We start from the raw sequence: 288,358 nt of genomic DNA on the forward strand, positions 1-288,358 counted from the left end.
TGGATTTTCAAAATGAGAGACTTCAGAATACATGTCGTCTAGAGCAGCTTCCACATTTTTTCATTATCAGAGGTTTATTTTCATCATATCAGAAATGCATGTGATTAAATCACTGTTCATCAGATTTCTATTACGTTTGTTTGTAAAGAACCACAAATTTCATGCTTGAAATAATACAAATACATTATCTAATAGTGTTTTAGGTCATAAATTCAACAGGCATCTCAGTGAGCTAAAATCAGGGCGTCAAGAGGATGGCATTTTTTGAGTCACTAAGGGAGCATCCACTTTGCTACCTTTCCAGCTCCTCGATCCACATGATGAGTGAGCACCACCCACCTCCATGGATATGCTCCCTGCCATCAAGTTGACTCTGACTCAGGACAGAGCTGACCTGCTCCTGGGGGCTCCAACCCATGATCCTCACCACGGGTGGTTCACAACTGCTGATCTTGAAGTTAGCGGTGCAGCATGTACATGGAGGTACATATACTCCCTTACCAAGCCAGTAGTGGGACATCTCTGATCCAGCTTCGATCACTGCATCTCCTTCTTCGACTTTCTGCTTCCACCACCCTCTTCCACTTCTAAAGATTCTTATGGTTACACTGATCTCATCTAGGAAATCCAGAGTAATTGACCTATTTTAAAGTCAGTTTATGAGCAATCTTGATTCCATTTGGAACCATAATCACATTGCTATGTAATAAAATATATTCACAAGTTTCAGGTTATTAGACTGTCGGTGTTTTTGAAAGGCCATTATTGTACCTAGTACACACTGCAACCCTAATCCTACACAGAAGTTGGAAGTTCTAAAGGAAGATGGTGGTTGATTCCAAACATCATCTGGTTTCTAATTGTAATCTTCACCAATTTAAACCACCACGATTTTATTTCTTTACTTCACTTTTTTCCTTTTTTTCTTTCTTCTCTCCCTCCCTCCCTCTTTTCTTACTTCCCTCTCTTTCTACTATATTAACAAGATAAAACTAAAGAATCCCCTTGTGGGGCTCCAACAAAGCTCACAGAGATGTTGCATCTTACCCTTTCCTACGGTCAACAAGAAGCGGAGGTCTTTACACATCAAGTAAGCGCAGTCTCGCCAGTTCAGTTTGGTTGCTTTGTATCTTAAGATGGTGCAGAACCTAACTAAAGCCTTGATTTGAGTTCTGATTGCCATTTTCTCAGTGAATTATTGGGGAGTGCCAAATATGGGGGTCAGTTAATTTGGGGGACACCTTCAATGAGAAGGAATTACACAAGAGCAAAAACAGTAGACGCAAATTTACCAAAAATCATAAAGATGGCATTGCCAAGAGTTGGTGTTTGCTTGACAATATCAAATAATAACAGAAAAAATGAATTTGGTAATTTATTGTGGAAGTGAAAGGGGGACTTTAAGTTCAGTAGTGAGGGCATGAGCAAATAAAATAATCTTAAACCACACAGCATTCTGCTTTTGACATAAATGTCCAAGTGAGAGTTTTAAAAATCACTGCACTTTATTATCAAAATAATGTGACCGTTTTTGTCTCGCTGGTAGTATAGCGGGTAATTGCCCAAGTGCTACCTGGAAAGTCAGTGGTTCAAAGTCCACCTGCCACTCTGGAGAAGAAAGGTGAAGCAGTTGGCTTCAGTAACGATTGCAGGCTTCCAAGCCCTAGGAGACAGCTGTGCTCTTTCCAATAAGGTTTGCTATGAATTTGAATTGACTTGGCATTGGGTTAGTTCTTAAACTCTGTAGTTTCTGTGTTCTGGAATTCTTAAGACCCAGTCTTCCTGAAGAATCAACTGGATAATTTAACATGCAGACATGTGTTTCCAGTTAGTTTGATTTATTCTGGAAGGTGCATGCAAGAGAACTGAAGGAGGAAATAAAGCTGACAACTTTGAAAAGTTGAAGTCATTCTTTAACTACAAGGTATTACTTCTTTCATCAACTTCTTCCTAATGATATCATCAGAATAGATTTTCAGTGGTGTTACATAGTGGTCTTTGTAATATTTTCTGCACTTTCTAGTATCTATCTAACCTTGGGTGGTGCGATTTGTTGATGCACTCTGAGATTCTGGTCTGTTCCGTGGCTCCTCAAAAGAAAGGCCGGAGGATGTAGTTCTGTAAAACACGGGCATGGTAGCCCCATGCAGCACAGTGCTAAACTGACACACATGGGTCAGAACCGAGTCGACAATTATCTGATAGTAGGCGCCCACAAATTTATCTTTTTATAATATTACTACCGAGCACCGGGCCATCCCCACTGATGGTGTCTCAATCATGTCTAGTCCCCAAACTCTAGCACAGGTACATTTTTAGAATGACACCTGGGATCCTTTTCTTTTAGAGTTTTGTGTTTCAGGTTCAGTGACAAAATACAGGAGATTAGAACTCAGACATTTCCATCATTCTTTCTTTCTGTTCTTGGTTCTACCATGCTGTCTCTAACTCCAATCCTATCCACTTCAAACCCCAGATAAGCACTGCAATTTTGGTAGGACAGAAATCACTAGTTTGAAATGTTACATTTTCATAGTTTGATGCCGTACACAATAAGTAGAGTTTTAAATGAAAATTGATTGATCTGGTAAAATGTTCATATTCTGCCCTCTATTTTCACAGTTCTGGGTCCAAAATCATTATAATAAAGTTTCTGCCTGAGCATTCATCAAAACTATAAAGGAAGTGTTGCCATTCATGGACGTATTAGTGCCACAGGGCCCAATGCTGCTTGCAAAGACTATTTTCTTCTACAGAGACGTTTTACAGTCGGGCAATCATCTTGTTAAACATTTCCTATAAAACTTTAAAAATCATTACCTGGGAGTCTATCACTGTGGCACTAATCACACCTCTACAATTAAGCTTATTGCAACCCTTTCACTGTAATCTTTTTTCTTTAATCAAGGGTTTATTATTGGACTGTTAATGTGAAAGTTGAAATAAAAAATCCCTTCACCTAAACGAATTCTTAAAGTAGCAGTTATAGAAAATCCTGAGAATTTCTGATCTTTTTCTGTGAGACGCATGTTAGGATGTGGGTTTAGTTTTCTAGTTTTTTTCCCCCTTCCTCTTTATTTATTTTTTCCTCCATAGAAAATAAGGGAGAGTGGCCTTTTGCCTTATGCCTATGGGGTTCCCCTTTATCGGCTATATATGGGTTTTCCTTGGAAGGAACACACATCACCCTCATTTTAAATGGACGGAGCAAACACATGTGGCCGAGGGATGGTTTCTGTCTTTTCTGTACCACTGAAGAGACGGACTGTGTGGACTCCTGTGAGGACAGAGTCAGAAGTAGTTTCATCTTACCAATGAACCAACCAGCTTTTATGTCTCCCAAGAGTCTCAGTAATGGAGGAGTTTTAAGTCAAGGAGAACATGGATCTTACTAACAAATTAGTCAAATTCTGATGGCAAAATATACTAATTTGTTAGAGTTTTTAAAGTGAATTCACAGACATGATTGTATTTGCTCCTCACAGGTATTCAAAAATAGTTAGCATCCTCCCAACCCTCCTATTCACCCTCTCCACAAGCACCATCAATCTAAGTCTTCTCTCACGTGGTCAATGACTTTCCAGTTATCAGCCCACCAGCTCTGCCCTTCGCCCATCAATTTCCTCTGGCACAAGTGGAGAACTCTGTTTTCAGATGGTTATGTTAAACTTCCAGCTAGGCTCTGTAATGACTACACGTAGTTTTGTCTTTTCAGTTGCAAGCAATATTGTGGGATACAGAAAGATTTCTCCCGAGTTGTCTCCCCCAAATATATGCCAAACCCAAGACGCTGCTTGCTGCATGTGGTAAATACACGCTCGGAGGTCCATAGAAGTAGACCAGAGGTTATTCTCCTTAAGGGTATCAGCCATCTAAAGAAACCAGACCATCTAGTCTGACTCACTCTAAGTAGGATCCACTCCCCTCTGATATTGTTCCCTTGAGGGAGAGCCCGAAGGCAAGGTCAGGACCACTCAAGGATGACTAAGGTTAGGCCACTATATTGAGTCCAGGGTCCACCCTTTTTGCCACATATGTTCCCCTATTGCCTCCTTTTACTATTGCGTGTACACCCCCGAGGTCGCTCCCCTCTTATTGCTTGTATAGCCCATATTACAATCGCTTCCTATGACGTAGGTCATTGTCTGTAATCAGAGGGCTTGTATGCCCCCAAAGATATATAAGCTTTGGCGAGACATAAAACCGCATGCTCTCTGTCCTGCCCGCTGGTCTCCCACCTCCATGTGTATCACCAAGAGGAGCTGACGTGAGCATGCTACCATGAAATGCATCTGATTTCTCTATTTTACTCTCTCCTTCCCAGCTCTCCCACTTCTCTATGAATTTACTATAATCTTTATATATCTTACCCGTATGATTGCACCTACCAAACTTGTGATTAGTTGTGGGGGGCTGATTACCCCCCACAATATCCTTCACATGACTGGTAGGCATTCTGCATCTCTCTAGTCCTTTCAATGGAGCCCCAAGGTGATGGAAAAGGAAAACACATCCCGTTACTAATAGATTAGAAGAGTTAGTCTGTCCAGAGGCTCCTGGGAAGAATTGCCTGTTGATTTACTTCCCAAAAAATCAGTCATTGAAACACATGGGACCACAATCCTACTCTGAAACAGGGTGTTCCCAGGAGATACAGGTGGTGGGACTGCAATGGATTATCCCCCATCTGCTGCCCCTCCCGAGCCTGCCCTATTTCTCCTTTACCATTTCCTCCATAGACACGCACATCACCATTCTTTCTTGCATTCTCACCTGGAGAGGGTGGAGAGGGGCATCTGACACATATTTGGCCAATGGCGTGTCTTCATACTTTGCTGAAGCATCTTTTGCGGAGGTTCTCTGTTTTTCATGTGGAGCGGATGATACGTTACTACTGATGCCACATGACTCACTTCTTCATGCCTGTGGTACGGATGTAGTGTCTGGAGTTCCGGCAGTCATTTCAAGCCTATGAGATGGGGGGCGGAGGGCAGCAGACGACAGTTTAGTAAACTAACAGAGGAGGCAGGAAAGGCACTATAATCTGGGCCTTTAAGTGGGTAAATTTGTACACTTGTAGCTGAACCAACACCAACAATTTTCTCTAAATTTTTTTTAGAAAAAGTATATTCGTGTGTGTGTGTGTGTGTGTGTGTGTGTGTGTGTGTGTGTAGACCATGGTAGAATCTTCTATGATTTAGAATCAAAAGCATTCCTAATTGAACTGCGTGGTTTCTACTACCTGCCATAATTCTCCCACCTTCCAGCTGTCATGGCCTGCTCTAAGTCCCTAAAATGTTTCTCCTGCCTCATTGATTTCATTCTCACAGTGCACTAACCCTGCACCCCACAGTCAGACAACTCACCTGGGTGACGCCTACTCCATCTTCATATCTCAGCTGCCATTGGGCTTTCTCTAAAGGGTTTTCCCAAATTCCCAGTCTAGGCTTCCTCAGCTTAGTATCACATCCTTGTCCCCACAATGTCGCACACTCACTATGCCAGGGCTCGAGAAGTTTGCCATTATCTTTGAGTTTTATTTGTTCATGAACATTTGGAGATCCCTCACATATTTATTCTCATAAGTGTTTTTTTTCAAATGGTCAAGTCCAAAAGAGCATCAAACGCCGTCGAGTGGGAATTGTGTTGGTCACTACTGGCCATTTTGCTATGAAAAAAGTACATGCCACTGGACAAGCCTTCAGTTACTTCAAGGAAGGAAAGATGGAGGAAGATGGGAAAAGAGTAAGGGAAAGGAGTAAAATTAGAAGGGAGGGAGGCAGGGAGGAAGAGAGACAGACACTAAATTTTTTAATAAGAAAATTTGTTCGGTGCTGTCGGCCCTCCATACAACAGAATGAAGCACTGTGCCATCCTCCCAGTTGCGCTGTGACGGTCAGTCCACTGTTGCAGCCACGGTAGGAAACGTAGACTTAAAGAAATTGAACAGTTTAATGCCACATGATTAATTCGTTTTCCAGTAGAAATTATTCATGGATAGATTTCTCAGTAAAACAGAATTTTCTTGTTAAAAGTCTATTTTTTACAACTATAGAGCAATGAAGGAAACATTAAGTAAGAAAGCTAAGTGAAATAAATGAGTTTTAATCTCAGTTCACAAAACAAAGTTTGAACAAAGCTTCTGCTATACTCACCAGGAAAAATTGCTAAAAATGAGCTAACACTTAATTTGTGCCTCCAGGTTCTTATAAACCTTGTTAATTTTTCCTTGTTCTTTTAAAAAGTTTCTTCTGTGATCGATGCTGAGCTTTGGGCAGAGTCAGGGTTGGACTCCCCAAAGCACGCAGTTCCCCACCCAGGCCCTGGCAACACAGGAAGGAGTAAGTTATTTTCACAGGAAAACAAAAATCCAACATTTAACTTGACCAACAAAACTCGCCTCACAGAGATGTGAGTCAAAAGGAAGTTCTGTTTGAACAAATTGAAGTGGGAGTGGGGGCTCATTGAAAAGGTTGCTTTGAAGGCTCGAAAGCCCCACATGAAGGTGAACGAGGACTCTGCTTTGACTGCCGCACGTGCAGACAGACAAGGTGGTTGTTGTCTGTCGGTTTCATGGGACTCCAAGCCTGGGGACTCTGTACAGCAGAGTGAAACACTGCCATTCCGCACCATCCTCCCAATTGTCATGTAACTTTGTTGAACAACTTCGCTAATCTAGCTTGTTGAAGGCCTTCCCTCCCCCCCCCCCCCCCCCCCCGCTACTGGGCTTTATACCATTTTCTAGGGGCAGGTGTCTCCTGATATACAAATCTCACCACCCTACCTGCTAAGGAGCATTCTGACGATACTTCGTCCCCCAACAGATTCTGTTTGTTCTGCTAGCAGTCCCTGGCACTGCCAATATGCTTTGTCACTACCAAAAGTCAAGTGCAGCAGTTCCTCTATGGGTTTTCTTATCCATTATCTAGCTTTTACAGGCATATGAAAATTGTTATGATTTGGTTGCCCCTTAGTGTTCAAACTGACTGACATCTTTGCTATTCAAGACTTTAAAGAGGTCTTTTGTGGCAGATTTGCCAAATGCAATACTTCTTTTGGTTTTTTCTCAACTGATGCGTCTGTGAGTAGATTGTAGTTGATTCTAGATCCAAGTAAAATGCAATCCTGCCAACGTCAAACTTTTCTCTCTTTACCATAATGGTGTCTTTTAGGTCAGCAGTGAGGATTTATGTTTTTCTTCATTCTGAGTTGTGATCTATATGAAAGGCTTAGTCTTGCATCTTCATCAGGAAGTGCTTGACGTCCTCTTAGCTTTCAGAGAGGAAGATATTTTCATGTGCATCTTTCCTGTTGCTTGGGAACCTTCTTCCATCCTGATGCTACCTTATTCATATATCCCAGTCCCTTGGATTATTCACTCAGCATACAGATTGAATACATATGATAAAAGGCTATAGCCCTGGTACAAACTTTTCCTGATTTTCATCCACATAGTATCCCCATGTTCTGTTTGGACAACTGTTTTTGTTCTGTGCACAGGTTCCACGTGAGCACAATGAAATGTTCTGAAGTATCCATTCTTCACAATGTTGCTCATTGTTTATGATACAGAAACACATAGTATATAACACAGGGTTATGCTTTTGAAACTGTATATGAATATATCATAGTGCAGATAGGGTTAAGGGAAAAGGTTTTCCTAATTATTTTGTTTTTATTTTACTTCATTTAATTTTTGTTAAACAAAGGCGAATTTGTGTAGTTTGCTACATATTAGTGCTTGGCTGTCAATATAGTATTAGCAAAGAATCAAGAATGGGAAGAAGAAAATTGAAGTGTGGGCACTTGGTTTCATAGCTTAGAAAGGGATGATGCTCACCAGATATACATGAACGGCTGTAGGAGACCCTGAAACTTTTTACGTTATATAACAAATGCTTTGTGTATGAGTATTTCTCAGGGTTGAAAGTTCAATTTAAATTAAATTTTCATTAGGATTATGGTTCTAATATATGTTAAAATCCACTGAATCAGGTTATGAAATATAATGGTGGCATTATAAAAAGTTAGTCTCTTAAAAGGTAAATATGTTGATATGCACATACTATGTTTTAGAGGTATGCACTTGTACTTGAGGTAAATCCATGACAAGATTAGTTTTGATTTATGTACTTTCTAAAAAACATTTAATGAATTAATTAGTTTGTTAACCTATCTATCTGCCATGTGATCATAGCATTTTCTATATTGGAGGCATGTGCTGAAGCTAAACTTATTAACTACATTATCTCATCTAATTATTCGAGCAAATCTATGCAGCTGCTGGTTTTGTCCCTCTTTTCCAGACAAGGACGCTTGATATCCAAACCCTTTTAATAAGATGTTTCGTGTCAAAGCTCAGCGCTGAATGAGGGTGGATAAAAAACTTTAGAAAGTATTTTAGCCTCTTTTCTTCCAAATAAAAGACTTACATTATAAGGAAAAAAATGATGAATTTATAATAATGTGCGACACTGGACAAAGAGACAGTAAATAATAAAAAATATCATGCATTTAGGTATTTAACAAGGATTCATTGGCATTCTTTCTGGACTGTGACCATTATTTAAGAGCGAAGTAGACAAAGGGAAGACTTTCATCAGTGGGAGTCACAAGAGCAAGGCTAGGGGACAATGTGTGTTGTGGAGAGTGAAGACGCTGCTTACCTGGGAATGGAATCTTACTGGGGAACGAGGGCAGTCGGGGTGAAGGAAGAAGCTTGGGTGTAGATTATGATGGTTTTGTGTGCTGACCTCAAATGTTTGCCCTTTCCCCTGCAGATAATTAGAACAACGTGAAGCGTGTTTTGAGCTGGGAGCTGACAGCATACAAACTGTGTGTGCTGTATGGACTGGGGGTAGGAGTGAGCAGAGAAATGTGGTCCAGCCAGTAAAACGAGACTCTCATGAGCAAAGGCGACATGGCTAAAGGTGGAAATGTCAAGAAGGGAAGGATTAGAAAACAGCATTCCCGTAATGGATACTATCCCGTAGGGCTTTGCCCCATTAAACCAAGCCACTCTCATAAAAAAGGCCACCGAGGCAGCCTCGTGTTGATGAGCTCGCTTTTTTTTTAATTGATCACAATCTCCGAAAATCATATATATATATTTTTAGCCAGTCCCTGCAGCCCTTTTATTTCTCCTTACACAACAGTGTTGCTGGGACCTACAGCTCGCATATGACAGTAGAAAACCAAAATTTGTTGTGTCATCTTAAGAGTTGAGAATGCATACCCAAAAAAACTTACGTAAATTGAAGGGGTGAGTAAATTTACAGGTTTAAATGCAAATCGCCTTCCAACTCAAGCCAAGCAACAGCCACGGGGCAAACATCAACTAGAAAAAGGACACTTGGTCCCAAGGCTCAGATTCTTCTGCCCAGCAGGCAGCACACAAAGCAAGGACTGGCTCGCTTTTTCAGGATGCCTGCTTCTCTCCACTCTCTTTCTGTTTGCAACATCGTTTCTCTCTTTTAAATGGAATCATCGAATTCATTTTGTACTTTTGTACCTGGTTAAAAAAAGAGCATGGATGGAATGCAGAGATGAGGGTCGTAAATGAGAAAGAAAAGGCTGCTACCCTAATGGTGCTTCCATTCTATTCTTTACCAACAGACATGGCCAAACCAATAACACACAAGAAAAGCCTCCGGACGTTAAAGAAAGACTACATGGTAGAGAGTGGGGGGGTGGGGGGGGCGTGGCAAGTAAGATGGCATGCTAGAGTGACCCTTCGGAGGAAGTGACATTTCAATGGTGATTTGAAACAGAGACTAATGCTAAATACTGGGAAGAAAATTCCAGGTGTATATCACAGCTGATGCAAAGGTCCGAAGATTCACAAAGGGCTAGAAGAACTTGAATTGGAACAGTTGGTCGGGTGGGGTGGGGGGGGTGGGGGGTGGTGGCATGAGCACAGCAAGATTGGTGATTGGTAGGAGATAGGTTGGTAGAAGCCAAGTAAGGTTTAATTGTGTAAGTGTTAGTGTTACTCTATTTGGGAAAGCAAACAATTGGAACATTTTCAAACAGTACCATATTCATTTCTATTTTTCACTAATTTTCATTGTTCAAAGATCATGCTGCCTATTCTTTTGAGAACAGGTTGTTGGGAGACGAGGAGATGCAGGTAGACTGGAAAAGAGTCTAATGCGGTGCTACAGACAAGAGAATACTGAGATATTGGTGATACTAATACTCTTACACCTCAAAAGAATCCAACTCACTGCCATTGAGTCAATGCTGACTCATAGTGACCATCACCACCCACCACCTAGCACCGCTGCCCCATGGGTTTCTGAGACTGTAACTATTTATGGGAGTAGAAAGCCCAATATTTCTTTCAGAGCTGCTGATGGTTTAGAACTGCCGACCATATGGACCCCAGCCCAAAGTGTAACCACTTCTCCACCAGGATTCCAGTTCTAGTGAGTAGTACTGGGAGAGGAGTTGGGCTTTGGAGGCCGAGTTGCCAGTATTCATTGATGTATATTGGATGCAAATAAGGGGGGAAAGAATCCAGAAACATTCCTATATGTTTTGACTTAAGCATGAGTCATGGATCTAGAAGATGGAAAATATGCTCAGCACTAGAAGAAGATTAAGGATTCCTTTCTGTTTCTTAGATGTTAGCCCGACTTGTTCCTACTTACTTACCAGTGTCAGTTGCCACTGAGTTGATTCCAGCTCATCGTAGTCCGTAGGGCTTGGTGGGCAGGTTTCTTGGAAGTAATTGTACGTCACAGGCCCCAAGAGTGAACTTAAACCTCTGAGCCTCTGAGTAGCAGCCAATTTGCATGTTGTTGTTTTTAGGCACCATCGAATTGACCCAACTCATAGTGACCCTAGGCACTACAGAATAAAGCACTGCATGGACCTGCACCCTCCTCACAATTGTGTTTCTGTGCCTGAGTCCACTGATGGAACCACCGTGTCCATTCATCTCATTCAGGGGCTTCTTTTTTTTCCCGCCAGTCTCCAAGGACTGCTCCCTCCTGGCAACATGTCCAACATAGGCAAGATGAAGTATTGACACCTTTCCTTCTAAGGCGCATGCTGACCGTGCCTCTTCCAAGAGACATATCGGTTTGTCCTTTAACAGTCCAGGGTTCAATCTTCTTCTCAACTCAAATGCATCTCTTCTTTGACGGCCATCCTTATTTGATGTCCAACTTTCACATGCATATGATGCAATAGAGAACACCATGGCTTGGGTCAGGAACTCCTTGATCCTCAAAGTAACATCCTGGCTCTTCAGTACTCTCAAGAGGTCTCGTGCAGCAGATTTACTCAACACAATACATCTTTTGTTCTCCTGAATGCTGTTTCTATGACCGTTGATTGTGGATCCAAGAAACACAGAAACCCTGGACAAGTTCAACGTGTTTTTCCATTCATCATCAAGTGGGTCCAGTTGTGAGGTTTTGGGTCTTCCTTACATGGAGCTGTGATCCACACTGAAGGCTGCCGTCCTTGAGCTTCATCAGCAAGTGCGTCAATTGCTCCTCACTTTCAGCAGGTAACATTGTGCCATCTGCATATTGCATGCTTCTAATAAGTCTTCTTCTGATCCTGACGCCATGTTTTTCAAACAATCCAGCTTGTCTGATGATCTGCTCAGCATACAGACTGAACAAGCATGGTGAAAGTATATGGGCCTAACCTGTGCACACCTTAGCTGATTGAAGACCACGGAGCATCCCCTTGTTCTGTTGCCATAACTTCCTCTTGAACCATGTACCAGTTCCAAATGAGCACAATCAAGGGTTCTGGAATTATCATTCTTCTCAAGGCTATCCACAGTTGATTATAGTCCACACAGTTGAATGTCCTTGCCCAGTCAAGGAACCACAAGTAAACATATTTCTAGCATTCTCACTTTTGAGCCAAGATTCATCGGACATCAACAGTGGTAATCCTTGCTCCACATCCTCTTCTGAATCCAGCCTGAATTCCTAGAAGTTCCCTGTCAATGTGCTTCTGCAACCCTTGTTGGATGTTCTTAGGCAAACATTTTATTTGATTGTATGATATAAATGACATTGTTCTATAGTTGGAGCACTTGGGGTTCGGGGTAGCTGGCTTTGGAATGGGCATTTATATAGATCTCTCCAGGAAGTTGGCCAAGTAGCTGTCTTCCAAGTTTCTTGGCATAGGCGAATGAGTGCTTCAGCACTTCTTCAGCTTTCTCAAACAAACCTCCACTTGTCCATCAGTTAGTCCTCCCATGGTGGCGTGTGTGGTGCTGTGGTGCTGGAAGCTATGTCACTGGTATTTCACATGCCAGCAGGGGCACCCACAGTGAACCGATTTCAGCAACACTTCTAAATTAGGAATAAAACAACAAAGAAGCAGCTAATTTGCCTTGAGGTTTGATGACTTGGTAACATTTTCACCTTGGCTTATTCGCCCAATTTCCTATATTCCTTGTATAGGAATCTTGGGAAAGCTTGAGTGGGAGGTATGGCCCTCCTTTGATAGATGACATGAGGTGTCTGGAGGACTAATGGAGGAAGGTATTATGGCTGCTTGAGTTTTTTAAGAGAAAGTTTAAGTTTTAAGTTGAGCCTTAAACAATAAAGTTGCAATGCACAAAAACTTACAAATCAAAAAAAGTAGCCAGTTTTTACCCCCCCCCCCCACCTAAAAAATTGTGTTTGGATTTGGCACCTTGTTTAATAACATTCTTATGGTAGTGCCCTGCTTGAGTTGGAGACACGTCAGTGTGGGGGGGTGGGATGGGATGGGGGCCTGTCTTTTCTTCTTGGCTTTACAGATAAACGTGTACAGAGGAAGTCTGGCTGATGGTAACTGATCAAAAAAAAAACCCACATGGAAATCACACTTTGAAAAATAGGTACCTTTCATAAGTTCATCTGTGCCGGTTCAACTTAATTCAACAGTATCACTTGATGTCAGCCTTCATAGATCAATCAGAACCTTGATTTATAAAAGGGTTCTCTGGAAGACTTTAGTTGGGAGCAATTCAGTGGTAAACCCAATATGAAAGCCAGTGTTACTGTGGCTCAGGTGGAGCTCACCTATGACATGAAACACAGTGTAACTCTAGAGCGTGGCATTGGCATTGCCTTCTGGGGCATTTTGAACAAATACTCCCTGCTTTGTCCAGGGACACAGAGGAAGTGTAAGTTTTCTCATTGCTGGACAGTCGTTGGTCTTCAGAAAAAGAATATTGAAAATGAGAATCCAGATTTTCATTTAGAAATTCTCTTCTTTATCTTTATCCAAAGATCAAGGAGCATAGAAAACATGCTTTATACTCTTTGGCATCTGCTTTGAGAAGTGCACATGCCTTCTCTAAATATATGGCCAAAATGGTTCATTGAGCGTTATGAAAAGAAAGTTTAGTCTCATTCCTTAAATGGACTTTTTAACCTGACGTTACTAAATGAGGGACGAACGCATAGGGATTAGGGTGTGTGTTGTGATGGAGATCCTGACACACCTGGTTATTTTCAGTGTTTTTCTCACAGGAGGGAGAGACTGCTGTCCTGGGAAATCCAGGGAAAACAATAGAGTGTCACAGCCTTCGAAAGGAACTTTTCCCTTTCTTTTGTACATATACATATTTTATAATTCTGTGTGTCATATGTGTGTTTCTGTTGAAAGAAATAAGAAATCTGATGGCAAGGTCAGATTCTGAATATCAAGAAAAATCATTCGAGAGGCAATAAATACCTAGAATTTGTGACCTCCTTCATTAGTTTCTTGACCAGGAATCTAGAATATTTAGTGGGTCTTGACCCTGTCCTCTTTTTCTTTTTTTCTCTTACAGGGCATCATTTGATAACTCTGATTCAGAAGGCTGCTCATTTCATGGTGAGATGCCTGTGAATCCGCAGTGGGGTTTGTGCGGAGGCCGTGAGCCACACATCCATCAGGCCCTGGTCGGACCGTGCACAGGTCGATGGTTTATAGACTGTGAGCTCGCATTGCTGGTTTAGATTTGAGGAGTTACTCTGCAAGAACAAGGCAGGTTCTATTTTTTGACATTTCAGCAATGAGACCACTTGTACATTATGACCTGATTTGATTTACTGTAAGAAAATAAGAGTGTTGTAATTTGTAAAAGACATTTATTACACGAGTCCAAAATTTGAAGGGGGGGGGGATGCTTAGCGTCTCTGTCCATCCCCATCTGGTTTTATTTTAATCTCACTCCAGTCACATATGAAATTGTGCTTAGCTGTCTTCATTTTCTTAGTCAATCTTGATTAATGGCCTTCAAAGTAAAAATAATTGGCCTGCATCGGGGTTGTTTTATAACTCTTGTTCGCAAAGAATGCGAAAGGCTGGAAAATGAGCCTAAGCAGAAGGAATGCATTACGCCCGCCTTTGAGAAAGCGCAGTCCCTCATTTGCGTTTCTCTGTGTATTTTTCTAGCAAGCGCCTCCTGGACCGTCCGTGATATTGCAGATACGTGGTGCCACAAGCTCACATCTACTTCTTCAACCTGGCCATGTCAGCTCGACATCTCCAAGCAGCCACCCTTGCGAAGGCAGAACTCACCCAGGCCTTCCCCACACGCCTGGGAATGTCAGAAGTAAATTATCAAGAAAGCCCAGGCTATGAAGTCCAGAAGTTTAAGAAAAGTCGGGGAGGGGAGGGACAGGCGGCAGATGGTCTCTGAAGTTTAAATGGTTTGTTTATAAAAGGCTTCTCCAGTATTTGTATTTCCCCCCTTTCCTTTGAAAGCGTGTCCCACTTTATAGGGTTGAGGGGAAACACAGGCGCCTGGACCATGGTGGGTTTTGAATTGAGATCTGCTTCCTGTCCAGGTCTCCATTTCTGGGAGAGCAAGCACATCAATGCAGGAGGGTCGGGAACAGATCTGAGTTACAAAGAGAGAGAGAGAGAGAGAGAGGGGAACAAAAAGAAAATCCTCTCAGAAAATCATTTCTTTCTAGCATGGAGATTTTATAAATGGATATATGGTCTCTCTCACAAAGCTAGTTATTTGTTCTGACTTCCATAATTAACATCAAGAATGTTCAGTTTTTTGACAATCCTAATAAGAAGTTAGATACCCAGCAATTTTTCAGGCATTTCTGTTGTTCTGATGTTTGATGTTTTAAAAGACTGTAGCATTCTCCCTAGGATTTTCTAGTCAGTAAAGGGAAGGAACTTCCAGGGCTGTTCTATTCTGTCCTACAGGGCCGCTAAGAGGCAGCTGGCACTGAGTTTGCTTTGCTTTTGGAGACGTAAAAAGATGCACACTGACCTGCACAGCCACCTGCATACTGATGACCTCACAACAGCAGCGACAACAGCCAATACCAGGAGGCTATGGTCTTCTCTTGTCAGTGCAATTGGTGGCTTGCTGCATCCAGGAGGTATGCTAAAAGGTGGAAATGGGAAGGTATCTCATGTGGTTAACAAATAATTTTGACAGATTAGGGTCTTGGTTGAATCCTATTCCAAAAGGTTTTATAAAACTGGAAGTCCCCCTCCCCCCCCCCTTTTTTTGACAGCTGGGTTCTTCTGGTGCCATAGCTGTGGTCTCAAGTAGAAATTGGTTTGAAAATGCTCACCCAACTTTCTTTTTTAAAATCATTTTATTAGGGGCTGATACAACATACATACAACAATTGTGTAAAGCACATTTGTACATTCATTGCCCTCATCATTCACAAAACATTAGCTCTCCACTTAAGCCCCTAGTATCAGGTCCTCATTTTTTCCCCTCGCTCCCCTCTTCCCCTTCCCTCATGAACCCTTCCCGTGATAATTTATAAATTATTATTTTGCCATATCTTGCCCTGTCCGACGTCTCCCTTCATCCACTTTTCTGTTGTCCATTCCCCAGGGAGGAGGTCACATGTAGATCCTTGTAATCAGTTCCCCCTTTCCAACCTACCCTCCCAGTATCGCCACTCACACCACTGGTCCTGAAGGGATCATCCACCCTGGATTTCCTGTGTTTCTAGTTCCTATCTGTACCAGTATACATCCTCTGGTCTAGCAAGACTTGCAAGGGAGGATTCGGATCATGATAGTGCAGGAGGGGGGGGGGGGCATTTAGGAACTAGAGGCAAGTTGTATTTTTCATCATTGCTACATCGCACCCTGAGTGGCTCCTCCCCTCCCCAAGACTCCTCTGCAAGGGGATGTCCAGAAGCCTACAAATGGGCTTTGTGTCTCCACTATGCATTCCCCCACCCCCATTCATTATGATAAGATTTTTTGTTCTGATGATGCCTGATACCTGATTCCTTTGACACCTGGTGATCACACAGGCTGGTGTGCTTCTTCCATGTGGGCTTTGTTGCTTCTGAGCTAGATGGCTGCTTATTTACCTTCAAGCCTTTAAGACCCCAGACACTATCTCTTTTGATAGCCGGACACCATCAACTTTCTTCGTCACACTTGCTTATGCGCCCATTTGTCTTCAGCGATTGTATCAGGGAGGTAAGCACACAATGATATGATTTTTTGTTCTTTGATGTCTGATAACTGATCCTTTCTGCACCTCATGATCACACAGGCTGGTGTGCTTCTTCCATGTGGGCTTTGTTGCTTCTGAGCTAGATGGCCACTTGTTTATCTTCAAGCTTCTAAGACCCTAGATGCTATATCTTTTGATAGCTGGGCATCATCAGCTTTCTTCACCACATTTGCTTATTCACCCACTTTGTGTTCAATGGTTGTGTCGGGAAGGTGAGCATCATAGAATGCCACTTTCATAGAAGAAAGTATTCTTGCATTGAAGGAGTACTTGAGTGGACGCCCAATGTCCTTCTGCTACCTTAATACTAAACCTATAAATATATGCACATAGATCTATTTCCAACTGTCTCTAATCTCCTCACCTTTGCCTTTCTTCCAACCAGGCTTTCGAGAACTCTCAACTTACTCCTATTTCTCAGTCCTTGGTGATGCACTGGACTGCTTGCTGCCAGGTCAGTCGTTTGAAACCACCAACCCACTGCAAAGGAGAGAGACTAGGTTTCCTCACAATCCTGTGGGGACAGTTCTACCTTGTCCTAAAGGATGGCTGTGTGTCAGAACCTACTTGATGTCAGTGAGTTTGACTTGGTAGGCTTATTTATTTCCCTTAGCGTTCTCCATTTCAGCATATCCTTTTCTTTGTCTCTTGAGCCTTCTTGTCCTCTCAGTGCTTCTCCCTTGTCCCCAGACACCACTGACAGCTCAAGAGATGTGATGGGATGTGTAGAAATAATCTTGTGGTCTAATTATGAGTTCCCTTTTCCAGTAGCTCATAGGGTTATTTGAATATGAGGCACAATGGTGTCATCACAGGTAACTTTCTAGAATAACACACACATACGCACACACCCACACATACACACAGCTTTCTGTCATATCAGAATGCTATATAATTGCAACCATTTTAACTTATTTAGGACTGTCCAATAGTAATTGTTAATATTTATTGAATGCTATCTGAGGGTACACAGTGAGTAGGAATCCACTGGATGACACCGATTAAAACAAAACCAAACAAAACTTAACTAAGCACGTTAATTAGTTCAACATTTAGTTCATGTTAAACTAATGATAAATACGCCACTCCTCACTTATTGACTATCTTATTGTTACCAGATCACTTGGTTTATAACAGTAGCAGAACATGTCACTAGATAATTTTGCACATTAAGGAAGGAAAACTGGCAGTACTAGATGGCACAGTGAGAGGCAGGAGGAAAGCTGGTCTCGTGGTAAGGTTATGTGTGAACTTGGCTGGGCCATGAGTCTCAGTAGTTTTGTACTTAGGTAATATTGTAACTTTGCAACTCTGCAAAGATGTTATTCAGTAGCTATGTAATCATGTTGGCGGCCTCTATTTTTGCATAATGCCAATTTTGACCCAAAGACCTGGTCCTTGTAAACTGACCATATGGGTAAGTGAGGAGTGAGTACATTTGAATATATGATCGCTTGTAAGCCTCCTACCGTATCTAAGACATGCATATGTTTACCCTTCTTTTAAAGGTGAACAGACTTTGCCTTGAGAAGAAGAAAATTATGTAGGCAAGGCAATATATGAGAGAAATCCAAAATTTTTTAGTCCAGCACATTTTTTATACATATCACAGGGTTTCTCATTCTTGGAGCATGGTCTTTGAAGCTAGATAATCCCTTGCTGCTGTGGGGCTGTTCTGTGCACAGTAGGGTGTTTAACAGCATCCCTTGGCCTAGGTATTAGTACCAATTTTCCATCCCTGTGTTATGTCAACCCAAAATTTCTCAAAATATTGGCAAAAATGGGAGGAAAAACTGTCCACAGCCGAGAGACCTATATTTCCCTGTACAGTTTCTTGTGGGACATGCCCTGCAATGGCTTATGTAATGAGATGGCTGTAGGTGAGACTCACTAAGAAGGCTTCCACACGAACATAATCTTAGTCATGGTCACTTCCAAGAAATGGGAAAGAGGCAGCAAAAACTGTGAAGGAACCTGTGGAAAAGGAAAATGATGCGAATTATTAGCCTTCCCCACCTTCCCGAAGGGGTTACCAGAAGCTGAATAGGAACCAGTGGTAGAAATACCTTCACCAAACACTCAAGGACAGTGGTTCTCAACCTTCCTAAGGCTGCGACCCTTTCATGCAGCTCCCCAGGATGTGGGGACCCCCAACCATAGCATTATTGTCATTGCTACCTCATCACTGTCATTTTGCCACTGTTATGAATCATATTGTAAATATCTGATATGCAGGATGTATTTTCTTTGTTACAAATTCAACATAATTAAAGCATAGTGATTAATCACAAAACAATATGTAATTATATAATGTGAAATATTTATTTCTAAGGACAAATAAGTGAAATTTTGTCTGGAAGCATGGTGTAGCATGGGTAAAAGTCTTCACGTCGGGCACTCGTATGTGGGCGTATCTGGATGTGGGCGGACCCACCTGGGGATGGATAGAGGAATGGTGTCTTGGTTCCTAAGGCCATCAGAAATAAGTGTTTTCTGATGTTCTTAGGCAACCCCTGTGAGAGAGTCATTCTACCCTCAAAGGGGTCATGACCCACAGGGTGAGAACCGCTGCTCAAGGATGTATGTCCATTGGAGGGCATATCCCCCAACGAAGAGGTGATACACTTGGCATTCAAGGCTGAGTCTCTGACTGGGTCCCCCAATAGCACATGCATAGTCATGCCATGGCTTCCCCCAAGCCCTCACTTTTCTCCTGGCTTAAAATGCTAAGCCTCTTCTCCAGAATACCACCAGAACTATAAATGTCAGATGCTAAGCTACGTTTATGCCAACGTCTTAAACCAACTCTCAGGGGATCCTCACCTCCTAATAATAAGTCCTCTATCCCTCTGTTTATATTTTCCTCAAGACAAATAGGGGCCCTTGTCTCAGTTTGCTACACTCTGACCTGAAACCCTAATGAACTCATGTCTAACTTACAGCACATCTTCTTTCTAACAATACCACAAGTATAAGGGTGTGTGGGTGTGAAAAATTCATGGAAAAATTCTAGTCTCTTCTAATTTCAGTTTTTCCACAAACTTTTTGAAGCTCCTCTTTTGTTATAACTCTTTATACCCATTGTCATAGGGTATGCAAGCTAATATTGGGCCACTAGTCTGATCTGGAAATGCCTCTGGCCCCGCCTTTATGGTTAGGAGTTTCCCACATTAAGGCAGGTCTCAGCTGTGAGCAGAAGGATGACTGGAAATGAGCCTGATTGAACAGCAGTGAATGGTTTTAGGGGCAGAGAACCAGCACCAAGAAGGGGAGAAAAGAGTGGGTCTCTCCCAGGAGATTTTAAATGAAACACCGTCTAGCAAACTGCTGCTGTTTGTGCAACATCTACCCACCATACTGTCATTTCTCTTTAGCTGCGGTGGGGGAGGGGGTCCCATCAGAATGTTAAATGCATGAGCTAAATATTCAAAATTCTCAAAGTCATCAGATTGGTATCTCCAGACTCAGTGATATAATAAGCCTCAATATTAAAATTGGGTAATATAGTTAGAAATGAAAAATCAAAGTTGTAACCACAGGGAATCCAGAACAGATAATCCCCCCAGGACCAATAATGAGAGTAGAGATACTAGGAGGGGAAGGGGGAGGTGGGGGAGAAAAAGGAAACCGATCAGTATGATCTACATATCCCCCCCTCCCTGGGAGATGGACAACAGAAAAGTGGGTGATGGGAGACATTGGACAGTGTAGACATGAAAGCATAATAATAATTTATAAATTATCAAGGGTTTATGAGGGATGGTGGGTGGGGAAGGGAGGGGGAAAATGAGGAGCTGATACCAAGGGCTCAAGTAGAAAGCAAATGTTTTGAGAATGATGGTGGCAACAAATGTACAAATGTGCTTGACAACGGATGGATGGATGGATGGATGGATGGATGGATTATGAAAGAGTTGTATGAGCTCCCAATAAAGTGATTTAAAAAGAAATGAAAAGGTTTTGCACAGAAGAAGTACTTAGTAAAAGATGAGGTGAACAAATGAAAGGCATGGCCCAATTTATTTATTCTGAAACTTTGCAAATCAGATTCTAAGGCTAATGGATTTTAAACTCGGGGAAATCGAATCTTCAAGCTGTCTGGGCTCTTATCAGTTTAACTAAATGCCAAAGAGCGTACGCCTTTTGGAGATTCCTAAAAACTTTGGCAGCTTTATTTAAACAACCAAATGAGAAGAGAATACATTTTATAATTTTCTCATATTTTATAGCTAACAACGTACTTACTCCATGAAAGGAAGAAAAGGAAATGTGGAAGGAAAGGGAAAGCATCACCTGCACTTTACTCTAGGTCCCCATGAGTGAATGAATGGCTACTACGCCCCCTCGTTCAGACAGCCACAGAGGGTGAGGACAGCTTCTCAGGCCCCAAATCTGTACTTCTGTGGAAATTTGCTGGTTTTTCAGAGGTCCAAGTAAACGAAATACCAAGCCATGGTATTTTCAACTGCCTCATTTGGATGTGAAAGTTAAAACATGAAATAGGGAAGACCAAAGAAACACCGATCCATTTGACCCGTGGTGCTGGTGAAGAATATTCGAAGTGTCGTGGACTGCCAAAAGAACAAACAAATCTGTCTTGGAAGACGGACACTGAGAATAGACAATTCCTTTAAAGGCAAGGAGGGCGAGACTCTGTTTTACATATTTTGGACACGTCATCAGGAAAGACCAGTGGCCACCACACTTGTTAAGTGAAGGGCAGTGGAAAAGAGGAAGGCCCTTAAGGAGCTGGACAATCACGGGCTCAGGCACAGGGACAATTGTGACAATGGTTCAGGACCAGCAGTGTCTCAATCAGTTGTACATGACGTCACGAGGAGTTGGAACCGACTTGACAGCACCTAACAACAACAACAAGAAGTAAACCAGATCGTGCATTACCAGTACCGTTTGGTGCAGAGTTGATTCCATCTCCTGAGCACATCGCCTCTCCACGGGTTACCAATGGTTCATCTCCAGGGAGCTGAGCTCCAGCCAGATACCTCTGAGGAGACTCAATTCTCCCACCTCTTGGTTGACAGCAGCGTGTTCTGACCACCCAGTGGGCCTCCTCTTCCTCAGGTTCAGTCCCTCTGGGCTCCCTTCCATTCCTTAGGAAGAAAGCGGAGATGATCTTTGCATACAATATATGGCTAGATGCTCTTTACAGCATAAACATTTGCAACTCACCAAGGAGAATGTGAGATCCATCTTTGCATGCTTATCAGCACCACAAAACCGTTACCGATTACTGCCTGTCTCAGGATTACAGTTCTCTGGTGTTTACGCATAAGCAAAGATTGATGCAAACATTGTAACATTTTCAAACAGACTGTGACATGAGTTGTTCCTAGTTCATGTAAGGTTCAGATACGCAGAGTTATTTTCTGCTAGTCCTAGATCATTCATGGCATCAAGTTGAAAATGTGTCATCCTAGCCTATAATGTTGTCAATATAAAATGTCATAAAGTGGTATTCGATTTGAGCGGTGAGACGGATATTAAACTCAAAGGCTTCTGGGCACCGCTGTGGTGAAATGGCACAATGCAAAGCCACATTAGCCTGTATGTCTGGTGGCCTTAGCATTGTGCACCAGATGCATAGGCAGTAAACATTTTGTTATATACAGTCTACTAATTCTCCTTAATCCAAAATGTTCACACAGCCCCAGTGGTGTAATATGCATTATGACTTAAATTGGATAATATATTTAGAAAGGAGAAAAGGCTTTACAAAGAACAGCATCATCGAAGTATAATGATAACATGCCTATTTACATAATGATAATGCACATATTTACTGCCAAGCATGTTTATTTTGCATTAGAGTTTGTAGTTGGGCACAGGGAATTAAAGAATCACAAAGGGGAGTTTTTGCCCCCCTATTCTCCATTACTGTAGCAGGGTGTTTATTGGCAGTGAAGAAAGAAATGGAAACCCCATATTTTAACTCTTGAGAAAACCAAACAATGCTAGTTGTTAAGGTCAGGCTGTGGGTTCTCATAGGCATGCGCCCAGCTTCTATCCTCCCCCTCCCCCCTTTTTTTCTTTCTAATTCCGTGACACAGTGCCACGGCAAATGAGTAAAAAACCTTCATGGATTTTTAATAGCAATTATCAAAAATTAAACACATTGAAATATCTCTATAGGTGTATACATCCTTAACAAACACATGTTTAAGGCAAGTCACGGTTGGAATCATTGACTCCAAGATGTGCAAATTTGCATTTTTCCCCCTTCCTGCATCTCACACTAGCAATTTTATTTATATGTCTAAGAAAGCCTGAAACCTTGCACTAGGAGCAGGGAAGGAAAAAAAAAGAAGGAAGATGTGAGGTTGTGACGTGTCATATGTTTTGTGAACTTTTCATAATGGAGAAGAGTCTCCGAAGAGCGCTTTTCCTCACTCCTAACAAAGGCATGTCCCGGTTTATTAAAAAATCATACACAACAACATTGCTTGCCAGGTTTTATAGTCCTAATGAAAAGTTGGTCCCGAGTACAAAAATTATTTGGAAAAATGCCTGCAATTTCCCTGTCGCAGATGTTTCAACAGAAGGTGCTTGTATGCCATTCGCTAATGCGGTGCCATACGGGACTCAGTGTGACCACTGCCACATAACCAGTAAGTAACGCGCGCAGCGCGCACTGGGCTGCGCCAAGTTTGCCGTCTGCTGTGTGGGGCTCGCATCCCATGGATTGAGATGTACCTTGATGAAACTGCATTGTCATGGAATGATAATATTTGTGGATCACCATGCACAGGAAACATCCTATCCAGGATGGGGGAGGTCTTCCTTGGCCCTGCCTTTGGTTAGAGTGGATGTGACTATCACTGTTCGTAGCCCTCCCTGCCCCACCTCCTGGATCAACTGACAGGAGTACCTCCGGGGAGAGAAAATGACTTTTTCTCAAAAGAACTTTAGTATCGGTTAACATCATGGAAAGGCCATGTGGAGAAGTTGTCTCGTGTGTATATGGAATGCAAATATTCAGACTGCCTCCATTTCTTGTCTGCTTTAAAATCTGCCCGAGGGAAGTGACTCAGCGCTCACACTTTCCAAACAAGAACCGGCTCCTTCTTGCCAGTGCTGATGAAAATAAAAGACTATCTAGCTTCTACTCACCTACACTGCCTTTTTCCAGCGAACGAAGAAGATTCTTGCTGGATGAGATTATTTCAAACAGCATTGTGATCTGTCTGGAAGAACAGATTTGCAGCTGTCTAACACATATTGCACACTCCAATTTGGCAACTGCATCATGAAAATAATGTGCTTAATGGATGCTGGTGTACCTCCGGGCGGGGACAGAGGAGAGCTATGTACTGTGGTGGCTTCACAGAGTTCATGGAAACATTCTATTCTCCTGTCATGTCTTGTTTCCATGAACTCTTTGAAGACCCTCCCCTCCCACCCCCACCCCCATGTCCATATGTTGGCCCTCATGGTCATCAGCAGGCTACGAAGGAATGAGCCATATAGTGTATTTTAAAATAGTTCTTAATCTCCTTAGTTGAATATAATGAACTGAAACACGCTGCATTTGAAAAACCGCGTTTGGCACTCAGTTGTTTCGAGATCCTGGGACACCTCAGAAACAAGAACGTGGCCAGGGCTGCATTCAATGTTTGGGGAATTCTGTGCATCGGCTTTTCTGTTTTTCAAAACAATAAGTAATGTATTTGGGAATGCTACTTTGGGGGTGGGTAACAATTGTTTTCTCTAAATATTTCCTTTTCTCTTTCATAAGAGAAAGAAGATACAATGCAAATACTTCATCTCAACAAATTTATTATATGTCTAAAGGACTTTTTTGATAGTAAGCAATGCTATGAAATTTGTCTTGCTGTCTTGTTGTTAACAAGGACTTTGGTGTCAATATTAGGGAAAAAATGGGGAGATGCTTGTGTCACTCTCTTTAAATATAATAAAGTGGCAATCATTGTTAGTGATTATAATTATCATTTTCTAGGTACATTCATGTTCACTAAAGACTTTAATCTATATCATGCAGTTCACTATTCACATTAGCCCCTAACATAAATGCCCCCATTTATAAAGACGCTTGCCAGAATCATACACCAACTAAATCACATACCACCTAATTCATAGTGTCTTCAAGTCTGGATTTGGGATTTACATTATGATTTCTTTTCACTGGATTAAATAATCCTTAAATACAATGAACTCGTATTTAAACCAAGAATTAAATTACTACCAATGTGTAGCACATGAAAAGCTGTTAGCCCCAAACCATGAATTTCTATAGTTCCATCTTCTTTTGAAACCACAGGGAATACTTGTCTAAGCTTCTATTTATGAAACAGCAATATGATATTTATAAGCTTGTGAAGGATCTATCAAGAGGCACACTATTCTTCCAAAGTATGTCACCTTTGTAAGTACATGTATTTGGATGCTTTAATATTTATATCTGGTACTTTGAGAGGCAGTAATAAATGTAGCCTACAAATCTTTCTTTCACTTTGTGGAAGATGCCTACAGCCAAGAATAGTTTGAGCTCCATTTGGTTGAGCAAGAAATAAAAGTAAAACGAGCTAAGACATTAATTTGTAGCGACAAAATTCTGTCTTAGTACAGGCTCATGTCATCTGTTTGTCTTTTGAAAGGTAAGGAAAAAATAGTTTTAATCTCATGTATTTACTTTCGTTGGACAAGTTCCCATCCTCTTTAAGACACTTTGAAAATTCAAGTACTGACATATTTCTGTAGTATAATAAAGAAAAGAGCTAAATTTCTCTTTGTGTGATCTTCTTGGAATTAGAAAGGCTAGGTAACTAGGCCCTCATAAGGTGCACCTGACACAAGCCATGGTATGCATGTGAAAGGTGGCCAGTGAACAAGGAAGTCAAGCAGTTAATCTGACATGCTACTGGTGAAGAATTTTAGATTTCCCTAGGCTCCCAGGATAACAACTATATGTCATTAAAGACCAACAGCCAAAATGCCCTTTATAAGCAGGGAGGATAAGACTTTGTCTCCTGCACTTTGGACATGTTATCTGGACGTCCTTGGTAAAGGACATCATACTTATCAGAGAGTCATTGAAAAGGAGGAAGGCACTTCAGGAGCTAGATTGATGCCCTGGCAACAAGAACTCAAACATAGCAAGGATTGTGGGAATGGTGCAGGGCCAGGCATAGTTTCATTTCGTTGTACTTATGGTCCCTAAAAATCAGAACTGACCGGATGGTACCCAACAACCCCAGCAATGCCCTCCAAAGACATGCCTCTGTTATCATAGTTCTGGTTGAGACCACTGGTTAATAGCAACACATGGTACACCTTACCAGGACCAACTTGGGACTCTTCTCAACACTGCAGCACATCACAGAGAGGAATGGGGACATTTCACTGCTGGCCTGTGTAACCAAATGATAGAAATGCTAGGAGGCCGTTAGATTCCATTCCAGACACTGATCAAGTTAAATTTTCCCCTCCATTCAGAATGACATATTCTTTCCAGCAATGCTGCTGATCATTGATATTATTTTAATGGATATTTACTAATCTGCAAAATTCGCCCCACTCTCTGTTGGTTTTCTTTTCCTTCAGGTAGATTAGTATAGAATAAAAGCTGCTCCCTTGGAAGAAGCCTGAAGCATTCTCAGCCTGTCCAGATGCTACTGGCTAACGCAATAATACTAAACACTCTAAAGTAATTCCACACAGTGTGGCCCATTGCTAAGCCCCTACGTGAGAGCTGCTCGCAGCGATGTCCTTGATGGATGAGCACTGTTTAATGTTTTTCTGTCTACATGGATTTCTTTGATAGTTTAACCTTTTAATGTAGATACGTTTTGTTTTCTCTTTCTTTGCTCTTCTTTCCCTACCTTCTCCTCCTTTCTTTCTCGTTCTCCATCAGGTATCACAGTCTCTGTGGATTCCATCTGGGCTGTTGAACACAGAAGGTTTGGCTTGTTTAATCAAATTCAAAATATTATCCAGCCCCTGAAACAATTGTTCAGCTACATTATTGTTGTGTGCCACTGTGTAGATTTTTGACTCATAGCAATCTCAATGTGACAGAGTAGTTCTGTCCCATGTGATTTTCTAAGCTATACTATATATAGCTAAAGAGACCAACAGCTCTACCTTGGAAGAAATATTACTGGAAATCCTCGGAGACTTTGTCTCACACACTTTGGGCAAGTTAGCAGGTGTGACCAGTCCCCAAAGAAGGTCCTTATGTTTGATAAAGTAGAGGAGCAGTGGAAAACACGGCAGTCCCACGAGGAGATGGAGTGGCACAATGGTTGCAAGAATGGGCTCAAAGATGGCAGCCAGTGTGAGGGCAGTCCTGGGCCAGGAAATGTTTTATTCTGTTGTAAATGGGGTCACTGTGAGTCATACAGATTCTATGGCACGTAATAAAACATTAATATTCACAAAAGCAGATCCTCAGGTCTTACTCTTGAGTCTCTGGGCAGGTTCTAAATGTCCATCTCTCTCTCATTTTTAAAAATCATTTTACTGGGGGTTCGTATAACTCTTATCACAATCCATCCATCCATTGTGGCAAGCACATTTGTACATATGTTGCCATCATCATTCTCAAAACATTTGCTTTCTACTTGAGCCCTTAATAACAGCTCCTCATTTTCTCCCTCCTTCCCCACTCCCCTCTCCCTCATGGACGCTTGATAATTTATAAATTATTATTATTTTGTCATATCTTATACTGTTCGACATCTCCCAAATGCCCATCTCTTGGACAGCTGAACACTTATCCAGGGCTCCTTTCAGCTAACAGAATCCTCCCAGTCGTGGTCTCCTCATTTTGAAACTGCGATTTAAAGGTATGACCTTCGTAATAACTTGTGAGGGGTCATTAGAAAGGAGAAATAAGCTTGAGAAGGACCTCAAATTGTTTGTCATAAATTGGAATTGAAAATGGTTGGCAGGGTCCTGGACCAGAGAACACGCTCTGCTATCCTGAGAGACGATGAGCTGGCTAGCAGTGTGCACTCCCCGGGATTTCTCTTAGTTCTTCATTTTAGCACATCTCCTTCTCCTGATCCAGAATGCCTGGGTCTTCAACACTCATTTCATTATTCAAATATGGAGGCACAGAGAAAGAAGCAAGTTCCTTCATGGTATCAATCAACAGGAAGGGCCCGCGTCTCCATTGCTATTAATAAGGTATTCTGAACTGAACTATATCTGCTGCTGTGATCATATATTGATAACTATAAAATCTTCATCGGATTAAAATTTAGGATTGGAAATGCCCCTACACTGGTCTTTTTATACTTATTTTACATTTGATTTCAAGAACTCTGTTTCTTTGTTTCCTTCACACTCTTGGTAAGTACATTTACTGTAAAACAGCTCATTAGAATTACCACATGTGATGTTTGCAGACATTATTTTTAGCAAGGATGGCTTAGTTCATTAACCCTTTGATTTTGATCACATCAGCAATAAGAGGGACTAGTTACATAAATGTTAATGAATGCACACTCATGGAGGAGAACTAGGGAATTGATACAATGGCACTTTGAAATAAGAATTAGCTTTCATTTTTCCTGCTGAATGCAAGATACGTTCATTTTGAGTGGCCACAGAAAGGATGAAAGGTTAGCCCTTTCCATTTCCTTCACACAGTAAATGGCGAATTATCTATTTAAGGGCTCGCAGGCATTTTCTCTGGACTGTAATGGTGAAGGGTATCAGCTTTGTAGTCAGGCAAACTTTAAGTAAAATCTCTCTCTCTCTCTGCTATTTGACAACGTAGACTATTAAAACTCTATGTTCCTCTGATTCCTCATCTATAGAGCAATATGATATTTCTCTCACATAGGCATTATATTATTAGGTCAAGGTAAAATGTGGTTGAGCTTAGCATTGCTTCTGCCATACTGTTAAGAGCACAAGACCAGTTATCCTAGATTATTGCTTGGTTGTCGTTACCGTGGACTTGAGTCTAACTCATGCTGAGTGGAGGAGCAGCAGAGCAAAATATTCTCTGGTCCTGTGTCCTCCCCAGTCTCCACTGCAGCTATTGTGTTACTTCATCTCACAGAAGGTACCCCAGGGTCTCATTGGCTCTCTCTGTCACCCACCAAACATAATGTCCTCCTCTATAAACTAGTACTTATGATGCTTTGTCCAAAGGCAGCACTTTGGACAATGGTCTGATACAATCGCTTATTCACTTTACAGTCTTCTATACTCTTCTACTTACTTTGCTGTTGGACTTCAACTCATAACAAACCCACATACAACCGAGTCAAACACTGCCTGTGCCTGCATCATCCTCACAAATGCTGCTGTGGTTGAGCCCATTTTTCTACAACCACTGTGTCTATGCATCACATCAAAGGTCTTGGGGGAGCCACTGAGTCTGTTTCAACTGTTAGCGATGGTCTAGGACAGAGTAGAACTGTTCTATAGTATTTTGCATGGAGCAACTGATGGATTTGTCCCACCAACCTTGCAATTAGCCATAGCGTACACAATGATCCCTCGTTATTAAATAGCTATTTTCAAAAGTGTCTAACCACAAGACAGGCAGTTCAAACTCACCAGCCACTTCTAGGGAGAAAGATGAGGCTTCTACTCCCATAAAGATCGACAGCCTTGGAAACCCAAATGACTGAATGGCAGTGAGTTTGGTTTTTCAAATGTGCTGTACTGGCTACGGGACTCCTTCAGGTTGTTCCCAGAATCACCTGTGGGAAATCGGACACCCAGTTTATTACTTTGATGATTACTTAAGCATTATCCAGAGCTCTATAGTGTTCAGGCATTTATCTAAACTCTAACTGTCCTCACCTTTAGTAAAGTAGCCTGCATTGCATGTTACTCCCTCGTACTCATTAAAACTTTTATGATTTGCCTCAGATCTTCCATTCCCAAGAATGGCTCATTTTTTCTTCTAACAGGTGGCCAGTTACAAATGCTGCTTTAGCCAAATCAAACATTAGATGGTTGTTTTTTTTTGGAAAACAATGTGAAAGCCCAGAACCATAACTGCCTGCCGGGTACCATGGCACAGTAAAAATAACATAATTTTGCTCTTGCCTTGTTAAAGCACTTTGGATCAGAATTCACCAGCCAGTCTTGGTGCTAGCAAAGTATGTGTCAGCAATAAACGCTTACCAATGCCAATTATTGTGAAGTGAAGTTAGAAACGGAATACCAAGGGACTTTTCTAATTGGCTATTAATGAAGTCATAATGAGCACCGCTCTCATATGTTAGACACATGAATATGACCTTTTTTCTCTTTATTTCTTTGGCCTACACATTTTCCATTACCTCTGAGTGACAAAACCCTTCCCTCGTTCACAGCTTTTCCTGGGGTTCCATAACCTTTTCTAAAGTCAAGTTCACCCTTTGTTTCATCCGTAAAACTCTGAAACAAGGAGGTACCATACATACATCTGTATAAGCTGAGTTTTTCAGCGCTTTTTTGTTGTTGTTTTCTTTTTATTAACATGCACAGTACCATATATTGTGAATTCCCTGTGTATTGGACAGGGTTCTTTAGAAAGACAAACCAGATTGCAAGTAATTATATATAAATATATTTATAAAGATAGATATATAATTCAAGAAATAAACCGTTAAATAATATACAGATAGATAATACAATAAATTAACAGTTAAATTATAAAGCAGTGAGACTCTAGCGGTCCTTCAAGTTTTGAGAGCTGCCAGGTGCCAGTCCCCTTCTGTAGAGAGAGCTGGGCTATATATACCCAGGCAGCAAACAGCAAGGCGGGTCCCCAATTGTCATCAACTGTCAGTCCCCAGCTCCAGAGATGAACATTCCATTCGTGTGGGCTCAAAGGGACCTCAACTTACAGCGACACAGTCCACAGGCTAGGCATCCCACAGGTAGCGTTCCCCTTTAAACTGAGGCACAGAACAAGCAAGATGAGGCTCACCGAGCCATTTATCCCTCTGCCCTTCAGTTAATCCTACTTGTGTTTATCAGCCAGGCTGGCACAATAAACTATAGCACCCTGTAACCAACGAACTGTAATAAAAAGTGCTTGTTTTTATTTTTGCCAAATTCTTCCATGGCTGCATGTGATGACCAAGTAGTTTTCTTTTTTTTAAATCATTTTATTGGGAGCTCATAGAACTCTTGTCATAATCCATACATCCATCCATTGTGTCAAGCGCATTTGTACATTTATTTCCATCATCATTCACAAAACATTTTCTTTCTACTTGAGCCCTTGGTATCAGCTCCTCATTTTTCACCTCCTCCCTGGGCCCCCGTCCCTCATGAACCCTTGATGATTTATAAATTATTATTGTTTTGTCATGTCTTGCACTGTCTGATGTCTCCCTTCACCCACTTTTTTTTTGTCCATCCTCCAGGGAGGGGGTTCTATGTAGATCCTTGTAATAGGTTCTCCCTTTCTACCCCACCATCCCTCCACCATCCTGGTATTGCCACACTCACGACTGGTCATTAAGAGCTCATCTGTCCTGCATTCTCTATGTTTCCAGTTCCTACCTATACCAGTGTACATCTTCTGGTCTAGCCGGATTTGTAAGGTAGAATGAGGTTCATGATAGTGGGGAGGAGGAAGCATTAAAGAACTAGAGGAAAGTTGTATGTTTCATCATTGCTACACTGCACCCTGACTGGCTCATCTCCTTCCTGTGGCCATTCCATAAGGGGATGTCCAGTTATGGGCTTTGGGTCTCCACTCTGTTCACACTGCTATGATTTTTTGTTGTTTGATGCCCGATACCTGATCCCATCCGCACCTCATGATCCCCGGCGCTGGTGTGCTTCTTCCATCTGGGTGTTGTTGCCTCTCAGCTAGATGGCCGCTTATTTATCTTCAAGCCTTTAAGACTCCAAAATGCTATATCTTCTGATAGCCTGACACCATCAACTTTCTTCACCATATTTGTTTATGCACCCACTTTGTCTTTAGCGATTGTGCAGGGAAGGTGAGCATCATGGAATGCCAGTTTAATAGAACCAAGTGTTCATGCATTGAGGGAGTATTGAGTGGAGGCCCAATGTCCATCTGCTACCTTAATACTAAACCTATAAATATATGCACATAGAGTTATTTCCCCATCATCATAAATAAATATACTGACATGTACATGCCTGTATTTAGACCTCTTTAAATGCCCTTTACTTACTAGTTCTTTCATCTATTTCCTTTTAATTTCCACTTGTCCCAGTATTATGCTTAGCCTTCATTGGAGTTTCAGTAATTCCTCTCTGTTACATTGCTCTTGATCAAGCCCTACCAGGCCTCTTACATCCCCTACCCTTAGTCTTTTGCCTTGGTGTGGTGGGGTCAGATCAGGTGCAATTCTCACACTGTGTCTTCAGTGTTGTCCCCCGTAGGGATATGGGTCAGTGAGGAATGTCGTGTCTCCTAGTGGGGCTGGCCATATGGTCCTCTCTGTTCATTGGCTTCTGTGAGCAGAGATATAGTCCTCAGGTTTGGTGGACAAGGATGTGCTCTACTCTCTCTTCCTCACCCTTCATTTTCTCCCGTGTGCTATGATCAGATATGTCCCTCTCCCTCAGCTGTAGCTTCAGTGCTGTCCTCTGAAATAAATTCTTCTGGGGATAGGGGCAAATGTCCACATAGTTCAGATTGGGGCCGGCCCCTCTGATTTCTCTACTGGTTCCCTGCTTCATTCCAGTATGTTGCATTCACGTCTTGTAGCACCAGGTTGAAGTCTGGGCCCTCTTTCCCTGTGGAGATATAAACAATACTCGCCCCTTGGATAGGTTAGTTCCCTGTTCACCTGCTACCAATGTCTTTTTTTTCTCCCTCCCCCCTTCCTTTTTAGTTGGCTACCATATGTATCCCTTGATTTGGTCTGGTCCCTGTCATATTACCTGGACCTCACCCCAGAAATACAGTAAGGTTGTCCCGGTGCCCCTTTTGCATTTTTATGCTTACCTCAGTGGACTCATGTTGTACTTGTCCTTTTGTGTTTGTCCTACTTCGCTTAGCATACTTTCCTCCAGTTCTTCCCACATGGCGATGTGCTTCATGCATTCATCGCTGCTTTTTAGGGATGCATAATACTCCATTGTATGTGTGTACCACAGTTTTTTGATCCATTTGTCTGTTGATGGAAATTTGGGTTGTTTCTAACTCCTTGTAATTTTGAACTGTTCAGCACATTTTTAATGCAGTTTTTGTGGTAAAATTAGGTGCCTCGGCCGATATTCAGGTCGGCTTATATTGGAGCAAATACAGTAACTAATGCTTGCTTTATGTAGCTAAGTAATTTTGCAGAACAAATAGAAAGTCATTTAAAACATAAATGGAATTTGGACTATAGGTTGTTCAGGTGTATAAAAGTGCAATATGAAAATGAGTACCTTCAAAATATGAGCAGCATTATGGTTCAATATAAGGACTTTGGAGGCTAGAAGACTTGACGACACTATTCTTTCTCACATCATCATATACAGGATATTCCATTAAAAATGAATTTCAGATACATACAAATACATACAAATCATGTTTAGCGCAAATATGTCCTAAATGAGAAATACTAATGTTTTAGAAAATATTTATATATCTAATATTAAAACTTAGTTGGACATCCTGTATTTTCATTTGTTCAATTTGGCAACTGCACTCTGAGTTTTAGTTTATTTTCATTTGCAAAATGTTAATACTTCCGTATCTACCTTACTAGGTTGTTAAGATGCTCAAATGGGCCACATATCACAAGCTTTAGACATGTCACAACTCTTTTTGACTTAGGCCTATTTAATGACACACCTATGCCCTTATCTTTCACCAATAAAAGAAAAAGAAAGACAAGAGGTGATGAAGAGAAACACAGAGGGAGAAATTAGAGGCAGAGAGAGTCAGGGCAGTAGAGCTAGAGCGAGATGAATGGTAAGACATTGAGCCCTCTCCCAGCTCAGGAGTCAGAAGGCTCTGTACCTGCTCCACTGCTGTCTCCCGGCAGCAACTTCTCAGACTGTGAGAACTAGATGGGGAAGGAGTGGGATTTGAGTGTTTAAAGATACCGATTTTTTCATGCAACATGGTCTTTAAACGCAAGCCACCTGCTTTGTCTGGAGCTCAACCAAAGGAACACTGATCTGTTCCAACAGCAGAATGAAAAACATGTCTTTGAATTTGTTGAGAAATGGTGTGTTGATATCCAATGTGAGGCTGCCCAAAGGATGTTCAAGGGTAATTTTAACTGGGTACCATTTCCATTATATGTATTGGTTTGAGTCCATTCTCTATGCAAGATATGATTCCTCAGAATTCATGTGCAAAGGAGATCCTACACTAAAGAACTTAGTCAGTTTCAGAAACCATCATTTGTATCTTTTTCTTCTGCTTCCTTGTGCTTTCATTGTCCTCATCCTACCCGTTGACCTGAGCCTGTTCAATGAGGAGGATATGATTTGAAGATGCAAGTCGATGAAAAGATAACGACAGTCTGGCTACTACAGGACTCATATCTTAGAAGAATAAAAAAATAACAAATGCACGAGGCACAGCATCTTAGAGGAAAAGCTTAAAAACACCGAGGCAGCTCATTATAGATAAATACTATCTATAATTAATATAGGACAATACCTCTTCATAATTATATGATGGGATATGAGGACTTGTCCAAGTATAGAGAAAAAAAGGTAAATCTCAGAAACCACTTCTTGGAATTTCTGCCTACTATATTATCAAGCAATGCTCCATGGGATGTAGTAGAATTTGAAGTGGCTTAGTCTTTTAAAAACTGATGTCATTAAACATTTAAAAATATGCTATAGGGAATTATCCTGTACTGGCAAGGGAAAAAACATGAATAAATCTGAATGACGATGTTTTATCAATTTGTTCCCATGAACATTAACTAGCTATCTCCTAGTATATTTGTATATCTTCTAGGGTTTTCATGAGCACCTACTGAAAAAATAAGCAATCCTGTCATGCTCATACTGGCTTGTTTTTCACCTAGATTTTATGTTATTGTACTCAATATGTTACTTATCAGTGTTACCTAGCAATTTCATGAGTCAGATTTGCAGGGAAAAAATATTGTATACAGTACTAGATGGCAACAGATAATCCTATTACTTATGGCTTTGAAATAAAATATCGGTTGCTGTGTGAGTAAAGACGTCCTCTCCTCATATTACCCCTTTAGCCAGGTGGTTTCTGGCCAATTCAAGAGGTGGGCTTTTCAATAAAGGCGGCAGCAAATGCTGTGTCCTGCCCGCTCCCCACGCTCCCTTGGCACTCTGAGGAGATTCGTTTTGCTTGCGACGGTAGTATTGTATTACGATTGATATAAACTAGTCGTGATAATCTTGCTTTCCCCACTTCCAGGAATTCCTCACACCTAGCAAGTGCCATTTGGCGCAGCTCTGAGGAAAAAGGCCTCCGCAGAACAAGACCAGTCCCTGGAGCAGGCAGCGTGGTTGGCCGAGGAGCAGGCAGGGAAAAAGGAAGACCGTTGGCAAGGTGGGTGGCCACGGCGGCTGCATCAGTGAGCTCAACCATTAAGAACAACTTGAGGACGGCGCTGGGCTGGGGAGCAGGGTGCGGCCCTGCTGGACAGAGGGTCAGGATTTGCCTTAACGGACAAGAACGGGAGCCTTGTCGGGGCTGTCAAAACGGGGCGGGAATGGAGTTGTCTGAGCTCTGATTTCACCAGGGGAGAGAGAAGAAGCCCCATGAGCCTCAGCTCAAGGGGCGGGAGGTGAAGGTCAGCCATGCCTCCATTGTCCAGCCTTTTGGCCAATTCTGACACCACCTCTGTCTGCCTCCCGTGCCACCCGACGTCTCGATCGGGTTCGATAGTTCGTTGCCACAGCCACATATAACTCATAGAAAAGATGAACAGTCATGGAGTTGATTAAGGTATTAACAGGCTCCAAGATCAGGATTAAAAAAATGCTCAGGACACATTTCTTCACTTAGGGTAGCCTCCTTCCCGCTGTGCCCAGAGGCAGGTCCTTGGTCACTCTTGATCCTGAGATCACATTGTTCCTGCTGGTTTGGACCATTGTCACAAGGCTCTTTAATTCTGCCAATAAGTGCTCAAAGGCACCCTAATCCCCCAGTCAACCTCCTGAAGAGGGGCACTTGGCTTTCTTACTCTGCAGGTGGAGATGCCCACTGCCCTGAGTTCCGCTCTTGCTCTTGCTTCCCCTGCTGCCACCATTTTCCTGCCACTCCTTCTCATTATTTCTTGACACAGGTCGGCCTTCAGTGTGAGGATCTCAGGCCCAAAGATCATGCTCCGTTTCTTCTAATGAGGTCTTCCTTTCTGCTTCCAATATACCTCATTTTAAGCCCAGTAAGACCGAAAAACTAACGGAGTTCCACATTTGTAGCCCATATATCTTATTTGCATGGTCTTGCCCCCACAGGGGAGTCATGCATCTTAGGTGCATTATAGCAAGTTGTACAATCCTCTGGGTGGTCCATAAGCATCCCACATTTGTATACTATCCCTCAGTCATCTGGCAGAGTCACAAAGAGTATATAGCTGGAAGGGCCATAGGAAGCGCTCCACTCATTGCGTCAGTGCCGAGGGAAGTTGACGTTACCTGATAAAAGGGCATATGCTTGTCTGAGGTCAGCTCCTCTCTTGTTCCTTCCTAACGTGAGATTCAACATGACAAATGCTGTGACCTTGGCCATTTCACGAGCCTAAGAGAAAGGACAAGAAGACCATAGACATGGCAGAGCCTTCGTGACCGGGTTCTTAGACAACTCGCAATGCTACTTACCTCCAGATTCTCTTCTGAGAGGAAAACAGGGTTCTGCTTACTTGAGCTGAGTTTTTCTTCTGTTTCTCTACAGCCAAACAGCCCTGATTGGAAAGGGGGGAAATAAAAGCACTTGCTTCCACAATATTTCTTTGAGTGCTATAATGTAGGAATTGTGTTTCAGGCAGTGCCAGCAGGATGGTAAGAAGCAAAGGAAGGTTAGCTGTTGTTTTTATTAGGATGTTGCTTTCACAATGCATTAAGAACACGTAAGATGCATATTGATTACAGTGATGTGGCTGTATGTTCCTGGACTGCAGAGTCCATCTACCAGCATCTTCAGCCGAGTCAGGAGCCCTGGCAGGGCAATGGTTAATCACTCAGTTACTGTCTAGAAGATGGGTGACTCAAACCCACCCAGTGGCTCCCCAGAAGCAAGACTGGGTGATCTGCACTTATAAATATTACAGCTGAGAAATCCCTCTGAGCAGTTCTCCCATGTCACCTGGGTCCCTACACGTCACAACCTGACTGGGTGTCACCTACCAACACCCAAAACCCCACCTACCTACAACATTCCATCCCCAGTCCTATGGAGTAGTATTTTCCATGTTTTTGTAATGGGAGGAACTGAGCCCCTGAAAGAATAAATCCTCGGGGTCTCATAGCCTAGCCAGGATTTGATACAGATAATACAGCCCCAGGAGCTAAGTGGCCTTAATTTATCTGTTTAAATTTATATCCTTTAATCTACAGGCCACATCCATGATTATAAAAGGAACACACTGAGAATTCTTGCACAGATGATCCCTGATGTACACTAGGGATTTCAGTGAGGTTTCCTAAGAAGAAGGTATGAGATAGAAGGAGGCATCACATGGTAGAGGTTGAATGTCATAATCATGGCAGGAAAATTATTCAAGGCAGAAAAAAATGCAGGTTATAAGAGTAGGCAGCTGGCGAAAGACAAACAAACTTAAAGGGCAGTAAGTAAACTGGATGTACCGAATTCTGCCAGGTGAGAAAGCCTAGCTTGATTTGCCATGATCCTGTTTGGTCCTGAGTTGGGGAAGTGAGCTACTGGGCAAGATAAGGATGAAGAGAACATGGCCTCCTGCTAGTTACTCTGGAAGAACTGTGGGGCAGAGGGTCCGGTGAGGGCAGTCGGATGAAGTGTTAAAGGGGAGGTGGAGATGCAGGATCTAAAAGGCCCCTCCACTTGTCCCTGCTCTTCAGTAGGGGCCATAGCTAGTTGAAATTGCTGAGAGTTCTGCTCTGTCAGGCACTTGGAAAGCAGGCCTGGTGCCTAGGTCAAGACTGCACAAACAAATTTCTCAAACAATCCAAGGAGAAGATTCAAGAGAACATAACATTTCCCCGGTAGAAACAGAGTGGGAAAGAAAAGGAGAACTGGTTCCAGGTCTAACTACAAAATGTGGACAGAGAATGGACTCAGAGATGGAAGGAGCGAGCAATCATAAAGGTAGGATCCTAGACAGTCCACGCAAGTCTTATCTACATGACGTAAATAACAAGATATAACCAGATCTTGTTCTGATGTTCAAACCCAGCCATCGCTCTGCAGTTGAAAAGAGGCCTAGTTATCTCTCCCTACAAAGACTCCAACCCAGGAGTACTTGCCCTATAGAATTACTCCTAGTTGAAGTGTATTTATAAATAGCAACCTAGTTTGAAAATAGTAATTTTGTTTGTTAAATAATAAAACACTCCTTTTCTCTCCTTCTCTATAAAGACATAGACACGTACAAAACAATATTTTTGCTAAAGGTATTGTCCCCTACATGTTCCTTAGGAAATAAATACTTCCTAGAGTTGTAGCGGACTCTCAGGAACAGGGAACCAAAAAAGATTTCAAAGGACCATTTGGTCCAGCTCCTTGCCAGTAAGGGCATTTCCTAAATCATCCAAAAACGAAAATTGTCAATTCTATTTTTAAAGTATCTCCACAGATGGCAATTCCATAAGCTTCCCTGCTAATTTGTTCCAGTGTTTAAGCAGCCTGACACCCAAAGTCCTTCTCTACATCGTACTCAAGGTTCACTCGTTATAACTTAGTATCTATTTCCTCTTTTGAGGTGTGGACATAGAAAACAATCTAGTAACTCAGAAAAAAAACCCCAATTATACATCATCAATAGCTTAGCTGCCAAAGTGAAGCATTGTATGTTTTAATCTGTTGTCAATAGTAGGCAATGTAGTGGCAGTGAGAAATGAGACCATTTATGCCTGCATCTACTTCTGGTAGATGCTAATTGGAGGACTAAACAAGTGTCATGTTGCTCTGAGCAGGGAGGAAGTGCGCAAAAAACCTCTTCAAGGTTACTTAACCAGAGGTTTGCCTCAGAAAAAGACCCCATCTGATTATGTGAATATGTCTTTTCCAGGAACTCTTATAGCTATTATATGTGCAATAAAATACAAAATGTTCAAAAGCACTTAGGTTGTTTATGGATAATTTGAACATTATTTTTCCATTACTCTCCTTCCTATATAATGTCATTGAACAAATTGCTTATTCTTCATGCCAGAAATCTACAGAAGAGCCACTTTAAATTTTCTCAAATGACCCCTTAGGCTTAGCAAGAAAATAAATCTACTGAAATAGCTGAAAAAAGAGCAACAAGGTGAAAAAAAATTAGTTTTAATTTTATTTTTAACATTGGTTTTGAATAAAAGCCTTCATGTGGGCCCAATGCCATGCCGTGCTTCATTAATAATAGTGATATGGCTAACAAAAGAAGAAACATCCTCATTAAAAATGTAGAGGCAATTAAGTTATAAAACAGAGTTCTAAAAGCCTCCCCCTGTCCTCCTCTTGGGCCAATAATAACCTTCGTCAATGTACTGGAAGTTGCACCTTCCTCAGCCCCCTGGGCTCACAGGTGTCAGAGGTGAGATAGTCACATCAGAGATAAGGGATTCTTGGGTCAAAGAAGAAGCCGCATAAACATTTCCCCTGAATGCAAATAAACAAAGAGAATATATACAAGAAAGCAAAATATCAGTTTAACTATACCTAGAGATTAGCACTCAATGTTTTTAAAAGAGTGATGAAGATCAGTGCTTCAAAGGATACTGAAGACTATTACTAAGTTTTAACAAAATTTAAAAACCGATTACCATATATTTGTTAAACACCCCATCCTTTCAATTTCATGATAGAGGAAGGTGCTATTCTCTTTCGCTCCCTCACAGCCTCACCTCCAGGGAGCCTGCTCTTTCATTGCCTGGAATTTCCCTCCCACTCTCATTTTTTCCTTCAGCTGCCTGACACTCCACATCACCCCCGATGACCTCTCCTCAGAAGCTGCCTCCTTGACCTTCATCACAGAATGCGGTGCTCCATTCTCCATTCCCCAGTGCTTTCCTTCCCTTACCCGCCTGACATGAATTACATTAGAGTTTACCAGGCCCCACCCCTTGCCCATCCCTCCTACCAAATGTTAAAAGGGCAAGAAGGACCTTTCATCTTATTCAAGTGGCTATCACATTGTTTTGATTAAAATACATTAAGCAGGTGAGCTCAAATAAACGAGCCGATGCCCGCTAATGTCCTCCTTGCTACTCTGCTGGTAGGCAAAAACTTTCTTTCTCTCTCAACCCTCCAATGAGATCAGCATGGCTTCATGTATTTAGTGATACTTCACATTTCTGCTGTTGGTATTAATCACAGTTATCAAATCATGATCAAAACTCTCCCCTACTCAAGATCCCATGAGGAATCCAGAGCCTATTTTAGGTCTTTCAAAGAGCGGGTATTTAGTGCAAAGATTGTATGCCACAGATTCGGAAAAATCTAAGAAGTTAGCTACATGGAGATAGCCTGAGGTGGGATGGGGTGGGGTGGGGGTGGGGTGGGGAGGAGGAGGTGATGGTACTCGAAGAGAGAAGAAAGGTGTGCCTGGGATATCAAGGGCTGGAGGCCAGGTGAAAGACAAAGAAACAAAGAAAGAGGATGAAGCAGAGGCTCTCTCTTCTTTTGGCCCACCATCATTTGCCAGTGTTCACTCTCAGGAGAGACCATCAAAAAACCTTTTGATAAGGAAATCTAGAAAATGCAAGATGCAGGGTTGATTCCCTGATACCCGTCTCAACCACGGAGGAGCCAGTGAGGGGTGTGTATGGTAGGAGGAGTCAGCAAAGGGCATGGGGAAGTAGATTTGAGAACAAATAGTTCAATGATGGGCACATCCTACTGAACTGTAAGCGAGGTGAGGGCTACAACTACATCCATCTGACTCACTGCATTGTCCCCAGCACTTGACAAACCCTCTGTAAAGTATACTAGGCAAGTAACAAAGAGTCATTGAATCAATTTTAGCTGAATGGCCCATCTATTTGTCATTTTCTGTTATTAATATATTGCAGCTACCACGCTCATCTGTCACGTTGTCATACTGTGGTGGATTGTATTTTGCTGTGAAGCTGGAAGTTATGCTTCTAGTATTTCAAATCTCAGCAGAATTATCCATGGTGGACAGGTTTCAGTGGAACCTTCAGATGAAAGACCTAGTTACCTACTTTCAAAAGTTAGCTAATACACGACATCAGATTATTGTCCAGCGAAATGGCGGAAGGCACTCAAAGTGTGCAGTGGCTGCAACAGTGGGCTGGACACTCTTAAGAACCCTGACTATGGCACAGGAGTCGGATATTTGGTCCGGCTCAGTATAGGGTCACCCTGAGTAGAAGCTGACTCGGTGATCAATAACAATCACAATATCCTGCACATCTGAAAACTCCTACCAAAATTTCAAGCTCAAGAAGCAGAGATTTTAGTTCTAGCACTTAAAATATGCCTGGCCAGTAGTTAGCACCTTCTACACATGTATTCAACCAAAGGGTACAACGTTCTGGATAGAGGAAATGCTCACTTAATCCCCTGCTTCTTCAGGAGGATGTGATGAGTCAGGCCACTGATTAGGTGCCCCTTAAGCTTGTAGGAAGAAGGAGAACCTATCACCATCTATGAAGTTCAAAGAGACCTCCACCTGTGCCACACTCTTGCCAAATCCAGATCTCAGCCAGCTGTCCAACAAAACCAATGCAGGGATGAACCCCAAAGCCTCACACAGCCTTGTGCCAAACTTGTGTAAGGGTTGAGAGACATGGTTGTAGCTCCCACATGAAAACAAACGTATCTGGAGAGTGAGTTTACAGTTTGAGAGGTCAAGATCCATCCTAATAACAGAAACTTGAGACTCCCAGCAGTCATGAGGCATCATAAGGAAGGCTCGTCAGATGGATGATCCTGCCATTGAAAAATAAATAAACATACAGGGTGGGCATATGCCATGTAACAGAGAAAGACTGGCTTTCTGTTTAAACCTGGAGCAATACATATGAGAAGTTTTGCACAGTTCTTGGGGGAAGAAAATTGTTCTGGGCAGATGGTAAACCTATAAAGGTGCTTGTAGCCTGGAGTCATCGATGAAGGACTCGGAGGGCAAACGATTGCCTCCTTAACCGAGAAGGCTAAGAAAAGAGATCGCGATCTTACCCCTGTGGGAAATGTGAAAAAGAGTGCGACCAGGAGACCAAACTCAACCTGGTGCTGTCAAGGTCATTGAGACTCAGGGAGACCCCATGTATTACAGGGTAGAAGGGTTATGTGAAGTTTCCTTGGCCTCACTCTTACAGAGAGCAGACCTTTCTTCCACAGTGCTTTTGGGTGGGTTCCAGCAACACTTAGATTAATAGTTGTGCCACAAAAGGACACCCCTATTCAACTCTGGACCTCGGTTTTCTCATCTGAGGAATGGGGATGGTAATTCTACGGACCTCATGGAGTGTTATGAGGATTCCAGGAGAGAATCCCTACAAGAAGCTTAGCACCCTGTCTGCATATCATAGGAAGCATGGAGGTGGGGTGGAGGGCGCGGTGCGCCATTTGTTGAAAGTGCTATCATGACCACCACTGAGGTGTCCAGGAAGACCAAGGAACAGACCAGGAAGGTGTTAGGTTGGTTGTCAGAATGTCCCCAAGTCCAGTGTTGCCTAAAAGATTTACTTATAAGAGTGTGGGAAGTGTCCTTGTAAGTTGGGGTCATTCCAATGTATTTTGACCTGCAGGCAAGAAGGCAGACCAATTCTCCCCACCTCAATCACCACTCCCCACAAATGACCTCTCAACTTTTCCCTCAGTCTTTACTTCCATAAAACATGTAAGTTCCCTTCTTGGCAGTTCATAGAAAAAAAAGTGCTATTCCCAACCTTTCAAGGCAGCTCTGAATGGAAAACGCTCTGGGTTCTTAAAGACTTACCACCCGGCCTTGTGACCACGAGCAAGATTATTCTCTCCAAGCAGCTCTTTTTCACATGTGATAAGCTTGGCAAGCTGCCCTGGTGAGCGTCAAGCCCTGAATGTTTTTGTTTTTGCCCTGGTGGTCCTGAGAAGTTACTGGAATGCTTCTGGGGATCTGCTTTGTATCAACTGTGGGCCGATCATGACATTGAGAAGAAGCAGGTAGAGACAGAGCGAGGGTCTCTGGACTGTATCACATTTAATTCTGATAGCAGACTCCCTGTCTGCCCTGGCTGCCTCAAAGCTTCCTTCAGTCTTTCTTTGGCTCCTTTACTTTGCGTTTTTCAATATTACAAGGCAATCTTTTGTGCGTGGGTTTTTGCCCTTTGGCTCCCCAGAGAGGCTTGTCAAAACTCCTTATCTGTTGATGAATGAAAGGCATTTCTTCTGTCCCTGCAGGACCTCCGGATGGCCCTCCTGGCTAGCGGGAGTAGGTCTCTGAGCTAGGGGAGCACCAAGAGACAATCCCACTGAACACATCAGAATTACTGTCTTGCCAGGGAGTGCTATCAGCAACATAGGCCTCCAGGCAGAGAAATGGCAGAAGAGAAGAGGTGAATGGAAGTCAAGTCCTCTTGCATTGATTTACTCTGGTGGGGAGACACTGAGAAACATACTGTACCCGTTAGCTGTTGTCTTTGACCTTTGCGGCTATGATTCAATCATTGCTTTTCATTATTTAAAAACATGTTAAGGAGGTTGAGCATATTTTAGAGCTGAAGGAGACTCGGCTCTGCTTTTAAAAAAATCCTTTTGACTATTTAAACAAATTTATTCTCTTCGTTATCTCCAACCTGTTACATATGTCAGCAGCGTTTCTGATGCCCTGTTAGATTGTACGTGACACAGTGGTCTGCATGGAGTGAAGACTCATTTATATATGCCAAACCCCAACCCACGGCCATCGAGTCCACTTCAACTCATGTTGTTTGTGTTGATAGGGGCCCTGGAGTCAGTTCTGACTCAAAGCAATCCTATGGACAGAACAAAGCATGCCTGGTCCTGCACCATCCTCATCCCTGTCCCTATGCTTGTATCCATTGTTGCAACCACTGTGTCCTTCCATCTCTTTGAAGGCATTCCTCTTTTTCGCTGCCCCCTCTACTTTACCAAGCAGGGATTGGTCCCTCATGACAATTTATTCAAAGCACATAAAAGGAGGTCTCACCATCCTTGCCCCTAAGTAGATCTTTGGCCATCCTTCATCCAAGGCAGATGAGTGTGTCCTTTGTGCAGTACATTGTGCTTCCAATGTTCTTTTCCAGCCCCACCGGACTCAATAGTCTTCTCTAGCACCAGAATTCAAACCCATAGGTTCTGCTTCAACGCATTGTGACCTTGCTATGGCAGAGTAGGGTTTCCAAGGCTGTACGACTTTATGGGAGCAGAACGTCTCATCTTTCTCCTGCAGAGCAACTGGTGAATTCAAATTCCTGTTCATTCTGTTGCCAGCCCAATAAAAATCCCACAACACCAATAGAATTCATTCCATTTATCTGTAGGGAAAGGAGTAATCAAGAAAGTAATGAATGGGTCGTCCTTTGGGGAAGCATTCGTGTATATAGCACCACTGTTCATGTATACCGCAAAGAGTACTTGGTTTTCAAAACATAAAAAAGAAAGAAGGCTATTGCAATTCATAAATGAAGGAAAGATGGGGGAGGGGAGAGAGGTGTAGGGGCAGGAGCGGGTGATCACAGGGTGATGGTGCTCACAGTGAATGTGCTGAGATGTTCATTATGTCTGATACACTCAAGATTAACTTGCTAAATAAATGCAATTGTGTGTGTGTGCGCACGCACGCGCGCTCGCAGAGTTGATCCGCGATGATTGATAGTGAGAGTCTGCCTCGGAGAAGAACAGTCCCCTCACAGTTTTCTTGGATCTTTATGGGTGCAGGTTGCCAAGGTTTTCTTCTCTGGAGTCGTTGTGAAGGCTTAACCTCTGGGCCTGTGCTAACCTCTAGGTTCGCAGTGGAACACTTAGCCAGCTCTGCCACCCGAGCGCTCTGTGTGTAGAATCAACCGAAGTCAGATGAACTCCAATTCTGCTTCACAGTGAACCCGTAGGACAGAAGAGAACTGCTGCTGCGGGTTTCCAAGGCTGTCAACCTGTCTGGGAGCAGATCGCCTCATCTTCCTCTGGAGGAGCGCCTGGTGGGTGCCAATGCGTGGCCGTGGTCATAAATCTTTAGGAAAGTAGGCTGCCGGCTCTTTCAGCTACCAGCAGAGCTCTTGGCACTCCCCACCACAGCTCTTAGTATAACGGCTGTTGCGGATGAAGGAATAAAGAGAATCAGGTTTAAAGCCAGGGCACCTTGCTTTAAATGCCAGCCTTGCTTCTTGCTCTGTGTGACCATTTTCAAGTCATTTTCAGTCTGGACTTCCATGTCCTCCTCATCAGCAAAAGAGATATAGAAATCGCATTTATCTTACCAAGGTCCACACACCACTGCCAAAGCTTCCATTCCAACACGTAGGAAACCTACACAGGCTTTTCTAGTTGTGCATTGTTAAGGGAGCAGAGAGACTCCTCTTTCTCTCAGCCCATTGGTGGGTTTGAACCACCAACCTTGGGGGTAGCGGTCTACCTGTTGCCTCACAGAACCACTGGGGAATCCTTTCCTCGCATGTAGAGAGGAGATATCAATTTACCATTTTTAGAAAGACTTTCAAAATACAGGAAATGTGTCTGTCCATGATAAAATTAAAATGAAGACAATAACATCTTGTCACATAAATATTTATAGTGAAACACACATTGAAGTGAAGTTTGTAAGGGCCTAAAGAGGAAGGAAAGTGAGACCCACTTCACAAAGGTAATAATAGTTAAACTGTAATTTAGTCGAAATGGGGGCTATTTCCAAGTTAATAAGGTACAGAAACCATTCAGATAGAGGTAATTCCTTAAACAATATCATAGGGATATAATAATATTAAATGGCTTAAGAAATCAAAGAAGGTGATCTATACAAACGATGCAATAAATGCTTCTGAGAAATGAGAGTTATCTGTGGACAAAAATAAAACTAAAACACTATCTCATGCCACACACTCAAAAATAAAATTCCAAATAGAGCGAAAAAAACATGAAAATGTTTAGAAGGAAACATAAATTTCATATTAATTACTTTGAGATAGGGTAAAAAATACAAAACCCACTACATATATGAGTATACTCTAACCTAAGCCAATGTTCAATTAAAAAAAAATTAAGTCTACTAGCTGAGTGTTTTGTTAAAGCAGATAAGAAAACAGATCCAGAATCCATAAATAGAATGCAATCCTGATCCAAAGCCTAATTTCAGTTTTTTAAAGAAAATGGAGCAGCTATGTGATTGAATCATTGAATTGTATGATCTATGAATTATATTCCAATAAAACTATTGAAAATATAAATGAAAAAACTAATTACTAATTTCATATGGAGAGGCAAGAGACCCGGGAAAAGCTAAAAGCTCTAACGAACACGGTAGGATGTCTCCCACGACCCAGCTCCAAACCTAGTACGGAACCTGATACTGGCACAATGATGGGTACATAAACCAATGGGATAGAATAGAAAATACAGAAGTGTATTCATCTACCTACAGGTAACTGATTTTTAACAAAGGATCAAGCAACATAACATGGTGAACAGCCAGTCTCTTCAAGAAATGGTGCTAGCAAATTTGGATCTCTGTCAGCAGGGGAATGAAACAGGATCCATATCCCTCACTCCATGTACCAAGACGAACTCAAGATGGATCAAAGATCTAAATGTAAACCACAGAGCTATAAAAATAATCTGTGAATAAATAGGAACAAATTTAATGGCCCTAATGCAAGACGTATGCTTACTATCAAACATAGTAAAGGAAGCACACAAAATAGAAGACAAAATAGGTGACTGGGACCTACTAGAAATAAGCCACGTGTATCAAAAGACATCATCAAATGAGTGAAAAAGAGAAACATCTTTACCAACTACACAATAGAAAGGACCTAATCACTAAAATCTATAGAACACTGCGATATTTCAATAATAATAAGAGAAAATAACCCAATCCAAAAGTGCACAAAAGATACAAATAGGCAGTTCATTAAAAGAGACATTCGAATGAGAAACAGACACATAAAACAAAGCTTGTGATCATTAGCCATACAGGAGATGCAAAGGGTGCCCAGTTATCAGAAAGAATAGTGTCTGGGGTATTAAAGGCTTATCTGAAAGAAGTGATACCATCTCAGTGTGGTGCCAGCTAAGCCCACCTGAAAGGGGCACAACTGTCAGTGTGATTCAAGGATTTTAAATGGAAAAATCCAAGATCAGAAGTGGGAATCATATTACAGCTTACATTTTGAACACCAGGTTTCAAGAAGACTAAGGACAAGAGTGAAAGCTCCAAATCCATTTGCAGAGTCCCTACAGGTATGAAACCTCTGTGGGACTCCTCGGCCATTGAACAGGACAGAGGACCGTCTTTATCACAGAGCATGAATCGGAACGTGGATGACTGCAAATACAGATTGGTTTATAGTCAACATCTCACCATTTGTTTCCCCTTTGACCTATTTTTAAATTGCCCCAATTTTTATTGATTTCTACTTTCTTGTGTTTAATTTTATTGTTGTTGTTTCTCTTTTTCTTCTTTTTGTATAATTTTCTTTACATGAAATCCAGAATTGGTAAACCTATAGAGACAACACCTAGATCAAGGATCTGTTGACATATGACAAGGGAGGTTGCCGGGCAGGAGATGCTAATAACAATGGACATAGAGAGAGAGGGAGAAAGAGAGAGAGAGAGAGAGAGAGAGAGAGAGAGAGAGAGAGAGAGAGAGAGAGAGAGAGAGAGAGAGAGAGAGGAAGGGGAGGGAAGGAGAAAGAGAGGGAGAGAGAGAAGAGAAGAGAGGAGAGAAAGAAGAGAGAAGAGAGAGAGGAGAGAGAGAGAGAGAGAGAAACTGGATGCTGTCTCGCCAAGGCTCAAGGACAAAACTCCATGCAACTTCTTTTTGTTTCTGTGAATGGAGCTGGGCATGAAAGGACAGCAATGTGAGGATGCACATGAGGTTAAAAAAAAAAAATGAGGGAGGTGTTATCAGCCATCTAAACAGATGAGTTTGAAACATGTTTCCAAGGGTGGAATTGCAGATTTAACAAATGTATTAAGTGTAATAGAGAGTGCTTTGAAGGCGATCGGGTTTTTTTAAAATTAAATACATAGCTTTGAAAAAATTCCAGGTTTTTTGGGGGGGGAGAGGGAGGTACCCCCTTTTTTTTAGGTTCCAGAAAATAAGATCTGGACATCTCTGTGCAGAGTTGAGGGTGATCATTCAGCTATAGTGGCTGTATTCTACGCGTGATCATGCTGAGAGAGAATTTCATGTTCTTACTCTGTTTTCATGTTCTCTCACTTCCACATATTTCCATTGGTCAAGACCATCATACAGTTCACACAATTTCCAGAGGAGGAGGAATACATTCCACTTCTTGATGAGAATTACAAGGGTCTGGATGAGTACGTGAATTATTACTCTGGACATTTTTGGAAAATTATGTGCCCCAAGTAGTGTTATGAATGACAAGTAACACGGACTATAATATCTACATGCTTGTGCTAAAATCCTGGATTAACTATTGGATAGAAGTGTTTGTATGCTCTTAAGAAAAATCAACCATTCCAATCAAGTTGTTTTCATCTGTAAAATGGGAATGGTAATAGTGTATTCCCAAAATACAATTGTAGGTATGAAAAGGGATAGCCTACATAGAATGCTCATTTCTGGCAAGACATCAATAAACGCTTCAAGGCACTTAAATTTTGGCATCATTCAATTACTCTGAAACCCAATAAATATATCTGTAAAATAGTTTATAAGAGTAGTTAATTGGCAGGGTGGTTGTGAGAATTAAATAGTTTAAGTAGTAATCAACTAACAACTAATAAAAATATCTACTTACGATTATATGCATAATTAGACATATATAGCTGCATTAATTCTTTATAATAATTAAATAGGATGAACAATTTTAATCTTTTTTAAGAAAGCAACATCACCTTACAGAAAAATGATATTAAAGCCTAGAAATTATATGTGTGCAACTATTAAGAACATTTAAAATTATTTGATAATTTTTAGCTTTTAATTAAGTTTTTCAAATATGTACCACGCAAACACACAAATTTCAGCCCAAATAGTAAACATGTACATTGATGTCTTACAAACAAAAGACACTGGAGTCTTCTGGGGATGGTTTCAAAAGCAAAAATGATGCAGAGATGAACCCACAGAGAAAAGAGGAAAATAGAAATTGGGAAGCTTTGCTGATTCCTAATCTAAACCAAGCTGGAAGGGACTCAGTCATATCTATCTACACTCACTGAGCCTAGCCAAGACTGCTTGGAGAAATGCCTTCATTATATTCTGATCAGAATGGCACTGTTTAGAAACAGATTCCAAAGGAAGTCATTTTTGCTCTTCAGGAAGCTCTCCTAGCATAGCTATGTGTGATGTGTGCAGGCAATGAATTCAAAGAGATGCTGTTTTTAAATTTCTTTATTAGGGTCTTGCCCTACTACAGCATGATGTTCCGTTTCAGAATAAGACTGCATGTAACGGATGAGAGCCCGAATTAGCAGATATCCTCAAACGCATGATCATCGAAGACATCCCAGGATCAGGACACTATGATGTCACTGATGTGTCCACTTCCAATGAGGACCACCTTTAATGATGGGTGACCAAAATAGGTACATGAGACCTGGGACTTAGAAGACTCCTGTAGTTGGGGTACCATTTTCTGTGACCACTGTCTTGGAATTCTGAATCATTTTATCTTCAAATTTGAGTTTTGAAAATAAGTCAGATCCATTTTAGAGCATGAACTTAGTGCATTCACTAATTGTACCATCATCTTCCATCTCTTTACCTCAACTACACCAGTTCGTAGCATCCTACTTTCTACCATTCAGTGCCTTGTGCCTCACTCAATGCTCTCTGCCATCCTCTCTCTGGGCCAGAGGCTGGTTCACTTCACTACGGAGAAATCCATATTTACTGTCACCACTTTCTACAAGGGACTAGGTATGGGCATAGAATAGGTTAAAGTTGTGCAAGTCAGAACTCCACTATGCCGCAGGGCTTGATGTAAGGCAGGTATAGCTACCCAGGTTGTCAGCATCACAGACAACATCTTTGATTGGTGCCTGGTTGGAAGTGAACCTCTTACCTACTTGGCATCATTGGCCACCTGGAAACTCCTCCTAAATCAACTCCTTTATTCCACTTCAATTAGCTATTATTTAATAGTAAGCAACCTAAGTTGTCCATCTAAAATATCTCTGCTCTTAGCATTCAAATTATTTTCTTTATCATCATTAAAACTAATATGGATGCAAGGCCATAATTTCCCCCTTGACTATTTCTTTTTACTGATTAATAGTTCCTATATAACTACTCCCCTAAACAGTTACAGTCTTGGGAACACATTGGGGGTCTCTACGGGTCAGCATTGACAGCTGTGAGTTCTCTTTAATAGATAACCTAAAAACTTGGTAGTTTGAAAATAACTATCACTTATGATCAATGCTGTGTGTGTGGCTCTGCTTGTCAACCAGAAAATGAACTTGAACATAGTCCTCTCATAGCAAAGGTAGATGTGTGAGGAAAGTGAAGCAGGTAAGGCTTCCCAAGGAATAGGACTGGACATTGTGACAGTTCTTTTGATCAAAATAAGTCACATGTATAGATGCAAAATTAAGGATAAGTCAAGGAATTAGTCTTCTTAAAGGACAAAATTATAATAGCACATGGCAAAGTCTGTGTATATAAGCAGTAAAGAAATGCAATTATTAATGCATAAAATATAATAACATAACCCTACACTCAGATCCAATTTTCTACTCCTTTCTCTTTGCACACTTGAGTTCAAGGTTCAGGCCAATGAAACTACCATTTGAGGGTCTTTGGATTTGTGGTCCCTTCTGCTAAATCTTTCCTCAAATTATCACATGGCTCTTTTTAATTTATTCATATCTCAGCTAAACTATCACCTTTGCAAAAGCTTCCAGGACTCAGAATGAGCAACCTATGCCCCACAATACAATTCTTGCCAATTGCCTATTTTTCTTAAATACGATTTTCGTTGGAACCTAACCATGGTCATTCAAGTACATATTGCCTGAGGAAACAGAGTGGTTTGTCAAACGCTATCTGTGATTGTGAGTACTCTGTGTCAGCGTGATTCGCAGTGGTTTGGCCCACATTATGTAATCATCCTCGATTTTGTGAGCTGATGCAAACAACCAATCATTTGGAAGAGATGTGGTCCGTTTTCACTATATATGGATTTTCTGGAAAAGTTATCTCTAGATCTGATTTCTGGATCCTGGATCCATCTCACCATTCCCTTACTTCTAGTTCTTGGAATCTGAGCCAGCAGCCTGCAGCCTAAACTGCAGATTTTGTTTAGTGGCCCCTGCAAGCACATGAATCAGAAGAAGCCTCCAGGCAATTGTCTGACCCAGGGTCTTGCCAGACTGTGTGATTGCATGAGTCATTTCCTTGAAATTTATATATTCACTTCAGTGGTTTTGTTTCTCTAGAGAACTTAGTCTCACACTGCTTGTCCACTCTGGAAAAAGGTTGCTTACATTTATTCTGTCTCATTATTCTGATTTTCTTTATCTTGAAGCTACATTGTACTTTCTTGTGTATTTATGAGCATGTCTATTAGAATATAACCTTCCACAGAGAATGGCATTGTCATATTTGCTGCCACATCACTCATTCTAGAACTATGTCAGATACTGAGGATTACAATCCTTTAAGCCTTTGTCTAAAACATCATCTACTCGTTGTGACCTCTTCTGACAACCCTGTCACACCCTCTTTTTCTTCTCTGTCCCTCTGAAATATTCACTTGGTATACTGCTTGGCTTATAGGAAGTCCTCAATGCATATGTTTGAATCAATAATAAAATGAAGACAACATTTTAGTAACCCAGTTGTAATTTTTATATGTTTACAGAATAAAATTAATGCTATGAGGTGCCATCATTATTCAGTGATTGGTGGTTCTTGGGAAAAATCTCTAAATGCGAATCAAGTATCCTCGCACTATCATATAATGAGGTTCTTTGTTGTGGCACAGGTGAGCCAAACAGCACAAGGACCAGCCATGGCAAGGGTGTTATGCCCTTTTCTTAAGACGTGCTGTCCATCAGCACCAAGGGCAAAGATAAAACAGGAGCAAACACCCCGTTTGCAATCCCTTGATTTCAGTATCCTGGCTGGCTGGCTCTCTGCAATATGTATAGTGCAACGAAGCAGGAGAAACATGTTCTTCTCGATTCCAAGTAAAATAAAAAAGGAAATTCTAACCTAATTTCAGCTTGGACGCAGAATTTCAGCTGCAAGGAGAATAATCATACATTGGGAGAGGGTGCAGCCATTTGCTCTCCTCAACAGGCTGCTGAATGGATCACGGGTGTAGCCTTTCTGTCACTTTGGTTTTTTCATCACTCAGTCTACAAGTGAGCCACTTCCCCTGAGGAATGAAGGCGATCAGGGCTCTCCAGAGAAACATGTGTGTGTGTGTGTGTGTGTGTGTGTGTGTTGGCATGTGTGTGAATATACATGATATGTGTACATCGAGAGATACATATAAACATACATATTTTATATATCTTAGATATGTGTACATATAGAAACATATAAATATTGAACATACTATAGTGTTTACTATATGATGTGTGTGTATATAGTGTACATATATATTTACCTTTTGGCTAGTAGCCCCAATTTAGAAATTGGTGTTACCCAGCAAAAATTCATCCTAATATACCTGAGAAAAGAAGGCTGGCAATTTACTCCTGAAAGATCTCATCCTTGAAAGCTCTATGAAGTGAATTTCTACTCTGTATATATGGGATCATACTATGAATCAGAATTAACTCAATGAAAATGAATAACATATATATTATTCATATATTTTTCTATACTCTATATAACACTTATACTACATTTATATTAGTAGTAGTAGTATGTGTGTATGCATATAGAGTGAGAGCAAGAGAGAAATTTTAAGAGATTACATCCTGAGATTATAGGGCCAAATCTAAAATTCATAGGCCAGGCAATAAAAATGGAAACTGGCTGTTTTGGCTCTCAACCCCCTAGGCTAGAAGGTGGGCTGGGAAATCCAGCAGAATGTCCATGACAGAGTCTTGAGGTAGGACACGTTCTCCTCTCAGGAATCTCAGATTTCCCTCGGAAGACCTTCCACTCATTTCGAGGGGCCCACCCATGATTCAGGGTGATCATTCACACCGCTGGCGAAAGTCCATCACATTTTCCAAATACCTTCACCGCACCGTCTAGGGCACTGTCCCCGAGTCAAAATTGTCCGGTGGTGCAGTCGGGTAAGTGCTGACCTGCTAACTGTAATGTTAGCAGTCTAACTCCGCCAGGGGCTCTGCTGGAGAAGAAGGAGGCTATCTGTCGTAGCTTTGGAGAGCCCATGAAGAGTCCCTAGGAGTCCGGGTCAAGGCAATGGCAGGGGGTTGACTTGGCAAAGGGTAACCCAGTCAAGGTGACACATGCAAAGACTTCTGCTAAGTGCCATTCAATAAGGAAGCCGCTACCTTCAGAGTACGTCAGTTTGCACAATACCCAGCTCCGTCTCCTGGTGTTGAGCAAAGGGTTGGCTTATAATCCTTCATAGCGGCTTCAGCAGGAATGCTTACTTCCCAGCGGCAAGACAGCTTCCTGCCATAGTGGCTACCTGTGGAGTCTGCCTATTTCCTCAAAGCAAGAGGAAATAGTATATAAAACCTGAGGCACACAATGCTTGCGTACATAGGCACAGAACGGGGAACTTGTTGAAGGTTGTTTTATCCTTAAGTGCTGTAAAAGCTTGTTAGCACCTGACATATACTCTGGCCCTTGGCACTCCCAGACACATCAAGCCAACGTCCAACTCTGGGCACCTGCTCCTCTGGGCCTCGGGGTTTTCTCCTGCTGTTGGAGTCCGCAGGGTGCCTGGACAGACCGGAAGTGCAGAAGGATGAACAGTTCCCAAGAGCCACACTTAACCAATGACTGAAAAGAGTTGGCGCATACATACCCCAGCTCCTTTGCCCCCTCAGTAGGTTAACATAGCCTTGTGTCTTTCATATGGGCTCCCAGCAGATTCCCAGTGAGGTATGGAAACAGTCACCTGTCATGGTGACTAGTCTGACAGTGTGGCATTTGTTGATGGTCTTCATCTCCCTATCCTATTTGCTCCATACCCTTCTCACACTGATGTTTTCACTCACCTTCCAAGTCAACGGTTTGCACTCAAATGATTGTGGCAGGGTCTGCTTTAGGGGAGTTGCAAACTATGAAGAGTGCCTACCTAATTCATACATATATCTCATTCCCTGAAAAATGTAGCCATAGTACCTCGGTAAGCTATTATTTTTAAAAGAACACATATTATCTCTAGTGACTTCAACAATGAAAACAGAGGAGCTAGTGAGTTAATTAAGGAGTCCGTCCTGGCAAGTAGTTGGTGATGCTTTGGGCTGCTAACTACAAAGTCAGTGAACCTACCTCAGTGGGAGAAAGATGAGGCTATCTCCTAGCAGAAAGATCTGCAGCCTTGAACACCCTAAGGAGCAATTCTCTTCATTCCCATAGTCTCCATAGGTCATGATTGACTTCATGGCAGTTGTTTTGGGGGCCTGAGTTGATCGCAACTCATAGTGACCCTGTGCATGGCGGTTTAGTTCCCTCCTCCATAGGGTTTCAGTGGCTGATTGTTTAGCAGCTGATTGCCAGGCCTTTCTTTTGAGGCACCTCTGGGTGGACTCAATCCTTCAACCTTTTCCTTATCCACTGGACCTCCCAGGGATACTGCTCATTCCATAGTCTGGCTTACATTTGCACAAGGAGCTTGTTTTCCACTCAGATATTGGAGAAAACATGGTCGCCTTCAAAAGTTAAATTCTCTTCTTTAAGAGTAGCTTGAACCCCTTGAGAACATTTGGAGCTAACCTTCTTACCAAACATTTGCCTTCTTGATGGTGCCCAGACATCCGACTGCAACCTGAAAAAACTTACAAAACGCCCAAAGGCACGTTAGGCTTCAGATTTTTTAACAGCACAGCCCAAGCCTCTCCTTTTACAAAAGAAAACAAGTACAAGGTGTGTGAAAGGACTTATTTAAAGTCGCATTGTGAATTGTTTCCACAGATGAAACTACAAATTAAATCCAGATGCAACTTAAGAATTATTATCTGATGCCCAGTCAAGCGCTCTTCGTTCATCTTCTCTTCTAGATTCTCCTGAGTGTACCTGTCTTGACCACTTTTGTGTGTGTGTGTGTGTGTGTGTGTGTGTGTGTGTGTGTGGTTTGTGATGATCTGGGAGAAGGAAATGTGTCTTTATTTGGGGGCTCCTATTCCCCCCTTTACAAACAGGGGACTGGCTCCTTAGCAAGAAAAGTCACCCTTATTTGATGTCTAAGTTTATCTGAATACCCAGGGTTTTCCCATTCAAGGAAAAGGCTCTGTCCCTACTTTCTCTTTCTGCCTATTTTTGCAGCACCCAGCTGTGGGAGCAGCCATCCTCCCATTGTAGCAGAACTAATGACTTGTCTCCTGGGACTTGTCAGAGTCGCGTTCATGTCACCTTAGATAATAGCATATGGCTGGTGTGCTGGGATATTTTAGTTGTAGCCCTGTAGCAGGTACAGTTTATAGACTTCACCTGAGACGGTCCTGTCTACCTGACCCATGGGCTTTGCCCCCATGGCAGCTCCAGCTGGTAACAGGGGGCACATCCTTTCCTGCAACCAGGAAGCTGCTACTGCAGTTGCTACTGCTACTGTGCCCTCCTATTATAACCTGGCACGTTACCTGATCTTCTTGCAGGGGCCAGGAAGGCTTCGTGAAGCAAGGCTCATGCATACCTCCCTTGTCAGGAACTTCAGGAAGCTTCCGCACTCAGATGCAACCCAACTGAGCTCAGAAGCTTCGGGTTTTCAAAGGGCTGGCTAACACAATCTAAAGTGTCATTATCATAGAGTCTGCATTTGCGTCATGCTTTGGTTTACAATGCTTTGAACAATACTGGCATTGGACAATAGTTGCTGTCCAGTTGTCTCACACGCACGGTGAGACCCAGGCCTGCGCCAGCTTCATAGCATGGGTACTTGGCAGCACATTGCCGCAGTCATGATGTCGGTCCATTTCAAAAACAGTTTCCTTCCATGTTTTTTTGCTGTGTTCTTTACCAAACATGATGTCTTCCTCTGATAATTAGTCTTTGCAGATGATGTATCTAAAGTAAGCAAGGTGTAAGAAGATTCCAAGAAGACTCTGTGGAACCTTCTGGCTGTCCTTCCTCCAAGACAAGTCTGTTGGTTCTTCTAGAAGCCCTTAACATCAACAGTTTGCTCATTTTCTAGGTTGGGCATCAAAGTTGAGAAAGCTGGCTGACTTCTTTCGAATTATTTATTGGACCAGCAGTAGGTTTGAAAAGACAAAAGCAAGGCTCTTAATTTCATTTATCCCTTGAATCCTTTTTGCTATCTTGTCCCTGTTTTTATCCACTCCTCTCCCCCCCACCGCCCCCCACTTCACTTTTTTGCCAACGTAACTGTAGGGTGAAGAATAATAGTTACTTTCCTCCTTAAGAACCATTCCTCCAGGACAGGGATGCTACAAAGAAAGATCCCCCAGGCTCCTCAGTGTCTCCTGCATTCTGTGGGCCAAATGGCTACAGTTGGAAAAAAGATTTTAATTAGTGAAATTTAAATATGGATTTTCTTTGAATAGCACTCCCGCTTTCATATGTTACAGCATCCCGATCGATGGCACACCAAAGCAAGAGGTTTCTCTTATTGCTATATATTTTTATTTCCCTCCAAATATCAATGCCACATCAACTGTTAATCTGAAAAACCTCATTTAATGTCAGCTTGCTCACAGTTATGAAAATGCAGGTAATGTATTCCTGTTACTAATTGTATTTGAGAAAGTGTTATTAATTTCATATATCAAGTTCGTAGTGGCCATCTGTTCCCTCCGAACTGCTGCGTCTCCCTCCATCTGCCCTGTTTTTCTTCTGCTAATCGGGTGGCAAGGGCTCAGATGATCGGGAAGTTTCTCTCTGACTTTTGATTTGTCACTCATCGTCAAGCCAGCTGTGCATTTCTAACAGACTCCGCCGACGGGTGGGGGTGAATTTAAATCTGTCTGGTTTTCTGGGGTTTTTGTGTTTTGTTTTTTTTTTTAATAAAACTTTTTTGTCAAAAAAATGTTTAAAGGAAGCCAGATTGTATTTTCTACACTGTAAAATGTGCTTTGCTGCCGCTAATTTGGCTGCATCTGCACCCTCATGAATATAGATGAAGGTACACGGCCAGGATATTATTAGGGGCGGCAGCGAGCAGGGAAGAATTTTAAATGCGGCAAGATACCAGAGTTTAGATTTCTGAGAACATTAGGACAAACTAATGTGAAACTGCTGACATTTGCTAGCTTTAAGTTCAAGTTGAGTTTCTGAATCTTAACCACAAAGATTCTTCCTTGAATAGTTTTGCATGTGTGTGGTTCAAGGCGAAGAGGGTAGGAAAGGAAACCTCGGAGAAAATATGCTTCGGGATCAAATTTCTTCACCTTGTCTCCCATCCATCACTGGACGGCAAGCTCCTGTGTGTTACTCTCTCCCAGTGGGGTAGGCTGTCCGAGCATTAGTTAACATTATGACTTTCCAAGTAACTTGAACTTGGTGTGGGAGAAGTTCTTACGGCTAGAGATTTGGGGGCATGAAGATGAACATAGGCTACCGATTCATTGTGGTTTGAGATGTGTGTGCTTTATTGCTAATAGCAAGTTACAATTAGTAAATATTTATGAAAATATCATTCACTATTTCTGGTAAGCATTTCCCCAAAAGTCTACTAAAGAACTGCAGTATATAGATACTGATGTTTGAGCAAGTGTTACATTGCCTTTAACATGATTCAATAGAATAACATGGGGGGGAAATCCCTATTCAAAAGACATGTATCAAGAGTACACCTTCGGAAACAGAGAGGAAATCCAAATAATGGGTCACTATCTGTCTTACACAGTTTATAATTGGTTAAATACATGATAAGAAACCATAACGCACTGTCATCCAGTCAAGGCTGGCCCATAGCGCCCCCTTTTGGTTTCCAAGACTGTAACCATTTACGGGAATAGAAAGCCCAGTGAGTGTTTCACTCCAGGGAGCGACTGGTGGGTAGGAACCACTGACAGTGTGGCTCACAGTCCAACACAAAACTACCACACCACCAGGGCTGCTACAGGGTAAGATGCTCTACAGCAATTTCAGCAGTCACTATTAGGAAGCAATGAAGCCACAATGCTAGGTAAAAACACACAAAAGACTTTCTGAAAATGAACATTTTAAATTGCATTAGCTCTAACACGAAGTAAGTTTCTGTAATACCCCTAAATAGTTCATATTTTTTACATTAAAAACTGGAATTTTTCTAAAATTTTCCCCTCCTCATACTACCACTTACACCTTAAAGAGGATTATAGTCCTGCTTTAAAAAGTTCAAAATGAAAAAAAAAAAAAGGTCAAAATGGTTAAACCAAACCAACCAACAAACCAAAAACTCCTGGGAATTTCCACAACAATTTTGTCTGTCTTAAAGCTGGCAACATAATCCAGAAGCTCTATGCCATAATACCATAAAGCAATTTGAGAAATAAAAACTAGAAACTTGAGTCTTTTTTTTAAATTTCCAAATATCAGCTCAACATAATAACACAAGAATTCAGCCATTAGGGTTTTTAAGTTGTTAGAATCAGTCTACTCTCTTTAAAATATATTGTCATAAGAATGTAATAATTATCCAACTGTAATGTCATTTAGAATACCATAATAAAGGACAAAGGAAATATTGTATATACATAATTTCCAGAAACAAGGAGAAACTAATATTTCACATGACCATAACTCCTTTAACCAGTAGTTCTCAACCTTCCTCATGCTGTGGCCCTTTAATACAGTTCCTCATGTTGTGACCCCCCAACCCTAAAATTATTTTTGTTGCTTCTTCATCACTGTCATTTTGCTACTGTGAAAGGATCGTTCAACCCCTGCAAGGAGTCGCGACCCACAGGTTGAGAACTGCAACCTCTAACCATCTTTGCTGGGGAAACCATTTTCCTCTTTTTGAACCCCCCCCCCAATAGGGAATTCCCTGTTTATATAGCAATGTTAAAACATTGGACTAAAACCACATGTTGCTACATACTGACAGGGTTTCAGCAGATAGCTGTGGTCCTTCAACAGTACAGAATGCATGTACTTGAAGACTAACCTCGAGACCGACAGTTTGAACACACCTTGTGAAGTTATGGGATGCAGGCCGGAAGGCCGGAGATTCCAGACAAGGACATCTTAGGCAACAGGGTCTACTCTCCTGGAATCGCTGTGAGTTGAAATAAACTACAACGTCCCTCTTCTGTTTTGCCATTATCTTCTGATCGACTTGTTGAAACCTCTAGAGAGAGGTGTGACTTGTGTTTACTTAGAAATTTGGGATGCCGACATCTATTCTCCAAGAGGTTGTTGGAGGTTTCCAGATGAGTCTAGATCTTTAAAAATTACCAAAGAAAAGACACTATAATCTTACTTCATTTCTCCACAACACCCCTTGTGCAGCTCTGTCTCTGCGTACTCACTGCAGGATACCCTCGGATCCTAAAATCGTCTCTTCTCTGGGTGTACATGTGTCTTAAGTCGCTGAGATTCCTTTTGATTGGTGGCCCTGTGGATTCAACTTTAGGCTTCCAACTGAAAGGCTGGTGGCTGAAACGCAAATGCCACAAGGAAGAAGGGGCTGTTTTTTCACATGACAATGCAATCTCAGAAACCCTGTATAGGGTTGCTATAAGTGAGAAACATTTTGCTTGGTTTTATTGAAATCAAAGGGTCTCTTGTGGCACAATGGGCTAAGTGGATTCTTAACTAAAAGACCAGTGGTGTCCAATCATCAGGCAGTCTCTGGTCCAGTCTGTACAGCCTCCCAAGCCCTATGGAGCACGATTCTACACTGTGAGTTATGAGTTGGAATAGGGTGCTTGGCATGTGTTTAAGTGGTTTTTTTTTTTTAATCAGGACTCTATAGATTTCTAAAAAGCTATTTTTTTTCCTGTTCTTTGAACTGCCCTAAAAGTTGCCTTTTCTGTACAACTTTCTGGAGAGAGATGAGGCTTTATATTGCAATAAAGAGATAGCTTTGGAAGCCTGCAGGGAAACTTCACTCTGTCGTCCAGTATCACTAGGGGTCAACATTGACTCGATGGCAGTGAGTTTGGTTTTCATACAACCTTGGTCATCAAAGCTCAATCTGGGGAGCAGCCACATCCGTGTCGCTGAGAGTGCTCCTTAGTTAAGACTCGGGCACCTCTGGATCAGAAACTTTGAATGAGATCTCCGTGTGAGTCAGATGTACATCACAGTCTGAGAAGCAGCGCTACACACCACACACATGTTTTTTGTTTGTTTTATTGCCCTGCCAATTTTCAGGGTGATGTCCTACAAGTTAACGCTATACTTGTGCACCAAATGGGACCCTCTAGGGCAGCGGTTCTCAACCTGTGGGTCACGACAAGGGTCACCTGATACATAACAGTATTAAAATTAAAGTTATGAAGCAGCAACGGAAATAATTTCAGAGTGGGGGTCACCACAACATGAGGAACTCTATTAAGGGTCGCGGCATGAGGAAGATTGAGAACCACTGCTCTAGAGCATCCCTTTTCTCATTTTGAGAACAGTATCCCTGCTTTTGTAAGTCCAGTGTTAGCACGTACGTGGGTAGGCCAACGGGAGCCTGAACCCCAGAGGCTGGGCCGGTGAGTAGTACTGGGACACCGTTGATTCTTTCCCCATCAACCACGTTCACTTATCCCAAGACCTTGGCTGTCTCTAATGACTTTACTAGAATATAAATTAACAACATGGAGGGGAAGACCAGACCCATTAAAGCCAGAGGTCTGTTTCCTTTCCCTGGGTAGATAATGAAGTAGATTCACTTTTCCCATGACACTGGGCTGCCTGATATTTTGCTGTGTTACATGACGTACTTCAGCAGGCCTAATACATCCCAGCTGGTCTTAACAGCAGGAAAATATGTGCGTGCGTGCGTGTGTGCATGTGTGTGTGTGTGTGTGTGTGTGTGTGTGTAGGCAGGGAGAGATACCATAGTTAGGAAGTTAGGCGTGCACTGGCAGAGGCGACTTTGTTGTGTCTGATTAGAGTAGGGGCTGGTGTGTGTCGGGGGGTAGGAGTGACTGAGAAAGGGGGAAATGAGGAAATCCCAGGAGTTCTGGAAACTTCAGATTTTCCAAGCTGTCATTTACCTTTGCAAAATTGTGGTTGGTGAGTGTTTACAGGCTGTGGATCTGTAAACAGCACATGTGCAAACCGTTAGCTATTGTGTTGAAAATGACAGTATGGCCAATAATTTCAATTTCGGTGTTTAAGCGTGAACCAGATGACGCTTGTTTTATGTAAAACTGGGCATGTATCACGGAAGGTGGGAACTTGCACCTCACACACAATCCTATATTGTGTAGGACGCCATAGACTGTGTGCTCTCAGGATTTTAAAGTGACTGCCTACCGCCTAAAGGTGGCCCGTCGCAAGATAATAATCCACATCTTGCTTGAGGGCAGAGCTGAAGCCATTACTTTAACAGCACACTAATGGGATTGGTGTAGAGGTGTTAGTTCTGGTCAATATTCCTTAAGGATTAGGTTGTTTTCTAAGCTGATAAGAATAAGAAGGGGCAGAGAATCAACATAAAAGATTTGCTCACTGAAATTTTAACTTGTTCAAAAGGAGAAAGAGAGGGAAGGAAATATTAGCTGGATGAAGTCATTTCTAACTTAAAATTGTTTTAAGACCTTTCATTACAAAGCAAACAGTTCTGGTTTTACAACGCTGGATGGAAACCAGTTTCTTGTTCCTTGTTTATACTCAATAATGAGAATAATGCGTGCTAATATTTGCCCTGACTTACTCTAGACAGGACTCATAGTGGAAATGATTCCATGACAAGGGGCTTGGTTTTGTTTATCCTGGACAGTGAGCCCTGGTGATGCGCTAGTTAAGCACCTGGGTGTTCACCGGAAGGTCAGAGTCCACCAGCTGTTCCATGCACCTGTTCCAGGTGACAGTCTGCCTCCCTGCAGCAATGTGCAATGCGGTGGGGCAGGTGAATGCTAGTCTGTGGTGTCACTCTACGGGAGAATCTCATCCACAGCAAAGGCTTTGGTTTTGATCTCCTGGACTCATGTTCTAGAGAGGGTGTGTTTAAGATAGTGGCTCTACAGCAATACTTAATTTTTGATAAGTTTTGGGCTAGACTGTCCTCCTTTAATATTGGATGCCTGTCCTCCTGGTTGCTCTCAATTATGTTTGTCTGATGATTCTCTGCAGAGAATTGGCCCCTGGCTCTGAAATGACGCCCACAGGCAAAGTGCAGTGAAATGTTGGTCTGCAAACGGGAGACTTGGGTAGCTGGGAGAAAGGCATGTGTGGGTGAAGCTGGCCCCGGGATTTGATAAAGGTCACACAAATCTCTGGTTCTACTTAGAGAGATGTTTCCCTAATCTTCAGGGCTCCAAAACCTAAACTCTTAGATAATTGTTTATACTGGGCAGGTTTCCCAAGCATTTAGCTTTTGGGATTCCAATTCCATCCCTCTCAGAGGAGGCGAACGTTGGCTGCCTCATAAGAGCTCTGCCTCCCAAAGTTGTCATCCAAAATACCAATACTGCTTGATTTGCTTAATATTAGTATCCACGCTCAAGTCATATCATCCTAGATGCGCTTTATACAATTGATGTATGTATATGTATGGATTGTGATAAGAGTTGTATGAGCCTCTAATAAAATGTTTTTTAAAAAAAAGAAAGAAAAAGCCCTTCCTTGTTAGGTTAAGAAACAAAACCAAGAAATGCTGGAAGATTGGGTTTCCCCGAGGCTGGGTTCAGACAGTTTCTTCTTTGTGTTTGACGGCTCTTCTTTTGTACGAGCTGATCAGCAGCCTGTATTTGGAAGCCTGTGGGGAAAGGGATTAAGTTCTCCTCAGCTGGCTGTCCGAGGGTGTGGCTCTTTAACATTTTGGCTAACAGATGGTGACAAACCAACAGGTGCACCCAGATCACTGCACCAAGCTTTTTACATCTGCTGGGCGCACAAATAGCTTGCTTGCTGCAGCTTCCCCCACACCAGCTGGGGCCTTGGCTGCTACCAAGCATAGCCAAGACAAGGTGCAGAGAGACAGGGCCAGTGACCTTCAACTCTTCACCTGCTGATAGGATGTGCTTTAAAGGATAAGCAGGGCCAGAATGCTTTGATCTGGATATTGCACCATGAAAAGAGAAACAAAGGGAGGAGACCCTGTGGGGAGGTGAAGAAGCGGCAGGCAGTCTGGCTCACAAAATAATGCTTTTCAGGATGTGACAGCGTCCCTTACCAGGGCCAGAGTTCTCGCGTTTAGCTGGGACGTTGGCCTGCATTTACTGCCACACATGGACATGGTGGTTGGATGGACTCAAACAACAGAGAGAATCACTGAGAGGATTCCCTGTGGAGCAAGCATAGCTAACCCTTGGTGCTCACGCGCTGTGTACTGCATTCTGCCTGCACTAGCTCACTGCGCCTCACGCAAGCGGTCTCCAGGGCATGCGGGCACAGTTACTGCTTCCATTTTACGGAGCAGAGACGAAGGCAAAGGGAAGCTAAGTAACTTAGAACTAGCAACGCTAGCGCTCCTTGATTCAGCAGTATTTAAGCCACACACAGGCCCGTGAGCAAACTCCCCAAACCAAGTTGGCCTCACTCCAGACCACCTGCACTGAAAACTGTCTATACTGCCAAGTCAACAGTCAAGCAACTGCTGGCTTAGTGCTTAAGCGCTAGGCTGCCGACCAAAATGTCATCAGGCTGAACCTGCCAGCTGCTCTGCGGAAGAAAGGTGTGGCCTTCTGCTCTGTCGGGATTGGCAGCCTTGGAAATCCTGCAGGACATTTGTAATCATAGAGCAGCAAGGAGTCCGAATCAACTTCAAGACAGTAAGTTTGGGTTATTTGATAGTTCACTCATTGCCAGCAAGTAGATTGTGACTCATTGTGACCCTAGAGAATAGAATGTCCCATGTTTGTGTCAGAGACTATAACTCTTCATGTGAGTAGAAAGCCTTCTCCTTCTCTCTTGGAGCACCTAGAGGCTTTGAACTGCTGACCTTGTGGTTATCAGCCCAATTTGTAATCACTACACCACCAGGGCCCTGCTTGGTATGGTGATGGGGGTGAAAAATGTACTAGGGGGTCAACGAAGTTGCAACTTCACAATAGAAGTCTTTTTTGAGATGATTATTTTATTGCTGTTTAGTTTCTTTTTCTTTTTGATTTATCAAGTCCTTATGTCAGATGAACAAAGACTGGACCCCCTGGTGTTTACTTAAGTCTGGATCCTTCAACTTCTGTAAAGTCTAGAATTTTGAGATTTGAGACTGCTTTCCCACACCCTTATTTTCACAGATGAGGACAGAGACACACTGGCCTATCCCCTGAGGACATGCAGTTTTCAGTAGCAGACAGGGGTGGGCTTCTGATGTCCCGTGCGCCTACACTAGCCGACTTGGGTTTTCACTTCCATGCATTTCATGCTCATTTCTTTAAAATCTTTGGGAAATCAGTCGACCAATCTACAGCGAATGGTCTGTCACCTCTAGACTCAGCATGATGAAGATTTGACCGTGTCTGTGAGTGAGGAGGGAGCACAGTAGGGCCATGTTTCATCATGAATTATGTAATGAAACACAAGGGAAGCCGGTGGTTTATTTTAAAAGAACAAGTGAATTTTGGGACACTATCTTCCAGGTGTGGCTTCACAAAGCTTTCCAGTTCTCTCTTGGACAGTTGGTAGGTGGCCAAGGCAAAGGTTAGAGAAAAAAAAAACAAAAGAACATTATTCTTAATCGTCATCCTCAACTATGTTCACGGAAGAATGCTCTCGTGGTTTTTGATACATTGGTTTCTACCATTTTATTACCAGTACCAGTTATCTTCGAATCTATTTAGTCCATTCTAACGCATGCGTTAGATACCCCACGAATATCAGACTGGGACTGTAGTTCCAAGGATTTTCCCTGGATGAAGTGTTGGAAGTAAATCATCAGCACCGAGAAGCCTCTCTGTAGACTTGAACCTCTAACCTTTTGATTAGTAGTCAAGTACACCCCACAGGGACTATGGTGCTCAATAGATTTCAGTGAAATTTTCAGACTAAGATCAGGAAGAAAGGCCTGCAGTTCTATTTCCAAAAATTAGCCAGAGAATACGGTTAGGGATCATAACAAAAGATTGTCCGACATGGAGTTAATAGGTAGATCTTTCAACTCTAGGCCTTTCATTCCTATCGGGTTTTCTGTAGTTGCCCTCATTACAAGTTTTTTCAAGTTTAAATCAAATGAAGACCCACTGTTCAGAAATTACCAAAAATGTAGCTGTTCAGACTCAAGAAATTGATTCTGGGAAAATTGCAGATTTTCAATGTAAGAAACTGTTTCTTACTACATACTCTTGCTTTCCTTTTATTTATTTATTTATTAATCATTTTATTGGGGGTTCTTACAACTCTTGTTACAATCCATACGTCAATTGTATCAGACATATTCATACATAAATTCCATAATTCTTTCCTAGACATTTACTTTCCACTGAGCCCTTGGGATCAGCTCCTCTTTTTTTCCCCCCACCCTCCTCCTTCATTGCCCCTTGATAGATTGTAGAATGTTAATTGTTTTCCAATCTCACACTGACCACTGTCTCTCTTTCCCTCTGGTTTCTGTTATTCTTCCCCCTGGATGGGGTTGTGTGGTTATGTGCCATTCATTGCGATCCATGCCCCCCTCCCTCCCCATCTCTCCCCCACCTTTCCCCCTACCCTTTTGGTATCTCTATTCCCATTCCTGTTCCTGGGTTCCATGTCTTGTGAGTTTTATCTCTTGCCGATACTTATGTGCATGCTCCCTTCTAGTCTAGATTGGGGATCTTAATGGAGGGGTGAGGAGGCCTCCAGGGATCAGAGGTGCATTGCGTGACCCATTAGTGCTCTAATGCACCCTGATGGACTCATCCCCTTCCTACTACCCCTCTGTGGAGGTATGCTCCATTGTCCATAGATGGGCTTTGGGCCTCCGTTCCCACTCCTCCTCCATTCTCACCAGTGCATTTTGTTTGTTTGTTTACTGTTTGTTGTGAATCTTCTGATGCCCATTGCCCAGTCTCGATGACACCTCACGAGTGCACCGGCTGGTGTGCTTCTTCCATGTGGGCTTGCAGCTTCACTGTTGGATGGCCGCTTGTTTAATTTCAAGCCTTTAAGACCCCAGTCACTATATCTTTTAATAGCCGGGCACCGTCCTCTTTCTTCACCACATCTGCTTATGCACACATTTTTGTCTTCAGCGATCGTGTAGGGGGGCAAGGGTGTGCATCAAGGAATGCCAATTTGGATTAAGGAGTTTCTAATTATTTATAAGATGAATTGGATAGAGGCTGATGGAAGTTAGTTTGAACTTCACACAGTATGTCTTTTTATTTCCTTTACCATAGTCCAGATACGAATAAACTCACACTTGTGGTTTCGTTACACTCGGACCCACTTAGCAGTGCTGCAGGAAAGGCCTGATTTGCTTCTCTGCAAATGACAGCCAAGAACACCCTACGGAGCCATATTCGGCTCTATCTGTAGCGGGATTTTTATGAGTTAGAATTGGCCCCACATGGTGTTTCTGGTTGTGGGGGCTGCTTTTATTGTTGTTATTGTTTTTGTCTGAATGATGCTAACAGTGAGGAATCCCAGGAGAGCCTAAATGCATATACCTTATCCCTGGCCTCCAGGGAACTTGGATATCTAAGGTAACACACACCTTCCCTACAGAGCTTTATCCTGCCTCTGCGCTTCAAATCAGGTGCCTGATGTGGGCTCTTGCTCTTTGGCTGCTGTCCTCACAGCTTTCTGGCTTTTCCAAGTGCAGTGGAACGGAAAACTCAGTTACTCTTGACTCAAACTAAACAGTTATCTATCAAACTGTGAGCCCCTCTCTGCTCTGTGGGCATATTTAAAATTAGGAAGAGCACAGCAGCCACTTGTCTTAGTGAACAGAGCCCCTTGCCTTGGGCCACACAAGAGCAGCCAGGCACCGTGCCAGCTCTGACATAGCTGGAGGGTTCCAGGGCATAGACTGCAGGAGCCTCGATGTGAGTGTTAGATGGATCTTTGAGCATCACACATCTGCATAAACGGCAAAAAGGTCTCCAGAACGGCATTAACCCCACAGCTCAGATTAACTGAGAATGCTTTTTGATCTTCACAGTCATAACCTGCTCCTCAGGTGAACACTGAGCACCAAATGCCAGTACACTGTGAGAACAGGTGTACCAACCTCTTTCTGGGACTTGCGGGGGGAAGCAATGAGCTAAGGATTGACGTTCGCAGATAATCAAGCTCCTAAACCAGGGTGCTTAGGCGCGTGGAGCTTGAAAATGTCCTCGTTGGCATGCTGCCTACAATAGAATGTCACATATTAGCTTTGTAGAGTGTTTCATGGAACATAGCTTTGCAAAATGTTCCAGGCAGAAGTTGCATGTCATATCCCATAGAACACACAGATATATATATATAAGGTTGCTCTAGTTTATTTGACTGAACAGACCTTTCTAGCCAATTGTATTTGGTGTTGTTTTTACAAAGCTATAGAAAGCACACCATTTACCGTTTCCACATTTCTCACAGGTACAATTCAGGGAGACCACTAACATCAGGCTGCTGCCACCAACACACACTCAGTGCTGCCTAACAAACATCTCCTTTCCCCGCCCACCCACACCAGGCAACCATGATGAAACTCCGATCTCTGTGCATTTTTGAAAATACTTTTGATCGTTTTCCTAAGTAGTTTGTGGTTAGACACACAATGGCAAACATTGACTAGAAGACAACTCAAAAATGGCTAGCGTCTTTGTGAAAGTTCTTCTGAACAGAGTTCGATTCCTCTCAGGGGGCAGTCAAGTTTTGGTGTTCTTCCTTCCCATTCTGCTATCCTCCACGTGTTGTTCTCCTTATTTACTTACACCAATTTATTCTCCTTCTTCTTAAGTATTTACTAATAGATTACCACTGCTAGTGGAAGAGACTTCTACTGAATAATTGAATTTGTAGTCCTGAACCTTAATAGAAAGGCATCAAAGAAGAGAAAGACCCTTGAGCAGATGGATTGACAAAGAGGCAGCAGCCATAACCTGAGACAGAGCCTTAATTTTGAGGATGGCACAAGGCTGGGCAGTGTCTCATTCTGCTGTACACAGGGCCACCATGCGGAAGGACCAACTTGACAGCATCTAACAAGAGCAACCTTAATGTGAGTAGCTCTGGTGAGACAGTGGTTACACACTGGTCTGCTGTCCACAAAGTCAGTGGTTTGAACCCACCGACATTCCGCAGGAGAAAATTGTGAAGATCTGCAATTTTCAAGATGTCAGCCTCCGAACCCAATGGGGGACGTTCCGGTCTGGGTGATGGGTCTGTGGGCGGTTGAATCGACTGTCTTAACCTTAAGATGACGGCAGTCCTGGGTTAGTGGTAGAATCCTTGTGTCCAGTGACGTAGCATGGGTTGGAGTCCCAGTCTATGCACCTCCATCACAGGCACCTGGCATTTGGTAGGGAAAGTTTGCGTGCTGCTTTGATGCTGAATATGTTTCAGTTGAGCTTCCAGACTAAGATGGAATGTAAAGGCTTAAACATTTACTTCTGAAAACGAATCCATGAACACCCTATGGAGGACCGGTTCAATCCCAGTCAGCCCAGCGACATTCAGTAGCACTACGTGGGTATAGAAAGCAGGAAATTAAAGAGTGCTTTTGGTTGAGAAAGCATAAATGAACTCAACGTTGTATTAGTACTGCTACACTCTAAGTGAGCATGAGAGACCACAGAGGAGAAGGAGCTGACCTAATAGGAAACCTCCCTGCTCAAGCCCCTTTGACTGGTCTCTGGCACCCCAGAGATTTGGTTCCATGTGGTCACCTGGAAAGGTCAGCTTCACAGGCTTGGGACAAGAGCATTCCCATAATATCTTTCTTTAAAAGGACTCTAGGCTTTGTCTAATGTTCTACTCTTGCCCTCTTTAATTATTGATACATTTTTAATAAGGGCTTCTAACTTTCTATTTTGCACAACATCTTGTCAATTGAATGTTATTGACAACAACAGAAGCCCCAAATCCATTTTCAGAGTCCCCACTCAGAAGCTTTCTACTCCTGTAAAGAGTTGTAGGCTTAGAAACCCACCGAGGCATCAACGGCGTGGAAGTGATTTCTGAATTCCCTCAGACCATAGTGCAGGGACTGAAATCAGACAGTGAGCAGTGTGAAGTTGAGTTTGGTACATGTCATTAGGTTAGGATGTAGTGCCTTGTTATTCAATATCCCTTTTGACCCATTGTCAAGGTTTTTCTCCCCTGATTTTAATATGTTCTGTTTTATTTTCAGTTGAGGTAGTTTTCTGTTTTGTTTCATTTTTTGGTTATTGTTGGTGTTTGTTTGTTCCCTGTTTCTGTTTTGTGTTAGTTTCTGTGTAAGAAACCCCGGATAGGTAGATCGATAGAGAGAGTAGCTGGATTAATCATTATTTAGTGGTTTGGCATGGAAGGTGGCGAGAAATAGGGAGCAAACAACGAGTATGAGAAGAACATGTTCTGAAATTGTTTGTAGTGATGATTGTACAATTCTTTTTAATTTATGACTGAAAATTAAATTATATGAAAAATGGGGAGGAGATCCTGAAAATTACATCGCTGGTCCCACCTACCCGAGCAAAGTGAGCAGTTTTCAGAATAGCTACTCTCTGGGTCTACCCTGTCATACTGCTGACCATTATTACTCCACTTATCAGCCTAGATAGCTTTCTGTAGTACAATCTGAAGCTACTTGGTGCTGTCATTGTACAAGGGAGAGAAAAACATATTGTTATTAAATTGTAAACACCGATATTAAACAAAATATCAAAATGTGTAGCGATTGTTTGTCAATAGAGACTCCAACTAGGTTGTGTTAGTCTGGGTACATTAGAGAAACAAATCAACAGAAACTCATATGTATAAGAGAAAGTTTTATATAAAGGCTAAGTGCACATCAAGAAAAAAATCCCAATCCAGTGCTGCCCAAGCCCACAAGTCCAACATTAACCCATATGTCCGACACCAATCCACAAGCCCTCCTCCATCTCACAAAACACACGCAATGACACCAACTGCAGGAGAAAAGCTGAGTCAGTGAATGTGTAAGTATCTCAGCCCTGTCAGGGGTCTCCACACGGCTGCTCCAGCATCCATGGCTGCATCAGGGTAGGTCCATGCGGCTTCTCCTCAAAGATATCTTGCAGGAAGTCAGCCTTGCCAGCTGAAGCATGGAACTGGCTAAGGCAGCTGAAACTTCGTCCGACCATCACAAAGCAAGAGACCCAACAACTAGAAAGGTGAGGTTCACCGAGCCATTTATCTCTCCGTCCTTCAATTAACCCCACATATGTTTATCGGCTGGGTTGACACAATAAATTTAGCTATCTCATAGGTCTTTACACTTCTAAAGATGGTCTTTGCATCTCTCTAGCCCTTCCTAATGAATTCAGCACTCTTTAATTGATATCATGTAAAAGCAGCAGTTTTAGAGTCCTCAAATGATCCGACTGTGTTCCTTTTAGGAGTTCTTTGAATTTGGAGAACAGAAAGTTTGCTGAAGGGGCAAAATCAGGATAGTAGGTTGGATAGGGTGAGATTTTCTAAGAAATTCTCCTAGGATAACCCTTGCTACCCTTGAAGAATGAACAAGTGAATGCACTGTTGTGACAGAAAAACACAACTTGCCATAATTTTCCTCTCCCCACCCCCCACAATGCAGTGTTCCATTTGCTTAAAATGTCTTCATAATAAACTCCTATGCTCATTCTGTGTTCCTCAAGAAAGCTATCAAGACAACCTCTCTGGAATTCCCAAAATAGTCTCCATAGCCCTCTGAGCCGACCTCTTTGCCTTCAATTCATCTTAGAGATCTCCCCAGCCTTCCTTAAAATGCTTCATCCATCTCAAAGCTGTTGTTTTTGTGGGATAGCATCCCCTAATTTTTTTTGCAAAGCTTCAATGATTTGAGAAGATGTTAATTTGAATTTTGTTAAAAGTCACCCCTGACCTCAAAATCATTTTTCCATAGCACAAAATACATTCCCTTTTTAAAGGGCACTGTAATGAAACTAAGAAAGTGTGTTACTGTGAGAACTTGTCTACAGTTGTGCTTGCTTGTGGAAACATTTGCAAACACATTTTATTTGGAATAAACCCAAGTATGCATAAAGTAGAATCCTGGTAGCAATAAATTTTGACTTACCATACATATGACTGAAGATCTGTAGTTTCAAGTCAGAGATAAGTCTTTTCACACCTTCCCTTGTACACTGACTAACGTTTGCACCTGAGCTTCCATTCCTGCACCACTGTGTGCAGCTGTGCACCTGGCTCTCGCACAGGCATCTGTAAATGGTGCCACAGGAGGTTAGTGATATTTCTGTGCACTATTCGATTTGTCAGGGTCTGCCAACAGAATGAATGACTCTGCATTGTAGAAAGTATAGCTAGAATGCTTCTTAGGATTAAGTATATACAAAACTTTCTTTCCCTTCTTTTGGATGTGTGATTAGGAATAACCAATTATTGGAGATAGACATTGTCTTTAGAAAAGTAGGAGGTGCACACACACACACATACATGTGGAAAGGGGAGCCGTAATGAGATGAATTGGCCCAGTGGCTGCAACAATTGGCTCAACTATAGCAACAATCGTGAGGATGGTACAGAAACAGGCAACTTTTTGTTCGGTTATACATAAGGTCAACTCCAGTTGGTTCATTGGCCCTTTAACAACCATAGGGATTCTGTAACAAATTGCCATAAACAGGCATTTATTCTCTCACCATCCAAAATCAAGATATTGGCAGGCTTCTTCCTTCTGAGGACTCTTGAGGAAGATTCCACAGTATCTGTCTCCCCTACCTTTGTGTAACTGCAGGCCTTCCTTGGCCTTCCTTGATTTGTAGACACCAAACACCAAGCAGTCGATCTATTGTCATATCACCTTCCTTCTCATTTGTCGGTCTCAAATCTTAAGATGAATCTCACATTGGATTTAAGGTTCACTCTACATCAGATGAGCTCATCTTAATACCACGAACTTATTTGTCTCTATAATTACTTAAAGGAAATTAACCCATTATTCAGAGGTGATAAGGGTTAGGTCATTGAGACATCATTTGGAGACACCATTGAACTCACTGTAATATCCATGTGGCTTTCTATGTTCATGTCCCCTCCTTGAGCCTCACTTTCTACTATCTTTAGCCTGGTCATTAAAGTACCAATTGTAGAGGTGCTAGGAAAATTAGAGTACTTTAAGGAGAATGCACAATACCTAGCTCATAAAACAAATCAAACCTACTACCATTGAATTTTAGTAGTGACCCGCATAGGACAAATCATAGTCACCCCCAAAGGGCAGGGTCAACCTGCTCCATAAACTTTCCCAGGCTGCTTCTCAAACTTTTCTGCTGAGCGGGTTCCAATCGCCCACCTCTCCCTTGGCATTGGAGCCATCAGCTAATGACTGTGCCGTCAGGTCTCCTTTAGTCTCATAGAGGAAAGAATAAGCAAACACTACATCTAGCATGAATAGCTCACACCTGACATCAGGATCATTCGGGGTTGTTTTTTTCTCTACCCCCACCCCTTTGTTCCCCTCATAGCATCTCCTGCTCAGAACCTCATTTTGTTGCTGTTCTACTTTCTGGATTCCTTCAGCTCTCTGGCAATGACCTAAGCGTTTTAGCTCTTCTCGTGCAAAGGGATGGAGTGTTGTAGAACACTGTGGGGCACTTTGTCTCCAGGGAGGAGAGAAGAATTTAAAATTGAGAATTGCTTCAAAAAGCACACCTCCGGTACCATCAAAGTCACTCTCGGTGGTCATTTCCTATGTGTTAATTGTACATATCTTTCCTGACTGGCCTTTCTTTAAAAAAATAATTTTATTGAGGGCTCTTACAATGCTTATTACAATCCATACATTAATTGTATCAGGCATATTTGTAGATATGTTGCTATCATTTTTTTCTCGACAGTTACTTTCTGTTGCGCACTTGGTATTTCCCCCCCCCCCACACACACACCACCATTGTAATCCCTTGACAGATTATAAATTATTATTTCCATGTCTCATACCGATCACTGTCTCCCTTCCCCCATGGTTTCTGTTGTTCTTCCCCTGGAGGGGGTGTGTGGCTGTGTGTTGATCATTATGATAGGTTCCCCCTTTCTCTCCCATGCCCCTCCCTACCCTTCTGGTATCTCTCTTCCCATTCCTGCTCCTGGGTGCACAGCCCTGACTGGCCTTTCCACAGCATTCAGGAGGCTAAGAGTGAGCTACGGAGGAGGATTTTAATAATACTCAGATACTTATTGAGCCTCTTCTATGTGCCTGTTGTACAAAGACACAGTATTTTGTAGAGAAAGAAAATAACCAGACTGAAATCTATTGGTTTCAACTTTACAAATTTATTCCAGCTTAAGCAACAAAGAGTGCTTTGTGGGACAATGCCATCGGAATGCCCTTTAGAAGCAAGGGCAGCAAGACTTTGTCTCATGTAATTTGGACAAATCATCAGGAAGGACAAGCTTCTGGTTGTGAAAGTTAGGTTTTGTGTTCAAACCTTGCCTGGGCCACGATTCTCAGTCATTTGGAAATAAGATCTGACAGTGATATCCCGTGATGCGAGCTAACATAGTGTGATTACCTCCATAATGGGGTCTGCTGTTTGGAGCCAATCAATTTAAAAGATGGGGAGGAAGTCAACATTCTTAATCAGATCACAGCTCTGATGCCATCAATTGAAAGGCCATTTCGTCAGGGATATACAAATCCCTCTCTAAATATACATATCCCTGCTTCACTGGTGTTCCTTCTCTAGAGACCCCAGCCTGAGATATTTAAGCTGCATACCATACTTTGTAGAGATCCATGATAGATAATATGGGTCATGATGAAAACGAGGAAAATCTTCAGTGAGATGGACAGACACAATGGCTGCAACCATGAACTCAAACGAGCACGGTGGTGAGGAGGTTGAAGGATGGGTCAGCGTTCCATTGCATGGTACGCAGAATCACTCTGCACTGGAGCCAACTCATGAGCACCTAATAAAACAACATTACCTAATCTAACTGGGATATGTATGAAGACAAGGTGAACCTCAACATTAAAAGATTCGCGACTCAGGATTACTGTAAAGAGTCTGAGTTCTGCATTTTATCTGCTTAATTTTCCATGCTTTCGCTTCATGCTAAGGCTACTTTGCCTCTTGATGATGAGAAAATGGCTACAGCAGTTCCTGGCTTTATTCTTGCGATTTATATTATCAAAAAGATGGAGAAAGCATGCGAGTGAGTCTCTGAAAAGAATAAGAAACCACATTGACTGTCTCCTTATTTCCAGTCAACTGTAATTGTATTCTATGCTCTTCCCCAAGCCTCACCCATTCGCCAAACAATTTGCATGTAGGATGTGACTTTGGCCTTAGTTACCCAAGCCGGTCCAGTATGACAAGTGAAGGACAGCCTCTGTGGAGCTGATGGTGCAAGGCAGGACCATGGAACACTTATGGGGCATATTTTGTTTCTGAAGATAAAGTAAGCATATTCCACGATATCATATTGATTCTAACTGAGTGACCTTATGGCACAGAGTAGAATTGCTCTCTAATATTTCTGACTCTGTAAACCTTCACAGAAACAAATTGCAGCATCTTTTCTCCTAGAGTCACCTACGGATCTTAACGACCAACCTTGTAGCTAGTGGTGCAACCCTGAACATAATGCCCCACTGGAGGTCTTAAAGGCAGCATAATGGAATGTCCAGGCTACTCTGTCGAGTCCATGGATTTAACCTAATGGACTTTGGCCTAAGGGAGAAAATATGAGAGATTGAAGGAATTAGCAATGTTTACATGGAGATTATTATAAAAGTAGACTTTGTATGAATTCTTAGCTGAAAATGGAATAAAGAAATAACATGACAGAATGAGAGTGGTGATGAAATCGTAGTTTTGATTTGAGAATCTCAGCGAGGTCAAAGAAATTCGAGAGCCTTGCACATGGAGTTCATCTAAGTGGTAGTTAGTTGCAGTTTCAGCAATGGTATAGTTGGCTATGATGAATGGGTGAAGTCGCCACACTGGGGTGCATTTAAAGGTTCCTGGAGGTGGTGAAGCACTGTTTGAGCAACTTTATTGGGAATCTTTGTAGTGCAGAGTGACAAGGAGATAAGTGGATAGAACAACTGTCTGCATTGAAATACCACAAGCTGAAGTGGCCTCCTCTCATCTCTGCTCCCAGTGATGCCGTGGGCAGAAGGCGAAAACTTTACGGTTTCTATTTATGTCTGCTTCCTAGGGCTGTACCCAACAAGAGCAGGTGGCCTTGCTGGCATGAGTGCATTCCAAATATGTCCAGTTGGACCATAGCATAACTTAGATTATTAGTTTATGATGTTTAAGAGCTCCAGAATATAGTTTTCCCCCAAGCCCCCACCCTTACATGCTGATGGTTGATGGATCACTGATTAGAGATTAAATATAAAGAGGTAAAATGATTGACAACTCATGAATACCAGGGATTGTTGGAAGCACTGAAACCTCCTCAGTGAAGCCTGTATAGTTTATTTCTGGTAGGAAAAAGAGGGGGAGGGGGGTAGAAGGAAGGAGATGAGAGAGACAGAGAAAGAGACAGAGGAGGAGGGAGAAAATGAAGACAACATTTCCATCTGGGGTTTGTGCTTTGCCGAGTGCCGACTCATTTTGATAGATTATTAGAAAACTCATATTTGCTCATAAATGTGAAAAAATAGCAAATGTAAAATTTGCAAATTTATTCCTAAATGTAGTTAAATTCATAAATATTTAGACATTTTCTGTAAAGCTTCTAATTTATAACCTTTACATGAATCTATAATTTGGTATAAAAGCTTCTAAATGCAGTAGTAATGTCACAAATGTCTATAAATATTCACATCTCATTTACAAATGTTCTACAAACCATGAGATGAAGAAATTGTGAATGCAAGCCACCTTTCAGGTGGATTTCTGCATAGGTGGTTAGGACAATGAACAGAGGCACTTTCTAGAGATAATTTGAGACTATGACTTGAGTAATCTAAAAATTCTTCTGTGCCTAATTATAAAAACTGGCAGCTAGAAGTCAGAAAAACAGAATTGATCCTATGTGCCCACTTCCATCAAGTCCATTCTGACTCAGAATGGTACAAAAGGATGGAGAAGACCTCCCTGGGTGCTTTCCAAGGCTGGAACCGTGATTGCGGAAGTAGAGGAGCAGAGCTTCCTCTCGCGGAGCTTCCGGCGGATTCCGAACGCCGCCATTGCACTTAGCAGTCACGCACTTTCACCACTGAGCCACTAGGTGTTGTAGAGAAAACACCAAAGTTAAAAATAAAGCTATGACAAGAGCTAAAATAAGATTCACAAAGGCACCAAATACTATTAGATAAGAGGGTGAATCTTTGTACCAATCCTTCTCAGAGTGTTCTTCATCTGTAGAATAGTAACAATAAATCTAATATATCCTTTATGACGTAGTTTAAATGGCCAAGAGCCCGAGTTTTACAAATGGTTTGTGTTAAGCTACCGCATAACTCAGTTGGTAAGTATCTACTCAATGTTACCAAATAAGGGTGGTCTGACTTCCAAAACACGGTGTTTGTCAAATGCCTTTCAATTGGTGAAAAGTCCTATTGATCCAATTTGAACAGAACACTGCCTGGTCCTGTACCCACCCTCACAGTCATCCCCATGTCTGAGCCCATTGATGCAGCCAGGTGTCAGTCCATCTCCTTGAATATTCCTTAGACTGTCAAAAGAATGATCCAAACATGATCATTTCAAATCAATGCGTTTGAATTGTGCTGAAGGCAAAGGAAATGGAAAGCACCATGGAAAGCCAAGAGGACAAATAAATCTGTCTTGGAAGACGTATGGTCAGAGTCCTCCTTAGAAGCAAGCATGGTGAGACTTCATCTCACATACATTGGACATGTTAGCAATAGAGACCAATCATGCTTGGTAATGTAGAGGGTCCCTCAACAACATGGTTGACACAGCGGTTGCAAAAACGCGTTCAAGAACAGTAACAATTGTGAGGCTGGCACATTGGTCATTTCATTGGTCATGGGGTTGCTATGGGTCACAACCAATTTGACGGCCCCTAACCACGGCGCCACCATGGACTATGTAGTAGTTTTCACCAACACCAAATTGCAATTAGTGTGTTCTGTTAGGTATGCCTTTTCTCACTTTGTATGCGTACATCAGCTTTCACATGCATGGCGTGGGTCAGGCACATCTCAGTCTTCAAAGCAGCACCTTTCCTTTTCAACATTTTCAGAAGATCTTTTACAGCAGGTTTTGCCAATGCAATACCTTTGCTTTCATCACTGCTGCTTCCATGGACATTGAATTTGGATCCAGGTCAGATGAAATCTTTGACAGAGTAATTTTTATCCTTCCATTTATCGTCTGCTGCTTCTTGGCCCAGTTGTGACAATTTTTGTTTCTTCTGTGGTGAGGTATAATTCATGCTGAAGATTGTAGTCTTTAATCTTTAGCATTAAGTTCTTCACGCCCTCTTCCCTTTCAATAAGCAAGGTTGTGTCAACTGCATATTGCACGTCATTAATGAGTCTTCTTCCAAATTCAATACTGTATTCTTCTTCACACGTCCTCAGTGTCTCAAATTATTTACTTCTCCAAAGAACACACAGGTTGCCTAGGTCTGGTGATACACTCTGGATTTACATCTTTCTTGGTTTGAAAGCACACAATGTCCCCTTGCCCTGTTTGTGTGACAGCCTCTTGGTCTGTGCACTGCTTTCACAGCAGTACGATGAATTGTTCTGGAATTCCCTTTCGTCAAAGTGATCCATACAGTCAAGTGCCTTGCAAAATCATAAAACACAGGTAAACATATATCTAATACTCTCTACTTTCCACCAAGATGTATCTGACATCAGAAATGATATCCCTCATGCCAGATCTTCTTCTGAATGTGGCTTAAATACCTAGCAGTTCCCTGTCAACATGATGCTACAACCATTTTAAAATTATCTTCAGCAGAATTTCACTTGAATCTGATATTAGTGATAATGTTCAATAATCTCCACATTATTTTTGGATCGCCGTTCTTTGGAATGGTCACAAATATGGATCTCTTCCGGTTGATTGTGAACATCTCGAGTATTGCATTCATTTTAATTGGTATTCCTTAAATTCCTGGAGCCTTGAGGTTTTGTTTGTTGTTGGTTTTTTCCCATCGCTCTTGGGTTCCAACTGCCAGCCTTTAGAATACCAGGTAGGCACAGGTATACCTGCCCTGAGTTCTCAGAGTCTCAGGAGATCCGATTCTCCCCTCTGATTCCATGAATAGCACATACCCTCGTCGTGCATAGGAGTCCCAGGAGCACAGAGGATGAAAATTGGGACTGCTAATCAGAAGGACAGCACTCCTAACCATCAGCTGTCCCATGGGAGGAAGATCAGGCTGACCGCTTCCACAGAAAATTATAGTCTCAGAGACCCCCAGGAACTATTCAACTCTGTCTTGCAATCAACTCAATGGCAGTGGATTTTTATGGTGGTTTATATATTTTTTCTAATCACATTTTATTCAAACTTTCAGAAGGCTATTTTACAGCCAAATACATAAAATTTTAGGAAATAACTGTTAGCCAAATTCACAGACATTGTTGTTGCGTGTTGTTACATCAACTCCAGCTCATAGTGACCCTATCGGACTTCCCCATAAGGCTTCCGGGCCCATAATTTCTACGGGAGCAGATTGCCAGGTCTTTTCCTTGCAAAGCCACTGGTGGGTTTAAACAACCAACCTTTTGTTTAGCACCTGACTGCTAACTCATTGTGCCCCCATGACTCCTGCAGGGAAGTCCCTCTACTTGACATTGCTCTTCTATCCATAGTCTTTGTCACTTCCACCAAATGCCTGGGGGGGAGGGGGAGCAGGCAAATAAGGATATAGAAGTCTTTAAGGAATGGACTTCTCAGTTTCCCCATTCCTCTGTGTATTCAGTGGGCCATCGCACAAACAAGAAGACAGAGAGACCCACTACCAGCCGCCAGCAGAGTGCATCTGAAATCCCTGCGTGAAGCAGAAGCATCAGAGGTACCAGGCATCACAGCACCAGGAGCAAGAAACGGATCAGTGGAATTCCTGGCCCACATCAAGAGTCCATCTGAACAGCTTCGAGCAGAGGGTCTGGCTTGCATGGTAGGTACCCTCTGGACATTTATCGGTGCTAAAGGAGCTTTGCAAAACTTACTTGAGCAGGGCAAAGGCTAAGGCGCTATACAAGGCTGGGAGGCTGAGGTGCCTCTGGCATGGCTGAGGACAGGCACTGTGGAAACAAGACCTGTGTCCAATGTTCTGTAATGATTTGCTGTGACCAGTTAGCATTCCTAACAAACCCAGATAATCATGAGTATTGTCTGTAAATTCTGCGTGGCCATTGCGCTAATTATTGAACTCAGCAGAAAAATAATCTGCCATGGCAGAAGGGCTGATGTCATAATAGGGGGGAGAAAGATGAGAGGGTAGAGGCATATCTGACCTCTGGGTCATAAGCACAACTCTTGGACCAAGGTGGAGCTGGACTGTACCTCCCCAAGAGAAGAAAGAGGAGGCAGTGGTTGCCCCCACATCATTTTCTTGCTTCGTTACATTCACCTCTTAAATATTTCCTCTCCACCTTTAGCTGGTCTTGGAAACTAAAGTACTGACTTGGAAGTGAAGAGGAAGGCCTGCAGTGGGATGTCTTGTCACCATGGCTGCCACAATGGGCTCGGGCAGAGGAACGCTCGTAAGGAGAGTGCAGGACCAGGCAGGGTTTCAGTGCGCTGTGCACAGATTGCTATGGGCGGTAGTCTACTCCATGGCACCTAGCGACAGCCTTTAGCTTTCCACACGGATCTATAATTTTCAATCAATCTCTGTAAATGCCTCTGCCCTTTTAATCATGTTCATTGTCCTCTTCTGAATTGTCTATGCTGTTCATTTTGTTTTTGTTACAGGTTTGTTTTTTTAAGATATGGGGATCAGAGTGCCTGCGATCTTGATTTTGTGCAAAAATAGATTCTTTACGGGTTAGTGCAGAGCACGTGTTAGATTTAATTTGTATTTTAATTCACACACTTTGCATATCATGTACTTTTGAGAGTAATTTTGACTGTTGTTATTATGGAAGTTACTTGCCGAAAATCCCCCCAAGGTTTACCTGTTGACTGTTACACCCAAATGATCTTCCCTCTTCTAAATGAACCTATTCTTTCTAATATGTGCGCTGTTCATTACCATCAAGTTGATTCCAGTCCTGCCAACCCCACCTGTGTCGAGCAGAACTGCTCCTACACTTTTCCAAGCTGGCGACTTTCGGGAGAAGAGGCCAAGTCTGGGTTCTGAGACGCATCTGGGTGGGCAACAACCACCGACCTATGGGCTTGTCTTTGGGCGCTTAACGTGCCCTCCAGGGATCCATTATATCGAAGATACTCTCCTTTCTGTCTTTGTTAGTATAAATGTATCCCTTTCTTAGTGTTCTCACTATTTGCTTCTAAAGATGGGGTTGAGCTTGGTGTCCAATCACAGGTAGTGGGCAGGCATTGTCTACAACATGCACAGAACCCGGAGCCGCTGCCTGGCCCATGAAACGTCCTGAACAAACATTCGTTGACATGAGTTTTGATTGCTATGATTAATATAGCTTAGTGGACATTTCACAGCCTTTAATAAAATCAGTGTCTGAATTTAGTAGGTAGGCCTTCACTTGAACGATGGAGCCTGAAAAAATGGCAAGATTTTGATACGTGAAGTGTCAGAATATAAGAATAATAAGGAAACTATAACAGATACGGATTTGGCCAAAGAGTAATATACAGTAAGCAAAACAAGGAATTGGATATCACCAAACCCAAAGAAGTAAGTAATTCCAGGAGTAGGAATATGGAAGGCACTGGTTGAAGACCAATCAAGACGCCTGCATGGACGATCCAACGCTGGCTTCATCGTCAGGTTTCCAGTTTCCTCCATAATGTAAAAATCGTCCTTTAGTTGTGGTGTAGTCTTTCTTGGAATCCTTATTTTAATTCTGGAGCATTTATATTCCAGGAGTAACAGCAAATCTGCTGATTACTTAAGAAAGCAGGGTGGGAAAAAACATTTGCAATTACAGTCGAAATTAAAGTTATTTTCTAATCTTCTCATCTTTTTTAAGGAATGAGGAATTTTAAATATGGTCAACGTAGCACATTTTAAGTGTCAAACTTTCTGAAATTGTCTATGCCAATTGAATAATAAACTTCTGGGGGTTGGGGTGGGGTGGGGAGGGGGACAAAAGCAATCTGAACATTCTACAGACTTTTCATCATCTGACCTGTTTAATATAAGTTGAAAAATGCCTCTTGTGTAAGTACCATTGCACAATGCTGTATGCTGAGCTATTAAGATATATTTAGTAATTCCATTAGAACTGCACCACCGAGCAGGGCAGAGCATATGGAAAGAAGTTGGTGAAAAACTGATTAAACATTTATATCAAGTACATTTTGATTTAACTCACATAAATAATTCATTTTTATGTTTTCTTTCTTTCAAAATAAACCTTTTTGACACCTGCTGTGCTAAAAATAATGCTAACATGGCTGTAATAAAGAAAGTCTTGAAGCTCGCAGCAATGACATCATCTGGTACCCATGCTGATACTAAATTATAAGCACATAAGTGTAGCAAAGTAGTACTTGGCATTATTTATTATTTATTTAGTGCCTCAAAAATATGCCATGCTTAGTGGCAAGCAAAGCACCTGATTGGATTGGATTATAGAGCTTTTTTCAAGGAAAGCTAAAAGTGAAAGGATGCACAAAGACATGCTAGAAGGCTTGAACGAAATAAGTATATTAGATTCACCCCTATGCCTTGGGTTGGGAAGTAAGCTGAAGGCGAGGAGTGAAAAACTCACAGCAGAGATCGGAGATCTGTGAGGGTCCCTTCGAGAAGGGGGAAGACAGGTAACGGCAACAAGCGAGTTGTGACGGATGAAACAGCATTACAGCATCACTGTGCGGAGGTGATTCTCTAAGAAGGAGGCCAACACCACAGGAAGAACAAGGGATGGTTGGGAACGATCCACAGATGTGGCGCACGATAAACAATTCGTTTCTCTTTATCCTCTTTCAACCTGATGAACTCTAGAAGAGTCTCGTGGTGGTGCTACTCTATCCTAAAATCCTGACATCTCTCAAAAAGAATGAAATCCCGAAGGCTGTGGCCCATAGACTTTCTCCAAGCCTGGAACTCACATTCGGGATCAATTTCAGTCAGGTGTTAGGCATCTAAAATGAGTAATAACAACAGGGAAGCATGTGCTCCTCCATAGAATCAACTCCATGAGGCCCAAAGGGCCACACTTACCCCACAGACAAGCCTCAGAAGGCAGAAGGGTTAGAGAAGAAATGGCAGCAGGGCAGGAAGGAGGGGTTAAAAGTACTGATTCATTGGTCAGATGACAACCAGTGTCTTGAAACAAAATGCGTATGAATTGTCAAAGGGAAAACTAATAAATCTGTCAACTCTCAACCAAGCTATAGCAATAACAATGAAAATACCTATCTAACCTTCCACTCTTCTTTTTAGTACAAAAGCCTAATGCGCCAACCATTGTAGGCGACAGGATGGTAGCTAGTGTCACCAATCTCAAGTGTGGTAGCAGTTCTTCACTCTACATTTATTTTTATTTATGGAAATGCTCTTCTTTTTCCACCTAGGACATGTATTTTTTTAAATACTGGCAAGGATATGAACTTAGGTAAGAGTTCACTGCAATGGCATTGCCGAGTCAATCATGGTGACCCTACAGAACCAAGTAGAATGACCCTGGTGATATTTTTGAGATGGTAACTAGCCATGTCTTTGTCCCACAGAAATTTTTGGAATGGAAATTGCTAAATAAATAAGACTGACATGATATGAGACCCCCACAAAGGAGGAACTGGTTAGGCAGAATCATAAAAATTCTTGAAAATCCAACATGAACAGTTATCTGGTTCAGACTGAGTTTACCAAAGGATAAAAACTTAAGGTGGATGCAAAGAGGCAGTCTTCTTTTGTGTGTGCCTCATCATGGGCTAAAATCATAGAGACTGTGGCAAGTGGTGGTCTGGAATATTCCCCTTAAGCCACCCTCAGCATGAATGCCAACAAGGCATAACTGATTCTAGTGTTGCTAATTGGTGAAATACTGTTAAAGAAAACTTATCTATTCTTGGGGAAAACACATCAAAGACTACAATTGATCTTGGAAAAGAATATCTCCCATTTGGCACTTGCAAACTCAGAGCGCATCTGCTTAACCAAATATTTGTATGAGCTAATTTTGTTGTGAGCTGATTCACTTAGAGAATGATTAGCCCTCATAATGAACTCTTTTAAATTTTCAAAATGAAATTCTGCATGCGCATTAGAGCATCTATTAGAAAGGGGTACTGGCACACATTTCTGTGGCCTGTCCACTTCTTAGCTGATAATTTATGCATTATATGAATTTCTGCAAACCATACAATACTCTCAGGTTAGTTTCCTGTAGGTTGTGTGCACTATATGAGTTCATATATATGTGTACATGATTTACATTTGCATCATCAAACTGTCATCGAGTTGATTATGACACAGAGAAAACCATAGGACAAAATAGAACTGACCTGTTGTGCTTCTGAGGCTGCAAACCTTTATGGGAGCAGAAAGCCTCATCTTTCACCAGTGGAGTGATTGGTGGGTTTGAACTACTGACCGTGTGGATAGCAGGTCAATGCAGAACCCCCAATGTCACCAACATTTCTCTATTCACACTTCATAGAATAAGGTATGTGGATTCAGCTGGAAAGGAGACTGTCTAGATTTAGGGCCAGGGAAGCACTGCAGATATTTTTCTCTTTACACCTGGAAGAGCACTAATGTAGGACCGCTTCTTGGAGAAAGTGTGAGAATATCACATTTTAAGAAGCGCTGAAGTCTCTCTGAATGCTAAAATGTACATTTCTCTGTAAATTTTCATTTTTAAAATAATTTCTATGTTTACAAAATGAAGGCACTTTCATTCATTAAAACATTTATAGTAATTAAACATTTACATCAATAAAAGCATTTCATTAATTGGAAACTTGCAAACAACAGAAGAAGGGAATGAACCACAGTCCCATCTCTCAGGGAAGAGGGCTGGTCATATTTTGCTATGCGTTTAAAGATGGAATTTCCCCCGGTGACTTGGGAACCGTCTATTTGGTTTTTTAAAACCATGAGAGTTAATGTTCTCCCTCAGCAGTGGTTTGTGAACGGTCTCCTCTTGGAACATTAGGTGTAGGAGATATTGTGCAGTTGGAAACATTTTAACCAGAATAGTAGAAATGCTGTATTGTTTCTATATGAGGGTTACACATACGATGCTAGAAAATATTTCCTCATTCATAGTTTTCATGCCTTTCATAATTCCCATCGTTTAATAAATTATCTATTTTTAAAATTGTATTTGTCCTAGGTTTTTCACTAGGATAGGTAGAATAAAAACTTGGAAACCATATTATTTATAAATATTACGGAAATAAGTACATTGCAATGGGATTTCTTGGGCAGAGTATAAATATTCTCAAATGAACTTAACTCAGAATTAAAACACCAGCATTTATTTATCTGTTTGTATTCTTCTCTCAGCAGAGTATGTCTTCATTGTAAGCTTATCTTCATAGTTTCACTTTTAATTCTTTTAGCTACATTTAAAATAAGAAACTTTCTATTTATCTTAAATGTTCAAATGTGAAAGAAGCACGTGCAGTTAAAGTCTTTAAAGGGGGCCGGCGCTGTTCATTAATTAATATTAGCACTTGAATCTGACCTGGAGAGCAATGTTGCAATGACAGAGAACTACCCTTTCCTAATTAGTATTTCCACCCCATTGTAGATGGCAGTGTATTTAACTAACACATCCTTATTCTGGATTATAAAGTAAAAGTTCAGGGTGGCATTTTGATGTATATACCAAATATAAAAACAAAGTATTCTGCATCAGCCATCATTAAGTTAGTAGCATTTATATACTGTCCACCGATCTGTGTTTAAGCGAATGGGTGTTTATGTCAGGGAATCCTTCTGTCTTCATCATGGCCAGAACTAATCACCCCTCTACAATGAACATTTCTCTCTTGCCGATAGCGCCAGTATAATATTGTTTTTTGTTTGTTGACATTTTGTTTTTCAGTAGAGTTTTTGTGTACATGTCTCATCTCTTCTTAACAGAAATTATGTAATTTATCAATGAATTTACCCCAGTGAGTAGCAAACATTTATTTACATAAAATAAACTTACTTATTCAATTAACACTTACTGAGAATATGCTATACACCAGAATTATGATGGCCATATGATGGTCATAGAACATATGACAGCTGTAGTGACTGGCACCATAGGGTTTCCCTGCTGTGGAGTAGACAAATATTAACTAACTGCATAAACAGTTACAGCATTTCAACTGACCAAAGGGTCACAAGGTGTTGGATGCGGGGAGAGCATGGAAGGCCTCGGGAGGCATGCCTATGGCAGTGGCGATTGTGGACCTCCGTAGCTGGAGGGCGGGAAGAATGTATGTGTCATTTGTAACTGAATTAAAATGCCTGTCATAATGTTGGAGCAAGGTAAGTAAGTAATCAGTTACAGGACTATGTCTCTCATATGAACAGGAAAATTAATATCTCCATTGGAACCAGACTTAGAAATGAAGAGTCAATGAAGTCACCTGATAGTTTCTTCACAAGTAGCAGTCAATCAGTATATAGATTGTTGTTAACTGTGCTTTTATGTATCATATATACACATATTTTTCTTCAGAGCTCTGCTCAAAGGAGCATGACTCTATGTCTGCAGGAATAAGAACTCATTCTCAAAGGTTTTGCCTCGATTCAGACATCTCACTGAATTCTAATCTGCATTCTCCAGAGAAAAGAATGGTGGCCAATGGAAAGTCCTTATTTCAGTGAGGGTCCAAAAGTCTCATCTGCACCTTTGAGAGAAGAGAGAACTCAAACATCCCCAGAGTTGCACTTGGACTTTAGTAGCCTCAGAAAGAGATCAAACTCTACACCGTGTGAGGATGGGCTTGTGTCTTCTTGACTCCTTCCCGCTCATCGATGCAATGACTACCATGAACTGGAAAGTTCATTTGCAGCAGCTCTTCCCTACATGCTCTGACCTTGCTTTTAAATATCTCATCACTACCCTCTGCTGTGTGCTTATAAAGCATACGCTGAATTTAACTGATGGGAGGAAATGGTGATTTATAATATCATAATTCTGATATATGAGTCAAATTATTATTTTTGAGGCAAATTATTGCTTTTTTATCATTTATTTGGGGGCTCTTACAGCTCTTATCACAATCCATTCATCCATCCATTGTGTTGAGCACAGTTGTACATATGATGCCATCATCATTTTCAAAATATTTTCTTTCTACTTGAACCCTTGGGAGAGTGTAACTTTAAAAAAAATCATTTTATTAGGGGCTCATACAACTCCTATCACAATCCATACATACATCGATTGTGTAAAGCACATTTGTACATTTGTTGCCCTCATCATTCTCAAAACATTTGCTCTCGGATCTACATGTGATCTCTTCCCTGGGGGACATACAACAGAAAAATGGGGGAAGGGAGACGTGGGACAGAGCAATATATGACAAAATAATAATTTATAAATTATCAAGGGTTCCTGAGCAAGGGGGCAGTGGGGAGAGAGGGGAAAAAAAGAGGCAAATTATTTTGTTCCCTGGTTTTGTGCCTTATTTTTATGCTATCACTAGACATTCTTAGTATCAAACTTAGTAAAACATATTTTTATTAAAATGTACCTTTGCCCTCAGTCCTTCTGCATGTTTATTTTATTGCCTTATCTGTTTTCTTAGTGAAACACAAAGGGGGGGACTTCTAAATTAGGGTCTTAGCTTTCAGGAGGTCCATTCAAGGACTGCGAGTAGAGAATCAGTAGGGAGAAAATGTGGCACTCCTCTCAAGAGAGACGTGAACATGGCCTCCATTCTCTATAGCATGAGCCTTGAAAGTCAGCCTCAGTCCCAGTCACTAGCTAGGCAAGCTTACATTTCTTTCGGCACCAATCATGTCAAACAATATATTTACACAGCCAGGCATATTTGTCGAAGAAGAGAACAATTCACCAGGTCGTTTTCTACAGTCCCCAATACAAATTTGATGCTAAGGAACCACCATGCTGCCAGGGCTCCAGAGTTTCAATTATAAGCACAGAAAAATAAATGTATCAGTAGATTAAGTATCATTGATTTTGGGGGGGGGGATTTGTTTTCCGTGACTTAAAACCACAAATACATGTCATTTTTCAATATTTTCTTATTCATTTTCTTTCTTTCTTTCTTATTGATTCATGTACGTGATAGAAGCAGAGCACATATTAGAGATAAATAACCTGAAACGCCAAAACCAAGAGTCTGAATTAAGTGAAGAAGCTGAGGATAACCAGTCCTTCTGATTCCAGACAAAGCTTTGCTCATTGGAGATTTTTGAGACAGATTTTCACATATTACCATATGTGAAAGAGCTTCTAAATTGCAGAGCTCCCTACTATGAAATCAACTTCAAGATAGGAAGAGGCGAGAAAGCATGGACTTTGTTGTCAGACAGAATTAAATCTGAATTATGGCTTTGACAGTTACTTGCTGTGTGACCTTGGGCAAGTTACTTAACCACTCTGAGCTTTTGGCCTTCAGGAGTATCTGCTGAGATACTTGTAAAAGCATCTAGCACAGTGCCTGGCTTTCTAAATGCACTCTTTAAACAGTAACTATTATTGTTCACTGGGGGCCGATGGAGAATCTAACCAGTGCAAAGCTATCCTTGAACTCAAGTCAAGCAACAGACGAAAAGGGGTCAAAGAAGTTAAAGGATTCCAGATGTAGCCAAAGCCACAGGGTGGCAGAGGTTGTCTGAGAGCTTGAATGCCAGGAGAGTGGGAATCAGAAAAAGAAAATCTCCCACCTCAAAACTCTGCTGTTATTTGGTGCTCTTTTTTATCTTTGAAGTACTTAATAAACACTAATTAACCCTGTGCCCTGTGAGACAGACTTGCCTAAAGCAACAAGCTTTTTAAGAACTATACACATCTCCTATAATTGACTCGATTATCCTCGTTGCCTGGGACATCAACAAAAGCTTTCTGTCACCAACATTTTAGGGCCATGGAGAGAAGCTTGAATGGACATACCTATGCCTGATTCCATGAAGGTGAAAGTTCAAGTGCATCAGAGGAGAAGTGCATTCCTTATTCCTTCTGTTCCTGACTGAACTTCATAGAAGGAGGATCAGGCCAACATTATTTCATGAGCCTGTGGGAAGCGAGAAAACCAACAAAATTTCAATTAAAATATTACGACAGGAGGGACACTCACATGCGTCAGACATGTAGTATTTGATCTTACAAGTGTGTCTCAGTATCTACATGTTCCATCCTGTAGATTATTTTTTGTGTAGTCCCTTGACTCCTATGGTCAAGGCCACTGAAAAGGATTTTTTCAAGTTCAAATTGTGAAGTATCAAAAATTCAACCCTTTTATTGGGCTCTTCCTCCTCATCAGTAGTCACCTATGTCGGCTTTAAAAAGCATGTTTGTTGTTGCTGTTGCACATTTACACACTTCAGTTAGATTATCGTGTCTCTGAAACAGAAATCTGGTTGTTCACAATTTTATTCTTCCTGATTTCCACACTCTGTACTTCCATGGACTCCAGTGCTCCTCGGGACACACCCATGTCATCATGATGGAAATCCTCCAGAGTTCAGGCATCTCCTCATGCTCTCTCCATAACCACTGCTTCTTTTCCACTTATACATTCATATTCTCAACAACCTTGAATGCCCAGTGCAAGCACCAGTGCCTCCTTCACCCGATGCCCAATTACTGGACCTGTGCTGTGTTTTTATTCAAAATATTCACTTGGTCCCAATTGTGTCCTAGCTTTCGGGCATTGTATCTACATGTCTTATTAGAAAGGCTTATGTCCTAAACTCCTTCCATCGATTGGTCTTCCCAGGGCTGTAAATCTTTATAAGAGCAGAAAACTTCATCCTTCCCTTGTGGGAGCAGCTGGTGGATTCATCCAAACTGCTGGCCTTGAGGTTCGTGTCCCGGCTATAACCCACTACACATTGTAACTCTCCTAAGGGATTATAAATCCTGATAGCATACCATTCTTCCCAAGTGGTGGGATAGAACAGTTTGTCAATTCCTGAATACTAACCTTGGAGAGTTCAAGCCCGTATTGTTATTATTACTTAGTCCCCCTCGAAGCTCTCCAGTAGCCTCCGAGCACCGGATAACCTGATGTCCTCATTGCATAGTGCATGAGTCAAGTTCCCCAGGAGATGTGTGCGACGGACCGTGAAGGCCAGTCGTTCTCTTCTTACTCAAAGGGCAAGTTCTTGTTTATTTGTTGCCAATTTCAGCTACGGTGTTCGCTTTACTTGATTTTCTTCTCTTTTTAAAAAAATTTTAGAATCTCTCAATATATAAATTGAATTAATCACAATCCTTATTTCATTTTCAATTGTTTAATGGAAAGCATTTTTTTTCCTGACAACTTTTCTTTGACTTTCCAGAACAACACTGTTCTTTTAGGATGGCATGTTCTCACTGGACAATTTCCAGACACATGGGCATTTAAATATTTACTTGCAAGTGTCTTGTCTTTAAGAAACTTATATGGAAATTAATTCTGAGTACAAATTAGGGCTCTGCTGGTTGCCAGGTTACCATTTTAAATGGGCTCATAAAACAGTGCTTGGTAATATCACTTTAATCCCGTGTTTACTGTACCTGGCAACGGTCTTAGTCATATGCTTCGAAAGTATTTAGATAGGATGTGGTTGCAAATGACCCACCGACCACCACCGCTCGGTAAATAGGATTTAGAGGCAAGACAAAGCTCTCTCCCTACTTAGTAAGAGATGGCCTTTAAGTGCATGCTAAAGAAATCTGGCAAACTGGCTTAAGTTTCTTTTATGAAGATCAGTGTTTTCCTTGCCTGAAATATTTCATTATCGGAAGGAGAGAAGGGCTGCAGAACACTTTAGGGTGTGCTGGTTATAACTTGCAGAAGAGAGGACGGCAAGCCGGCGAGCAACCGGCCGGCCCTGGATCCCTGCAGGTGGATCAACAGCCGGCCCGGCTTCTGCAGCTGTGCCTCTCTGGCAGCCGACGAGGCCTGCTCAGCTGTGCTTAGAACCCAAAAATAGATGCTTTTCCCTCCGCTTCCTTTCCTGACTCACCTCAAATGTAACGATGCTTTCCCCTTGCAAAGCAAGCTTAGCTTCCTTTATGTTTGTGCTCAGGTCACCTGAGAGCGTTAGAGTACAAAGCACTGACTCCTGAGGGTCCAACCTTGTCTCCAGTGGAGGCAACAAACACGTCCTGGTGCCTCCTTTGTGCCACATTCTTTTGTTCTCAGGATTCCCTGATTCTTCTTCTTCTTCTTTTTTTTTTTTTTTTTTGTAAGACATAACGACACTGTCTGGGGTTTTTTTTTTTCTCCTTGTAGAGATGGAAGGTGTATTTGTATGCCAAATTATTATAAATGCTTTTTCTAAGATTGAAAACAAAACAAAACTAACTCTGTGTCCTGGAAAAGGCTGACTACATGTCCACCAAATGATGTGCCCTCTCTCCTGGGTACACACTTGCCACCCAGACCTCAGGCTTCCTCTGGGAGTGGGGACAACTGTAGGGGTAGCTTTCGGCCAAGGTGATGTTGCCAGAGCTGAGGTGCCCGTCTCTAAGCCTGACAAGAAGACCTCCGTATCAACCCTCTCTACTTCCCTTTCTGCTTCGGGAAAGAGTGCTCCAGACTTCCAAGGCCCTACCTTAAGCATCTCACGTCTTGCCCCGCTGCCTGCCACTGGATGTGCAGTGAGCAGCAACATATTAGTCCGTGTTGCATGAAGCTGCTATAGTTTCGGTTGGTTTGCTAGAGCGGTTTGAAAAATAGATGAACTTCAAACAACAACAACACCACAAAGAAGTCACTTCCAACCCAAGGCTTTCTGAGGCGATGGACCGGCTCATCTCTTCCCCCAGGCATGGCTGGTACAGTCAGCAATCCACCGCTTTCTCAAGGGGCCACACGGCTCCTTATGTCTCGTGAGCTTCACATACTGCTGACATGGTCTGCCGTGAAGAGAGAGGTAGCCACTAGGGACTCCGAGATGCAGCCTGAATGAGGAAGTCAAAGCTTATTTGGAGTAGCTGCCCTTACTAGCCTGACTCTATCCTTTTTAAAGGAGCCTTTGTGGCAGAGTTGTTATGCACTGGGTTGCTACCTGCAGGGCCAGCAGTTTGAAACCACCAGCCGCTCCTCTGGAGAAAGATGGGGCTTTCTCCTTTGGGAAAGAGTTGTAGCCTTGGAAGCCCCTAGGGGCAGCTCTGCCCTGTCCTACAGGTTCACTGGGAGTTGGCATTAACTGCATGGCAGGGAGTTTGGCTTTAGGCAAGGAGACAAAGCCCATTGGAGCTATCTGCTCTGTTATTTTCTGGATGCACCCTGGGCCTCTGGAAATGTTCCTACAAACGTTGTGTCCTTGAAAAGCTAGACATCTTTCTGATCTTGGAATAGAACAGCGGCAGTTGTAGTCAAAACTATCTTTTCATTGATGACAGCAGATTTGACCTAGCTATCTCAGGATCATCTCTGGTTTAGAGGGTTTGTGAAATATTTGTAAGAATGATGTCTCCTCGGTCAGGCTTATTGGATGTGCTTATAATCATGGCTTGAAATTAAAATCACAACTGTGAAAACTTACGTATCAAGTATAGATTTGACAATGATTCAGTTAATCTGTTCACCATAGACAGAGAAACCAGGTAATTAAAACCCCCAAAATGAAGACTCACTTAGACAAAGCATTTTCAGTCCAGGACACAGAGGAGCCAACCCGTGGGCTGTCTAGATGTGTTTTATTTTCTTGCGGTGTACAAGTACAGAAGGGCCCAAGTACTTGAAACCACCTTGTCTTCTTCTAAGTAGCCTTGGGCGATCAGGGCCCGGGAAAGAGGCAGCTTCTCCCTGCCGTGAAAGGATGGTTTTACCATCTAGTAGTTAAGCATTCCCAAGAAGGGGGGATAGCTCTATCTCTCCTCGCTGTGCCTCAGCCCTAGATAGCGCAGCCACATTGTAGTTCTGTCCTTTAGCACCTGCGTTGGTGAATCTCCAAAGACCTCTAAATTCTTTTTTTGGTTGTTGTTTTGTTTTAAGGATGCTAAAATTTTCAAAGGAAGATGGGGTAGGGGAAATTGGAGATTAGGATCTCAAAGAGCTTGTGGAGGAAACGGTGGGAATTTAAACTGTCTCCTGTGTGCACGGCTGCCCTATGAACAGGCTTTCAAGCAGAAACATCCTCTCCAGACCCGGCCACACGCCCAGAGGGCAGGCCACTGGCTCTGTAATGCGTACTGGGATGCAGGATGATCCTTGTGCGCAGTCCCTCCTGGAGTGGCATCTGGCGCCAAACAGAACAGTTGGTGATCCAGAAACAAAGTGGACTTCTTTCCAGAATGCTGTAATAAGGGGATTAAGCAAAGACCAGGGACGTTTCCCATGTTGCTTAGAACTTGATCAGACTCGGCTTTAATCAAAATTAATCAACCCATCTGAAGCAGATCAGAGAGGAGATTGGAGCTGAGATGAATGCTAATCGAGTGGGGAACACCAAGGGCCTTGCTGGCAATAGGCAAGAAAGCCTCTCCGTCTAAATTTGAGAGAGACAGGAGTGTACACAGCCATATGCCTGCCGCAATCTGTGGCTTATGGACAAGGACTCTCTGCAGACCGAAGTGCTGTTGAACACTACACCAAACTTACAGGACCAGGTGAGGCCCAGGACTATGCACAAAAGAAAACGGCAATGTTTGTAGTGGCAAAAGTCTTGGTAAATGACGAAGAGGGGGCTTCAAAAATTATGTGGAAAAATCCTATTCTCTTAAAAAAGTGTTTTTTGGTGCTCAAGCAAAACTTACAATGATATTCATTGACGACATAAGACACAGGTCTGCCAGAATCATAAATATCTTAATAAAGCAAGTGGGGCATTGAAGAAGTAAGTAAATGTTAGTCCATCAGCTGACAGATCACTATTCTTGGTACAGCTGCCCTCTGCTTCTTCACATGCCAGGTCATTTGGGGCTGAAACCCTCTGGTTGCAGATGTGTTTGAGTTAGATCCCCATACATATGGCCTTTGAATATGTGGTGTCCCTTGAATGTCCAGGGTTCATGTCCCAGTGTTATGTGCCCCGTGGCCCGGGGTCTCAGTTGGTGTACAGAAACTTGGATCAATGGGTGCTCAGTCCCAGCAATGCTCTCCCTTTCAGTCTATAAAAGAATTGTTAGTCATTTCCCCCCTTTTTCTACTAAGATGTGTCTGCCCATTCCCACTCTTGCCCTGGTTTTCCCGTCAGCATTGCTTGTCTCTGTTAAGAATGATGGCCGATTGGCAGGGAGCCCATCGCAGTCTTTCAAGGCACCACTACATGGTCATCTCCCTTTCTCCCACTCATGAAAATCGGAGTCCAGCTGAAGTGAGAACTCCGCCGTCAAAGTGGTTCTCAAGAGAACCGTGTGGAGAGGACCCAGCGTGGTCCATGAGTTCATTATCTTTTATCTCCGTCTTCCGGGGACCCTTTGTCCTCCTGATACACCACAGAAGCTGGTTAATTTCAACAAGATTTGATCGAGGCTTAAGGAATCGTTTCTGATATTGCTTTTAAAGTGGAAGGTTATAATATTGTTTGCTTGTTCATTAGAACACACAAGAATACTGACATAGATAAATACGTGGTGTTCTTCTGAGTTATCATTTAGGGAGGTTCTATACCCATCCAGATAAAAATGCATGTAGGTTACTAAAACAAAAGCAATGTCAAAGCTAGCTGCATTTTTTTATCAGCTTGTATAAGCAAAACTCATTTGTAATACAAAATTTTGGAAAAATTCCCTAAAATGGTATCAAAATAGCAAATAGCTAATAAATATAATAAGACATAGACAAGATACTTATGCAGAAAATTGTTTCTACAAGTCAATAATAATAGTTTAAAAAGAGAATCTGATTTTAAAAATGGCAAGAGATGGAAATCAATCCTTCATAAGGGTCCAAAATGGCTAATAAAATTATTTTTTAAAGTATTTCCTCTCATTTTCAATCATTAAGGCAAATTAAAGTCATATCAAGATTACTAAAATGTAAAAAGACTGAAAGTATGGAATTCATGAATATATAGAGTAATTGAAATTCTTTTTATTCTTGTTGAGAATGTAACTTGGTTCGACAACCTTAAAAAACTGCTTTTCATTTTCTTCTGAAATTGAACACACACCTATCCTGTAACCTGGCCTTTCTTTTCCTGGTTATTGAACTGGCAGGTGGGCATGCATTTGGGCACAAAAAATATGTATAAAAGCTCCATGGAGAAATTACACATATATTTCTAAACTAAAAGCAATCCAAATGTTTTTGAACAAGAGAATTGATATACATATAAATATAACATTTTCTTGTTGGTGTTAGGTGCATACGGTTGGCTCTGACTCTTGGCGCCCCTCATAAATCAGAAAGAATTGCTGCCTGTTCCATAACCATCGTCACAATTCTGACCTCGTTTGAGCCCATTGCTGCAGTCACTGTGTCTCTCCATCTCATTGAGGGTCTTCCAATTTTTGGCTGATCCTTTAGTTGGCAGGAGGCTTGGTCAACAGTTCAAATTGACCTGAGGAAGAAAGACGAGGCTTTCTACTCTCAGTAAGACTCACAGTTTTAGAAACCCCAGGGGTATTCTATAAGATCACTATGGGTCAGAATTGGCTGGCTGGCAGTGAGTTTGGTTTAGTTTGAGGGTTTAATTTGCCCACCATAATGTCCTCCTCTGGAGTATGGTCTCTTCTGATAACATGCCCACAGTTTGGGGAAAAGTCTTGCCATCCTTACTCTTCAAGGAATGTTGGCTGGTCTTCTTTCGAGACAGGTTTGTTAGTTCTTCTGCCAATCCATGGTAGATTTGTGATTGTTTATCAACGCCAGAACTCCACGGTCGATTCCTCAATCTTCCGTAGTCACTGTTCAGCTTCTGAAAGCACGTGAAGATATTGAAGGCAACACCACTGCTGTGCCAGGTCCACCTCAGTCTTCAAAGTGACATCTCTGCTTCCTAGCGCTTTAAAGAGACATTTTGTATCAGAATTGCCGGATGCACTACACCTGATTTCTTGACTGCTGCTTCTGTGGACATTGATTGTGGATGCATGTAAAATGAAACCCCTAGTACACAATTAGTATGCCAAAAATATGTTTGGATGATTAAAGTGGATAAGTTGAGTAGGCAGTTGGATATGGAAGATTCAAGTTTTCTCTCCTTGCATGTAAGAGGAGCACACTAAGAATATTTCCTTAAGAAAGAAATGTCATACACCAGTACCAAATGCCATACTCTTAGTGACTGGTGTCAATAATTAACATATTTGGCTGCATTTTCAAAACATTTTCTTTCTGCTTGAGCCCTTGGTATTAGGGCCTCTTTTTCCCCTCCCTGTTTCCCCTCCTACCCTCATGCACTCTTGATAAATTATAAATTATTATTATTTTCATATACAGTATTTCTCATAACTCAAAATGAGAAAAATAGCCACAAACATTCATCAATAATCAAAAGGTAAAATGTATAAACTATCAACTTAAATAGATTGGATAAATCATTAAAAAATAAAATGGAACACATAAATATTTACACATCAGTGAGCTGAAATAAACTTGTGTAAGCCATTTTGAATTAGACAATGGCTTACTATGCTGGGAATGAAACATTGAAGAGAAATGTCATCAAATTCCAAAGCAAAAGAAATTAAGACCTATCTTGAAGCATAATGCTGCTTATGAGAGGATAATATTCATATACTTACAGAAAACCAGTTATTATTACAACCATGTAAATGTATGCTCCAACTATGATAGCCAGGTATGAAGACATTGAAGAATTCTGCATACTGCTTCAGTCGGAAATCTATCAAGCATGTAAACAAGATGTCATGTTAAGTACTGCCATTGAAATGAGAATGTTGGGAACTAAGAGGAAGAATCAGTAGTGGGAAAATACAGCCTTGGTGGTAGAAATGATGCTAGAGATCATCTGAGAGGATTTCGTAAGCCCGACAATTTATTTGTTACAAATGCCTTTTTCCCCCAATATGCAGATGACATAGTCTTGCTTGCTGAAAACCAAGACAACCTGAGGCACTTACTGATGAAGATTGATGCCCTTCCGTATGGATTAAAACTCACTGTGAAGAAAAAAAATCTTGACAAGTAGATAAATAGACAGTATCATGAAGAATAGAGAAAATATTGATGTTGTACATAATTTTATTTTTCTTAGATCCAGAATCAATGGTCATAGAAACCACAGGCAAGAAATCAACAATGCATCACTTTGGGCAAATCTGCTGCGAAAGATTTTCTAAAGTGTGAGAGAATAAAAGCGCCACATAAAAAGGACTAAGGTGCATCTGACTCAATGCAAATGCTTCAATACATGGGAAGACTGGATAATGAACTTAAAAGCCAGACAACGGATGCATTTGAATTATGATGTTAATGAAGAACATTGAAAGTACTGTGTGCTGGGAAAAGAACAAACAAGTCTGTCTTGGGAGAAGTCCAGCCATCCTGCTCCTTAGAAGTGAGAATGGCAAGACTTTGTCTTTGGTACTTTGTACATCAGGAGGCATCAATCCCTGCCAAAGGCCATCCTGCTTGGCAATGTGATGTGTCAGCAAAAGAGCGAGAGCGAGAGAGAAAATAAAACTCACCAAAATGAAATGGCACCGTGGCTACATCAGTGGATTCTAGCATAGAAAAGATTGTGAAAATGGTGCAGGACTGGACAGTGTTCTGTTCCATTGCACATTAGGATCACTGTGCATTTGAACCAACGTTTCTGCACCTAACAAACACTTCTGGAGCAAGAACAGTCCTGGGACCCTTTTGGAAAGCATATCACGACTTCCCTAAAATAGCTTTATTAATGTAAAAAAAAAGTTCCCTTTTCTCCAGTGAACCGTGCAGTCTCGTCTCCTCTAAATAGGCTCAAACATAACAAAAATTGGAAGGTTGTCACAGGACAAGTGAGTGTCTCAGTCTGTGGCACATGGGGTTATTATTCGTCAGAACTCACTTGCGGACACCTAATAGAGACAAGACACAAGAGGGTACCAAAAGAAAAGAGAAAACTGGGGAAAGTTCTGCTGCCTGGAGCTTTCAGAGTAGACATTTTCTGGCTAGGCGAGCATCCAGCAACTTGCTCTGAGTTAGTGTACCCAGTGGCATCGCCTGGGAAGGTTCTCTCTGGTTACAGCAAATTTTTTTGTTTCACTTGATCTTGTTGTTTTATGATGGGCTATGTAAGAGAACAGCGTGCAGCTGTAAAATTTTGTTTCCTGCTTGGGAAAAATGTTGTGATGTTGACAAGGACAGCACTATGGGAAAAACCCAAGTGTATGAGTAGTTTCCTCAGTTCAAAAAAGGTGAAATGTTGATTGATGATAAACCTCATTCTGGACATCAGTCAACTACCTGAACAGACAAAAGTGTCATGTCAACTCATAATGCATTTGGAGTTCATTCCACCAGGTCAGACTGTCAATCAACTTTCTATTTAGAGGTTCTGAAAATATTGTATAACAGTGTATGACAAAAAAGGCTTGATTTGTGGTAGATAGGGGCAGAGATTGCCACCAAGACAATGCGCCTGCTCACACAGCTCTCTCAGTGCAGCAGTTTCTGGTCAACAAACAGCATGTCTCTCTTGCCCCACACACATCACTCACTTGGCCTCACTTCATGCAGCTTCTTGTTGTTTCCATGAATGCAGAAAGGGCAACAATTTAAGGATGTAGAAGAGGCGAAGAAAAATATGAGGGAGGTTCTGTCAACTATCTAAACAGATGAGTTTGAAAAATGTTTCCAAGAATTGAATCAAATATTTGACAAATATATTCAGTGTGATGGAGAGTACTTAGAAGGTAATAATGGTTGGTTGACTAGAGAAACAAATTCTGAGAGACACTCATATGTGTATAAGAAAGAGCTTTGTAGGCCAGTGGGTGGGAGGGTGGGAAGTTCTGTGGATCCTGGGGAGTTGTACGCATCTCAGCACTGGCAGGGGTCTCCACATGGCTTCTCCAGCTCAGGACACTAGTGTAACTCCATGTGTCTTCTCAGCTGCAATGTCTCCCAGGGAGTGAGCAGAGAGAGAGTATGTCTCATGCCTCCAAGGAGGAAGACAGGAGTTCCCAGTATCCTCAAGAGAAGGCATGTCCACACAGAGGCCTCATTGGCGATGACCTGATTGACAGGTTAGACTCCACCCTTTCACTCTGAATCCTCTCAAATTGACAGATGGTTATATAACTACCACTGGTTGTTTAGTGGAAAAAAATTATCTCTTATATACCTAAATTTCTTGACAACTACAAAACAACTATCCAAAAATATTTAGATTGTATCTGAAAATAAGACAAGGCCTTGAATCTGCAAATAAAATAAGATCTTGAAACTCATGATATTAAAGAACTGAAGCTATCGCTGTACTGATTGCATTGGGCTTCTCTTTGTTCTCACTCACAATTAGTAAAAGATTTCTTTTCTTTTTTTTCACTCTGAAGTCTTATTTTCCTTTACTAATACTGTTATTACCCTCATATGTTCTCATTCTTCTTTTGAACATTTCCTCAACATTTCCTCCGGTGTTTACATTATTTTCTTAATTCTACTATCACCCTACTGAAGGTATGCTTTAAGTGTTTTTAGCTTAGAGAAAGATGCTCAGCATAACACCAGCAGATAGACTGTGCTCAGGAGTGTTTGATGATGATATTTGACATGGCAATTATTTAATTAGATTTTAGCTGTCAGTTGATTCCATTGAGTATTTTCAAAGTTTGAACATAAACCATAAGTCTTAGAGTTGATAGATAGGATGTTAACTCTTTTTTTTTTTTCAAAAAATGTATATCATGGCCCTCAAAAAATCAACTTGTCTAATGCCACCGTGGTGCAGGCTCTGAATTGGGCAATGTAACTTGCTACCTATGATTCACAAAAGGAGGAGAGGAACTCAGGATCTCATGCTCAGGGCTTGATAGTCATCTCTTTCTCTTTACTGAGTCTAATGGTTTGCTAGCAGCAGAACAGAAGCCACAAACCCCATGGAGACCTCACAGATACACAGTGATCTCACTCATGTCTTCTACTTGTCATATTCATTGGGTGGTTAGCAAGAATATTTATAAAGGCCATGGGGCTTTGATAGAAAGTTGGAACTAACAGGTCTGCATCTGAGACCCTTGAGACAGCTATGTCCCTGCCTGTTGTTGTTGTCAAGGGCCAGATCCCATTCATGCTATATTTAAATATATATGTATATGCAATCAAAGCTTGCTACTCAACTAAAGAGGGATAAGAGGTGTCAACTTGGGCTGTTCCCTGACTATTAAGAGCTCTTGTGAAATATTCCAAAACTCCTGTATGCATGAAACTTTGCTTACAGAGAGGATACTTGATTTTCTCTCCTGAAGGATTAATCTCCCAGTCAAAGAACAGTGGACCATGAAGAACCCATTCATCAAACAATGATGGCGCCTTACATGGAGACATTTATGGGTCTGGGATGTACTTGCCAATAGGATATAAAGCTTGCAGGGGATTAAAATGATATGATTTTAAGGTGACACTTTTGGTAAAATAACAAAATCCACACTAACTTTATTCCAATTGAGAATGAAAATAGAACCATTTCTCTTCAGAGGGATCCCAAGCTAAGAAGTGAAATGGTTGTAAATGTGCAGGAATGGCTGTGAATCACTCAGGCTCAGAAGTCTGTCTTTCTGATGGCTTTATTCTTTCATTGTATGTTGGTTACAGTTCTATGATACCTTAAGACCATTAATTCAAATGACTACTTCATGCTTTGTTTACTCTATCTTAAAAGGCCTTTTAAATGTACTGGTCATCCATTAAATCCATAGAGTTGATGTGTCAATTGGTCCAATTCTTTGGTTGCTGTTAAGTGTTTATTGAACAAGCTACAATGTATCAAACACATTATAGACAAAGTGGACTCTAAGCCTGCAAGCTAAATTGCCATAAGCATTACTCATAAAAACACAAATCCTAAACAAGTATATATTGATCAAATTTTAGTTTGTTGGTGGTAGACTGAAGTGAATACCATGGGGAGTGTGGGTTCAGGGGTGAGGGGGAGGCAGGGAACAGCTGTCAAAAAGGAATCCAAAGAAAATAAGAGCCTGCTTTTAGCTCAGGAGCCCTGCTGGCATAGTGTTTAAGTGTAGGGCTGTGATCCTCAAAGTAGGCAGTTCAAAACCAGTAGCTGTGCTGTGGGAGAAGGATGGGGATTTCTACTCTAATAAACGATTACAGTCTTGGGAAACTCAGGGAAGCAGTTCTACCCTGTCCCACTTGGTCCCTATGAGTCAGCATCCATTTAATGACAGTGAATTTGGTTTGGTTTGGTTTTATCATTTGGCTCAACTGTTCAGAGAAGGATTTCTAAGTGAGGTGTGGCTTGAGGAAAAGTTTTAAATGTAGGATGTCCATGGCCTCTGAAGACAGACAGTAAAAGCAATCCAGGCTTGGCAGGGGGAAAGTTACAGGGACAATCCTAAACACCTCTCAAACCTAAATCTGAAGTAAATTCCTCGATCAAAAGGGAAAAGCAACATAAAAACATTTCCTAATTGGCAATCATCTTGTCACTTTAAGGTCGTTTATGTGAATGAGTGTGGAATTGAACCCAAGGCAGCCTTCCCCATTCTTTGTTGGGTGTTCACGTGTTCTGTAATTGAAGCAGATGCACACTTCCACTCACACATTATCAAAACCACACAACCCAACACAACCCCTGCAGTGCACAAGTCTTTGAGTTGAAGACCTGGGAATAGCTGGTAAGGTTTGGTTGACTTGGGAGATGGAAAGTGATGTGTGGAGTGGTTTTTCATCCATGATAGTCGTGGAACTGCACACACCACAGAATCAAGGGTTCTATTGTTGCTCCTTGACTGTCATTAATTTTTAATTGGAACCAATTAAATTTTTAATTGGAACCAATTCAATGGCACCAACCAGCAACAAAGTCTTAGAAAGTCGAGAGAGCGGTTCTATTCAGTTCTGTAGGGTCCCTATGGGTTGGAATTGACTTGATGGCAGTGAGTTTGGCATTGGTTGGGACTGCTAGGACTTGTTTGTTGTTTTGTTTTAGTTGTATTCAAAAACAGCTGTAGAATCCAGTGAATAATCTTGTTATTGTCCAATTTTGAAACTTTCAAGACTATTCATAAAACGCTAAAACAGTAATCTGAAAACTAAGTAAATATATGTTTGGAGACTGATTATGGAAGCATTGGTGCAATTATGTCTGATATGATTGAACTGTGGAATGATATGACAGATGTATTAAGGCCCAAGCTACAGCAAATTAATTAAAAATCATAGATCCAGGATGGAGTCCTGGGCTCACACTAAATCCAAGCTCCAACTTAAGAACAATTCGTTCTTACATCATGTCCCTGCTCTATGCTTAAATTCACTAAGCGATCACTGAAGATAAAGTTGCTACACAGAAAAGTGTGGTAAAGAAAATAGATGGTGCCCAGCTATCAATCAAAATAGCGACTGGAGTCTTAAAGTGTGTATTCAAACAAGCAATCATCTAAGCATGGAATCAGCTAGGTCCACACAGAGGACGCACACCAGCTGATGTGATCGAAAGATGATCATTTCAACTATGGTGAAGAGAGAAGTATCAAAGCTAAAATTATGCACCCCAATTTGTGGAAGGCGATGGAGGAGAATGGGAGCCCCAAACTCATCTGCAGTGTGTATGCTTAGACCGAGCTGCTGGCAGATCCACTATGTAGCCAAAGGCAGAGACCATTGTAATCTTGATTTTTCTGGCTAAAACTCTCGATAATTGGCCAGTTGACCTCACCTTAGACAAGTTCTGAATTTGTTCTGGGGGCAAGTATCTCTTAGATGTCCCATGACAAAAACTTCTCCCTGGCTTCTTAAATCTTGATGGGGGTCTTTTCCCTCTCACAGATCACTTGTATTTTTGGCTTTATATTAATGTGCCCTTATCCTGACCACCTTAGTGCAATTTGTTTTTCTTTTTCTGTCGGGTTTCCCAGCTGTGAGGGGCAAGAGGAGTGGTTGTACAATGATAATGACTGATGCAAGGTGTTACAGGGAATGTGAGGGAGGGGGGTGTGCGGTATGGAGGGGAAAGGGAGTTTAAAAGTAAATACTGAAGGTGGAGTGGGGGAGGGAGCATGGGAGCTGATGGTGATTGAACATCTCACTTTGGGGGAGAATCAACCACGGGCAAAAGGAATGCTCTAGGAGGGATGTGGTGGTGATTGCACAATTCTCCCCTGAAATGTTTGAGTCGTTGAACTATTCCAGTCTGTGCTGTGTAAATCATGTGCCCATAAAGCTGTTGTGAAAACAAAAACTATGATGGCTCTGACGTTCTAACTTGCTGCTCGTCTTCTTCTTCTTTGGAAAAAATAAAGAAGGGCTGCCAAGGAAGTCAGGAAACGTCTTTCCTTTTCACACTCAGTGACGCATCTTCTTTCACCAATCAGGGTGATAGAGAAGAAGTCGGTTAGGTGGCCAGCAGTGACACATGGATGACTCCTACCTGGCCGTTGAATGACAGTGCATCCAGAAGTTTTGGGGGGAAATACACGGTATAGGGGAGAAGCTCTATTTTGAAAAGGAAATATGGGAAGAAACTATTCATTGATGATAGTCAAGAAGCAGGAGAACATTTGAATCTGAGATGGGTCGTGTTCCATGAAATGTTCATGGATGAACAAATCACTCCCCTCATCACCTTCCATGTCCCAGGTCAACCAAACCACAGAAGCTGGTCCTCCAGTCCTCACCACAGAGACTTGAGTATGGCAGCTAAAACCAGCAACTACCCAAGCCAGAACAGGTCAACTTTCTCTTTGTTCCCAAAGGCTATTGTAATGCCTCAACTAGTAACGCAAAGGCTTCTGAGGTTGGTACTATTCACTGAAACATTCCCCCTTTAGAAATAGGAATGATCAAGTACTGTGACTTTAGAGAACCCAGTGTAGGAATAGAGAGCAAAAGGAATTTGTTTACACAGACTTACTCCCAGATGTCCTAAATTATGCCTCAAAAAAATCTTCTAAGCTGTGCCTCACAAAGCACTTGTAAACAAACCCAATTGTAATGTAATTCCTTAAATGGAGGAGGTACTGGGGTAACAAAAAGACAGACATTAAATTATAAGCAGTGCCTAGAGTCTTCTCAGACCTGCTTTCAAACTATCCGATATTCCTGCCAACACAGGGGAAGGTGCATCAGCAATTCATTAAATTAGTTCAGCCTCAGAGTTCCCTGATATATTGTAGGTCTTCTGTTCACCATTCATAACATAGTTTCATTTTCAGTATCCAGGATTTCCAACTGATTAAAAGACTACATAGATATCAATAGAGAGATGCATGCAAGACCAAATCCACTCCCCTCTAGTCAGTTCTTACTCATATTGACCCTAAAGTTAAAGAACTGCCTAGGTGGGTGCCCAAGGCCAAAAATGTGTGTGATAGCAGAAAGTCTCTGGTTTTTCTCCCAAAGACCAGTTGGTTTTGAACTGCGGACCTTGAGAACTTCCATATCAATGGATTTGCTCTGCTGACCTTGCAGTTATCCACCTTGCAGCTGTAAATCTAAAATCTTCCATAAAGTTATTGTTTGGGGAAAATACAAGTGCATATGAGTGAAGGTGGATCCAGGTGTCTATAGTCTTAATATTTTCTTGCTTTTAATGGGGCCCTGGTGGCATAATGCTTATGTGTGGGCCATAAGGTCAGCTCTTTGAAACCACCAGCCACTCTGAGGAAGAAAGAGGCTTTCGACTCCTGTAAAGAGTTACAGTCTTGGAAACCCACAGGGGTCTTCAAAGGCTGCTGGGAGTGGGCATTGACTCAACGTGTGACAGGGAGAATGGAAACGCAATCATGGAGAAAATAATTCAAGTGACTATAACATTTCACAATGTCGCCAGAAGAAAGCATCAAATCGAATGTGTCAAAGCTATGACTTTGGAAGTCATCTGTATTACAAAGGAAGTCCCTGGGTTCGAAGACTATCTGTTCTCCTACTTGTCTTCAGGTAAATTTGTGGATTAGTCAGAGCCGGTGCAGACGGTCCTTATACGCTTTCCCTTGGTCCGCGGGACCCTGGCGACTGTGTCAGGTCAGTTCCTCAAGCACAGCTAAGACTCTCTGGGAGAAAGTTAGGGCTTTCTGCTCCTGTAAAGCATGGTCACTGTTCCATCAGACAGAATCGACTCAGTGGCTCTTTGTGCAAGAAGGGCTCAAGGTCTTTTCAGAGATTTAAAATTTGCACCTGGAGCAAGTGAAGGTGATGGTGATGAATTTGTTGCAGATAGGGGTCATTCCATCCTTTCGAAGTTAGGGCAGCACTATATAACATACAAAGGCCAATATGAGTTGTCTGAGGAAATCAGATATTTACAGCCTCTAGACTCTATGTCATTAATATATGAGAGGCCTTCACAGCTCATGGGATGGATGGCCCTGGAGAACACTATGCTGAATGAAATTAGCCAATCACAAAAGGATAAATATTATATGAAATCAATCTTATAGGGGAAAGGGGGGGGGAACCAAGATAACCTTTTCATTGTTGAATAATAAGAATACTTTATGTTTATGTAGTTCATCGTGGCTTTAAAGCTTGTTCATGGGCATCAGATCTCTTTGATCCTATGGAAGGTAGACAGACATTCGGGCATTACCACGATCATTTAGCTGATGGGAGCTGTGAGCTTTGATGGGTTAAGTGGGTTGTTTGCCCATAGTAACAAGTACATGCCGTTATTGGTAGTAAAATTCAGAAGACCTCAGAACGCTTCCTATATTTTGCCCTATGCTGCCATGCCAAGGCCCATTTTTAGCTTTTAGAAAATTGTACCATACCTTATTTATCAATAAAGTCAAACCCAAAGACCATTTGTAAATGACCTTAATGGATGATTGCAAAATGCTTTCAATTTTTAATTTTACTCGATTATATTTGAAACATTGCTTTTTAAATAATGCATTTCCGTTTACATTTACTTCTGACTTACAAATGCATTCTATCAGGTATATTAAAAAGTATTTATTGAGATACAAGTTGATTTGGTAAATACTCTGTCTATGGCCTCAGGCTAAAGAACCCCATTCTTAGTTACATACAAAATCCTGGCTTTGGGGATTGAATATTTCATTTTGGGAAACATGTCAGTCTGGTTTCTGTCTCATACCAAAGAACATTTGGTTTTATACTGAACAAAAAACTTAAAAAGCTTCCAAAAAAGCAGAATGTAGCTCCCACTTAAAAATATTACATATATATTAAGAAACTTGCTTTCCTGTCACCCAATTGTATCATTGTTGTTTCTTCGGTGGCCTCGTGTGGAAAGATGTGTGTGTTGGCGGGCGGGGGGGGTGCATTTATTTTTGCAGGCGGTTTGTGGTGGCAGATAGTTGCTTGCATTTGGCAGCTGATCGTCTTTTAAATGGATTCAACAGTCTGTGAGGGGCAGATGTTCACGACAACAAAAGGGGGACAAATTAGACTTCGTTAAAAAGGGAGCATACGGGAATAAATACAACACATGATTATTAGCCTACAGAAGTGCTATGAGAAATAAAAACGTGACTTGAAGGAGAAAGTGGGGCGATGGTGTATTTCAGGCAAATGGAGAGGAGGTCCGAGGAAAATATTTCCTCAAGTGAAACAATTGACTGAAACTTCACCATCTCACGGAATACTTTACAGGATTCCGTTATCACCCACCCTTCCGACCCTACCCAGCATGGAGGAAGGCTTACGGTTGTGTATCGAGTAAAGGCTCAGTGTTGAAACTTCCAGAATTTTGATGGTTTTATTTTTTACAGATTGCTTAGGTCAGAGGGTCTTTTGGAGTTCTAAGACAGAGTATTCATTTCCTCGGTGTTTTCAAAGGAAAACATCACCTTTAGCTCAGTGAATAAAGGTTGTTTTTATCACACCCATGTGGGCATGAATGCTGCAGAAGGCTGAGTGGGTGGGGGGCATGGGTGTACTGAGCTTCATGAGAATTTTACATGATATGGACAAAATACTTTAGATGACTGCTCTAAATTAGCAGAACGGTCCATGAATAAATCCCAGAACTGCTAAGACAAGGTGCCCCAAACCTGGTGGATTCAAACATATTGTCTCTCCAATTAGGAAAGTAGGAGCCAAAGTCAAAGCAGAGGCAGAGTAATGCTCTCTGAGCACTCTTGGAGAAGCTTTCAGCTTCTTTTTGGTTTCTGGAAGTCATTCCTTGACTTGCAGATTTATCTCTTCTCACTTTTACTCTATGCACATGGACTCCCCCCGGATTTCTTCTGTTTTCATAAGGACACTGTCATATTGGATTAAGATCAAGCCTAAAGATCTCCTGGATTCTATCTTAAACATTCTATTTCCAAAGTCATATTCACAGGAGCCAAGGATCCAAATTTTGACACATCTTTTGGGGGTATGATTCAACTCATATAAAGGCAAAAGAGTGACCAAGTAAAGTACACAACTAAGACTCTTTTAGAGACTCTGCCATATACTGTTTCTTAATGGTGACTTTTTTGGTAATTTTTGTTGACTGGCTTAATGTCATTTTGAGTATCTCAAGCCCTTAAAATAGGGTGCCAAAATTGAGTATTAAAAGTGGGACTCAGAAACAGTTAACTTACTGTCAGGACCTGTGGGACACATTGTGCCCACCTATTTCTTTTGCAATTGGAGTCTAATTAGAAAATTTAAAAAAGCAACCCCACTTTTAGGATCTGTTATGAAATAGTGGTGCCTGTGTTACTGCATAAAACTGAAGAACGAGTCATCATCCTACCAACCTCATTATCATAGACTCTTTAGGATGCACAACGGGTGGGCTTGAAGATTCCTAGGGAATTTCATTGTCTCTTAATGAGTTTTTCCCACAAACCTTGTGAAAACTTTTCCTATGTGTTCCCTACTTATATCACAATCCATATCACCTCAATTTTTAATTTAATTCAAAATGCCACTTATTACTGAAAGCACATAGAGTCCACCAACAAAATTGAAGTAAAAATTAATTCAGTCTTGAAGGGATTAAGGTTCAACAGATTATGTTAGGTGTACGTGACACCCTGATTTCAAGAAACTTTCTGTTATTTTCACCTAAAGAGCAAAAGCATGAAATGAATATGGGATTCTCACCGATTTCCCAACATGAAACAGAAATGAACTGTCTCTACTGATACAAACCAGTTTTTTAAAAATTAAGATGAGAAAAGTTATTGTTGAGTGAATTAAAACTTTTCCCCAAAACTCTACTGAAAATTGCTCTCCACTTCCTAAAACCTCATCTGCATGTATATTAATATCATAGCTTAAAACCATTATGAGGCACATCTGGGAGACATTTTCCCCTATGAAATCAGCAGTCATGAAATCAAACAATGCTATTGCATTGGGTTAATTTGGTACATAAAACCAGTATTACAGAGCAGGGAGGACACTTTGAAGGGTAAAGGACATATGCATTTGAAAGGACAACTGGACAAACAGGAGAATCGATGCCCTTGGACCATGGTGTTTGCGGAGCACGTTGAAAAATGCTGTGGAAGAACACACAAATCCACCGTGTCGGAGAGAAGTGCAGACAGGATGGTCCTTAGAAGTCTGGATGGAAAGACTTCAACTCACATACGTTGGACATGCTATCAGGAGAGATCAGTTCCTGAAAGTGGAACCTCGTGCTTGATAACCGAGAAGGTCAATGAAAAGGCGGAAGGCCCTGGAGGAGACAGACTGACAGCAGCTACAATACGGGTCAAAGATAGCAATCATTGTGAGGGTGGGACTAGATCATTCAGTGCTTCATTCTGTTGTCAGAGCAGACAGAATGTTCTTCATTTTAGAAGAATGTAGCTTTACCCAATGACAAATTCCTGAATTTATTTAGGTTATTTAGAAAAATGTTGTAAAAAATATTGTTTAAGCATTAAAAAGAATATGCTGATTATAAAATTAAGATAAACTTTAATTTCCTTCTTTAAAAACTACTGGTGTGAAAGATATGCAACAAAACAGATACTGAATTTGTTTAATTCGGAGTGGGACTATATTACAGAACTCTTAGTGAAAGAGTTAATTCTATTTTCTCAAGTGCCTAATTTATCACAAGAGTTACCTTAGGCATGGGAAGCATCTGGCTCAACACGTACATATTTTTCAAGTACAAATTAAGGACTGAGAAGGAGGCCAGGAACATGCTGCTGTCTGCAGCAATCGGACAGACTCACCAATGGGAAAGGCATAAGCAGTGCTTCTTACTTTAATAAGGATGAAACTCCTTCTATCATTAACAATTCTTACTTCCCTGTCTTGGTCCTCAGTCATTACTTTAGATCCCTGCTTAATATTCTGCATGTGTGAATCAATTTCGGTTGAGGTGGCATTAAGCAAGTGGGGCATTAAAAATAAGACCCCTCTATTATTGTGAAGATGTTTTTTTAAAGAAAGCTCACTTTGCGTGATGCATCTTGCAATTTGTCAAAGATACGTATCTGCATATTCACTAATGGCTACCCTATAGGATCTTAAAAGGAAGACTCGGTGCTCATTTTCCATACTATTAACTAATTTTATTGTTTGTCCATGTCGATTTCTAAAAATACAGTTAAGTTATGATCGACTGTGGGGGAGTAAATTGAAAAGGTATTTTAATTGTTTGATTTCTACACATATCCTCAAAAGTAACCAAAATAAATTTAAGGATATTACGGGGTAGGGAGAGGTTGAGAGCGTGTGGGTGGGGTTACAGTTCTACATCAGAAGCTTTGGTGAGAGCAAAAGCAATTGCACTGCTTAGAGTATCCTATTCTTGCTTTCACAGTTTCTCTGATGTCACATTATCTGTATGCAAATGATGCATGCTGCTTTAACTCAGAAGCAATTTGTTCAATGGACTGGAAGTTTCTGTGTGCCTTAAGCAGGCTCTGCAGGCACATTCACAGTTTCCTTTAGGAGGGTAAGGCGACGTCTGTGCCTCAATGGCTGCATGGACCACAGTCTAAAGAGCACAGGCCTAGCATGGAAAGGTTTGTCTGTGGATATCAATGCCATGACCATACATTCGGCAACAATAGTACCACAGGAGCCAAGTCTCTCATGACTAGGAGTCATAGCTACCCTTCTGAAGAGCAGTTTTACTTCTTCGGGAAATCATCTATAGTACTATTTTATTGCCCATGTTTGTCCTTGGGCTAAAGCAACAATACAAAAAGCTCATGGATCTATCTAAGAAACACCTTTCTTCAAAGAAGACTAAGGGGAAACTTAACCTGCTTTGTACTTTGTGTGTTGCAAAGGCATTGACGACCCCCAGTGATCGGGGTGACCTTTCTCTTAAGGACTACCCAATTTTTAAGAATCTCTTAAAAATGCCAATATGCAAATTTTACATGAAATATTTAAAACATAAGTCTTCACTTTGAAAAGGTGAACTAATGGATTCATCAATCAATACTCTGAAGTTCTGAAAACCTCTAATTAGCTTTTTTTTTTATAATTTAGTGGGTAAAAAGTAGCCTTTCCCTGGATAAGTTCACAGAATGTAATCAACCTTTGCTTTTAATGAAACAGGTGCGACAGTCAATAGAGTAAGATAATAATTAAGATACATGCACAGGGTGCACCGTCTTATACAGTTCTGCCCAATTGCGCTATTGTAAAGATTATAATTTGAAATTGCCTTTGAACTATACATTATTCCATAAGCATTAGGTGTTGCAACTGTTTTTTTAAACATGGCTATAGATAGATAGATAGATAGATAGATAGATAGATAGATAGATAGATAGATAGACAATAGAGTAAAGAATAGCATATAATTACATCCGTGATCGAGAACGTAGTCTTTCCTTTCTTACGGAATTTTCTGATATTATTCAACTAGCATGTTTAATTAACATTTAATAAAATCAAATGAAATCTCAGGGTTCCCTTATTTTAGCAGTAGATATCTATAGCTGGACCAGATCCATCATGGTAATATTCTGAAAGGCAAATTTGTGGTGCATCCCTCAGTCAATGGAGTGTTTTCTTAAGAACAGCGTGAGTGGTCAGATATGCAGAACAGAGGCTGCCCGTAACATCTGGATTAGATGTAGTTCAAGACAATTGCGAAAACAAGACTTTTCTTTTACTGTAGAAGTTCGCAGATTAAAACAAGATGCTATTAGCTCTTCCCTGGTTTGCAACTTCATCTTCCTCTGACTCAGGGATATTCCCGGCCAAACCTGCAGTTCTTCCTTTCTTTGCCTTATTGAACTAAGGCTTCTTTTATATTTGATGCTAACCATTGCTTAAGGCTTAACGAAAGCTTAGGCAGAGGGCAAAGGCATTTTCATGGAGCCTCTGATCCTATACATAAGAGAAAGATTTACTCTTTCAATTTTTACAAGTTATTGCTCCTTTAATTAATTTTACTTCCACAGGTGAAAATGGATGTACCATTTCTGGGAAGAGAAAAGAGCTCAATTAAAAGTGAGATATGTCATTACACTGAGAAGAAATGAATATGCCTTCTTTAAAATAAAGAGTCTATATATTACCCAGCCCCTGATTTATTTCTTGATTCCCTGGCCCACTGACTAAGGAATGTATCTAGGTCACCAGCATCTGTGTGTGTGTTTATGTGTGCAGGTGTCCCAGAACTAAAATATAAAGGATTACATGTTCTTATTTTAATACAAATATGGTTTACATTTCAATATAAAACCTAATTTGACTAAGCAGCTCATAGTTATGCATTATATAATTTCTTTTGCTTTAGCAGGAGAAACTAAATTTGGGTGGATTTCCTTTTTTAATACTATACTCCTTTTTCTTTGAATACTGCCTTTGTCAGATGATTTTGTGCCTAGTAAAAGTAAATGTGCATTGAAAGAGGTGGAAATTCTTAATAAATCACACCATTAACATTCACTTTTGAGGAATCAGGTTGTATAAAACATATTCAGGAGTGTGCACGTGCACACACACACACACACGGGCTTCCAAAAGTCCATGAAAAAATGTATTTAAAAGATAATAACAATTTCCCACAAATTTTTGAAGTTCACTCATAAGTTTGTGTGTGTGTGTGTGTACATTGTGTGTGCATAACCACAGTGTGAGGATGTAACCCTTGAGGCATTGCGAACCAGGCATTGATTGACCCGCTAATTACAGGTTAGTAGTTCAAACCCATGAACTACTCAGAGGGAGAACGATGAGGCCATGTGCTCGTGTAAAATTCATAGTCTTGGAAATCCTCTCTAGGCAATCCTGATGAGTAGGAAGCCGTTTAATGGCGAGGGGTTACGTGGCTATGTGTGTGTAGACATATGTACATAACTTTGTTTTATACAACAACAAAAACTCGCTGCTATTCTGATCAATAGTAACCCTCCAGGACAGGATAGAAATGCTCTTGTGGGTTTCCCAGACAGTCAATCTTCCCAGCAGTAGAAAGCCTCATCTGTGTCCCACTGCAGGCCGGATGGCTAGGCAGGCTGACCTGGGGGTTAACAGCCCAATTTGTAACCTGCTAGCCGATTTCTCAAAAAGGAGACTGGCCTTTTATTTTTACTATTTTGGTTTTTTTTCCCAACCTATTGCTATATATTATTTTTAGAGAGATCTTTAATCTGTAATATGTTGTAGTTAATCACATTCTTTAATTTTTGATTTGTACACATTCTTCAAGGATTTCATCACAATTAAGCTGAACAATGTCAACTACAATTACTAAATGATTTTGAATAATTAAAATAACACTTCATGCTGTGGGTTGTTTAAAAATTTAAACATAATAACAACTGTGAGAGGGCCAAGAGCCAGGCAGGATTTCGTTCCATTGTACACAAGAGTTGCTATGAGTCAGAACCAGATTTAAATGAAAAGCTAATAGAATCGGTTTTGTGTGTCAACCCGCAAGCAACCCTTGTGCAAGTAACATAGAGAGGGCTTAGAATCATTCTAATTTCTCTTTCATCCCATATGGGATATATACTTTCCCCCCATATGTTGGGGTTGGAGCAGATATTTAATGGGAAGCCCTGCTATTTCTGCATCTTGTTGATGAATACTTTTGTCTGTGTGCTTACAATGGGTTCCTGCACATGGACTGGGAGACTTCCGGCGTGTGGCAGCTGGTTCACTTGTCCTCGTGAGCAAAGACGAGATGGAGGAGTTTCACCTTCATGGCTTCCTTCTCACTAAAGAGTGAATCTCCAGTTTTATTAGACCTCATAATTGCTCAGACAACAGTGGTCGAGTGACATGAGTGGTGGGCTTGTCAACCAAGACAGTTTCCTACATTAATGAGATTTCCCCTCTGTGGGAGGGCTATGAACTGCTAATTAGCATCTATGACCTAATATTCTCTAGCAACTAAGAGTAATAGCGGTAATTTCCAGTTTTATGCAGGGTACAAGTCTCCAATATTACCAGCACTTCTGTTTCATTTGTAATTAACTGCCAGCAATTATTACAGTCAAGAAAGTATATCCTAATGCTCCTACATAATGATAAAAAAAGAAATTATGTTTGTAAAACTTATATGCATGTCATGCTGAGTAACTCTGGTTCTTTCAAGGCCCTGAGGTTATGTATCCATAAATTCATTTATTTTCTTTTTATGTCTACTTTGGCACCACGTAATTTTAATTTGTAACTTTTAAAGGCACCACTTAATTCTTTGTTCTTATGCTTGAAAATGAATTTGCATTCGATTTGGCTTTGAGCTCATGGATAGGAAGAAGGATTTAAATGCTGGCTACCAGGAGGGAATGCAATGATACTAGCTGACAATTGAATTAGAAAGAATGGCAATGTCTAGTTCCCAGCCAAAGATACGATGCATAGGAGGAATGTTTCATGAAGTGGAGATTGAATAATTTTCCTTAAGCTTTCCCCATGGAAGTCATACCTCTGTGAGTGTCCACACTACACAAATTCAAAAGCACATTTCAGATTTTTTAACTTAAAATAGAAAAAAGTAAGCCTTATTTAGATATAACTGCAAATGATTGTAGTTTTCTATATGAGTGATTCCCCCCACCCCCCAGATAATTTATCCTTTCAGGCATTTAAATACTTTGATGGGTATTTCTGAAAGAAAGTGGAAAAATTCTTTGCTTTAACTCCCCGGTCTTCTAAGGGTGTCACTGAGATTCCTGAGCACACTCTCTTGTGATCAGGAGTGTCAAATTAGGTAGTTAGAGTTATGGCTTTAATCCCTACCTACTACACCCAGAATAGCTCTGTTCATCTGTTTTCCATATTCTACTGAGCTTCCACCTTGTTCAACCTTACCCTTAGGAAAAATATTCCATGATTTAGAGAACAGAATATACACATTATAATTTAATATTTTATCATGTAGAGTTGTTATTATGCATATCAATTATACTTTGCAGAAATAAACATATATAACTAACACTTGGGAGTCTGTAGTCTCCTTTTATACACAGTCGTGTCAGATGTCTGTGACTTTCTGGGTAATATCTTTTGCTTACTTCTTTATTGACAACTGCAATTTCAGCCTACACTTGATGATCCCTGATTCTAATCTATTATACAGTCAGGGAAGGGCTGAAGGTGGCTAAGGGAAACAGACAGCCACCTTACTAGAACATGAGACTCTAAGAGCACTGTGTGAAGCCGTCGAATACTCTGAAGCTTTACAGCATTGTCACCAAACAGAAGGAGACACCAAGCAGAAGACAGAATAATGAAGAAGTAATCTCAAACTGAAGAATGTATGCATGCTTGCATGGTAGCAATAATGATACTGTTTAAAAATTGTTGACCACATACTCTGTGCTAGACATTCTCCTAGCCCAGGTTATACAATATTTGGTGTAATGTCATCTGTTATGCTAATGGAGTAGGTATTGCTGTTATTGTTAATACTATATTCTGCAATGGAAATGCAAATTTCATTAACATAACCTTCAAAAGAATATATAGATATTAAGGGAAGGAATTGTAATTCATACCCACACCGGTTGATTCCAAAACCTGTGCATGCAACCATTCTATTCTATTGCCTCCAACTATGACCAAATACTAGAAAAAGCAGTGTTTTCCGCATCACCAAGCCCCATCTCCTATTTTAAAGTTAAGAAAACAGAATCATAGTGGCGAAAAGATACGTCTTTGCATTCAATCTCCTCTGCCAAAGACAGGAAACCTTCCTCAGTGACCTGGAATGGGAAGCTCTGGCTCTCCAGCACCATTTCTCCTAACAGCAGGCTTCCCTCCCACCTCAGTGCCCACTGCTCTTCAGAGATCAGTTGAGTCCAGCTCAGTGACAAGGGCAGTCATGTTGTCCTGGCTTCCAAGTTTCTGCCTGACCTGTTTGGCGCAGTCACACCGTGGTTCACCCTTGTCTTTCTGTCCACCTGGCCCTCCTCTCTTGAGAGTACCTTCTGCTGGTCTCCTCCTTCTCTGTCTCAAATTCTGGAGGAGCGATCATTCACTGCATGATAAGCTTTCCCCAAAGGACACAGCTTCAAAGAACCAGCACATACGTGGTTCACCCCTTTCCAAGTGGTTCTTTGAGATATGCTCGGCGTGGCAGTTCTGTGTTGGGCTGGGCTCATGTTTGCCTCTACGGTTAGCTGCGAACTTGAATAGCTTAGGCTGAGTTTTCTAAAGAAACAAAAACAGGGACACTCATATGTGCTCATGACAGATCTTAATAGCAAGAAGGAACTTTTTTTTAATCAAGAATGCAGCCCAGCCCAAGTCACATGCAAGGGTCAGATGCTAACTAGAGACTCTCAAGCTTGAAGGCAAGGGCCGGCAACTCTCCGGGCTGGCACACCATATTAGCCATCCCTGGAGGCAGACGCAGACCCCAAGCGAACAGAACAATGAAAAGGTGTCAGAAAGGCATCCGTTTCCCTTAGTGTCTCTTTCATAAAAAGTCCACGCCCTCCAGGAAGTATCACCAGGCTGCAGCCAGATGGACAGGCTGGACTCCATGCCTACCTCCACGTGGGTACAAGTTGACATAAAATTCTAGCCACCACAGATGGCCTCACCTGGAACTGTCTCTCTCTGCTCCAGGAGTTCTCTCAGCAGGCCAATGTGGGCTTCTATGCTTGACAGTTACTGAAGATTCTAAGAGAGAATGGGAATGTGTTCAAGTCTTCTCAGTGGAAACCACCGCTTCTGCAACTTGCTGTAGGTAAGAAGAAGTCCCAATATATTTAACCATTGAATTGGATGGTACACAAATTATATATCAATAAAATTGTTAAATAAAAATGACTTAATATGATTTTCTAAAATTTGATCTTACAAATTTCTATTTAAACTAATTCAATAGCTTCTCATTATTTGGAATACAGAGTATGGTAAACTTCTTTCTTGGAAATCTTAGTAGTCTTGGTAATGTGTAAGGTCAAGCATCATAATTATTGTGTTCTGTCTAGCATCTTGCCTGACTCATAGTACTTTCTCACTGTTTTTTGTTGAATATGCAAGCAAATGAATGGGTTACTGATAGAGCCCTACTACAGTTAGAGCAAGGACCAGCAATCAAAAGGTTTCTTTCTACTTGTGCTAGAGAAGATTTACAGCTCAATAGTCTTGCATGTGAATAACTCTACCACTTCTAAGCAAAAAACCTTTGGATAATTTAATTCCTCTGAGTCTAGGTTTCCTTGCATATAAATACCAATAATTATAATGAATATGCAATGATATGAAACTCATGTAAAAAATTCATTTTAGTACATGGTTATATTATTAATCACTTTTTTATCATAATTTGTCCAAGTAAAGCAGAAGTGGAGAACTGTTTCTCTGCCAAGGGCTATTTGGGTATTTACAAAATCACTAGTGGGCCATATAAAATTATCAACTTAAAAATTAGCCTGCTATATTTAACCCACCCTTAGTGTGATGGCTGGAACTGAGTCTCTTTGATGACATATGTCATATTGGCTGATATTGATGATTTCATGGGCCCTTGTATGATCAGACATTCCCCACCCCTGAAGGAAGGGGACAATTAGTAAGAGATACAATATGTGATAAGGACCCCAATTAGTATGATCTGCTGTTTAATTTTGGGATTGAAGTACATCAATATACTAGCTGTGTTCAGTTGCATTGTTTAGAGAAACAAATCCAGTGACACTCATTTATGTGCAAAAAGGAGCTTTATATCAAGAAGTAATTATGTATCAAGTTCAGGTGAACTCAAGTCCATAAGTGCAAGGCTACTCCTTAAGTCCCTTTCTTCAGACTGACAGAGCTGCTGCAGGCTGGGGATGCCGAAGGATGAACCAGGGAACAGGAAGCGCACAGGCTGGTCATTCAGAGGTGAATGGGTCCAAGGTTGGTGAGAACATGGCAGGCCTCTGGCCACTCTCAGCATCTGACGACCTCCCCCCTACGTGGGACTGCGCCTGGAGGCACACAGAGTCCCAACAGGTGGGAAGGTGAAGTGGCTGAGAGAGGGTGGGGGTTCCCCTCTTATCACACTCTCCAATGGGGCAGGATCAGGCGGTCACCTGATTGACAGGCTGGATGGCACCCTTGTACTTTGGGACGTCTTCAAGGTGACATAACATCTAACTGTCACGCTAGTCAAATTCTAAAAATGCAAACACAGAAAACAGTCCTCGGAACAAAGACCACTCGCAGGACTTCCATTGCAAGCATGCAAGAGAAGAAAGCATGGAACTGTCTTAGGAGAAAAGTCTGTGGGGGATGAAATCCAGGCAGTTCCCTAGGAAGCACGCATAGAATATGTTAGGCCAATGCTGCTGGGGGTGTAGTAATATGATCCTACCCTTCCTGTCCATTTTCACAGTCTCGAAGGGAATAAATCTATAGGCATATTAGGAAGGTACAGCTTTATCTGGAAAATAGAAATAGAAAGTATTGTTCTTTCTATTAGACCTTTATTGAGCTACTGTTATATATATTTATGTGATCATAGGCTTCATACTTTTTACAAATACAAAAAATTAGCTACTTCATAGAGCTTTTAAAATTTTTATCTCTTTTTCTCAAGGTACCTTTATTTTCATGTTGAAAAAATGTTTAATTTCAAATTACCAAATATTTTACATCATGCTTATGGGTATTTGCTCTAGTTACAATCTCTGAAGTAGCAACATCAGAGGATTGACTAGGGGATTGATTTCATTATGTAATCTTTACTTCTTCATCCAGCTTTTCAATCACCTTAAATACTTCCCACATCTGGCTGGATGGCAGTTAGGTTTCAACTTGTAGTTTAATTCTGATTGATTGGCAATGGCTACCTAGTGTGGTGTGTTCGGGGGAATTCGAAAGCATTGTCCAAACGCAGCAAGGAAGAAGTTCATGATTGATTCGAGATGTCCGCTGAATGGGAAATGGCAGGACTTATTCAATGCCTTTGACAAACCTAGTCAATATAAGGTCGCAGGTGTCTTTTTCTAATACTTAGATCAGTGATTTTCAAATGACTTGTAACGTTACGGGTTTCCTGTGTGAAACACAAAACACAGAAAATGGTTTTCATGATCATTTCTCAAGTTTCTCAATTTTTGGTCATAGCTGGTGTGGTGTTGGAGGCAAGGAGTCTCGGGGTACAGTGGGGAAAACACTGGGCTGCCAACTGGAAGATCAGTGGTTTGAACCAATCGTCCACCATGGAAAAACACATGGCAACTTGTTTCTGTGAAGATCCATAGCCTTGGAGAGCTGTTGGGGCGGTCCCACTCTGATGGGGCCCCTATGACCTTACATCAAGAGGACTTAACTGCATGCTTGAAAAGACTGCAGTGGTTAACCGTGGACCTCAAAGACTGCCATACATGTAAGTCAGGAGGGGTCAAGAGAACGTGAATCTGGTGGTCCATTTGTTTGTCAACCAACTCAGTCTTACACTTACAGGAAATGTATGTGAATCTTGTGTGTGTGTGTGTGTGTGTGTGTGTGTGTGTGTGTGTGTATAGAGAGAGCCAACAACACATGTGGAATTTGTTTGAAGAAAGAATTCTACAGTTTGTTTAAAAAAAGTTTGAAAGCCACTGATTTAAATTTTCTTTTATTGATTTTTATCCTTTTTCCACTTTATTTTCTTCTGTTGTCTATAAATGTATCTCTATTGTCTGAGATAAATTAATCTTTGTAGGTGATAACATGAATTCTTCATTTCCTCTGGTTTTCTGGAAAAGGAACGTAACAATATATAAGGAGAGGTGTCGCAAAATTCATGCACAATTTTCCTTCTATTTTCATTCCATTTTTCCACCAACTTTTGGAAGTTCCGTCATATGTCATCAACCCTAGATGTAAATATAATCTACATCTTGTATTCAAGAGGGCAATCGTGTCCATAATATCACAATTCAGCGGGAAAATAATTGAATAAAACGATTACATGTAAATTTCCATTTCCACCTTGGCACCTGGATTCAAAGCTTGAGGAGTCTTTTCCTGTGTTGATGACAGTAGTTACTACTGTGAGTAACATTCTAATTCCAGCATACCGGGAGTGATGTGTATGTTCATTTTGTGGAGTGTGTCTAGTAGTGCCTTCAGATGGAATACTGCTATCTGAGTCAGGATCAGTGTTTTGGCATAGTTCATAACAAAAGCTTACATGGATGCTGCCCTTGGATCAAAACCTGGGACCTAGAAGCTAAATGAATTCAAAATTCTGATTCTCCAAGAACTAGTTATTTTCCCAAATGGCTTACTTTAACACAATTTATTTGCTGTGTATTTAGAAATCAAATTATCAACCCAATATCATAATGTGCAGTATGGGAAAAATTCTTTTTATTATAAGCACCCTGCATTGAATTCATTTAGTCAACAATTAGTGCCGAGCACTGACTTGAGCCATGAATTTCCAGGTGAGATGTGAAGTATCTGTGACTGACATGTGCACAGTGGGCTTATCATCCAGCGAACCAACAAATTGTCCAAAGTACATTAAAAGTGTATCTTTTATAACATTCGTTATAACTTCTAGTCACCAATAGTGGAGTGAGCTAAAGATTAATGAATGGCACTGTACTTTCTGCAGAGGAAATATTTATGTTGCACCTTGACCTCAATCCCCTCCAAGGCCCCTAGGAAAGCTTATGAGTTTGATCTGGTGCAGGGCAGGCATGGAACAAGAGCACGCCTCAAAAGTCATTCTGGACTTGAGGATGAGGCAGGATTACTCAGTGAAGGGCTTGGGTGGAGGGGGGAGATAAAATTGATCTTCAGCTGCAAGTGAAACTGTAGCAGAAGGTTGGTAGGCAAACAACACCAGGGAAAAGAAGATACCCTAAGTGGCAGTTGAGGTCACCATGGTCAGCAAGGACTAAAACCTGGACAAAGGAAGCCTGGAGTGGATAACAATCACATACATGGGAAAGGGTACTTGCTAAGACCAAGATGTAGATTGTATGGGATGCGTTGGGGGAAAATCAATCATTGTAAATGTTTGTTCGGCTTCTGGCTAGAGAAAATTAGTAGATAATATTGCTATGTAGTCAAAGAAGAGAAGCTGGACGAAAGGCCTTATTGGGAAAAGCCAGAGTTGGTCTGTGGATGAGTTGAACTTGAGATGCCCAAGAGTCACCTTTCCAGAGGCAGGTGAAAGGCAGTTGAATAGACAAGGAGCCCTCCAGGCTGGAACTATTCTTCTGTGAGTGGTCACCATAGAGATGGCGTTGAAGCTGGGTGACTCGATGTGATCAACGAGAAGGTAATCTAGTCATTAGAGAAGAGGCCTCAGAGTCACACCAAATGAACACTAATCTTTACAGCTGTTCGAAGGAATCCAACCCCCACTGACATTTAGTTTGACTCAGCAACCCTAGACAGAGTTTCTGAGATTGCCCATCTTTCCTGGAGCACATAGATTCCTCTTCCTCCAGAGGAGCAGCTGCTGGGATTGAACTGCTGATTTTATAGCACCTCCAGCGTTTCTTTCTGTTTAAAAGGGAATAAGGAACTAGTCACCTCGGAAATACACACCCGAAGGGTATGAAGCCAGAGAATCCACTCAAGGACAGTATTTAAGAAAATCAAAAAGTGGGAGAAGATTCCTTCCATCATGGAGAATACGAAGAAGTAGACAGAACCGATGGGGACAAGCGTGCTCTTGGATGGGGCAGCATTCGCGGTGTTCGAGTCTTTGAGGAGGATAGTATCGGGGAAGTTGTAGCAAGTCATGGACATGACTGAGTGTCCATGGAGGATAAAGAGCCTGGGGGAAATAGGGAATTTTGAAATGTGTGAGTTGTTTAAGAATATGGGAATGGAACCGATTCCAAATTAGAGATAGACAATTTGACCTTTGAGGGAACTGTAGAAAGAGCCGTTCCACCTTCCAACACGCACTGATTTTATTTTCTCAATCAAGACGGACACTTTGACTTAGGCAAGGCCAATGTCGAGATCACTGGGATGAACAGAGAGCTTCCTTAATGAACTATTTTCACAAGGACTCCTGTGGAGTCAGGGGAGAAGTTGTTCTAGAAAGCCTGCTGTCTACTTGCGGTCACAGGCATCCAGAACGGCTCGGTTAAACGTGAGGTTTGCTCTCATAAGCTACCTCTCTGGACTGAATGGTGGCTAGCATCTGCCATTGTAAAGTCAAAGTGGCAACGAGAAAGCAACCCAAACAATTTATCTTTCTAACTCTCAAATATTAGAAAGGGTGTATTTCTTAATTCAGGTAGGCAAACAGCAAGTCACTTCTCCTTAAACACCGTGTAATTTTAACTTAATGTCTTACAAAATCCTCTGGAAAAGTTTGGATTTATAAAGAACTGAAATTTGACTACAATATTTGAAAGTGATCTTCAACATTTAAATGCAAATTAATTATTATACTGCTTCAGGCTCTGAAGGAAATGGGTACTGAGGGAAAAGAACAGTGAAGGAAAAGAAATTACTGTGTGCTGACGGGAAAGAGATCATTGGTAGATGATTACATAATTTCACACGCTCTTGGGGCAGGGAGCAAGGTCGACCTACCTGTGTGTGTGGAGTTGATCATCTACTATCTTATAACTTAAATGGAACAATGTGTAGCATGGAACCAGAACAATGATATCGCCTCCGTTCAATGAATCAAAGACCTGGAGGAAACAGAGTAAGAAAGTATGTGCTTCAATAGAAACTTTAAGTCATAATTACTAAAACCGGAGCCAAAATAATGACGGGGAACATAAGATATTGAGGGATTGTGGCATTTTTCTCAAAAGTATATTGAGAAACAAAGTGAGATCACTCAATTACTAATAATTTATATTTGGCACAGAAGTACCAAATTTCACCTGTGATTATTTCTTGGCTTTGAAATCTAAGGTTATTTAACAGCGTAAAGAGGTTACTGATGATTGTCAACCTCATTTATTTAAATATATATATTTACATACACACAGAAAACACAATTAAATAAAAATGTTCATGCACAATAAAAGGAAAAAATGATAAATTAGACTTCGTCAAAAGGAAAAACTTTTGTGAACCATAGAATGTTAGCAAGAAAGTGTAACTAAGAAACTGCAGAATGGAAGAAAATATTTGTAAACCATATATGTTATGGGGCTCTAATGTCCAGAATAGGTAAAGGACTCCTACATCTTGAAAATCAAACAAAAATGAAAAAGTTTAAAACTATACAAATGTCTTAAATGGACATTTCTCCTAAGACGTTATAAAAATTGTCAATAATCATATTAAAATGTATTCAGCACCATAAGGAAAATATAAATCAAATGAGAAAATATATTACTTCAAAGCTACTCAAACCAAAAACCAAACTCATGGCCATGGAGTCAATCCAGACTCAGAGGGATGCTCTCGGACAGAGTAGAACTGTGCCTTTGGTCCCTGAGACGGAAGAGCCTGGAACTCCTAATGCGAGCAGAAAGCCAAGTGTTTCTCCTTCAGATCTACTAGGACTGCCATCAGTTGTTCATGGCTCTTAAGGTTATAAAATGTCACTGTAGGAAACAGTTTGGCAGCTTCTCAAACAGTCAAATCTGGAACTACCGCATGACTCATGGATTCTACTCCTGGATATATATATGAATACATACAGCAAGGCTCAGCAACAACTTGTGATATGCGGATGACAAGTAGCTTGGCGACAGCAAAGCGCACTTTCAGCACATACTGATGTCGACCAAAGACAAGACGACCGTCGGTACGGAATATGTGTCAACATAAAGAACACAAAAATACTCAAAACAGGACCAATAGAAACATCATGATAAATGGAGATGGGATTGAATTGTCAAATACTCCATTTTACTTGAACCCACAAAAAATTCTTTGGGAAGCAGCAGTCAAAAACATCAAATTCCATATGGCACGGCACCGGGGACGTTTGCTGCAAAGTCCTCTGAGAAGTGTGAAAGCGAACAGGTGGTGCAGCATCCTCCACCTCTGGTATTTCCAAGCCCTTCATGTCTCAGTGAAAGTCGGGCAATGAATAAGAAAAAACAGAAGAATGTGGGGGGAAAGGAACATAGATGCATCTGAGTTATGGGGTCACTGAAGAAGAAGAATGAACAAATCTATGTTGGGACCTGTGACTGAATTTCTCCTTGGCAATACAGATAGGAAGGCTTTGCCCCTCCTCTTTTGGACACGTTGTAAGGAAGGGCATCATGCTTGGTGAAGCAGAGGGTCAGTGAAAGAGAGGAAGTCCCTAAAGAAGACGATTAAGCCTCTGGGTGCAGCCCTGGGCCCGAGCACACGATGGTGAGGGTGGGGAAGGATGGGGCAGCACTTCCTTCTGTTATCCGCAGGGGCACGAGGAACTCGCACAGAGTGGGTGGACTTACTACTCACACGGTAACAGAGAGATGTGATCTAGCCTTTGCCATGGATGAAACTTACAACACGTGTGTTGTGTGACCCAGGCTACAGAGGGAGAATAGGGAAATGTGAGGAGAGAAAAGTAAGAGTAGTGTTCAGTAGGGGAAGAAGGTACACAGAGTTACGGCTTAATAGTTACAGAGCTTTGTCTGGGAAATGTGAACGTTTTGGAAATCGTGGTTATGGCTGTCTGATACTGTGACACTATCACTATTGCTGAATTGTACACTTCATTATTTGAAATGGCATATGTAAGCTATATACGTTTTATCACAATGAAGTAATACAATTCAACTTGCTGATCAATTTGTCCTTTTGGTATCCTATGAGAAATGTAACTACTTATGTCACACCCAAAGAATTAACCAACACCATATGCTGGTGTTCAGCTCCTGATGTGCGATGACAAGGAAATAGAGCAAAAAGCCATTTTTTAAAATGGGATGCTGCTCATATGTTTGTTTTCTGAAGGTGTGATTCTTTTTGGAACTTGAATGTATTAAGTGTAAATCCACTTTTGAATTTTCAGTCCCCTGATCCCTATTGCTGTTAGGTTACAGGTCTCCAGTTCTTATGAGCACATTTTCTATTTGTAAGGGTACAGTTTGTTTCCTGCAAGCAGCTTCATGCCCAAGCAAACTTTCATAACATAAATGCAATGACATTGAAAATTGGCATCTAGGCATAAGGTCTAATTTGGCTGTCCATGTACAGGAATAGCACTTGGGATATTCTAAACATATATCTGGTATCTGCTCTTTGACTGAAACCACTCATACACTCTATCCAAGTATGAGCTCTGGTGACATAGTAGATTACACAGTGGACTACTAACCACCACAAAGGCCATGGGAGAGCGATTAGGCTTTCTACTTCCATAAAGATTTACAGCTTCAGAAACCCTATGGGGCAGTTCTGTTGTGCCTTCTAGGGTCACTGTGGATCGGGATTGAGTGGGAATCCAGTGGCTTTATGCACATGTACTTATGCATATAACCTAAAATAACAAGCAAACATAAAAGTTTCCAATCCAACTACCCATTTTAGTACAGATATCTATAAGACTTTCAATCCACTTCTAAATAAAGCCCCGATCTTTAAGGAAATGGAAAAATTTTGATCCCTAATGAGGGCACTATAATCTCTTTGTTCTGATAAGATATTTTTAAGGACCAAGGACAGTGACAGCATGTTCATCTGGACTCATATTACAAATAAATGTATTCATTTTACATACATACATATAAAGATATAAATACATATACCTATATGCGCATATGTCAATAAATCACCATTTATCATTGATAAAAAAGAAATTTAATTGAAGAGTGATAGCTGCTATGCTATTTGAAAAGAATAAATTTACCCTCATTTTAATCTCCAGGAAAACAAAACTAAATTCCTGCAATGAAAACTTTTATTACTGAATTCCTTTCATGATTCTGGGTTGGATTATAATGCGATGCTGTAGGCATTGTAGGCAGCCCCATGGTACACGAGAAGCCAAATAAGCATGGGAGGGAATGCCAAGGTAGTTTGGAAGCTGCCGCTGTTACTTTCCCTGAGAAAGTCAGACTTCACTAGTACCTCTGGGGAAGGAGGTCATCTGGATCCAATCGTGGGAGGCCAAACAAACAAAACAACAACAAATCCTGATCACAAAGACACATATTACAAAAATGCTCTGCGTCAGAGAAAGGCCTTTTGTGTGTTGAGGGGGGAAACTGAGATGTTCTCTCTGAATTTTCTTTCAGAATTGGATAAAAAAAATCACAACCAAGAATATTTCTTTGTTATGGCTCTTCTACCATAGACTGTGCGGGATCATACAGATTGGGTGAATTTCCTCTTTTCCTGATGATTCTTGGTAAGAGAACATGGGTGACGAGGCTGATAGGATTCAATGATTCAGTCACGAGTGACTGTGAGCAAGGTTGATTTTGATTGTAAAAACTTGGAACTCTAGAAATGAAGATTGCTCACTTTTCCCTTCCTGTAGTAGTTGTTGTTGGGCCTGTGCAGTCCGTTCTGACTCGTAACAGCCCTGCCCAGTCCTGCACCAACCTCACAATTGTTCTGATGCTGGAGAGAGCCCATTGTTGCAGCCACACGGTCAATCCAGCTTCTGAAGGACTTTCCCTTGCCATTGCCCGGCTACTTTATCAAGCCCGGTGTCCTTCTCCAGAGACTGGTCTCTCCCGACAACATGTCCAAAGTACATGAGATGCAGTCTTGCCATCCTTGTCTCTAGAGAGCATTCTGGCCGTCCTTCTTCAAAAACAGCTTTGTTTGTTCTTCTGGCACTCTATAGTTCTTTCAGTATGTTTCTGCCAGCACCGTAATTCAAATGCATCGATTCTTCTTCTGTCTTCCTTATTCAAAGTCCAACTTTCCCATGTGCATGAGGCAATTGAAAATACCATGACACGAGTCAGGCTACCGTAGTCCTCAGAAAGGCATTCTTGCCTTTCAATCATCCTAAGATGTCTTGTGCAGTCAATTCATCCCGTACAATGTGTCATTTAAACTCTTGACTGCTGCTTCCAGGAGCATTGACTGTGGATCTAAGAAAGAGGAAATCCTTGACAACTTCAGCTTCTCCATTTCCATGGTGTTGCCTATTGGTTCAGTTGTGAAAATTGTTGTTTTCTTTACATTGAGTTGTAATCCATACTGAAGGCCACCATCCTACTTAGTGTAATGTGAGCCATCTCAGAAACTTAAAGCCATAAGGACCTCACCATCCTCCAGGAAGAGGAGTCAGGAGTAGAAAACATGTTTTGGCCTCTGACATCCAGGAGCAGCAACAGCAAAACTGCAAGTCGGAACACAAGTTAGTGTTAGGCTTGCTGGCCTGCAGAAGTGAGCGATTTTGGTCAAGAGGATACCTGATGAGTGGGGTACTTCCAGCTACTTAATTTGGAGAGCTAGGTTTGTTGACCCACCAAGCTAAAGATAAGTGTCTTTGGGCTGAGGGCTATGGCAGGGTGGTGTACATTTATTTGACCACGTATCAGTAGTACTAAAAGGTCTGTACTATTTCTGAGCAGGGCCCAGGGGCTTCATGGCTGATAGGTGAAGGAGTAGAGAGAGGCGCACCTGCAGGCATGGCTAGGAAGAGCCTGTCCTGACTGAAAACCTGTATCTCAAGCATTTCTGAGCCTGAATAGTAACTTTCTTCGTACAGCCCCTCGCTGTGAGTGTGGTCTGCCAGTTTGGTGCGGTCATTGCCATGAACTATCAATCCAGCTGACAAGTAGAGAATGCTGTGTGGGGAATAATTGGTTTCAGAAATTGGTAGAGAAAGTTGGAGAGTGGAGGTATGTCTGACCTCAGCCTCACAGGGCCTTGGGCTGATGAGGAACTTGATTCTCATTTCCACTTGTCAAATGCCATCTCCACATAATTTTTTTACAATCCCTGAACATTTTTAGCCTGCCGATGAGCCTGCTAGACTCTCCATGCTATCTGCACTACGCTGTGCTATCTTGGTTGCTAGAGAACTATGGGTGAGGAGATACAGCAGTTCCAGGGACAGGAAGGGCATGCAAGTAGGTGGTACGAGAAAAGTGACTCAATTCTATTCAACAGGAGCTTGCATCCTAATTCTAAATTACCTCTATTCGTTTCTATCAAATAGGGATGATAGTATATATCAAGTATAAACTCATGTCAGATATTCAGACTGCCATTACTGTTGGAGAACGTGACCTCTGAGGATGTCAATAAAGTGTTCAGGAAGTGGTTACCTTCATTAGCTTCCATTTTCTAAAATGATCCCTGTCTTCGGAGCCCCCCAACTAAAACATAGTTTCATTGAATTTAAGAAAGGGAAAGAATTTTCAGACATTGAATGCTCATTGCAAAGAATTGAATTAATGAATGTCTAAAAGTGCTATCTTTCAGGGGAAACAGTAAATTCTCCATCTATATGCTAGATGTGAACAGTCTTGATCACAACATCGGAGTCAAAGTGAAGTGAGTACCCTGGGGAACATGAACACATTTCAACACAGCCACATTAAGTTATAGGAAGTAGACCCAATTTTCTCAATCAAGCTAATCTCAAATGTTCTAATGGCCCTATTTGCAACTGGTATTGTTCATTCACACGAATGTGAAAATAATTACTTGAATCCAAGTACTCAGAAGACAATAATTACTTCACAAAGTTAATGATCATCAACGATCTCTTTCAAAATGTTGCATGGACTTTGGGGGTCAATTAATTTTATAATTAAGCCCCCCAAAGTTAGTTTCCTACTTGATCATGGCTGAATTATTTGCAGAGACAGCGCCCTGCCTGGGCACATAGCTTTTATTTTCTATGCACAACACTGAAGGTACATCATGTCTTATCTCATTTGTCAGCTCGCTCATCATAAGTTTGTTTGTTTGTTTTAAATGGAAAAGTCAATGCACTAAGACCCAATATCCTAGGATTTTACTAGTAGTTTACAAAATCTGTATTTGCATTTAATAGTAGTTATGCCTTGCATTAGAACCATTAACAAAGATCACCCACAGTGGAGGTGAGTCCAACATCTATGGACCCTCCGAGCAGAGTAGCACTCTCACAGTGGCTTTTCATCTGGAGGGTTCAGAATGCCAAGGGTGGGTTAGCAGCTGAGCTCTTGATCCACTATGCAATGAGGGACCCTCGCATAACAAATTAATACACCAAAAATTCCCTAAGACTGAGCTATCTGTTAAGTTCTAAATTGGAAAAATGATTGGACACTACTATTTAAACTAATGTTTTAGTTTTAGGAAATCCCCAAATGGGTTTACCCATATTTTATTGAATTTTAGCCCCTGTATGTGCTTTAATGATGTGCGATCCCTATGCTCTGGCTCACAGAAACTTGATAAAATCATTTTTAATAAAACTATTTTTTCCAAGAAGACCTCTGAAGCATAGTTTATGATAAACATAATTGAACTACATAAATGAAAATTGTTTATCTAAATCTGAGATCTTCATTTTAAATGATGTTTAGCAATTTTACTAACATGTTTAATTGAATAAATGGAAAAATCAACACTGAATATTCAATATGCATGTAAAATGGAAAGTAAAGGGAAACATGATATACCTTTACACTTTTATTAAATGTGACAAGAAGAAAGATAGCAGTGATTAAATGACAGAAAGATAATTCAAATTTCCCTTTCATAATGTGCCAGACTTGACCTCTAAATGGCTCTGCAATGATAAGTTACAACAAGCATATGTTTACTATTTTCTTGAATAATAAATACTGGAAAAACTCATCAAATAATCATTTTTAAAGAAACAATCAAGTGAAAAGAGGGATCAAAGAAGGAATTGGTATAAAAATAAAATTTATGTAGGACCAGTAAAAATACCCATCAGAAACTAGACCTGGGTCCCCTAAACCTGGTTGCTTTGATTCAGGATAATTGACTCAACAGCAACAGATAAGGGAATAAATTATTTGTAGATAAAATTATCCCACCTCAGACCCACAGACTTATTAAAACTTGATGTGATTTAAGATTCAAAGTAGCTAAAGTACAGACCAATCCTAAAGTTACTTGCAATCTATGCTTCCATTAAAGACAATAAGGGTAAAAGCAATCACTACCATCTTCCACAATGGCACAAGAAATAAGTCGCCGCAAATTAAAGCCAACAGTCGACAGAGGAGAGGAGATTCTCAAATACTCCTGATAATGGAAATATGAGAGCTAGAATATGTGTAAAGTGTTAAAATAAAAAAGTGTAATGTTTTAAATAAACAAATAGGGGATACTTAAAAAAATAACTTGGTAGGTTTATAAAATAACCAAAGACCAAGCTAGAACTTTTAGAAATTAAAAATGTAAGCATTGACAAAAAGATACAATAGCTATCTAGAAATAATAATACAGCTCCTTCAGGAGCACTGGTGGTACAACAGTTAAGCACTAAGGATTCGCAGAAAGGTGGCTGGTTCAGACCCGCCAGTAGCTTTCGCCTTCCAGCAGAGACAGTAATCAAATATTGCATAGACAAAAGGAGCTAGAAAAATGAAATAAAAGTTTAAGGATAGGGGAGAGAATGACAAATAATCTGAGTTTCAAAATAAGAAAAAAATGAATAGAAACTAAACAATAGTAATTTCTTTAATGTAAGTATTTAGTGTAGTCTAGAGAATCAAAAATCAGAAACTTCACTAACGGCAAATACAAGCAAATTCTCCCAGATATACTGTAGCAAAGCATCAGAATACCAAAGGCAAAGAGAAGCTCTTTAAAGCTAAAGAAACAATAAAACAAAGGGAACACAATTAAATCAATGTACTACTCTCAACGGCACCTCGGGAACCGAGTGTTGCTTTTTAGCTTGTGGAAATAGCTGGCACAATTTGGTTTTGTATTGATAAGAGGTTTGAAAGAGACATTCCCAGGGAGAAATAATCAAGCTGTGAGCACGTACTCCAGTGGCAAAGTTGAATTCGTTGGTATGTCTCCTTTATCCTTGGTCTTTGTAACTCCCAACAAATGATTAGGTGGGGCCACGCAAACAGGGTGTATGGGGCTTTCATGAGCAATTTAGACAGTTCTGCCCTCCGGGTAGATATAAAACAAGCCATCTCAGAAATAGGAACCAGTAATCGCACAGATTCTTGAATCGAAAAGTGGCAACAGGAGCAGAAGCAGCGTCACAGGGACCATGAGGCGCATCAGTCGGCTTTCTGACTCAGCGTATGAGTAAGGTGGGATGCCTCAATCAAGAAGCTGACTTGCAGATTGGGGTGCCCTTTAGACATTTATCAGGGTAGAAGGGTTTTGAAACACTTGCCTGAGCAGGCAAGAGGACAAGAGTCAAATCTGTGGGCAGATTGAGAAGAGATGTTGCTGGACAAAAGAATTGTATCCCTAGCATTTCTGATCCTGTCCTGTTAACTTCCCTTATAGGTTTCAGAATCATGAGTATTGTTTGTGAGTTCTGAGTGACCGCTACACTGGACCACTGAACTCGACATAGAAACAGAGTGCTGTGGGTGGGGCACCTAGTGTTAGAACAGGGTAAAAAAAATTGAAATGCGAAGGCAAGTCTGATCTGTGCCTCATAGGAATTGGCCTTGGCTGATGTGAACTTGGATTTTCCTTTGCCCTGATGTAGCTGGCAGAGGTAAACTGTGACCTTTTTGGCATTTCCTCAATCCTTAACAGATTTATTTTAAATTATACTTGAAATAATTCACAAGAAAGGAAAGGGTTTCCAGACATAAGATCAAAGATGAAAGAAGGAAAAAAAAAAACTAAGATAAAATAAATTGAATAATGCAATTTAAGTAAACCTTTTTTAAAAAAATTAAAGTTCACATTTCACCAGCTATCTACATCTGTTATCAAGGCATACAGAAAGGGTTTTCAATTATCCCACGTATCAGTGGGTGTTGGAAGAATAGTGAGTGTGGTCTGGGTAGTTACAATGACCAGGGAGTGGGAATTTAACATCCTGTAATGTATGAAACACTTCCATATGATAAAGCCTGAAATAACACTGGCCTAAATGCCAAGGACTGCCTAAATGAGAAACATTGGGCTATTGTAATTAACACAGCGTGGTATGGCTTAGGGAGTTCTTAAGAGGTGCAAATGGTAAAGTGTTGGGTTGCTAAGAATGGTTGGCAATTTGAGTCCACCCGGAGGTTTCCTGGAAGCAAAGCTTGCCGATCTACTGCTGAAGATTATGGTCACAGATTGAAAGGCCTATGGAACTCAGTCTATTCTAAAACCTAGGATCACCATGACTCAGAATCAACTTCAAAGCAACAGGTTTGTTTTGCTGCCATCATTGGTGTTTGGTTGGGGTGTTTTCCCTAGTCAAACCCAATGCCATCGAATTGACTCCAACATGAGAGACTCTATAGGACAAACAGAGCTGGCCATAAACTTGCCAAGGCTAAAAAGTCTTTACAAAAATAGACTGTCATGTATTTTTCCTGTGGTTTGAACCACTAACTTTTTGGTTTGCAGTTAAGTGATTTAACACGATCACCAGGACTCCATTGGGATGGCTTACTCCCTGCCATTAAGTGAATTCTGACTCATGGTAACCGTATGTAGGAGGACTCACCCTTATCTCTATACCGGCATGACTAGTGGGTTTGAACCATTGATCTTGAGGGTAGCAACCCAATGCCTAACTCTCAGAACTGCCAGACTTCGTATTGGTATGTTTTAGGTTAATTGACTAGTAAAACAGATAACTCAAGACTCTTGTATATGTAGGAACAAGATACCTCTACAAAGTGGCATCGCAGATGCATAGAGAATGGTCCTATGCAAAAAGGGCACTAGGACAACATAGTACCCAGGTGAAATACAGTGTCCTTCAACCCCTACCTAATACTGCACTTTCAAAGTCAACCTTAAAACCTAATAAATGTAAAAAGAGGAGAGAAAAAAATGATTAGGGCAAAGAAAGTACAGATGTGCTTTATACAATTGATGTATGTATATGTATGGACTGTGATAAGAGTTGTATGAGCCCCTAATAAATTGTTAAAAAAACCATTAGTAGAAAAACTTATGGACATATATTTTGTCCTTGAAGTTCAGAAAGTCATACTGAAGACTACAAAGTGGTAAACATAAAATAGATGATTACACTATAATGGACATTTTCTGTTTATCAAAACACTGGCTATATATAGTGTTAAATATGTTTATGTTACTTGACCCAATAATCCCATCAATAATGTTAATTTGTGTGCTAGAGTGTTCATAACCTTGTGTTAAATATAGGAAATATTGGAACTGCCAAATTTTTCAGCAACTGGGTATGGTAGTTCAGTCATGTGATATACTGGATACACATATTTTTCAAGTAACATTTATATATGAGAAAATTCTTCTGATAGAATGCTCCATAATAAAGAGACTAAACCATACACATGAATATTCTAAAGACTTTATAAAGAAAATTAATAAAATAATTACAAAATGGGGGGAGAGATTTGCTCAAGTATAACCAATAAATGATTCCTATTACATATAAAAAATTGAATCAATGTAAATAATATTATCCAAATCTGAAGGAGGAATGGTATCAAACACCTTGTTTGTAGAAGGCTATGACGGACTGTGAAAGGCCAACATCCATTTGCAGGGTCTACCTTCTGGTGAATTCCCTCTAACCATGGTCCAAGATGGGAATGGCCTTATTAAGGGGCAGACAGCCTTGTAGGATTGATTATGGCAGAGACAGTTAGACTAAAATGTAACACCTTGCCATTTGACCTCCCTTTTGCCCATTTTTAAGTTGTTCCAGTTTTTAATATTTTCTGGGGGTTTTTTTCACTTGAGATTTCTCATGGTTTTGTTTTGTCATTGTTGTTTGCTTCCTGTTTTTGCTTTGTATGATTTTTCTGTATATGAAATGCAGAATAGGTGAATCTACAGAGGCAGTAAGTAGATTAATAACGACCTCGGGGCATGGGAGAGGATATTGGTGGGGAAATGGGGAGCTAGCAACAATGAGCACTAGAAGGCATGATCTGAAAGTGATGGTAGAGATGGTTGCCCAGCTCTTAAAATGATTGAACGATTACATTGCATGATATGTAAACTATATGCCACAAAACTATTTTAAGAAAAGGAAAAATTAAAATAAAATGAAAAGAAAGAATATGAATCAAGACAATAAGAAAAAGATATGCAAACTTACAGAAAATCCACAAAATATATTCAGTATTTTATAGGAGATGAATAACTAGCAAGTAAATTAAATGGTGTTCAATCTAATCAGAAATCAAAGAAATATTATATTTAAGTCCACTGAAATTTCATGCTTGAACATACGATCAACCACAGGCAAGGATGTAGAACTGCCCTTTACTGCTTTGAAAACCAAAAACTCTCTGTCATCCAATCAATTCCACTCTGCTGCGCTGAGGAATGTACCCACACAACCACTTTGTAAAGCCGTTTCTCCTTCTCTTCTGAGGTTGAATTTGTGTACAGTTGAAGACCCGCGTTGTCACTCCGTTGTTAATACTTTGTTGTGAGGTGCCATTGAGTCAGTTCCTGCACGGAGCGACCCTATGCTTGAGCAATAGAGCTTCCAAACCTTCTCAATCATGACTTCAGTGTAAAATATGTTTAGCTTTTTTAGCCAATATATTCCAAACAACCAGATATAAAACTGGAAACAGGCATTGCGAATAGCTCTGTACAGTAGAACCCCTGTACTGGACCGAATCAGGACTCGACATAATCAGATTCAAAGGGAAATGTCAGGAAAAGTTTGCATCAGAGCTCAAACAAAACATCAGATCCCACCCAACACACGTGATTTTTGTAGACGCACGTGATTTTTGTAAACAAAAGCCTTTCGGGTTTCCGTCACTTAGCGTTAATTGGCCTTGTTAGTAAGCGTTGTGTAAACCTTTTGCGGCTGCGTTCCAAGCATTTTGCTATAATTTGCTTGGCTTTCGTGACTTTTTATACTGTTTTTGGATAAAGAGCATGGGTCCTAAGAGAGAGTTCTTTTCAAAGAACCATCATGATAAGAAACTGGTTAACCGTGTTATCGATATTGTTGATGATAATTTAGTAAACCCTTTTAGAAAACAGTTAAGGAGACATCAGCGGAGCACATTCGACAGATTTTTTTTTTTTAAGGAAGCCAGCCAGGTTCGAGTGGAAAAAGGCAAAGAGGGGAAAACTCCTGAGGAGAAGCTGCCTGCTGGTTGATTCATTCCCCTTCCAAATAGTGCTCCCCACCCTCCTCTCCACATCCCAGTTCACAGATCCAGATCCTCATCCATCTCAAGGTAGGGGCCAGACTATAGTTGTTAAACCTTTTTAAATGTTGTATTTCTTGTTTAAATTGTATTATTTAACTTTGAACTTATAAACATTGGAATGTCCGTGTAATGAGTTGTATAAAAAGGCAAGTTTCGGGTAAAAACTTGGTAGTCAAGATTGGGTAAATCCGTTTTCAGTTATTTCTTATGGGAAAAATTGATGTGGAACTCAACTGCATCGCCTTTCAACGCTCCTTCTAGAATGGATTAGTGTGGAGGTCTGGGGTTCCACTGTACTGATATTTCTGTTCAGTTGTTCTCGTTTTTCTTGCGTTTGTTTCTGAATCTGGTCCTTCACTGGAGAAGGACATCATGTTTGGTAAAGTGGAAGGGCAGTGGAGGAGTGGAAGGCCCTCAATGAGATGGATTGCCATAATGTCTGCAACAATGGGCTCATGACACAGGACCCTGCAGCGTTTCCGTCTCTTGTGCAGAGGGTTGCTAAGTGTTAGACCTGACTTGGTGGTACCTAACAACAACAATAGCCTTCCATTTGCTTCCATCATCCAATGATCATGTGTTCTCATGGTTTGAAAAACATTGTTCTAGAGAAACCTCTGCATACGTTATTGTGGAAATAGCCAAGAAAATTCAAAGCAACATTGCTATGACAGCAAAACACTTGAAACAATTGAAATATTCGATAGAAAATCAGTTAATTAAACTGTGATATATTCAGACAAAAATGCATGGACCACTGCAGCAACATCAATGTATCTTGGAAATAACACTTTGAAAGATAGCAGCGAGTCACGGATTAATACTTATAATATCATTTTACAAAGTAAAATAAAGAACAAACTAAGCAATAGTTGAAAGCACTACTTTAGGTTATATATTGAAGTATCTTCCCACCCCTCCCCAATATACCTTGGGATTCTAGCTTCTATACCTGTGAACGTGATCGAATGGACTGTAGTCACTCTCAATAATTCGATGTAATGTCGTCAGGCATTCATTTGAGGTCAGACAAGTGGGTTCTTAAACCTAAACTGAGTTATCAAAAGAGCCAAGACTACCTAAAAAGTAGAATCAGCACAGCAGAGACCCTGGTTTGGACCTTTAGCCTACAGAAATGTACGTAAGTAAAATCTGTTCTTTAACGTTATTTGTTTGTGCTATTTCTGCTACAATAACACCAGGAAAATAAAACATATACATCCACATAACAAGTATAAAAATAAAATTAAAGATAATGAAAATTCAGAGCAATAGTTACCTCAGGGAGCGAAGCAAGAGCTCTAAAATAGAGATGCAAGTGGCTGCTACACGCAACTAGTTCTTGACTCAGGCAGTGAGCTATTCCCACTTATGTAATTATTTTGCCGCTTCACCTATATATATATACACATCGTATATTACATGGTAAAATGTAAGAGAAAAAAAGGAGAAATTTTACATAGTTCAATCTAAGGAGAAAAGGGGATCTACTAATCCTTTAGTGGCTCAGTGTTGCAACCAGAGATGTTTTTGAGAGAGATGCTCATGATTCCTAAATTTCTTGAAGAAAAGTAATAGATGGCATGGGTGAGGCATGCAGAGAACTCGCTGGCAGGTTTATTAGATTCTGAATGAGTTACAGAGGGAGGGTGTGTCTCCGGAGACACTTTAGTATGGGCTTGACGGTCATATGTCTTCTGTGGTTTAGGAGTGGTCTTGTCCAAGGCAAGGATTGATGTGCAAGGGATGGATTCGTTGACCTCTTTGACTCTCTTTATCATGTGGGATTCTGTCTCTTACCCTTTTTCCTCTGTGTCCTGACAACACTCTAGCCTCCCTTTCTGCCTCTGGGTCTTCCCCTGTACCTTAAATATTCTGCCAGGAGACCCAGACTATTTTCAAGTGAATGGTATCTTTCAGACAAAGCATTCATCAGAGGAGACCAGCAAATCTCACAACCTAAACTAGCAACCCTGGACATTGAACTTTTTATCTTCTAAAGGAGTGTTCGTATGTCTAGAAATTGATGTGAGAACACACACACACACCAAATTATGCTAAAATCCCATGTGCTTTATTTATGTCCCATACATTAAAACATATTAGCAAAAAGACAATGATACGTGTGCTCTGTGGATGCATACATCATAAGAATGCGCATGGAAATCCATTTGTAAGGAGGTCGTGTGCTTATTAACCACAGTCTCAGAGACATCAAGTGACACATTCTACACTGCTGATCTCTCAGCGGTGCCCGCAGGAGAATCCCAGGTAACAAGGCCAACTCTATGGCATCCCTAAGCCCTGGTACAACTTAGAAGATTCACTCCAGTTTCCATTGACTCCAGCCACATTGAGAGATAGTTTGCTTCAAAACCCTATACTGCCATATGCTTCTCGCTGGAAGCAAAACTACCAAAACGCACCCCTGGAGCACATTGGAGGAGAAATGGGGGCTTCATAAGCATGCGGCCTCGGGGACACCAGTAGCATCATATTGAACCATTCCCCTTGCCTTTTTTAGAGTAATTAGCACAGAGTATTTCCCACTTTGGCATCCTTCATATACACAATTCGGTGATTCCCTTCATCACGTTGTTCGTCCCTCTCGATTTTTCATTTTCAAATGGTTCCATTACCCTTCACAGAATTGCGCTGACTGCCGGTAACTAACAGGATGCTTTACTCTCTGCACACTTGCCTAGTCTACCTACACACGTGTGTTGTGTAACAGCCATGATATACATTCCACGAAAGAGGATGTTAGGCGACTTGAGCATGGTGTGAACATCGTATTAAAACTTTATGGGAGCCCGCTGGTGGTTCTCCTCGTTACTGCCACTGCTGCTGCTCAGGCTGCAAGTGGAGGGCAGAGGCACGGGAAAGTGGCAGCAGCGTTCACTGGGGTGGGGCAGCAGGGGCAGAATATGGGGGAAAGAGCAAGAAGGAAGCAGGGTTTGCTCAGCTCTGCCTGCTTAGAGGCAAGAGCAGCCTGACCCGCACAGCCACTACCTACCGCCAGCTTGCCTACCAGCCACCACCACCGGGAGAGTCCGTGCACAGAGCCATGGCCCCTGCCTCACCTGCTGGCCTCTCACCTGTGGCCCAGTGTTGCAAAGGTCAGGATTTGTGGGTTAGGGCCTTTAGAAGCTTTGAGGGGAATAATAAAGAAAAGGGAGCTACTTTTCCAAGAATACAAACAAACAAATACAATAGAACAAGGGATGCCGCCCAATGAACGCTAAGCCAGGCACTCTGGGATGTCGCATAGAGGGGATGGTGAAGCCTTCCTCCTTTTGCTCCTCTCACCCCTCGCAGTTTGGGTTCTCATGAAGCATTTGTCGTTGGGGATTTGAGGTGACTTCATGAAGTCGTTGTTCTTTAGCGCCTTCCGTGTAGAGACGTTTGAGGTCTGTGAGCATCTACTCCCAGGCAGACTAAGAAATCTGTTTGTTTTTCAGCGAGGGGAAATTCCAGCTCTCTGAGAACATCCCTCCCCCCACAAAACAATGTCTCCTTTATTATTTAGGTAGAGGGAAGATGTAGTGTACCGAGCGGGAATTGTCCCTTTTCTGGTGCCTCTAGAAACTTTTTACAATAAGAACAGACTCGGAGATTACATGTGTCATTTCAAATACATCAGTTACAATGGATTAGAGACGAACTCCCTGGAATGAACTGAGACATGAGCAGCGTGTATGATGTGACACACATGACCATCAGGTTTTGGTTTGCCAGGCACATGTCTGGGTTCAATTTGCCCCTGGACTCTTATAGCACACATTGTGTTTTCCCAGCTACCCTCACCCGCTCAGCTGCCACCAGCTGCAAGACAGATTCCCACCCAGACGGAATGCAGGTGAAACATCAATACAGCCAGAACCCAGTCAGAAGGGAGCATGTGGAGTTTGGAGAGTTTTAGAAATTTTTTATTGCAGGAACACATGTGTTCCTGCAGCAGATGGAAGCAATTATGGCAGGAAAACTTTGCCCTATCCTGAAACCCAAATTCCAATAGCGTGAGCTCAGGCTAATGACTATCCTCGAGGACAAGTAAAATCAGACCACAGCGAATTCTGAAGATCGACTACACATTGCGTCAGGTCATGATCTGCGCTTCTAAAAACTCATCAAAGCCAGATATGGTCTCGGCCTCGCTTCTCATCAGAAATGGATGTGACCTCAAACTCACTTATCTAAAAATTAATGTGCTCTTCTGTAGTCTCTGCTAAGAACATCATCTGACACTGATATTTTATTGCCTGGCTGGTAGGAAGTACAATTATGATTGCTAATGAATAGCATGATTATTCCAGATAAAAGGAAATGTGTTTTGTTTGGGGCATTTCTGTGCATGTAGTCCTTTCTGAAATGTCCCTGTTTCCCTTTGAAGGAGACAGGGAGATACCTGACATCTCCCTTAATAAATAGTATCATGGGAGAGAAGATGGAGAAAATAAAGCAGAATGAGGTACAGTGCTAAATCAGTGACCTATAAAACAGCCAGAGGATTAGAAATAAATCCAGCCCGTGAACTCTCTTGTCTAAGGGTTTATCCTACAGACTTGGGCACTAAAGTAATGTCTCTCCCTCTCTGGTGCTGTTCTATGACCGGCCTTCCTTACTGGTGAAGTGCGCAAATCTGACTGGTAATCATTATGAATGCAAAGCCGTGTGTTCATTTTACAGTGATGTAGAATCACTCGGGGATAAAGTTCAACTCCGTTAGTCTCCCGGAAGCCCTGGGCTGAAGGGTTTACTGCACAAAGAACAGAAGGAAGAGAGAGGTATGAAAATTCAGGACCCAGAAGGAATGAAGACAGCTGTTCTGTTTCTTAAATCAGACTGCTGGCAATCGGTGTGCAGTGGCTTACTTCTTATTAAAATATCAATTAATCTGGGTATGTACAGTTTTATTTTTATTTTTTTTAAGAAAAAGAGAGAATCATGAGCTACTCAGGGGGTGGGGGGGGAATGCAAAACTACAGTCTTGCAAAGCTAAGAGATTGATTTGAAGCAATTTTGTTAATGCCACAAATCCAAATCACAAAGGTGGTCCAGAAGACCATTGTAGCTCTCATTGCAATTTATATACATGGGAGGAAATACATTCAGGGCACAATAGAAAGAACACGGCCCCAAGGTACAAAGTACAGGCCCTGTGCTTGGTTCTCCCGCTCAACAAGTGTGTGGCTTTGGACAAGTAACTTACTTCCCCAGTTCTCAGGGTGCTCAGCACAAGGGGACAAAGACCTGCCTTAATTAACTTATCTTATAAGGTTAATTAAGTAAGGAAATGAGAAAATACAGTTGAAAGCATACATGAAGTGTATTTGCCTAGGGACTTGGACAAGGACCTTCCTTCTCCTTGAGGCTTATGAAATCTGTAACCCTCACTGTGTGGTCTATTTCATCGGGACCTTGGGTTGAGGTTGTTTGTATCATCTGGGTACAGCAAGTTCAGTCACCCCCATTTAGCGAGATCCGAATTAATTCTTTAACTTGAAAATATATTAGCTTGGCAAATGCAATTGTTGGGTCGTAAACTAAGCATATTGAGTTAACTGGTGATTTTACCACTGGGCCACCAGGGCTGCTCCGACTGACTTGTACATGTGTTGATGTAGCAAATGTCCCAAAGACCTTCTGAACTCTCATACTTTGTGCTAGATGCGGATACAAAAGATAGTAATGTGACCATTGTTTAAGTCAGAGGAGTGGCGCCATCGAGACTGAAGAGGGGGTGAGGGGGTGATCAGTAATTAGAGAACTGCTTTGGCTTAAGCATCCATGGCTGAGCTCCTAGGTGGAATATCGTCAAACTGAAATTGATTGGCCCTAATAAAAAGACTATGGAATTACAATATAGACACTACTTGAGCACCCACGGTGGGAACGAATGGCTAAGTACTTCACTTGAACCAAACCAAATACACCACCATCAAGTTCATTCCGAATGAACGGACTCTTTGGGCTTCCAAGGTTATCCATCTTCCTGGGTGCTGAAAATCTCATTGTTCTCTCTTGTAGCAACTGGGGGCTTCAGCCTGTTGGCCTTGGGGTTCACAACGCAATGACCGAGGTGCCTTCCGCTGCTAACCCAAAATTGACATTGTACCCTAATTGAGGTGCTATGAAAGATAGACCTGCCAATTTGCTTCTTGGAGATCTAACGAAAACAAAACCCACTGAGTTGGACTTGATTCTGACTCACAGTAACCCTTGAGACAGAGTAGAACTCCTCCATAGGGTTTCTGGGATTGTAAATCTCTATGGGAACAGGCAACATCTTCTTTTTCCTGTGAATTAATTGGTGGGTTTGACTCAATTGACCATGTGGTTAGTGGCCCAATGCTTAATTCACTGCAACCCCAGGCCTCCCCTTTGGAAAGTTACAAACTAGAGAGTCTTTGAAGCACTGCTCTATGCTGCAACCCATGGAGCCTCTATGAAGTGAAATGAGCTCACAGACAACTGGTTTGGGATTTTTCTATGGTGTGTGTGTGTGTGTGTGTGTGTGTGTGTGTGTGTGTGTGTGTCTGGATATTCTTGTACTTTATTAGCCAAGTTGAAGCAGTCAGAACAGATACCACATATGCTCCTGTATAAGCCGACCCGAATATCAGCCGAGGCACCTGATTTTACCTCGAAAACTGCATTAAAACTGTGCTGAAAACTCAGCTTATACTCAAGCATATACGGTAAGTCCACAACCTTCTTGTAGTCAGTAGGAATACCACCAGCCAGCTTGAAGCCCAATGCCAGCAGTCTTACCTTCAAAATCGGATTCATCACTAGACCCTGTCATTTCTAGTTTAGGTAAAAATTCAAATTAGATTCAAGCCTCTCCAATCAATGTCACCTCTCTATAGTGTAGGATGTCATTTTCCCTCTACGATGCTCATGAAGGTTTTCCTATCCTGTGCATTCTACTGATGGCTCTTCCAGACCTCTACTTACAAAAGAGCCACAGAGATGTTATAAATTAAAAAAATCAAGAGACCACTCTTTTTCTAATCCCCATGGTAATGTTCTATTACTATAATAAAATCCTCATTCTCACAAAGCCTAAAAACCCCTGCTTCCCTCTTTCGTTTCTTCTTCCATGCTCCATCTCCAATGGGCTGCTACCAGACTGGCCTTTTCTTGTTTATTAATCATTCTGTTGGGAGTTCTTTCAGATATTATAACTGAAGGATCTTAGCACAAGAAACTCCATTTTGAATCAGGCGCTTCCATGTTTTGAAACTTACCCCTCACCGACTTCCCCCGCCCTTCAGTACACCACAAATGTCCAAAAGTGCGTGTTCTTACTAACAGGATGCTTGCTCATGTAGTTTGCCCAACTCCCACCCGATTCCCAGAAAATTTAACGACTGTTTCCCTTTTTTATAATCCCTTGTGTAGGCACATTTCTCCCCACCCGCACCCCCCCTGTGCCTGCCAGCCAGGGGGGTATAAGAACACAGCTCAACCTTCCCTCTGTGCGGCTTCAATAACTCAATGCCCTGAGTTGCTGATCCCGCCCGCAAGCTTCTCAATAAAGCCTGCTCCTGGAACTTTGTTAATTGGATCTCTGGTTCTGTTTTGCGCCCAAATAAACCTTACAATAACAATCCATAATTCAATTAGTAAAGCATAATTGTACAATTGCTTTCGCCATCAGTTTCAAAACATTTTCTTTCTTTGGGAACTCTTTGATATCAACTCCCCTTTATTCCCTCCCTCCCCACCCCCAGGAACCCTTATTATTAAATATTATGATTATGATTACTATGTTTCCATATGGCCTTTTCTTTTGAGAGCCTACATGTCTTGTTAGTCTACATGCTTTTGCCCTACTTTCTCTGCCTTCTTCCCCTACCCCTTCAATTGATTGGTTTATTCATACTCTTGAAGTTTGACTTCATATGTCACCTGCTCAGAGAGCCCAGCCCTGAACCCCTTATCTGAAGTACCATATCACATCAGAGATACGCTCTCCTACTTTTCTGCTGCTTTGCATATGAGGGAGGGGCTTCAACAAAGTGCTTAGCAAAATAGATTTTAAAAAATGGAAATAGGTGAATGACACTGTTCCACAGATTTTTGAAGTCCTATCATAGATCACAACATATCATTTGTTTCTGTGCCATTTCCCCTTCTCCCAGGAATTTAACTCTAGAGTGCATGGCCTTCATCTAGCTAACACATTACCGTACTCTGACTATCCTGTAGACTGCCAGCCCTAACATGGGAATTCAAAACTCTTTATTTATAAGTGAATGTATAAAGAGTCATAATTTGTATATAGGCCTTTCAAAAAAGCCATCAGGGTACACAAGAAAATGAAACACACAGAGTGGCTGGATATAAGAAGGCTAGGAAAAGTTCCCACTGGATGTAGATGCATAAACCAGCAAGGGAGAGGTGGGAATAAAAAGACTGAGGGGCCATTTCATACAGTAGTGAAACTGAATAATAGCATTACTTTACCCCAAGGAATTTCACATTTTAATATTCAATATAAAGCACAGTAGATGCCTGAAGTATAGTACACGAAGCTATGAAAGTTAAGTTTTACGTCACATTGGCTGGATCCGTATTCTCAGTGATGTGGTAGTGAGGCCTGCCCCATAAGGTGCAGGTCACAGTCTCAGGCTGTCTCCTTGGGTGTGACCTATTGAGTATCAGAGACACTATGGTGAACTGATTCTCTCTCTCTCTCTCTCTCTCTCTCTCTCTCTCTCTCTCTCTCTCTCTCTCTCTCTCTCTCTCTGTGTGTGTGTGTGTGTGTTTCCTGCTGTCCTGGCTCTTGTGTCTGGTCTCTTGGAATGTGTTCTGTTTACTTGTGATATTGTCTGTCTATCCTAGGAGCAATCTACACCCTGCCATGGCATCTGATCTGTCAATCAATCTCTGCCTCCATGACTTCTCAGTTTCCTGGATTCCCAGGTTCTAAACCCTAGGCAGCCATTTGAGCAATGAGAAGCCTCCAGTATAAGATCTGGCAGACAAACTGGGTACTTACTCACTTCTACAGCTGTGTGAGCCAGTCTTTCTGTATATACACATATATTAGCACTGGTTTTGCTTCTGTACAGAACCAAACCTACAATAAAGGCCAAAACTGCACCCAATTTGTGAATAGTTTTGTATAACCAATCAAAGTGTTTATACTTTATTTAGTGGGAAAGAGTAATCAATGAGTTTATAACAAGGGAATATGATGTGATTGGAGTCGCTTGGTGGTATGTAGAGGTAAGCACCCAACTGTAACTAAAATGTTATAAGTTCAAATCTATCTGGAAGCACCTTGGAAGAATGGCCTGGTGTCCTGCTTCCAAAAGGTCCCAAGTGTTAAAAACCTGAAGAAGCACATTTTTATCCTGAAATACATGTGAGCCAGAATAGACTTAATGGTAACATGATAATATTTGACTCTTAGGATAAGAATATGAGATGGAGTAAGTAAAGACTAATTAGAAGGAAAATTCTTTGAGAATTGTCTGTCCACCAAATAAATCCTAAGAGCTTGAAGTATGTAAGGCTATGGCATTAGGTTAAAGAGGACAGGGGTGAGAATAAAGGCAGGTTACCCAAATAGAAGCAATGGGAGTAAGGACCTGGAGAGATTGAGTTGACACACACAGGTGAGTCCTTGGTTTCTAATTTACTACACGGAGTGAATGGTGATTCAACCAGCAGGACTCAAAAACAAAGAGAAAACTAAGCTGGGGTGAAATATAAGATCATCAGTCCTATTTTCCTAGTTTAAAATATTTTTCCAAATAAATAATAAACGTTTAGTTCATTCAACTTGGAATACACGGAGGAAATGCAAAGGGGAAAATAAATCATAATGCTACCTCCACATCATGATCATTTATGGAAGTCTGAGATGTGGCAGTATGTGCATGCATAGAGACAGAGGATTTGTTCTGTTTGTGTGGCTTTGTTTTATGTAGATGTAAGTCCATGCAATGCTTGTGTGGTGTCATGTGGATATACCAAATTTAGTCCTAATTGTTGATTTTTGATTTTCTATATTTCTAGGGTTTTCTATTTTTAATATTAAAAAGTATGCTATAGTGAAATATTTTCACTATTAAAGAACCCAAGAGACACGCTAAGGAGATGGTAGTAGCTTGCATGTGTAAGCACTTGGTCTGCTCCTCACCTGGTAACAGCTACCACCATCATTTGCTGTTTGTTATTAGTTGTCATGGAGTTGGTTCTGACCCATAATCAACTGTATGTGTATGCACAACAAAATCAAACACTTCCCGGTCCTGTGCCATCCTCACAATTGCTCTTATGCCCACTGTTGTAGCCACTGTGTCATCTCGCCGAGGGTCTTCCTCTCTCTCACTGCCCCTCTATTATACCTATTGACATGTCCTTCTCCAGAGACTGGTCCCTCCTGATAACAGGTCCAAAGTACATGAGGTGAAGTCTCCCCATCCTCTCCTCTATAAGGGATTCTGACTGTACTTTTCCAAGACCAATTTGTCTGTTCTTTTGGCAGTCCATGATACTTTCATTGTCCTTCACCAACACTATAATGTGAATGCAGTCTTCTTCAGTCTTCTCTATTCAATGTCAAACTTTCACATGCATAGAAGGTGACTGGAAACACCATGACTTGGTTCAGGTGCACCTGAGTCGTCAAAATAATAGCCTTGCTTTTCAACATTTTCAAGAGATCATGTACAGTAGACTTACCCAGTGTAACTTGTCTTTTGATCTCTCTGCTGCGGCTTCCATGAGCATTGATTATGGATTCAAGCAAGAGAAAATTCTTTAAAACTTCAATTGTCTCTCTTTTTACCATGCTGTTACCTACTGGTCCACGTGTGAGGATGTTGGTCTTCTTTACACTGAGTTGGCGCCCATATTGAAGGCTGCAGTCCTTGATCTTCAAGTGATTTAAGTCCTCCTCATTTTCAGCAAGCCAGGTTGTATTATCTGTGGATTGCAGTTTGGTATTAAGCCTTCTTCTAATCCCACCCCCAAACCAAACTCATTGCCATCGAGTCAGTGCTGACCCATAGCAAACCCCCCTGTGGGTTTCCAAAACTGTCATATTTATAGGAGTAGAGAGGAAAATTCTGGAAACCCTAAATAGGTCACTGTAAGTCAGAATGGACTCAAAGGCAGGGGCTTTGATTTTGGTGGGTTTTATACCACATCCCAAAGGACGTTTGAAATTAGATTTGAAATTCAGTGAGAAGATAGAGACTAACTCTAAAGTTCTGCATGCTATCAACAAATACACGAATATGACTCAATTCAAGCATTGATTAGAATTGTGTGAGGAACATTTAGATTCGATTGGCTGTAGGCCTCGCCCCAGGTCAATTAAATCAGAACCTCCTCAGGAGCCCGCTGAGTAGTCCTTGTTAGGTGTAATTTATGCCACAGATGACTCCAGTGGGTGGCCAGCAATGAAAACCTTGATCCAGGGCTTCTGACACATTTTTTTATTAACCCCCTACTAAGAGCTTTCATTTTCACTCCACCTATAATAAGAATATACTTACTGTACATTTAAGAAAGTACCTACAAGCATCCTCTGGGGGATCTATAAGAAGCACCTGGGGATCTTGTTAAACTGTAGGTTCTGATTCGGTATATCTGGGGTGAAAATGTAAACTCTCGGTAGAGGGTAGACCCGAATGAACTTGTATAACAACACTCCTTGATCTACGACCGTTGGAACCAAGGGTTGAAATGTGAGTGCCAGGTGCTGTAAGTAGACAGAAAGAAGTTGAACCTTTGGGGCACAGGGATACATAAAAGGTAGAAAAATAGGGTTCCAGAATGTAGACAGAGAAAGATGAAGCTGCACGGGAGCTGTGCGAGCATTTGAGCGTTCTAGAGAAGAGAATTTTACTCCTAATGGGCAATTATAATGTAACACTCAGCGACAGTCATCATTCAACATTTTCAAATGGTGTCTTTATTGCCTCCGTCTGATATCAATTTCCGATCCTTCTTTATCAAGTGGCCGTCAGTTCACTAGGACAGTCCAAGGCTACTATTGTCTTGGTATGGCCTTGTGCATTGTTAGTCAGTGCTCAGCCTTTGAGATGTTTGTATCAGGGATCTGGTTAGTTCACTTCTACCTGCCAGGCAGAGACCTTCTGACAGGTTGCTTCTAGGCTGTAAAAAAAAAAAAAAAAAAGTGCCTAAGTAAAGGATTACTTTAATTTCAGTGCAGCGGCTTACTTTTTGCTAATTATCTCAAATACAAAGACTTCAGCAAATAAATGTTTTGGTGGATTAAATCATGTTTAATATATTAATATAGTTATACATATATAATGCATGTTAAATAATGTGCCAATTAACAAATTACAAGATAATATATTAATCGTTGACAGTTCATGAAACAATTTGATGTCAATGATTCACCAGCATATTCAACATCAATGTTTTTATCATCATTAAAGATATTTTAGGCATGTAAAAAATTTTTTTTCCAAATCCCATCACTTTCATTTGTATTAAAATTCAACAAATTTCAAAACTGGTGTAAGATTCTGACTTGAACTTCCTGTTTCACAATATCCCCTTTGCAAATCACTATCAATTATGGTTGAGTAGACTTTCGAGAAGAGCATGTCATGTGTGTCAGAGGAGGACTCTGCTCCCTAGGACTTCCCTGGCTGATTCTGGGGGGACATAGATGGCCAAGCTCTCTAAGGGGGGTCCCTGTGAGTGAACTCAACCACCAGCCTTTGAGTTAGTAGCTGAAGGTGTTAGCCATTGGCACGCTCACAGACCCATGACTATCAGTACAGAGATTTTATTTGTCTTGAAGCATATATAAGACATAACTATATACTATTCTCATGTTTAAAAAGTTTTATTTGAAAACTTGTGTTTAGGTGGGCAGACTCTCATTTAGTTCGGATCTTCCTGCAATTGGAGCTGAGAGAAGGCTTTGGATGGCAGTCGATCATTTGGGACAGGAGTGAGAGCACAGGGGCAGGGGGCAGACGGGAGCAGAAGAGCTCTGAAGGTTGACGTTGAGGCTGTTACTGTGGGGAGGAGAAAGGGCCCTGGAAGTGCAATTATAGCTGGAGAAGCACCGCAAATGTCTCCCAAAGTTAGAGCTCTCCAGGATGGACTACTAGAACATGTATTCATGGATTCTTTCCCATGATCAGTGGATGGTGCCCCTGGGTCGTTATTTCAAGGATGCTGATATTCAGTGGTCCCTCTGGACCCACCCCACTTCGGGCAAGTTCTGAAGACAGAAAGCCTGTGATCGAGGTAAAGACCCTGTTGACAAGAAAGAGCCTGCCCTCCCAAGAAATAGTCCACCGTAGCCCCAGATCAGCTGTACTGAGCAGGCTTGATGTGGAGCGCCAGAGACCTACCTCTACCACAATCCTAAAGGTCAAAAGGTACAATGTGGTAAATACTGAAGAAAAAAAAACATCATTGAAAGTCCCCTTCTCACATCAGCCCACTCAAAAACTCACTTCACACTCATGAGATAATTCCTGATTTCTAATAATATGTTTTCTCTGCTATATATTTAATTTAAGATAATTTCTATTTACTTCCTACCACAAATAATAATGATTTAGTTCTTTTAAATCCCTTTCCCCAGAACATAGCTGGCACACACAACATTATTTCTCATCCCACATTTTCTATATATGGTTATATTTCACATTCATGGCATTGTTCTACACAGGCACTCATGGTCATTGAGTTGATTACAACTCAGAGTGACCCTATCGGATGGGAAGAATGGTCCATTCAGGTTTCCAGGATTATAACTCACAACAAAAGCCTCATGTTTCTCCAATGGAATTATAAAACTAGGGGAAAAGATCGATGTGTAAATAGTACTGACAGTTGAGTATCATGGGTCTGTAATTATCTTTCCTATTCTGTCATTGTGTTTTCCAGCCATTACAAGAATATTTGTTTTCCTATTTGTCTTTTGCCACAATGACTCACCTTTACACTTTATACGAACCCCAAATCATTGTGTCATTCCTGATTCATGTTGTTAATTGCAGTCATTGCTCCTGGAGTCCTGCATGTCCCTAGCCTCAGTCTGGAAAGGCTGTCCTTGGTCCTCCTTGACTTTCCTTCACAGTCACCTGAGCATCCTTCCATCTCTCTTCGGGGTTCTTATTCCCTCATTGGCTCTTTCTTTGGACTGTGTCTTTCTCTTTCTTGGTTCACTCCTGATAAACCTCATAGGGGAGATAAATTCGTTGACATCTTAGGTATGTAGAAATATTTTACTCTCCCCATTTTCCTCCTGGCACCTCAACTTTACTCTCCACTGTATGGGGAACCCAGAATCCACAGTCCATTGGCCTAGACAACCTCTGCTTACTTAGCTGCATGAAGGAAGGGGTTCACTCTGTTAGAGAAGGGGGTTGGGGGTGGGGGGTGAGATCTGAGGGTCTAGCTGCTTATACAGCACCACATCTCTGTCTCATTTCTAGGAAAGAAAGCCCCTTCTTCAGTGCTTGAATCATTTTGTACCCCTTTAATGGAAACTTCTGATTCATATCTCATTCTATTGGCATTTGGGGGAACAACTTTCTCTGTTCTCCTGTCAGCAACCTCTCATCTACCTAATTCATACCTCCATGTGTTCATCAACATCCACTTTCCTGTCTTTCCTATCCCCTTGTGTTTGCGGTGGGTATACCTTTATAATTCTTTGATGGTCATTTTATTTGAATTTGAGGAATTTGAAAGTCTATGTTTGTGTCACTGCATTTAACCACAAGTTCCAAGAAATATAATGCTAGGGTTGGTTGTTTTTTTTGCCACTCACATTTTGTTCCTAATTGCTACTGAATAGCCTATAAAACAAGGAGCTGTAGTGGGTGGACAAGAGGGAGATGGCATTCAGCACGTTCTGTCTGTATGATAAGGTGGATCCTGGATTAAATTGTATTGGATCGTTACCATCTCTGTGTGGTTCTGTGAGGTACATTGTAGGAGTATAGAGTGGAATTGAAACTCGGCAGCAAAAAAAAAAAACAAAACAATTCGACCAGGATCACAAAGCTAGTGGGTGAAAGAACTGTGATTACAATACAAAGACAATGTCATTTTCCTTGTGTCATGTCCAAGTAAAGTCTCTCACATGCACAGAGATGTCTCCGAATATCAACTTCTTCCGCCATTGTTAAGCAAAATGGTAAGCATCAGATATCTTACAAAGATTCAAGGTTATTTTTTGTTGTAAGTATCTCAAAGGGTTTTCTCTTAAAAAGATTCCCTCCCTTGAGAAATGACTTTTGCTTGAATGATTAAGAGTGAAGGGGAGATCTATCTTGGTTCCTTGCCTGGAGGCTTAAAGCATGGGTTTGACATTTAACTCTTTCACAACATTGGGGTGCTGTAAAATCATAAAACATTCTGTAAATGCGAGGAAACCAAGAATGTATTCTTTCTAGAGATTAGGATGTGGAACTAGGTCCTTAAGTGAAATTCCAAGAAAGCAAAACTTAAGGTGAATGGGATTTTATTTTGCATGTCCTGAAATCAGAGAACCACAGTCTCCAAATAGGAATGAAGGACGATTTGAGAACATCCAGTCCACACCACAGGGGGCGTGGTAAAGAAGCACCGAGAATGGAAATGTAAAGGGGCTCACTTATCATATTCTTCATTAGCTGCTTGTTCCCTGGGGCCATGAAGGGTGTAGCCTGCTGAGTTTTATGTGTGCTCACTTGTTCAGCCCCATTTATTCCAGTGATTTGGTTATTTGCCACACACACTTACTGGAGAGTGGAGTTTCTTTCTTTTTTAAGCTTAAGGCTCTCAGAGTGTCATCAGTGTCAGTTGCCTGAGGAATGCGGAGTTCCGGCCAGCATCCATTTTAGCCATTTATGCGGTACCTTCTCTGATCATTTGTTGGCACTGGGAAGACCAATCCCATCGGACTTCTTCCTTAGAAGGGTGCTGTTTTTCTTTCATCCTTTTCTGTGTCATCAGCTCATGTATCATCAGCTCCCTGTCTTATCATACAACAACAGCGTGCACACACACACACACACACACGCACACTTTCTTCCTTCCCTGCATTCACGCATAGCAGAGTTCTCTTCCCTAATGGTAAGCCTTCCAGTTTCTTCAAGGAAAAATCCCTTCTGATCTGGGATATATGTCCTTAGTTTCCTCCCACTTAAGGGAGATTCCTTTGAGAATATGGCTTTCTCTCTCTCTCTCTCTCTCTCTCTCTCTCTCTCTCTCTCTCTCTCTCTCTCTCTCTCTCTCAACTTCTGTGACTACATTGCTAGATTCCAAATGCATTAGGACTTTCACTCTGATTTATAAGGATACATATAAACTTAATAGATTAAATAAAGACTATGATACACTTCTATAGACATTGTTATGCTCGCGAATCGGAGGGACTCATTTTTATTTGACGCTGCCTTAGCAGAGCAGAAATAATGCTACACTCCGCGTGCCACCCAAGAAGAGTCCAGGGTGAAGAAGATGAAATGCCCAGGAGTAAGTCTCGGTGACAGTCTACTGTCCCGACGTGCTACTTTGTGAGTACCCTTCATAAGAATACTGAGAGGAAAGGAAATCTCTCTGTACTGCACGATCCATAGAATTATTTCTCAGCTGCTTTAGGTCAAGAAAAAACAAGTGTTCAATATGTTTTCTATTCAAGTCTTTTATTCAGAAAGTCTTACTCCCACTCACGGAGGATAAGGAATGGGGTGGGGGAGCCATAAAATAAACCCCCCGAACGGGGAGACGGTTTCTCCAGGACTGATGAAGCCCGTGAGCAAAGAGGAAAGAAGCAGAGGCGAAATGCACAGCGTGGCGGCCTGGGGAAGCTGTGGGGCGAGGAAGTCCGCACTGGTTTCTTCACCTTGTGTGGTTGTCGGTTGGAACTGCTGACGCTGGAAGGAGGGGGGTGAGGCTCTCTGGGGACTGATTCTGGAGGTCGGAAATCCCTCGTGGGCAGCGCCACATTTTCAGGTGTGATTGGTGTCAGGAGCGCTGTTCACGACAGGACCTCTCAGTTTTTCCCTTTATTTATTTTTGAAACATGAGTTGGCATTTTCTAGGAACAATTCTCTCACGTTCTGTAGCAATTAAAGAAGCGCTTGTTAATGATGGCAGATCATGTGCCAAGCTCTGTTTGGGATATATGCCTCATATTTTTTTAACTCTTAAAATCAGCCTTTAATAGAAATGGACCTCTTTAGCCCAATGGAGGCAGAGGGTCTAAGACATTGAACAATAGAAGCAGTAAGTGAGAGAAGCGTGTTCCATCCCAGGTTTAATAGACTCAGAAGCTAGGGATCTTGCCAGCTTTGTACTAAATTAGCACATAGTTAGGGGATCTTTTCATATTTCTTGTGGTAAGTAGATATAAAATATTTGCTATTTCAACAATTTTATCAGTAGGGTTCAGTGACATTGTGTGTGTTCCTAATGTTGTATAATCATTACCAATTTTTTCTATAATGTGAAGTAGAAGCTCAATGTACTTTAAGCAGTAGCTCTTGCCTCCCCTGCCTGGGTGCCTAATAAACTAATAAAACAGTAAAAAAATTTAATTAAAAAATCTATACCAGACACTGAATTCGTCTGGGTGTTTCATATAAGTGGGTTCATATGATTCCTGTCCTTTTGTGGTCGACTTATTTCTCTCTGTGTAATGTTTTCAAGTCCATCCACGTTTCTAGAGAGAATCAAGGCAGATGCCACGGTATGTGTGTGCCACATTTTGTTCCATTCATCTGCTGATGACCCTTCAGGTTGCTTCTACCGTTGATCTATTATGGGTTGGGCTGCAATGACTATGACTGTCCACGTATCTAGTTTATTGCTTTCAATTGGGAGTAGCAGTGGTGGTATATATCTAAGAGTGGAATTACTGGATTATAGGGTAATTTTATGTATGACTTTTTGAGGACCTGTCAAATTGTTCCCCTAGCAACCAAACCATTTCACAATCACACCCGCAAGAGATGAGGGTCCTAGCTTGACCCATTTCTTTTGGTGAAATTTCCAATTCAGTTCTTTGCTTTTTCGTTGTGACTTTGTTTGCCTTTCCTCCTTAAGTTTATGAATCTTTTGCGTATTGTGGATCATGAACCCTTGCCAGATATGTAACATTAAATCACGCTCATTGCCATCACGTTGCTGCTAATGCATGGGAGAGGGTAGAAGTGCCCTATCGTTTCCAGGGCTATAATCTTTACCGAAGGAGAATACCACACCTTTCTTCCACAGATCCCTGGGTGGGTTTCAACCCTGGTGAGCAGCTGCCTGCCACATGGCACGCTTCTCAGAGATGGAAAACCCAAAACCCACTGACGTGGAGTTGAAACTAATTCATAGTGACCCAATATAGGTTTCACAATTATACATCGGCACAAGAGTAAAAAGCCTCCTCTTTCTCCCGTGGAGCAACTGGTGGGTGTCCAGTATGGCAGCCTGCAGAGTGAGTGACACGTGGGCCCTGTCACTTCTGAAATTGGTGACTCCAGGAGGAATGGTTACAGCCGAAAGAAAATTCAGAAGGGTATCTGATCAGCCCCCCTCCCATTCAAGTACTTGGAAGGCAGACATATGGAAAAATGCGTTAACCTGTGTATAGAGCTAGGGCCACTGGTGGACTAACAGAGATCTCAGGACGTCTGCTCCAAAGTTGAACTTCCTAAGAATCAGAGCTTTAGATGCAATAAGAACCTTCGAGAAGTAGCAAATTCTCCACTATTATTGCTGAACAGGGATGAACCCGTCAGCCAATGCAAGCTAAGGGCTGGGAATTCCGGAATCAGAAAGGTGCTTGGAATAGATGTCTGCCAGCGTTCTTTTCAGGCCTGATTGGAAACTGGCAGTCCTTGGGCTCTTTGCTAAAAAGGCGCCACTTTGGGAGAGAAGTACACTGGCACATAGTGGTGGTGTGGGCAAGAGTTTCTTCATCATAAAATTGGATGACATTATCAAAGTGCTATGTGTTTTCTTTTCTCGTCTTATTTGTTATTTTTAATGTCAGATTCCTGGGTCCAGCTACAGGTTTTAGGCCAAAAATGGCTAATTAATGTTCAATCAACACAGCCCCTCTGTGGATTAGTTAATGTTGGACTTGTGTCTGTGATAAAGCAAGTGACAGACTGAAGAGAAAATCAAGGCAAGGTGTTAAAGACAAGGCGAGATGTGGGCCTCCCACCTGATCCAGGCTCTGGTCAGCACCCGCTTTTCCACCTTCTGTTCAGCACTTCTTTTTTATGCTCATTATGAGCCCTTCTGTCCTGCTGCACACAGCAATGGGCCTGAGAATGCAAAGTGTGCAAAAATGCCTGTCCGCCGCAATCGTCACCTGATGTCCCTCATATGTGACTGCCAGTTCTTGTAAGAAAGAAGCAAAGCTCTGTGGATGTCCAAGTTCAAACCACATTTATGAATCCATGTTTTCCTTCTGCATACACACAGGAAAAACACAGAAAGACCTGAGAATAAGACAATGGAGACTTAAGAAAGGTTCAAACAGAATGAACTATTCAAAACTATGCTCCTGTACTGTAGGCTGGATCACCCGGATGGAATGACTCAATGGTGGAAATTCTTCAGGTGGAGATTCTATGTATATATTTTCTTCAATACTGTGAGTTGATAGAGTTCTTGATTCTACCAGATCATTTTGATATAACATCCCAATGAGACTGCTACCATGCATTCTTTTTACTAAATACTTTGCTAGATATCAACACCTATATATTTTAAATTCATTCCAAGCAAGAGTCTGTTTCTTTTTAAGATGAACACACACACACACACACACACACACACACACAAAACAAAACAAAAACACCTTCACTACAACTACTCCTACCAGGGGATCATTACTGGGGTTTGTGTGTGTGTGTGATCATTCAGATTAATCCAGTAATCGTGTGAACAGAAGCTGATTTCAAATCTTCTGTGTGGCCAAGCTATTGAGAGAGCACTGTACTTTGTTCTGAGCTGTCCGAGCGCATCGTCTCTATATTCCTGAACATGTAAATGCCATTGCGAGACTGGAAACTGTTGCTCCTCCAAGTGAAAACAAAGCCAGTTATTTCCCCATGGTTTTTTTTTGGGGGGGTGGGGGTGGGAAGGAAGAAATAGAGCTCAATTATTGTGGACTTTTTTTTTCTTGATAGCAAATGAAAAACAAAAACTCAAAATATTTTTGTTCAATATCTATATTTGCTTAATTGCTTTAAAACACATGTAGATTAAAAATTAAAACCACAGCCACTGGATAATAAAAGGTTGCAAAATTTAAGGAATCATCAAGAAGCAGCAAAGTCTTTGTGCTGACGGCTGGTTGACGAGCCCTCAGCTTGGGATCTCAGGTCTGATTCTTGAGAGAGCAGGGGTCGTGGGGAGATTAATATGCTGAGAAGCTTACTGAATTTGAAGTAGGAAAAGGAGAATTTCAGAGACTTCTTTCTTTTTCTGCAATGTAGAAGTTGTTTCTAGAGAAATATTTCCTCCGCCGTCTCCCCTACCACCTCACCAACATTTGCAACGTAACCCTCAAATACGCTGTCTTTTTGCTTTTGAGAAAGCCCCAACGTATGTCTCTCGGTGTTCATGTTTCTGTGCTGTCGCCACAGCCAAACCAACCACAGAATGTTGACCGTAGGTAAAGCCTGGCGCTCCCCCTTTATCAGCATCTTAGCCTCCACACTCCATGGCGCAGCCTTTGGGCATGGTGAGATTCGACGAGAGAAAGGGCTTGCCACGGTCTCTAGCATGTAAATGTGTCCAGTGCTCTAATTCGACCACCTTTAAGCGACGAGCATAGCAGTCATTTAATATGATTCCTACAGGACACCTGAACCTCAAATATAAAGCAAATGCTCAAGGTCAGGTGAACGCTGCACCCAAGATATTGTCCCCACCAAGCATCAAAGTAACAACAGGAAAATGCAGGAAAGAAGGAATCAGCTTTGACTACATTTTGACAGGAGGATTCGTCCTGGTTCGAACACCTCACAGCCTGCTTCCACGCTGCCTAAACATAACCAAACTGCTGTTCAATTATATCGTGGCCATTTTAATGATTTCTTTGTTTTAGTCGAAATGCCTCTTAGTTCCCACAAAGTTTTGTTTTGTTTTTTTAAGCAATAAAGCAAATCAAAGTATCTTACTAAAGGGAAGCTTGTCTTGCCACCCTTCAGGGGCCAGCATTCAGGATGGTCTTTCTCCTCTCCCTGATCAATTGGCAAGTCTGTCGCGATTCTAGTTCAATTATTGCCCCGAACTATCCATGTCAAAGTAGTTCCATAAAACTGAAAATGGCAGTTAAGTTCACATTCTTAACAGCATTTCAAGTGCACATTGTAACAGAGACTCCCAGTAATCAAGTTGCAGGAAGGCTGTTATAATAGTCTTTCTCACGGCCTGAATTGCAGTGGGAAAGGCAGATGTGGAAATTATGAGTAATGTAATTGATGATCTTAGAGCTTTTAAATACCCAAGCTCTCAACAATCAAGACCTATTTGAGTTCAGAATCTAATAAGAAGTAAATACAATAGGTTTTCCTAAGACATTTTATCAAGAGCTCAGTAGTACTTTCCCTCCTGCTTCTATGGGCAACATTATCATCTCATCAGCAGACAAGTTGGAGAATTTTAATTGTGACACATAATAATTTTTAGTTCATCATTTTTCTCCCATTCTACATGCACTTTTTAAAGTAAAGTTTTCTCATTAAATACATCATTTCCAAAGGCTTTTGTCCTCATTAGATTTAATAGGAAAGGAAGCAGTGTATTGTTAAAACAAGCTGTTTATTGACAACTAATTTATTGTGCTCCTCTGTAGGCGGCTTCTTACAACACAGCAATGTGTTAAAAAAAATACCACTAAGATATGTTTTAGAGATCTAGATTTACAAAGGCTCACAAGCGACAATTATTTCCAAATTCATCCTACAATTTATTCCCTAGCCTGGCCCCGAAGAACTTGCATGCCATTAAGAGTTCACTCAAATGCCACACTAAATACACCTCAATATTATTTTCGTTAATATGCAAATCATTCATAATATCAGGGTGATCTTACATTCGCTGGGAACAGCAATAATGCCTGTTAATGATGTATTCATCAGTGCCGTAGGTATCTAAATACTGTTACTATTATATATTGTTTCAGAAACAGCCTTGACGACAAAGAAAATAGTGTTGTTTCTTCAAAAAGGGTTTCAAATATTTTTTTCTCTCTTTGGGTAGGGAAGAAATATCTTTGTTAAACACACATAACTACTAGTAATTTTCCCCATGCTATTATTTTTGGATCCAGCTATATTGTCACAAAATAACCTGGCTTCTGGGGTCTAGAATTATTGTCATTACATTTTAATCACTAAGTAAACCCAGAAGGAATGCCTTGTTTGGAATTTGTGTGTGTGTTTTGTGTGTCTTTTTTGGTTTTAATTTTCTTTGTTTTGGGAGAGGAAAAATCATTCTCACATTTCCACAATTTTTCTATGCTAATATTTTTAATAATACAATAGGAACATTGTTTACGACATGGTGTTTCTTCTAGCTCCCAACAAAACCCAACAATGTGTGGACTGTGTGTTTAAGTGAATAATTTCTTGCACAATAATGGAAACTTTTCATGGCAGCAATAACAGAACTTGTAAATTAATGTTTATTTCTCCAAACACATTTCTCACTTTCAAGGGAAGCAAATGGGATATAAAACAGCTTCGTGATGGGGAGAGGTGAAATTTGGTCATAACTGTTCCATCTTCTAAAAATTATATGTGGGGGTGGGGTGGTGACTAGGTAAGCCACTGAACCGAGCAAAAGGGGATGTGTACATTCCTCTGTGACTGAATTTTATACCAAGTGTTATAGTTTACTTTTACTCAAATTTCATATCATTCTCACTCTGAAAGGAAAAACAAACCAAAGGCTACAAGAAGAAAAAGTCACAAACTTCCGAGATTGGGAGCCGCCGGTTAAGACCATGTCTAAGTCTAATGTCTCTCTTTAGGAGGTTGACTTTCACTGAGACCCTTTCTGCCTTGAGTCAGCTACAGAAGACAGGCAGAGAACATGATTGCTTATCAACAGCATTCCAATTAAATGTACAGTTAGGAAAGAATGCTAAAGAAGGAGGAAGGAGCCCCCACCTCCACCCACACACGCTCACCCTTGCAGGGATAGGAAGTCAAGCTAACCAAAGGATCTTTGGGAAGCAGGAATGTTTTGCCATGGATGAGGGATTACTGATTGGCTTTTTAACTTCAGCTTTTCCAAATAGTTTTTCAGTTATTTAATTTACTCTACATGGAGTCTATTGATTATTCAAGTTGGCAGTCAATTTTATAGGGCACCCCGCTGTTTCTTTGCTTAATGTAGTCAATGATTGTAATTGCTTGATCAGTGCAGCCCATGAAATAGGTTTTGTGTCTTTTTTACAATGCATTGATGGCTTTATCTGATGCAGCCTTGGCAGGGGCTGGGGTTTACAGCGCTCCCCGGAACTCCCAGAGGTCTCTAGATTAATGGCTATGGCGGCCGGAGCAGCGGCTGAAGCTGTGCTGCAGAATGCATTCACACATCTGGCATGCCACCCTTGGCGCTGGCGCCAGCTTTTGTGTTGTGCAGTTACAGAATCTCTCACCAGTGCCTAGTTAACTGTTTTCACTAAGGGGATGAGATAAAAAGCCATCCACAGAGCTCTTGGCACCCACTCTCTGTCGCTGTACTCACACATTAAACATTTTTTTTCAGTCTTTTTTTTTAAGAGGCAAATGATGTATGGAAACAACAAATTACGTGGAATGTTTATGTTTTGAACTCTGTTTGGATTCTGAAAATCATCCCATGGGTGTACGGATTTCCTGGAAACCGACAAGCAGCTCCCCCACCCCCCACCCCCTTCACTCCACCTCCCTTCCCTTGGATGAGTGCATGGGAGTATGAAACGCGTCCAAGTTTTCCGTAGGAGCTGACAGGGGCTTTCGGTTCTGAGGGAAAGGTGGATAGCAGAAACACAAACGTGAAAAGGCAGCCTGATCCACCCTCCATAGCTTATTCCAATCAAGGTAATTCCCCAGTCCTTCCGTGGATCGGGCTACATTGCCCACGCATCATTTCCCTAGGCCTGGGTGTCAGTGTTTCACATTTGGTTCAATGTGAATTGCATTATTAGACATGTAAAATGTAGTTTTAATAAGTAGACCAAGAAAAAGTAATGAAATATGCAATAGAGATGCATAAATCCACAGACAGTATAATTATAGAGAACACATAAACTGATTTATGATACTCAGTATGACATCTACCACCACCACCACCACCCTCAAAAAAGGGGGTGCGTGTTGGGGGGAAGAGTAATCGATTTTAGACCACCTGAGCTAGCTCTGAGTTGATCTTCTCTGCGGAGTTTGACAGAAATTGGACCGTACTATTTCTTTATTAATACTTTCTCTCTGAAAAATAAACTATAAATTAATAATGCATCTCTGAATAGGAAAAATCTACTGAAAAATATAAAATAATACTTTAGATTCCTAAGACTACCTGGAGCATAAATTTCTATTGGAGTAAGCAACTGTCTAAGAATACCATATATATATATATATATATATATATATATATATATATATATGCAATTATCTGTCAGCCTCATGCAAGAAAAAAAATTCTGAAAATACTTGCTCTGCTTTTTAGATGTGTATGATACCATGGCTCAGATAATGTCATCATTAGTCCAGATGTGAATACATTTATAACAGAAGACTCACAAACAGCTGCCCCACCTCTCCCTGCATTTTCTCAGTCTTCAATCGTGGTGTAGCTATGTTTCTCCCATTTCATGGCTAGCCTTATGTAATTAAACAACTTGGTATCCACAGAATGGGATTACTTAATAAATTAAACAGAAAGAAGCCACATCAGCAGTTCATCTTCCTTTGCTGCTAACCTAGGCTTTGAAAGATGAAGAAATACTTCTTTTAAGGATTTCAGGAAGCATTTCACCATTCCTCCACTCTTAATTTCATTTTCCTCTGAAATACTATAAAAATGACAGTCATTTTGCGATAGATGTCTGAGTCACTCTCTCATCGCCGTGTGCGTCAAGACGGCTCTTTGTGACTGGAAGTCTGCTTCCCATCCACCCCCACCCACCACACACACATCCAGTGAGCGGCCCAGCAGCGTGACAAAATAGCTAAACAAATACTCTGAGGGACTGAAAGACTCACTAATATGACAGCCGAGGGAAAGCCTTGCTTCAAACCCTGTCAGGAGAATGGGAGACACTAGAGAAGGACTTCGAGATGGGGCAAGCCTAATCTGGCGAGATTTGAAGTTGATTGTCCAGTCTGGCGTGATCACACTCCGCACGGCACCTCAGTTCCTTCTATTAGATCCCCGGGACAACCATTGCCTGTGCGCGCCGGCAGGCCTGATTTCACAGTGGGATTAGCGAAGCCCGGCAGGCTTGATTTTGGATCTCCGTTCATTTCTAGGTTAGACACGTACGTACGCGGGGCCCAGCTCTGCTGTTCCCTGTCCCTCTCCCATCTGCTGTGAATTGTAAAGTTCTAGAGAGCCAGGGCTGTGTCCTTTTCACTTGCCTTTTAATTTTTCCTTTTGGTGTGATGCAGATGCGGGCACTTCATAAGTAAGCTAAGGCCGGGTTTTGTAGCGACCATATAAGAGGAGAGGAGCCCCAGGGAGAAGAGGTGCAAGTGGACTTCATTGTCCATCTCAAAAGATGGACAACGCATTGGAAGATCACAGGACACTTCTGAGCAGGAAAGGAGAGTGGATTCTCTTTTGAGAGAGCCTCTTCCTGCGGCTCTATAGTTGTGCGGGGGAGGGAGGAAGGGAGAAGATGGGCTCCAGGGCTGTAGACTTGAACCCCTGCTCTGCCACTTAGGTGCTGTGTGACCTTGGGCAAAGCCCTTAATCTCTTTGAACCTCAAAATCCTTGGAGGGGAAGCAAGGAGATTAATAGCAACCATGCAGTGTTGCTGGGGGGATTAAACAGAAGATCAGGGATAAAGCGCCTCGCTCTACCTGCCACTTAGTTGGTGTTTCATAAATATGAGTTCTGCCCAGATTCCCTATGAGAGAATTAAGTTCATTCTCTTCCTCTCGTCTTGAGCACCTGTCCTGCTTATTTCTGATCTTTCATTTCTAGCCTTTTATCTTTATTTTAGGACCCCTACCCTTTTCATACATGATTTTACCAATTGCTCCCCAGAGATGTGAACTGAAATGTAATCTGAAATCACAAAATCAACATAATGTGCAAGAAAAAAATATCAGGTTTTGCAGAATAGTCTTGTTTCTTCTATGTTATACCTATTTTAATAAAGGACTGGAATCTAATCACTGCCAGTCTTTTGATTGAATTTATTCCCTGGGGCTCTCCCTGGGGTACCAGGTGGTGATATAGATGGGGGCAGAGACCAAGAATCCAGTCAAGGCAGGGTGTAAGGGGTGTGGATCTCTAAACTGAAGTGCAAAGAGCTAAAAGTTGGGTTTAACTAAACTTCCTGACTGGAAGTCAAACATTTAAAGAAAGAGAAACCAAAATAAAATTCAAAAATATGGAAGATCGATGTGGATGTGAGGGTATACATAAAAATAGCAAAGAAGTGGGAGACAATCCAGTGCAAGCAAGAGCGTCTCCAATAATCTTCATGAACAAAGATGGCCTGTCCTTGGTGTCCTTTAGGACCTAGTTGTTACAGGTTCTATTAAAACAACAACTATGACAGTTGAGGGAAAAGGGCCAGGACATTAAACTCTGAGACAGACATGAATCGTTTTTTTTAGATCACAGCCCTGTGGTTCTCCTGGAGAATCCAGTCCTCATTTACTCTAGAAGTTAGAGATCCTTCCAGGACAAAACTTTCACCTGATCGCCTCCTCTTACCTCTTGGCAATCTAAGGATCCAGTGTTGATGCCATGATAGCAAAAGCAGTCTTCAACTTTGGTACATACTATATATTTCCAAAACCACTGTCAATTACAGTAATTTTTGGACAAAGTCAATAGCTTATAGTACTTCTCTGGCAGAGAATACATCTGTCCATAGAGAATTTGAAACTACATATTCTATGTCCGTAATGTGTTTACTCTTGAGTTGCTCTGATCTGGTTATGGGATGCTCAAGTCAAGCCCTTCCCAATCTCCTAGATTTGTTTGTAACCCCTGGTGAATTTCATAACATAGGTGCTAACATGAGGATATGATTTTCAAAATAGTAAACTGAGGTTTTATCCAGTCTCTGTGAATTGCTTTTTGGGGATCCAGATAAGTTGAGATATTTGAGAGAAGGTTGTCCACGGTTCTTGAAGAAGAGGCTATCTACCTGCTTCACAGGGAGCTGCACGAGCTTCCAGTCGCAGTCAAATGCCATTTCGAGAAGGGAAGGTATTGGAGAAAAAATAGTCTTTAGAGCATATCAACTTAAAGTGGACCCCAAACGGTCCCAGAATTGATTGTTGTTTTAACTCCCCAGTTTGTAATGATCCCATGTCAAACAACAGAAGCACTTCCTCCCGGTCTCCGTCTACCTCCACCACTACTAACATGCAGAGGGCTTCAGAGCAGGGAGAGGCCGCCTTAACGGTATGAGAGCTCTTTTTTACACAATTCCAAGTCATAGTAAATATATTTCATTGTTACTAGGAAAGCTATATGATGAGGCAATCTCTAAGCGGTATGGCCTTTCAGTTTCACTGTAAGTCTGCCCGTTTAATGTGCTCCGGCTCATCCCCAACAGAAGAGAAGAGAATTTAAGTCAGCATTTATTGATCACTTAACATGTCCATGGATTTACACATATGCTTTCATATTCACATGTGTGTATATTCTCTGACTTTTGTTTTTTATTCAAACCCTTGAGAAAAAAAGTATAATATTCACTTTATAGATGAGACACTCAAGATCATAGAGAAGTTAAGTAACTTTGCTGAGGTTAATAAGGGGCTAATAGGGGGCAAACCATGCATGGTTTAAACTCAGAGTGGCTTAATCTAAAATCACGCCTTTACCTCCTCCTTTCTATCTTTACATTACCAGTAAGTGGGAAAGCCAAGATTCAGTATCGGTTTCTTAGACACCAGATCCATTGAGAGTTTATTTCTGATTCCCAAAATTGTTGCCTATGTCTGTTACATATAACATGGAAATCTAGTTCAGCTCACTTGATCTGCTCTGACACGGATCCTGAAATGGTACACCTTTGGGTGCCGCATTCGACGACATTCTCCCAACCTTGGTACATTCAATTTCTGTCTTGGTATGAACTAAAGCCAAACTGGATATATTGTACTTTTAAACATTCTGGGGGGAACAAATAGCATATTTTTCAAATCCTTTCAGAATATTCTGTATATAATCACCAAAGACCTAATCTTCAGAGAAATCTAATTCAAAGTACTGCATCTGATTTCTTTTTAATTTGAGGAGTTCATCATTCGTGTAAAGAATACACATGAGGCTAAGTACACATTTTAAATGAAAACTAAAATTTTATAATACTTTCAAAATAATGCAAGTACTGTCTTTGTTCTTCCAAAATCATTGGCCCCCTAAAATCCAACACAGTAAGATTTCTTTTTTTACTATAGTGATGAATGAGGTGTTTTGTCTGGAAAGTAGCTGAAAGTCTCTGTAACCTACTGGTGAGACCCAGGTGACTGTATACCTGTTGGCATGGAAGCGATTTGCTCCTGTTTTTGTTTCTTAACCCTCATGCCCCGTGTCCACCACCAGGGTGATACACTGAGTCCAGCGATGGGAACTTATCCTGACTCAAATCCAGAAATATTCTTCCTATGAAATGTCAACACGATTTATTCAGTAAGATATTCATAACCAATGCTTTCAAAAACTAAGTGGCCCGTTCACTGAGAACTATCAAAAGAAATAATTATTTAGTAGTTTAGTAGAGCAGAACTTGGAAACAAAAACATCTGCAATTGGGGTAATTTGTTTAGCCCTTTAGAAGATAAAAGGAAGCTCTCTATTGTCTGAACTTCTATCCTGGAATTAAAAATAAGTATGTTGACGACGCTTCGTTTTGTAGTTAATGGCTCTGCCATCATAGGAAACGTTTTAGGGATTTTTGGCTTTGTTTTTTTTTTTAATTCCAATATCATCTCCCAATAAATCAATAAATCCAGAGACTCATCTTGTTTTCTTCCACTATTCTGTTTACTGATTGATCTTGCTCCATCTTAGGGAATCTAACATTTAATTGCAAGGGAAAATATTTGAAAAATAATTTCCTGAAAACAAATCTGAATTGTTTCCAGAAGCCACTAGTGGTTCTCCCGTATATTCTGATGTTAAAGACCGGTGCTCAGAATGAGTCTCAGGAGAGGCTTGGCTCCAGCAGGGTCGTTAGGGAAATTGTGCTCATATAGAGAGTGTTCCTGTGAACTCTGACCCTGATAGATATGCTTCCCTAACGATTTGGTGACCCTGATCTGAGACTTTTCAATCTGTTTCAATTTCCACATCCCCTTGCATGTCCAAATTCTGACTGTGCCTCACAGAGGAAGTACAGAAGTCCAGGAGAACAACGGTCCCTATGGAATTTTTTACTTGACCAGAAGCAGGAAGAGCCGGAAACATTATTTAAAAGAAAAAGGAAGAAAGAGGGGGGGGGAAGTCCCGTTTTCCACTCTGGTGATGTCTGGAGAGTTGAGATAAGCTTTGAGCCTACTTCCAAGTCTTCGGATGCTCCCCAGAGCATGCTCTAAACGGGTGTGAAGCAGAGCTTGTCCGGACGGGATTGGCCAGTGACCAAGACGAGGCAGAATTGGCGGCTGGGTTTTTCTCCGTTTCGTTTCCAGGATGATGGAGGTGAAGCTGGAGGTTTCCCATCCGTAATGTCTTATCTAGGAGACAGCTCTGTGAATACTGGTCCAAAATGTTACTTTTCTTTTTTGTAAATATTATTCTCTGAGTTGTTGAGTTTTAGTGAGCCAGGGAGCACAGAAAATAATCTTTATTCTTGAAATATTTATACATAGAAGCATTACAGAAATATGAGTGCATGATTCCTTGGATTGGGTTACATAGTTGTGACATAATTACTTTATACTTAGGTTTCAGTGCTCCATGGAAACGTGACATGGAAGACAATGTTGAGACCGTAACCCCATTGTGGAAGTGCCTGAATGGTTAAGCAAAAATTAATTGTCTTTTTCAAATCTCTCCTGATTTTTCCTGTTCAAATTATGAATGATTTTTTTTTAAATTTTCACTTCCAGATTTACAAAAGATGTAACTCATTGCATGTATGGAAATTATTTGTGATGAAGAACTATAGTGGGCTCTTCAAAGATTTTTCTTTTAACCTCAGTTATTCAAACTTTAAAATCATGGTATAAATTTTAGAGCTGTTATATATCTTAGGTAATATTGATTATGAAGTAAAATGATTCTTATAGGTTTGGTAAAGAAAAGAGTCATATGATACCTAGTGCTTTGTGCGAATGGAATTAGTATTGCCTCTTGGTATTCGCTAATGTTTTAGATTTGGCTTTTATTAGTTACGGGACTGGGGGAGTTCATTCCCTTTATGTAAACGTGATCTCATATGAAAGGGTAGGGGTGGTATCCAACCTGTCAGTCAGGTCAGCCTCGCGGCGCCTCCATGGGGATGTGGCCTTTTCATAGGAGGATCCCGGAACCTTATCACTCTCACCCCCTTCACCTTCCTGCTGGCTGGCTGTGGTCTTGCCTTCTGCACCCCAGCATGTGGCTATGTGAGGCTGACCGGGGACTTAAGGGCTAACATTGGACTATGGACTTGAGGTGGGCTGGAGTGGGACACTTCTTGCTACAAAATTACTTCTTGATCTAAAGCTATTTTTTATACATGTATGAGTGTCGCTGAGTTTGTTTTGCTAGTCAACCGAGCCTAACACAGGATCCCTGGCTATTCGCCACAGTGGCAGCAGTCTAAGCCTACTAGATCACCAACGACGGAAAGGCAAGACTTTCTGTCTCCATATTTACAACCTCAGAAACCCAAAGGAGCAGTCCTACCCTGTCCTATAGGTCCTATGAGGGTGAATTGACTTGATTGGTGTGAGTTTAGTTTGGTTTGGTTTTGGTTTTACATGATAGTTTCAAATGTATTATAAGCAACGTTCTTTATCAGAATGTAGAGAATTTAATGCTCCAAAATCTGTATCACATGCACATTGTGTTTACTTATGGTTGTTCGAGTATTCATGTGGACGAAGAGGAGTCAAGGAAGACATCTGATATTACGCTGGTTGGCATAATTAAGAATAAACTCTGTTAGCCTCTTCTAGTAGCCAATGTGTCCCCCTAAATGAATTAAGCAAGGGGAGTGAGTGAGAATCACTTACCAAGGGGATCCCTTCCGGATGTTAGGCCCGAGCTTGTAACTCAGGATGCTTGCACAGAAGGCACTTGAGGCGCTTTATAGGGACAAGGACAATGAGTCTTCGTGAAATTGAATGCCATTTTTAGATTTTTTCCCGTGGTGTTTTTCTTCAATCAAAAGAATAGATTTCTTCAGTCTTTCCTTAGTGCATCTCCACATTTTTACTGGATCATTTGTCAAGCTGTCTCCTACATTTTCTCCAAATTCCCCAGCTATGATATAATTTGTGATACTATAGCTATCAGATAGGACACCTCATACATAGAATATAGATATGATCCATCTATCACACATGCACACATACGCACACACATACATGAAGGAGCTTCAAAAGTTTATGGAAAAATGAAAAATAATGGAAATCTCCCACAAGCTTTTTGAAGTTCCCTAATTTAACTGTGAGTGACACAAACGGTCAAGCACTTGTCTACTAACCAAAAGTTTAGGGGTTCAAGATTATTTTGTGGTTCCTTGGAGAAAGGGCCTACTTCTAGGAATGCAGTCAGTAACCACCTGAGAAACTCATTTCCATCCTGACACTGCTTTGGGTTTCGGGCCTTGAAACCAACTCGGCAGCAACTGGACTGGATACTCAGGCACATGTATGTATATATTTATGTATGCATAATTATATAAAGATTTCCTGATCTATTCAGATAAGGATGGTGCATTTTGCGAAACCAGGAAATTATAAATATGCAAAAGTTCACTATTCCCAAAGATTAGAGACTTTCCACCTATGTGGAACGGAGCCGTTCTCAAAGCAGAAACTCAAGTTTAATTGGCTTGTGCCCTCACAGATGATGCTCCACATTGAGGTTGTCTTGTCCAATTTAACAGCAAAACTTCTCAAGTTCAAGAGGAGCTGCCAAGTTTACGTAAAATTTGATGAAAAAAATCTGGTTTTTCCAAAAGCAAGGAAGGGGTGAAGGGTTGGGTGGCCGAGGAGGCTCACTTTCTTACGAATGCACCCACGTGGGCATCAGTCATCACCAACCGCGGTTCACTCTAGGATTCGAGTCTCAGATTACATTGGTTTTCTCATGTTTTCAAATAAACACCTGTGATCATGTGCGCTGTGCAAGACAAAGCATGACAGAACATAGTCCTTGTCCTTGAAGGGCCGGGTCCTGATTGGATAAAATGAGTGCACAGAGGCCCTACTTCTGAGTGCGGGCACTGGGAGGGTGCTGGGAGGAGATCGTGTCAATCAGTCATCCCCCAATGGCTCGCTGAAGCACCGTGCGACTTGAGATAGGAGATGAATATGTAACTGCGTCAATAATCTGGCCTTCGAGTTTGAGGGATGTTTTATCGTCTTCAGCATGTCCTCACCTACATATGGCACAATGTATGAAGCAGGAGGAGAGGCGTTTACAGGAAACTGGGAATTAGAAAAGTTAGTAACAGAGTTGGGTCTGGAGCCAAATTGTGTAACACCAGTGGTTTCCTGTACCCATGGGACCTTGGGTTTCTTCGGTTGAGAATGAACTAGAGTGAGAAGCAATTCCAAATTCCTCCGGAGCAGCAAAAATAGTCCAGTATTATCAAAATCATTTTTGCATTAAAAATGGTTCCTCACTGGTTCCACAGCAGTGCAGTCACGTAGGCGCACACACACTAACACGTACCCTTGATGAGCTGAAACCAAATGAGTTCTTACATGCAGGCGCTTCCCTTGGCATCAGTCGCAGCCTGACATCAAAGCGGTGGCACGTGGCAGAGAGAGATCAATAACAAGAAGGAGTTAGCTGTGCCAGGCCTCTAGTTTGATAGGGCAGTCATTGCGTTTGTCTTCAGTATTTCATGGACTTTGTCACCCTAAAAGGAAAAAGAAGACCTCACACTGGATCACGAAATTTCATGGAAATTCGAGAACTCTTCACACGTCACCAGCAGCCTTCAGTGTCTTTGCTTTCCCTCGATTGTGTCCAATTTAAGCATAATGCACATTCCACGGGACCTAATTTGTGTTATTTAGGGAAGACTGTTGTATTTATTTGCTCAGGCTTGATTAGATTAGATCTGGCCACATCGACTGGGTCATTGTGTTTAACTCCTTAGGCTTATGTTTTATAACACGATACTACAACAATGAGCTCTCCCCATCGGTTCCTGTTCACGATCATTTATCCTTAATGTGTCTGAAAGAAATGGGGAGAAATGAAAAAAGACACCTTCTCATTCATGATTCTTTCAAAAACTGTTCCCTTGTCTTCACCCTCCCAGCCTGATAGTGCACGCATGGCTGGCTGGCTCTCAGCCTGCTCCCAGGCAAGCTGGGGCAGGCCCTGTAATATGATTCAAATTGCAATCTCATGTCTGCATCCCCATGCACCTCATCTCCAATACAACCTGGAACCTTCATTCTGGTCCCCAATTAGACTAATATAGCTGCCCAGCTCCGATTGGGGGTGATGGATCGGCTAGGAGGGTGGGGGGGAGACAAGGCGATTTTCTCAGCGTCTCTGCATTCCCATAGGCACGCAGCATTTGACAGATTGGGCAGAACTGCCACGAAAGAGTCTGACACAGATGGTGTAATTAGAAAATGCGAAGTGCGAGTGTGAAATTTATCTTTGATCAGCACCTCCTTGCCAGATTGTCATCTATGTTAATATGATGATGGCTTCTTGGAGATGGATAGAAGGAAGCAGCAGCCTTGAGGAGGAAATGGAGACTGTTCAGTCCATAGAGAAGACACTCCATTTACTTCTGAAATCCAATCAATTTCAACAGGGTAAAATGAAATTGTACTTATTTAATTCATATGGAAAACAAGCCTAACCTGAGTCACACACTTTATTAAGCTTCTGATCAATATGGTAAAAATCTGAGCTTTAGTTGGATGAGGAGACATGTTAATTTTTTATGGAGTAATAAATAAGAAAATACAATCTATAACTGTAGGAGCAGCTGAAGACAATGCGTATCTCTCTTTAAGACTCAGTGAAAAATGCATAAGAGAAAATCACTACACCTCACACACAGCATCTCACTCACTGCAAAGTTTTATTTTCTACTCTCCCTCCCCTCTTTCGGCACAAATGATATGCATATTTTTATTCAGCTGCAAAATACTCGAGTCTTATTTTCCTGATGCTTTTGATTTTCTATATATTTAGCAATTCAGAATATTTTTAAAAGAATAAAATGCATTTCTAGTCAAGATGTGAAGATGTTGCTTCTTTTTAATATTACATGCCTGAAAATATTAAGGTGTTTATCATTAGGGGAACTAAGAAATAGCCATAACCCATTTCTTTATAAGTTTGTTACAACCAAGACCATTCATCCCTTCTTTGGATGGCTCAAAAGGTGCAGGTTTATTAGAAACTATGATAGACTACTACATTTTGCTATAACCAGCTCAAATGTTCGCATTGATGGTGCTAATTTTCAGGAAGGTAAATTAGCATAATTAATGACCAGCCAAATTTGGGGGTAATACAGTATGTAATTAACATTAGAGAGTTCTGTTGTACCACCTGCCCCCACATTTCATTGTTGCAGGGATCGAACTGTACAGGAGGAAATTTTCCCCTTTGCTGCACTGAGCAGAAAGCAGCTTTCTTCATCAGAATAAGCCATTAGCTGTAATGGCATGTAGGTGTAATGGAATGTGCTCGAAACATCTGCGCTGAGAGCAGGGGAGAAATTGCTGCATGCAGTCTTAGGCCTTTGGGGAGCTTGATTAAGGGTTGCTTCAGAGAACTTGAGATCCGGCTTGGGATGCAAAAGAAAAAAAGAGAGAGAGAGAGAAAAGAAAGGAAAATAATGCTAATAGATTTATGGATGTACTGCAGGGAGAACAAAGGATTTTTGATTTTTTTCTTCCTTTATTGCTCTTCTATTGCATCTGTTCTCTGTTGGGCTTTCACTTATTGAAGTGATCTGGAAAAAATGTAGCTCTAACTGCAGTTTTGCAGGAAGGCTCAGAGCTGTAGAAATCAAATCGCATGATCCTCACTCCTCTGGTTAGCTAATGGAAAATTCCTCCCAACCGGCAAAGGAGAAAAATGCTAAATATTATTTATGCTGTGTGTTATTTCAAAATTCTTCTCAGAAAATTAATGAGTGTCCATATTTGGGGGTGCAAATAATTTCTTAATTTTCATTCTGTATTTCTTGCAATCTATCAACTTATTCATTAATTGATTTTATTTTACATCCATTTCATTTAAAAATCTGCCGAGGACAGATTTTTGAATCATTTTGTGCTTGTGTTTTGGTAAATATTAGTATTGTAGAATGAACATTTAATTTCTAGGATAATAGGGCGTTTTAAGATCACTAGTTGTTATTTTTCTTTTTTCCATAGCAACTTAGTGAGCACGTGTTATGTGCAAAACACCGTTTCAGAGATGGGTGTGTAGTCACAATTGTTGGAAATAGAATCCATTACATTTGGCACCAAACACGGCCAATTGTGTTACCTCAGCCATCTCACTATTGCATGCTGACTGTTGAAACCAAATCGATCATGCTGTGATCCTTATTGATTGCTCAAACAACTCAATTGCATTGACTCTGATGAGCTTTGGCTATTTTAAAAGTTAAAAAATAAAATAAAAAATGGCTTTTAACTGCAGTGAGGATAAGCCTACGGAGAGTTATATTTAGATAACAGCTAAGGGAAGGGTTAAATATTTGTGGCAAATTATGCAACTGGAAAAGGAATTAGCATTCTGCATTGGACTGATCTGAATGTATTGCCTAGGAAATTAGAAACAAACCTGAAAATATTGGGTGATTTTATGATTAGGTAAATCTCACACTTTCTAATTATAAATGACAATGAAACACTCTCTTCATTGGACTCTATCATCCTTATGAAATAAGAAGCTTGTTGAGTTGGTGCCAAAAAAATTCCTCACACGGAAGTTTAAAATATGTAGGGAGGCAAGAATGTAATAAAAATGCAAAAGCTAATAATATTATGGCGACTGGCATTGTTTACAATGTAGAGCACCTGCTGTTTGGAAAAAAAAAGGGAAGAAGAAAAAGTGAAATCATCAAACTGTTCCTAAATGGAAAATCTGGGCTCTCTGCCAATTACACAATGTGTTTCAGGTGCACTGTAAATAGGAACAATAAAAGGTGCAGAGGAAAGAATATGAAATGTTAAATCTCAAATACGCAAGAATATTAATATGATGTTTCTTGAAAGAAAATCTTGGGACTCTTCCAGTGTTCTCCTGTGGCAGAAGAGGCTTAAAAACAGTACCCCACCTATATAAAGTTCTAAAACTTTTAATTGCCTGTATCTTAAAAAGAAGATAAAGGAATTCAAGACCAATTGCTTCAGCAGGAGTGTTATCTTTAGTTGTTTCAGGCAACAATAACAACAACAACAAAGTCCACCTAGACCTGAAAAAATGAATTGCATTCCTTCCATCCTCTCTTTATTACTTTTTGGCTTTTTGTGGATGTCAGCATGGAGAATTAAATCCTGAGGGTAAGAGAGGGAGGAAAAGTAGCTTCTGTGGTTTATTGTTGAATAATAACTTTCTACATCAAAATTAGCATGATGCACCACTGCAAAATATCAAATACAAAAGGTGGGGTGTTGGTATATTTCTATCTTCTCACTGTGAAGCACTTAATAATGGATTCCTCCAGAATTAAACACCTATTTTTACCAACTGACAACTCACACTTGAGAAATTTCCCTTTCTAGTTCAAATGTTTTTTCTTGTTTTCAATGAGGCATTTTAAAATCAAGTCATCTTAGGAATGAATGTCTATTACCTTTTGAAATGCCAATCTTTCACAAATCAATTAAAACATCTTCTTAATGCACATCTTTAAAGCACAATTCCTAAGGTGACACAATTGTTTTAAAATGGTGAATTAAAGCTAGCCTTTAAGAAAATCTAACCTTTCTGTTGTCCAATATTTCCTGAATTTGGAAGTGAAATTCCATCAATCATATGGCTCAGACACTGAAAACTGCTAAGAGCAGAACAGTGGCTGAGCCACGTTTCAGAACAAAAATGAAATAATGCTGGATTATAAGGTCCATGTCACAAAGATAACTGTAAATGTGAACAAGGGGATCTTGTAATGAGAGAAAGCCTGTTGGCATACCCCTTTCCTTTATTCCCCAATTCCACATGGGAATAATTTTCTGTTCCACATTTTACCAGCATATTCTGGTATTTCATCCCTAAACTCAATTTCATCATCTTTCAAAGTAGAGAAACCTAACACCTCAGATAGTTGATGTATCTGTAACCATTGAGATAACCCAGATAAGCACTTAGTCTAATAACTTGTGTGCAGTAAATTTGAGCTAATTTATCATTATTTGTTACTCATATTCGTTCTAAAATAGCTGCGTATTTAGCATCATAGTGTCACCAGGATAAGGCATTTGGAATTTGCAGTTTTTCAATGGACTCCAGTCATATTCCCTCCAAAGTCATGATATTTCCAAATTATGTGAATTGTAGTCGATCAGTAAGGCCATTCTATCCATACTTCCTTATGTGATATATTATAATCCTGGAGTCTACCTGTGTAGCTGGAATCCCATTGTGGAGGGCATTCTCTACTATACTAATGGACAGGATTAGGGTGGAATTCAGACCAAGTTCCACCCTTTTCCTTGGGACCAGCTTTAGACTGCCTTATAGTGGTACAACTTACGATACCGCTCTTTGTGTTCCTGGAAAGGGGTATATATATATTGGCAGCACTATACAATCCTAACATACCTGGGAAGCCATATCTCTAGTTCTTGACTGAGATTGGCTAGAAATCAGAAGACTTCCTGTGACATTTGGGCATTTTTCACTTGTGACTATGAACTCTGCATTTGGCTCTCCTTTACTTAAACTTAGGATTTGGGACTGAACAGCATGCACCACCACATGAGACATTACCTTAAAGTTGTGTGAGTTTCTGGGGGACACTGTAGTGAATCACAGAACTCAGAGATGTGAGAGAATATACTCTCCAAGGGAGCAGTGAGAGGAAATGGAGAAAAATGGTATCTTGGAAGAGGTGGACATTTGTTACTTCATTAATCTCCAACTCCCTAAACATAGTTGTTTAGTCTGGATAGACTAGAGAAACAAATTCAAGGAGACTTATATGTGAATAAGAAAGAGGCTTATATATAAGAGCAATTGAATAATGAGAATATTGAATCTAGTCCATACCAAGCCCATAAGTACAATATTAGCCCATATGCCCAATACCAATACATAGAGTCCTCTTCAGACTCATGAAATACATGCAATAATGCAGAATGCAGGAGGATCACAGGCCAGTAGGCTGGAAGTCTTGGGGATCCAGTGGCATTGTAAGCATCTCAGTGTTGGTAGGGGTCTCTATGTGACTTCTCCGACTCCAGAGGTCTGGTTGCATCAAGGTAGGTCCATGTGGCTCCTCCAGCTCCCCGGGTTTAGTGCCATGTTTCTTGTCAGTAGAGTGTCTCTTAGGGAGTGAGCAGAGCAAAAAAAGCGTCCTTTGCCTCCAAGGAGGAAAATATAGGCGTTCCCAGAATTCTCAGGAGAAGGCCATGCCCACACAGAGGCCTCATTGGTTATATCTTGATTGGCAGGCCAGCCTCCACCCCTTCACTCATTATCCTCTCAAATTGACACCAGATTATGTAGCTACCCACAGTAGTCTTGTAGGAATTCTTCCAAAAGAAACCATTATCACAATATGTCCCCCAACATGTCCTTTCATCTAGAATCAGCAGCTCCAGGTGCCAGTTGACTGGTGGCACAAAGGTTAAGGGTTTGATTGTTAACCAAAGTATTTGCCACTCCAGCCTACCCAGAAGTCTACCAGAGTGGTGAAAAGACCAAGTGAACTTCTTCCTGAAAGATTAGTACCTAGAAAACTCTACAGGGTAGATCGAATCTGTTTTATAGGGTCCTCTGAATTGATATTAACTCAGTGGCACCAAACTGCAATAGCCACAGAGTCACATAAGGTCATGCAATATAATGAAGAAAATAGAGCTCCATTCAAACCAGAGTACCTTGAGTTCAAATTGTTAAGGAGGTCAGCAGTTAGCTGGACAGACAATGTCAACAGGAATTTGGAGGCGCAGGGATGATTAGAAAGTATGTGAACTTTGCATTTGGCAGGCTGAGATGTGAGTTCTGGAATATTTCTAACTCTATATAGAAACTCAGGCAAGTAATTTATCTTCTTTAGCTTCTACTTCTATAAAATAAGGGTGTGAATGCCTACCTCCTTGTGAGAGCTAAAAATGGCTAGTCAAGTGCTTAGCAAAAAGAATATGCACAATGATTGACTTCTTATACCCTGTATTATCTTTAACCTTATCTTTAGTAGACATAGTTTCAGAACTCTATCTCCATATAGTATCTCTATACATACATCAGAACTTTGAGTAAAGGAGATTCAGCTCCTTTAAGACAGAAACAACTTGAAAAGTTACTTTGAAAATATAATTTACAGCAAAGGTTTCAAATATCTGTACTTTGTTTTATTTAGTCTATGTATTCCAACTGTATAATCTATAAAAATTATACTAAACCTGCCAATTTCATCATGTAACCATGTTAATATGAGAATGACAGTTTATTTCCTGAAAATTTCAGTTTACTTAAGGAAAAGATATTTTTAGGGGCTCATGCAACTCTTATCACAGTCCATACATAGCAGATTATTGTAGATTTTAGTAATAAGGCTCTTGTCTGATGTATCATGGTTAAAGATATTTTCCCAGTCCGTGGACTCTCTTATTACTCTCTTGGTGAATTCTTTTGATGTACACAGGTATTTTATCTTAAGTATATCCCATTTGTCAATTTGTGCCTCTTCTGTGTTTGTGTCCTTCCCTATTTCTGATAGCCTATGCACGCCCTGTGCCAGAGTTTTCAAGTTGGTCCCAATTCCCTGATTGATGGCCCTGATAGTTTGGGGTTTAACTTCAAGGTCTGTGATCCACCTAGAGTTTATTCTTGTGCACGGAGTGCGATAAAGGTCTTGCTTCATTTTTCTGCAGGGAAATATCCATTTTTTCCAGCACCACTTGTTAAAGAGGGCATCTGCTTCCCACTGGATATTTTTGGGGTCCTTATCTAAGATCAGTTGTCTGTATGCTGATGATTTTATTTCTGGGTTTTCAGTTCTTTTCCATTGGTCTGAGTATCTGTCATTGTACCAATACCATGAGGTTTTGACCACTGTGGCTGTATAGTATGTGCTAAAGTCAGGTAAAGCAAGCACTCCCATTGTGTCTTGCTTCTTGAGGAGTTCTCTGCTAATCCTGGGCTTCTTCCCTCTCCATGTGAAGTTGGTAATCACTTTTTCCATTTCTTTGATGAAAGATGTGGGTAATTGAATCGGGATTGCATTAAACATATAGTGCCTTTGGCAGAACTGACATCTTGACTATCTTGAGTCTTCCAATCCACGAGCATGGGGTATTCTACCATTTGTTGAGGTTGCTCTTAGTTTCTTGTAAGAGTGTTCTGTAGTTTGCCCTGTATAGATATTTTGTTCTTTTAGTCAGGTATATCCCTAGATATTTCAATTTCTGTTTGACTATTGTGAGGGGTACCAACCACCTTTTTTATCTCCTCTTCTGTGGTTTTATCTGATGTGTATAACAGTCCGATGGACTTCTGTTTGTTGATCTTGTATCCTGCCACTCTGCCAACGCCTCTATTGCTTCCAGTCCTACCCTTGCGGAACATTTGGGATTTTCTATATATAAAATCATATCATCTGCAAATAACAATAGTTTCACATCTTCCTTCCCCAGACAAATACCTTTGATGTCACTTCTTTGCCTTATGCTGTTAGCTAAAACCTCCAGCACGATATTAAATATGAGTAGGGACAAGGGACCTCCTTCTCGGGTCCCCTTTTTCAGTGGGAGTGTGTTAGTCTTTTCTCCATTGACTACCATGTTGGCTGTTGGTTTTTCATATATAGCTTGTATTGTCTTGAGGAATTTTCCTTCCATTACTATCTTCTCAAGTATGTTAAACAGGAATTGGTGTTGGATGTTGTCGAATGCTTTTTCTGCATCTATCGATATAATCATGTGGTTCTTATACTTTTTCATGTCAATGTGATGAATAATACTAATGGTCTTTCATATGTTCAACCATCCCTGCATCCCTGGTATGAATCCCACTTGGTCATGGTGAATTATTTGTTTTATATACTTTTGTATTCTGTTGGCTAGTATTTTGTTAAGGATTTTTGCATCGATGCTCATTAGAGATATTGGTCTGTAGCTTTCGATTCTTGTGGAATCCTTGCCCGGCTTTGGTATCAGAGTTATACTAGCTTCATAGAAGGAGTTCGGGAGTTTGCCATCTTTTTCGATGCTCTGGAAGAGTTTGTGTAGGATTGGTGTTAGTTCTTCCCTAAATTCTTGCTATTGAAATGTATTCCCTCCTTTCTTTGGTTAGGTTTGTCAGCGGTGTCAATTCTGTCTATCCTTTCAAAGAACCAACTTTTAGCTGCATTAATGTTTTCCATAGTTTTCTTATTTTCCCTCTCCTGAATCTCAGCCATGGCTTTTATGCTTTATTTTCTTTTGCTATTAGTAGGTTTCTCCTGCCGACTCTGCTCTAGTTGTTGTAAATTTTGTGCCAGCCTATCAATCATGAGTCTCTCTTCCTTTCTCAGGTGTGCATGTATTGTTATGAAACTTCCTCTAACTGTCTCTGTTGTGTCCCATAAATTTTTGTAGGCCATGTGCTCATTCTCTTGGTTTCCAGAAAGTTCCTAATTTCATATCTGATCTGTGCCAGTACGCACTTCTCCTTTTGTTGATTTCCAGCCTTATGACACAGTGGTCAAAGAGAGAGGTCAGTATTATATCAATGTGCTTAAATTTATGTAGATTCACCTCATGCCCCATCATGTAGTCTATCTTCGAGTATATGTCATGCGAGCTTGACAAGAATGTGAATATTTTTCTTTTGGGATGAAAAGCTTTGTTAAGTATCTATCAGGTCAAAATGTCTAATTGTAATGTTAAGATCTCTATCCCCCTTGTTGAGTTTCTTTCCTGTGATCTATCTTTCTCAGAGATTGGTGTATTGAAGTCAACCACTATAATTGTTGAGGCTGTGATTTCTTTTTTCATCTTTTGGAGTGTTTGGTTGATGTATTCAGTGAGTCTCTCATTTGGGGAATATATGTTTACCATACTTAGTGGTGCTTTATCTAACATTCCCTTGAGCATTATATAGTGTCCCTCCTTATCTCTTTTTATGGTTTGCACTTTGAGGTCAATTTTATCCAACATTAGGATTTCAATACCTGCACCTTTTGAATTGTTGTTTGCTTGATATACCTTTCCAGCCTTTGATTCTCAGCCTATTTTTGTATCTGGCCTTGAGATGTGTCTCTGTAAGCAGCAGATTGATGGGTTGTGTTTTCTAAACCAGTTTGCTAGTGTCAGTCTTTTAATGCCTGAGTTCAGGCCATTGACATTAAAGGTTATTATCTCCATCTGCACTCTGATGTCATCTTATATCTTTTGTGTTGGGTGCTTTCCTACTTTCCTTTCTCATTAGTGTGTTGTGCATGTGTGTGTGCATGTATCATTTTTTGATTTCTTTCCATCCTTAAGGCAATGCTATCTTGTGGTCTGTTTTTGTTGCCCTCTGGGTGAGGTTGTTCTATGTGGAAGTCTCTTATTTATGCTTGGTAAGTGTTGTTCTTTTGCCCATACGGGGTCTGTAAGGATCTTTTGTAGGGCTGGGTTTCTTCTAAAGTATTCTTTGAGTTTTTCCTTGTCTGGGAAGACTCTTACTTTTCCATCTATCTTGATTGATAATTTGATGGGTAGAGTATTCTTGGGTTTGCGTTGTTTTCCTTCAAGTTTTGGAATATGTTGCTCTACTCGCTCCTCTTCTTTATAGTTTCTGCTGATACATCTGAGCATATACTTATTTTGGAATCTTTGCATGTGATTGCTTTTTTTTTCCTAGCTGCTCTCATGATTTTCTCCTTTTCCTCAAAATTGGATGATTTAACTATTATGTGCATTGGTGACTTCTTCTTGGGATTAGGTCTAGCCGATGTTCTTTCAGTCTTCTGAATGGTTGTCTGGTTTTCATCCATTAAGCTGGGGAAGTTTTCCCCCAAGAATAATCTCACTATTGTTGCAGATGACTTCTTTGTTGTGTCTTCCCCTGGTAAACCAATAATTCTAATGTTGTTCCTCTTCAAAGCATCAGGCATAGCTCTTAAGTTTTCTTCAGCTTCTCTGATGATCTCATTAGAGTTTGGTTCACATTTGTTAGTCTGCTTGGCTGTCCTCCAAGTCACTGAAACGGTTCTCTGCTTCCTCCAGTTGGTTTCAAGTTCCGTGTTTCTGCTGTTGGTTTTTGTTATCTCCTCTCTAAGCTCCTGTATTTCGCTTTGGTGTATGGCCTTTATCTCATCTATCATTTCATCCTTTGTCTGTATTGCTTCTCTCATATCCTATATGACTCCAAGCAGCATTCTCAAAATTTCTTTCTGTGGCAGCTCAATGTCTCCTTCTTCTACACATGTCATTATTTTCAGGATATCTTCTGCCATTGCCTTTTGTTTCTCCTTTTTTTTCCATTGAGGTCGTTGGGACTATGGCTGTTTGTGTTGCGTTGTTTTAGAGAAGCCCCTGGTGCCATTCTCCAGGGAGTGGAAGAGCACTGGCTCTCTCTGGGAGACTTGTAGGAATGCTCTTCAAACGTGTATACCACTTTATCCTCCTGTGACTTCCCTCTCAGGGGAGTGCCCCAGAAGCCTGGTGGGTTGCCTGTTTTGGTGTTACAGAGGTTGGCAGAGGCTTCTGAAACAGCTTGGAATGTTGATGGGTCTTGGCTGAGCTGCCTTAGGACCCTAGGCACACGTGCAGGAATTCCCCAGTAAGAAGTTGTGCAGAGTATCCTCTGGTGGAGGTCAGCAGGGCTTTCCCAGCCTCGAGCTATCTACACAAAGTGGAGCTCACCTAGCTGGGTATGGCACAGGTGCAAATGCCCTAGACTAGAGGGAGTTATCTGGAGGTCAGCAGAGGAGTTTAAGAGAAAAGGAAAGAGACAAAGATGAGTAAATAAATTTAGAAAGTATGCCTGTTGAGCCTGTGTGGGGCTATAGTGAAGAGAGGGTAACAAAAGTAACAATGTAGCTGAACCCTGATCCCTGCCCATGGAGCTGTAAGGGTTTAGTCTCAGCCTGAGCAGGCGGTGGCAGCAAGCTGTGGCCCAGCCAAGAAAAAGCCCCTGTGCAGCCCTCCAAGACTGTGGGAGAACAGAGAGAAGAGATGGAAACAAAAGCAATATGTGGCTGAACCCTGTTCCCTGCCAGTGGAGCAGCAAGGGACCAGTCCCTGCCCCAGGAAGGCAACAGCAAACCGTGGCTGTATAGAGACCAAGCCCCCCACGGGCTCCAAATGTTCCCAGCTCTGGCAGAGACAGTGGAGGGTCCAAGGTCAAGCCCCAGCTGGCCCCCACTGAGGTAAGCCAAAAGCCTTAAGCCCCTCAAACCCTGTGGGTCTGTGTCTACTTATCTTTATGGTGCTCCTCCTGCATTCCAGGAACGTTCAAGTTCCTTCTAAGAAACTCTCCTGGGCTAATTTTGCAGAGTCCCTCTGGTGTGTGTCACTTCATCGTCATCTTCCCAGAAGTCTCCAAAAAGGTATTTTTAAGACAGCAAGATTTTATGAAATCCTCCGAAATGACCATGGAATGAAATGACTAATTGCCAACTTTTGCAAGGGTATGCATTTTTTAAATCAAGTTTTTCAAATTTGTCGTCATTTATACAAGTTGTGGATGACATGATTATTGATTGCATTGAGCCCTGGTCATATAAAACTATGCATTTTCTAACTTTCATCCACTTTGATATCTCCAAGGATCATTTCATTAATTAGAGGACAGTAATGTTGATGTTGTAATTACCCTTTCTTTTAAATTCTGAAAATTACCTCACCAATCAGAATTTCACATTATGCAATGTCGTCAAATATTTCAATATTTATATGATGTATCTTTTGATTGCATTCTTCCACAGTTATTAACCTGCCTACATTAGTGTAGCTTACAACGTGCTGTTTCACTTGAGATATAATATCAGTTATTAAGTGCAAATTCTAAGTCCTAAAAAGGCAATGAGGGCATTCTACACCTGGACTAAACATGATCTCATAATGAATATAATGGTGAATGGCGATCACGTTGATGAAGACATGTGTAGAAGTACAAAGATGAATCATGGATGAATTCTGCCTGTGGTCAGAAGAAAGCCCCACCACTCCCAACTTTGCATCCTGATCGTGCCCCTTGTTATTGGTCCTATTTTTGGAGCCACCTTTGATAATACTATCAGAATAAAGATTCTTAGAGCAATGTGCAATCATTGCCTTTCTATGACACACTTATGATCACAACCCAGAACCAACATGTATCTCCTTGACTGAATCATAAAGATGTGTCTACAGTTGGGGACATTTGACACAGCACCCACAATACGACAAACAATAAACATTCACTTCTATAAAGGAAAAGAAAACTTTTCACTGAATAGTTACACTTCTTTAAATACGATCTTATTATTTGTGTACATTTCCCCTGGTTTTTTTTGGTGACTCCAGACATTTGGAAACCTTTTAACATGTTTTAATCTCTTGCCAGATGCTTAAATTAATGACACATGTACTGTTTTTAGCAATGTAGTGTGTTTTATTAGAACTCTTTTGGATGCAAATCACACATTTACAAAATCCTAAAACTAGCTGATGCAAATAAAGACAGTTATTGGATCATTAATTGGAAACTCCTGAGGCATTATTGGTTTCAGGTTTGGTCTGGTCTAGGACTTGCGTACAGTTACCAGGGTGTAAATCTTACCTTCTCCATTCCATTTTCTACATGTTGGCTTTATTCTCAGTTTTTATCTATTGCACTGATTGCTCCCAATTTGTATCCTTCCAAGTTACAATCCAGTGGAGAAGCAGAAAAAATAGTCTTCCCATATCTCTATCAGAATTCCTGGGCTTTGTACTAGTTTTCTTGGTGTGGTCACACATCCCAGGGTAATTTGATGTTCCATTGGCCAAGACTCCCTCCTGCCTTCTAGATTCAGGTGGAAAAAAATGTTATCCAAATACAGAGCTTACACACATGCCCACCACAGGAGAATCACCACCAAAAAAATCAGGATGAAAATAGTGGATGACAGTACTGTGAAATAACTGGAAGTGTATTCACTACTGTGCAGGCTAGACTCTAGAGCAGAGCTGGCACCAAACAAACTTGAAGTACATGCACTCAGGCAGCTGAACATTAGATTCTTTGCTTGCTCAAATAACAACTATCGACTGCTTCCATTTTAATGAGATGAAAGTTATATAATCTTCCAATAATGATCTTGCAATGAGTTAGAATCTACTTCATAGCAACTCATGTTAGGCTACAATCACGAATTGAACATGGAAAATGATGTGGATAGTACTTTTGTATAAAGCTAATTGTTTGAGAGGAAATGCATTATGTCAGGATCTGGAGCTGTGGAGGTGCTAAGTGATAAAGCATAGAACTGCTAGCTACCAAGTTGATGTTCAAATCCACCAGCCACTCCCTGGGAGAATGAGGAGGCTATTTGCTCCCACAAAGAATTACAGTCTCAGAAATTCTACGTGAATCAGAAATGACTGTAAGTAGGAATTGGATTGATTGGTCTGGGTCTTTGGTTTGTGTGGAAAAGATGACAGAGGTCAGTGGGACTATACCATTGACTGCATGTAGGGAGGTTGGACCAATGGTAAAATAACAAGTATACAAAGGGGGCATAATAACAAATTATCGTTGAGGGTGACATCCATTCAATCCTGACTCAGAACAACCCCTGGGGTCGAACAGACCTACCCCTCAGGACTTTCTAGCCTATAATCTTTATAAATTCTGGGAGTTAAGCCAGGCGATAGGTATGGGAAACCCTGAGGTCAGTGGTTCAAGCTCATTAGTACTCTGGGGAGAAAGGTGAAATTATCTGCTTCCATAAAAATACAGTCTCAGAAACTCTATATAGGGCCACTGTAAATTGGAATGAACTCAATGGCAGCGGGCTGAGTTTGGTTTGGTAATCTTTATGATGGCATATCACCAGCTCTTTTCTCCACAAAGCTGCTCCAAACCCAAACCAAACTCGCAGCCATCAAGGCAGTGCTCTCTCAGCAACCCCCTGTGGGTTTCTGAGACGGCAATTCTGTGCAGGCAGAGAAATCCCAGTCTCTCTCCCATAGAGCTGCTGGTGGGTTCCCAGTGCTGACCTTGTGGATCACGGCCCAAGAGTAACCACTGAGCATCCGGGCTCCCACAACAAACCTGCTGAGTGGATTCAAGTCACTGACCTTTCCTTTAGCGGCTGAGCACTGAACCATTTCCATCACCGGGCGAGAATTCCTGCAGTGAATTCTGTGATTTTGCTAGCTATTTCATGCATTACTTCTCTGAAACCTTTCCTGGGCCTATGATGTGTGTTACTCACACCACTGAGAGCACAGACCTGCAAACTTTTGAGACTAAAGAGCCAATCATGTCCCTCAAAATTTAATTTTTTTTTCAAGACCCATAATGTATTTTCACAAACAAATGAAAGCACCAATATCTGAATAATACCCCTTAACTGTTTTCAATTGTACTTTTGAGGCACTTGTGCACACTGAAAGAGACTCATGGCTGGAGTTATTTGCTGACCCCAATCTAGTGTCAGAGGCCTTGAAAGCATTCCGAAGGAAGACAGTCCTTTTCTGTAGGTAAATAAGGATGTGACAAAATTTTAAAAGGCTCAGAATAGGATCTGATTAAATTGTTGAGAAACAGAAAAATAAGTGATGAGTAATAGAGAGGACAGCATCTCTGGTGGCACAGTGGTTAAGCAGCCTGGCTGCTAACTAAAAGGTCAGAGGTCACAGCCCTCCAGCCACTCCCTAAGGAAAAGACAGAGCTGTCTGCCTCTGTAAAGATTCCCAGACTTGGAAACCCTATGAGGCAGGTCTGATCTTCTTATCTGCTGCCATGCATCAAAAGAGACTGCACGGCAACTGAATTATAGTAAAGAGAGAAGAAGGCCAGGGGCTGGGGGGTATGACAAAAGGAAGAAATCAAACTGGAAATAATATTAGTGAGTAACCCATGTTTTCACAGCTTTATCTTATTTTACTTTTTGCACCTTTCATGCCTCCATTATTAAGTAGCCCATTTAAAAGTGATAACCTTACATGAGTGTCATCTTATATAATGTTGAAAGTTCTCCCCACAATATCACTCAAAAAGCTAAGGCATTGATAATATTATGGTATGAGTTCTAGATTACATATACAAGATTTCTCCTTCTTTGTTTCTTCAAAAATATATCCCCCCAAATTGCCTTGAAGTTAAACAAGTCCTTGAACTAAAAGAGGTGGCTATCTAGCAGGGAAACAAGAAAGCCCATGTGGAAGAAGGACACCAGCCTGTGTGGTCATGAGGTGTCAACAGGATCAGATATCAGGTATCAAAAGTTCCAAAACAAACAATTACATTGATGCAAACAAGGGGAACTGGAATGGAGATCCAAATACCATCTGTGGACAATTGGATAACCCCTCACAGAAGGATCACAAGGAAGGGACAATTCAACCAAGGTGCAGTATAGCACCGATGAAACACACTACGTTCCTCTAGTTCCTGATTGCTTCCTCCTCCCCACTATCATGACCCAGTTCTACTTTACAAATCCATCTAGACCAGAGTGTGCACATTAGTGCCTATAAGAATTCTCAACACATGGAATCCAGGACAGATAAACCCCTCAGGAATAATAGTGGGAATAGTGATACCATGGGGGGAGGGGGAGGATGAAGCAAAGGAAGGGGCCTGGAGAAAGGGGGTACTGATCACAGAGTTGGATATATAATCCACCCCTCCCCAAGAAATGTGAGGAGACAACTAACCATGTAAAATACCAAATAACAATAGTAATACATAGTAATTGATGAAGGATTCACAAGGGGCTAATACCAAGTGCTCAAGTAGAAAGAAAATGTTTTGGAAATGATGATGGCAATGTATGTACAAGTGTGCTTAATACAACTGAATTATATAAGATTTGTAAGAACGCCCCCAATATAAAGATTAATAATTTTAGAATTGCCAAGTCAATACATATAGGTATGAAAATATTCATAATCTATTGTTTGTCCTGTCTACTCATATCCAAACAACCCAAAATATTGACTAGAACATTCCACTGATGTCTCAAGGCTATAAACCACAATTTTCTCTCATGGGATCATTGGTGAGTTTGAACTACTGAGTACTGAGTTTCTGATTTTTGCTTAATCACTGGAGCACTAAATTTTATTTGCCCTAATGGTTGCAGACAGTGTCACAGCTTGCTTTGACGGTGATACATTTAACTATTCTTTTTAACCACTCACTTTTTAAAAAATTTCTTTGACTCTTAACTACACATATAGTCATATAATTAAAGAAAAATATATAGTACTCTTTTTTGGCTTAAGTTTTTAAAATACAAAATGTGATGTTTTACCAATTTACATCCCCACCAGAAGATACCTATGGCCATTTGTTCATACATAGATTGTCACACTTTTATTTTTGTGAAAATTGTGTCTTGTTTATTGTTTCATTTGATTAGTTTTAGAAAGTTGCTTATTCAAATCCTCAGGTGCTTTCATTATAAGATATATTCTAAAACCTCATTTTAACTTAAAAAGAATTGTATATAATTGTGAATTTTTATCAGTTGACTGTTGTTTTATTGTTGAGTATAGTAAATCCTTGTTTTAATTTTATATGGTTGAGTTGATCAGTTTATTTAATTTAGTGCTCCAGCATTGAGTATCGTGCTTAAAAATGTTCCCACCCAGAATAGCTAAATTTATTTTTAGAGTGATTATGAAATATATTCAATTAATCTGATATATATTCTAGAATGCAGCAAAAAGATAAATATGATATAACATTTTTCACCAAATGTTTAATCATTAATCCCAATTCCAGTAATGAATAATTCATCATTTATCAAATTAATTTTCAGTGTCCCATTTATCATGTGTGTTAGGCCAGATTGATTAGAGAAACAAATTCATTGACACTCATATATGTGTAAGAAAGGGTGTTATATCAAGGAGTAATTGGATATCAAGAAAACTTCCCAGCCCAGTCTAAATCAAGTCCATAAATCCGATACTAGTCTGTAAGTCTAATACTAGTTCATACATTCCTCTTCAGACTCCCACAGCCACAAGCAATGATGCAAAATTCAGAAAGATCACAGGCTCGTGGGTGAAAAGTCTTGTGGACCAAATGGTGGTGGAAGAATCACAGGGCTCACACAGGTCTCTATGTGGTGTCAACAGGAAGGCGAAGGCAGAGAGAGAGAAATTCTCAGGATCCTCCTTGAGAAGACTATGCATACAAGGAGGCACTATCAGGCTGTGATCTGATTGACAGGCTAAGCTCCACCATTGGAGGTTGGCACTAACTCACATCATACATAAAGTTTTATACATACTTGGCCAACCAATCTACCATTTGCAAAGCAATGAACTGACTTGTTTTCCTCAACTTAAAAAATGTTTATGGTGACTTGAAAACATGCAGCAGGTGATATTTAAGATGATGCTTTTATATTACAAGTGTCTATAGAGGTCATTGTAAATTCAAATTATATTACTTTGAGAATGACACATAAACCTAGATTGCAAATTTTAACTGGCTAGATTATGGTGCTGTCTGTTGACATTGTGCATGCTAGAAAAGGGGAGGATTGGGTAGAGGAGAAATTGAACGTCAAGCAGGAGCACTCTTTGGACTTCACAAGAGAAGTCACTCTGTGTATGCCTATGGAATGCAGGAGAAAGGGCATGGAGAAAAATCAAGTCCCTCAGGTCAATTATCTAACTATACATAGAGATGTAAATTTCATCAAACATATGGATATATAAACCATTGTATTTTCCAATTGTCCCATGTGCATATGAAAGCTGGGTGATAAATAGAGAAGACAGAGAAGAGCTGATGCATTTGAATGACATGACGGCATGGGCAAAGAATAAAGGAAGCACATGGGCTGCCAGAAAAACAGCCAAATCTGTTTCAGAGGAAGTGCAACCAGATGTACTAAAAAGAGGATGGTTCTCTGGTCATGAATTAGGACAGGCAGGTTCCTGGAGAGGGGTATTATGCTTGGTAAAGAGTTGGTGAAAAAGAGACTGATCCTTGTGTTAGGCTAGGTCCTCTAGGGAATCAAAACCAGTGACACCTTTTATGTATATTGAAGTATAGTCAGTTAATATGGCCTTTCAAGCCACAGTGATGTATCATGAATGTGTGTCTCGTAATTGTGAGGGAGCCTTTATGTCTGTGGTTATAAGCCAATTTTGGTTGAAGTTCTCTGTTACAGGATTCAAGTGGGATGTTTCCAATTTACTAAAGGGTGTGGCGAAATCACTTTGGGGATGTGTTCTGCTGAAAGCAAGCATCGAGAGACAAATCCCAGAACAGTCGGAAGAAGAGCACATAGGACATTTCTATCTCAAGTGGCGTAGGCTAAGACCAGAGGCTCCAGAGAGTGCAACACAGAGACCCTCGATTGGACAGACCAAAGGGTCAAGGTGACTCTCACTGTATTCTGGACACTTTTCTCATTTAATCTTTATAAATATTCTCATCTAACTCATGTAATCTTTCCAAATATCCTCAGTAGGTGGGGACGAATAGCAAATTCCCATTTTAGAGATAAGAAAACAGGCTGGGCTCACTGTAGGAATGAGATGGCAGCTACTGTTTATTGTTGCTGTAGTAGGATAAACAATAGGTTTATCCCTCTATCTTGGTAATAGCTCTAGAGTTTTCTTCTCAGGAATCACTCCTCCCTAAAATATGCTTTAAACTTGGAATCACAACTGTCTCCTAAGGCATCCAAATTATAGGATAATGAATACATTGCTTTACTTAAAATAAAAACATTCATATGAGTCAAAAAGTCAACTCAAAGTTGAGAAATCAGGAATATAGGGCAACTGGAGTACTAGAAACAGAACAACCAGAACACAATTAGGAAAGGTTGACACTTTGTGAAAAAATGAATGTCACTACACAACTCCCATAAATATTGTCCATTAGGACCTTAATTTGCTATGTGACTGTTCATTAAAAACACAATGAATGAATATTATTTTTTGAATGAATCCATCAAAGCTTTGAAATGATCAATTGTGAGATGAGAAAGTGTGTTACTAAAGTATGTCACTAGCATTGAGGAAATGGAACTGACAGGTAGAAGGAAACTGGGTCCCAGGGACGTTGTCTGAGCCTCTGGGAGGCGGTACTCCTTGCACTTCATAACTAGGCTAGCCCTTAAATTCCTGCGTTGGCCAGGTCAGTGTGAGTGAGCCCTTCTGGCACTTTCAAATGAAAAGACTGGAGACAGATTATTTGTGAAATCTCCCACATACGGAGAAGTCTGTTCCTAAACTTTCAATTCCAGGAAAAGTCTGCATGTCTGTGGAATACTCACACTCTTGTTATACCACCAAAAAGGCGGTTCTCCTCTGAATCAGAAAGAATAAAAAGTGGAATTCTCAATAGCACAACACTGTGACTTTTGGTCATTAGACTTTTGGCATAAATAAATTTGATTTAATTTAATTTAGTTATATATCCCATCTTTTGAGTCTCACCTGAGGAAAAGACTTGCAAGGCGTGGGGAGAAGTTTTGTTCCATGCCATCTACTGACTGCATTTCAGCTTTTGTGTTGTCCAGTTTTCCCCCTCCTTAAAGAAACTTGCTGTGAATGCTATTGAAAATGCTTCCAGAGGGAGAAATTAAAAATTCCTGATCATGATTCTAATTTAAAATTTGAACAATTGATTTTTAGGTTTGAAATTTTTTAAAAGGATTGTTTTTCCTGATCATGATTTTAATTTAAAATTTGAACATTTAATTCAAAAAATGTTTGATTAAAAAAAGATTGGGTTTTTTAAATCCTTTTATCAATCTCAGTGCTCAGGTTGTAAGACAAAATGCAATGTATAATGGAAACCCCAAAGACCCAAAACTATTCTTGAGATGTTCTTAAGATTCGAATGGGATATTATCAAGGTTGAACTTTGGTTCTCATGGACTTGTTTTAATGTTCTTAAACTTGAACTTCATATGAGAAATTTATGGTCTGTTCCACAGTCTCCCCTGTCCTTGTTTTAGCTGATGATATTGAGCTTCTTGATGGAAGCTTTCCACAGATGTAGTAAATTGATTAATATGTCTTTCATTTTCCAAGCATATAGAGTCATGTAGGCTGTTGCAAGAATATATTGACAATGAATGGGTCATTGGTCTTTCAAAAGTCTTAGGCTTTGTTTATTTCACCAAGACCATCTTTTCCAAGCACCAAAACTTCTTCCTTGTTTCCTACTTTTTATCCCAAGTTCCAATAATTACCAATTCATTTTCATTGTATGTTTGAGCAATAAGATCCCAAATAAGTTGTTAGAAAATGTCTATTTGGGGCTTTAATAGTTGGCTTGTAATTTAATACTGATAATAATAGCATGAGGAGGATACTCTATTACCTGGCTCCCCTGCATTAATCTGGTGAATTGTTTACCTGTTAATTGCCAAGATCTAATTAAATATATATCCCTATTTGTCACAATGTCAATGTGTAGTAGAACTCACTAGGTAGCCTCCGGTGGTATTACTCTTCTGTTGTTTTGGTTTGTTTAACATACATGCTATTTCCTTCCTGAGGATCTTTGTATCTTGCTATTACCTGCTTAGAAGGTTCCCCGTTTCCACAAGCTTCTCATAGATAGCTTCATGTTTTCATGATTCTCTCAGATCTCCTTTAACCTGCCTAACTAAAGTACGCCTAACTCCTGAAGCCCCTTCACACGTCTTACTTACAAAACACCCATCATAAACTATACACACCTTGTTTACCTTCTACTAGACTGTGACCTCAGAGTTCCAAAAGAGACTTTTTGCCCATTCATCTTTTTTTCCAGCGACTTCTAACTGAGCATTTGTTCTGTCCCAGGTAGCAGTCTAGGCATTTGGAGACTTCACTGAGCAGACAAAACCAGTCTCTGTTAGTGTAGACACATGCTCCAGTCCACTGACCACTGTCGTCCCTCAAGGTTGAAGTATTGACTACCACTTATTAGTCAGTCATTGAATGTTAACGCTAATAGATAAGAACACTACCTTCTAGTAATTAATTATTCTACTTTTTCTAGCAAAAGCTCCACTCTCCCTGTTTCAGGGGTGTAGTAAGCCCATAAATGGTGAAAGAGCTTTAATTTGCTCTTCATAAGATCCTATGGTTGCAAATATGATGGATTCCTTCAGAGGTCTTGTCTGGTGACCAGGTTTTTACCATTTTACTGGTGTAACTATTAGTAAGATTTCTCCTTAGAATATGGGCTTACACATGAAATGAAAGATCAAGCCACACTGGATTTGAGCGGCCTTGCCAAGGATTGCAGACCCCAAGGCAGTTGGCTCAATTACCCACTGCCATGTCTAAAGGTCAGTCTCTGGGACTGTTTAATTGTGGCCATTAAAGTGTTTGAGCAGCTGCTTCATAGCAGTAATTTGGAGCCCAGGAGAAACCAGAGGCAGCATCACCACACCATGTCATTTAAATAAAGGTCGGCTCCGCTCCAAATACAACCTGAAAACAGCTGGGGATTTCCAGTCGTACTTAACCTGGCTTAGAGGTCATGCCCTAACTAAGACAACCTTCTCTCATCCCAAAGTGAAATTGTAAAATGGTTCATTTGCCAAGATACCTCCCCAAAGCCGCCACACTGCACACCACTTCATGTCCTCTTCATTTTAACTTGATGGCCAATATTCAAGAGATCTGACTAATTATACCATTAATAAACAATTACATTATTAATTGAACTCCTGTATATGCAAAGCAAGGATGCTACCATTCCCACGCCCTCCAACCCTCTCCTTTACATCTATCTACTCAGACCTCCACTCCACAGATATGCTGAGCCTGTAATGGTCACAATTGCTCCTGAGCCGATGCATAGGCTCAGAGTCCTCAACGCAAATTTCTTTGCAGTCATTTTTTTATTGCTTAGTCTGGACCAGAGGTGAAATATTTTTGCTAGCCCTAAATTCTTATGAAAACTCCTCCCTTGTCTGATACATTTCACTGTTGTTAAGACCTCACAGCTGGCGTGTGGTAGAACTGGAACTGAGTTTTCTTGTCTTCTTGTCTAAACCTATTTACACGCTGTTCAACAAAACAAGGGAAATGGAAAACAAAAACTAACTATGCTTGCTATCTGAGACAAAAATACATTTCTTTAAAAAAATACATTTCTACGTTAAAAATAACAACAAATAAGGTAGCAAATAGCAAACATTGATTTCATTTTTAAATTTATACATTAATATTATATATAACTTATGTAGTATATAAATATAATAACCTGGAAAATAAATGTTGGTAAACTAGAAGTAGTCTTAAATAAAAGAGCGTGCATAAAGATCGATAATTTGATGATAGTGGGGTAAAAGGAAGTGGCCTTGGCTAGTTTGCACCAGTTGTACGGTCAGCAGTCCTGGCAGTGAAAAGGTGAGGAGGCATGGCTTTGTATTCACCATCAAAAAGAACACCTCCAGATCTATTCCAAAGGACAATACTGGCAGTGATGGGGAAATATCCATACACCTATTATTAAGACCAATTAATATGACAATTTTTCAAATTTGTGCAGTAATCACTAATGCCAGAGATGAAGAAATTGTTCAAACAAGTTGGGAACAAAGGAAAAGATTCTGGAAAATATGGCTTGGTGATATTCTTTGTTAATACAATTTTTTTTAATTTTATTTTTTAAACATTTTATTAGGGGCTCATACAACAAAACAATTTTTCAATAACATAAACTAACTATACATGTTTCTGGAAATCACTAGATGGAACTCACAGGAATCAAATTGTCTTCACTTGCAAAAAGAGATGAAGACATTTTATGTCACTAGTCAGAACAAGGCCAGAAGCGGCCTGCACGACAGACCACCAATTGCTCATATTCAAGTTCGGGTTGAAGCCAAAGGAAATCTTCAAAGTCCATGAGTGCCAAAATACAGTTTTGAGAATACTCCACCTGAATTTATAGGCCATCTCAAGAATAGTTTGGGTGCATTAAATATGAGTGACAGAAGACCAGATGAATTGTGGATGCATAAGGGGCATCAAATAAAGAAGCACACACACACACCCTAAAAAAATTAAAAAGATAGGAACTCACTGCCATTTAGTTGATGCTGACTGGTAGTGATCCTATAGAGCAGACTAGAACTGCCCATGAGTTTCTGAGACTATAGCTTTACTGGAGTAGAAAGCCCCGTCTTTCTCCTGAGGAGCTGCTGGTGGTTGACCTTGTGGATGGCAACATGCAACCCAGTGGTTCTCAACCTTCCTAATGCTGTGACCTTTAACAGAGTTCCTCATGTTGTGGTAACTCCCCACTCCAGACCATAACATTATTTATGTTGCTATTTTGTTAACTAATTTTGCTACTGTTATGAATCTGGCAACCCCCTGTGAAGGAGAACAAGAGGAACTGATACCAGAGGTTCAAGTAGAAAGAAAATGCTTTGAGAAGGATGATGGCAACACATGCACAAATGTGATTGATACAATTAATGTATGAATGGCTTTAAGATCTGTAAGTTTTACATTTCTTTTAAATCTACATATATGTGTGTACGTGTATACTGAGTATGTTCTTCCTTTTGGGTTTCCTAACTCTAGGTCCCCACACATTTCATTATAATATTTACTTTGTCTTCTAGAACTGCCCTTTGAAAATTTCTATTAAGCTCTTTGACTTCATAACATCTTCCATTTCCTTAGCTACTGTAAAATTAAGAACAAGTTTTAGAGTCTCTTCTGGTACCCATGCTGATGTTTTCTTTCTTTTCATTTTAATGTCATTTGTTTTCTTTATTTTCTTTTTAGATCATTTTGTTGGGGACATGTACAGCTCTTATCACAATCCATTCATACATCCACTGTGTGAAGAATATTTATAGATATGTTGCCATCATCATTTTCAAAACATTTTCTTTCTATTTGAGCTCTTGGTATCAGCTCATTTTCCCCTCCCCTCCCTCCTCATGAACCCTTGATAATATATACATTTCTTTTCATGTCTTACACTGACTGCTGTCTCCTTTCACCCATTTTTCTTTGCCCATCCCTGTGAAGGGGTTATATGTAGATCATTGTGATCGGTTTCCCCTTCCTTCCCCACCTTACCTTTACCCTCATGCTATTGCCGCTCCCACAACTCTTCCTGAGGGGTTTGTCTGTCCTGGCTGCCCTGTGTTGCAGGCTCTTATCTGCACCCATGTACATGCTCTGGTCTACCTCGATTTGTAAGGTAGAATTGGGGTCATGATAGTGAGGGGAGGGGAGTAGCATTAAAGAACTAGAGTAAAGTTGTGTTTTTCGTTGGTGCTATACTGCACCCTGACTGGCTCGTCTTTCTTGTGACTCTTCTATAAGGGCTATCTACAAATAGGCTTTGGGTCTCCACTCTGCGTTCCCCCTTATTCATATCGAATAATTTTTTTTATGTTCTGGGCCTTTGATGTCTGATACCTGGTCCCATTGACACCTCATCATCCCACAGACTGGTGTGCTTCTTCCATGTGGGTTTTGTTGCTTCTCAGCTAGGTGACTGCTTGTTTATCTTCAAGGCTTTAAGACCCCAGATGCTCTATCTTTTGATAGCTAAGCACCATCAGCTTTCTTCACCATATTTGCTTATGCACACATTTTGTCTCCAGCGATCATATTGGGAAGGTGAACACTACAGAATGCCTGGTTATTAGAACAAAGTGTTCTTGCACTGAGGGAGTACTTGAGTAGAGGCCCAATGTACTTTAATACTTACCATATAAATATATGTACCTAGATCTATTTCCCTATTGTTATATGTGTGTCCTTGATCTCCTCCCACAGCTACAGCAGATCTTCTGTCATTAGTGTTCAATATAGTAAATCTGTTCTTAAGAAGTTTTCAAAATTCAGGTGGGATAGACTTAAGGCCATATTTTGGCTCTCATGGAATTGTTTTAATAGTCTTTAGCTTCCACCTGAACTTATATATGTACAATTGATGATCTGTTCCCCTATAAGTCCCTGACCTAATTGTAGTTGCTAATATTGAACTCCATTGTCTCTTCCTACAGATGTAGTCAAGTGGATTTCTGTGTATTCCATCTGGAGAAGTCCATGTGCATAGTTGCCTTTTGTGGTGTAGAAAAAAGATGTTTGCTATGAACAACTCAATGGTCTAGCAATGTTCTATCATGTGATCTTCAGCTTCATTTCTCTCACCAAGACCATATTTTTAAACTACTTTTTCTTTTTATCTGTTCCCAACTTTTGAATCCAATCAACAATAATTACCAATGCATCTTGATTGCGTGGTTGATCAATTGCAGACTGAAGATCTGGGTAGAATTCTTCAATGTCTTCATCACTAGCTTATGTGATGCATAAATTTGAATAATAGTTGTATTGATTGGATTTTCTTGAAGGCAGATTGATATACTCCTATTATAGATAGAATTGTATTTCAAGAAAGATCTTGAAATGTTCTTTTTGACAAAGAATGAAATGTCATTCATCTTGATGATGTCATTCCTTGCAGAACTAACCATATGACCAATATAATTCCAGTTCCTCTCATTACCCCTAGGACATTGAACTTTATTTATTCCATGTCTTTTATGATGACCTGCAATTTTCTTAGATTTATACTTTGTACATTTTAAGTTCTGATTATTAGTAGATTTTTCTTCTTCCCTCGAGTTGTCCTCAAGAGCAAGTTCAGATCCTGAGGGCTCCACTCCCACAGGCTTTCCTCTATCCAGGTCACCATGACCAACTCAACTTTGAGAAAGCAACCCTCCTCAGTCCCATTCGGAAGGCCTTGGAACCTGAGTGGCCCAGTCTCTGGCACTGTCTCCGCAATGTTCTCCTTACATTCAGGAAGCCTTCAATATCTGAAGATGCTTCCATGCTATGTCTAATGCTTTTCCATAGCTACTTCCTCTGAGCTGGGCAGCTGATTCCTTCTTTGCCACTCCTGGAGAGGGAAAATTAGTACCCTTCGCCTGTGTGTCTCACACTTCCCTCATGCATGATTCCTTTCTTGGAAATAAATTCTCTGCTTTGCTTTGACTATGGAGGTTTATCCACACTTGCTTTTTGGCAGAACAAAGGTTTGAATATTTCTAATCTGATTTTCCCGAGTAAGACCACACAAATCATTAGATCAAGCCATGAAAAACAGAGACTTTTAAATGAGGGACTGATACCAAGGGCTCAAGTAGAAAGCAAATGTTTTGAGAATGATGATGGTAACAAATGTACAAATGCACTTGACACAATGGATGGATGGACTGTGATGAGAGTTTTGTGAGCCCCCAATAAAATGATTAAATCAAACAAGATCCACAAAAAGACACAGACTTTTATTTGAAAAAATTTACATTCAGAATTTTAAATGTTTCATAAGAATTATTTACAAAATACACTGGTGGAGAAAAATGACCACATTTCTCGGAAGATGTGCTCCTTGTTCCATACAGTGAGACACAACAGGCTTTGGGCCTCCTGGCGACCTCTGACTCGGACTGTGCAATGGATGGGAGCAGAAATTCTTTGCGTTTTCTTTACCAGGGACAGAGAAAGGAGCTGGCGGAGAGATCGACAATAGTGAAGACCTGATCGAAAAGGAAACTCAATAAATGAGTGAGCTCCAGAGAGACTCTTCACTGCGTCTATTCCTGATCTCTCAGCGGCCTAACTCGGCCATCAAAACTTAATTTTCATCTTTTATCACATTTCAGTGCAGTTTGGCTGTGTGGCTTGGATCAGTTTCGATTGGGTCAGTGTGGGATTTGGCCGAAGTTAATCATAAGGCCTCACCTAACTGCAATAGGACCTAGGAAGTGCAATTTTATTGTTTGCTTAAAGTGAAGGAAATATTAAGACTGAGTATCTCTAGGAGGCTCTGCCTCAGAGGCGCAACACACAGAAGGGGACGCCTTCAAGTGTAGGTGTTTCTGGTTTTAAAATTACTCCATTGATTTTATATTCACTATCATTTCTTCTTCTGGAGTTTTATTGATTTTAAATTAGAGTAGATTTGGATCAACAGCTCATCTGCTTCTCCCTTTACACGTCTATAAATCACAGTTTCTACTATGACATGAATAGCACATTGCCATTCTAGGGCGTTGTTGGTTAAGGGCTCAACTGCTATCCTGTAGAATGATGGTTCCAGCCCACCCAGGAGTGTTGTAAAAGACAGATCTGAGGATTTGCTTCTGAATGTCCACAGCCTTGTAACTGCTCTGGGCAAGGTCTATGCCCACGAGGGTCCCCATGGGTCAGAATCAACTCTGTGTGGCCTGGGTTCAGTGCCTTTTGCCTAGCCCTCTTTATTGGTAAAATGAGACCTATTTGGATTTTATGGTTTATAATTTTTATAATAAAGTTTGGCAATGACTGAAGGAAAATAGAGTAAAATTAATTTTACAATAATATTATTTCCATGAACTAGAGAAGGGGGTGGGGAGCAGGGCATAAGATAGAACAAACAGCATCCCTGAAGGTAATCAGGGCCAAAGGAGGAAGGGGAAACACAAGGAAGTACCTTGAAGCTTGTGGAAGAACATATGACCAACCAACGATTTTCCCTTAAACACAGAACTATTGTGAGTTTGCTCAGCAATTTACATCGTACCTATAGACATACAGCTTTAATCCCCCATTTTAGGGGCAAAGGATTGTCCTTTTCTCCATCTGAAAGCCACATGTGATTTTAAATCAGCCAGTACAAACAGACTGACAGACACCATCCCTCAGGAGATGCTTGATATGCCATCAGGTTTCAACACGCTTCCCCTCTCCCCCTTCAGGAGCAAGGCTTCAGTGCTGCATTTGTGTAAATAAATATGTGTAACATATTTATTCACAGGCTGCTGGGTCGAGAAAGCAACTCTGCATTCTTTCCTGGTTATGTGCTCAGGAAGTGACTACACAGTGGAAGAGCACGAGGCTCTCACAAAACATCATGGTGTGCGCAGTCAACGGTCCAATACCAGGCAGCCTGCCTTGAGACAGGCCACCGAGCTTGGCTGACCACCACGCCCAGCTACAAGCCACACTGTGCTGGCTGCTTCCTGCTCCCTGCTTTCCACTGAGTGGTCCCTGGTTCTACGTACATCGGTTATGATGTTCATCTTTCTTTTTTTTTTATTTTTTTGATGTTCATCTTTCTGTAAACTCTTGTTCACATCTGTTCTCAAGTCTTTGGTTGTTCATTCGGTTTACTTAGCACAGCCCATTAATTCAAATTCTTTAAATTTTTCTTGATAAGTGATTGAGTTCCAGAACAAAGTATCAGAGGTCTGACCAGCAGCTGCCTTCACAACTCAGAAACCTAAAGATTGCACACCTAATGGTCATTATTCATTAATTTTATTCCTCCTAAATCCTTAAGCAGTTGATAAACCAAGGTAGTTATTGAAATATTTTTCCAGTCAAAGCAAAATATATGAATATGAAAGTATTCATTAAGTTTCTAACAATAATTGTGAATTTTTCTGAAAGCAAATGATGTTCTAAGTATGTCTTATTTCTACTCATTTCAAATATTTATTTAATATTGGTAAAAACCCTTTCAGTTAGGTCTTATTAGAATACTCATTTGATAGATGAGTAACAAAGAGTATAAGTAGCTTGCCCACGGGCACGCAAAAGGCAAATGTCAGAGTCCTTAACCACTATGCTAAGCACTCTCATTTAACAACAATATCTTACAATCTAATGATCTGATGAATTAAAATGAATTCATTTCAAGTAGTGGTAAATGGTCTGCAGAAAACAGTGGAAAGAGAGAGTGTAGCATTAGCTAACTGGGCCAGGGATGGTCTTTCTGAGGGGATACTTCTTATTTGAAATATGACAGATAAGAAGGACCGGCCAGACAAAGCTTAGAAAGCAATATGCTCCCAGATGTAGATACAAGGGCAATGAAACAGGAAGAATTTGATGTATTTGAAGAATATATCGGTGTGACTGGGGCAGAGTGGTCAGGGAGAGATTCATACAAGATGATGTCAGAGGTTCTGACAGAAGTCAAATCATCAGTGTCTTTTTGGAGTGACCAGGAATTCCATGTTGTTATAAGTGTCCGAAGAAGCCAGTGGGGGGTTTAAATCATGCTGGCTCCTTGGTGTAGGATCAACCAGAGATGTAGAGATAATAAAAGGAAGATGGTAGTTGGGAGGTTGTTGCAATGGGGTCAGAAAAATTCAAATCAGAGATGATGGTGTCTCAGAGTAACAGCAGTGGTAGGCAAAGACTGAGTGGTACCGCAAGTTAGTGGAGATAAGAGTTCATCTTTTGAATGTATTTAGAAAATATTGCCAATAACACATAAGCAGTAAGCAGCGGTCATTAAGTTGACTCCAACTATGGCAGCCCCAAGTGTGTCAGAGTAGAACTGGGCTCCAGAGGAATGGCATGGATTGGTTTCTTGTCTTTAGTAATGGGCCACCAGACTCTTCTCCCAAAGTGCCTGGAACCACCAGCCTTTGGTTAGCCGTCTAACATGTCAGCCCTTTGTACCACCCAGGGACTGACCAGTGCCATGTTGCTGCCGTCGGGGGCTGCAGAGCCTGTGCACACTGGAAGGAAACACTGCTCTGTCTTATGTTCACGCTTCTCAGATGATTGCCATGCCTGAGCCAGTTGTCGCAGCCACGATGGCATTCAGCTCATTGAGTCTCTTCCTTTCTTGCTGACCCCGTGTCCTCCCGGGTCATTGCTGATAACATGACCAACGGGTGTGAAGACTTGCTACTCTTACTCCTTGGGAGCATTGTAGCTGTGCTCCCAAGAGAGATTTATCTGTTTTTCTGGAATTTACTGGTATATCGCTATGCTTCACCAATACCATAATTGAAATGCATGAATTTTCCCTTATTTCCAAATGGAAGCAATTGTTAAGAAAGGGCTGCACCAGGGAATTAATTTAGACTTTAGTCCACCACAACCTTCTGACCGGACAGCAAGGATCCAGGGTTTGGATATAATTCCATTATTAAAGCGGGGCATCTTTAAAGCTCTGGTTTCTGAGTAGGAGATGTCCCAGGTGGAGTTTCTTCAGTGAGAGAGCATCGTTCAAAATCTGTTAGATGACGTTCAGAAATTGTCAGGACTGTTTATCTCCTGCCATCTGGGGATCTGTGTATTCACATAACACTAAAGGGCATTCCCTGATGCAGAGTGGATGGGAATTTGATAGGTAGATACCTCCCTGAACGGAGAAAACAGGTGGAGCGGAATATAAGGTCAGGAAAACACAGAGAAAAATTCAGCATAAATGTAGAAAAAGATGAATATGGAAAGATGGTGAACTGGGAGAATTTATGGAGCGATTTAATCGTTGAGTACTTTATTCTTTACATAGCAGAAAATCAACAGTGTATTTTGGAAAAGGGAGGTAGAATCATAAGGTATAGAGCTGTCAGGGACCCGTTGTTTTTATTGTTATTTTTGCTGTGGAGTTGGCTCCAACCCTAGACCCAACAGAATGGAACACTGCCCTGTCCTGTGCCGTCCTCACCATTGCTCTTACTGTTGTTCTTATGGTTTGCAGCCACTGTGAGACTCCATCTTGTCAAGGGGCTAATGTGTCACTTTTTAAACTGAGGTGAATGTGGTCCAAGCCAGGGTATTTTCATTCCATTTAAAAGGACTGAATGATGACTTATTCCGCCTACCTAATGCTGCATAGTCACTTTGAGAACTCAATTAGGACAACCCAAGTGACGGCATTTTCAATGGCCTTAGGTTCCTGTGAAGCTGACCTATAAATAAGGATGGCTAGAGAAGAATTCATGCATTCGAATTATGGCTTAGGCAAAGAATATGGAAAGTATTGTGAACTGACTGGAGAACAAGCAACCCTGCCCTGGGGGAAGTACAGTGAGAATGCTCTTCAGAAGTCAGAGTGGAGAGACTGTCTCTTGTCTTTCGTACATGTTGTTAGGAGAATGTAGTCTCTGGAAAAGGACTTCATGCTTGGTAAAGGAGTGTCACTGACAAAAGAGGAACACTCTTAACAAGATGTCCTGACACAGCGACTGCAGCAATGAATTTTAGATTCCTTTATAGGTGATTCTTGTACACATTCCATACTGTGAGATTGGTAGCCCCTATTGTTGACTGCCTTGGACAGAATTTAGAAATCGTCTTCCAAGATCTTCATATTAAAGCCTGACACTTGCAGTCCATAAACTTGAGCTTGTATTTAGATCAACTGTGGAACCAAATGTGATGACGACAGTCGAGTGTCACCTTGGCTGGCCATGATTATCAGGACTTGGCAGCTATGATATAATCATCACCCTGATGAGGCTTGACATAATGTAATCGGTTACCTGATGCAATCTACTATGAGCAGCAAATCAATTGCAAGGGAGTTTCATGAGGGGTGTGGCTTGCTTCCAATAAATCTGAACACTCGCAAAGATCTCTCTCTCTCTCTCTCTCTCTTTCTCTCTCTCTCTCTCTCTCTCTCACACACACACACACACACACACACACACACACACACACACTTTTCTCTCTCTTTTTGTGTGTGCTGAATCTAGATAGTGCATTGGGCTTGTCAGCTGACCTCCAGTTCTTTGGACTTGAGCCAGTCTGTCTATTACCTACTGATCCTAAATTGTTAGCCTCTGCCTCCTTTGATTGAGCAGCCTGCCATTTCACCTGATGACCCATGTGATCTGCTGATATTGGCTTCCTCAGTCCTTGAGCTAAATGAGTCAGGAGATGCCTCCCTTTTCACATCTGATGCACTTAGGAACTTTTCAGCCTCTGAAACTGTGTGAAACGTTTTATTTGTAAACTCTCTCTCTCTCTCTCTTCCCCCCTGCGTGTGTGTATGTATGTAGCTATAGATATACAAACTTCACTGGTTTTGTCTGTGGAACCCAGGCTTAGATACTAGGGAATGATGATATAAACTGAGGGATGTTAAATTCCATATCACCGTTGATATTATGCTAACTTTTCACACCACATATACTGAATTCTTTGATAGATATGATCACATCATGAATACTTGACTCATTTATCTCTACATACTATAATAAACATGTTAAGAGTAAGCTACTACTTCTTATGATGTTACAAACACTATTGTGGTCTTTATTCCATTTGGTCTTCTCAATAAGCATGGCTTTGTAGGCAAAGTAACTAAGAGAGAATTGCCATGATTATAGGACCCAAACCTAGTTCTTCTCCTCCTCAATCTCAGTGTGCTTTCCTCTCTGCCACATACATGTCTGCTTCTTATCCTAAATGAAGATAAAAATAGTAACAGCTCAAACTAGAGCAGCAGTGGTGAGGAAAGTAGAGAGGCATTATAAAAAGATGAGATGACAACATAGAGGAACTTAAAAACATTATAGTAAACAGATTTAAAAGACCTTATATTGTATTATTTCATTTATAAGAAGTGCCCATAAAAGGAAAATCTATAGAGACATAAATAGATCAGTAGTTGTCTAGGGCTAAGAGCAGGCACAGAGACTAACTGTAAATAGGCATGAGGGTTTTATTGCGAAATTAAAATATTCTAAAACTGAATTATGATAATCTTACTCTAAAACTGAATTATGATAATATTTTTATATCAGAAAATTTACTACTAATAATTATATTGTAAACTGAAATTAGGTGAATGCCTTAGGTCATAAGGTATAATCAAATAAAAAGTACTTAAAATGTATTTGCTCCCTACTCCATACTTGCCTTAATGAGCTGAACACTGCTATATTAAAGCAACGAAATCAGCTGGTGCCAGACCTACAATAAGCAATCTAGAGGAGTCATTAGCCAGTCCATTTTGAAAAAAAATTTTTAAAAAGCTCACCACACTAAGTGTGATCAAAGGACTTTTAAATAAAATCCATGATCAGAGGACGTGTTGTATTAGAGCTTAATTTCTAAGCACTTGCTTTGTGGAAGGCTCTGTTTTATACTGACAACCCAAACTCCACTTTCAATCAATATAAATTAATTCTTTGCTGAGCACATTTTCACCTTTAGCCAAAAGGATTAAAAGTTTTTTTGTCAGGCAAATTTTGTGAAAAATAAATTACAACTTTCTTAGCCAGTCCAGAGAAGGAAAGTCTTGCCTTTAGGTGACTTGCTGCCTTGTGCCTTATGATAATTAGGAAATGAGGCTGAATGCCAAGATCAAGGTGTTCAGAGATCCCCAAAATCAATCCTGTGAACTTTTCTAATTAATAAGTCTATATATCCCACTGTGGTCCTTACCCTGATTCTGTAGTCTCACATGTGACAGTGGTGAATTGATCTCATGATTTTCTACGTTCTATATTTAGCTATGTGAAAAGGTGGACATTGAATAAGGAAGACCAAATAAGAATGGATACATTTTATTTAAGGTGCTGGCAAAGAATATTGAAAGTACAATGGACTGCCAAAATCTTCACAATGGATTCAATAGATAACATCATGAACAATGGCGAAAAGGCTGAGGTTGTCCAGAAGTTTGTATTGCCTGGATCCACAATCATTGTTCATGGAAGCAGAAGTCAAGAGATAAAAAGACAAGTGGCATTAGGGAAATCTGATACACAAGACTTCTTGAAAAATATTGTAAAGCAAAATGTTGCTTTGAAGACTAAGGGGTACCTTACCCAAGCCATGGTATTTTCAGTGGCTCATATGCATGTGGACGATGAGCAATGAATAAAGACGATCTAAAAAGAATCGATGCATTTGAATGTGATGCTGGAGAAGTACGCCGAAAGTACCACAGACTGCTGAAAGGACAAACTGATCTGTCTTGAAAGACGTGTAGCCAGCGTGCTCCTTCGAGGCAGGCATGATGAGATTTAGTCTTACATACTTTGACCATGTTGTCAGAGGAGACCAGTCCCTGGAGAAGGACACCATGCCTGGTAAAGTAGAGGGGCAGCAAAAAGAGAAAGAGCTTTGACAGATAGGTTGATGCAATGCCTTCAACAATAGGGTGGAGGAGTGAGTAGGGAGAGGAACTGATACCAAGGGCTCAAGCAGAAAGAAAATGTTTTGGAAATGATGATGGCAACATATGTATAAATGTGCTTGATATAATTGATGTATGGATTGTGATAAGAGCTGGAATACCACACTTGGAGGGGTTTAACAACAACAAAAATATATTCTCTCAAACTTTAGGAGGCTAGCTAGTCATCGGAATTAAAAGTGCTGGTTCTAGAGAAAGGGTTTTGTATTCTTTGAACATCTGTGTGCTTGACAATCCTTAGGGATCTCGAGGTGTCCTGGCATCAATCCACTAGATATAGGAGTTTCTCAGCACAGGAGCCCTAGCTTCCCCAAGCAGCTGTTTCTGGCTCTTCTCTCTTGCTGGTATCGAGAGTCCCTTGCTGCTTGTAAACTCCCCTTGTATCAGCCCAGGAACGTGACCTAAATAAGGGGTATTAAACTGAACCCTGATCCTTTTACAATCGACTGGTTGAAGATTATATCATTGCATAACTACTAAATTATAGGATTATATAATTGCCAAACCACTGAGAATCATATTCAACTTGATTGAATCAACTTGACACACATTTTGGGGTTATACAATTCAATCCATGACAGTCAACCATGACACACAAGTTTTAACAATTTCCAGACTAATTCAGAATAGAAAGAGCAACCTGTTAATCTACTTCTCAAATGTAACTAATGAAAAGGATACGGATGACAGCAGTCTGAGAACGTGTGATATAACGCTTTCCCTCGGTTGGAAAGCACTCAATAATGGACTCAAACACACCAACGACCAAGAATATGGCATAAGACCAGCCAACATTTCATTCTGTTGCTTCCAGGGTTATCATGAGTCAGGGAGTATGCAATAGCAACTAACAAATAACTGTGTATGCCTGGGAGTATACTGTGTATGTGTGTGAGTATATATGTGTGTGAATAAATTTTCACTTTATATGTGTGTGTCAGCCAAACTCTTTCAAGTCTCCCCTGCAGAGTACTGTGGCAACAACAATGAACAGGCTGTCACCTCTTGATTATCAAGCACTACTTCCACGAGGCCAACACAAATATGCCAGTTGTCTCAATTTCAGGAACTAATTTCCAACAAAAGATGATTTAAATGTTTCTTAGATGTTTATTTTATCTTTTTCTTCCTTATGAAATTCTTGAGAGTTTAACTCTAACTCGTTATATTTCTCTGATAAGTTTTTTAATGTCAAATTGTCAAACTCTAATTACATTTATGTTTTAGGTAAGAAAATACTTGATAGCTGCCTTTAAATATATACATATATTTTAAAATATTTAAACTGGCATCACTTCTGTGCTTAGCATTCCAGAAAATCTGCTCTATAAGTGTTCAATCTTCTTTCTGTCTTGAAAGCTTGGTAAGGCAAGTAGGCAGGAGTAAATGGGGCCAGCTTATATCACCACCTCCACCCACCACCACCACCCACCACCACCACCAACCTGCCCTCATCTTGCAAAGAGTAGCTATGCTTCTTAATGTCTCCTTAGTAGATTCACACACTAGTTTCCTAGTATAATTTAATGTTAAATAATTCTCCTATGACGGTGTCAGGAAATAAGCTACATATGAAATATTACCTTTGTAAAAAGAAAACAATTCTAGTTATGACATGCAGTTTGCATCAACCTCTTTTGAGATAATCAAAGAAAGATAAGAGAACACACTGGCCAATAAGTGGGCTAACGGGGGGGGGGGGGGGGGGGGGGGGGAAGAGGAGAGCCTTTACATATTCCTAGTTCTATCTTTTCTTGACACACCCAAGTCAGTCTTTCTCTGAGTCCACTGAATAAGCATTTGTCATAAGCTTTACTGTACCATGAAGTTATGATTAATATTACAGCTCAAGTACAGCGGGTTGAAAGACCACATTCATTTTCAAAGTCACGTCGCATTGATTAGAATTCACTGCAGGTTATTCAAATAACGATCCTCTCTTTCCCCAGGAGAATCTCTGTCTGATTTTTCTTTATCCTCATTAAAGATCCCAGGTGCAGACAAAGCTTTACGTACTTCTAATTTGCATTATCCTTGGGAAGGAGGTAATTCGCATGCCTTTAGTATATAGCACTTGTTTTTGTAGTTTGCTCCTTCCTATCATCTACTTAAATAAATCAAGAAATTTAGCCATTAAAAACCCTCAGACAATAGAAAATGCCAAATTTTATTATGTTTGGTAATGAGCCCAGGGCTCCCAACCCCTTGTGATAAATTCAGATAAAGTGAGGCATTTGTTCTTCATTTCAAAGGATAAAAGTATCCTCCTTCCTTCTTTTCTTCCTTCCTTCCTTCCTTCCTTCCTTCCTTCCTTCCTTCCTTCCTTCCTCCCTCCCTCCCTCCCTCCCTTCCTTCCTTCCTTTCAGAAAAAGCTATATTTGAGGAGTAAAGAATGGCACAAGGTATTTGGGGGGCTACTTGGAAGTGACAAATGAAGGTCCAGGAAGCAATGTATGTATATCCAGGTCCTCTTGAGCACATTTGATCTGTTATTTGACTAAGGAGCTAAACGTATATGCAAACTCGGATCAGTCGTTGCCTCTGTTGAGAAAATTTATCAGCTACTCTCTTCACACAAGCATGCTCATGGAACCACATATGGATTTCATTGGCATAAGGTGTGGGCCTCAAAATTATGACAAAGAATTCTGCCTTGGACTATTTTTACCTTTCCTTTTTGTGTAATGAGTTTAGCCTGAAGCAGACTGACAGCATTGTTGACATTTCATTGAGTTTCCATTTCTCAAGAGAGGAGAAATTTTTAGCTAATTAAATAATGTTAGAGTGTCTTAGAAACTACAAAGGCAACTCAAACTACCCAGCAGTCACACCATATTTGTTACAACCACCTGTGTATTTCTGAGATCTTTGGAAAAATGGAGTCTGCATAAAGCACGTTCAAAGTGATTCAGAGGCTCCAAAAAAGGTGGCTGGTGTAATTGGAATGGTAGTCTAAGACAACTGAACTAGAATTTCCATAAAAATGATCTCGTTTTCCAGTGTGGATAGGGGAATAGATGGGATTGTTTTCTAGGGTATGATGTCACAGCTAAAAAGTTCCAAATTCTGTGTGTGTGTTCCAAAGTGAACCACACACATGTATGTGCTATTGACAGGATGGAATTGTAACTTCAAGACCAGTGTGGTAGCTTAGAATCAACTGTCTTATAATTATTCATAAGCACTGCTATCTAATCCCTTCATTCATTTTCAGGCACAGCCTGCTTTGTTGTGATCTATGAACCCGTGTTGATTAAGTTGGTTTTTTTAAATATAAAATTCACATTTTTAAATGAAAGATTTTATTTGTCTTTGTATTATATACCTCTGCTCGGAGGATATATAGTCGGGCCCAGTATCTCAGTGGCTCTGAGTGACTTGAAAAGGGGAAAGAAAAGAGAAAATCTTGGTGGGGGGAAACCCCTTTCAATGCAATGAGGAACTATTAACATAGGGTCAATGTTAATGAAATATGACTTTTTAGTTGAGCCTGATGAAGAAGTAATGCAGATTTAATATAAGTAAAGTCAGTGATGGAACTCCAACACAAGGCAGAAATATTGTTTCATTCACTTTAAACAGTATAGGATTCATCATTGGTGTACTGCACACTGATTGGCTCATCTCCTCCCCATGACCCTTCTCTAAGGGATGTCCATTTGCTTATAGATGGGCTTTGGGTCTCCACTCTGCACTCCCCCTCATTCACAATGGTATGATTTTTTGTTCTTTGATGCCTGATACCTTATCCCATCGACATTTTGTGATCACACAGGCTGGTGTGCTTCTTCCATGTGGACTTTGTTGCTTCTCAGCAAGATGGCCACTTGTTTACCTTCAAGACTTTAAGACCCCACATGCTATATCTTTTGATAGCCGGGTACCATCAGATTTCTTCACCACCTTTGCTTATGTACCCACTTTGTCTTTAGTGATCATGTCAGAAGGTGAGCATCATGGAATGCCAGTTTAATAGAACAAAGCGTTATTGCTTTGAGGGAGTACTTGAGTGGAGGTGCAGTGTCCATCTGCTACCCTAAAACTAAACCTTTAAATAAATGAACATAGACCTATTTCTACATCATCACATATAAATATATTGACATATGTACATGGCTTTATTTAGACTTCTATAAATGCCCTTTGCCTCCTAGTTCTTTCCTCTATTTCCTTTTACTTTCTTCTGGTCCTACTATCATGCTCAGCCTCATTTGGGTTTCAGTAATTCCTCTCAGTTACATTGCCCTTGATCAAGCCATACAAGGCCTACTATATCATCATCACCATTGATTTTGTATCACTTGTTATTCCCTTGCCCCTGGGTTTGTTAAAACCACTTCCTTTCCCCCCTACCTCCTGCTCTCCCATGTCCCCCTCCCACCCATTGTTCTTTAATGCTTCATCCTCCCCACTATCATGATCACAAATCTGCCTTACAAATCCGGCTATACCAGAGGATGTACACTGGTAAGATAAGAACTGGAAACACAGGGAATCTAGGACAGGTAAATGCCTCAGGACCAATAATAATAGTGATACCAGGAGGGTAAGGGGAAAGTGGGGTAGAAAGGGGGAACTGATCACAAGGATCTACATATAACCTCCTCCCTGGGGGATGGACAACAGAAAAGTGGCTGAAGGAAGACATCAGACAGTGTAAGACTTGACAAAATAATAATAATTTATAAATTATCAAGGGTTCATGGGGGACCGGGTGGGTCAGGAAGGGAGGGGAAAAATGAGGAGATGATATTAAGGGTTCAAGTAGAAAGCAAATGTTTTGAGAATGACGATGGCAACCAATGCACAAAAGTTCTTGGCACAATGGATGGATTTATGTATTGTGATAAGAGTTGTAAGAGCACAAATAAAATGATTAATAAATAAATAAATAAATAAATATTAAAAAATTTAAAGAACTTGCCAGGAGAGTTTTTTGTTTTGTCCTCCCCACCAGTGTCCCCATCCCACAAGTCCTTGTTTTAGTGTGGTTTCCATCAGGGGATCTTGTTTCAAGGGATCTGATCAAAGTAAAAAACATTTCTTCTGGAGCATATTTTACATAGATTAAATCTCATTAAGTACTTTACTCTTTATAGTCTTTTTCTATGCTCTTATTGTATGTATGAATTTAACAAGATAAAGTGTGGATTTATTATACCAATACAACCTTACCAATGAAGGTAAGTAAAACTAAGTCCTATCAGATTTATATTAAAAATATCTTTCAAGAAATGAAATAATACAAGGGTGGTGGAAATTTACCAATGAAGGTTCAGTAAAGTCAAACATTTTCCACTTTGCTATTCAGTAGTGAGTTTTTGTTAGCAGAATGCCAATGCAGTCTTAATTGAAGTTGTGATAAGGTCCATGGACCCCAAATTTCCACCACCTTTGCAGTATTTCATTTCTTGAAAAATATTTTAATATAAAAATCACAGAACATATTGCTTCTTTTTTATTCTCCTTTCCCATGTTTAAATTTCCTATCCCTACCATTTTTATTTTAAAGAAAAGCACACAATTTGGGTTATAGTAAAAGACACACCACATTACTCATCATGAAACACTGGGAACTTGGAATTTTGAAATAGTGTCCAAAAAATCTTACAGTCAAAGGCTAGACCTTTAAATCCATATGGTTAAATCCAGAGAGCTCCTTTCAGTTAGCTTCAAATTTTGCAGTTCTAAAGGGTAATCATCGAATAGCAAACTCTTTCATGCTCATACACCATTGCTCTTAATTTGATCTCTCTAGAATAGAAAAAGAGTAGTAACATCAAAACTTTGCCAAAATCATTCTCCCAGCTTTAAAATGGGAAAAAAGATAGAAAACGAGATTCAATAACCTCCATCCAGCACTCTGATGGTAAAAACAAAATGTTTAGTTTTTGAATTTACATTCTTTAAAGACTGGAACATGTGTGTAGATTGAGCATGGATTTTAGGATATAATTTTAAAACATATATCCACTACTTAAGTGAAAAAGATTCTCGATTTTCAATCATTGTGCTGTTATTTGATTGTGAAATAAATGATATATTTCCATATCTAATTTCATGTTGCTCATTTGTGGTGTCATTGACTTTTCAATTAAAAATGCCAGGACACCCTGAGGAATTGATTTTCTCAACTGGATAAAGGAATCTGATGCACAATCAAGTTTTAGGTTAAATTGTCCTGCTCTTTCTAGCAATTTTCTTCACCATTTGGCCTCTGAAGGTACAATTCCCTTCCATTGAGTGGAAGCCCTCTCCCTGCTGAAGATCCCAGGTTGTCTGCTGTGCGTTAAATGAAGAACTAATTTGAAATACGATTTGTAGATGCTCTGTAGTAACTTAGGGGGTCCTCCTGCATCCTGTCTGTATGAAGGGACTTCAAAGGGGCCATGGAAAAATGGAATTCGGAAATAATGGAATTTTCCCACAAAATTTTTGAAGCCCTTAATACTTAGAATACTTCAGCCTAGTACGTTAAAGATGGGCTAGAAGGTTAAATGGTGGTCACTTAAATGGTTAATCAGAGCATGGACATCTCCCTCCCTAATCAATTAAAGCTAAATTCTTTGTGTAAGTAGCTAACTCATCTTCAGAACTTGAACATAATTAAACCAGAATAAATCTGTTATGATTAGGAGCGAGAAGCTGGGGCTAAACCATAACAAAGAAAATGAATTCACATGAAGGTTTGCATAAAATGTAGCTTTCATTTCCTGATCATATTATGTAAAGCATATTTTCTGTTCCTTCTGAAAATGGAGCTATTTTATAGCAAGTAAAATAACTATTTTTTAATGCCATGTGTCATGGAAAACCCATAGTCTGATCTTTGAGGATTTCTGATACCAAGCATTTCATTGAATCTATTTTCTGGATTTTTGCCCTCTCTCTCCTTGGTTTAATATCTTCACGGTGGCCTTAATAATTTTCAGGAACCTCATTTACTTTACTTCTGAATAAATATTTCTTCAGATGGCTTCCACATAGCTTAGTAATATATGCACTATCTATCTTTGACAATAAATTTCTAAAATCTATACTATTATTGTGTTCTAATTCTTTATGACTATAATAATTTTTATTGAATTTCCACTTTCTAATTAGATTTTATTGCTTTTATAGTATACTACAGAGGATATATATTTTTGCTCTTGGTATAAATTAATCTTAGATAATTTTTAATAAAATTAATAAAATTATCAAATTTGTAAAAACATTTAGAGGAAATCCATGTTTAAAGTGTGCTATTTTCCTTCTTCATGTTGTCATAAAAAATCAGACTACTTTGATTTAGTCATTTTTTCCCTAGACAATATTGTTGTAGTTATTTCAGTATTTATATCTTATTACATGTTTATGCATTAATCAAGGTAATAATGCAAGTAATTATACTCTTAGCATAAACAAAACCAAAATTAATGTCAATGAAATTTTGGTCAAATGTGAAAATTGGCACATTCCCTGTGAACTTGGAGAAGGCACAGCTGGCGATTCTCCTCTGACTTGTAATTTTAGAATAAACACCTATCTTTGGCACACTTTTCTCTACTATAGCATAGAAAATTGTGTGTCCTCACACTCCAAAAAAAGCCCCCACCCCATTACCACCAACCTAATTCTGACTCTTGAAACCCTGGAGGATGCAGTAGAATTGCTCCATCAGGTTTCTGAAGCTGTAATTCTTTACAGAAGCAGATGGCTGCCAATTTCTCTGCAGAGTAACTGGGAGTTTGAACCACTGTGCCACCAGCACTGTGCATTGCATGGAGTCGACTGCAATTCCTCATGGCCTGCAGTATAGCAGAACACTGACCGGTCACAAAGGGTTTCCATGGCGATACATCTTTCCTGAAGCAGCACAGACCCCAATAAGTCTGTGTGCCATGTTAGAAATTACTTCGTTCATGCTTTGCGCAAATGCTCCCTTTATATTACAATAAACAAGAAAGTCGGTGTTTCCTAGAACCCAAGGATAGTGCAATTGCTGAACATCCAGCCTGTCTCTAGAGATCAGCTTATGAAACTAACACTCATCGCCATCCATTCTGAGCCTCATCTGTTTCCTGTGGAGCAGCTGGTGGTTTTCAAGTGCTGACCTTGTAGTAAGCCGCCACACTCACAGCTGCTCCACCACCAGGGCTCCTAGACGCCAATGTAGAGGCTCCATGCTCTGATCCTCAGTCCTTTGCAAAACTCTTCTGAATATCCCTGAATATCCCTCCACAATTCTGTTTGTAAGCCCTAGATCTAGAAGCTCATTAGTCAGTAATTAGGAGACTACATATAGATTTGCAGAAAAGTGTATACATGAATGTGTACCTTCATTTTCCTTGAAGCATCAGTCAAGAAATTAAAAGACATTTGCATTTCTCAAATTCTGCTGTACAAAATGTATTTAAAGTGTGAAAGAGCAAAGACATTGCTGGGAGGACAAAGGTGTGTCTGACCTAAGCCATGATCTTTTCACCATTTCATATTTATGTGAACGTTTGACAATGAATAGGGAAGACCAACAAGGAACTCATGCACTAAACTTGTGCCATCAGTTAAGAAGACAGAAGGTACCAGCACCTTCAGAAGAAAAACACGTCTGTCTTAGAGGAAATAGAGACGGAATGCTCCTCAGAAACAAGGATGATGAGATCTTAAGTAACATACTTTTGACCCATTATCAGAAGAAACCAGCTCTTGGAAAAGACAACTTGCTGATAAAGTAGAAGATGGAAAAGTTAAAAAAAAAAAAAGTAATCTCTTAATCAGATGGACTGACACAATGGCTGCAATATGAGCACAAACCTAACATCCATTGTGAAGAGAGTGCAGGACAAGCAGTGTTTCATTCCATTGTATGTAGAATTATTGAGTCAAAGCAGACTCTTGGGCAGCTAACAAGTAACATACCCCTATGCAAGCATGTCTGCGTACTTATATTAAGGTAATTTGTAAAACACACTATGAGAACAGAGTAGTATGGTAGCGAGAATAGCTCACTAGCATAATGTAGATTCTGACATAATAGTTTTATAGGATAGAGTAGAAATGCTACTGAGGATATGCAAGACAGCAAATCTTTACAAGACCGACAGCCCCATTGTTCTCCCATGGGCAGCTGGTGGGTTCGAATCTTTGACTTTGAAGTTAGCAACCCAATGTTTAGTTCACTGTGCTACCAGGCCTCTAAAAGACTTAAGAGTATAACAGTTTTGGGTGGTGGTGCTTTGTTTGTCTGTTCATTTTTTAAGGTAGTCTATTCTAGGCAATCAAGAAAAATACATACAGTGGAGAAACTTCAGAACTACATGCACAAAAGACTAGCTAGCACCAATACATTCTTCCTCCAATGGATTATTACTCTAAGATTAACATACTAGTTATGTTCTAAATATTACTGTAGTTATAAAACAATGCCATCTTAATATATATATATAACTTGGTTTGTGTCTATGAAGTAAAGAATTAAGGAACCTGTACGAGTTGCAGTCAAATAACTTCATGGTTTCACCAATCAAAGCCATATTCTTATTTTACCATTTTGCAAAGACTCCAATTTTCTTTGTCTCACATCAGGCTCAATCTCTTGGAAAATGCTTTTGGTCTTCAATTGACGTAGAAGAATAGTGGTAGTGGGGTAGTAACTAACATTTGTATGCTTACCCTAGGCCCTCACAGTTTAAAGTGCCCTGCATAAGAACTCATTTCATCTTTATAATAACCTTGTGGTTTGCAGATGGTGACTTTATATATGAGACTGCAAACTTAAGAGGTCCTCTCCAGTGACTATGTGTACTGAGAACCAGTGCAAAACTACACCAATTTATAGAAATATATTTTATCCTTAGACTTCCCTTCCAGTGCAGAAGATTACATAATGGTCTGGACACGAAAACATTCAGAAGTAATTAAAAAAAAAACTAATCTCTATCTCTGATGATTTCAGAAAATCTGTTCTCTATATAGGGGAAAGCCAAGCAAGTGTTACTTGAAGAACAAAGTGGGGAAAAAACAAACTCTAAAAAGCCAAACTTACTGCCATCAAGTTGATTCTGACTCATAGAAACCACATAGGACAAGATAGAATGATCGCTGTGGGTTTCCGAGGCTGTGACTCTACAACTTTATGAGAGTAGGAGAGGGGCTGGTGGTTTTAAACTCCTGACCTTGTGATTAGAAGCCCACTGTCTAACCACTAAGCAGCGAGGGTGGCTGATAGGACCTTTGATCAAGGATCCCTGGTGGCACTATCAGGATGCTGGGCTGATAACCAAAAAGTTGATCAAAACCATTAATCAGCCTCTCCACTAAAGAGAGATGAGGCAGGCTGCTTGAGAAAATCATAATAATTTATCAATTATCAAGGGTGCTTGAGGACGGAGAGTGGGAAGGGATGAGGAAAAATGAGGAGCTGATATTAAGGGCTCAAGTAGAAAGCAAATGTTTTGAAAATAATGATGGGCAACAAATGTATAAATGTGCTTGACACAATGGATGTATGTATAGATTGTGATAAGAATTGCATGAGCCCCCATAAAATGATTTTTTAAAAAAGATGTACAATCTTGGTCAATACTCAATGACAATGGGCTTGGTTTGGAGTTTGATTAGGGCCCTTGATAAAATAAGAAACTAGTTTTCAGTTTGCTACATGCAAGGCCCCCCCTGTCAAAGAGAAGCAATGATAATTTTCTAGTATTAATCAGCCAAAGCAGATAAGTAGCAACTTATTATATAATAATTTATTAATTTCATGTTTCCATTTTGCTATAATAGAAGTAGATGACTATTCAATAAAAATACAATGCTAAAATATCTGAAACCTTCATTCTGCGTTTTGTATTCATGAGCCACCACTTGTCTGCCAGGTGTACTGTGGTGACTTTGTGCTGCTGTGATGCTAGAAGCGATGTCACCAGCGTTGCAAATGCCAGCAGGGTCAGCCAACTTGAACAGGCTTCAGCAGCACTTCCAGACTAAGAACTGGTTCTGAAGAAGACCCAGGCCGTCCACCTCAGCGGAATCAAGCCATTGAGAACCATACGGATAGCATCAAAACATTGCCAGATACTGAAAACCTCACAAATAGCAAGGGAACAATGTCCGAAGTAGTGTCAGAAGATGAGCCCCTGAGGTCAGACAGCATTCAAAATACGACCGAGGAAGAGGAGCCACCTTGAGTTGACCAGAGCGACATGAGTGGAATGAAACCTGGAGGAAAGCATTGGGGACCTTCATTTGGTGATGGACACTCTCCCCCAAATGAGAAGACAATGCTGCCAACATCAACAAATACCGTAACCAGAACTTGAACTGTCCACAGCATGACTCGAGGAAAACGGGAAGTGAGACAAAATGAAAAGAAATGCATAAAGTTTAATCTTCTGGGTATGAATGAACTCAAATAGCTTGATATTGGTCATTTTAAATCAGAATCAGAAGATCATATGGTTTGCGATGCTGGAAGGACACAATCAAGAGGAATGCCATCGTCCAAAAGGACAGTTCCGGACCCACAAGTGCAATGCTGCCTGTGATACAATAATTTTTTTCTCTGCAGAGACGGAAATACAGTCAACACAGCTATGATTCAAGTCTATGCACCAACCACTAAAGAAAAAGCTGGAAACAGACAGAGAGGAGCAATAGCTGGAAACTATGGTCTTGGTGATAGAGAAAAACTGGAAATTGGATTATGTAATTTTGCAAAACTAATGACTTCTTCATTGAAAATACTTTTTTTCATCAGCACAAAAGTCCACTGACTATACATCTGGACTTCTCCAGATAGAATACACAGAAATAAAATTAACTATATATCAGCATTGAAAATCAAGCCAACTGTGGAATGATCGATTGCTGATGTGTAAATTCAGGTTGAAGCTGAAGAAAATTATAACAAGCTCATGAGAGTCAAAATATGACCTTGAGTATATCCTACCAGTAGTTAAAGAATATCTTTTTTTCTCATCGTTTCTTTTAAGAAAAATCATTTTATTGGGGGCTCATACGACTCTTATCACAGTCCATACATATATCCATGTGTCAAGCACACTTGTACATTAGTTGACATCCTCATTCTTAAAACATTTGCTCTCCACTTAAGTCCTTGGTATTAGCACCTCTTTTCCCCCTCCCTCCCCACTACCCCTCTCCAATGAGCCCTTGATAATTTATAAATCATTATTATTTTGTATTATCTTACACTGTCTGACATCTCCCTTCACCGACTTTTCTGTGGTCCATCTCCCAGGGAGAGGGTTATATGTAGATCCTTGTGATCAGTTCTGCTTTTTACCCCACCTTCCCTCCAACCTCCGGTATTGCCACTCTCACTACTGATCCTGAGGGGTTCATCTGTCCTGGATTCCCTGTGTTTCCAGTTTCTATCTGTACCAGTGTACATCTTCTGGTCTAGCTAGATTTGTAAGGTAGAATTGGGATCATGATAGTGGAGGGGAGGAAGCATTGAAGAACTAGAGGAAAGTTGTATGTTTCATTGTTGCTACACTGAATCCTGACTGGCTCATCTCCTCTCCACGACCCTTCTGTAAAGGGATGTCCAAATACCTACAGATGGTCTTTGGGTCCCCACTCCATACTGCCCCTCATTCTCAATAATATGATTTTTTGTTCTTTGATGTCTGATACCTGATCCCTTTGACACCTAGTGGTCCCACTGGCTGGTGTGCTTCTTCCATGTGGGCTTTGTTGCTTCTGAGCTAGTTGGCTGCTTGTTTACCTTCAAGCCTTTAAGACCCCAGGTACTATATCTTTTGATAGCCGGGTACTATCAGCTTTTATTGGCCACATTTCCTTATGCACCCATTTGTCTTCAGCAATCGTATCATGGAGGTGAGCACACAATGATATGAATTTTAGTTCTTTGATGACAGATAACTGATCCCTTCGGCACCTCGTGGTCACACTGGCTGGTGTGCTTCTTCCATGTGTGCTTTGTTGCTTCTGAGCTAGATGGCCGCTTGTTTATCTTCAAGCCTGCTAAAGAATATCTTAAGAACATATTTGACACATTGAGCACTGATGACAGAAGATCTGGTGAGCTATGGGATGATATTAAGAACATCATATGTTTTTTAAAAAAGTAATTTAAAAGACAGGAAAGAAAGAAAAATATCAAAGATAAAATTTGTCAACATTCAGCCATTTCAGGAGGTAGCATATGAGCAAGAATGCTTGGCGCTAAAGGATAAAGTCCAAACTGCACTGAAAGCACTAACTGAAAACAAGCCTTCAGGAATTGATGGAACACCAGTTGAAATGTTTCAGCAAGCTGATGAAGCACTGGAAGCACTCACTCACCTGAAATGTGCGTCATGGTAGCTTCTTGACCAATTGACTGGAAGAGATACATAATTGTATTCATTCTAAAGAAATGTGGCTCCACAATGCTCAAATTATCGAATATTCTCACCGATAACACATGCAAGCAAATTTTGCTGAAGATCATCCAATAAGAGTTGCAGGGGTACATTGACAGAGAGCTGCCAGAGGTTCAGGAATCAGAAGATGACATGGAACAAGGGCTATCATTGCTGACATCAGATGGATCTTTGAGGAAAGAAAGTGTGAGAAATATAATTGCCTGTGTTTTACCGACACAATGTCATTCAACTGTGGATCACAACTCTCGAAGCCTTGAGAAGAATGGGAATTTCAACATATCTCCTGGTGCTTATCTGCAACTTGTACATGGATCAGGAGGCAGTTGTCTGAACTGCCTGGTGTAAAATCAGGAAAGGTGTACTCTCAGCTTGCAACCAAAATTCAACTGGCATCAGATGTGATAGCCCTCGTGCCATACCCTCTTCTGAATCTGGCTTGAATTTCTGTAAGGCCCCAATGAATGCACTGCTGCAACTGTTGTTGAATTCTCTTGAGAAAAATCCATTTGCCGTCTCCCTTCCCCCATGTTTTCTATTGTTCTTCCCCCCGGAGGGGTGTGTGTGTGGTTTGGTGTCCATCCTCATGATCAGTTTCCCCTTCCTATCCCAGCCCTCTCCCTACCCTTCTGGTATTGCTACTCCCATTCCTGCTCCTGGATTGCGTGTGTCATGAGCTCTTATCTCTAGCTATGTACATGTCTGGTCTAGTCCAAAGTGAGAGGCATCAGTGGGGTCATGATAGTGGGGGGTGGGGAAGCCTGAAGGACCAAGCCCACATGGAAGAAGCACACCAGTCTGTGCGATCTTAAGATGTCATTGGGACTGAGTAACGGGCATCAGAAGACCCTTAACAAACAAACATATTAACCAAAACATATGGTTGAGAACGAAGGGGGTGAGGTCAGAGCAGAGACCCCCCCACCCACTCTCATGACCCCAAATTTCTTGACACCAACAAACGAGTGCTTCCAGTCAGCATGTTAAAACATAACAAGTAGTATTCGGTCAATTCCTAGAACCTCACTTTTAGCTAATGCCTTCGTGTAGCTTGGACTCCCTTCAGTGTCATGAGTTCATAATCATATGGTGCCCCTTGACATTGTTGAATGTGTCTTTCAGTGCCGTGACACTGCATATCCCTTCCATTGATGCCCCAGCATCAAAACTATATCCATGGAATCCTTCAATATTGTACTGCTGGGCTCAGGTGGATTTCTCCAGTTCTTTCAGCTTCAGGTAGAGTGAATATGATCTTCCAGCTCTTTGCATACTTTATTATGATATTTTCCTCGTCTTCTCAAGCCACCATTTGACATTTTTCAGTCAGCCATCATTTCTTCCATTTGCTTTAGCTCTTCTTCGTTCAAGAGCAAGTTTCAGAGGTTCTCTTGACCTCCCTTTTGAGCTCTCCTCTTACTGTATCTTCATGGATGATGTTCCTGATGTCATCCCCTAGGTAGTGTTCAAAGAGCCAAATCTATTCATAAAAATTTCTTGAAATTGAGGTGAGATATATCTATCAAATGATTGCCTGTAAAAATTCTTTGAAAAATGATTTTGGCAACACTTTTCCATGGTGTATAGCATGTATATGTTAACAGTCAAATTCAAATTAATCAGTTAAGGAACCCAGGTGCCTCAATTAGTTAAGTGTTTTGGTAGCTCAAACGCACCAGTCTCTCCACAGGATAAAATGAGACCCTCTGCTCTAAAAAAGACATATGGTCTCAGAAACCCTGGCCTGGAGAGTTGTGGTGTGTCACAAAGGACTTGATGGCAGTAAGTTTGTTATAAGCTCAACTAGAAAAGTAACAGCTTTTAAAGTAATATGCACACTGGAAGATGGCTCGGCCAGGGATGGGTCCATGACCCATGGAAAATATGATCTTCAGCAATTATCTTCATGGAGATACTTTGGCTCAATGAGTGAATTCCAGAAAGCAGATATTGATTCTTACATTTGAATAATAAACCTGAGTTGGTTGGTTTTTATTTTTCAGGAAAGTTGAATTTCTAATACATATCCCAAAACTCTGGATTATGGGTCTAATTCAGACGGATATAACATTTCTGATCATCTTTAGATACAAATAATAAGCCAAAGCCTGTGATATTTTGGAGACAAGAAACCAGTTAAAGTAAATCTCAACTTAAAATTTTAGGCTTTAATATCCCTCAGGGAAGAGAAAAGGACACAGGTAGATTCAATTCTAAAATGTATACTAATATAATTTTTAAATAAGGTGGATATATCAATCGCATGTCCAATAGTTTATTATAGTGTATAGATTCCATAGCAGTATTAGAGCTGTTTGGTAGTTTATTTTTACCTTTGTGGTTTAGCAAGCAAGAGTGCCATTTATTCCTTGAAACACACAAACACACACACATACACACACACACACACACACACACCCCTCAGTAACTCTACACACTGTCCTTGATGAAGAATCTGGCCTTGTAGGTAATTTAACATGAAATAACAGATTTGTGTTGATGCCGCTTTTGTTCTTGATAGCAGGAGAACTTGTTACTGAGAAATTAGCTCCTGACCCTCAAGCAATCGCTAACATTCCAACTCTGGAGTGAACAAAAAAGGGGGGAGAAGTGAACAGATGGAAGCAAACAAAAATTGTATTAATAATATAATATATAACAAAGTGCTGCTACAAATGATATTGCAATAGAGGAAAAACAATAAGAAAACTGCAGTTTTCATTGGATCTTAATGTATTTATCAGTCTCTAATGCTTCCATCTTGAAGCAGTTCTCTTTTATTGACAAGGCAACACAAATTGCAGAAGTAAATTGAATCACGGACTCAGAATGTAAAAATCAATGAGAAATAATTTTGTAGCACTAAAGTGAATAGTGTAATGCTAGGTATTCATTTAATTAACCATGAGCCTTTCCACATAATGCACAATCATTGCCAGCTTTTCAGCTCATAGTTGTTCCAGGAATAATGGGTTTGGGATTCATCTTTAGAAAACCTGCATTAATATTTGAAAGCGTTTAAATCCATTAGCGGGTCATCTGAACACTGCAGGTCACTTTTACATTGCTAATTGAAACAATAGTAATGGGTTATAATCTACTGTCTAATAATGCCTGGAGTGTTTTACCGCTTTTATATCTGCAGATTCCAGGAAATATGTAAATTTGTTGCTGAACTGTTATAAAAATATGGAAATTTAAGCTGCAGACATAAAAGTATTTTTTTTCAAAAACACACTCACACACTCAGCGTTAATAAACTGAAGAGTGACACTCCATTCTGGTGTCAGGATAAATTCCTTATCCTGGGCCTTCTCCTCGTCTCTCTCCCTTGCTCTGGGCAGCATCTGGCACTTACATTTTCCACGTTGCCATTAGGGGGAAGTGAATATCATTATGGCAGTGAGTAAACAATCATGTCATTGTTTCCATATGCAAGCTATACGTTGATTCAGCCTGCTGGGTCCTGCTTGCTTTCGTTTATTTATGTATTTGCCCTTCATGAATTTATGCAAGCATTTTATTTTTCATGGGAATTTTCAATCTATATCTCAACATTTTTTCTTGGATGGGCCAATGCTTGTGGCAGCCACTTTAGCATATGAAATGAGCATATGATTTTCACTGTGAAAACATACATGTGTGTAAATTCATACACACACATAAAAGGAAATATATGAGAAAGAGTTGCTCTCGGAATCCTCCCCATAAATTGAATGCCATGCAAATTGATACTTACCCAGCATTTTCTCTTTTAATTAAACATGCATCTCATGCACTTACCTGCATCTTTCTCTGCTTAATTACAGACTGATTGTGCAGAAAATCCAGAAAGATGCATCTCATTATAATAAAGAAAATGCTTTGGCATAGGTAGAGATTGTGTATGAATGCAATACTCATTTATACAAATGGAATATGCTTTTAGAAACATTTTCTTCTAAGGCTCAAAGAAAAACAAGGACTTAAATCCGTTCATCCTCGCTACCATTATCAACATGGCGATCTCATTAGTAAATTGGTGGGTAGTCACTGAAAGAAGCATCGTGGGGCCCTGACTTTGGGGTTATATCAAGAAAGCACCATTTTAACATTTTAATTGAAAACAAGTTCCTGGTTTTCATCATTTCAGCAAAGCTACTTACATCTGAGGATGTTATTATGTAAGTTTGATACCAAAATTCTGATTTCAAACACAGGCCGTTAGTGGGAGACAGCTTCCTAGCAAGGTATTATGAATTTCCCACTCAGACTACAAGAGCCCGTGTCTTAATTGTATTGCCTGTAGAATTTAAATACCATTTTAATGACTGTAATGGGGATCTGGATAAGAAAGGGCCAGGCATCCCTCGGTGACTGAATATACGAATACCAACTTTTTGGGGATATATGTAAAAAAAGGAAATCTGACCTTGTAAGATCCTCTCTTAAATATTCCCACCATGTCCCCATCTTTTGCCATGCAGTAAAAGTCAGTAAGCATCACTATACTTGAATCAGCAATACGGGGCATAGAGACAGATGAAACAAGGACCCCAGAAAGCAAGCTCTTTCGTTATCAAAGAAGGACGAGGACCATCAGCCTGCACTACAATAAATAGCCTCCTCACAGAGACGTGTGCTTCCTGTTAGCTGGGGTAATTGACAAAGTGATCTTCACTTGGTGCTACACAATGAGAACCCTGTTGTGATTCAATGGGATGACAAAGTGGGCTTCTTGGGCCCAGTTATTCTCTTATGAGTGCTATTGTGCCTATAGCAGGAAGAGGTACTTAAGGGTTAAGAGAAAATCCCATAATGATATCACATATCTAGTCAACCAAGAAATCCCACATGAAGGTCAGGAATCCCTTTCCATTTCCTATGAGTTTAGACGGCTTTACTCTTCTTCCCCTGATGCGTTACAATAATACTAAGCATTCAGAAGCCCAAGAAGCAAAACTCTTGCTTTTTCCTTTAGGTAAAAATGTAAGATTAAAAAAAAGATGTAAGATAAAGTTACAAGACTGAATTTACACAAATGAATCCTGTCTCTTCTCACTTGCCGTTCTTTGGTTGAATATAACTTATGTGTTTTATTTAATATTTTTTTGTGATCTGAAATTCTATTGATTTCCAGAGTTGGGTGCTTGGTCAACAGCCATGACAGAAGAGTTTTCCAGATTCGTCATTGCGAGTGTGCTACTCCTTTTCCTTTAGGAGTTCAGTCATCTTTCATTTCCATCTTAACTAAACTGCTGGTGCATAGGTCAAGATGTAAAGGACGCGCCTTAATGTAAGAGCTCTTGCATCCCTAGGTTGCTGATCATATCCTTTTAGTGCATTGAAAGGACATTTATTTGGGAAACTTGATACCTTTCATAACTTAAGACACCCATTAATGGTATATCATTCATTGGTTCACTAGCTATTAGCAAAAGAAATTTCCTTGACTTTGCTGCCATGAGTCAGGGGAACAAATCTCTCCAAGTTACGTGTTTACTTAGTGTTTTGAACTCTAAGCTGAACTCTGCTGTCTTTGTTAGGTCCCGGGTGTTGCCCGGGTTTGGGGTGAAATGACAAAGCCAGCACTTTGGCTAGAAAATGACATCCTTATTGGTGCTTATAATCTCATTGATTTATTTTTAATTCATTTACTTCACGTGTAGTTTCACTCACCCATCAAGGATGAATATTTATTGTCTTCTGCTTCAAAGTAAAAAGATGTAGGATGCTGCTGTATTCAGGTGTTATTATGTTATTATTATTCTTTATTGAAGTCAACCCAAATTTTGCGCTGAGTATGTGTGAATATACATACACACATAAAATTCCAGTTTTTTAATAAAAAAGAATAAATTATTTGTATAAGTAAGTCGGTCTTATTTTCAGGAATCAGTTCATTTCTAAACTATTACAGTTTTGCTTCAATAGTCTCTTAAGTATGGCCCCTGTGAGTCTGATGAGTTTCTCACATGAGTGCCGTGAGCACTGGCTGAGTGATTGCTACTTCTCTCCCCCAGAAAAGGCCCAGTCCTCCTCCACTGTGTATGGCTTCTGGAAGGACAAACCAAAGAGGTGTAGCTCCTCCTACCTACAACTTCTTCAAAAAATAATGAAATCATTCCCATTTAGTAAATTCCACCTCATAGTGACTCGATATATGGTTTCTGGAACTATAAAATTTTACAGGAGTCAATAGTCTCATCTTTCTCCCAAGGAGTGGTCAGTGGCTTTGAACCTTGCAGCCAACATCCAGAGCTTACCACACAGAGACACCAGTGCTCCTTAGAACTTCTCCATATTCACCTTCAATATTGATGGAGGATCTGTCATCATTACTAGAGGCTATTTTTACAGGTACAGTGACCTTATTTTGAGAACACAATTGAATTATCCCTTTTCTTGAAGCAGAAAAATGAAGACAAAATAAATACATGTTACCAATTATTTTTATTTTGATTATGTCCTCCTGATCATTACAAATAATAGTCGCTTAAATAAAATACACACATGCAGTTTACCAACTTTTTTTCATATCCTCATATGAATCATATCTTATCATTCCTAAGCTGAATATTTTATTATGAATTGAATTGTGTGGCCCCAAAATATGTATTGAACTTCTGAGTGGACCTATGGGTGTGATTCTGTTTGAGAATAAGATTTTTCTTTTTATATATATTTTTGTGAGGTTACACCAGAGTAGGTCCTAAATCTAATAATTTCTGAGTTGCATAACAAACAGAATAGATTCAGAGACACCCATAGGGAGAAGAAACTACATGAAGACCAAAAGGCAGACCAGTTGCATTTAAACACCCTGAGGATTGACAATATCTGCTGGACGCCAAAAGAACAAAACAGGAAGGACCACCTACTTTACTACACAATGAATTCAGACTTCTCCAAAGGTACTCACTTGTGGGATTTGTCTTATGGGCCCACCAGATACCACGAGGAGCCCTAGTGGCATCGCAGTTAAAAGTTGGGCTGCTAACTGAAAAGTCAAGGGTTCTAACTTTTCAGGCACTCTGCAGGAGGAGGCAGGGCTTTCTACTCCCATAAAGTGTTGTGGTCTGGGAAGCTCACAGGAGAATTCTACCTTGTCCTATAGGGTCACTAATGTGTCTGCAGTAACTCAATGGGAGTGAGCTTGGTTTTGAGAGATGACTAAGACAACAGGAGCATCGTACAGAAAGCAAGCCAAAGGTCATTGAAAAGAAGAGGAAAGTGAGCAAAATGATATATCAAAAAAACTCTGAAACTTGCTCTTGAACAAAGAGCAGCTAAAGAGAACGGGGGTGGGGGGGGGGAGAAATTATGCAGCTACACAGAATATTTCAAAGTATTAAAATGAAATACAGAAATGCTTGGAGTCAGTAAACCAAAAGAGAAGAACATTTCTGAAGTTAAAGAACTGAAGAGAAAATTCAAGTTTCAACTTGAAATATGGAAGGATTCTGTGGCAAAATATTGAACGATGCAGGAAGCATCGACAGAAGATGTAAGAAATACAGAGTGTCACTGTACCAAAAAGAAGAGGTCATCATTCACGTATTTCATCTACATGAAGGCATTAACAAAGATCAGGGTTGCAAAACGGATGGAATGCCAATTAAGATGCAATGCTGGAAGTGGTCACACATTTATACCAAGAAATTTGAAGACCTGATCAACTGACTAGAAAATATTTGTGCATACTCCAGAAATAAGTTGATCCAACAGAATATGAAAATTATTTGTAATCATTAAAATCACACACCAATAAAATTTGCTGAAGGTAAATTAAAAACGGTTGCAGCAGTACATCAACATGGAATTGCCAGAAATTCAAGATGGACTCAGAAGAGAACATTGAATTAGGGATATCATTGCCGATGTCAGATGGATCTTGGGAGAAAGCAGAGAATTCTAGAGAGATGATTATCTTACTGTTGGCTCTTCAGTTGACTGTGTAGGAGCATAAAAAATTGTGGGTAACATTGCAAAGAATGGGAATTTCAGAAGATTTAATTGTGCTCACAGCAAACCTATACGTAGGTTAAAGCAGTCCTTGGACCAGAACAAGGGGATTCTCTGTGGTTGAAAATCAAGATAGGGTGTCGGGGACATGTCATTTCCTCGTTATTGTTCATTCTGTATGCTGAGAAATCAGTCCAGTATATGAAGAAGAATATGGCATCAGGATTGGAGGACGACTCACTAACACTTGCATTATGCAGATGACACGACATTGTTTGCTGAAAACAGAACTTGAAACACTTGCTAATGAAGAGAAAGCATAAAGAAAACCACAGCGGGTCCATAAGCCACATCAGGGTGAATGCAGGCCATGCGGAAGTTGTGAAGGATGGTGTTGGAGTTGGAGCCACAGTCGATGGCCATGGAAGCAGCCATCAAGAAATCAAATAATATATTACACTGGGAGCATCTGCTGCAACACGCCTCCTTTACATGTTCACATGCAAACATGTTTCTTGGAGGACTAACCACCCAAGCCAGGGTATTTTCGATTGCTTACAGGTCTGTAAAAATGGGGCAATGAATAGGGATGACTGGAAGGATTGATGCCTTTGAATTATGATATTGGAAAAAATATAGAATATATTGTATATTGCCAGAAAAAGAAAAAAAGAAAAGAAAGTAAACCTGTGTCAGCTAAAATACTCCTTGGAAGCCAGGATGGTCAGATTTGACTCACTTATGTTGCCATGTTCTTAGGAGGGACGGGTTCCTGAAGAAGGACATTGTTCTGGCATAACAGAGGGCCAGAGCAAAAGTGGAATACTCTCAATGCGCAGCTGCAACAGTGAACTCAAACATAGAAATCATTGTGAGGCTGGTGCAGAACAAGGCAGTGTTTCATTTTGCTGTAAGATTGAACCCACCTTACATCATCTAACCATAACGGGCAACCAAGGGTTTTTGTTCTGTTTTGTTTTATTTTAACACAGTTTTACATCTCCCAAACCGGCATATATTTGACAACCTATAGCAAGTTATAGTTTTTTGGCACCTTTTTTTAATTTCTAAAAAGTTTGTAAAACATACAGCTCTTTTAGTCTATAAAATAAAACATATACTCAATCTTACATCACTCTACTAATTAAGTATTGTTATTATACATACTTTGTGAAGGCAATTTAGGTAGTGACATTAGATCGCTTGCCCAGGGTTAGAATGATTAAGTTATAGAGTTAGGTTTCAAAGCCAGGCAAAATGATTTCAGGGCCTGAAATCTCACGGGACCAAGTCTTTCTCTGCTGTGTCTATTTATCTTCCTGTCAATAGTGAGTTAAGAAGTCTTTCAACATAGTGTCATGTCTGTTTTCTTGTCCACATTTCTAAAATAAGCCTTCATATCTCTCTCGCTTGATTCCAGGATAAAAGTTAATGGAATTGGGGGAATTTCTGCTTCTATATCTGCCATGGTTACCCTATATACTGTCTTCTGGACATACCTGTTCTGATCTGTAAGACCCGGCCTCAAATCCTGAAATTTAGCATCAATGTTGATTTAGCAATATGCTATAAATCGATGGTCTTTGGAAGGAGCTGGTGGTGTAATGGCTTATGAGTTATCTGGCATCACCAGATCAGTGGTTTGATCCCACGAGGCGCACTAATGGAAAAAGATGAGACTTTCCTCCAACAATTTAAAGCTTCAGAAACCTGCAGAGACAGTTCTACTCTGTCCCATAAGGATAGTGGGAGGATAATCAGCTAGCTGACAGTGGCGTTGGTTGTTTTTGGAAAACCATTGTATATAGGCTCCACAAATTGGATTTAGGATCACATGGATGAGAGACAATTGGAATAAAGGAGAAGAAATGGTTGCAGAGCTAAGTAAAATCACAAGGTCTATCTCTACAGAAAACAAGCAATAGCACTAATAGAACACTAATATGATTTCTTACAAAAATAAAAACGTTTTACTTTATGTTAGGTCTTATTTTTCTGGGTTTAAATGAGACATGATATTGGATCTGATAACTTTATAGGAGGCAAAGAGAGGTGAGACACACTTACTTTCATATAAAATAATAAGCATGTCTATTTTAATATGATGTGACCCTCGCCTTCACTACCAAAATCTTAAAATATTCATGTCAATAGAGTTAACTGGTATGATACTCTGCTTTATGCACAGTGAGGCTCAAGTCAAATAGGCAGCAAATCATCCCCTAACTCCGGTGTATGGAGTAAGGAGGCCTTTTTGTAGATCCGAAGGAGAGGAAGTCTTCGGGAAATGCAGTGATGGGAGAGTGAAGGACAAGACACTAGCATAACATAAATGCCCAGAAGCAGTGAGAGTTGGCAGAATTACAAACTCTAAAGCTTTTCCGAATATGGTTGGGAAAACTGGAGATAAAGCCGGAGCACTCACCAGCAGCCAGGTGATAACACTTTAGGGAAGTGTGAATTACATTGGGAAGGCAATGGGAAGTCGCTGGAGTTTTTAAGTTGAGTGGTCACATGATCAGAAACACGGCTCTTCTATTGAAGGAGAATGAGCTAGAAGGCAGTATCAATGGAGGGGCCACCAGAAGTGATCAGGGATTAAACTGTTGTCAAACAAGCACTGGGTGTCGGGACTGGTGGGGTGCAAGCGCCTGAGCATTTGGTGAGGAAAATAGAACTGTGTTTTCATGAATAGAGAGTAGAACATGAAGTTAGTTGTTGGCATTTAACCAAATAACCAACACAATGTAACCGGTATTGTAAAGACATAAATCTTTAGATTGCTGAAGTATGTATGGTTTGGGAGCTAGAGGAAAGAAAACCAAGTAAGGGGGACTAATAATAGGAAAGCTTTGAAGAGAGGTTTGGAAGACAGATTTTAGGAATGGCCTCATTTCAAAGAGGCAGGGAAGAAGATTAACTAGTATATTAAACTAAAATATATTTGATTTATGAGAGGTTTATTAAGAGAGTGTAGAAGCAAGCCGAGCAAGGAACAACAATCTGTGCCTGAGTCAGCACTTATCCTATCAACCAGCATTAATTTAATATGACTCTATGCAGTCGCTAGATCTCATTCTCTCAGCGAGGCAGACAAGTTAATCAACCCCCCCCCCCACGCACACACACAAAAAAGTATATTGCAAACACTATATATAAATAAAGTATGCATAAGGTAAAAGGAACCTCCATTTCTGGTACACTTATTATATTTTAAGCCCTATGCCAAGGAGGTTGCCTACCATATCTCATCTAGTCCTTATACCAGTTCCTAATGTCTAGCTAAAGAAACGGAAGCTTAGAGAGCCGTAAATCAACATCTACAACTCCTTTGCTAAATTGCCCAAGTGTAGAGCAGACAGAAGGAGGATGATCTACTTGGTTTGTTTAAAGAAGTAACACTTAGTAATTGCAAAGAGGCAAGAAGCGTCTAGATGGATGGAATAATGTACAGAAAACGATGGCCTGAGCATAAAGAATGATCGCAAAAGGGGACCATAGGCGATTTTTAGGAGGGGCTGTGACTAAAGTTAGATGTGACTGAAATTGAGATTGGAGAGGTGTGGAAGGCCTCACATGATTTACTAATGAGGAGTTTGAGCTTCATCCTGGAGATGACGGGGCATAATGGACTAACAGGAATTTGAGAAATGCCCATTTTTAGAAACATTGACATGACGAGTGAATAGAGGACAGAGATAAGAAACGGTAGGCTGAAGGCAGGACAAGTCAGGAGGCTGATGTGATTCTTCAGATGGAAGCTACAGAATGCCTGGGAGCACGCCAGGAGAATGGAGACAGAAAGGAGGGAGCCGGTTAAGGGATGACTATAAGCAGGATGCTCTCCGAAGGATGCCAACGCGGTAGCGGTAGCGATGGGGGTGGGGTAGGGGGGTGGAAGTTACTGTTTGGAATGAAGTCCAAGTTCCTGTTCCAGGCCGCCGGAAAATGCCTGGTGACGCCAATCACTGACAGAGGTTTGAATCATCTTTCTTGCCCCACCCACACTCCACTCCCACCCAAGCCTACCGAGCAGAAAAAACAAGTACCGGCCATGCTGATGCAAGGAACATATTGTACTACACTAGGGTAGAAGATTTGAAAATTTTTGGTAAATAAATCCAGATTTCTGGAATTTGGGCAATAGATGACAAAAATAGGAGTATATTTCACTACTAAAAACTATTTTAAGTTAGTAGAAAAAGTGAAAATGAAGCCTACTACGCACAATGAAAGCGAGATTTAAAATGTGGGGGAAATAGCTCTAGATGACTTGTAAAAAGTTGGTATCTGAGTCCATTCTGACTCCTGGCGTCTTGATGAATGCCCAAGTAGAACCATTTCCCATGGCTAGTTTTTCATACATAAGTTTTCAAAGGCTAATATTTCTCTAGGCCTTTCTTCAAAGAAGGCGCTGGTGGAAGTCGAACTGAAACCTTAAATTATGAAATGTAACTCTATTCCTCTTTGGAGACTTCTTGAAGGAGTACCTGGATGGTATAAGGAGCTGCCAGGATCAGCGGTTTGAAATCACCAGCCGCTCCATGGGAGAAAGGAGAGACTGGGCTACTATAAAGAGGTGCCCTCTGGAAACTCAAAGGGGCAGTTCTACCCCAACCTGTACGGTTGTCATGAGCTGTAATCAGCTCACTGGCAATTTGTGTTTTGTTTTCCTTTGTTTTTCAGTAGGTGCTATTAGCAGTTAATGTGTTTGGCTGCTAACCAAAAGGTTGGTGATTAGAGGACCTTATTGGGGTGGAAGCACAAAGGCTATGCCCTGAGGTCCCTCCCTCCCAATGTCCTGACATTGACCGTTAGACATTCAAGGTGCTCTCTCCTTGTGGACTTCGCTGTGGTCAGGAGCACCAGACACCCTCCTCATCCTTGACATACGTCCTCAGGTTATTGTGAGGTGGGGCCCTGGCTGGGGAAGTACACCCTCTATTTACTTCATGATTGGTTTCTAAACCATCTCCTGAACTTTCTGCCTGTTGCTCTCAGAAGAAGGGCGCTGCTGTGCATTTTTATCCGACTTCAGCACATTCCGAATCTGACAAGCTCAAGGCGAGTGCCCATCTCTTGTTAGACTTGTGCTCGCTGGGAGAAGTGCTTTCACAAGCGGCCTTCCGCCACGCGGGACTGCCGCAGAGTCCACAAATAGATTCGGAGGATTTCTCTGACCCTCTGCCTTCCGAAACACAGGGTCATGGAGAGCTACGGCAAACACAACCCCACGGACTGCCCAGCCCTGTGATCTCTTCAGACATGGATCTCCGCAGAGCATCTTCTCCTGCCTCCCCACCCCTTGGTAACAGTTCTGATCAAGGATCAACTTCAGCTGTGCAGCATGCTGGCCAAAATTTCCAAAACCCTGGAACCAATTCATTCCATCTGGAAATTAGTTTCAGCTTTTATTGCTGTAGAATTCAGTCCAAAGCAGACCTGGTTTCCAAAAGGAGGTCCCTGCTCCTTTGCCTTCAGAATTCTCTCGTCTCTAAAATGCATTTGTTTAAAAGATTTAAAATGATAATGAACATCAAAGGTCTCTGCTTTTCCTCCTCTTCTCCTTTTTTTTTAACACCAGCTACATTTTTCCACAGTGTGTTTCTCCCAGTCTCCTTCTTTGCAAGGATCTGAGGAAATTCTGCTGGTTATTCGAAAAGGGGGAATCTGGAGAATTTAAAATCTTCTTTTGAAAAAGTATATTTTCCTTAGTTTTTCTGTCATGCCAGGTAGTGACTCAGTTGTTTTCTCAAAGCTGTTGTTAAATGGGCACTTGAATCTTTCTGCAGAAAAGAAGCAGCACAGAACAAAATACGAACAATTAATTTTAAATAAAAGCACACACTTAAATTTGTTTTTACAAATTGAGATTATGCAACATTGAACATTTCAAATTGTCTTAAACATAAATTAGTTTCCGTCCATCTGCTACTGATGAAACATTTTATATTTCCATTGTGATTAATTATGCTATTTATATACTTGAAAATGATTTGTTTGGAAAGGTACAGTCTAGTGTATGTCTTTAATTTCTGAGAATGACAGCCCTTCACAAAGTAGAGCAATACTATGCACTCTGTAAATCCACCAACTGTTTTCCTCTGTTCTTAAAACAAATGACACACCTACAGCAAAACAAAATTGAGAAAATAGAAGATAAATAATGTTAATGGAATTCATTTGGGATGTTCAAAAATTGTATCTTAAAAATTTTTAAAATATTAACACTTTTATTGACATCATTTGCCTCCCATACAATTCAGTGGCTTAAAGATATGTAAAAGAGCTGTAAAGTCATGACCACAGTCAATTTTAGAGCATTTTCTTCATTCTTATACTTGTTAGTATCTTTCCAATTCCTTATAACATCCCCAGCCATGACTCTAAAAAACTATTAATCCAATCGCCATCTCAAAATGTATCTATTTTCCTTGCTCTCCCATCTGATACACTTCGGCTTGATCTAGTTTTTAATACTTTCTGTGGTTTGTTTGTTTTTCATATTGGGGTTTATCTCTGTTGTGCTTTGTCATTGCGAGTAGCCTTCTTGAATCTTTGTTATGTGTTTTTCTATTTTTTGGCATATGAAACACAAGATTGATGAACATAGAGATAACAAGTAGAATGAGAACTCCTGAGGGAGGTGGGGAAGGTGAGGGGGGGTGAGCTAAGGGGAGCTCATATCAAGGAGTTCAAGTAGGGAGATAATGCTTTGAAATTTATTTGGGTAGCGATTATATGCCGTACTGCTTGATGTGATTGAACTCTGGAATAGTAGGATGTCTAGATTGGCTCCTAAGGAAATGGTTTGGGAAAAATATATCTATTTTAAATTAAATCGAAGTATATTCTTAATCCCCCAAAGAACATCACAAATACTTTAATGCTGTAGAGTGAAATGGCCAGGAATTAAGCCAGGTCTAGGAGAGACCCTTAATCCATTCTGAAATAGGCTGAATTCATCAGGTGTTAGAACTGACCAAGATGGTGTATAATAAGCCTAGGCATGTTTTAATCACATAAAGAGAACTGGATTATGGTTAGACAACAATATAATTGAGGAAGGAAAAAATACTCTGGAAAACATATACAATAGATTTTTCTCCAACATATGTTGGTTAGTGCTAATACCAGCATTTTCCCACCATTGGAAACATAGCTGTTGTTTCCCTTTCATGTGACCAAACAGGCATCCGAAACCACAGAATAAAACCATTTTTGATTCTGCCTAGCCAAACAAATTGTATGGAATTTTGGAAATCAAAACAAAAAATTTGTTCTCAGACTAACATAAACTTTTGCCCAAATCAGACCTTGATATATATTTCTCTCTCTGACCATTATTTACGCCCCAAAGGCAGGACTCTAGGAACAATCCTCCTAAAGGCTGTTAGCCAAGGACACCAGGAGTCACAGTGGACATTCTGTCTGAGCCCTCTTTTGAAACCAGGGACACCCATCTCACCAGCACAGCCAGGGCTCTGGGGCTCCAAGTGCACTGCACACCCTGTCCTTGCTCTGTGGGCCTCCGATTGTCCTTCCTGTTCTCTCCATCCCAACAGAAGAGGAGCCTGGGACTTCTGGCATCTGTACTGAGCAGTGCACTGCATGGGAATGATTAACTTTTGAACCACTAAACTGAAAACACTCTCTTGCACACTGTGGAAATGAAACATGTCATGTTGCAAACGGGTTCCCCTGATGGAGTCTGCAGCAAGAAAGCAAAATCATTGGCCAAGAGTTCAGTGTTGTGGTTGTCACTGTAGATCAAAAGAATGTGATCATCCTTTCTGATAGCTCTCCCCACCCCCCACTTTGGTAAACAGCCTCTGAGTGAGTTCATTAAATATTTAAACAGCTCTGGTATCTATTAATGTTATCAGACACATGAAATATGTCTGATGGATTTATTCTGCCGTTAAGGAGACGTACCCGAGTGTCTCTCCTGGGATGGTGCTCCAGCTGTTTAAACTATAATTCCATCACTAGGAAGGATGGCGAAAGCACTGACCTCTTGGAAACGGGCTCATTGCTACTCAGCCTGTAAATTGCAAATGAAACCTTTCTGTAATAATGTGAAAATACGCATGCCTAGGAATTAAAGCACTCGGGTCACCAGCAAAGCCTGCTGTGTTTTCTTTAACCTCCAAACAGCTGGTGGGAAGAATCCAGCAAATCGATGCCTGGGGAAGATTAGTGATTGGAAATATATGATTCTTTGGGGGTTCAATTGCTCTGCTACCAGGCACAGAGAATTGTAAATCAATTCTTTCAAATTTCTAAGTTTTAAAAATTCCACAATTGTTGGTTTGCCTCATGTTTTCAAAGGAGACAAATTATCTTAATATGGAAGCCCCTACTTATCTCTATAAAAGCCATCTAACATGAGGTTATGCATAAGTCTTTTAAACTGGTTTGTTGCTTTATTTTAAGCAACTTCAAACTTATGAGAAAACCTCCAATACAAATCAAATGTAAGGTGCCTGGCCAAGCCTTCATCTTGGAGGAAGGGGTGCTTCAGTCCACTGGTAGGTTTTATCCATGTCATTGCAAGTGTGTGTATCAACTTAACTTGATATTAAACATCCCTAAATAGCCGGTCAGAAGTACAGATAAAACCATGGAGCTAATGCCTCTTTGAGATGTAATTTTGAAGACGGCAACATGGAAGAGTGGGACTAATTGTTTTTTAAACTCTTTTTCCCCCCCTGAATCCATCAGAAAGAAGACTCAGTACCATGAGTAGGAGCAGACTCTTTGATGTTGCTCAGCAATGCATATATGCATCAAGATTACTTATAAAAAAAAAGAAAACAATTCACTGCTATCAAATGGATCCCAAATGATAAGCTGCAGATCAAATATATGAAAACAAGAATCTGGGAAGTATAGTGAATACATTAAGTGGCAGAATCAAAATTCCAGAAGATCAAATAAATTAAAACAATGCCCAAGTCTAATAAGATGCTCAGTGATGATATAGGCATAATTGTACATTTGATTCCTTAGAGGAAATCACACAGAAAAACAAGAAAACAGAGGTAGGAAAAGACAAAAGAAGCCAATGGCAGAAGGATGTGTTACTCATGGAAGCTGTGGGATCAATAAATTCACTCTCGTTTTTAAATGACAGTCCTTTTTCTAGATGGGAGGTTGATGCTGAAACACATAGGTAGAATTAGATGGCACAAAACCCCTCTGCTTTTCTCTTCTGTGATGGAATGAAGCTTACAAAGTCAGAGTAAGAAATGTATCATCTAGTACGTGACGAAAATTAAGCAGGGCTCCAAATTTCTCTATTAACGGCACCAATCTGTGGACTGTAAGCAGACATGCCAAACACCTTCTTGTTCTCTGATGTTAGTTGCCATCACTTCTGGCTCACAGAGACCTACTGTGCGCAGTCCCCTGCTCAATAGTGTTCAAGACGGTGGCCGTTCAGAAGCAGACCGCTGGGTTTTTCTGTTGAGGTGCATGTGAGTGCTTGTGAACTGACCATCTTTCAGCTAGTCGTCAAAGCCTCCATCTTTGGAGACACCCAGGGACTCCTCTTGATCTCTAGCGACTGGGCATTTCCAGATTCTGAGACCACAGTTAGAAGAGAGAGTTGAGACTCAGCATAAACACCTCCACACAAGAGATGAAATGTGACTGAGCTCTAAATAACCATGGAAATTGTATCCGGTTTCAAGTTTGTTCCATGCCAGTTCTTAATGTAATCTTCTTCTTCATTGGTTCATATATAAGGTAGTGCAAAGTTGATAATCAGGCCTATATAATTGATTCATCATACTACTTCTGAATATTATTGTCTATGCTACCATTGAGGATCGACAGAGACCAACTGGCACATACCCAAGAGTAAACCAGATGTTAAGAGAGTCGTGAGCAGTGATTGGCAGCGTACACAAGAGAATTACACTGAACTGGCAACAGTTAATGGAGATGTAGAAGGGGGACTAGCGCTGTGCCATCCGGATTAATATAACTAGACTAGTTGCTACATCTTACAAAGGGATCCATTTCACCCAGGTGTTTGAACTGGTTCATTCGGGTTTGACATCCTGCTAAGAATTTGCACTTTTACTCCAGATATTAGGAAAACTGGAGGTGCTGTGGGTTAGGTATGGGGCTACTAACCTCAAGATAGAAAATCCCCCACCTCCCCTCCACTATCATGACCCCAGTTCTACCTTACAAATCTGGCTAGACCGGAGCATGTACACTTATACAGCTAAAAGCTCTCAACACGTGGAATCCAGGACAGATAAGCCCCTCAGGAACAGGAATGGGAGTATCGATACCATGAAGATAGGAGGGAGGTGGGGGGAGAAAGGGGGACCCCATAGTAATGATCGAGTATCACCCCCCCACACACACATACACAAGGGAATGAACAACAGAAATGTGGGTGAAGGGAAACAGTGGTTGGTGTAAAATATGAAAATAATCATTCATAATTCTTCAAGAGGTCATGAGGGAGGCTGTGTGGGGGAGGGAGGGAGAAAATAAGAGGTGTTGATACCAAGAGCTCAAGTAGAAAGAAAATGTTTTGAAAATGATATGGCAACATATGTACAAACGTGTTTGATACAATAGCTGTGTGGACTGTCATAAGAGCTGTAAGAGTCTCCAATAAGATGATTTATTAAAAAACAAAAGATGGGCAATTCCAACCTACCGGACACTCTTTGAGAGAAAGATGAACCTGCCTTCTCCCAGAAAGATTCACAATTTCAGAAACCCTATATGAGGTCTTTATGAGTTAGAATCTACTTGCTAACAGGGTTGTTGGTTGGGTTTTCAATCTTAAATATACTGAATCAAAATGTATATCTTAAAGATGCCCTGGAGATTATAAAAGATATATGTACATATATGTAAGAATCTCCTGGGGAATCCTATTATAATGTAGATTATGATTCTGTACATGTAAGATGTAAGTAGCTCAACAGGGGTGGTCAACCCCAAATGAATCAATTTGGTGTCCTGGTTTTGCTCCAGCATAAAGAAGACCTTTGTATATAAGCAAGTGGAGCTATCAGAAGACTAAATAAGCTGCCTGGGGATCCGGTGCATTCTCTCATATGGGAAGGGTGGATGACAAAATAAGGCAATCTGGTGCCAGAGTCAAGCATGTGAGGAGAGGTTAGATGAGACAGCCTGCACCTTCAGATGGCCTACATCAAGTCGAGCCTTCACAAGCCCTCAAAGAGGACCCATGGGAAACGATACTTGAGGATGCATAAGTGCACAAGTCTCTAAAATAAAAATCTAACCACAGAAGCTCCCCAAACAACAACTCGATCGTAGCAATGCACAGTGTACATTGTGTATGGCAACGGGCTATTCTCACCCATGCAGGAAACCCAATTCAGTGTCCCAATTTAGGGAGCAATGCTTTGAGCAACTAAAACGCAATTTGAATTTCACTAGAGCCTTGGAAAAAGATATATTTAGTGGTTATTAACCCAGTACTTATCCTTCCATTGCACAAAATGCCTCTTTTCCTGAAGAATCCCCTGCAGAGAATTCCCAGGCTGGGACAGGGCAGCCACTTTGCAATTGGCATCCAAACCACAGGACATAGCCAGTAATGACTTGGAGTTAAAGTAGCTGCAAGAGAAAGATGGTGGTTATTTTAAATGATTTCTGCTACTGGAATTTTTTGCTTTTGATTTTAATCACTTAAGGGTCAGTTCACCTAGATTCCTGGGTTTAACCCCTTTATCAATTTTTTCAAAGGATCAGGGGTACAGAGTGTAGAGGCACAAAGCAATATGAATACTCCTTCATGGAACATAAGCTTTAGGGAACTAAAGATAGGTTAATTCCATGCCTGATTCATTCCATGGACCATTTAACGAGAGTCTCTGGAATTGTTCAGCCAATAATGAACTCACAGATCTAAAGGTAATCACTCCTGCAATTATTAAAATTTACACCAGAATTCTATTACCCTTTCTGCAGATAAGGGGGCTGTATTAAGTGGTCTAGAAAGGATGCGTGAACTGGTTTAATAACACCTCAAAGTTCCCTTATGTGTTCCTTTTCACATTCATTCTCCCCTACCCCCATCAGTATGGAAACATACTTCCAGTGAATTCTAGAAAAAGACTGATTTTTAGTGTGTCATTATTTAGAGCCTAAAACTGCTTTTCTGTATACTAGTTCAATTAATTCTTATAGTATGTGCTTTTTTCTTCCATTTTTTACATTAAAAGCCAGCACCTATTGATTTCATAGCCACCCGCTGAGCACTATTCCTTCTGTGTCTGTCAAGCGTTTTCTCATTGAAAACTCAATCTAGCCCCTATTTACCAGTGAGAAGACCAAAGGTTAGGGTTTGCACTCTGGATCACAGAGCTGATTTGCATAAATGGACGCCGACTAGCCTCTGATCCACCACCTTGTGGCCTCAGCATCTTTGTGTGTGTGTGGATGGTCTGTGCATCTTAGTGTAGAAGATATTGAAAAAAGGATGCATTTACTAATCTTTGTTTTCAGATGAAAGTGTCATGGTTCTTCTGGCAAGACATTATAATCTGAATACAGAATTCCCCTTTGTGTCTTAAAAGACCAGCAACCAGCAGTTAGGATTGTTATAAAGTAAGGTGAGCAGACGTCCCGCTTTTGGCGGGACAGTCCCGATTTTTTAACATTTTTTTTGCATCCTGTGGCATTTAAAAAATGTCCCGATTTTTTGAAAGAATGCACAACAAGCTAGGGTATACAGTTTTCAGCTGCCATATGGCTATTTTGCCAGGATATGAGTTTTATCAATGGTGTCCTGCTTTACCAATGTTAAAATCTGCCTTTTTAAAAGGCAAACAATGTAAATCATTCTGGTAAGCTTGGTGACATTGTAATCAGACCAAAATAAGTCATCTCTGTCTCAGTGCGGTACAGACCAGATGCCCCATATGAGTAAGTGCCAAGCATAATTTTAAAACTTGTGCATTTATTTTAAGACTAATGCTAAAAACAAAGAATGCTCAAGATGATATAAAAATTATGATCATACCCCAATAGCTTCCTGTTCAATGTGATATATATATATATATAATCTTCTACACATTCATGTAGCATATAAATATATGTACATCACCTTAATACTTCTGCAAAAATGATTTGAATCCAAGATTTGGGTGCTTATAAAAAGTTGACTAATGGCCATAGAAGAAGGAATCTGTACAGCAATCAGAAAAAAATACTTCACTTTCTGAAAGTTCAGTTTGAAAATAAAATGCATCCCCACAAAGTATATTATATTTTATAGGTTTAATGAAAATAATTTCTAGTACATAATGATAAAGAGAGGGTTTACAGAATGATTTTCAGTCTCATTGTTCATATGTTGTGGGAAAATCCAGGAAAAATTCGACCTCCCCTAATATTTGTTGTTCTTTGAAAAATGAAATGTTATCTCTATAGACTCGCAGTAAGTGGGGTCTACTCAAGATTGGGAGAAGTCAGGCACATTTTTATTTCAAATTATTTTTCAAACATTTTCAGTTTGAGGAAACAGAAAACACATTTTTCAAGTTCTCCTTTCCTTTCAAACCCATGTGTTTGGTAAGAGAGATTTAATCCATATGTTTTTTATTCATTCTGAGTTAACTCATCAGATTGTTGATTTTTAACATCTATTTGATGTCGAAAAGCTTTTTGATCATTGTATTTTGTCCCTTCTGGAATAGTATTTGTGTGTGTGTGTGTGTGTGTGTGTGTGTGTGTGTGTAAACAAACGTGAGGCTAAAGAAATTCATGCTCTATAGACGAAGGATTTGAGTGGGTGCTACCTCATTCAAACCCATTCCCGTCTTCCCGGGGGAATTCTGACACGTATAACAGCTCAGAGGACTCCGGGTTTTTTTATTTATAGGACTTTCTTTTACAACTCAACCTATGGGTACTCTTTAGGAAATCTATAAAAAAACGTTCAAATTATATCTGATTAAGTAAATATGAGCAAGACAGAAAAATAAACAATGTGTTCCTGGAAACATGCGATTGGTGGGAAAGCCTTCTCCTGTGAAGATGAAAGGCGAGAGAAAGGACACTAATCAAAACCTTAATGCTCACCCAATGATCCCGGCAATGAAATGGCATCATAGGTTTGGGCCAGGCAAGACTGAGGAAGACTTATCAAATCTTTATAATTCTTGTTTACTAAGAACTATGTGCATATATTTAGAGGTTTTGTATTAAGGTAGCGGATGAACATTTGGCCTCCACTCAAGTACTCCGTCAATGCAAGAACACTTTGTTCTATTAAACTGGCATTCCATGATCCTCACCTTCCCAACACAATCACTGAAGACAAAGTAGGTGCATAAGCAAATGTGGTGAAGAAAGCGGATGGTGCCTGACTAGCAAAAGATATAGTGTCTGGGGTCTTAAAGGCTTGAAGGTAAACAAGCGGCCATCTAGCTCAGAAGCAACAAAGCCCACGTGGAAGAAGCACACCAACCTGTATGATCATGAGGTGTCAAAGGGATCAGGTATCAGGCATCAAAGAACAAAAAAATCTTATCATTGTGAATGAGGGGCAGTGCGCAGTGGGGACCCAAAGCCTATCTGTAGGCATCTGGCCATCGCCTTACAGAAGAGTTGTGGGGAGCAGACGAGCATACAACCTTCCTCTAAATCTTTAATGCTTTCTCCACCCCCCACCCCCCTCCACTATCATGATCTCAGTTCAACCTTACAAATCCGGCTAGACCAGAGGATGTACACTGGTACAGATAAGAACTGGAAACACAGGGAATCCAGAACAGATGAACCCCTCAGGAGCAGTGGTGAGAATGGCAATACTGGGAGGGTAGAGGGAAGGTGGGGTAGAAAGGGAGACCGATTACAAGGATCTACATATAGCCCCCTCCCTGGGGAACAGACAACAGAAGCATGGGTGAAGGGAGATGTCAGACAGTGTAAGACATGACATAATAATGATTTATAAATTATCAAGGGTTCCTGAGGGAGGGGAAGTGGGGAGGTAGGGGAAAATATGAGAAGGTGATATCAAGGACTCAAGTAGAAATCAAATGTTTTGAGAATGATGATGGCAACAAATAAAAAAATATGCTTGACACAATGGATGGGTGGATGGATGGATGGATGGATGGATGGTGTATGAGCCCTCAGTAAAATGATTTTTAAAAAAAGAACAAAGAGAAGTCGATATTTTGGGAGATGGGAATATACACCAGAGGAACCAGCTACCTGACTGGGCCATTCTGTCCTTGGAATTAAAAAGGAAGGGAATGAACAATAAATGTCGGTCTGTCCATATGATTAAAACACCCTGGCCCAAAGAAATACGTCCCATCCTCAAACACCCTTCACTATAATACCCCCCACTGCAAGGGAAGCTATCAGGGACTTCACAGGTCTCATGAAAACCTGGACGGCCCAGAAGTTTAAAGCAGCGTGCACCGAAAAGTGAACAAGCATCTTCTCGTGATCCAGGAAAACATGTTCTTTCTTTCATTCATTCTTTCTTTCTTTTCTTTCATTCATCTTTTTTAACCATGAAACGTCACAAAGAAGTGGTTTTTATGCACAGGGATATGCCCAATTCTGATTCATAATGACACTACAGGGTAGAGAAGAGCTGCGCTTTTGTGTTTCTGAGACTGTAACTTTTTGCTGGAGTAGAAAGCCTCAACTTTCTGCCCTAGAGGGGCTGAGGCTCTCAAACTGCTGGCCTTGTTGTCAGCCGCCGGTGGATTACCACTACTCCACTGGAGCTCTTAGCTTAACATTGGCGCCTTGATATTAGATTTACTTACCAAATCATCATACTTAACAATGCGTTGAGTACTCCTTATTGAGAAATGTACACCATGGTAGTCTTATAGAAATATTCATGAAACACATAGACATGTACATATATGCATACTCCTAGGATTTCAATATTGAATGAAAACTCTCACCTTGGTTGGCCAATGAGCATTGGTCATTTTCAAAGACCAAGCTTGCATCTAGGTAGCTTGTCAGAGTTTGCTTTCCTAGTTGTATCTGGAGATACTGAATGATTTTTATAGCTGAAAGTGAAAGGAAATTGCCTAAGTGTGAAGTAGTACTATATTAATTAAATGACTAATTTTATTATTTTGCATAATATAATGAAATATTATGCATTTCATTAGTAAAAAACGGATGTCCCTCCCCCTTGCCCCAGCAGCTTTGTTCAATCCTAGATCAGATGGATGTCAGACTAGAGCGGCTGCTCGCCTTGGAAGTAAAGCGGGAGGCATCCTCTTTGCAAAGCGGTTCTTAAACGGTTGCAACTTAAATGAACCTTTAGCAAAGTAGAATTAGCTAGGGATCTTTCTTAAAAAAATCCCAGTGTCCAAGTCTCACACTAGGCAAATTATATCATCAACTTTAGTGTTGGGATCCAGCCGTCAGTATTTTTTTCAAAGCTTCCTAGGCTTTATGTAATGCCTTGCCAGGTCTAGAATGTTCCCTTTGAAAATTTCTTGTTATCTGGAACCAACAGCTCCTGAAAGGTGAGGAGTTGGGGCACTGGTGACTGGGGAAAAGAACAAGAGGCTCAGAAGAGCCAGGGCTGTGATTGGTAAAATAAAACATGGTGGCCACACACACACACACACACACACACACACACACACACAACACCTTATACTAAAGTATGGAAGACCAAACAAAGAGGATGTTAAGGCCTTGTTTCCTGTTAGCAATCTTTGAAGTAGAAAAAAACCGTGACCTGGCAGGATCTTTTCATTCATAATGGCGCTGATACTGTGAACAAAGGGATATTTATGGCTCCTTTTACTCATAAATCTTGTATTTTACCACCTTTCAATTTTTTTTCTGTATTTTTGTTCTGTCTGAAATAATGATCCATTTAGGTTATGGTGACCCAATATAAATCTTTCTAACCTTGAAAGTAGTTCTTTGTATGTTAATATCACTCTCAACATCAATGTGTGGTTCAAAAGATGCTCCAGTTTGGGGCATTCAAAACACATTCTTTATGAAGCAAATTCTGTTTGCCTTTGTGTTGAAAGTAAGAGTTCATTGTGGCTTTGATGAAAGCAGTTTGGGTGCCCATTCAACAGTTTCGATACAAGTTGGGCAGTGGCGTTGATTATAGCCTTCGCCGTGTGTGGACGCTCACATTATCTTCACTCTGGATGCTCCGTTTCCGTGCATCTAGCTTCGTGGCCCTCTTACATCCTCATCCTTTTTTAAAAAAACAAAGTTGCCCACATGGTCTCATACAGGTAATTTTTTTAATGAGCACACTATTACCAGTGACATTAATTTTTGTTATTTGTGTAATTTCCATCACAAACATCTAAAAGTGCTGATTTAAAATACAGTCAAACAATATTTCCCAAATCATTTACCATATAACTTAGATTCTCATATGCACTAATGAAAGATTCTTATTATAAAATCTTGAAAAGAATATTGACCAGGAAAATGTAATAGAGAACACATCAGGAAATAAAAAGGGTTTTTGTTATTAAAATCATCTTTCCTGTCAGGAAAAAATTCACGTGTTATAAAAACTTGCAGCCTTTTCCCAATGACTGTAATAAAAATCTGATTATTAAATCTATGGCTAATAGTAGATTTCTAAGAAAATAAAACTCTGTAGAGGTAATAATTAAACGAACGTTTCTCAAGAGATGTCAAATGCCATAGCCTTTCTTTGATAAATGGGCTGGCTTGTGTTAAACACTGAGTTAGGTCTTGGCTTTGGCTCTCAGCCTCACTAACTACCTCAAAGGTTTTCTATTTGTCAGCCAAAATTCCAATTGTCCCTCTTAAATGAAAAAAATGAACCCTTTTAATTTGTAATTTGCTGCATCTCTGAAGCTTATTAGATTATTAACCACACCTTGAATTGAAAATATTAGCTTTGTGCACCTCGGAACCAATCTCTCCCTGGTTTCCCTAGTTTATCTCTGGCGTTACCATCTTTCTTGCTAATACTCTTTCCTCTAGAAATGAAGATCTTTCCCATGGGTCTGTCGTTGACCTTCCTCTCTCATAGTCTTTAATGCATGTGCTATTTTAGCCCCTTGAGTAGCCTCCTTTTCATCTAACACTGATGTCATCTAAGTTTCCTTAGATGCTCGCCAGATGTCTTGATGACATCTCTACTTGGAAACCCCACAGCAACCTTGAACTCTTCATCTCACATGCACCATTTCCCATCTAACACTGACCCTGTTTCCAATCTCAGTGAACATGGTCCACCCATTCACTCACTTGCCTCCAACTCAAACTTTAATCCCAAGTCCTTCTTAATCCATACAATCCTCTTTTTTCACCCACCTCCAATTACTGACCTGGATTGAGGGATTCAATCTTAACATATTTAGAATCCTTTCCTATCTCTCCAGCTTCACTTCCACTGCATTTGGTTTACGCTCCATTGTTCCCTTGAGGTTGTTGTTTCAGTTACATGCCTTTGAGGAGATTCTGACTCACGGTGACCCTGGGCAGAACAGAACAAAGCACTGCCCTGGCCTGTCCCCTCTGCACAATTGTGCTTATGTTTGACCCATCGCTGCAGCCACTTTGCCAATCTATCTCATTGAGGGTCTTCTCCTTTTTGCTGCCTGGCTGCTTTACCAAGCATTAACTTGGATAACCAAACTCACTGCCACGAAATCGACTCTGACACACGGTGACCCAATGGGGCGGGGAAAACTTCCCTTGTGGGTTTCCAAGACGGTAGCTCTTTAGGGGAGGAGAGAGCCATGTTTTTCTCCCCAAGAGCAACAATGGTTTCAAACTGCTGCCCTCGCAGTTGGTAGCCCACCAAGGCTCCTTACTAACTTGGATGACTTGCGTTACAAAGGAGCGGAGGTGGTACAGCAACTGTGAGGGGTTACTAAGCTCAAGGTTGGCAATTTGCACTCATCTGGTGACTCCTCAGAAGAAAGGCTGATCACCTGCCTCCACAGAGTCAATAGTCAAGGAGGCCGCACAGAGCAGTCCTGTTCACGAACCGGCCCAGTGGGGAACAGATTCACTGCCCATAATTTCCAAACCTTGCCTTACTCCTCTTCTTGCTGGTTTCAACAATTATGCTGCAGACATAATACTTTAAAACGCAAACCTGAGCGTCTTCATTTCTTCTTACACTCTTCCTCACTGTATTCTCCTATCTCCCAAGATTCCTGGTGTGGCATATCCTCCAAATTCCCATCCTGCGCTCTTCCTAATATCACCCCACCACCCAGATGCCCTCTAAGACCACGGTCATGCTCTCTGCCCTTGGTCTTTCTCTCTCTGGGATTTACTTCTGGAGAAAGCCCAAACCAAACCCATTGCCTTGAAGTCAACTCGGACTCATGCTAGCCCTGGAGGGCCCAGCAGACCTGCCTCACGGGCCTTTACGATTGTGATCTGAAGGAACCCGCAAGGCGCAGTCAGGTGAGCTTTGGACTGAAGGTAAGAGGTTGAAACCCGCCAGTGGCTCCAAGGAAGACGGATGCGGCCATCTGCTCCTGTCAGAATGACAGGCTGGGATCCTGCAGGGGTCGCTGTGCGGCAGTATTGACTAGAGTTCAGTCTCCGTGTTGGTAATCTTTATGGCGTAGAGCCTCGGGAGTGCAGTGGTTAAGCACTGCTTTACAAACTTAAAAGGCGGGCAGGTTGAACACCTCGGGAGAACAAGGAGGCAGTCAGCTGCCATAGAGACTCAGTCTTGGAAGTCCCACAGGACACTCCTAGTCCAGCCTGTCAGATGGCCATGAGATGGACGCAACATGAAAGCAATGTGTTTGGTATTTCATCTCTATGGGGCAGCCTCTGACAGCTTTCTGAATGACTCAAATATTATTTCTGACCAAATATTATTTTTTACCCAGAATATGGCCACTGTATTTGTTCCCCTACACAAGATGAGTATTGGTCAATTTATACTTAGAATTTGAAATATTCGTGCACTGAAATATTTTATTTAACAGAAAAATAAACAGGAATGTTTTCTACAACCCAAAAAGCTATCTTAAGTTTATGATTGTATGTTTGAATGATAGCACTAGTGAAGAATATTGCAAGAACTATGGACTGTCAAAAGAACAAATCTGTCTTGGAAGAAGTACAGCCAACGTGCCACTTAGAGGTAAGGATGGCAAGAGTTTGTCTGTAGCATTTGGGCATGTTGTCAGGAGAGACTAGTCCCTGGGAAAGGCCATCATGCTTGGTGCAGTAGTGGGGCGGTGATAAAAAGGAAGACCTTCGACCAGAGGGGTTGACCCAGGACTGCGTCACTGGACTGAAGCACAGGAACAGTTGTGAAGGTGGCACAGCACCACCAGTGTTTCATTCGGTTGTTCGTTGGGTCTCCACGAGTCAGAATTGACTCGACAACACCTGACAAACAAACAAGAACCATTTTGTGATGGAAGTTTCTTGCTTTCCTTGAATCAATCTAAGGATCACAATCCTCTAGCCTTTAAATCATTGGAAAATCTGGGACTATCCTCTCCCTTCTTCTATCTAAAATTCAGGCAGTGAGAGAGTGGTGAGGCTATAAATCTGAATTTTCACCTCCACACATTTCAAGTAATCCTAATGCAAGTAGAGGTGTCGTATGTGAAGAATCATTCTTGGAACTTCAGGAGTTACCAGATACAAAAGTTTCAGCTACAAAAGTTTACATAAAACACATTAAACGCATTCTCCCACATGAACCTGTATCTTGGGGCCGAGCAGCATCACCGCTTGTATGCATCCTCATTCACATCCAGCCGGCAGGACAGAAGGGACCCAAATCAGGAAAGGGTGAAGCTTGGAACCCAGATTGCCTCCCACAGAAGAAGAGACATGGGATAATTTCCCTTATCATATGACTATTTACTGAAAAGTTAATTAAATTCGGCTTTCAAGAGCTAGTCTTGGCTTCTGACCCAAAATGAATTGATGATTTTGGAAAGTACATTTACTTTAAAACATTCCATAAGGCTGCCTATATATGTTTAATGCCAAATTAATTACTGTTTTAAAAATATATACTTAATTCTGCTCACTGGGGCACAGGAAATAACCTCACCTGCTGCCCCAAACCACCAAGGTTGGAAGGGAGATGCATTAAGCAGTTGCCGTATCTTGGCCTTTCCCTTTCTGAGCAATTATACATCTGCATCTGCTCGCTCCTGGTCTTTGGAATGAATGATGGGTAGTTAGTGCTTCTTTAGACGTTTTCCTTACATGTGAATTAGCAAATACCTTTTCCTTAACTGAGAGGTGTGTGGCATCCCTTCCTGCAGTTCTTTGGCCTCAGTTAGGTCAAAGTCACACAGACGGTCTGGGTGAAAAGTAAGTGTGAGCCTATGACATGGGAACGTGGGGCTGCTCTAGGTTCTATATCCCAGAATTCTCTAGTTCTGATTTGCAAAGCTGCATCCCCTTTTCCTCTAAGTTTACATATTTTCAACTTGGGGCTTCAATAATGTTAATTAAATAAACTTTCCTGTTATGTGGCTGCCATTAAGTCCATGTGCTTAGGGATAAGAAGAAAACCCATGAAAGCTACTTCTTCAGAGTACCCCTTAGAAGATTGTATTTTTGCTCATAGTTACAGTTCAATGATCACACTGTCATAACAATGTCTCTCAAGAGTAGATTTTCAAGCATTTACCATACTTATCCCTTGGGGAATTTACTCTTTCAAGGATTCTCATTGTTCTTATGGCCAATGTCTTGCCACATTGGTCTTTGTTCTGGGGACCACCTTACCCAAGTCCTACCCCAGGGCCTTTGCATAGGAGGTTGGTACTGTCTGGAAAACGTGGTACTCTGATTAGGTCCTTCACAACATCTGTTCAGTCTCTACTTAACATGAGCTCCCCCCAAAATAGTCTTCCTTTCTTTTTCCATCCAAGGTTTTTATAGACTTGCCCTGCTTGGTGATGATTACATAGTAGCCTGTGCTGCATTCCCCCCACCACTTTTACAGCTATCAGTTTGTGTAATTCTCACGCACCGTGGATACTAATGTATATATACTCACTAACCGTATGAATATATATACTTTTATGATTCCCATGTTGCAAATAGAGAAATTTAAGCACGATAACTTTTAATAACAAGTTTATATAGTCAAAGAACAACTAAGTTTTAGAACCCGAATCCAAACTCGGGAAATCTGGAAATATATGTAAAAACAATGTGATTAGTTTCCAGTGGAATGTCCGCCTCCCTTCCTCAAGTGAAGGTGCCATTAGCTGGGGGACCACATTGAATCTGTCCTTTGAACGTATCTCTAATACCTTTAATAGTATTTAGCTGATAATGTGAGAAGGAAAGAGAAAGGGAGGAAAGAAGAGGGGAAGGATGGAGGGAAAGAACAAAGAAGGAGTGAGAAAGGAGAAAGAGATGGGGAGGAAGATGGAGAAGTGTTGGAGGAGGAAGGGAAAAACAAGAAGTCAATCCTGAATGATCTAATCCGTGATCAGAGAGACTTATAATTTAAGTACTGCTCATACTCGCTTTACCTCAGGCATGGATGATCTAATCAGGGGAAGAAACCCAAGTCCTTTCCCCTGGGGATGGGCTGGCGATTGTATCCTTCGAATTAAGCACTTTTATTTCTTTGAAAGTCCCATGAAAAGCACTAGAACTGGAATGTGGCTGTGTTCTCCATATACCAGCCAACCACATCCCAGCGCGAGGGACTCTACGGGAAGGCCCAACAGTATGATCAAGGCAACACAGCAGCTTTGGAACCAGTTTGTTTCTGCCGAGAATTACCTGAACAAATGAATATTAGTCATGCCTTATAAATTGTTGCCATATGGGTGGGCAATATTGAGCGTGGGACCCTTGGCCACACCCTTGCAGGCAAATCAATGTCAAACCAGTCGGTTGGATTTCCGGGTGACGGCATGACAAATGGGGGCCTGGCTCCCATGAGGTTGGAGCTTACTGTGGCATGCACGGGCTTTCCTTTTTAATTGAATAGAGTTTGGGGGATTTGGATGGGGCAGAGGGGAGGGGCCATGGATGAGTGAATGGAGGCCTAAGGGTAGAAGAGAGGCAGGGCTTCCACTGACTATGGACCCACCGTGGGTTCTCCAAGTGCAGTGTGGGAACCGATGCTCTCCGGGGGCACAGATCTGCCTCCCACTTGCTGAGCGGACAGCGACGGGTGCATGCTGCAGGGACACGAACTCGACTTCTCTGCGTCTGATTTGTAACTACACCTGTACACTCTTAGAAATGCTAATCGGCAAATATAAATTTAGAGGCAAAGGGAAATCTAATAAGATCAGTTGAATGAGTAAGAAATGTCTCATTTTTTTGCCATCATTAGGGCTGGAGGAACACGCTTATCGTAATTAGGTAAGATTGATTTCGGGGCCGCACACCACCCACAATTTGTGTAGTCTGGGGGTCAGGCGGGCAGCTGCAGAAACCGCTCGGCTAATTATGAGAATTCACTGTTCGTTAATAGAATCTCTCTCCACAAACAGCAGCTGTGTGTTTGCTCACGCACATTATTAATTCTGGCCTCGCCTCAGCTGCACGTTTCTGCGGTGCAGAAGGAATCCTCTGACGGAAGTGTCAGCTAGCACGCAAGCGATGTCGAGGAAGGAAGGAAACTATGAAATAAAAGAAAATATCTTCTAATCACAGGTGTATAAAGATTTTTTTTTGCATCTACCTCCCTTTTCTGCCTTTCACTCCCAAACAATTGAATGCCAATTTTGGAACTCATTAATTTGTAGGCATCCTAGCGAGAGCTAATTTATACCTGTCAGGAGCAATGGGCAGCAGCTAATAGAAAAGTAATTGCAATATCAGTCTGCCTTCTCACTTGATAGTATGCAAGATTTTAATGACAACCCTTCTCCACTGGAATAACAGACTGGCCAACAGATAGGGTCTCTCTTTAGCACAGAATCACACTGTGAGCCCAAGAGATGTCTTCGAGGGTTTTATTGTATATTGCAAATAATGTGATAAAGGCATTCTTGATGGAACACAGGACTCACTGAAGAAATAAAAGCAACATTCCTCCAACACATGCACTCATATCTGAACATCTGAATTTTGACCCAGGAAAAGGATCTGGCTGGATTCTGAGACCAGCGCCAAATATTGCTTTATTTCCAATGGAATTGGCTGTTTGGCAATGACATTGTTTGAAATACCAGAATTTAGGAGCCCCTAGATTGCTCCACAGTGTTTAGAAACAAAGGGTTCTATTTATTACAAAAAGAAAAAGAGTAGCTATTTCTTCCATACCATTTATTCTTCCTCCTAAAATTGTCTGAAGTGATTTTTTTTTTCATGAACAAATTGAGACTATTGAAGTTGGACCAAAATTAGAGAGTATATGCGGTAAAATTCGTTTTAAAACATGACTTCTTATATCTTTATTCATTGTTCTTAGTGACCTCCTAGCCAGACCTGCCATCAGGGGCAAAGGATCCTGATGTCTGGAGCAGAAGCCAGGTTCAAGTCCCTTCTTTACACTTAGTCACCACATCCCTCGGAACAAATCCATTAACCTCTCCGCAATCCACTGCCTTCCCATGTAAACCTTCACACATGTGACAGAGCCAAATGAAAGCAGGAACGGGAGTGCACTTGGGAGGGAGACACAGAAACATTGCTTGTTACTATTTTGTGACAATTGAGAGTGTCCATTAAAGCGCAAATGTCTTGAGTGGAGGAAGAGAGACCACGGCTTACTATTGCACACAGCACAGCCGATGCTGGCGTCCTTGTTTCCACATCAGACTCAACCAGTCTGTGGGGTATTTGATTGGAGCTTAAAATCTGGACTAGGCTATGTAGGGAAGGCAAAGTACATAAGACAAGCTCCCTGCCTTCAAGTGGTTGCTCATGAACACTCTAGTTGGTCTGATGCTGCTTATTTATTCGGTAAGCATCCGTGCTACCACACTGACACAGTTATTGACAACAATTAAAAAGGTTGTGTGTGGGCGCATGCACGCACATGCGTGTGTGTACAGGGGTCCTGGATCTCACCCACAGTGGTATCAACTAGCCATGACCTTGAAAATGCCACTTCCCTTCTCAGAGCCTGGGTCTCCTTATTGGTCAAAGGGAGCATTTGAAGAGGTCTCTTCACAGGTCTGAAAGTTCGAGGCATCTATTTTTTAATTAGAAAATGATGATTATATACCGAACCCTTGACTTCAGTAAACGAAGGTATATAGGTAACAAAATTAATCTAAGGATTTCAAAGGATAAGATTGTCAAAATAAAAAGAATTAACTGTTAATAAACGGTGCTAAGATGAACTATTTGTTAAACCTTCGTGGTGGAACATTAGAAATCAGCAAGGAAACTTGCTTCATGTTGGAAATTGAAATAGTTACTTCTAATCAAACATGGATGGGGAAAACTCACTTGAAGTTGCTATGCCTTATGATCCTAATCTACAAAACCTATCCGAAGCCCAATCCCTACCCTATATATTTCATAAGGTTTTTGTAATATATTTTGTTGACATAACAGATGCAAATTATTTTAAATGATAATGCTTTATAAATACAAGAAGTTTGTTTTACTTATTCGGATCCCAAGATATCGAGTTTGCCCAGTCACACTAAGAAAGTCCACTGGCACTAAGAATGGCCAAGCCCACTGTCTTCTGAATGAGTTGCTTGGCACTCAGAGAAACCAGAGCTCGATGACAACTTGTTTTATTCATGGATTCAAATATGTGATGTTGAGAGGTCTGCAGCCCTGAATTCGTTTCTTCGTCTGAAAAGCGGATACTCACAAATACTTCAAAATGGCTGTAATAAAGATGAGCCTGTTGGGCACTGCAGGGATTAATACAGTGGCCTAAATTTTTTGTTCTGTTATCAGCAAATGCCATCTTGCCTGCTTGAAAGGTCTGGGAATCTTAATTTGACTTTCTATTATGCTCACGTCCAATGTTTTATTTTTTATTATTTAAAAATTTTTCCAATGTTTTATAATGGACCAAAACCCCACTGACATTGGGTCTGACTCCTAGCTTTCCTGTGCAGGGTTTCTGAGACTGCATTTTTCCAGGAACAGATAACCTCACTTTCTGCTGAGGAGTAGCCTATAGATTCAAATACCTCGCCTTGTGGTCAGTAGCCCAAAGCTTAGCCCCAAGGTACCATCCTTAAATAAGATTAAAGGATAAGCCTACATTCTTTTTCATCTAGAAGTACCTCCATAGCAAAAAAATGTACCATATATACTCATGTACAAGCCGAGTTTTTCAGCACATTTTTGTGCTGAAAAACTGGGATTTGGCTTATACGCGGTCAGTGACATGAATGGATGTCATCTGGTCAAGCCCCACTAACAAAAGGAGGAAATCTCATGAAGTCTGACATAGAGTTAATAGCAAAGTGGGTTCGAGATGCATGGGTAGACATTCCAGAAGACATGGTGCGATGTGCCTTCCAGAAATGTAGTATTAGTAATGCTACGGATGGCAATGAAGACTGTGCTTTGTATGAAAATGACAGCAGTGGCGGTGATGACGGCGATCTCAGTGAGGACAGTGTCTATGATGACCTCACACCAGCTGACGCTCTGCTTTGGGATACAGATGATGGTGAGGAATTCAGTTTTGAAGGATTTTAACTCTACATTTTAGCTTGGTTGCTGATTGAGCTCAGGGATTAGTACTCTTAAGGTATCATTGTTGATACCTTATTGTTTTGGGTTGAAACTATTTTCCACTCACTGTGCTGGTTTACTAATGTTAAATGATTTGTCCTTTTATTTATGTTTTTATTTAAAACAAATATTTAAATACATTACCCCACTGATTTCTCAATTTTTAGTAATTTTATTTTCATTTGTTTTGATAATTGAAATTCACCAATAGCTTCTCCTTTTTTCACCCTAGGCTTATACTCAAGTTAATCAGGTTTTCTGGTTTCCCAGGTAATAATTAGGTACCTCGGCTTATACACGGGTCGGCTTATGTTTGAGTATATACGGTATATATTGTACTTAGAGAAAAAGTCAGCATCAGCTGTATTATATTATTTGAAAGCCACAGAAAGACCTTTTGTTTCCAAATCCCTTCCTGCTTTATTCCTACTTTTATACTCCACCCCCCTCTCATATGGCTCTCTTATGGGAAATCTAAACTAAAACAATACTCTGGCCCAGCTTTGACTCTTTGCTCTTATTCTACATATATTCTTAGTGAATGTTCCAGATAGTGATTACTACATAACAACCACACCAAAACCTAGTGGCTTAAAACAAAGCTGTGTGATGTCTTTGTCCACTTAAAGGGGACCACAGTTCACAGTTAATTACTCTTCCCTAACGGATGGGCATACATAGACTGGACAAGCAAATCAAGGGATGGCAATCGTCTTAAGAAAGCACGAAGGTACCCAGTGTTGATTTAGCTCCAGACCCTGGACACAGTCCACCAAGGAAAGTGTGTCACCATCAGCTGGATGACTTGATTGAGGCTAGAGGTCAGCAGCAACACCATTACTGGGGAGCTTGTTAGTGGTGCAACGTTTGGCCCACCTCAGTCCAATGCAATCAGAAGCGCTAGAGTCATATTCATAAATCCCTCCACGTGATTTTGATGCACTCTGCTGTTTGATACTGGGCTGTGGACGAACCAGCTTCCCTGCACACTTTCATATCGCCCTTCTTCAGCTTCCTGGGTGTTAACAAGCAGGAACATAGATGGGATCTTCTTGCCCTTTCTGATTTCCCAGATTAAGGGACAGGTGTCAGTCTCTGGTTGTCAAGGAAGAAACTGAACCAGGATCATGAGGCAGCATTGGAAATGAAGTTTTGCACATCCAACTTAAGACGGTTATAATGGAGGGTGAGGAAGCTAATCCAAAATACTAATACTAAGCTGTTAATTTATTTAAAATGAACTTTTCAGAAATTCTCATGTGTTGACATTCACTCTGTTTTATGCTGCAATTCTTTTTTTTCTTTTTATTATTAATCATTTGATTGGGGGACTCTTACAAATCTTATGACAATCCATCATCCAGTTGTATTAAGCATGCTTGTACATATGTTGCCATCAACATTTCCAAAACAATTTCTTTCTGTGTGAGCCTCTGGTATCAGCTCCTCTAGTTTCCCCCCTCCCTCATCTATTCTCTCACCCTCATGAATCCTTGATCAATTACATATTATTGTTGTTATTTTGTGTCTTACACTGTCCGTTTCCCTTCTCCCACCTTTCTGTTAGTTGTCCTTCTTGGAGAAAGGGGCTATGTATCCAACCTTGTGATGGCTTTCCCCTTTCTCTCTTTTCCCCAGCCCCTCTCCCCACCATACCCCTACCCTCATGGTATCGCTACTCCCACTACTGTTCCTGAGGGTTTTATCTGTCTTATCTGTCCTTATGAACATCAAATATCACTATTCGCTATGTAAATCTCTCTCACTGCCAGACAGTTCAATTCTGATTCATACAGACACTGTAGGGCATAACAGAAGTGGGCCTGTATGTTCCAAGACTGTAACTCTTTACAGGAGTGGAAAGCCTTATCTTTCTCCTGCAGAGTGGCTGATGGTTTCGAACTGCTGACTTACGGTTAGCAGACCAGTGCAGAACCCACGGAATCAGCCAGGCTCCAGGGCTATGCAAATGTGTGTGAAAATCAAGTTTCCCATGAAATTTTCTATGTCCAGTGCAACCTTTTCAAAGATACTCGTGGGGAAATATTTTAAACTAAATTGGCATGTTCTGGTGGTGAGGAAGGAAAATACTTCTATTCTTCGTCGTTTCTATCTTCAGGGAATGAGATTTTGACATGTGACTGTCTCTGTCCGTTTGTACTTCCCACCCCCTTTGTGGGGCAGCAAGGCTGCCCGTGAAGGCGACTCACCTGCACGTCCTTCTCGTTCCCATCTTCAGACAGAACACTTGAGATGAGAACATTTGCATTCAGTCTTCATTTGAAGAAGGTGCAGATGACTTTGATGCTGTTTGCTGAGTCAGTCTTCGTTTGCTTCAGTAACATGTTTGCAGTGAAGAAGCCGGAGAGGGCCTATGGAGGAGAGCAGCCACCAGCAGGCTGCGAGCTGGAACAGCTGCCACACGGCGCATCCCATGGGCGGTGGCAGGCTGGGATGACTATTTCACAGGTGCAACCACCTCATTATTCAGGTACGGCCGGAAGTGCTAAGACAATTCCCAGCAGGGGCAAAAGTGGAACTCACACAGCACAGCAGATTACATGGGGTATCTCTGTGCCCGAGGCTGACCCAGGACTGCGGCTTGTTAGGAAATGTATCGCCTTGCCTTTTCAAAACCAGATGCCTTTGGTTTTCAGTATTATTGTTTCAAAAGCAAACCGACAGAATGCTTCACTTAAGAGCTTTCCACTCTAGTTCATTCAGCAGCTCTGCATCCATGGCGTCATTTTCCGACGATCGAATGTGCTCTCGGTCCTGATTTCAGCATCCCTCCCTCTCAACCTCACTGCCACTGAGGCCCTGCTGACCCAGGGCGACCTCCCAGAGGGTGTCCCACACTGTCACCTTATGGGAGTAGAAACCCAGGTTTTCTCGCCACAGAGCTGCTGCTGGTTCTGAACTGTCAACCATGCAGATCACAGCCCAATGCCTAGCCACTAGGCAGTAATTAGTGCCTTCATATGGTCAAAATAAATAAGGGAACAAAAATTCCGTGGCTAATTCCTGAAACTCACTTTTAGCAAAAATCGTGTATGGTATTCCTGCCTTTATTGATTAAAAACAAAATCAAACCTCTCCAAGTTATTGCAGCATCTCTCCCTATCAATTTCTGTGGCAGGGGAGTGTGTTGCTTGGTGCTAATATGTACTTTCCAGTGGGCCGAAACCTCTGGTTGAGAAGGAGCAAGAGACGTGGATAAGAAACGGCTTTGAAAAGGTCCATGCTTCAGGAGTCCTGAGGGCAGAGTTGTGTCTTTCAAATAACGCAGGTCCAAGTTCTCCTCCTCTGAACTTCATATAGTCTATTCAGAACCAACTCATCTGGAAATCAGTTATGTGAGCATTTCGATCTTATTCATAGTCAGCACCATTCATTGGATGCTTAATAAATATTGTTTAATATCGTTCCCTGTCTGTATTCTCCAAATTTGCTAACAATGACTATTTATATACATTTATTCAGAAAAGAAGGAAATTAAAAATCAGAATAAAGCAGCTCTAGGGCTTCCGAAACCAGGAGCAGGAGGAGAGAGCGGTGAGTGGAGGGAGCTCAGGGCATTGGTAGGGCTAGGAGACTGTTCTGTCGAATACTGCCACGGTGGATATGTGACATTATGCATTTGGCAAAACCCCTAGGTGTGGACAATACAAAGAGTGAACCATAAGGTGACCTTTGGAATTGTATTATGAACAATAATATAGCAAGATTGGTCCATCATCTTTCACAAATATTTCCTCAGGAGGGCAAGCTAGGAGATACCCTCGGCAGTGGCAAGAAGGACATATCAGACCTCTGTTTGTCCTACCCAGTTTCTCTGGAAGCCCACACTACTCCAGACAGTGAAGTCAGTTAAAGCAAGCCCCAAAGGAAACATGCTGTGTGCCCCTTGCAGTGATTCCATGTAACCGTACCTGCAACTTAATGCACATGTGTCCTTTATGCTTTGCACATGATTGACTTTTACTCTGGATCGGTATCAAAGGCTCAGGTGTGTGGGTTTGACTTCGAGAGCCGAGGAAAAGCCACAGAGAGAAACAGAAACGGAAAACGTTGGGTAATGGAGGCAAAAACTCTATCCTGCAGTCTTGATTAACACAGCAAATGAGAAACAGCAGGGTTTGCATACTTTCAGTTTTAATCTATGTTCTTTAATTTACTTTCATCTAGGTGCAGAAGGAAATGAGTTTTTAGTGGGTTGTGCTAATGGACTAATGCTAAGGTTTCTTTTTAATGTTGAAGCTATGTATTTTTTAAAAGTCACAGAGCTCTGTTTAAGCAAAACTACTGAAAGGATATAGATAGAAAACATTATAGTCAAGTAAAATTGCATTCATTGCAAGAATATTTTCTGGTGTGGCTCCTGGTTACTCTGGGGGCAATGATTGGTAAAATGATACAGGAACTACACAGTGAGTATCCAAAACTGGGTGCAAAAGATAAGCACAGATAACGTTTTGTGGAAATTCTGGCGATTGTGTTTCAGGGGTTGAGTGACAAATCACACGCTCCTTCATTTGTTCATTCCTTCCACATCTATTGATTCCATGTCTGTTCTGTGCCAGGGTTCTGCCTTCTGTAGCTTCTTGTCTGGGCAAAAGAGGGAGGAGTGAAGCAAATCCTGAACGAGTGGATTTCAGAAAGTAATGATGGTTAGATCGAAAATGGAACCAGTTTGTATGATGGCTAGAGATAATTGACTACTAGCGGCGAAGGAAGGTAGCAATCATGAAGATAAATGGTGTCAGCAAAGTAGAGAGCCGATGAAAAAGTGGGGCCCAATGTCTAGGAAGCCATGCTTGGCAGTATGGGTGGTGTGTGAAGGGAGACAACCAGAAGTGCGGACTGGAAATACCGGTTGAACACTCAAGATGGGGAGAGGGGGGGCGGGCTTTCAGCATCAAGGTGATGCGTTCACACTTTACTGAGGCATGTGCAGAAATGACTGAGAATTCAATGGCTGATCAAAGAGATGTGAAGCCAGCCGAGGAAGATCTGCGTGGGGAGATACTAAGAGGGGCGGTCCTGTTAACCTCTCATTTAGGAGGCCAGGCATGAGGCACTAAAGGTCTCCATTAGTATTGCTCGCCATGTTCAGGCTCCAGATGTTGCTCGGTTAAGTCATGTCTGACTCCTGGCAGCCCTCCGCGCAGCTCTTCCCGAGCCCGCGGCATCCTCCCGACCTTTGCTACGCTGGAGCCCCCGATGGCAGCCACTGTCGCGATGATCGATGATCATCTTGAGGGTGTTCGTGTTTGGGCTGACCCTCTGCCAAGCATCACGTTCTCGGTCAGGGACCGGTCCCTCCTGATAACGCAGCCTGAGAGACGAAGTCTCGCCATCCGTGCTTCCATGTTTATCTGCGCTCTATTTATTCCAAGACGGATTTATCCATGCTTCCAGAAGTCCATGGCACACTCGATAGTATTAACCGACATTCATTCAAATCCATCATCGTCTTTGATCTTTCTTACTCTTTTTAAAAAAAATTTTAAAAATTTTTCATCAGCATATCGAGCACTGAATCCGATGCAGCCCTCAAGATGACAATTAGTATTAACCTGAAAAAGAAGAGAGAGAGAGAGACTCAAAAGAGAGGACAGTCCACACAGTCCACGTTCTTGTATGGGGCTTCCTTGTGAGAACAGGCTCAGTGATGACTGCCCAAGTTTCAACCCTGGCAAGACAGTGCCAGTCTGAACAGACACAGCCGAGACCCGGCTTTGCAGCGAAAGTGGTGCATTTGGTTGGAGACATTATGTTGCTTGCCCTAAGATCTCCAGCCGGCATCTCAAAGTGCCACCCTAGACTTCCAAAGAAAGATTAAGCCCGGCCACTTGCATGGAAGTGAATCCTAAAGCGACTGTGAATCGAATAAAGCTCACTAATAATAATATCCCCCACATCGATGCATTTCTATTATTAATTTAGATGCTGTTTCTCTCACTAGACTGTTAGCTCTTCAAAGGCATAAATTTGTGTTTTATTCTTCTCCATATCCCCGTTGTCCAATACAGCATCTGGAATCTAGTATGTGTGTAATAAATAGATGAATGAGTGAATAAACAAACAAAGTAATACAATTCTCCCTTGGATCCTGTGAGTGAAGCAGGGCTGGCATTCAGTGGTGGGACTGCCCGTATGGGCTGCGTTACGGCTGTGTCCACTCGGATTGCTCGGTGCACCTCCATTCTGCTTGGTCAAGACCCATACCAGAATGGCTGCGAACTAGTCCAATACTCTCCGGGAACAAGTGGTATAATGCCCCGTTCACTAACTCAGGAACTGGTGTTTGAAGGGTAGGTAGTTCTTACACTAAAAAACCCACGGCAGAAAGAATGGGTTCCTAAGTGCTTTGCAGGATGTCTAGCTTCTAAGCTGAATGCAGTAAAACGGTTAGGAGACGAGGAGGCTGAGGCGGTACGTTGCAGAGAATCTTTGCCCCTAAACAAAACTAGATTTAGCGTGTTCACCTTGGAGAAGGAGGAGCTCTGGTGGCGCAGCGGGTAAGCACTAGGCTGATAGCTGAACGGGCCACCGTGTGAAACCACCTGTGGAAGAAAAACGTGGCCATCAGCTTCCATCAAGATTCCTCCCTTGGGGACCCTCTGGGATCGAGCTACTCTGCCCAAGGCTGAGTTGTAATCCACTACACAGCAAGGGGTTTGGAAAACTCACACAAGCTATAATTTTACTGAGATTTAAAATATTTCCTGAATTGATGGTGAATCCAAGACTGCCTTAAATTCCTCAAAGCCTTTGAATATTCTGTAGCACTCCATTTTACTCAAAGGCTGGACCGGGCAAACTGCTCCTCGACCTGGGTGATGACATGGAGGGTTTGAAAGCTTTTAGAACCAGAAAGACCAACTCTCACTGTACAAATGCTCTGTGCTGCGTTCCTTCTTCTCTTTGGGGCTGGCTTTCGACCCTTCGCTTTCCTGGTCACCAAGGTAGCTCCCGTCTCTCTCCTTCACTACTGGCCAAGCTTTGGGCATTTGTGGCGACAATGCTGTCCCTTGGGCAGCATTCTTCTCTCCCTTCTATGTTTCTCGCATCAGGCCCTCTTGTCACTGGATGACTTCAGACTCCATCACTCAACATCTCCAGTCCTGTGGCAGGGAAGGGAACTTTGGAAATGCCCGAAGGATTCACGTTGTTGTTGGTCTTTGTTTTATAATTACTCTTGGATTGTTGCTGTTGTCATTGTTCTCTTTGTGCCTTGTTTTTCCTTGTTTTTGCTTTTCTATTTGTTGGCCTTTTGTCTCTTCCCGCTTTTAGTCACCCCCACCCCACCCTGTCCCAAACCATAATGAAGATTTTATAATCAAACTATAAGTGAAGCGTCCTATTTAGACACGGTCTTCCTCTATAACCTGTCTTCTTGATTTCATGTCAATCGGGTAGGATTGCTTAACTATGACACAGCTTAGCCTGATACTCCTTTTTTGTGACAAACACCTCCTGTGCTTTGCAAGAGAGTTAGGGACGGCAATGGCTTCTACCCGACTACAGGCCATGGTACCTTCCCACAAGTTCTGACAACCACAAATGCCTTCAAGCATTGTCCAATGTTACCTGGAAGCTAGTTTCCGTGTCTTTGCGAAGAGAGTGATGAGATCAGTGATGAGACGAGCTTATTCAACGCAATTCCACTGGCACTACTGACTTTTCCGCTAAACCATAGCTCCTGAAGAGAGTCCTCTGTGGGATGGAACACGGGGTCCTTTTGATTCACCTCCAGTGTCCTCTGGGAATCGGGAAGTCAGTGGTCACCCCTCAATTATCTGCAGCACTCAGGGAAATGATGCGCGTAAAACCTTCCTGTGAACCACGTAGCATCCAAATGGGCCGTCTTCCTCTCACATTTCTTTGCATTTTGAAATTTGAAAATGACAGAATAAAGTCTTTACAATTTGCTTGAATCAGACAAGGAAGTTTTCTACTTGAGAGAAAAATTGACCCCGGGGGCAGGTTAACTTGATCGCCTACCCATTCCTCCCTTGTCTAATTTTGTAGACTACTAAAAAAAAATTCAAAGGGCTTTGCTTCTGGTGGATAATTTCAAACTCCCAGTGTTCTCTTGGGTTCTCTAAACCCTTTTGTCAACCACACCCAGTACGCCGAGAATCAGGAGTGATATTTACGTTTATCCAAGGTTACATGTCATTCTTTAGGCACTGATAGGATTTTCATATGAAGTGAATCATTTGATAGTTATTATTATATGTTCCCTACAATACTTTAGGTTTAAGACACCTTGTATGCAAAAAGACTCATGCCTGAGTTTCCTCACATTACCATGAAAGGCAAAGCAGAGAGAGAAAATGCATGGCATGAAGAAGACATAGTTAGCTTCTCCCATGATACTTAAGTTCAAAGGCAATGTCCTCTGGAAATTTGGTTGTCTCCTGGGGTACTTGCTTACATAGAGAAAGACAGGTGCCACGTAACAAGAAAAGAAATCCAACCCTCTGTGTTTCATGTACGTCCCTGCTCGCGCTATATCAAAATTCTGTTGCCACTTTAGCTAAGTGACCCCCTTCAATAATCTCATTTACACCTGCATACGTGTATTTTTTTAACTTGGTCTGGTTTTCTTGTACCACCATGTGTTGTTTATACATGTACGTTGCTAAGCTGTTCATACAATGGGGATAATTTCAAGACTATAATGATACCCCCTAAAAGAAATTATTTAATATATTTCGTGAGAAAAGAAGTAAAGCAACTCTTCTAGGTAATTGAGAGGAGGTACGCTGCAGCATCGGCTGTACATTCATTTTCTCCAATGTGTGCAATTATCCACTCAGCCTGCACCCATTAATATTATTTTTCCTCCTAAGCTGGACGTATTTAAAGCCATTAGAAAATAATCCAAAGAATTCTATTTGCTGAATAAATTTTAATTTGCATGGCACCAGGAATTTTTTTATTAATGGGAAATAAATTGTTGCAATCTTTGGGAAGGAGACAAGTTAATAGCTGTGTGAAAAGCAATGGAGAGAAGGTGATCTTGAAAAGGTCAGGTCTCCCGTCACAGTGTCTTTCTGCACAATTAAAACAAGTCAAGAAAGCGGCTACATAATCAGGACCATGAATATGCATTATATCCTAATGAGAGTGTGAAGATGTAGCAGGCTTAGTGCTAAAGTCATGGTGGGGTGGTGACATAAAAATGGTAATTTGTGATGTAGTATTTAACTGTGTTTCTCTTTCCTATGGAAAATTTAACTGTTTGGTCGCTAACTCATTCTGGCTTGGTGTATTTAGGCTCTGCCTGCATTTTATGCACATTAATCCTTTGAGAGGATTAATAAAAATAAAAGTCAAACATTGTCTACGCTCATCGGCTACTACAAAGTAGTAAAGTGATGGACTAGATTTTTCATTTTTCATCAATTGTATTGGTCTTTCAGATCGTCTGTGTCCCTGAGCAGTGAGCAAACACATTTAATTCGGGACACAATCCTTTGCCAACAATATCCATCATTTTCTATACTGCCTCTCTATGTTGTCCCCTTTCTTTATCTGCTGCCCCTGGAATACTGTGGGAATCCCTGACAAACAACAAGGGGACAGCCAGGTTTCAAATCAAGGGTAGTTTTTTTTTTAATCTTGAACACCTTAGTACAGGGTATATTGTTTATAAAAGTGCCCTTTCTGCAGGGAAAGCCTTTCGAACTGACAAGCAGAAATAACTGGATGCGTCAAGAAGTTAACTTAAGTTCTTAAGTGGTCAATTACCTCTGGGTAATGGCCGCTTCACTGGGTCTATGGCTGCTGCCGCTCTGTGTGCTAGTGAGTCATTTCTGCCTATTCTACATTTTAATTGAAAAGCAGTATGAACATTCTGATTCAGTGGTCATTTAATAAAAGATAATGATCACTGAACAATGATTCTGATTAGCTAATGGCAATTTAAAGGTTTATAGCACCTTTCACAATTCTGCCTGCTTATTCTGGAATATTAATAGAAGACCTTGAACTAAGCTTCCTGTTCTTATCTTGGTAGGAGGAAAAAATGTAGAGAAAAGTAGTTTTTCTTCATGCATTTTTGACAGCTTGACTAACTTACATTGTACAGAGAGCAGTGTCTGTATAACTGGAACCTGTGAGGGAAGACTTTGTTTCTTTACCTCGGCTGGAAATGAACACCATTCTATTAGCCTGATTCCACGTTTCACTGTTTGTGTCTAGTTTTTTGTTTATACTCTTGTCATTTAAATGGGAATCCAGGTGCTTGGTGTTTGGCTATTAACTGAGAAATTAGTAGTTCAAATCCACCTAGAAGCTCCACTGGACCAAAAAAAAAAAAAAGTCAACCTAGTCTTCTAAGGATTACAACCAAGAAAATCCCCAGAGTACTCCTACTCTGTTACATGGGGTCACCAGGAGTCCATTCGAATTGACAGCACTTAACAATCCAAGCTCCAACTCACTGCCATTGAGGCAATGCTGACTCATACCCACCCCCTGTGGGTTTCAGAGACTATAACTATTTATGGGAGTAGAAAGCCCAGTCTTTCTCCTGTGGAGTTGCTGGTGGTTTTGAACTGCTGACCATGCAGATGGCAGCCCAAATCATAACCACTATTCCACCAGGGTTCCACACTGGCCAATAACAATAGTCATTTAAGTTTAGGGCTTTCTCTGAAGGATTTGTATGAGGCAAGTGCTAGGGGCTGTATTTTCTTGTAAAAGGTTTAGAAATGTACCTCCATGCTGTGATTTGAAAACAAACAAACCTGGCCCCAAATAGGCCCTTCACTTGTTCTTCTCCTTGTAGATTTCGGTAATAGATATTAATTTATTTTTTTTGGTTTAATGGACTGGTCATTAAGAACCAAAATATGCGGTATAGAATGCTGCAAATAATTCAGAATGTAAGCATTAAGTACATGGAAAAGCTAATTTCTTGTATTCGTTTTTTTTGTCGTTTTTTTTTTTATTGAGATAGACACAAATTCAGTTTATTGAGGCTTATACATATATCACAGGAAGGGAGGCTTTTGCAAGTTAACACTAAGTTTGTTTTTTTTTAACATTTTATTAGGGGCTCATACAACTCTTATCACAATCCATACATATACATACATTAATTGTATGAAGCACATCTGTACATTCTTTGCCCTCATCATTTTCTTTTTTTTTCTTCTTTTCTTTTTTTACATTTTATTAGGGGCGCATACAACTCTTATCACAATCCACACATATACATACATCAATTGTATAAAGCACATCCGTACATTCTTTGCCCTAATCACTCTCAAAGCATTTGCTCTCCACTTAAGCCCTCTGCATCAGGTCCTCTTTTTTTTCCCCCTCCCTCCCCGTCTTGTATTTGTTGTTACCTCAAAGATTAGCCCTGAGTATGATACATACATGTGAAAAAAATGAGTTCCTATTATATTAGAGTTTAAAATTTGAACACTACAATTTGTAAATGCCTATGAATGTCATTGATGGCCCCAAACCCAGTCCCGGGGTCCCCACCTACATTAAGCCTCCACTGAATTATTTCTCATCATTAAGCAAGGATTAGACACACTTGCCCATAAGCAGAATTATTTGAAAAGCAAATGACCCCCACCCCTCGCCAGCTAGTTCAGGGAAGGGCAGTCTCTTTTAACTACTTGCCTGGATGTGCCATTAATGGAAATCACCCTACTGGTGACAGTGCAGAGGGTATATAGCTGTGAGTCATGTTCAGTCTGTCCTGACGGCCTTGAATTGATCAGAAGACCCTGGGCCAGTCTTGTCAGCCCTTCTCTCCAACGAAATGTATGTGTCTCCATCAGGGAGATGTTTCTGAATCCACAGTACCACCTGTTTCTGCGATGTATTGACCTACCGCCAATCAGGAATCCCTGACAGTTCCTTTGTTTCAGGCCTATTGAGCTAGTTAGTGCTTTGACGATGGATTGTCAGATGCCATTTTGACTTTGTGCTAAGGGCCTCCCTCATCTGGATGATGATGCCTGTCTTTTTGTTGCCTTTGTCCCATTTATTACTTAATAAATGTTCCCCTTAAATTATACTTGAGATTGGGAGGGTCTATTGTGTATCCTAAATCACTGTTCTCGTAAAGATTTAAAGTGCCAGAGACCCCCAGGGACAGCTCCATTGTTGTCCTATGGGGCCTTCCAGTCAGAATTGAGGACACAATGGCAGTGCGGGTGGGAGTGACATATACATGTTAGAAGCCCTAATGTTCGTGTTGGACTGTTCTTGCCAGGCTAGAGGCAGCACTGCAGACAGCGGAGGTTCTCTACTCTTATAAAGATTTACAGCTCGCGAAAACCTGCACAGCATTGCTGTGAGTCATCACTGATGGACGGCAGTGGGATATGTACATGTGAAAGAAGCTTGGTGGCCCTAAGGGTTAAGCATTGGGTCAGTAATCACAATGTCAGTGTCTCCACTGTAGAAAGATGAGTCTGTCTGCTCCAATAAAGATTTAAAGTCTTCGAAAACTTATATAGGGTGCCTATGAGTTTGAATTGATTTTGTGGCAGTGGGTTGTTTGTTTGTTTTTCATTTATGCATTCATACACAGATGGGGTCACCATCGATCAGAATCAACTGAATGACAATTTTTCTCCATTATGCTTTTGGTCTATAACTACATAGCTTCTTTGTGTAGGACTTAAATGCATATAAAATATTTTCTTCTACAACTTAAATGCTATTCTTGTATTCTATTAACTACTAAATATACATTGCTAACTATAAAACTAATAGACACGAGAATTAGCAGACTTGAAACAAAAGAAGTTTTTGCGCACAGGTTTTGAAATTGAAGTCATCTAAGTATAGTATCAGGAGAGTCGGGCCTCTCTAAGCTCAGGGTGAAGAGCCGTCCTCGATCTTCTGACTTCCCGTAGCAATGCCGTAAGTACAAAGTAGCTCAGGGTGAGTTAGGATACCTACTTTGTAATCTTTATTAGGACTAGTTAGTACATGCTCTGCTTGATCATTTGGCAGGGCTCCAAAAAGTATATGGAAGCATTCCATTATCTTCAAATTCCATTTCCTACAAACTTTTGGAAGCCTTCCTATATAAAAAATTACCTGAACTTATTATTGTTCTTCTCTGAAATAGAAACCACATTTAGTAGTCCAAGGGTAAGGACTGTTAAAAAAAACAAAAAAAATTAAAACTCTTCTACAGAATATACTAAAAAATCAAAGTGTAAGAAGAAAAGTTTATCTGGGAGTTTAGATAAACATCATAAGTTCTAATCAATAAAGAGGGGCCCTATAGACCATGGCTCAATAAGGTGTGAATGCCTGATTTTAAAGTTTGTTTGCCTGGACTGTTTTGGAGAATGGAGACAGATAGATGGATGTATAAATGTACAGATAGATAACTGGATGATAAATACATGAATAGATAGATGGTAGATAGGTGTCTCTCTCACTGCCATCGAGTTAATTACAGCGCATGGTGATGACCCTGTAGGACAGGGTAGAACTGCCCCTGTGTGTTTCCAGTACTGCAATACTTTATGGGAGTAGAAAGCCTCATCTTTCTCCTGAGAAGCAGCAGGGATTTTCGAACTGCTGCCTGTACACTTAGCAGCCCACCACATCACCTTTATGGCACCAGGGCTCCTGATAGATAAAAAAATATTTATAGTCATTTAACACTGATATTTTAATATAGTCATTTAATTCAAATATTTAAATTTAGCTTAAAGTCGATTTTTTTATCTGAGTACCTTATTTGGACAAAATGCTTAAACTCTGGCCTAAAACATTCTCTCTAATAATGAAAAACAATAACCGCTTCACAGGGCTGTGGATTATAGATTCAATAGCAGAAAATCAATAGAACCTTCTCTTTCCTCTCAGCGCACAGGAGAGTAGAGATGGAATGCCCTGGGGAATCACCTGGGACATGCTGGAGTTGAAGGTGGAACTCGGTGCTCCAAGGCGCATCCCTCTCCATGGTGAAGGTCCCCAGACAAGAATGGAAAGGTCCTGCCACGTTTTTCCCATTGCCATCCCTAGATAAGACCATAAAGCAGGATTGGAGTTGAAGGAGAACTCTGTGCTTTCTTCCTGTCCTTCCTGTTGAGTCTCTCTTCCATCACAGAAGCTTGGGAATGTGAAGCAGGTAGGAAAGGGGTCAGAGGTCGGGCTGCAGAGAGCCAACACTGTGATCCTTGGCAGACTTAAGGCACACGGTATTGAATCCTTTTCAGCCTTGTCCTGGAAAGAGGAGAGGAGAGAGAGGAGAGATAAGACAAGGAACACCCACAGAAAATAAAAACGTGAGACAAAAATTAAAATCTCAAGAACTTGAGGATGGCATTTGCTCATTAAAAGAATAGCTATCAATACTAAATCTTGGTGGAAATGGGTACACTTTTAAGTATTGCTGCTGTCATGAGGAATAAATAGCAACATGCTGATAAAATAAGAATATATTTTCTAAAATTAAACTAATTTCAAAATATCCATTTTAAAGACTTAAATATGATGAAAACAGCTGCACATTTTGGAGAATGTGGTCCAACCTCACATCATGAAGTAGATATTTATTGAAGCCTAAATGAGGAGAAGAGACTTACAGATTTCAAATAAATCACTATTTAACGAAGTGGTACTGAGTAAGAGATAAATAAGTGAATGATACTTTGGTACAAATTTTATTATAAACTATATTTGAGGAAATACTTTATTTTAAGCTGTATTTCTGTATTCTACTTTAGCACATCACTAAAATCAGAATTTCTGGACATATACTTCCCATTTGGAAGATGAAAGCCTTGAGACACACAAATATTAGTTAATTAGCTACATCACACATTAAATTCATTTTAGGGCTAGAACTTCGTGGAGTTGCTATGTCTTAAATTGTTATATGATTATAGAATTTGCTTTGCCTGGAATAAAAATTTAAGGCATGAGAAAACAATACCCTATCTGACTTTTCTTCTTTTCAAAGTTACTAAATAAAAGCACAATTTAATTTATTGTCTATTTCTTGCACTCCTATTAAATACAAGATTTTGAAGTACATGCCATTGAGTTTACAGTGGTGCTTAATGGTTTGTGCTGAAGACTTGTAAGCACCTTCCCCTGGTGTTCATTGTTTTGCAAATTCTGCTTAAACAGAAATACTGTCAAATTAAAAATCCTCTTGCTGACTCCAGGACAGGCCATCAATTCATCATAGGCAAGGTGAAATTAACGAAAATTAAAACAATTTCATGAGAGCCCAAGTAGAACTTTCAGCATAGCCCAGATTTTCTGCTCTGTCCTGATTTCAGTACTGTTGAAGATGAGCTAGCAGCAGCACACTGAAGGGAAGTACTTAATTAGTGCGTCAGCAATAAAGTTGAATGGTTTCTTCTGAAACATATTGTGGAAGATTCTTTTTTACAATTTATTAGGGGCTCATACAACTCTTATCACAATCCATACATATACATATAGCAATTGTATAAAGCACATCTGTACATTCTTTGCCCTAATCATTTTCAAAGCATTTGCTCTCCACTTAAGCCCTTTGCATCAGGTCCTCTTTTATTTCCCCTCCCTCTCAGCATCTCCCTCCCTCATGAGCCCTTGATAATTTATAGATTGTTATATTGTCATATCTTGCCCTATCCGGAGTCTCCCTTCACCCCCTTCTCTGCCATCCATCTCCCAGGGAGGAGGTCACATGTGGATCCTTGTAATCAGTTCCCCCTTTCCAACCCACTCACCCTCCACTCTCCCAGCATCGCCCCTCATACCCTTGGTCCTGAAGGTATCATCCACTCTAGATTCCCTGTGCCTCCAGCCCCCATATGCACCAGTGTACAACCTCTACCCTATCCAGTCCTGCAAGGTAGAATTCGGATCATGGTAGTTGGGGGGAGGAAGCATCCAGGATCTGGTACTGCATTGGTACAACATCGTACCCTGACTGACCCATCTCCTCTCCTAAACCCCTCTGTGAGGGGATCTCCAGTGGCCAACAAATGGGCTTTGGGTCTCCACTCTGCACTTCCCCCTTCATTCACTATGGTATATAATTCACTATGGTATATAATTTGCATGATGCCTTATACCTGGTCCCTTTGGCACCTCGTGATCACACAAGCTGGTGTGCTTCTTCCATGTGGGCTTTATTGCAAGCGGCCATCTAGCTCAGAAGCAACAAAGCCCACATGGAAGAACACACCAGCCTGTGTGATCACGTGGTCCCAAAGGGATCAGTTATCAGGCATCAAAGAACAAAAAATCATATCATTGGCTGCACACCTCCATGATACGATCACCGAAGACAAACGGGTGCATAAGCAAATGTGGTGAAGAAAGCTGATGGTGCCCGGCTATCAAAAGAGATAGTGTCTGGGGTCTTAAAGGCTTGAAGGTGATCAAGCAGCCATCTAGCTCAGAAGCAATTATGGAAGATTTTAAGTGAATAATGAACGTCTATATAGAGCAAGCCACATACTTCTATATTAAAGGGTTCTTTTAATTATTTTAATATGCATGGGTAATATGTTCTTGTCATGTATAAATCTGTTTCATTATGACTAATTGATCTGGGATTTTTCCACATTCAAATCTGTTTATTCACTCATTAATTCAAGAAATGTATAATATATACCACATTATTGTTTCAAATATTATTCAGGGAAAGGAATTAAAAATACAAAAGAAGTTTAGAATACATAATCAAAAAACAATTATGAGAGGAAGTAAAAATATTGCTACAAAATCATAGAAACTTTTATTAAACAAAAAAATCACTATGTAAATCTATTGTTTTTCTAGGTCTATACTTTAAAATACAGTGTTTCCATCTCTCTAACCTTCCCCCAAGAATTCTGTACTTTTGAATTTACACCCATCAGAATGATAGTCTGGGCATATTTGAGACTCAATTTAAAGAAGTTTTTTGAGTTTGGGGAACAAAACAAGGTCTGAAGAGACACAATCCAGGCTGTAGGGTGACAGCGTGAGGTTTTCTAGTGAAATTTTCATATGATGGCACTTGGCCTCCGTTGAAGAGAGACCAGGTGCATCACCATGATGGGTGGAAAATTCCTCAGGGACATTTTCTGATCTTTTTTTCAGTATTGTTGTTTTCAATTTTCTGATATCCCTGTGTCTTCAAGAAAATCTATTACAATTACCCCCTGTGGAATCTCAAAACTGAATTTATCATAACCTTCTGAGCTCACTTCTCTGTCTTGAATTGGGCTGCTTCAGTCGCCACTCTCTGAAGCCACTGTTTTGATTGGAAGGGATCCTGAAGAGAGGAGACAATTTTATTACTGAAAGACTTTTTCGACAGCCACCTGCTGATTGCGCACACATGTTTAAGTAGTTTTGTGTGGGGTAAACTCGTGCTTATGTGAACTGGAACCAGAGTAGCAATACTTATTTTACATCTAAGACAACAGTCATCTCTTTATTGAAGATATGGAAAGAATACAGTGGGTGGACACATATCAGTTTTTCTGAAATAGTTCAGAAAAGTGATGTGTTAAAGAGAGAAAATCTGAAGCATCTAAGTCCAGTGGATGAGACGATAGGTACAATACCTAAGGACCTCAGTCGCGTGTGCATGCCAAGGAAGCTGGGGGAACCAGTGAGTTGGGAAGTTGGCTAGAGATGAGACTGAGCAAATAAGTGTCAACTCATGAAAGATCTTATATTCTGTGTAAATAGATTTAAACATTTTCCTAGGGGAATGGCGAGAATGTTATGGTAGTAACAGTCTAGAAAGGTCAGCTTGGTGACAGTGTGAAGAAAAGGCCTAATGAGAATAAGTCACTAAAGACCCATCATGGGAGACTTAGTACAACATCATTTTAAACTTTCCCGTGATGCCTCAGGGAGCCACAGACTGACTTTAAGCATGGGAGTCATCATAAAAGGTGTTCATTCTAGAGAGACTATTCTGTCAACAGTTTAAAGGGTGAATTGAAGATGATGGGACTGAAGCAGAGGGACTGGTACAAATGGAACTGACCCCTGGGCTTCCAAGGTTGTGTCACTTATGTAAGAGAATTGCCACAGAGAAACGGATGGATTCAACCCAGCAGCCGAGGGCTTCACCATCGGGCCAGCATTGGAAATCCAGGTTTGGGTTCGTTGTGAGGGTAATTGAGATCCAATAGTAGGATAGCCCTGAGACTCCCTAAATTTCAAGAACATAGGGAATGACACATGCAAAATATAGGCTCAGGGTTGGTGAGGAATTTTATAACTAATTTCTGAGATTTATAGAGTTCAGGGGCCCACACTTTAACTGACCCTTAGGTGTAAACCCAACACATTTATATTCAGTTAGATTTTTTTTTTTACACAGAGAGCCCAAGAAGTTCAAGCTGATCCTTTTAATAGGCAATTGGACCCAAGTCTGATGGTATGAAGAGTCATCTGATTGATAGTGGTTTGTATAGAGTTAAAAAGAATGATCAGAAGAAGTGCTATTTTATTCTGGGTTGCTTGAAATAAATGAGCTATCTGGTATAAAGATCATTATCTTATTGTATATTTGAGATACATAAGGCCTAAGATACTTTCTTTAATGTTAGAAAATGGCTAGTTGGGTTAGTAAATCTCAAAGGTCCTTTTGAGCTTAAACATTCCAGTGATTGGCATGATTATATGGTGATTAAGCCCCAGGGAACAGTCATTCCTGACGACTCGTAATTCCAAAGAAATGTCCAATTGTTCTTGTCCAGGTTCCTGATCCCAAGAGATGCATCTTTCATGCCAAACTTTTCCTAATCGCCTCGTACCCCACGAGCTGGCACTGTCTTCTTCATGCCTTTGTACTTATAACTAACATAATAGCTAGAACACTTTACTGCCTTTAAATTTACAGCCTTCAATTTTATAGACCAGGGTCAGCAAACTGCAGCCTAGTGCCATAATCAAGTCTATCATTTGTTATTATAAATGCAGTTTTATTGGAAGGAGACCACACCCATTCATGTATGTTTTGTATATGACTGCTTTTGGACTACATTGACAAAATTGAGAAGTTTCAATAAGTCTAAGATGTTTACTATGTGACCATTAAAAAAATTTACTGACCACTCACATAGAGACTCCCTTAGAAGAACTTAACTGTCTCTTCTGGTTTTGAATCCACAGTATTTAATGAAATGCCTAGCATAAAAGGAGGTGTCAAGAAACCTTTATTGAATGGATACTTGAGATATACAACTTCATTACATATTATATTTATATATTGCTGTATTATTTTTCAAGGATCCCTTGTTGAGTAGTTGGTTACACTTTGAGCTGTTAACGATAAGGTCAGCAGTTCAAACCAACCATCAGCTCTGAGGGAGAAAGATGAGGCTGCCTACTCCTCAGAAGACTCACCATTAATTGGGTTAGACTTAATGGTCTCCAGAAAGCAGGGAGAATGTAAACAAAGCAAAGGAAGAATACATGCCGAATGGATCTACCAAAAGTCCAGACCCCTGCTGTGGAATCAATTCCTACTCATAGGGTTTACGGAGACTGAGTCGTTATGGGAGCAAAGCGCCTCATACAGGGCTTGTGAGACTCTAACCCTTTATGGTAGCAAAGAGGCTCACCTTTCTCCTGTGGAGACCCTCGTAGGTTGAAGCCACCAACCCTGTAGCCAGCTGCCCACATTGCTACCACACTCCTTTCTGGGATGAATGAGGCTTCTTTATTTTTTCTCTCTTACTTGCTTTCTCTTTTTATCTGAAACTCATAAACATACACATAGACCATGCACACAGAAATGCATACAGACACACATTTTAACTTAGTATCACACATTTTCATTCCAATCTTGTCATCAAAGGAGAGTAAATTCTAACTGGAGGAAGATTCATCAATCTTTCAAATGATGTACTAGAAGATCTCATATTTTTGGATTTGTTCCCCAAAAATCAAAATACTATATAACTAATACTTATTACTTACCATGTACGTAACGGGTAAGTATTGGTTAACAAATAATTCTGCTGCTGTCCAGAATTCTGAAGAAATGTATGCAAGGACACAAGGAGCACTTGCCATATGTTTGGTCACTTAGAACACAGACAATAAGAAGAACTGAAATATAAACATCAACTTTATGTTGCTTTTATCCAACTCTCAATCCCAAAGTTTCCAATGCTCACATTGCTGGACTCGAATATAGAACATAACTTTAGAATTAAAATATGTAGGCATCTTTGCTAGCTACAAAGTTTATATTTTGAAAGGAGGTAAAAGAAGATAGTTGATGTTCCTTTTAAAATAATAATTTATAAAGATGAAAGCCATTTAATGGATAAAAATAAGCCCAAACCTTGAATAAACTGATCAAGCTCCTGAATAGAGATGTGAGATTTTTCTACCACTTATCCATCAGCATAACCATTACAGTCAACAGTTTTAGGCAGGTGGTCTGATGGAGTTCTAAGAGCTTAATGTTCTAGAGATCAAGGATAAACAGAGGACCAGTCATTCTTTAGAAAGCGCTGTCTCATTAGCTCCCCTTCCTTTGGGGCCTCATTTTAACTGGTAACTGGTTCCCTTTCAAAGGAGCTCCTCTGGTATAGTGGTTACGCGTTGGCCTGCCTATTGCAAAGTTAGCAGTTCGAAACCAGCAGCAGCACAGAGGAAGAAAGACTGGTCTTTCTGTCCCATGAAGAGTTGCAGTCTCAGACGGTCACAGAGACAGTTCTCCCTGCCTTATAGTGACACTGTGAGTCCCCATCGACTCAATGGCTGTGATTGAGCGACTTGTCTTGAAGTTGATTCCAACTTAGATCACCTCTCGGTAAGTCACAATGAAACTGCTCTTTTGGGGTTATCAGTGGCTGGTTTTATTTCCTCAAACACTTGTATTCTCCAGGGACACCGGAGGCCCTTTCTTACTTGTAAGACTTAAAGATTGTGGTAGTTTGAAGGGATAACTCTAGAACTCCTCATATTCTGAGGCATGTGTCCTTGGTAATTTGACTTTGCCATTTTCTTATCCTGAGGTGCCATCTCCTCATTCTCTTGAATTTGGACTGGCTCTGGGGCTGATTGTATCCAATGGGATGGGCAAGAAGTGATATTGTATGATTTCTTTTCTTTAGCGTGTCTTAAAAGAACTGAGGTATCAGCTAATTCCATATGGAAGGAGTAGACTAGCCCATCTGATCCACAGATTGTAGATAATAAAATGCAAGAACAGAAGAGGGAATTGGAGTAGAGCTTCCAATCTGAACGCCTGGTTTGCAGAAGGCAATGGATGGCAGTGAAAGCCTCCACTGCACTCCCTCCGATGATTCACCAGGGCTGTGAATAGTCTTGTCCTCAGACAGAGTGAATTGGAAAGTAGATTACTACAGATATAGTTAAGGTCAAATTTAATCTAAAGGCTTTAGGTTAGTTCAAGTTAAAATACAATTTAAAGACAAATATTATCAGTTTGGCCCATTTTTAATTTGTTCTGGTTTCTATGCTGTTTTCTTTTGAATTGCAATTTTTCTGTGTTTCATTTTGTTGTAGTTGTTTTTTATAATTGTCTTTATATGAGATTCAGGACACATAATATTTAGAGACAGTCACTAGATTAATAGCTCCTTAGAATCATGGCAGGGAAGGTTGAGGAGTAATGGGGAGCTAATTATAATGGGTACAAGAATGACAAAAATGTTCTCAGATTGATTATGGTGATGATTATACAACTCTTTGAAAATTATTTAAACTAGTGAATTCTATCATATGTGTAGTATAAGCCAATAAAATTAAAAAAATCAATAAAAATAAATTAATAGTGAAATGTATCTTTAAAATACTTAATAGTTTTTTTCCCTTTCTGTCTTGGAACCTAAAGAATATTCTTCTTGGAAGAATGCAAGAATAAGAGGCTATGGGAGGCAAGGGGTGAAAGGCCCAGTAATCTCAACCAGCTCAGTCATATGACCTGATAGTCCAGCTACCTCCAGCCTCCTGAGTTGGAAAGATCAGCAGAGTTATTACTCAGGCAACACAAGTAATGAATTGCTAATATTTTAAGCCACTCAACTTTGTCATGCTGCAATAAGTAACATATCAAATCAAGAATATTACAGATAATACACGGAATGACTTAACACCACTTAGTCAAGGATTCTCATTGTTCCTATGCATGTAACAGTCATCAAAGTGACTCAACATTAAATTTTTATTGTCCTATTTTCATGCCATTTCTAAGTACCTAAAGTAATTACTGGTGTCATGCCATATTTCCTGCGTGTTAAAAAGTCTACAATCTAAATCATTTATGCTTTAGGCATATGCAGAAAGCCAGAGTTTCATGAAATTCTTTATCCTAACAAATGCATCCTCAGATATAAGTATTCTGATCACTTCCCTTATGTGTTCACAACCTTTTCTGTTTATTTTCTTATTTTAATTTCAATTTCTTAAGCTATGAAATTTTGGAGTTACTTATAATTCATTTTTACTTTCCTAGGGTCATTTTGAGACACCATCAATTTCAGAAGTTACTGGTGGTGTGATCTTAGACTCTGAGTGGGAATAATAGTGAGGGTTATGGTGAAATAAATTAGTTTTTATGGCTTTTAAAGCCATGGTCTTATAATGCCCACTAAATTAAATTGTAGAATCATTAAAATAAGATATTTGTCATCCACCAAGGGGTTGCACAGTTTGCTAGTAATGTAAATAAGGTGTACGGAACCCTAACAAGGGGATTGATCAGTTTTGTCATCCCTCTAGGCTTAAAAGACGCCACCCCCAGAGGTAAAAAGGACGAAGGAGACACAGAAGTAGAGTGCGCCATTTAGACCTGGGGCCCCTGTGTTGAGAACATCCTAGACCCAGCACACAGAGAGAAAGGGCTGTCATAAGACAATAAGAAGCGGTGAGAGAGAAATGGTGGTAGCACAACCAGGAGAATGGAATGAAACTCCGGAGTTGCCTTCCTGGGCCACAGAGCACGGTCATTATAGGACTAGCCAACTAATGCAAACAATAGGCTGAGTGCCTTTGGATAAGAGGCTCCCTGGTAGAGTAAGATGCTTGTTGGCACTTATCCCTAGAACTAGAATTTCTGCTTCAGAGAGCGAGAGATCTATGTACATTTGGGTGAGGATTACTAGGGGATTGAGGCACCTCTAGACATTTAGCAAGAGAGTGAAAGGGCATTTTTAACACTTACTCAAGCAGGGTAAAGGTGGCGCCAACCCAAGAGGCTCATAGACATGAGAGGATAAGTGGATGAGGCCAGAGAGAGGCCTGCTTGTGTTGTGTCGAAGAAAAGGCTATTCTGATAGAAAAACTGTATTCTTGGTGATTCCTAATCTTGAATTATAACTTGTTATTTCCCTAGTAAAACCCACAAATTCTATATGGAGATTGCAATGTTTTCAAATACAGAGACAGTGATACCTTGGTTGCTGACCTCAATTAATACTAAGTTTGTGTTCAGACACTGGAAAATTCAAGAAGTGAACATATTTTCCCCACAAGCAATGATGGAAAACCAAACAATCAGTTCTGAGACCCATTACACTTACTATGGAGGCTTTTAGACGTCCTGCATAGCACTGCCACTGATAACTATGGCTATCCAATTGTTTTTCATTTATACAAATTAACAGTAACTTTTCAGTCGCATCAGCAATCTGGGTTCTTTGTTTTGTGGTTCACAATTTCACACTTTTCACTACATTCAATTATACTTTCTTTTCAAATATGTTGATAATGTTGTCTGAGCCATGCTGTATGCAGTCGCCAGTCAGACAAGCAATGACCCGATTCCGATGTTGCAAGGATTTCTTTCTTGAAACTCTATTGTGGTTCTCACGGTTTTCCTCTTAGTTTTATTGCCAGTATCACGAATCATCTTGGGAGCCATGCTCTGATACTTGACACAACTAGAGTAAATAAATAGATAAATAGACAAACAAACAAATAAATAAAGATACTGAATGCTTTAACACAGTAACACAAGCAATTCATGTTGCCTGAGTGAGAGCGGAACTCAGACTGAAGCATCACCCCTTCGTGACCAAGGCAGGACGGACTTGAGACTTACTCTCAAGTGTGCTTTTTGGTGAAACACCAAGCAGAGGTTTTGGGGTGTTTTAATTTTGCTCTTTGAGTAGCAGAAAGTTCAAGCTTGGAGCTAGTCAACACAGAATTATCCCTGGACAGTTGAGAAGGGGAGAGCACAGTGGGAGAGCTGTCTGTTTTCACAGTTGGTAAAAGTTTGGAGAGAGAAGGTATATCTAACTTCTGCCTCAGAGGAGTCAGCCTGGAGCTGTTGAACTTGAGTCTACTTCCCCTGTTATGAAGGTGAACCCAGAGATCTGAAGCTGTTACTGTGCCATCTTTCCAAGGGTTAAAGAGTGGAAAAGGAAGAAAGATGAGAGGACATTCCTGGGCCCAATTGCCAGTCTTTGCCCTGAGACACGATAGCCTGCCTTTGTCCAGAGTGAGTTTCCCTTGAAGTCTTTCTGCTTCCTTTTATTTGCAAGGATGTTCCTAGTCTTCTTTAAATAAAATGTATTCTAATAATACTTTCATGCCTACGTATCCAACCTGGGGAGCCTGTGTTAGAGATACTCACGCTTGAAAGACTGGTTCTTACACAACTCCTTGCTCCAGGACAAAATTCAGAAGGACCAATTTAACTCTCACTGTGTCCATTCTGATTCACAGCACCTACACCACAATCAAACTCAATGTCAGCATGTAGGTGCTGAGTCAGCAATCCTATAGAACAGGGTAGAGCTGCCTGTTAGATTCTGAGATTGTAGCTCTTTAAAAAAAATCATTTTATTTGGGCCTCATACAACTCATTACAATCCATGCATCCATCCATTGTATGCCAAGCACACTTGTACATTTGTTGCCATCATTCTCAAAATACCAGCTCCTCATTTTTTCCCCTTGCTACCCGCTTCCCCCTCCCTCATGAACCCTTGATAATTTATAAATTATTATTATTTTGTCACATCTTACACTGTCTGATGTCTCCCTCCCTTCACCTACTTTTCTATTGTCTATCCCTGAGGGATGAGGTTATATATAGATCCTTATAATCAGTTCCCCTTTTCACCCCACCTTCCCTCTACCCTTCCAGTATTGTCACTCTCACCACTGGTCCTGAAGCGATCATCTGTCCTGGATTCCCTGTGTTTCTAGTTCATAACTATATGTACATCCTCTGGTCTAGCCAGATTTGCAAGGTAGAATTGGGATCATGATAGTGGGATGGGGGGATGCATTTAGGAACTAGAGGAAAGTTGTATGTTTCATTGTTGCTACCCTGCACCCAGACTGGCTCGTCTCCTCCCCACGACCCTTCTGTAAGGGGATGTCCAGTTGCCTACAGATGGGTCTTGAGCTCCCAATCTACACTCCCCCTCATTCACAATGATATGATTTTTTGTTCTTTGACACCTGATCCTTTCCACACCTGTGATCACACAGTCTGGAGGAGATTGTAGCTCTTTACCAGCGTAGAAAGCCTAATCTTTCCTCTGAGAAGCAGCTGTTGGTTTAGAACTGCTGACTTTGCAGTTAGCAGCCCAACAAGTATCCACTAAGCTAACAGTACTCCTTAGCAACTTATAGAGCACGAATAATTAAAAATTCAGAGTAGAGAATTGTGAAGACTATATCTTATACTTTTTCTCCTATTTCAGATTTGGTAATATAAAAAATATCAGCAGGCTCATTTTGTTCTAATGTTACAATCACTAACAGAGAAAATCCACTGCTGACAAGAGATGAATTCAATTTTGCTTTCAATATTGACCACTTCTGTGGGCCTTCTCTGACCGGTACTAAGAGCGTTTGGCCTCTTTCCTCGCTAGTCATCACTCCCCTACATGCTCACTACCAAAGTATTTCTCACTTGAAGCCCCCAGCGATCCCTGACCATCTCTCTGACCATGAGTCATGACCATGATTCTTGGAGGGGATATTACTGTATATAATTGAGCATCAGTCGACTGGAATATAAGCAGAGGCACCGAATTTTACTGCAAAAACCTAGGAAACTTATTGAGTCGAGTATAAGCCTAGGGTGGGAAATGCAGCGGCTACTGGTCAATTTCAAGTAAAACTAGATACCAATAGAATTACAAAAATTGAGGCAGCAGTAGGTTAACTGTTTTTGAATATTTATTTCAAAGAAAAACAGTTAATTGGCTCTATAAGTGGAAAAGAGTGTCAACAAAAATATGGTATCAACACTAACTATACATGCTGTATTAGTACATACGCTGTCTTGCCACATGTTCACAATGCAGCTTGTATAGTTTGAAGCCTAACGCAGGCTGGTGGTGTTCTAGAATGTGATGACATGACTGTTGGCCTAGAGCAGCCTGTGTTAGGATCATCATGTACACGCTGCATTGGTATGCACTGTCTTAGTGCATACGCTGGCTTACTGCAAACCCAGTGTAACTGCATGTGTATGGGAAGTGCTAACTGAACACGAGCAGTAACACGGTGCGCACACACCACGGTGGTTATATTATGAGCCCTAACATAGGCTGCTCTATGCAAGCATAGTCAACACTGGGTGCACATAGGGGTTAATAAGAAAATAAAATATAGCAGACTAACTACTGTAAATAAACGTATTGTATACCCAAGACCAGAGATATACCAGTGCTTGTCTTCAGCAATGCTTGAGCAGAGCAAGGGGGCGTGACCAAGCATGGGCAAGACTGTAAAGAGTGTCAACAAAGAGTGTCATTGGTCAGAGCCCTGGAGAAGAGCGGGAGAAGAAGAGCGGCCCATCCGACATTCATCTGACGAGGATGCGGTGCGCGCCAGAGACCAGCACACAGAAGTGTGCAGGTTCTTGCCCAGTGTGGCACGAACAACACAGAGGCTGAGGTGTGCAGGAGAGAAGAGTGGTGATATCTGCAGCCATCGGACCACCCACAGAGGCTGCAGGAGCCCACAGATGAGCGGGAGAGACTGGAGAACACCCGCACTGTACCAGAGAATGGCTAAGTGGGACCCTCATTTGAGTATAAACCAAGGGGGGCCTTTTCAGCATAAAAAATGTGCTGAAAAACTCAGCTTATACACGAGTATATTCGGTACCTTGCCTACCAGATAAAGCTTGAGCCGATCCTTTAGGTTGTCAGAGGCACTTTATAATTCTTGACTTTATGTAATTTGAATCCATACAGCATCTTTGCTTTTACTTGACTGTGAATATCCCCTCTGTCTTCTATCTCCAATAGCCCCATCAAGACCTAAAATAACAATTACAACAAGAAAAAAGGAAAATATTTGCACCGAGCCAATTCCAGCTGATAGCAAGCCCACGTACATCAGGGATGGTTTTCAGAAACATGTTGCCAACTCTTTGTTCCTTCCATAAAAGCCCCGAGTGACGCTAATCGTCAACCTTGCAGCTAGCAGGTACAATTGAACTATTTTGCTCTACCAACGGATTCAAGATGGCTACTGCTTTTTTTTTTTAGCTCTTTCTATGCAAATAATACAGTTCTAAGAGTTTCATAGGAATTCGTTCATTAAGTGTCCACATTGGTTAGTAACAACTGTGCATAACATGAAATGAAAAACTCTGGTGGTAGCGTAAAGGTTAAGCACCCAATTGCTAACTGAATGGTTAAGGATTTGACCTGGGAGAGAACCCCCTAGTGATATGCTTCCATAAAGATTGCATGCTAGAAAACCCCTCTTCTATCCCATGGGGTTGCTATGAGTCAAAATCCTACTTGATGGTTCCTAGCAACAGGAAAATAAAACTACTTATATGTTTTTTCTCAGCTTTGAGACTGTTAGATTGGCTGTTAGATTTACATTGAATTGTTTGTTCTCCAAAGTATGTACTAAATATTTTAACTTCTATCCTTGTGCTAAGGAGCCCTAGTGGCATTGTGGATTACGTGTTGGGTTACTAACTGTAAGGTTGGCAGTTCAAGCTCACGAGTCACTTGGAAGGAGAAAGATGAGACTTCTCCCCTGAAGACTTACTGTCTCAGACACCCTCTAAAGGAATGCTAGTAATCCAAGTCAATGCCATGGCAGTGGACTTGATTTGGTGGATGCTGGCAGTTATCATTCCATTTGAGAGTGGATTCTGATTGATATATTAATGCAACAGCTTTAATATAGGATGGGCTTGAGTCAATCTCTTTTGAGATATAAAAAGAATTAAACAAGCAAGTAAGAGAAATAAAAATGAAGTAAGAGAGATGTGGAGATACATGGGGAGAAGATCCCCAAGGAGCCTGGAAACAAAAGATGGGGACAGAAGGACCTTCCCCTAGACTAGAACTTACAGAGGGAGGAAAGCCTCCCCCATCACCTAGCAGTCTGAGTTCCTGTTTACAGCTGCCTAAAGAATGAGAGAAATAGTTGTTACTTACAGCCATACATGTGTGGTGTATCTGTTACAACAGTACTGCGTAACTAAGGCAAGGTCTTTAAAATATCAAATTCTTGTGACAAAAGACCATCTTTCCTTTATCCTCTTAGAAAATAACATTTTGATACTCTTCAAAAAACTCCACATTCACTGTCACCGATGCTGACTCATAGCAACTGTACAAAAGAGGGTAGAACTACCCCGTGGGTTTCTGAGGCCGTTAACTATAGGAATGGAATATCTCATCTTTCTCCCTTGGAGTGGCTGGTGGTTCAGAACTGCTGACCTTGTGGTTAGTAGCCAAACATGTAATCTCCATGCTAGCAGGGTTCCCTATTCATACACCTAGTTCCATGAGAAGTTTTGATAAATCTTACTGTTATTCTTTTAAAAAAATAAAGCTTATTTAAATGTTATTTAATCCAGTATTTCTTAAACATATATTTTCTTTGGACTGTAGCTATTTAAGAGTTCTTCAAAACTGTAGAATCCATATATAGGTACAAATCTCGAGGTAGTTTATATCCAGAAGATGAATTATAAATACGTGTAGAAACTATAGAGCAGTGAGATTATAATCTCAACGTTTCCTCCTCACCAAGATCCAGTGAATGTCCTTTGGCGGCTGTGTAAACAGTATGGTTTATGTTCTAGTTCCATCTGGATTATTGGGATTGGGGATTTTAGTTTCAGATTTTCATATTCTATAACTTCCTAATCCTTTGCTGGTCTGTGTTAGAAAATCACTTTCTTTTGGCTTTTAATAAAGGTCCCCATGTATAATTTGTTAAAAGCTTATTTATGGGCGTCAACAAAGACCCATTGAAGACTCATGCTTCTTACAAACCCGCAGGTGTGAGGGCTCTGTTTTTAGAGGCTGCATATCTTTTCTTTAATTTGAGTGACCTGTTCGCTGTCTGCTGTCTGGGTTCTGGGTGATCTGTTTCTCTTTGCAATGGAGGGAGAGGCTTGGCACTTAAAACTTCTCTTAGCAGGAAGTGTCACTTCCTGATATGGATCTAAACTGGAAAATCAATTGCTCTTTCCATAGAAACACAGATACCAGGGCATTTTTTTTTGAGCACCTGGCTGTGACAGCGGACAGAGGTGGACATGAGAGAGGAGATATCTAATCCCAAGAACTGGTCCCTCTGCTTCAGTATGGACTATCTAGACACGTGAAATCTATATGACGTTCTCCATGACACAACTGCAGTCCCAGAGAGAGCAGCCCCGCCCATCTCTAAAGACACAGCCACATGATTGAGACTGCAGGAAAAAGAATCTAGGAAACACTACAAGTCATTTGACCGAAAGAACTCTGGCATTTTCATCAGGCTGTGTGATTTTGGAGGCGTCCATTGAAAGCCATTATGATCACTTAGTAACAAGCAACGTCCTACCGCTAGTTTGGTAGGTTTGAAGCAGCAGACAGTCCCTACGGTGATATATAATTATAAGGAAAATATGTTTATCCCTCTGACATAAGCTATTTGGGATGATCTTCTAAGCATTTGGAGGCCATGCTGTCCAAAAGAACTTTCTGTAATCAGGGAAATATTCTTTGCAGTGCCGCTGGTGGATAAATGAGCAGAGTAGGCATTGAACAATTGAAATGGGATTCACATGGCGGGAGAAGTAAATTCCAATGTCATCTATTTCTACTTAAATTTGAATTCCCACATAGACTTGGTGGCTACTGCTCTAGGCAGTACAGTCTTATACCCCGCTTTAGTGTGGTTAAGGAGTCTTGGTGGTGCAGTGGTTAAGTGGCTACTAACAGAAGGATGCGTGGTTAAGACCCACCAGCCACTCCACAAGATAAAGGTGTGGCAAACAGCTTCCACAAAGACTGCAGCCTAGGGAAACCTATGGGACACATCTATCCTATGGGGCCACTGTGTGCCCAAACCAAGTCCACACCATTTGATTACACGCCAGTTAGCCAATATCCAATCAACAGGGATTCTTGTTTTCATTTTCCCAAATCCATTAAGTAAAAACTCAGAAATCATTATCAGTGGGCTGTACTCCATGCTTTTCTTCACTTAATTTTTATTATGCATCTTCGTAAAAGGCAGAAACTATAGGTCATCCAACATGAGCATTGAGTGCCTAGTAGGCATTGTAAGGAGGCTTGGTGATGCAATAGTTTAAGCACTTGTCTGACTATCTAAAAGGCTGATGATTCAAACTCATTCAGGAATTCTATGAGAGAAAGACCAGGCCATCTGATTCCTGAAAGGCTGCAGTGTAACTCGCTCTGTGGGGTTGCTGTGGGTCAGAATTGCGTAGACATCATTTCAGCAACAGTAGCTGCCACGGATGGCCCTAAGTGCAGGAGAATGGAGCAGAAATAGACAAAATAGACACGGGTGTGCTAAACTAGTTGTAGCCTCTGGGATAAGCCGGTTTTGAAATAAGAGGTAAAACGATTAAGCAAGATAGTAATTAATGCCCTAATGCACTGAATTGCTTTAAAGATGTGGGGTTATATTTCACTAACCACAAAACAAAAGCAAAGGCATTATGCTAGTAAGAATATCAAAATCTTGGAACTGTTTCTTGGCCATCTTTATGCCCTCACAAGTAACAACATTCAGATTTTATTCAACATTCAGATTTGATTGAATGATTCTGACTCCTAGGGGGTCCCAAATCTAAGCATTCAACAAGATTAATGACTTCCTAACGATTCTTAAAATTTACCTTAGTCTGGGATGGCTCAAGTGTAACTTTCGGTCACTTGTTTTCTTGCAACTTTAGTGTCGTGCAAAATAAAACTTAAATGTCAATAAAAAACATAGTGCCAAATACATTGGAATATTAAAAAAGCTACAAGGGAGAATTTGACAACTAGTGATAAAGTTAAATTTAAAGTGACATGAGTACATGCAATTGGCTGAAGTTAAGTATAATTTACTTGTCAATATAATGACTCTTTTAAAAAAAGATCCCCAAATCAGTAGGTTATAAACCATTAAGTGAAGGCTGAGTTATAATATTCTTTCCAAACATTTGCAGAGTAAACTGAGTTGAAATAAGAGACAAAAAAAGACAGGGAAAAAAGGATGAAAGCAAATTAAAATGTAATACAAAAAGAATGAAATAGTGAAAGATACCAGAGTGGACTATGTAGGCTTCTCTAGGAAATGTATGATTTAATGTTACGTTTTATAATCTGATTTTAGTTATAAATACAAAGTAGAAATATCAGGAAAACATGGATATCATATGGTCTCTGAAAATATGTAAACTGATTCTTACATGGTATAGCAGATAGGATGATTCAAAAGACCTACATGGGATTCACGTTTTATTTCCTCAACCAGTTATTAACTCTCTTTTTTAAAATCAAACATTAAATGATACCAAAGCAGAAGTTTCCTTCATTTTTACCTGAATGACACTCCATGACTTTGAAACATACCACTTCGAAGCATTTTTCTTATATTTTAGTTTAAAGATTACTCAATTTCAATTTATCTTATTGAAATTCCTTGCTCTATTCTTTAATGAGTTTGTATTTATTCCTAGAAGACGCATTCTTTTCCTACTTAGCTATTGCTCTCACTCTAAACAAAACAAAACAAAATGTCTACATTTGTCTCCTGTTGAGATTTTATATCAAGCTTCTTTGTTTATGGTAAATAACTTTCTGTTATGTGAGACCTGAGCTATAACGTTATTTGTTATCATTTGGAGTGAGTACTGTTCTATATGTGCAAAATGAGGAGATACTTTTACATCACAGTTACTTAGCAAAGAAGTTATGATTTCATTTGGTCTGTTTGTCTCACTTAACCTCTAACCTTTGTTTGCTTAACTGAAATCCTCCAATCACCGGGATTATGGTTAGATTGCTTGGTTTTTGCCTGAATGAATATGTGTTTTGCCTATCCAATCTATTGACCAATGAGAAGATACCCCCTTGTCAATTCTTGTTTAAGCAAAGAAGTTGAGCTGGTACAGGTTTCCATGAATTGAGTTATGGGTTTGGCTGCTAACCAGTAGGTCAGCAGTCGGAACGCACCAGCCACTTTTCAGGAGCAAGAAGAAGCTTGTTGTTCCCATGAAGATTTACAGCCAGAGAAACCCAGTGGGACAGTTCTATGCTGTCCTACAGGATCACTGGAAGTCATCGTTGACTCAATGGCAGTGAGTTTGGTTTGGTTTGGTAACCCTTAAGTGACCATGGCACCTATAAATCATTATAATTTATTAAATTTGTACTTATAAATTGTTATAAGTATAAAATTTTACCTATATCATTTATAAAAATTTTACCAATAAAAGCTTTACAGTTTTTGCATCCTGGACTGTGTGTTTCCTATGGTCCATCTAAATTTATTGCACAAACAAATTAAAATCCTTTAAAGGGTATTCTTTTTTTTTTAAAAAACATTTTATTAGGGACTCATCCAACTCTTATCACCATCCATACATATACATACATCAATTGTATAAAGCACATCCATACATTCCCTGCCCCAATCATTCTCAAAGCATTTGCTCTCCACTTAAGCCCTTTGCATCAGGTCCTCTTTTTCCCCCCCTCCCTTCCCGCTCCCCCCTCCCTCGTGTGCTCTTTGTAATTTATACATCATTATTTTGTCATATCTTGCCCTATCCAGAGTCTCCCTTCCCCCATTCTCTGCCGTCCCTCTCCCAGGGAGGAGGTCACATGTGGTTCCCTGTAATCAGTTCCCCCTTTCCAACCCACTCACCCTACACTCTCCCAGCATCGCCCCTCACACCCTTGGTCCTGAAGGTATCATCCACCCTGGATTCCCTGTGCCTCCAGCCCTCATATGTGCCAGTGTACAACCTCTGCCTTATCCAGCCCTGCAAGGTAGAATTCGGGTCATGGTAGTTGGGGGGAGGAAGCATCCAGGATCTTGGGGAAAGCTGTGCTCTTCGTCGGTACTACCTTGCACCCTGACTGACCCATCTCCTCTCCTAAACCCCTCTATGAGGGGATCTCCAGTGGCCGACACTTGGGCCTTGGGTCTCCACTCTGCACTTCCCCCTTCATTTAATGTGGTATATATATATATACACACACACACATATTCTTTTTTTTTTGCATGATGCCTTATACCTGGTCCGTTTGGCACCTCTTGATCGCACAGGCTGGTGTGTTCTTCCATGTGGGCTTTGTTGCTTCTGAGCTAGATGGCCGCTTGTTTATCTTCAAGCCTTTAAGACCCTAGTCACTATCTCTTTTGATAGCCGGGCACCATCAGCTTTCTTCACCACATTTACTTGTTCACCCACTTTGGTTTCAGCAGTTGTGTCGGGAGAGTGAGCATCATCGAGTACCAATTTAATAAATGAAAGTATTCATGCATTGAGGGAGTGCTTGAGTAGAGGCCCAAGGTCCTTCCGCCACCTTAATATTAGACCTATAAATGTAGACAATTAGATCTATTTCCCCATAAAGGGTATTCTTAAAACCATATTTTTATCGCTTATGTTAAAAATCTACTTATGCATTTTAGTGGCGATAAATAATTTGTTGTCATTTTATTCAGTTTTTATGTTTCTTCTTTAGACCCTGGAATACCTAAAGCAAGGATTATTATATAAATTCAACTATGTGGATAAACTATTGTCACCCAAGTCCATAATGACTTAATCTAATGAAATCCAATGTTCATTAGATTTGAACATTAGATTCAAATCTAATGTTCTACCTATCACAATCTTAGAGCATTTTAATATTACTGCTTTTAAGCATCTTCTTCCTCTTAAATTGGTATCGAATATTAGCCTATGGAGTAAACACGACAAAGTGAGAGTTAAAAATATTCAAGGGAATGAGAGTGAGTGACTTGAATATTGTCGACTTCTGGCCTCACACAGACATTGGAAGTCTGCATTCTTGTTGTGGAGTTGAAACACAGTTCAATAATTAAAATGTAATCTTAAATTTGACCAGAATTTATATATCATTATATTTCTAAGCTCCAGACAGCAGAAATAATATATACTTAAAAATGTATATACTTGACATATTGTTAATAAAAGTATATTTTCCAGGTATCAGCAGAAAAAAAGCAGATATATACTTCATACAAATGTAAATTATAGTCTAACACTCTTTTCACCAAAATAAATGTCCACGGGATATTTTAAATCATTAAGTGTGTGGGTACACTCATTAACCCATGAGAATTAACTATCTGCCACATTATATCCTTACCGGTTTGCAAGGAAAATAGGTCCTTTTCAACACAACATTGTCCATTCAATATGCAGAACAGCCATGAGTAGAACATTCACTGTTGGGTCAAAACACAAGGAAATAAGATTTGGGGCACAGAAGCAAGTCATCCTTGAAAAGGTATTGGAGTCGGTGACATTGATAAAAGACCACACAACAACCTCTTGCCTAACCAAAGATTCAACAACAAAGAAAACAGCTGGATATGAAAAATGCTTCCCTTCATACTTTCAGGACCATGTATTCCAGATCCATCTGGGTTCAAATCTTATTTTCTCCCTATGACAATCTTAGGTCATTTTCTACACAAGGGGGCTTCAAAAAAGTTTGTGGGAAAATGTATTGAAAAGTAATTAAATTTTTCTACAAAATATTTGAAGTGTTCTGTGTGTGTGTGTGTGTGTGTGTGTGTGTGTGAATATAAGGATCCCTAGTGGTGCTTAGAACTAGGCATGGAACTTCAAGGTACCATTTCAAATTTACACCAGAGAGCAATGGAGCTCTCTGACAAAGTAGAGTCTCAGAAACCCTATTGATTTAGTAGCTGTGAATATATAGATGATAGAGATATAGATATAGGTATAGGTATAGATATAGGTATAGATAGAGATAGAGATAGAGATAGAGATAGAGATAGAGATAGAGATAGAGATAGAGATAGATATAGATATAGATATAGATATAGATATAGATATAGATATAGATAGATATAGATATAGATATAGATAGATATATCATGCCCATGGAAATAATAATATGCATATGCTTAAATTACTGGTGCCCATAAGAAATTATCATAAGGGGTTTTTATTGTCTGCAAATAAATGAATAGCACACACTTTATTTATTGAAGAATATGCTATAGACATAATAACATTTCATAGATGAACAACTTATTCTTCCATCCCTGACTCAGCTTTGGAAAATAGTATACCACTGAGAATCAGTTCGATCTAAGTGGATTCTATTACTAAAGCAGAACCTGAAACTCTCCCATCCAACATAAATACAACGGGTCTTCAGATACTTAGAGTAGAAATGCTGGTAAAGGTGATAATTTTTTACTCTAAAGTTTCTACAGCAAGACCCAATGCACTGTCATTTCCCAAAGTGCCATCAAGTCAATTTTGACTCATAGACATTCCCTAGGACAAAGTCAAGCTTCTCCCTTGGACGTCTGAGACTGTAAGACTTTATGGAAGCAAACAGCCCCATCTCTCTCCCAAGGAGCCACTGGCGGTTAGTGCTTTTGAACTATCAAGCTTCTGGTTAGCAGCCCAGAATATAACCCACTAAGCCACTAGTGCTCCTTCGCTTCAACATAAATTAAATAATTGGTGTTTATTTACTCTGTTGACTAAGGGCAATAGAAGTTAAAGAATTGTTCTATGATGACACCAATTCTCTTTCTTTAAATCCTTTTATTAGGGTTCGTACAATTCTTATCACAGTAAACACATACATCCATTGTGTCAAACATATATGTACATTTGTTGCCATCATCATTTCCAAAACATTTGCCTTCTACTTGAGCCGTAATATCAGCTGTTCATTTTACCCCCTCCCTTCCCACTCCCCCTACCTCATGAACCCTTAATCATTCATAAATTATTATTTTGTCATATGTTACACTGTCCCACGTCTCCCCCCACCCTCTGCTCTGTTGTCCTTCCCCCAGAGAGGAGGCTATACGTAGATTCTTATAATCTGTTCCCCCTTTCTACCCCACATTCCCTCCACCCTTCCGGCATCGCCACTCTCACCATTGGTCCTGAAGGAGTCATCTATCCTGGATTCCCTGTGTTTCCTGTTGCTATCTGTACCAATGTACATCCTCTGGTCTAGCCAGATTTGTAAGGTAGTATTGGGATCATATTAGTGGGGATGTGGGGAGGAAACATTTAAGAACTAGAGGAAAGTTATGTTTCATCATTGCTAAACTGCACCCTGACTGGCTCATCCCCTCCCCACAACCCTGCAGTAAGGGGGTGTCCAGTTGGCTACCAGTGGGCTTTGAGTCTCCACTCTGCACTCACCACATTTACAATGATATGATTTTTTGTTCCTTGATGCTTGATACCTGATCCCTTCAACAGCTCGTGGTCACACAGGGTGGTGTGTTTCTTCCATGTGGGCTTTGTTGCTTCCGAACTAGATGGCCACTTGTTTATCTTGAGGCCTCCAAGACCCCAGATACTATATCTTTTGATAGCTGGGCACCATCAGCTTTCTTCACCACGTTTGCTTATGCACACATTTGCCTTTAGTGATCATATCAGGAAAGTGGGCACCCACTGATATGATTTTTAGTTCTTTTATGTCTGATAACTGGTCCCTTCTACATCTTGTGGTCAGACAGGTTGGTGTGCTTCTTCCGTGTGGGCTTTGACGCTTCTCAGCTAGATGGCCGCTTGTTTATCTTCAAGCCTTTAAGACCCCAGATGCTACATCTTTTGATAGCCAGGCACCATCAGCTTTCTTCACCACATTTGCTTATGCACACATTTCTCTTCAGCAATCGTGTTGGAAAAGTGTGCATCCTGGAATGCCAGTTTGAGAGAACAATGTATTCTTGCATTGAGTAAATGCTTGAGTAGAGGCCCAATTTCCATCTGCTGCCTTAACACTAAACCTATAAATATATGCACATAGATCTGTTGCCCCACACTCTTATATAAATATATTTACATATGTACATTCCAGTCTTTAGACCTCTATAAATACCCTTTGTCACCTAGTTCTTTCTTCTATTTCCTTTTACTTTCCTCTTGTCCCACTATCATGCTCTGCCTTAATTTGGGTTTCAGTAATTTCTCTCAGTTACCTTGCCCTTGCTGAATCCCTACCAGGCCCCTCACACCCTCATTTCCCTGATTTCGGATCACTTGTTGCTCCCTTGCCCCTGGGTTGGTCAGCACCACCTCCTTACTCCCTTCTCCCCCTCTCCCGTGCCCCCCGGAACCATGGTCCCATTGTTATCTCCTCCAAACTAATTATCTAGTCTATCTTATCAAGATAGCTCGGTGGAGATAATAATATGCACCAAAAATCAAGCCATAGCAAGATAGGCGATGAATGAGAACACGGTGGTGACAACAAAAAAGGAAACCAATTACCCATAGAGGAATAAATTAATGAAAAGGAAAAAATGTTAAAAAGAAAGAAAAACCTGTAAATAGAACAAGGTCTGATTTGTGATCTTTAGGCGTGTCCTTCAGTCGGGTCCAATGGGGTAGCATGCTCTGGCCCCAGAGTCTGTCCTTTGTACTCCCTCAGGGGCTCCCTGCTCTGCTCCCATGGTTGCTCTGCTGCATGCTTTTAGTGGTTTGCTTCAGTGTCACAGGGTCAGTCTGGGCCAGTCCCGACCCTGAGTCTCCAGTGTTGTCCCCCTTAGGACCCTGGGCCATCAAGGGTTGTCGTGTCTCATAGTGGGATCAGCCATATTGTCCACTCTGTCCATTGGCTGTTCAGAGCGGGGATGTCGTCCTCCAGGCCTGATGGGCCAGGATGTGCTCCACTCTCTCGTCTTCTCCATTTATTTTCTCCCATTTGCTCTGATGAGACATGCCCCTCTCCCCTAGCTGCAGCTTCAGTGCCATCCTCTCAAGTAAATTCTTCTGTGGTGAGGGGCAGTTGGTATGGGGGCCCGAGCCCTTAGGCCCTTTCATTAGCTCCCCATTCCTTGCCAACACACTGCATTTGTCTGGCACTGGCTTTATATCTTGTCCCTCTTTCCCTGTGGAGACACAAACAATACCCTCCCCTTGTGTGGATCAGTGCCCTATTCCTCCATCACACATCTTTTTATTTCTTTCCCCTTTCCTTCCTCCACCCCCTTTTTAGTTGGCTACCATATGTATACTTAGATTGGGTCTGACTCCTGCCATACTACCTGGACCTCACCCCTGAAGTGTTTGTATACAGTAGCTTTTTCCCTGTGCCCCTTTTGCACTTACCTTTCTGTTCTCATATACATATAAACTTACCTCAGGGGACTCATGTTGTACTTGTCCTTTTGTGCTTGGCTTACTTCACTTAGCATAATTTCCTCCAGTTCCTCCCATGTGGCAATATGCTTCATGCATTCATCACCGCTTTTTAGCGATGCATAGTACTCCATTGTATGTATATACCACAGTTTATTAATCCATTTGTCTGTTGATGGGAATTTGGGTTTACAACTCCTTGCGATTGTGAACAGTGACGCAATGAACATTGGGGCACAGATGGCTGGTCATGGTTTGTTTCATGCCTTTTCTGGGTATATGCCCAGTAGGGGGATTGCTGGATCATATGGTAACTCAATTTCCAACTGTTTTTGAAATCGCCAAATCAATACCTACAGATCCACCCGCAGTGGATGAGAGTTCCTATTTCACCACAACCCCTCCACCACTTGATTTTTTTTTGAATTGGGCAATCTTTGAGGGTGTTAGGTGGTATCTCATAGTTGTTTTGATTTGCATTTCTCTGATGGCTAATGATCAGGAAC

The sequence above is a fragment of the Tenrec ecaudatus genome, chromosome 5, assembly GCF_050624435.1.
Source record: "Tenrec ecaudatus isolate mTenEca1 chromosome 5, mTenEca1.hap1, whole genome shotgun sequence".
Classification (NCBI taxonomy): Eukaryota; Metazoa; Chordata; class Mammalia; order Afrosoricida; family Tenrecidae; genus Tenrec; species Tenrec ecaudatus.